The sequence below is a fragment of the Echiichthys vipera genome, assembly GCF_963691815.1.
Source record: "Echiichthys vipera genome assembly, chromosome: 2".
Lineage (NCBI taxonomy): Eukaryota > Metazoa > Chordata > Actinopteri > Perciformes > Trachinidae > Echiichthys > Echiichthys vipera.
The window spans coordinates 24,993,302-25,281,659 of record NC_139827.1 but is presented as its reverse complement, the minus strand read 5'-3'; the positions used below and the strand labels follow the sequence as shown (position 1 = coordinate 25,281,659).

At 40.7% G+C, this 288,358-nt stretch overlaps 19 protein-coding genes across 23 annotated transcripts in view; 7 read left to right on the top strand and 12 right to left on the bottom strand.

Annotated features, from left to right (window-relative positions):
• LOC310955453 (girdin-like) overlaps window positions 1-8,602 on the top strand; it is a gene marked incomplete at both ends in the record, with an annotated part of 22,163 nt that extends 13,561 nt beyond the window's left edge. Inside the window, 14 exons of the mRNA XM_083925271.1 lie at window positions 492-622; window positions 738-879; window positions 973-1,146; window positions 1,784-1,945; window positions 2,071-2,348; window positions 2,455-2,598; window positions 2,719-2,905; window positions 3,141-3,286; window positions 3,426-3,518; window positions 4,450-4,661; window positions 5,257-5,334; window positions 6,424-6,675; window positions 6,864-6,929; window positions 7,539-8,602. Of these exons, the coding sequence (XP_083781397.1) occupies window positions 492-622; window positions 738-879; window positions 973-1,146; window positions 1,784-1,945; window positions 2,071-2,348; window positions 2,455-2,598; window positions 2,719-2,905; window positions 3,141-3,286; window positions 3,426-3,518; window positions 4,450-4,661; window positions 5,257-5,334; window positions 6,424-6,675; window positions 6,864-6,929; window positions 7,539-8,602 (3,129 nt within the window). The remainder of the gene's footprint in view (window positions 1-491; window positions 623-737; window positions 880-972; window positions 1,147-1,783; window positions 1,946-2,070; window positions 2,349-2,454; window positions 2,599-2,718; window positions 2,906-3,140; window positions 3,287-3,425; window positions 3,519-4,449; window positions 4,662-5,256; window positions 5,335-6,423; window positions 6,676-6,863; window positions 6,930-7,538) is intronic.
• Window positions 8,603-9,791: 1,189 nt separating this feature from the next.
• Window positions 9,792-13,019, top strand: mettl26 (methyltransferase like 26). The gene is made up of 6 exons (XM_083925362.1): window positions 9,792-10,090; window positions 10,326-10,488; window positions 12,150-12,209; window positions 12,322-12,389; window positions 12,548-12,626; window positions 12,725-13,019. The coding sequence occupies exons 1-6, from the start codon at window positions 9,897-9,899 to the stop codon at window positions 12,779-12,781; spliced, it is 621 nt and encodes a 206-aa protein (XP_083781488.1). The 5' UTR covers window positions 9,792-9,896; the 3' UTR covers window positions 12,782-13,019.
• Window positions 13,020-14,318: 1,299 nt separating this feature from the next.
• On the bottom strand, window positions 14,319-16,193 carry wfikkn1 (WAP, follistatin/kazal, immunoglobulin, kunitz and netrin domain containing 1; the record flags this gene model as incomplete). The annotated part of the gene is made up of 2 exons (XM_083926732.1): window positions 14,319-15,824; window positions 15,927-16,193. 2 exons carry the CDS (start codon window positions 16,191-16,193, stop codon window positions 14,319-14,321), a joined length of 1,773 nt encoding a protein of 590 aa, XP_083782858.1.
• Window positions 16,194-18,525: 2,332 nt separating this feature from the next.
• On the bottom strand, window positions 18,526-24,041 carry LOC310955512 (ras-related protein Rab-40C-like). Its single transcript, XM_083925340.1, has 6 exons — window positions 23,426-24,041; window positions 23,267-23,327; window positions 23,088-23,148; window positions 22,906-22,983; window positions 21,827-22,049; window positions 18,526-20,380 (listed from the first exon to the last, which is right to left on the bottom strand). Exons 1-6 carry the CDS (start codon window positions 23,577-23,579, stop codon window positions 20,082-20,084), a joined length of 876 nt encoding a protein of 291 aa, XP_083781466.1. The 5' UTR covers window positions 23,580-24,041; the 3' UTR covers window positions 18,526-20,081.
• A 4,025-nt stretch (window positions 24,042-28,066) lies between these two features.
• On the bottom strand, window positions 28,067-38,990 carry LOC310956489 (inositol 1,4,5-trisphosphate receptor-interacting protein; the record flags this gene model as incomplete). The annotated part of the gene is given in 3 exon segments (XM_083926723.1): window positions 28,067-29,995; window positions 38,807-38,828; window positions 38,830-38,990. Coding segments are annotated over 3 exon segments (1,971 nt in total). The 5' UTR covers window positions 38,850-38,990.
• On the top strand, window positions 32,061-35,699 carry calhm1b (calcium homeostasis modulator 1b; the record flags this gene model as incomplete). Its single annotated transcript, XM_083925328.1, has 2 exons — window positions 32,061-32,606; window positions 35,196-35,699. 2 exons carry the CDS (start codon window positions 32,061-32,063, stop codon window positions 35,697-35,699), a joined length of 1,050 nt encoding a protein of 349 aa, XP_083781454.1.
• LOC310955525 (RING finger protein 122) lies at window positions 37,887-47,524 on the top strand. 2 transcript variants are annotated; one of them, XM_083925368.1, is made up of 7 exons: window positions 37,887-39,158; window positions 39,346-39,715; window positions 41,306-41,459; window positions 43,569-43,611; window positions 44,178-44,219; window positions 44,909-44,991; window positions 46,630-47,524. In XM_083925368.1, the coding sequence occupies exons 2-7, from the start codon at window positions 39,691-39,693 to the stop codon at window positions 46,748-46,750; spliced, it is 468 nt and encodes a 155-aa protein (XP_083781494.1). In that variant the 5' UTR covers window positions 37,887-39,158; window positions 39,346-39,690; the 3' UTR covers window positions 46,751-47,524. The 2 variants fall into 2 exon arrangements, with proteins under 2 accessions (XP_083781494.1, XP_083781493.1); XM_083925367.1 differs by having other exon boundaries at window positions 39,343-39,715.
• Window positions 47,525-47,528: 4 nt separating this feature from the next.
• Window positions 47,529-65,096, bottom strand: pdcd11 (programmed cell death 11). 2 transcript variants are annotated; one of them, XM_083925254.1, is made up of 36 exons: window positions 65,042-65,096; window positions 64,211-64,333; window positions 63,740-63,880; window positions 63,475-63,639; window positions 62,873-63,034; window positions 62,538-62,658; window positions 62,155-62,330; window positions 61,769-61,876; window positions 61,365-61,577; window positions 60,291-60,415; window positions 60,129-60,189; window positions 59,498-59,644; window positions 59,109-59,360; window positions 58,862-58,987; window positions 58,567-58,761; window positions 57,912-58,082; window positions 57,591-57,804; window positions 57,333-57,482; window positions 55,687-55,799; window positions 54,923-55,422; window positions 54,694-54,756; window positions 53,969-54,065; window positions 53,767-53,856; window positions 53,512-53,614; window positions 53,165-53,342; window positions 52,783-52,839; window positions 52,556-52,678; window positions 52,279-52,401; window positions 51,904-52,072; window positions 50,538-50,687; window positions 50,287-50,430; window positions 49,853-50,103; window positions 49,386-49,554; window positions 48,646-48,799; window positions 48,304-48,469; window positions 47,529-48,087 (listed from the first exon to the last, which is right to left on the bottom strand). In XM_083925254.1, the coding sequence occupies exons 2-36, from the start codon at window positions 64,310-64,312 to the stop codon at window positions 47,916-47,918; spliced, it is 5,451 nt and encodes a 1,816-aa protein (XP_083781380.1). In that variant the 5' UTR covers window positions 64,313-64,333; window positions 65,042-65,096; the 3' UTR covers window positions 47,529-47,915. The 2 variants fall into 2 exon arrangements, with proteins under 2 accessions (XP_083781380.1, XP_083781379.1); XM_083925253.1 differs by having other exon boundaries at window positions 65,076-65,088.
• A 192-nt stretch (window positions 65,097-65,288) lies between these two features.
• On the top strand, window positions 65,289-66,738 carry atp5md (ATP synthase membrane subunit k). The gene is made up of 4 exons (XM_083925394.1): window positions 65,289-65,352; window positions 66,213-66,317; window positions 66,422-66,515; window positions 66,611-66,738. Exons 2-3 carry the CDS (start codon window positions 66,231-66,233, stop codon window positions 66,509-66,511), a joined length of 177 nt encoding a protein of 58 aa, XP_083781520.1. The 5' UTR covers window positions 65,289-65,352; window positions 66,213-66,230; the 3' UTR covers window positions 66,512-66,515; window positions 66,611-66,738.
• A 118-nt stretch (window positions 66,739-66,856) lies between these two features.
• Window positions 66,857-74,009, bottom strand: taf5 (TAF5 RNA polymerase II, TATA box binding protein (TBP)-associated factor; the record flags this gene model as incomplete). Its single annotated transcript, XM_083925293.1, has 11 exons — window positions 66,857-67,369; window positions 67,579-67,756; window positions 68,437-68,614; window positions 68,710-68,874; window positions 68,962-69,091; window positions 69,187-69,307; window positions 69,414-69,549; window positions 71,428-71,591; window positions 71,703-72,018; window positions 72,118-72,346; window positions 73,592-74,009. The coding sequence occupies 11 exons, from the start codon at window positions 74,007-74,009 to the stop codon at window positions 67,155-67,157; spliced, it is 2,250 nt and encodes a 749-aa protein (XP_083781419.1). The 3' UTR covers window positions 66,857-67,154.
• A 31,358-nt stretch (window positions 74,010-105,367) lies between these two features.
• inab (internexin neuronal intermediate filament protein, alpha b) lies at window positions 105,368-107,381 on the bottom strand (the record flags this gene model as incomplete). The annotated part of the gene is made up of 3 exons (XM_083925304.1): window positions 105,368-105,647; window positions 105,807-105,931; window positions 106,350-107,381. 3 exons carry the CDS (start codon window positions 107,379-107,381, stop codon window positions 105,368-105,370), a joined length of 1,437 nt encoding a protein of 478 aa, XP_083781430.1.
• A 3,442-nt stretch (window positions 107,382-110,823) lies between these two features.
• nt5c2b (5'-nucleotidase, cytosolic IIb) lies at window positions 110,824-134,601 on the top strand. 2 transcript variants are annotated; one of them, XM_083923054.1, is made up of 18 exons: window positions 110,824-111,014; window positions 112,707-112,827; window positions 118,271-118,344; window positions 123,400-123,517; window positions 123,911-124,006; window positions 124,143-124,234; window positions 124,430-124,487; window positions 125,089-125,182; window positions 126,807-126,860; window positions 127,080-127,163; window positions 127,341-127,382; window positions 127,531-127,638; window positions 128,357-128,423; window positions 128,509-128,679; window positions 129,026-129,077; window positions 129,382-129,442; window positions 129,784-129,960; window positions 130,824-134,601. In XM_083923054.1, the coding sequence occupies exons 2-18, from the start codon at window positions 112,727-112,729 to the stop codon at window positions 131,070-131,072; spliced, it is 1,698 nt and encodes a 565-aa protein (XP_083779180.1). In that variant the 5' UTR covers window positions 110,824-111,014; window positions 112,707-112,726; the 3' UTR covers window positions 131,073-134,601. The 2 variants fall into 2 exon arrangements, with proteins under 2 accessions (XP_083779180.1, XP_083779181.1); XM_083923055.1 differs by lacking the exons at window positions 110,824-111,014; window positions 112,707-112,827; window positions 118,271-118,344; ... (1 more) ...; window positions 123,911-124,006; window positions 124,143-124,234 and having other exon boundaries at window positions 124,433-124,487; window positions 124,927-125,182.
• A 4,538-nt stretch (window positions 134,602-139,139) lies between these two features.
• Window positions 139,140-182,765, bottom strand: cnnm2b (cyclin and CBS domain divalent metal cation transport mediator 2b; the record flags this gene model as incomplete). The annotated part of the gene is made up of 8 exons (XM_083922447.1): window positions 139,140-139,421; window positions 140,694-140,872; window positions 143,352-143,414; window positions 145,238-145,331; window positions 147,968-148,137; window positions 150,551-150,688; window positions 152,410-152,553; window positions 181,280-182,765. 8 exons carry the CDS (start codon window positions 182,763-182,765, stop codon window positions 139,140-139,142), a joined length of 2,556 nt encoding a protein of 851 aa, XP_083778573.1.
• A 1,308-nt stretch (window positions 182,766-184,073) lies between these two features.
• On the bottom strand, window positions 184,074-188,677 carry as3mt (arsenite methyltransferase). Its single transcript, XM_083923464.1, has 11 exons — window positions 188,641-188,677; window positions 188,264-188,312; window positions 187,956-188,083; window positions 187,138-187,288; window positions 186,821-186,957; window positions 186,658-186,727; window positions 186,404-186,485; window positions 186,187-186,318; window positions 185,694-185,833; window positions 185,482-185,604; window positions 184,074-184,466 (listed from the first exon to the last, which is right to left on the bottom strand). Exons 1-11 carry the CDS (start codon window positions 188,655-188,657, stop codon window positions 184,359-184,361), a joined length of 1,137 nt encoding a protein of 378 aa, XP_083779590.1. The 5' UTR covers window positions 188,658-188,677; the 3' UTR covers window positions 184,074-184,358.
• A 787-nt stretch (window positions 188,678-189,464) lies between these two features.
• On the bottom strand, window positions 189,465-205,581 carry wbp1lb (WW domain binding protein 1-like b). Of its 2 annotated transcripts, none has more exons than XM_083921863.1 (4): window positions 205,270-205,581; window positions 197,341-197,443; window positions 193,794-193,955; window positions 189,465-192,792 (listed from the first exon to the last, which is right to left on the bottom strand). In XM_083921863.1, exons 1-4 carry the CDS (start codon window positions 205,354-205,356, stop codon window positions 191,945-191,947), a joined length of 1,200 nt encoding a protein of 399 aa, XP_083777989.1. In that variant the 5' UTR covers window positions 205,357-205,581; the 3' UTR covers window positions 189,465-191,944. The 2 variants fall into 2 exon arrangements, with proteins under 2 accessions (XP_083777989.1, XP_083777990.1); XM_083921864.1 differs by lacking the exon at window positions 205,270-205,581 and adding an exon at window positions 199,911-200,030.
• Window positions 205,582-208,806: 3,225 nt separating this feature from the next.
• poll (polymerase (DNA directed), lambda) lies at window positions 208,807-214,897 on the bottom strand. Its single transcript, XM_083923843.1, has 9 exons — window positions 214,851-214,897; window positions 213,573-213,717; window positions 213,101-213,398; window positions 212,405-212,522; window positions 211,619-211,957; window positions 211,259-211,432; window positions 210,370-210,498; window positions 209,523-209,691; window positions 208,807-209,434 (listed from the first exon to the last, which is right to left on the bottom strand). Exons 2-9 carry the CDS (start codon window positions 213,685-213,687, stop codon window positions 209,073-209,075), a joined length of 1,704 nt encoding a protein of 567 aa, XP_083779969.1. The 5' UTR covers window positions 213,688-213,717; window positions 214,851-214,897; the 3' UTR covers window positions 208,807-209,072.
• Window positions 214,898-215,112: 215 nt separating this feature from the next.
• Window positions 215,113-218,075, top strand: dpcd (deleted in primary ciliary dyskinesia homolog (mouse)). Its single transcript, XM_083938516.1, has 6 exons — window positions 215,113-215,199; window positions 216,542-216,622; window positions 216,720-216,844; window positions 217,004-217,137; window positions 217,288-217,390; window positions 217,836-218,075. The coding sequence occupies exons 1-6, from the start codon at window positions 215,136-215,138 to the stop codon at window positions 217,938-217,940; spliced, it is 612 nt and encodes a 203-aa protein (XP_083794642.1). The 5' UTR covers window positions 215,113-215,135; the 3' UTR covers window positions 217,941-218,075.
• Window positions 218,076-221,774: 3,699 nt separating this feature from the next.
• On the bottom strand, window positions 221,775-226,034 carry fgf8b (fibroblast growth factor 8b). The gene is made up of 5 exons (XM_083924474.1): window positions 225,385-226,034; window positions 225,235-225,271; window positions 224,485-224,665; window positions 222,353-222,459; window positions 221,775-222,075 (listed from the first exon to the last, which is right to left on the bottom strand). The coding sequence occupies exons 1-5, from the start codon at window positions 225,441-225,443 to the stop codon at window positions 221,779-221,781; spliced, it is 681 nt and encodes a 226-aa protein (XP_083780600.1). The 5' UTR covers window positions 225,444-226,034; the 3' UTR covers window positions 221,775-221,778.
• A 26,780-nt stretch (window positions 226,035-252,814) lies between these two features.
• On the bottom strand, window positions 252,815-271,102 carry slc2a15b (solute carrier family 2 member 15b; the record flags this gene model as incomplete). Its single annotated transcript, XM_083926709.1, has 12 exons — window positions 252,815-253,042; window positions 254,560-254,687; window positions 256,302-256,377; window positions 256,981-257,082; window positions 259,074-259,184; window positions 261,825-262,012; window positions 262,276-262,408; window positions 262,961-263,106; window positions 263,996-264,120; window positions 264,243-264,403; window positions 268,792-268,890; window positions 271,061-271,102. 12 exons carry the CDS (start codon window positions 271,100-271,102, stop codon window positions 252,815-252,817), a joined length of 1,539 nt encoding a protein of 512 aa, XP_083782835.1.
• Between the last annotated feature and the right edge of the window lie 17,256 nt (window positions 271,103-288,358).

Here is a 288,358-nt window from a genome sequence, read left to right as displayed (position 1 = left end):
GAACTCCAAAGATTAAAAAAATATTCAGAATTAAAGGTCCCATATTGTAAAAAGTGAGACTTCCATGTCTATTTCGATTATAAAGCAGGTTGAGGTGTAGTGTGAAAGCATCAAAAGGCTCAACCAGGACTTCTATACAGTTGCGATGTCACAACTTGTACTTTATATAGCTGGAAAGTGAAGCTACAGTGTTCTTACAGTCATTCCCCAGCTGTAAGGACGGTGCAGATGCAGCGATGCAAAGACCCAGAAACGCTGACCAATCAGTGCAGGCTGGGCTTTTTCAGCAGGTTGGCTTAAAGAGACAGATGCTCAAACGGAGACAGAGGGTGAATACAGAAGTATTCAGACAGACAGTATGAGGAAAATATCACAGTTTTTTTTAACACTAAAGCATGTAAAACATGTTCTAGTAGAAACCTTAATACAAGTATGAAGCTGAAAATGTACATAATGTGGGAATCTAAAAAAAGAATCAAATCCATCTTTAGGAGCTGGTGAGTGAAAAGCTGAAGACCCAGCAGAGAGACAATGAACTGGAGAGGCTGGCGCATGAGTTGGAAATGAAGGTCTTGAACCAGGAGAGTGCAGAGCAAGCTAAACAAGAGGCATCAGACAACAGGTGCTTACATACTGCTTGGATTCCCAATCCTGTAACCTTTGAAGTGAATATGATAAGAAATTTAGAGTTTTATAATGTCACAGTTGGAACAAAATTCCTCCTTTCGTCTGTGCAGCAGATTCAAGATGTTGGAGTCAGAATTGGAGTCGTCTCTGAAAAAATCTCTTCGGATTAAAGATGACAAGATGGCAGCTTTGGAGGCTCGTATGCAGGAATCCTCCACCCTGAACCAGCAGCTACGCCAAGAACTGAAGACTGTAAGTCATGTCATTAAATTCACATTTATCTTTAAAACATACAGTATATTGTACTTAGCTACAGAATCAAGTGTTTGACCTTTTACCCCACAGGTGAAGCTGAGCTATGAGGCCTTGCAACAGAGGCAGGAGGAGGAGTGGACCACATCATGTTCCACCCCTCCCAGAGAGACAGGCAAGAATATGAGTGAATGGCTACGTGAAAGCCAGGAGGCCACCAAGGAACTGCTGAAGCTCAAAGACCGTCTCATTGAAGTGGAGAGGAATGTGAGTTGACTTTATCAAAGCAGATGACCGTTGACCACTTTATAAAATAATACCATTCGAAAAACACTAGTGCTTGCTTTCAATGTTGATTTATGTTAAAGGCACCATGTTGTAATAAGTAAAATTTCCATACCCATATAAATATTGTGAAAGTATCAAAAGGCTCAATCCACAAAGAAATTCAAACAGCCTGTATTCAGAAACTATGTCATTAAACGAGCTGCGAGGACTTCTGTACAGTTGTGATGTCATAACTATACTATATAGAGGTAGAAAGTGCTGCTATGGCTGTTACAGTCATTCCCTGGCTACAATGACGGTGCAGAGACCTAGAGAGCACAGATGTGGAAGACCCGGAAATACTGACCAATCAGAGCAGACACTGCTTTTTTGGTGGGGGCTTAAAGAGACAGGTGCTAAAATAGAGCGTTTCAGACAGAGTGAATACAGGACACAATGAGCAAAACACTGTGTTTTTGAACATTAGCATGAAAACATGTTCTAGTAGAAACACAAAATATAAGTATGAACCTGAAAATGAGCATGATATGGGACCTTTCAAAATATACTGAACAATGTGCTGGGGGAGGTTTACACTGCCTCCTGTTTTTTTTCAATAGTCTTCTCTTCTCTCCAGAATGCGACACTGGCGGCAGAGCGCCAGGCTATGCAGGCCCAGCTGAAGCAGCTGGAGAGTCAGTGTGACAGTCAGCAGGCTCAGATCCTCGCCCTGCAGAGGCAGGCTGCCTCACTGCAGGAGAACAACACAGCCCTGCAGACGCAAAACGCTAACCTACAGGTGTTACTACAACACACACTCTCTGTTAACATACACATAAGTATATTCAAGCCTCTGCATCAGTATGTATGCAGGCAGTACACGCTCAAATGCTACATTAACTCCTTAATCCCTTTCTTCTCCAGGTGGAAAAATCGACTCTGAACTCACAGAGTGCCTCCCTCTTGGCCCAGAATGCTCAGCTGCAGCAGCAGCAGTCAGGAACTGAAAGTGAGCGGGACAGTGCCATGCGGGAGCGGGAAGAGCTGCGCAGTGTTCACGAGCAGCTATTAAGAGATCATGAGCGGCTTGCTGCTCTGCATGAGCGGCAAGCCATGGAGTACGAAGCCCTGATGGGCAAGCATGGCTGTGTGAAAAACGCCCATCGCACACTGGAGTTGGAGCACCGTACACTGCAGGACAGGTGAGGGAAAGGATTTTTAGTCATGACATGTGGAGAGCCCTCATGCTCATGGGTGTTCATGATTTTTTAGTGCATGTTCATGTGTGTGTGATGGTATTTTCTTTAGGTACAATAGCCTGTTGCAGCAGCGGACCAAGCTTGAAGACCTAGAGAAAGCCTTGAAGGAAGAGCAGATGAGGATAGCTCTGGAGAAAGAACAGCACAGGACCACTGCTGCTGAATGTTGCAGGCTCCGTGACGAGAAGGATTGGTGAGGAGGCACTAGCATGCACCTGCTTGAGCACGTACACACCAATGCACACCCAGACGAATGCATGCATGTGGGCTTATACAAGGAGATAAACATCACTGCATCTTCTTTTTTTTTAAGGTTGAACCAGACATACCGCCAGCTTCTTAACGACAACGAATTGCTGACGGCAGATCACAAGCAGCTAAAGAGCCATCTGAATGAGGCCAAGCTGGAGCACACCTGGCTGGAGGCCGACTTCTCCAAACTCAAGAAGGAGTTTCAGCAGCTGGACATCACGTCCACAAAGCTTACCAACCAGTGTGAGGTATTGGCATGCAGAAGGTTGAGCTTGTGTGGTGTTGCCTATTCAACCATATATATTTATCTCAGCACACTCTGGGCAAACACTTTTTTAGAGATGGGGCTACATAGGCCCTTAATTAACTAATTAATAAGCTGGCTTTAGAAATAGTCGAGCACTATTTAGTTTTAACTATTGCATGATGATGTGTGTTTTACATACATTTGCGCAAATGGCTGACTGTCTATGTGATGTGTAGCTGCTGGGCCAGTTGAAGGGCAACCTGGAGGAAGAGAACCGTCACCTGCTCGGCCAGATTGAGACCTTGATGCTACAGAACCGAACCTTGCTGGAGCAGACCATGGAGAGCAAGGATCTGTTTCATGTTGAAGAGCGACAATATATGTAAGCAAATGACAAGATAATGTGGCGTTAAATAGGGTCTATGTATTGATTTACAGCATACAACACTAATGGCATATAGGCTAATCAACAGCAGGCCCTCATTTATAAATTATGGTATATGTACCTATCTTTTGTTCAGTGACAAGCTTAATGATTTGAGGAGGCAGAAGGAGAAGCTGGAGGAAAAAATCATGGACCAGTACAAGTTTTATGAGCCATCGCCTCCTCGCAGGTAAGTCAAGTAGTAAGCCTGTAATAAAGATGACTATGACTTGTTTAGCATTACTATGGTAAAACAACCTGCATGGGTCTAGCACTCTATACATTTTGATCACTATATGGTAGTTATCTAATTGACAAGATTCTCACGTTATGTCATTTCACCTCACACGCATTACAGGTCATATACACAGTTATTTGATCAATCAAGAAATATTCATAGTGTAGTCAGTGAGCTCCAGTTCTCTGTATATCTGTACAGCAGGACAACTTGCTAATTGTTTTTGAACCAAAACAGAAAAGATGTGAGGCGTTAAACCGAAACAATGACGTGCAAGATGCAAAAACATTCCGTAAAGCTGAGAGGAATTGCAGAATTGTTGACATAGAAATATTGATAACAGCATCCATTGGTGACCAAGCTCTGAAGTTCCAAAAACTGCAGTTCCTGGAATGGACACTTGAGGCTGGCTCCAAAAGCAGGCCAATCCCCATAGACCCCCATGTTAAAATGCACAACTGACAGCAGAAATAAACATATTTACCGCCTTGTAGAAACGTTTTTGGTCTCTTTAGCTAATTTCCCTGTTTTTTTAATATAACTCACCCGTTTCAATTGTATTAAGGCTTAAAGTATGTATAATTAAGAGCTGGCCACAGCGAGCACAGACTGTAGGCTTGATTTGGGCCACCTCAGCTTCACCCACTCTCCACCTCTCTGCCTCTATCTGGATCAGCCAGGAGTTAGGCGGCGTCAGGCACTGCCATGATGTCACCCACACTCCTCAAAAACCTATGGGTGACATCACAGTGACTACGTCCATATTTTATATGTTCAATTATTTAATCTGAATATCAAACAAACATTAACATCCATTCGTGGTCTACTTCACCCCTGCATGATTGTTAATTGATTGATTTCTTGCAAATCTGCCCTTTCACAGACGTGGAAACTGGATCACTCTGAAACTGAAGAAGTTGATTAAATCCAATAGCCGTGAGCATGGCCCCGACCGCCCACCCACACCCACACACTCAGGTGTTACTGAGCCACACCTCCCCTGTCACGACAACACCTCCTTCATCAGCTCAGATGGTTCTGGAGGCTTGGCCTTCACCTCAGCAGGTGATGCCATCTCACCCCAACGTAACAGCAGTGAGTATGAACTTCTTGAATTCGCCAGATCATCCCCTTTTGACTTGGCGGCACCGGTATCATCAAAATACCAAAGTCCCCCCTTCACTGCTCCGAACATAGACCAGAGAGTAAAGTCCTCATCAGAAGCAGGGCACAAAGATAATTCAAGAGTTAGTTCATGTAAGGTCCAGGCCACAGCCAGAGGACAGATCAGCGAGGGCGAACGGATAGCCACAGCTGTACATGAAGCTGCATTTGTAAGACTTCTCCCTCCACCTCAGCATGTTTCAAGGAAACTGGAAAACTCAAATAAATGGCTTTTAAAGTAAAACTGTGTAATAAAAATATAAATAATGTTGTTATTGCAATGTGTTTAAAAATATGTGTGTCATGTCCAAAGATTCATTTGTTGTGAAGCATGTGTGTGTGAAGTTTCATCAACAGTCCTCAATATGTCTTTCCTGTGTCTTTCTTGTCTCTTAATGTATTTCTTCACTCCTGCCTTCCTTTGTCTTTTCCTTCCTTTCCTACCTCTTCCCTCCCCTACACCCCTCTCTGCTTGCATCAATTCCTCTGTCTACCTCCCCTGTGGCCGCACTTTGCTGTTAAATAGCCACCAAAATGTTTCCCCGAATGCGGAACAGGCTGAAGGACAGAGACAAAGTCAAGTCCCTCTTCCGTCGTTCCATGTGTAAGAAAGACTGTGGTCCGCTGTCTACCCTAATCGTGACTGTAGCCTTTTATTTTACTGCTTACTTGGAAATACTAAGTGTATCTATGCTTTATTTTTTTCTAGTCGTGCCATAACACCAAAGTAACTATAGTTTGAGTAGGATTAATCATTTTCAGCAACGATGCTTCCTAGCAGGTGTAAAATCATATATTAATAATATGCCCATCCATGCCAACCTCATTTCACCACACTAACTTAAATGGCCCATATTGTAAAAAGCAAGATTTTGTTATTATTATAAAGCTGGTCAAGGTATAATTACTGTGAAAGTGTCGAAACGCTTAATACAGAGAAATGCACACAGCCTGTATTAAGAAACTGTCTTCAGGACTTCTGTACAGTTATGATGTCACAACTACACTAAATATAGGTAGAAAATGCCACTACTGTGACGTTACAGTTATTCCCCTGCTGCAATGACAAAGCAGAGACACAGAGAGCACAGATGGGCAGAAACACTGACCAGTCATAGCAGACTGGGCATTTCCGGAGAGGGGTCTTAAAGAGACAGGCGCTAAAACGGAACGTTTCAGACAGAGGGTGAATACAGGTGTATTCAGACAGACCCTATGACAAAAATAATGTTTACAAAAATAGTTTGTTTTTTCTACATTGAAGTGTGTAAACATGGTCTAGTAGAAACCCAAAATACAAGTATGAACTTGAAAATTAGCAGAATATGAGAGCTTTAACTAAATTACTGTATATATGATATTACATATTTAAGCATCTGCAGCAGACATTTTCTCACAGAGTGGCTTTATTTGAATACAATTTTGGGTATTTTATCAGAGGTCAAAGAAATGCTGCATTGCAGATGGTACTGCATGAGCTCTACCCTACCAGAAGCCAGCTGCACTCTAGGGAGTAACAGTATAAATGCACAATTCTAGGCGGTTGTGTGGTCTATGGAGAAAGCAAACCACCCCTGTCCCCATGTTTTCCACACGGTAGAACAGAAAATGCCTCTTAATCTCCATGAACAGTTCACCTGTCTATCCCCCTCCCTCATCCATACTTCTTCCACTCCTTGGTCCAACAATGCAGCCCTAAGCAGCTTGGCGCACCCCTCTGCCCTGTTCGAGGAGGAGCAGTGGGCAGACAGCTCAGAGCAGCTGAAAGGGTCAAAGACTGATGTGGAGAAGAACAGGAAGAACACATTGTCCTCATCCCTTACCACATCCATCTTGTCCATCCTCCACCTTAATCCGCCCACCACTCTACCATCTGGCCATGTCACCATCACAACCACTGACACCACCGACACTGTCCCAGATGTTTCTGAGCTCTGGGTGACAGGTAGAGGCATTCATGAGCCACTGTTTTTGCTTGATGTCATCTTCATTAGACAGATGCTAGAATAGAGCGCAGCTCAAAGACGACGCTCTCGTATGCTTTTTTTCCTTTGAAGCATATAAAAGCTAGAAGTGTTAAAAAGTGTCAGTCACTTATGACCATTGAGTATTTTCTAATTTCTTGCCCCACAGACAAGGATTCAAATGATAGCTGTGTGCCATCTGGATTCGAGGACAACGACGAGCTGCAAAATCACGGTAAAGCCCTGCGGATACTCGTTTAGAGGATTCAGCAAGCATACAGATGTATTACCAGCTCAGGAATTAGAGCAAATCCATCAAATTGCAATCATGACCTTGTTTCGTATTAATCTCTATGCTGACCACAGAGGCCAACAACTGTCGTAGAAAGACTTGACTCTGCTGCTCCCTGTTGGTTATTAAGAATATGTTTCATGATAGAAGCAGTGGTGGGAGAAATACTCAGTTTATTTACTTAAGTTAAAGTACTAACACCATACATAAGTATGTAAGTATTATCATCTATTGCACATAATTTTTTTGGATTTGTATTCCTGCTGTTTTTATTTGTATGTTATTATTGTGCACGTTTAAGGCATCCTCATTTAAACTGTTGGGTAGTTTAATCTACAGCAGTGTATCATATACTGTAAGATCATCATATGTTTGTAGCTTCACTGTCCTGTGAGAACCATACATCAAAAATCATCACATGGAGATACATGGTTTTCAATGGACATGAAGATGATGAAGAACAATAATCTGAAAAGTAACTAAAGCTGTCAGACAAATGTAGAAAGTACCTCATATTTATACCTGTATTGTAACTTCATAATCTCTTTCCAGGGCTGAATGGTGTCCAAAGTCGAGCCCAAAGTGAGAGCAGCGGTGAGTTCAGCATGAGCATGGAAAATGAGCCATGGTCAAATGGCAGCAGCCCTGTCCAGCATCCTCCATCACACCGTTCCTCCTCCTCCTCCTTCCAGCCCCCCAGTGATACCTCCACCCCCCAACACACACAGACGCAGCAGCACAAGGAGAAAGCCTCTACCCTGCCTGTCACCAACAGCCACAATTCAGACATCCAGTCTACACCAAAACAGAAAAACCCTGGGCTCTCTCAGGACTTCTGGCTCACAAGGGGAACAAAGAGCATCCGAAGGGGTTCAAGAGGGAAAGTGATGCGTCGCTCGTCAGATTCAGCTGGCACAGTCAGAATGAACCCAGAGCTCAATGGGATGAATTCAAAATCTAGCTTGAGCAAAGCTGAAACTACCCGAGCCTTAGCCTGTTCCCCTATCGCTGTGCTGTATGTTCAGGGCAAGTCATCCTCAATGTCAGGCTGCCTCAACTGCTTCTCCACCCCTCTGGCGAAAGAGGGGCGACTGAAAGGGTCAAGGTCGCCGAAAAGTCTCCCCCGGGCGAGCAGCGTCATTTCCACCGCAGAGGGATCGTCCCGACGTTCCAGTGTAAACAGCGACTGCAGGGTGACTGTCAAGACTGACCCGCTCTTTGAGAGCAGTAATCAGAAAGAAGCAGCGAGCCAATCTGAAGCAGAGACAGAGTCCAGTCCTCCAGTCAAACCTCCCAGAGACCCAAAAGTTGTTGTGCCCACAGACGGCCCCAAATCCCCCGTGCAGGAGTCACTTTTTGGCTCTGCGTTCACTTTCAACTCAGTATTCTCAAACACAATCTTCAGTGATTCTGTGGTCACGGCCATGACCAGTCTGGATGCCCTTGACAACAACCAGACCTTCCTCTGTTTGAATCCATCTCTGGTGCAAAACTGTCCACTTGAGCACCAGGAGACCACTCCTACCACACCACAAACACTCCTCAACATGGACAATGAGCAGAGTCAAAATGCAGCCGGGCTGGAGGAGAAGGACAAGCTGCTCACGATTGCATGAAAGCAGCTGTTGCATCATTGAATATTGTGTCATTCAGTTAAAGCAGGTAGCGGCAAGAAGGCTTTTCCTCACATCAACAGAAGCACACAATTTAAAGGGAAAACTACGCCCGTTTTCAGAATTCCTACATGTTATTCCTACGGTCTACTCTAAGTCCAAAGATATTAGAAAACATAAACAACTTTCTTCCAAATCCAAAAGCTAGAGTTCTAAAGCTCAAATGTGTGATGTCTTCAAGTATAAAGTGTGGAGCTGCTCCATAGACATTGAATTGAGAAATACTGATAATTTGTAAATAAAGTTAATTTGGGTATAAAAAAGGAAAACAAACATCAGTCTCCCATTCATTGACTATGGAGCAGCTCCAGACTTTGTACTATAATAAGTTTGAGACTTACTGTTGTGGTTTCTGGCTTTGAGAGAGAGTTGCTCATGTTCATTATCACTGATTGAACGTTCATAGGCCATGGAAATAATATATTGGAATTGTTAATTCAGGTGGTGCTCCATTTTAAGTCATTGTCAGATAATATGTTTGCATTTTATTCCACTGACGACCTACAGCAATGTTAAGGTGTATATAAAACATATTTGGTTCTTATTTTTGTGTTGTTGTTTTTTTTAACCCAGCTTTAGTAACATTACCAGCTCTTACGACATTAATATTCCTGTGTAATAGTTGATTCACAGTATTATCTTTCCTTTCTGGTTGTCTTTTTGCACAATTTCTATTTAATATAAGTGGATGACGTAGTCGATGGATATATGCCCTCTTTTGCCCATTAGAAATTAGATTAGTGTTGGGACTCAACCCTGTGTTTACCACACTGACAATCCTAAACCCACATTTGTGTTTGCCAAAATATTTGGTTTATTTCTGCTGTTTCTATTTATATGCCCTGTCTCTCTGACTGAACTTATTGATATGTTGATTGTCTATTAGACCTAAATGTGAGCCTGGGGGAAATGTGACGTTTATGCGTGGTTAAGTGTAAATCCTGTAAAATAGGATATATACCTGAATGCTATTTTCCCTAAAAATAAAGAAACCCTCTATCTAAAATATGTATCTGCGTTGTCATTGTTTTATAACGGTGCGGAGAACTTGTGCCCGCCTGGTGGTCCTTATTGGATATCAGGTCGGACACGTGACGCAATGCGGAAGTGGACCATTTTCAGCCGAAAAAACAAAACATTCGTGGGTGGTGTTGTGTTATTCAATCTCTGGACTGGCGTTACTCATCTCTGCTGCTGTGGTTTCATAACTCCACAGGTATACCCGGGTTTTGGCACGATGCTGAATGCCGCCGCCGCGGAGAGGAACAAGGAGCACATCCTGGCGGTGCTGCGGGAGAGCGTGAACACCGGGAGACCCCTGCAGGCTCTGGAGATCTCCTCCGGTACCGGGCAGCATGTCACACACTTCGGTCAGGCCCTGCGGAATATTATCTGGCAGCCCTCAGAGTATGACCGCCAGTCTCTAGCCAGGTAAACGCGGGATGTGTGTATCCGTTAGTAACCATTTACATCACTGCTTTACCAAGCAACTGCTTCTAAACTCGGGCATTTACGGTATTAATTAATTTCTGCGTAGTAAACTTGTACAAGGCATTGACCGTTTCACTCCTGTATTACGGTAATTCATTTAATACTACAGATACAGGACTGTGTTTTGTTGGAGGGTGCTTGCATTAACAATAATAACCTTTGTTCCCATTCTCAGTATCGAAGCGTACAGAGCCCATTACCAGCTGCACAATGTGAGGCCTGCCATCCACCTGGATGCTTCTCTGCCTCATCAGTACTGGGGAGGCATCCAGCCAGAGAGCCTCGATCTGGTAGTCAACATCAACATGATCCACATTTCTCCAATGGCTTGCACAGAGGTAGGTCTGTTGGGTCAATACATGCTTATATACAAAGAGTTGTGGTTGTCTTATCGAACTCAAGGACCTATCAGGATCCTGCCCAAAGACTGGCAAAGCAAGCAACTTCACCAGTGGCCTCGGGACCCCTGATGGACCTAGATTTAGTGTGCCAATTTCTGGAAGTTACCAGCAGAGTGTGTGTGTGTGTGTGTGTGTGTGTGTGTGTGTGTGTGTGTGTGTGTGTGTGTGTGTGTGTGTGTGTGTGTGTGTGTGTGTGTGTGTGTGTGTGTGTGTGTGTGTGTGTGTGTGTGTGTGTGTGTGTGTGTGTGTGTGTGTGTGTGTGTGTGTGTGTGTGTGTGTGTGTGTGTGTGTGTGTGTCAGTCACACAGACACACCACTGGCCGATTTGGCATTGCAGTGTGTGGTCCCATAACAAGATGGTCTCTGGTTTGCTATATTGTACATTTGTTTGGTGATACTGTATGCACCGCTGAAGCACAATATAAAATGAAGTGTTAAAGACTTCATCAGTACCTGTATTATTTCCTAATCTTGAAGCCTTGTATAGCAGAGAGGGGTCCCAAGATAAATCACGCTTTATGGCCTTTATTATTTGGTTTAATGTGCATATTTCTTTTTTTTTTTTCAGTAATAAATCAGCTGCCCGCAAACTGATCATAATAAGGGGACCTCAAATAATATTTGGACCCAGGAGAACGTTTTTAGTTTATGGAAACATTTTCTATATCATAACTGACAAAACAATAATAGAATAAAGTTAATTTGGGTATAATAAAGAAAACAAACATCAGTCTTCTGTCATTGTCTATGCAGCAGCTCCACTCTTAGTACTTCATGATAAGTTTGACACTTACTCCTCTGGTTTCTGGCTTTGAGGGAGAGCAGCTCATGTTCACTTATATTGACTGAACTTTTAAAAAGACCTTGTAGATAACATATTGTTTTAGGTAGTGTTACCCTTTAAAGTTACAGTTGAATAGTAAAATAACTGTAGCACAAACAAAACTCACAACACTAACTCAGTAATGTCAGTTACATAGCAATGTGTGTGTGTGTGTGTGTGTGTGTATGTATGTATTATATATATATATGTGTGTGTATATATATATATGTATGTGTGTGTATATATATGTATACGTGTGTGTATATATATGTATGTGTGTATATATATATGTATATATATGTATATGTGTGTGTATGTATGTGTATATATATATATATATATATATATGTATGTATGTATGTATGTGTATATGTATATATATGTATATATATATATATGTATGTATGTATGTATGTGTATATGTATAGCTTAAGTCAACTAACATTAGCTACCATTATGCTACTGGACATACCAGATCAAGTGCAGCTGTAGCAGCAAAACCTTCAAGTGCATTGACTTGAGCAAGAGTGTGTTTCATTCTATTTTATTTATTATATCATTTGTAAGACAAGTATTGGTTCCTAGCTTATAGTGTCCATAAAGCAAAAATATTGCAGCGTATTCCCCCTAGAGCAGAGGTGCCAGGAGCAGGATTTTGACCTCACATAATGACTATAAGCAATGCGTTTATACGATTTGTGCCTCTGGTTTCAGTCTATAAAAGAGACCAAGAGCAAAAAGGGCCTCATGTGATGTGATCACTATTTCCTTCTAGGGTTTATTCAAAGGGGCCGGAGCAGTGCTGAAACCTCAAGGTCTTCTATTGACATATGGGGTGAGTAAAAAAGACATGTTGTCATAAACACACTCGCGGCATGTTATAATCAAATCTAGACATAAAAGCGTGCTAGTAAATGCTACATAAGCTCTTTTGTTGTTCCCCTCAGCCCTATGCAGTGAACGGTCAGATCACCCCTCAAAGCAATATTGACTTTGATTACAGCCTACGGCAGAGGTAAAGTGTTTTTAAAGTTCTTTTTGATGCTTCATGGAAGGTTAATTATGTTATAGAAAGATTTGAAAGGAATTGAGTGGTCTCAGTCTTGTCAAAAAGATGAATTTTACTTTAACATACAGTTGTATAAAGGCTGCATTTTTTTTTCAATCTTACAGAAACTCAGAGTGGGGACTCAGGGATATCTCCCTCCTCAGCTCTATAGCACAAAGAAAGGGTTTATTCCTGGAGAAAATAGTAAGTAAACATTTAAACATGCAATACAGTTTATATCTCAACGCAGCAATGGGACAATCGGTTTACTAATGTATGATTTAAAATGTTTTCTTTGCTAGATCGACATGCCTGCAAACAACAAGTGTCTTCTGTTCCGTAAGGAGAGTCTGGTGTGAAGGACGCTGCCGTTCCTTCTGTGGGTGCAAACCAGTACAGGGAGCAGGACGGTCGAAAACGCCTTAACTGACGCTCGGAGCTCAGATACATTGCCAAATTTTACCAGAACTTTTAATGAATCGTTCCCCACCATATTCTGATACACATTGACATAGATGAAATCGTTGAATCAGAACTGAATTGCTGAAACCTATTCTACATTATATTCTTCTGTATTGCACACTTGAGTAAAAAGGCTCACCGATAAGCTGTCTCTGTACTATATTTATCCTGAGAGCCAGAGCCACCTACTCTTTCTATTTCTTCATTCAGTTTGCAGAGAATGTCAGTAGAATTAAGTTAGCAGAAGTGCTTTGCAAGAGGGAGAGGTTTCAGAGAGAATGTGCTGCACGTTAGATCTTGCAATCATACAAAACAATAGAAAACATATATAAAACACCTATTTAAATGACTAGTATAAAAAGTAGAATACAATAAAACAGAAAAAACACAATATAAAGGTAATATACTATAGGTGTCAAAGGCAAGGCATCTTTGCAAGTTCCTCAACTTGTCTGGCTGCTATTCTGGCTACTATCTTATTTTTCATTAACATACATGTCAAAAGAAAGAATATATTTATAAAAACAAAACAAAAATAACATTTCGCCATTGGTATTAATGGACTCAACACATCTGGAATTTAGTAAATGAAGATATTGTACATACAAATGATCGCTGATAACTTCATTAACATATAGTATTTCACATTTGTGTCTTTTGGTGTAAAGAGTGGTTATTAAATATCAGCTTTTCTTGTTGCAGTACTGATGCTCATCTCCAGTGCTAAAGGTAAAAGGGGGTAACACTTGATGGTAAAAGGTACATGAATTATCATGAATTATCAACTTTATGCGTGAAAAGTGCATGCAGTGCATCATGAACTGGAGTCATGAATGTACAAGAGCCAATAGCCTCTCCTGCGTGAGGTAATGCAAGAACAAAACTGATTTCTGAGTTATTACTGATGTCCATGTCGTCTTCATAAGTAAGTCTGCAGTTTAAGAGAAAGGCCAAAAAAAAACAACTGAGCAGTCAGCAGTGCACGTGTATTCTGCTGGATTCAAAGTGTTGTAATCATAGTTAATTAAGCATTGCTTTTTCATGTTGGTGACCCTTCAAATAAATTGGTGACCTGGCTCTGTCTTTAACACTGATTATATATGTCATGCATGGTGGCGTATCAACTATTTTTTTCTTGTAATTCACTCATCTTGTGATTCCTGCTGTGATAACTGCAGCCTTACCTATGAAGAAGACATGAACATCATTCAAAACTCAGAAATCATGGTGATAGATACTGTAGTCGCTGCAGTAATTACCGTATTGTTCTTGCATTAAGTAATGCATGAGAGGCTATTTATTCTTGTACATTCCTGATAGTTTATGAAGTACTACATTGTTTCTCTTTTTCACGATAATTCATGTGCCCTTACCATTAAGTTCTGCCGGTAAAGGTGACCCTCTGTGGGCTAACAAGTCTGAGTCCTGGGACTTCTACAATACCTCACAGCTCTTTTTTTTCAGAACCCCACGCAGCTTCTTCAGTCTGCGCTCAGTTATGGCTCTGACGTAGCTGTCTGATTGGATGATGGCCATGCCGTCCTGCACCACGCCCATCACCAGCAAAGGGTTTTCCTCCATGGTGATGTTGGGACAGGGACAGCTCCAGTCGATCTTGGCGATAGTCACCTCTAGGTGCCTGGTGTTGAAGAAAGTCAGTCCCATCTTTTCATCTCTCAGGACTTCTTCCAAGCTAAAGCGGGCTAACCCAGAATCCAGATCCTCCACCAGCTCTGTCAGCCGCCCCACAATGGCAAAGTCACTCCGGCATAGGCTGGGCACCATTTTCCCCTTCACCCGACAGGTCTTACAAGGTTTTCTTTTGGGCTGTGGGCAGTTCGCCTCACACTCCTTCTTAGTGCGAAAGCTGTTGGTATTCCCGTGGCAGCCACCGTAGGCAAAGGCCTGGCACTGTTTCAAGAGGGAATTCCAGGCCCAACGTGGCTCCCAAGATTTGCAGGGCCCCTGGACTGCAGGCAGGGAGCAGAGCCCCATCCCCTCTCTCTGACACGAGGCCTTGCACTCCTCAAAAGTCTCAAATCGGTTGCGGCTGTCGTCACATCCGCCGTTGCTGAAGGACATGCAGGAGCCCAGCTTGCTGTCATAATACCAGTCCACGTGACGCTCGCCGCTGCATACTCTCAAGTCGACTTCAGCCAGGCAGTCAGCTGGCGAGAATGGCCGCCCCATCGGCATCTCAGGATCTTCAGAAAAATCATCCTCAGCCCTGCGGATGACAGACAGCGGGTAGTCTGCACGAAGAACTCCCACAGAATTCCTGGCGATGCAGGTGTAGATACCTGTATCCCACACCTGAGCGTTGTAAATTACAAGCTGACCGATGTTGGTGATAACCACATTGCCATACATCTGGTCAGGCCTCATGACCAGCCGCTCACGTCGTTCACTCTGTTTCTCCCATGTCACATCAGGTCTGGGGGCTCCAATAACGTCACAGTGGAAGCTGACTGTGCCTCCAACATAGATGGACTGGTGGTGAGGGTTGGAGAACAGTGTGGGGGGCATGGGGTCCTCCTGGGAGGACGTCGGGGTGGGGTTAGCTGTAGTGTCCTGAGGCAGTGGACTGGTGTGGGGCCCGGCCAGGTAAAAGCGGCAGGCGACAACGGTTAGAGTCACCCCACGGATGCAGGCCTCTGCGTCCATGTAGCAGCGGTTGAAGTAGGTGAGGCCATCCGAAGCGCAGGTGAAGTTGGGCTCTTTCTCACACCGGTCCTGGCACTTGCAGATGGGTTGTCCATCCCAGATGTCACAGGTCGCTCCCTGCTGGCTGCAGATAAAGCCCTCACAGGTAGCTGTGGAGTTGGGGGCATCAGTGCCTTCTCCATCTGGCTGGGCAGGGGTGCCATCAGAGAAACGCGCAGCCACACAGCTGTTGAGACCACACACGTTGGTGCAGCATTTTTCAAAATCAGCACAGTCCTGCACACATAAAAACAGCTTTTTATAAAAGAGGATTTAAAAGAACAAAAGACAAATGGATTATTGGTTTATCACTCACGAGGATAACATAAAAAACACCACCTCATCGACGTTACATTCCCTCTCGCAGGTACTTTGCGCATCAACCCAGAGGTTGGAATTCAGCTTGTTGGGACAAAATCCTTCGTGTTCAACTTTGGATCCTGCCGCACTTGCACACAAAGAAAGTTCGGGTAATTCAAAAACCGAGAGCATCAACAAATACGCACGTATCCATCCTATCACTAGTTTATTTGAGTTGGGTGAATGATGCCAACGTTGATCCTTTATGCATCTATCCTCCAAAAGTTGTAGAGGGATTTTAAACATTATTGCTCCTTTGCATGAGTCGCCCACAGAGTAAATCCATTCCTCCTTCAGGTCTTCAAATTCGGAATAAGGTCGATTTTCAAACGTGGTCGTCCGGTTTGTACGTAAACATTGTGGAAGTCAGTGTCCCGTGCGCAAAAAGGAGCTGTACCAATCCGAAAGATCAAGACAAGTTCCCACGCGCTGCACATTTACTGAATAAAATATATCCCCAGAAACGCGTGTAAAAAAAAATTTTTTTTTAAAAAGCAGTTGGGCTGCATGCAATATTTGCTTTGATAACCAAAACAAAACTCTTGCAACAATGGGCAAACTCTCATTCAGGGTCGATTTCACCGAACAGCAGAAATAAGCGAACGAAACTGCACAATGAGAGAGAAAGACGCAACATCAGCCTTTCAGAGTGTGAATGGAGGTGGAAAGGGCAGCCCCTATGACCGCCCCCATGGTCGTCCAGTGTCTGAAACTCTTATGAAGCACCACCGTGCGCTAAGCAACTGGACAAACATTGTAAAAAAAATACATCAAAGCAAACGTGGAGCCGCGGTGGCAAGCTGTCCCAACAACCGTGCGCACGGAGACGCACATTCCGGTGAGAAATCCAACGTTAAATGCGTTCCAGACACACGTTATAGAGGTGTCATTCATAAATAAGGCAATGGCATAGTTTTATTGATGAGAGCTGTTGATGGTTTTAATTCCATCATGGTTTGTAGTTTGCGTATTCACACGTGTTTTACGCAGAACAAACTTCTCCACGCACTAGTTTTCTTGCACCAAACCAAATAGTAAAATAGTCTCCATGGGGCGGAAAGCGTAGAAACAAACACGGGGCGTGTCGCATCACGTCTAGCAAAACATGTTGTTTACGTCCTTCTTGTCTAGACGTCGGTCAATTTAGCGCCGTCCCTCATTCACACGGAGCTCAGAGATGCCACGGTCAGGTGGGAAGGCGTAAAGCGCCACATTTTCAATAGTGTGCGACTCATCTTTGTCCCCGGCGCAGATCCGAGGCGATGAGAAGCTGCACCCCGCATCTTTTCATTGTAAGTGACCCTGCAACCTTTGAGTGACTTTTGACCGCGATGCATTCATGCGCTGCAGCGACGTGCCGGTTATCCAAAAAACTGGCCAATACCGAGAGAGCTGCTAATCAATTCAGCAGCAATACCCCCCACCACACACACACACACACACACACACACACACACGGGTTTTTATTGCAGTGCTACACCGGTGGCCCCGGACTGGACAAAAGGGTACCAAAATATTCCCACAATGCTCACAATGACCTTGATAAATGGATGAAAAATAATCAGTGATGGAAGAATTATTCAGATACTTGTTAAGTAGCCTACTAACAAAAGAAACTCCACCACAAGTATCAGCAAAATGTACTCTCTTTAACTACTTTATACACTGTTAGGTATTAGATCTACAGCAATGCATCATATTTTACAAGATCATTGTATGTTTGTACACATCTCCGTCCTCTTAGAATCACTTATATCTAGAAAGACAACTTTCCAGGTTTGTGATTATGCATTTTTCAGCTGATCCAAAAGGCTTTTTTAAACTACTTTGTCAGACAGATGCAGTGGAGTAAAAAGCACCTCTGAGATGCACATAGTGGAGTAGAAGTAACAAGTTACATAAAATGGAAATGCTACCTCTGGTCTTTTTCTGCACTTACATAGATCAAATAAGCCATCAAGAATAAACTATTAACGGAGAGCTCGGGGCAGTACGGTGAAAGTATTAATACGGCTTTTTTAATACTGCTCAAAATAACACCAAACCTCTGCAGCAGCATGATAAGAGTCACTAGACCTAAAATAAAGCACCAATGGGCTCCTTCCTTTTGGATTGACTTTGGTAATCGACTTGAATGGACTTTACTAGGAGAGGAGCTTTCAAAACACTCTTAATAATCTCTGGGTTCACAAACTACGTTGTTGGTGCTTTGTTTTATGTGTAGGGACTCTTCTCATGCTGCTGCAGAGGTTTGCTGTTATTTTGAGCAGTATTAGTGGTTAAAAAAGACGTTTTAATGCCTTCACCGTACTGCCCTGAGCTAATTACTGTTAACCACATCCAGCTGTTAGCGAGTCTACCTTTTTTCTCCATTAATTGTTCATACCTGTCTCAATGGCTTATTTGATGCAAGTGCTGAAAAAGACCATGGGATGATTTTGCGCCGGAATTACACTTTAAATTACATTCCAGGGCTATGAATGATTTCAGCAAAGAAAACAAGTTGATAAAACACACAAAGTAGCTTTACCCTTTATTTTGTTGGGTGTTTTCAATGGAGACAAAAAAATAATCCTGTATCCAAACCACACAGCTCTGGTACAATCATTATCAAACATTTTACATATAGTGCTTTAAATGTTCTGTTAGCCCATTGTTCTCGTCTCAATACACCACATGGAACAGGCACCGGCAGAAAAACGCGCACCGATTTTTTTTTTTTGTTATGCCCTCACTGACCGTATGTTTCACAGACATGTAGCCATGGCACTGGGAATGTTGAAGTGGAAACACAGCCATTTAATCAGAGGTGGAAAGAAAGCTGGGAGTTTATATCAGAATAAAAGTATTTGTGTAGAGTATTTAGTCATTAAAAAGATCATAAGTTAGCTCTTTCCGAAGTCTTCATCAAACATTGAACAACCTCCCCTTTTATACACACATATTAAAGAAAATGCAGAATGAAATCACAATACAAGTACTCAACACTTAAGGAAAAATATTACAATAGCAAATGTACCCAATAAAAACTTTCCACCTCTGATTCTTACAGTCCCACATATTACGACATGGCCACAGCAAATAAGCAGATGAATATCGTTTTACATTCATAAATACATTGCATATACATAAAAGATCCAATCAAATTCTAATATTCCTCTCACTAATGTCTAGTGAGTTTACAAATTCCTGTTAAGAACCAAGACACGACTGCAGCACTTTGTGAAGGCAAATCACTGTGACTGAGCAAACACTCTTGTACAAGGTTTCCTCATCAGCACCGAAGCAATGTCTGAATTGCCCCTAAGAATATTAAATTTCAGAGGCGAAAAATGGCCTGAGAAAGTCAACAGATGTTCAAAACTGATGACTGATGGAGATAGAGGGTGCATTCATTAAAGGGGGCACCACAGGGAGCTGTCAAAACAAAGACATACTTGGCTCTACTTTGCCGGTCAGGTCCACAGATTGACTAGTGCTATATTAAGAATGCTTTTCAAATGGGTAATGGTCTTGTAATTTTCCTTAAATCCAGTCTGTCTGGAAAACTAACCCTGCTCTTCTCATGACATTCGATTCAAGGCAGCCTTATTTAAAACATGGCTAATCTGAGTTTTAAATAAGTTGCTCAGCGCCCTTTAGGTTGCAACAGGAGTTTTTCAAAAAAGTAAACAAAGGGCGTAAAGACACTCAAATAAATTGTACACAGGCATACAAGGCAGATCTCCCAGAAAAAACATTCAAGACAAAAACAAGCATAAGCTCCTCTCCAAGATGAATCACCAAACACAGACCGAAACAACTGGCACATACAGCGTATTTACAACTTTAAATACAAGAAACAATCCTTTTCCACATAAAAAGCTAGCAAATGTCCCTCCATTCATTCGTAGTGTTAACAGGTGAGCGATGGTCACTGATTCACATCTGGTGTCCCAGGGGGAAATCTCGTTCTACTTGATCATAGTGAGCCTCTGTAGTAAAGAGTCAGTACAAGTCAGAACCCAAAGGTTGGTGTAAGTTCACAGCTATATCCGTTGCTGGTGGCTCTCCGTGCTCATCCGTGGCCTCTTGGAGCAACAACACCTTTTAATACCAGCCCTGTGGAGGCAGCTCCCCTAGTCCACTCCTTCACTATGAAATCTTACAGTTCCCCTTAGACGATGACGACGAGTCCTTCGGAGGACTCTGTGGAGGCCTGAAGGACTTAGAGCGTTTGAGACTGTTAGCTTTGCTTCCGCCGCTACCACCCGAGGCCGCGCTGTTGGCCACCGAGTAGGAGCGTCCGTGCATCATGACTGCATTCATGCCGTTGGCCATGGAGAATGACTTGAGGTGGGACTTGATGGCCACAGGGAGGGGCAGTTTGTCAATAAGGTGCACCGGTGTGCAGGAGACGATGGAACGACAGCACAGATCTTGGAGGCTGAAGACTGTGGAACAAGAAGAGGGAATGCGGTCGTCACAACTATAATACTCTTCAATGCATCTTTTCAGCATGCCATAAGGTGGAGAACAAGCTGAAGCCCTGCACATTTCTTACTGTTTGTACTTTTATGCTGTTATATATATATATATATATATATATATATATATATATATATAAGATTAATATGTTGGATGTTCATAATAAACATGGCCAGAGCTTCAAATAATGAGGTAAATGTATGTAAACGTAACCCGTGAGCATAAACTTCAGACTGCCTGAACACTTCATTTCCAATTTTTTTTTCTACTCTCGTTCATGTTAAAATTGTGTGTTGCTTTGTGACATGCCAGAAATGTAAGAATTACTTTAAGTTGGAAATGACATTACACACTCTCGTGTGACAAATACTGTTGCTAAAGTTTCATGCCATTTTGTCAGGAAAATAAAAGCACACCTCATGGAGGATTTTTTTTTGCAAACTTTGATTTATTTTTCGGATTCAAAGTAAAAAGTTGATTCTCAAGTGCCACACACAAAACCTTGCATTGTCAAGTACTTCAAAATTGGAATTAAACAACTGATATAAATATTGAATTTAGGGCCAGACCAATATATAATAGATATTACGATATGCTGGCCAATATACGTACTGAATTTTTCAGTTGGTATGAAAATAGACATTTTCTATGTGGATTTGCACAGATAGGACTTTGCAACCGCACCAAGGAGGCTGATTGCCCAAACAAACAACACTATTTGGTATTATACATACAATGTATTACATTGTCAACAAATTCAAGAAATGAACACTGTCAAAAGATAGAATAAATAAAAATAAAATGGATAGCAAAATAGTTCTGTATAGGGATCGACCGATATGGATTTTTTAGGGCCGATGCCGATTTTTTTCCATCAGCTTTAACCGATGACCGATACAGACTGACGATTTTCTTGAGCATATTTGGAGCCGATACCACCTTTGCTCCCTCATTTTACATCATAAAAACTACAAAATGTAGATAACAAATGTTATGAGTCTTAATTTAAAAAAAGGAACATTCATTGAACTTAAAAAAGACGTCTCCAGCAACACGGAGCTGCCTGTGGACGCCTGTCTGTAAATAACGCGGGGGAAAAACTATCGGCAAACGCAGCAGCCCGCATCGGCCGATACCGATACACCTAACAATTTCAAATATTGGCAGTACTAGTTCTGTATGTTCAGTATAAATCAAAAATTCTTCATGACCATTTAAATGAAGAATATCTAAAAATAAAACAAATGGCTATATGTGACCATTTCTAAAATCACCCAAAGCATCATTTTCTGCCTTATATGTTGGCACGAGAACTTTCAGAGACAAATATCTCAAAATCTGGAAATGTAAAACGCATATATATCTCATCTGGCAGATTTGGTATGCAACATAATAATTATTAATCAACTCACCTCTGTTGGGCCTCCAGAATTTCTCCATCCCATGCCTCATCAGTACAATGCGTGAAAGTTCTGTAAAGGATTCGATGACGTTGAAGTTGCACAGTGGACTGACCTCAAAGAAAGTCATGCTGTTCTTTTCGGCGTAGGCCCTTGCCTGCTCCGTTGGCACCTGACGCTTGAAAGCCAGGTGAAGTCGATTTCCCACCAGGATCCTGGGTACACCCGGTGCATGCTGATGGAAATGCACAATAGCGAAATAAAAGTAGCTTTTAGGTAGTGTTACCAAATTCTGTTGTATCTCTTAAACAGGACTTCACTAAGCTATTGCTATATAGACACAAGATGTACCCCTCCCCTTCACATGCATGTCCAGTATTTCTTTAGATGTGTTTCCAATAGGGTAAAATGTGGCCGCTGGGAAAGTTGCAGGGCCCACCCTCTCAAAAGTCCTCTCACTCGCCATGTTTCCATTACCAGGGGGATTTACAAGACTGCGGAGTTGACGTATAACTCTAGATGGGTTTTGATCTTCGGATGATCAGTTATACAGGGTTGCTATGCTCTTTCTCCAAGTGAGAATTATAGAATAGTTGTAGTTTGATTTAAGGTGGCCCGTATGAACATATGCACAAGTAGAGAGAGAGAGAGAGAGAGAGAGAGAGAGAGAGAGAGAGAGAGAGAGAGAGAGAGAGAGAGAGAGAACGCAGGAAAATGCTGCAGGTCAGTAGACAACCCAGGCCGCTGCAGCACTCATTTTAACAATCCTGTGCAAAGATGCCCAGGCACAGATAATTTTCTGCGCTGCGTTCTACTACACCACTGGATAAAAGCGTGTACTCTACTTCGCTGTGTTCTTGATGCGTCAAGTACTACCACACGTCGAACCCCGCTTAGAGTTATATCCAATCAGCAACCAGGCTTCTCTCAGTGGAGAAAAATGGCCCTCTCTCAGAGAGGATAAACAAATGGCCGCATAAACGGCCGCTCGAGCGTCTCACATGCAAATTAGGGCGTTTCGTTGAGACAGACCCGCCTCAATCCGGGTATTTGACCATAGTGGAAACCAGAAATGGGTTTAATGGGATTACCTCATCAATTTCCCGTATCCAGCGGTCAATGCCGTCAAATGACCAGCCGTTAGTGATGTCATACACAAGCAGGATGCCCTGTGTAATGAAAGCCAAACATGGTGACAAATACACAGAATTACATAATGAGGGGAAAACAAACAAACAACTTGTAGAATGACTTTTTTTGTTGCTGTTGTCACCTGTGCGCCACGAGAGTAAGACCTGAAGATGGTGCAGAATCTGCCTTGCCCCGATGTGTCCCTGTTGAACACACACAAAACACACACACAGACAATAATAAGCTTATGTGCTATAGGTTTGTCCCACCACTTAAAACAAAAAAAAACATGTACCATTTAAATCTACCAAACAGACTTACCATAATTCCAATTTGACTCTCCTCCCATCCAGCAGAATCGTGGTGGTCTTGTAATCAATCCCTGAGATTACACACAACCCACACAAAGTTAGTTCATTGTTGTCAGTGTAGGAATTTTAATGAATCTCTAAACAACTGCACATCGAGCCAGTCACTCACCACTGCTGTAGGCATAGGGAGACTCCACTGATCCGTCTTGTAAACTGTCCAAGATTTCTCCCTTTCCAACGTCGCTGTCTCCCACCAAAAGAAATTTCAGGAGATAATCGTAACTCTTCACTGGACTACTCTGGGTCCCCATCATACCACGCATTGGATCTGGTTCACAGAGAGCTTTTTGAAGCTCACCAGACGTCCACAATTCGGGGCAAAGGGACAAACCAGACAGTCCCTAACACTGGCAGCTGAAGCCAGGCGGCCGCCGTTCACGTTAGCTGGTAAACTACCCGAAATTTACATCAACTCTGTCCTCTGTGAAGCCAAGCACATGAAGTAGGTTCCTGCCTCGACTGGACTTTATCAAACTAAGCCGTTAATGAACAATGTTAGAACCTTAAGCCGAGACACCGTTGATGTGACGCCAACGTTCACATCAATAACCAAAACAACCGTAACTAGCTGTTAGCTGCTAACACGAACGACAATAACGCATTTTAGCAAAACAATAGACGATACACGAGTAAACACGCGAGTCGGTTTAGTCTACATATAAAACGACAATCCACCAAATCAAATACTACCACTTTGTCCGCAAAGAAAGGAGTCAACAAGAAATGTTCAGATATATTCAGCACCACAGCTAGGTAGCAGCCAGGTAGACTGCGTTGGAACTTCCTGGTATTGACGTCACTGGCTGCGTAACATCCGGCTTTGATTTATAAAATAAAATCATTTAGAATTTTAGAATTTCTTTATTGTCATTGTTTTTTAGGACAAAAATAAAAATAAATAGATAAAATAGAATATAATAATCAAACTAATACACAAATACACAATCAGGTGTTACTATACAAAGATGCAAAAGTAAGTGGAGGGTGAGAGGGTCACTGCACATTCAGTTCAGTTCAGTTCAGGAGGGTTTTCATTCACTCATTTATTTTACTGCCTGTCGTAATAAACTATTTTTCAATCTGTTGGCTCTGGATTTGATTGTTCTGATTTGAAACCAAACATTGTATTTACTAAATCTCCCACATCTTTTGAATTTGACTGATGTTTGTTGAATCTGGAAAATACATGGATATTCTTAAGCCTATCAATAATATGAAACGTGCAGGCCTGCATTAAATTAATCTGCTTCAGGAATTATTTACAATTATTAACATACTTTTGTAACTATGCCTTTTGCAGCCTTTTATTTTAACCTTGGGTTTTATATCTCAATTTAATTAATATATAATACCAATATAAAGTGCTTCATTTTTATACTCAAGAATAATGATTGATCCATGCATGATAGAAAATTTGTCATTTTGAATTAAATCGAATTGGTTAAATGTATATATTATTCTCCACATAATACGATTGAATTGGAATTGATAAGGACATATATTAGAAAATACTTTTCAAACCCACACCTGTATGACAAATAGGCTACCAATAAAGAGTGATTATCACTGGTCACATCTCATTGGTTGTTCTTGATTGGCATTTGCTGCAGCTGTGGTAATCCTCTCTTGATTGCAGAGTACAAAAACCAGCTGAAACACCACTAACACATCCAACCTGTTTAGACTAGGGGTCAGCTTCAGTGGAAGGTAGCTGCTGGAGTGACAATGGATCTGAGGCAGGGGTTTGTATTTGGATTGCTGCTGTTCTGTACGGCTTATAGTTATCAATTTAGAGGAGGTCCTGGGTATGGCCCCTCTTTGCCAGACCCTGAACAAGAGTGGAAGAGACTGGAGGGTGTGATCAGTGAAGAAAAGTCTAAGATGGCTGAAACCTTTGGGCCTGAAACCAAATTCACAAAGAGTGCATCAGATAGTAGATCTTCAACAACTTTTAGGAAAGTTCCTCAGTTTGTGATTGTCTCTGGCTCAAAGGACAAGAAGGAGGATTTAAAGCCAGAAAAGGGTGCTAGAGCCCTCCCTACCTGGGTCAAGGAAATGTTACTTAAGACTGCCACTGTTAGTCCTGCAACTGGAACAACCACGGGAAAAATGGTTGAGCTGCTATGCCATCTTGACAGAATCTATGTAAGAATCCGCACAGATGTCTTTAAGACTAGGGATGCATACAAATATTTGAAGCTAGGCAGTTGTCCTGTTAACAGTGGTAAGAAACCATATTACTACCTACTGTACACCCTGACAACTGACTGTGGATTCAAGAGTGAGGTGGGTAAAAGTTCAGTTCTCTGTTTTTCAATACATTTGTTTTCTGCTTCCATTTGACAAACTAACCAAAACTAATGTTTGTTCCAGAGCAAGCCAGATTATCTGCACATTCGCAACTCACTCCAGTACAAGCCAACCGGTACGGTTTTAAGAGATGTACCATTTAACATTCCGCTGCAGTGTGACTATCCCAGGTATGATTTCTCTTTGTTTTAGCCAGATTGACTACAATGTGTTTTTGGTCTAGATTATAAATTCTTTCTTTTGCCTAGCTAACAGCATTTTATTATGGGAGTTTTAAATTGATGCTCTGCAGACCATAAGACATTTGATGGCTGCTGTTTTCAAATGTTGTATTGATGTCAGCTTTAACTTGACTATTGCAGGTATTTCCACTCTTATGAAGTTGGGTTCCTACCCAAGCTACAGGGAGGCACAGTTTTGAAAGCACTCCAACCAAAAAGCAGTTTCACCCTTACGCCTCAAGATGGTATGTTCCCTTTTTTTATATATACACATGTGAATTGATTACTCTTCCCTCTAACATGCAAAAGTGTTTTCAGCACAAGGCCTTTCTGCAACAAGCTTTCCTGAGACAAAGGGCAGGCTGTTTAAGTGATGGATACACTTTTAAATGCACAAATGTAAAAATACCACTTTTCTTGCTGCCATAGCTCTGTTCACCTGTCTATTTGAAGGTGTGATAAAATATATGCACATTACATTTCCATAGCTTGTGAAATTCTCAGTAATTCAGACTGAGAACACTCTGTTAGTAATGAAGCAGGCTGCTGTATGTGTTAGTTCAGGGAACATTGCTTAAAATGGCTGTTAGGTGACTGATCTTCACTTTGCCACAGCATCAGGGAATGCGCTCACAGATTCCAAAACCTTCACCTTGGGCCAGCCAATGTACTTTGAGGTCAAGCAACCTGGTGGCACTATGTCTGGAGAAAAGAGGCTGTACATTAACAAGTGCTTTGTGACGGCCTCCCGAGACCCCAACTCAAATCCTAAATACACGGTTATTGGCAACAATGGGTAAGATTTTTAATTAATTTCAGAATAAGATGGATATATAATTTCATGGTTGAAGGTAATGCTCAAATTATCTGAAATTGCAGCTGTATGGTTGATGGCAAGATGACTCAACAGTCTAAGTTCCTCCCTGGAACTTCAAAGATGGCCCTGAGATTCAGTGTGACTGGCTTGGTTTTCAAGGACCAGGTTTCCAGTTCGTCTTCAACACAGGTACTGTCGGAGCTCTAGACTATATTTAAAAGTCCTTGGTCCACAACGTAGGATTTGTTCTTTTAATTTAAAAACGCAGGCATGCAGTGCTGGTTCAGAGTCACTGTGTGCACACATTCATTTTCCTGTCTTCTGTGAAGCCTCAGGTTGAAAATCAGATTGTAAATCTGCACTTTTTCCTTTAGCTTTGATGCTATCAATGGTAGCTATTGTGTTCTTGTGAAACACAGTTTTGGAAAAGTATCAATATTTCAAACTACAATTTTGTCTTTCAGCAACTCTACATGCACTGTGATGTCTCTATGGGGAAAACTACACCTACTCCGACTTCAAAGGCTTGCAATTATGATCAAACTACCAACAAGTAAGTTGACTGAGGAGCTCACCTTGTAGAGCAGGGGCCCATACAGAGGCTGAGACCTTGCCACAATCGCCCAGTTTTTACTCTGACCTGGCTCTCTTTGCTGAATGTCGCCCCTCCCCAATTTTTCATATAGACCTTCAGCTGTTTGGGCCAAATGCGTAAAAACCTAAAGTCTGGCTTAAGTAAACTATCCACAAATGTCTTTTAGGATGAAAAGTGTTTTGATGGCCAAACTAAGCTTGTCAACTGTTCAGTTGCCAGTCATCAAGCTTGCCATATGGCATTGCAAGACCTGATAACCTGTTTATGGTCTAGGTGGAAGGAGCTGTACGGCCAGGACTCTGTCTGCACCTGCTGTGACTCAACCTGTACCTCAGCAACAAATAAGGGTACGTTTTTGAAATTCTTAAAGTTGTCGAGCATTTTGCTGTCATGTACAGTATTTACTCAAATCCCAAGTCCTTATCCCTTAATTGAAAATGAGGCAAAATCATCATTTTAATTCTTTTTTTATTCAACAGCTTCTGGAAATGTCATCTCCAGTCACTCTTGGAAGGTCGACTTGAAAACCAAGGATGGATATGGCGAGGTTGGCCCTTTGATGAAAAACTCTGATGCTGACTCATTTGGTTTTGATGACCCCAGCATGGCAGAGCATGATGAATTCCCACACCACTGGAAGAGTGGATACTAAAGAAATAAAAAATTTTTAAACCATTTCTTGTACTTGAGTTCTATTGCAATGTGGTCAAGTAATGACAACTTCAGTGATTTAGATTAAAACAGAATTTAAAAATTGAAACCTTTAATTGCATATGTTTTATATTAAAAATGAAATGCTTGGCACTGTTAACGCTGATCAACATAATCAGTTATCAGCATGTGTGCATTACTAAGCATTTCCTGGAAATGCATCACAGTGTTTCTGTACATGCAGTTGTGTACCACAAGGGGATGGAAGAGATTCACACTCTTTGCATGAGCAACTTCATCAGGAATCTGAATAACCCTCTGCTTTAAAGGGTTCCCAATAAGAACATGGTGCAACAGCTTCTTCTCAAGGCTTCTCTCCATGAAGGCCAATAAGTCTTGTAGCCTGTCAGTCACATGACTGGGTTTCCACTGTGATGGGTCTTTGGTCAAAAGCAGATGCATTAGTGCACTTTTGAAATGAAAATCCTTGAGAGCACATCTTCCTGAAAGCACTGTCTGTCTCTTGTGAAGAAAACGTACAATTTCAAATGTTTGACTGTGGCATGAGTTTACAGGCAGGCGTTTAGAGATGAGTTCTAAAAACCGATCTTCATACTTGGTCAGGGACAGTGTCCAGAAAGTATCCAAGTTGTTTGAGGAGCCAGGAGTTATTAAGAAATGGGCATCGGTGTCTACTTTAACTACGGGATTCATGCTGAAGCTAATCTTCTTCCCTGATCTGAAACGAACTACCAGGTTACCTATGTAGCGGATGTTAAGCTCAAACTCATACTTATGAGAAATCTGTTCCCATGCCTGTTTCATGGTGTTCTGAAACCATCTGGTAACCTGTGATTTTGACAGGAAGGAGTTCTTTGTGCAAAGGAGGCAATCATAAACATTAATTTTCGCCTGTCCTTTCCCACTCTCACAATGCAGCAAGCACAACATATCATCGGAATTAGGAGACTGACAGTGGCAGCCATTTTGGATGTTTTTATTTTCCACCAGTTTGATTTGACCACAGACTTGCATATCCGGCAGCAGGTCACTTGCCTGATTGCTCGTGAGCAGACTCTGGAAGCTGTAAGGATCAGGTGGGGTAAAGGGGACGACGATATTGCATGCACCCTCCATCTGAAAGTCATCAATCACCATACCGCTATTTCTATCACAGACAGTCCTCATTGCCTCCAATAGATCATTTGCAAACCCCTCCAAAAACCCTTTCCACTTCTTCTCGGATGAGGCTTGAATACATTTAGCATGAAATTGCTGCAGAGTGTCGCTGTCGGGTAGCAGCACATCATCAGCGGTGCAGGTCACTGGGAAGGCTCTGGTTGTTTTTTGTTTCATTTGGGAATTTCTCCCTAGATATTTCCTAAAGAAGCGGATCATGGAAACGATGGAGAGTGTGCTGCATATGTACCAGAGGTAGTCCTCCTCCCAGGCTTCTGAAGTTTCATTCTCTGATGTCCCGGTGTGAAGGTGTGAAACAGGGGGTTCTTGTTCTTTGTAGATGAAAACTTCCTTCTCCTCAGACTTTTCTTGTTCTTGTGGTGTGCTTGAGTCTTTATAAGGGCCATCAGTCTGGATGTCTGCTCCCTGTTTACTCCTCATATACAGCTGTTTTTTACCATTTGGTTCATGGTCAATTTGTGAAGTCTTCAGAACAGTCTCGGGTTCACTTTTTGTCTTTTGTTGCCAACTTGGATTTGTCTTACCTATAAAATATCCTCCTTCTGGTGAGTTGTGGTCAGCAATGTCTTCCTCTGAATCATGAATGGTGACAGTCACATCTTCTAAGACTGACATTTTATCATTTTCAGCAACATGTTGATCAGACTGAATGGTTTTTAGGTCATCCCCAGGCCCTCTGTTGTTAGTATGAGTCATTTCCTCACTGACATGTACCATTTCATGGTCCAGTTTCTCTCCTCTCAGCAGCCACTCTCCCTGCTTTTGCATGCCCTCTGTGGTGATGTCATCCCATTCCTTAACCCCAGAGTCATCCCTGGGATACGTCAGGAGACCCAGAGCCAACACAAACACTCGCAGCAGAGTATCTTGCATTGTTAATGCTGTCTGTGAATAAGACAAACAGCAAAAAGAATTGTTAAAAAATAATTTCAATGATTTTTTAAAAATGTATTAAATTGTACTGTTTTTAATTGTGCATTGGTACTTGAAATAGGTACAAACAAAAGAATGAATATGAATCCTTGCAATTACATTAAAAATTAATACCAAACATCACAATGATGCAAAGCAAATAAGAAAGAAGCTACTTCCTCGATGGCCTGGAAGCTTCCTCGTCACTCATTTTTGTGATTACATTGTATATCAAACACAATGTATTACAGCTAAATATTACTGTACACAACATTAAAGGAGAACGACAAGAATACGCACCGAAAGAAGTGATTATCTTAGCTTTGCAACGTTTCGTTAATGTGTAGGTACAAAGGAGGAAGCAAGAGACTAACCTTGCACCGTCACAGCTTGGTGATCTCTTCCTATTTTAGATCACTGTAGGTTGTCTTTCGTGACTTATTTCCTGCACACCCTGCCCATGTTCCTGTGCAATGCACAGAAGAAAACAGATAGCACAGACTTCCTGTAAGTTTAACTGCATAATCAGAACAGTCTGAAGGTAACCATTTACTCTGAGTCACTGAATTAATCATACATCATAACAGTATCTTATATGACATAATGAAGGACTATGCATTAGGCTGCACACTATTGTTGAAATCAAAACTGTTGGGAATATGGTTTGCATCTATGAATAGGCGAGTAAGCCCCTGCCTTTTATCCTCTTGTGGGCTTCTAACTGGTTTATCAAGCTCTCCTCTCTTTATCTCTCTCTGGTGGGTGCAGTTGAGTTCAAAAGGGCTATTTGAAATACAGTATCAAATCCCTTGGATATTTTAATATTTATATATCATTTATATTGTGCCTTGATTTCATTGGTTCTGATTAAACAAGTGGAAACAGATTCACCCTTCACCTCTTAACAACAACCAAATTTTCCAGCCAAAGCCACAGACATTTGAATGGTTGGAGAACATTTTTGCATGTTTGGATTGTCTCGACTACAGCTTAACAACACTGTATTCCCAGTTCAGGCAACTTGAGTTAACACGACTACTACTATATTCATATAAAAGAAAGGGGAAAAAAGTGAACTGTAAAAGGACTGACTAGGAGTGTGTTTCTAAAAAACTGTTGGTCAAAAAAATAAACTGGTTTACTTTAAAGAAAATGTGCGCTAAATGAGAACCTTTTTGTTACATCATACTGAACAACTGTGAAGGGAGGGGCATGATGATAGATGATGTGGCCGGCTTTGAACATCACCACAGCGAATTGAGAAACACCTTTCAGTCGGTCCGAGCAACGATGTCTAATAAATATATAAAGAACTGCAAGTTATTTAGTATGGACATTATCACTATATGATTTTTCCTTTTCTTTTGTTCATCCACTTTTAAGAAAACCGGTAAGTGTGAGTTTGTCATGTTACCTTCTGATCAATATATATGGGGTGCCAGATTATGTATTATTCTCTCTCTCTCTCTCTCTCGCTCTCTCTATCTCTCTTTATATATATATATATATATACGCATGCAAGCACCTTTTATTAATGCATTATTAACACATATAATTGATAACTCACTAACATATGTTGTAGGCTTATGAGAGGGTTAGAAACTCTCTGCCCTTTGTGACATATTAAGAAATATAACGGTAGACTTCACTTTTCAATAACTAGAGATTTTTCACATCTATCAATCCAAAGGTTGTTCCTGTTTATGATCTATAATTGATATGATAGCTGTTTCAATTGCTAATTAACTAGTAAACAATTGATAAACCACTAATAAAGCCAGGAGTTAAAATGTACAATACCTGTATATAAGGTGATATTTTCAGAAAGTAGTTACTCAATAGTTACTAAACCTTCAGTTAACACAACAGGAGAATAGTTTAATAGCACATTGGTTCTCAGAGTTAATTATGTGTCACAACAATAAGCATGCTGTGGTGACTTTTCTACAACTTTTTCACTGATTGATTTCAAACTTCCTATTGCACATCTTTTCAGATTTATTTCCATCTTAACTGAAGATCCACCACATCTTCCAAAATGGATAAGTTTCGTATGATGTTCCAGTTCCTCCAGTCCAACCAGGAATCTTTTGTGAATGGGATCTGTGGTATCATGGCACTAGCTAGTGCACAGATGTACTCTGCCTTCGAGTTCAGCTGCCCCTGCATGCCAGAATACAACTACACCTATGGGATCGGACTGCTCATTATTCCATCTATTTGGTTCTTTCTGTTGGGTTTTGTATTGAACAATAATGTGTCAGTACTTGCAGAGGAGTGGAAAAGGCCCACAGGGAAGCGGAGCAAGGATCCAACAATTCTTCGCTACATGTTCTGCTCAGTCACACAAAGGTCTTTGATAGCACCTGCGGTGTGGGTGTCTGTCACTCTCATGGATGGGAAGAGCTTCCTCTGTGCTTTCAGCATCAACTTGGATATTGACAAGTTTGGGAATTACAGTCTGCTGACTGGGATGTCAGAGACAGAGAAGCTCAGACTGCTGGCAAGGATTCCATGCAAAAACCTATTTGAGCATCAGGAAATAAGAGAGGCAGCTTCACGCTACATCAAGTGTATATCACAGGTAGCCTGCTGAGTTTTTCTCTACTTTTCTCTGAATGGCTATCAGTAGCTGATATGTTTTTGGCAGACACAGAATTGGGGCTGGTTTCACAAAGTCGGACTTTGACATAGATCTAACTGCCAGTCAGAGTTAGGTTAGATGTCTAAATTTATCCGAATAACATGGTTCTTAGTCCAAAGTTAGCCTGGGGGCAGGGTGGCTAACTTATTAGGCTTAAAATAGTCTAAAATGTTGAGACTATATCAGCAAAATTTCTGTAAGACTGGCATAACTCTATCTTTGTGAAAGTAGTCCCAAACATCAGTTTAATGGAACATTTGAATACCCTAGGAGGAATTATGACCTATAAGGTTGCATGGTTGGGGAGCGTGTCTATGTTCCCCGGGACCTAGGTTCCCCACTTTGTATGTGACCAGGGAACATTGGACCCTTTTTTAAGAAAAGGGTCCATTGTTCCCCACATTTCCCCAAAAAGGTCCTATGTTCTAACCTGACTCTGCCAGATGGATTGATTTGCATAATTCGCATTTTCTCTGCATATCCACCTGGGAACTCTTGGTTGGAGATCTTTTCAGGAGGGGCGGAAATACTGGATGCTGATTGGATAAATGCCAAATAGACCAATCAGATCGAACGAAGCGTATGATGTACTAACAGAGCATCGAGGCAAAGCTCAGAAAGTAAACAACATGTCGGTAAACATGTCGTTTGTGTAACGTGAATTTACAGATAAAAGCCACAATTTCAGGTGCCCCGTCCATATTCCAACTGAAGGATCCAAGAGAATAAAACGTTAGTTAGCGGCTTGCTCGATAGCTGCGCTCATCTCATCCGTGGAAGCCGCCATGTTGTTTACACTGAACAGTCACTTCTCATCGGCCACACTTCCACTCTCCTCAAAACCAAAGCTGATTGGTTAAAAAACAACTACAACAAAAAAAACCTGCTGATTGGTTCGGTTGCTTGGCCAACCTCTCCAAAAATTTTTTACCGCAGGTTACCAGACAGATCCATGAGTAAAATACAATGGAGCTCAAAGATCAGGATGGTCTCGCGAGGTTAACTATGTTCCCCCGTTATTTTTTCCACAATTCAATGGAAAATAGGCCTATGTAGACATAACACCTAACCCCGACCCTAACCATAACCCCTAACCCTAAAAAAATACTAAATTAAATCAGCGAAGGCATATGGCTTATGCGACCGGGGACATAGGACTCAGGGAACAAAGGGATGACCCCCATGGTTGTTTGAAGCTTCGTGGTCAGTGAGGCTGGCTAGCTAACCCTGAGAACATGGCCAAACTGTATTTTTTAGACAGTAACTAAAGCACTTCATGAAGCCTAAGTAAATCTGTTGTCATCAGGGTCGTAGCTTCTATATGTCTTTTTCAAAGAAGACATTTAGACCTGTCACATTAGGAAACACACATGTGTAAATAACATGTACATGAAGTATAAAGATAACTGCTAATATCTATGAAAGTTGCTCAGTGGCGCATGGAGTTCTGCTGGATTTTTAGCACTGCTTCTGCACTTTTGGGCCATAGTGCAGGCGCAGCGGAGACTTCTGCCAGCCGAGCCGCCTAACTTCCAGTTTAGCAGTCTGCTAACTTTAGTAGAAATCAAATCTTCCAGCTCTTCTTGACTATCCAAATGGTAGACGCCTGGAATGGAATGGAATGGATCAAAAGAGTAATTTCAAAGCGGTAGGGATGCTCAAAAAAATGTATCCACGGGTTTACAGAGGTCTCTGTATGAGCATGCTGGTTCGCTAGCACACTGTCATGGCTTACTGGGACATTTACTGGGAATAAATAGGCCTAAAAATGTTATCTATGAAAAGTCATAATGACCTGGCCTAAGACACTGATCCTGTCTCATTAAATATCCAAAATGAAATGTGGGTTTCACAATACCACATGAGAAACATTGTTTTATTTATCTTTGTGTTTTCAGTATTTGGAAAGTCTCTGAACAAAATTTCAATAGTCAGATCATCAGTCAATTTAAATACACAGTAACTGTTGCCAAAAGTTGGGGGATACTTTCGGAAGGCAGTTTTCCAACTTCATCACAGAAAACAATGATTAAGCAAATTAAAATGTCCTTGCTTTATTCCTCAAAAACTGTATTTTAAATCTCCTGACTCTAGCCTTGCACTTTGAGTTCACTGGAGCTTTCCTGTTCACTTATTAGAGAGATAGCTAAACCTCTAAATTAATTATTCATGGAACTGGGACCTATTTCAATCCATCTTAAAACACCCACACTGTTTTTTTATGTCTTTGATCAGCCGAAGGGAAATTATACAGGCTTAAAAGTAACATGTCTCTGGAAAGTCTATCGATTTACAGATTCTGTTAATGAGCTACTTACAGGAAGCTCCTAAATATGTTTTTCTCAATCAATTGTTGAACCACTATAACTGCAGGAACACAAAAACACAAATTAGCCAGATTTTGAACCAAAGTCCATTTCTCTGTTATTTATATTTTCCACATATAGGCCTATGTAGTATCAGGGTTGAGTGCTCAAAATAGTGGTCATTTTACCTAACCAATATTAATAATGATATACTACTTTACAGGCATGTGGATGGATGTTCCTGCTAATGATGACCTTCACAGCCTTCCTGATCCGAGCAATTCGACCATGCTTTACCCAAGCCGCCTTCCTCAAGACCAAGTACTGGTCTCATTACATTGACATCGAGCGCAAGATGTTTGATGAGACCTGTAAGGAGCATGCCAAGAGTTTCGCCAAGGTTTGCATCCAACAGTACTTTGAGAACATCAGTGGGGAGATACGCAGCTTCCACCACCGTCGCTCCAGCAAGGACGATGAAGACGAGGATAAGGGAGGAAGTGATGAAGACAAGCTTCTGGGTATCAGGGCGCAGGATGATATGAATAAAGTTTTACGCAACTGGCACACCTGTAAGCCAGCTCTGGCTCTGAGAAAGGACCAAATGGATGGCGAAAACAATGGCAGACTGAATGGAGAGGCCAACGGGGCAGCAAATGGATTTGTAAAGGGACACACCCATGAAGTGGAGAAAAGAGAATGGGCAGTGTATTACAGTAAGGTCTGAAGAGTTAAAAAGGGCAAAGAAAAGCTTGCAATGGCTCTTCTTTGACTTTCAGCAGTTATTGTTTCAGGAATAATTTCTGTTTCTAATAGCTAGTGTTAGTGATTTACTCATTGTTTTGAAATATAATGGAATTAGATTTTTACTTCAATGCACATATCTACATAAATAAATATCTAACAAATATTCTACTACTATATAACTAAATTCACTGAATAAATTATTTGACTGATGGTACAATACTTGAGCATCATACAGTTGTCATATATATATATATATATATATATATATATATATATATATATATATATATATATACAATTGTCAACATATTGCTGCTTCACATTCAGTTCAGTTAAATAAAAAAGATGTTTTAGATGTTTGTTATTTTTACTGTTGTCACAACTATTTTGTCTAAGTAAATGAATTCCTGAAAAGAATCTGCCTCTGCTCTCTGAGGGACAGAGCTTGGCAAAAATCAGAAATGTGTAAATTCTACGCTGCGGAATTAGAGCTGCTGCCATCAGGCTGATAGTAAAGCACTATTACAGCACACTGGAGAGTTGTCATTGACAACACTAGTGAATGTTTGTGTTGCTCTCGAGTATAGGGTCACCACAAATATCCCGAGGGCACACAACGTGGGTCATAAAAGCATGTGCCCTCTCAATCCTTTGCTGCTTGTTGCTTTGAAGCCACAATATGCAACCTTATTATTATTATTATTATTTTTATGCTTTTGATGTATATTTTAGAAGGTACAGCTGAAGATTGATAGGAAAGGGCTCCTGCAGTGAGGACTCGGCCTCTGCATGTGGGGCAACAGCACCACCAGGTGAGCAACTGGGCACCCCGAGACTATGCAATTTTTGATAGAAGAAATTATACAATCTTTCTCTGATGAAAAATTCACAAGAAACTAGAAAAGTGCACTCACTAGAGAGCAGATCTCCACCGTCACACAGGAGTCACACTCCTGGGTGAAAGTCATGTGTTTGTTTGACAGAGTTGTGCACCCTGTCTCCCTCTCCCGTCCCAAACAAAGAAGATTTGAATAACACTCATCTGTCCATCTCAGCTCTGTTAAGGCCAAACTTAACACCACTGTCCTATTTCTAGCCTCGCCATGCTGAAAAAGGAACGGGCGAGTCAGCTTTCAAACTTTGTGGCACTTCCATACAATTGCACTACATTTTCACATTTACCATTATCCAATACCTGCCACTGCCACAGAGGTTTATCAGGGTCACAACTTTTCCATCAGGCTTCGAAGCATGTTTCTGGTCTTGTTATGAGGGTTAGATAAACATACAATTGCACTATATTTCCCATCAGGCAAACCTGTGATTTATGCAAACACAAAAGGTTGGGACTGCCAAAACTATTTACATGTCACCAAGAAAACAAGGCCAACATTTGCATCTCTCTTGCTCCCTCATTTGTTTTTTACTCAGTTTCATAAGTCACTCCCTGTTAACAAATTGAGGAATAGGCTTTACTTTTTTTGAATGGCAAACTATTGTAATTGCCATAGTAGGAAAAGAACAGATGTTATACTAATAAAACTAACAATGGCTCTGTTGCATTCAAGTGTCCCAGCGAGAGTGACAGTGAGTCAGCATGCACAATACCAGTAACATGAAATCAATGCAGCTAAATGGATTTCAGCCATCATTCATTTTGTCATTTACTACTGTGCTTTTCCTACTATGACGAGTCGATGTGTCTGCTGTGAAAAGGCCTGTTGTCTACATTTGGAAAAGAGCTGGCAATATACTTTACAGCAACGGCATGACAGTTGAACAACCTGTGAACATTTTAACATACTTTCAGGAAGCTCTTGTTGATGATGGCGTTTTCATCATATTTCACAAGAGGGCGTGCTGCTTACAAAACCAGCAAACAACTCTGTAGCTACAAAACACATATTCGATTCTGAAACATTTGATCACTCAACGGTGCAGTGTATTAAGGACCGTGTTTATGCTCATGCATCTGTGTGGCCAGTCCAGCTGTTCCTGTATTCAGTGGTAATGTCATTACTAGGGCAGGGGGGGGGGGGGGGGGGTGAATGAAAATGGCATGGATCCCACTGAAGCCTCTCCCTCCCTCCCCCTGGGGATTGGTGAAGCAGCACTCCCCTTGACCGTCTCACAGCTCAGCCCAGTAGCCCAGCAGCTGTTCTCTCCCTCAGCGAATTGGCAGCCAAGGCCGCTGGTGTGGGGGTGGACGTGCAGGCAACGTCTTTGTCCAGACTGTGACTTTTCTGTCTCACTCCCCCCTCTTCATATCATTTCTCTTCAAATCGTGCTTCCTACTCAGTTCTCTTTATCTACAGAGATACATCTTTCTTCTCCCCTGCTTCAAGGGTGACATGGTGTTTATATATAGATCAAACAAAGCAAACATGAATAATAATTTGCTGTGGCTCCAAAATAACAATCTGTGTATGTGTAGAGGAAGGGAATGGTGAATGAGGTTGCATCATCTCTTCTTCCGCTGACCTCCACGTCAGGCAAGTGGCTTTGTTTTGGTTGTCAGGACACGGGCCGGGCGCATGCCACTGACCGGGTCCTCCCTCGACTTTGCTGCAAACGTCTCTCTTCTCTCCCTCTCACATATACATGCACAGGGGGGTGCGCATGCAGACGCATACACACCAGCATGCTTGCAGGCGCTCTATTCGTCGGTGTCTGGCTCATTCTGCCTTCCTCCTGCCTACAGATTGGAGGAAAGAGGTAGAGAGGGAGGGCTGAGGGAGAGGAGAGTTGCGAGGCAAAACGGCTGGTCACATGAGCAGAGATCTGTTTACAAACCCAAGGCAGAGCAAGAGCAAGGGGGAGGAAGAGAAAAAGGCGAATTTCAGCGCAGGCTCTCTCCGAGCACCATTATGGATTGAACGAGGAAGAGGGGAAGCCTGCCATGACACAGCCAGCTGGAGGTGGGGGAGTCTGAACACGATCCACGCAGACACATTTGTGCACACACACTCGTCTTTGTCTCTGATTTTTTTCCTCTCAATTGAAGGAGCAGATGGTTAGAGGGAGAGTAGGATCCCCCCACCCTACAAACACACACATGCACTAACTGACACACAGACACACTCTCACCAGCAGAACACCAGACCCAACAGAGGACTGTTGTTGACTGCATGGGGCTGTCCTCACTTTGTTTGGGCTTTGAGGGGAGCAGGTCTTTGCCATCTACACTGAGGAGGAATACCCACTGCAAGATCACAGGCCTGGAGGAGGAGAAAAAAGAGGAGAGGGGGATGAGACTTGTGAAAATCCTCTGTTAAAAAAAGCAGCTTTGGGAGGAAGACAAAGCACAGACTAATGCCAGATAATTACCTTCACTGGACGAGGACTGTCATTTTGAGCAGTGGATGTCATTGACTTTGGCGAGGGGGGCGACACGGTGGACGTAAAGTGAAGTCAAAGAGACCCATTTTCTGCTGGAAATGTAAGTATTTCATGTTACAATGCAGCCTGAGTTGTTGATGACATTGTGACTCGGTTAGATTCAGCATGTCGTAATAACTCCTGAATAACACATGGTATGATGCATGTGAAAAACAACCACTTCTTGTAAATAAGATGTCTTTGTTTTCTTCTTCTCTCTCCTGTGATGACATCATTTGAACTAGTAGGAGGAGCACATGAGATCTTCAGTCCCCGTCCAAAAAAAAAACCCAGTCCCAAATCTCCCAATCTTTACACGGAGTGGTTAATCCAGATTTTGGGAATGCTGGGCTGCACAGACTGCTGAGCCAACAAAAGAAGGAGAAGAAAAGCACGCACCTCCAGAGGATTTGTGGAATCTGAGCAAATCTGAAAATCTTGATGGTTGTTTTTGTGGAGGAGCTGAAACAACAAACCAAAAGAGAGATCCAGCTCAGAGTGATTGAAACCAAACACAGTGAGTGTCCGGAGCTCCAGCCTTCTCCTGCTGACAGGGCCTGGATTTACTGCTGCCGCCCTGGGAGTCAAATTTCATGCAACCATTCCAATGGTGTAACGGTAAGTAAGTGAGCGTATTTCTCTGCCGGCTGCCAAATACACAAGAAGTGGTGGCACGTGTGCTTACTTGTATCTCATAAACTCACTTACTTAGTGGGCTGGTTTACGGGATACACATAATGGGTGTGATTGTGAAATGGCAAATGAGGCCTCAGTTAAAAATATGATAATAATTCAAGGTCATGTTTGGTTTTACAGCCATGACAACTGAAACGTAAGATATTCCAGTCTCTAACTTTATCCAATGTTCTTTTCTTTGTCGCTGATGACTGATTCTGCAGCGCATTCATGCCTGCTTCATAATTGTATCTCTCATTATGCTACCCTAGGTCTTCCCTACACTAAATCCCCCTCACCCCGTAAATCCCCCAACCACCCAGCCATGTCAAATTATCCAACCCTCACCCCCCACAGTGTGCAAGCTGTACCCATTCATTCACCCTAAAGAGAGACACATGGACATTTAGAGGCTGGCAAAGAGACATCCTCGCTGCAAATTAATAGGCACACATGTGGCCTGTGGAAGTGGGGCTTCCTCCGCTATTGTTTTACCAAATGGTGCTTTAGTCCCCGAGAGTTCAATCTGTTTAATTTACCCCACCCCCTGCCACCTGCAACACACACACATTTCAGACAGACGCCACACACCCATACACTCCCATCCCCCAGTGCTGTCACACACACATACACATACACACACACACACACACACACACACACACACACACACACACACACACACACACACACACACACACACACACACACACACACACACACACACACACACACACACACATCACCTCACCTCTATAGAGTCTGTGGAACAGATGGTGGTGTGGCGGAAGTGGTGTCTGTCCTCCGTGTTTGTCTTGTTCACAGCCAATTAACGCACAGTTCTATGAGTGCCTCTGTTGCCACCGCAGTGCCAGACACAGCTCCCCGGGTACACCAGCATCCAAAACACCAACAATTACGTTACAAATATTCATTACACTCTTGATTACGTGGAGATGAGCCAGAGTGTCCCTATACTCATTGTCGTGCAAACATATGGTGGCTGTTCTGTGTCTGTTGGCAGCCAGAATCTCAAAGTCTGTGATGCTATACTGTAGATTAATGTTGTTGTTAATGATCAACAATGTCCTACTTCTCTGCCATGATTCCTCCTTCTCCTCACTGTATAGTTTAAGTACAATTTTAACCACATGCAAATAATAATAATCATTCCTTGACAGATCTCAAGGGCTTAACTCTTCTAACAAATTGCAGTCTTCTAAAGTCTACGCTACCAAATTAGACTTGCACTGATACTATTTTTTCAGAAGTGCTCTATTTTGAGGAGGAAAATGCTATTTAGAAGACTGAAGCTGTAAAGCAACTAAAAATACAAAAACCTATAAATGAAAAGGTTTTGAGGTTGCCTGTCATGAAAGGGCCACAAAATGACAGTTACACCTACGTTCAACCGTATAAGAAATGAAAGAATATTTATTAAACCTACTAACGTGCCGGACTGTTAGGCCTGCTAGGTAACAGTTACATGTTTGTCAAGTATGTAATCTGTAATCTGCAAACTCTTCCTGCCAGGATGCCTGTGTGGTTTGGGTTCTCAGCGCTCTGAACACTACTGCAGCATGACGTCTGACATCTATCACCTCCCGCTCAATGTGTATGTCATTGTGCTGGGCATCGGTCTCTTCGTCTTCATGCTCAGTCTCATCTTCTGCTGCTACCTTTTCAGGTAGGTAGCAGAGGTTTGGCAGGAATAGAGACTGGGTGACTGAAAATCTGGGGAGAAAGTAAAAAAGGTTGCTAACATGAGAAACTAGGGTCAAAGCAGAAAGTACAAAAAAGAGAAGTAACATTACAGCGAGAGGGCGTTCCAGTTGCAGAGAGTTTTTGGCAGTTTGAACAATCATTGCAACACAGTGAGCCACAACAGTTGAAAATGAATTCAAAACTTACTTTGTAATGAGCTCTTAATACATGATGATAGCAATCATGATGCAAATGTATGCCCCGCAGAGCTGCCAACATTACTACATATAGAAAGAAACATCAATCTGTGCTAGTATTTATGTATATATGCATAGTAAAGCAGAGGCAAAGCTGTTTAATGCTAAATTGTGATAGAGAGAGACCGACAAAGTTAGCGCCAAACTAGCCGTCTAGCTAGCTCGACCAAAAAAAAACTACAAGGAGAGGGAATGTTGGACTAACATTGACAGAACACACACGACTCCAAATGAATGCTAATGTCGCTCCGTATCTACTGGATGTGTAAATAAGCTGTTCCCCATATATGTATTCACATAACAGCCTGTTGCGCTGCCCCCATGTGGCCAAAAATCTAAAAAAGCAGATATAATGTCCATATTTAAAGAACCATTATCTTTAATAATGATGACAATAATAATATCATTTGTTTAATTTATATTGCACATTTCATAACATAGAATTCTATGTCTATTTATGTTATGTGCTTATTCTGAAAATGACACAATGATACAACAGACATATAATTATAGGATTATTCTCAAATGATTACTGGCCTGGAAAATCCAGCATCAGTAGAATGATATGAATAAAAATGTAATCACTCGAGTTATACATTGCAAACAAATGTATATAAATGTTTGCTGGTGACAGACTGCAGATGAATTAGATGAATTCTTTTAGTCAGTGGTTCCTAATGTTTGTGCCTGTGGCCCCCTAACATGGAGTAATATCTCCAATAACTGGTTGCATGTCTATCAGTTGTGAGCAGTTCAGTCAGAATGATTTTCTCCTCCCAGATTGCTTCATTTGAGTAAACCTGGAGAGGTAAAATTATAGTTTTTCCCCAGAATGACGCAGTGTCTGGAGAAATGTAACAACAAAACTAAACAAAACAAAAGTGATAGAGAATAAATAAATAAATATGGCTACGAAATCGATCCTTAAATAATTAAACGAGGCAATACATTTACAATAAACGTAAATATAAATGTGTGAATGAGTCAGCATAGTCCACATTTATGTAATTATTTATTTATTGATGGTTTATTGAACTGTGTTCATTTATTCATTTGTAGCCTCATTTATTTATTTCATGATTTATTTCACAGCCATAATAAAAAAAAATTCATAGCAATATGTAGGCATTTATTTATTTAACGTTGACTTAACCCTTGTATGGTCTTCACATTTGTGACCCTCTGGTTTCCCTCGGGTCAGATTGACCCTGGACATATTTGGGGCCTTAAAAACAAGTCTGAAATAAAATTTGACTTCATAAACCATTAACATATATTGTCTTTATCTCAATTTCAAAAAATAGATATAACATATATGTTTAATGATTGCAATCAGTCTCTACAAGAACACAATTAACAATGGAAATGTGATTTGTTTTTCGTGGTGGAGGTGGACACATGACGGAGGGTAAAGAGTGAGGGACAGTGAGAGCAAACAGCTTCTCTTGGTTTAGATTATAATCTATCTGTGTGTGTGTGTGCGTGCATGCATGCATGCTTGTGTGCGTGCGTGTGCGATGAAGGATGTAAATGTGTGGGGAATATTAGTGTGTGTGCTCAATTATTATTTTATGTCTGTATATGTGTATCAAATAAAATACGCTAAGGGCCATAGCGTTCCAGGTAGAAAAAATGCAAACTTGTACCATTTTTCTTCTTTTTAAAAACTGGAAACAAGTCAATTTGACCCGAAGACCATACAGAGGTTAAATGGCATTCCATACCCACGAGCTCTTGCGGAGGTAGTGACCTCCGTGTTGGGAACCACTGACTTCAGTTACAGTTGTTACGAAAGTCACTTCTCCCGTACAGATGTTGTTCTCTCTGCCTCACAGGTTGAAACAACAAGGAACAAGAGAGCAGTTCAGCTACAATGAGGTATGTCACTGCAGTATATGTCACTCTGGGTGAACATGTAACACAGGCTTCTGAAGCAAGTTATAAATCCTACTTTAGCTGCGAAACCTAACACCACCCTTTATAAATGCCCTTGACTTCATCCATGTGTCCTTACCTGCCCTCTGATTTAAACTGTTCATGCAGCTGCAGTGTGAAAGGCCTGATATGGTGAGCGGGTAACAGAGTGCCACAGTGTAGTGTGGCGGTGGGGGAAAAAAAATATTTTTAGTTTAGGGGAAGGTTGAACTCCAGCTGCAGCTGTATTATATGTATTCATAATAAATATTTTGATTGCTGATTGCTCTGTACCGCTGCTACGGTGACCTAATTCCCCCTTGGGGATAAATAAAGTTATCTATCTATCTATCTATCTTAACCATGCAACAAAAGGAGTACACACCTCTTGCAGCCAGTCACATGAGGACATTGAACCCATCTAAAGTGTCTGTTTTACACCATAGATTTTCTGCCAACATAATAAGCTGACGCATCACTCACGACACACAATAGCCTACTTCTCTCCTTCTCCTTTATTCCAACTGTAGGTGGTGCTAAAGGGAGCAAGCAAGAAACTGAGCCTTCTAGGAGTAAGTCATTCTTTCTGCTTGTGTTAAACATGTATGTTATCATGACCTGGCAGCTGTAGGCTACACATTTCATGTTACCCATACTGCTCCTCACCCATATAAGCTGGGTTGGTTAACTCAATCAATCAATGTCCCCTTTCAGATGTGATGAACATGCTGCGCACACTGAGAGATGTCCTGAAAATATATTGTGTCTCAATGCAGCCATTAAAAAAAAAAAAGTCAGTGTGCAGAGTGCCTGTTTGGCTCTCTATTTGTAGCAGACTCCAGGAATAACTGGACTCATTCAAAATGCATTATAAAAAGATCTCTTCTCTTGTCTCTTGTGATGCCTAAAAAGATTGCTTTTCCAAGTTCTCTTTTATTCCAAGGCAGCAGTGGTTAGGGGTCATTTTCAAGTCAATGACCAATCTCTGTTTATGACCAGGTTGAAATAGTCCTGTTATGAGGCAGCATAGCCAAGGTATAAACATTGTTTAAAAACAGTAAACAAGTTTATACCGGTTATGCTCTAAATCTAGGCCAGATTAAATTCATTTCCTGCTCAAATTTACCTCATTTACAAATGGCAATGTTCTTGTATGTGATGGTGAGACACAAGCCCACTGTTAAAGAGAAATGCAGCCACACGGGGGAAAAAAAATCCAATCACACATGAGCTCACCTTGCTGTTATTTTTGTTCTTGCAGCAAACCTGTGCAGTGTGTCTGGAAGAATTCAGGACCAGAGATGAACTGGGCGTGTGCCCGTGCTCACATGCATTTCACAAGAAGTGAGTGTTATTGAACTGGGAATTCTAAACAGATAGCAGAAAAGAATACACTTACTCGCTTTCTGCTTGAGAGTTAGATGAGAAGAAAGATGCCAATCTCATGTCTGTACAATAAATACAAAGCTGCAGAAGCTTAGCATTAAGACTGGACACAGGTATTCGAAGAAGCTAATCCCAAGAAGTTAATGTTACTGCGTCCAGCCAAGAAATAGTCCAGACTAAAACAAGATACGTGTTAATAGTGACCTTAGAGGCGTCGGAAATTGTATTTTCCTGCCTTTTGGACAAAGTTTCACCGTGTTACCAAGCAAGCTAAGCTAACTGGCTGTTGGCTATAGACCTTTTTAATGGGATTTCATTGCTAGGCAACAGCCGTGGTCCTTGTTAACTTCTTGTCAGCTGATGTCATTCACATACACTGCAACAAGAAATAAAAACTAGGACATGCATTGAATGTTTATGTTTACATATTTAAAAAGGGCTATATGTTAAGATATTTCCCATGGATGTAGGATCAAAGTCATGACTGACATGAGCAGCCCTACTCTGCCTCTGATTGGCTAGTACCCATTGCCTTCTTTCGTTGGGTTGGTTAGCTATGAATTTATCATTAACTGGATATTATTACCAGCCACGACAGCAACGCTGGTATTGTTTTTACCTTGTAAATCTATGCGTTTCATCATGACAAAATGTGGTCCTGGGGCCACTTCTGTAGTGGGAACCAACACAGAGGAGGTTTTCAGTATTTTGCCAGGTGTTTATACGTTTGTCTGTCTGTGGACAGATTTTGTCGCTGTTGTAGTGTTGCTACCGTTCATGATACATGTCATGTGTAGAAGAGATCAAAATGAAGGTCAACTTCTTCCCAAAAAAGCCCCTGGCCCGCTTGGCTGTTATGATCCCATTACAAAATAGTCTCTTGTTTAACACTATATTCATATTTTTACAGTATTGTTACAGCATTTAACTGCCAATGTTAAGTTTATTTGGCCAAGTTTACGTTTATATTAGTGGCAGAAGCTAACGGTGGACGTTTAGCGATTTCAAACATTCATCCATTAGCTTAATTTCAGCTAACAATTTAAGCCACACATTACTTTTAATTAGCTCTTCCAGCCTGTAATCCATGACTTTTAGTTAACCATTTGAACTGCATACTTTTTGAGCATTTCTGCATTACTTTTAGCCAACTGTTCAGACATCTCTGCTCCTTTGCCAACAACACAAATTGCAACATAAAATGTTAAAATTACAGCTAGCTCATTCAAATCTGCAAGACACATTTTCATCAAGAATGGTCAGAACAAATTCATTCTAAATGCAGCTTATATTTAGATTTTTGCTTGCTTGATTGTTGATTGCAGAAAATATAGATTTTTAAGTGGTTCATGTTAGGAGTTACAAAGTACACCCACATTTATTTATATATTATATATATATTTTTTTCCCCTCCTTATACCATGCCAACCGTGAGAGCAATACCAAACAATCACATTTTGGAATAAACCACCATATTTATGATGGCTTCCTGATTAGTTATGATTCCAGATAGAGAATCTGGTCAACTTGCTCCTGGTAAACTAGATTCTGTTGTCACTGTTTTGAAGCTAACTGTCACTGTTTTTGTCCCGTCAGGTGCCTGCTTAAGTGGCTTGAGATCCGCAGCGTGTGCCCCATGTGCAACAAACCCATCCTCCGTCTCCACACAGATGCTCCCCAGGGTGCTGAGGGTCCAATGGATCCGGAGGAGGTGTGAGGGAGCGGGGAAAGAGGAAACCGGACTCCCCTTACAGAAAACACACACATTAAATACACTAGGGATGATGGACAGCGGTCATCTTAAAAGACATCTCACAGGAAATGTTGATAATGATCCCAAGTGGCCGCCCTTCTGCTGACTTTTGAGCAATATGCCTTGATGGGAAATTGGATATTGACCACACAAAAACAATTTGGTCAGATCAGTCGGGGAGTGGGTGGATGAAAATGGTCTTTTCATAAAATAAAGAAAATAAAAAATGCTCCTAGTTCTACTTCCATATTGCACTGTTCACAAACATGAAAGGAAAAAGGAGCCACATTAGAGAGCAGGATATCATTGCCACTGTCACTGGACGACTAGAGCAGCACTGCCAGAGACAAACACTTCAGGCATTGAGCAGGACATCAGAGTACAGGATCAGTATGGATATACCTCTAATATCTCAGGGGTGTTACCAATACAGCCAGCACAAACCATGTCAGTCACCCTATTACCCTGTGCCACCCATGCATCTTCAATACTGCCAATGTAGGTGAAATGCTCCTGCAGTCAGAGGTAGCCACAACCTCCGGCTGAAACCAAGACCAGCGGGATTACAAACATGACGATTCCAGTAGACAATATTGTTACCGATTGTGTCCCATGCCCTTTCCTTTTAAAAAGAGACTAATAGAAAACTAGTCTTGCCTGTATGTATTGTATGTAAACATGTCCCTATATATTGTTATTTTGTATTTGTTGCTTTTAAATAAAACGTCACGTAATGTATTGTAATGGTGTTGGATTTATTGAAAGTCCTGCTGGGTTAATAGAAAATGCTCCCACACATTTGTGAAGTAAGTAATCCATTCAAATATGCAGTATTTCTCATATTCATAACATTAATTATTCTCTTCATAGCTCCCTCACGTACAAAGTTGACTAAAATGAAATGTTAAATACCAGTTTGTTTTTAACATTTACAGATTGTTACAACCCACTTTACAAAAGGTTTGACTTTCAGGTTCAGAGGTTCACAACAGTAAAAAAAGCTACTTTACAAGTTAAGAAGTTGATCATTTTGAAGAGGAACCTATGTGAACATCCAGCTCCTGAACAGGTGTGAAGCTCGCACCGGGTCCACATACACAGTGTGTGCATTATTGTGTGTATTTGGTCATTAGTTGGCAGCATCGGTGCCTTTAGCTTCCACAAACTCTACGGCCTTCTCTTTGACTGCCTGGATGCTCTGCGGGGTGCCGTGCTTCTTCTCGTACTCCAAGTAACGCTTGAAGAAGAACTTGATCTTTTTCACTGAAACACTGAGGTGGATCACACGATCAAAGAGCGCCCTACAGGAGACAGGAAGTTGGAAAAAACCTTGAAGCACTTTTTATGTTTGAACATAAGACTGGTCTTGCACACTTACACACCTAGCGTCAGTTGTTTCTTATGTAAACCATTAAGGCTGATTAGATTACATATATTAAATAAGTTTCCCTATGTAGGAACAGAAAAGCTTCAAGGAATGACACTAAATGGTTAGCAAAATAAGAGCTTTTGCTCACCTGACTTCCTTCTGTGATCCATGTTTAACCATGAGGTCGATGAAGACGGACCAGAGGTCTGTACGTTTTGGGTAGCTCGTCAGGACTTTGTCAAACATGGTGCGACCTTTCTCTGAATCGCCGTAACGGAATTCCAGCTGAGCGAACTTGGCTATCACATCCACACCTGAGAGGAGGCGTGACAAAAATAAAGGTTAAAAACCTGTGGAGATGTACAGCTGAGAGGTACAGAATAGGAGTGGATACAGTCAGAGGGATTAAAACTCGCTGGTTTCATTCAGAGTTGTCTCTCTTTTGTGACATTATGTGACATTATGTGAGTGTTTGGGCAGGCCATCTTACTTTCTTTGGATGGCAGACTCTTCAGCGCCCTCTGCAGGAGAACACTGGCAGTGTCACTCTGACCCTGTTGGAGTAGGAAGACCCCGTAGCTCAGCCACACTGCCTTATTCTGACGGAAACGCTTCACCATCGTCTTATACAGGCCCTCTGCCTCCTGGATATAAACAGAAGAGAGACATACAGACATAAGTGGCAGGGAGTAGAAGTGAGTATGCAGGGTTCCAACACACTTTCAAATTCAAGTCAAATTCCAGCACTTTTCAAGCATTTCAAGGTGTATTTTCATGTTTTTCAAGAACCTTACAGTTGTGGTAAATTACATATAGAATATTCAGTATACTTATTATTGCACATTGCACTTCATTCCATTAAATTCAATGTTATTGTGCTATGCCAAAATTATGTTTCATGACTAATTAAAATAAAGGACACGAATGTTTAATGTTTGTAAATAGACTTCCTGTTTAGACTTGCAACGATAAGTTGATCGATAGACAGAAATTTGATCACCTGTTAATTGTCTAAAGTATTTTTTCATGTAAAAATGTTGTTTTCTGTCTCTCGAGTATGGAGATCTTCTTTTCACTGTTATATCATAGCAAAAAACATTTCAATAACTTTATTCAAAATCCAAGCACTTTTCAAACCTTGAAAACACCACACTTCCTGAGTTGTTTTCAAGGGTTTCCGGTGTCCATACAGACACCAAGTATGGTATTTAGACACTCAGTAGATTGTACCTTGGTCTTGTTGGACTTTGCGTAGATGTCAGCCAGCTGCTGGTACACGGGCATGGGCTCGCAGAACTGCAGCGCCCGCTCAAACACTTTTTTCAGACTCTCCTCTGTGCCGTACATGTTCTCCAGGTTCAGCAGGGCCACCCACACATTCAGCTTCTCCTGCTCTTCCCTGGACACACGCAGGACAAGTCGTACCCGTTGTTAGAATTTGTCTTCATTAATCAAAACCAATGTGTGTAAAAGTAAAAACTCTCCTTAGCCTCTGATAAGAACACACCCAAATACATACTATTATTATATACAGATACAAAGGTTAAGGTCAAAAAAAAAAATTACATTTTTTTTTTTAAAAGTAGCCAGTCACTACATTTATACGTTTTATTTTTATTGTTAGCGTGAAACTTGTGTGCATGGGTCTGCTGTCGTTTCTCTGTAAAAAAAAAACATCTGTGTATAGTTCAAATCACCTGAAGGAGATCGTTTTGAGGGCTCTCTCAGCCACAGCGCGGGCCTGCTCTATCTGGGTGGCCTGTAGATGGTGAGCCATGTACTGGAGCCAGAGCAGTGAGCTGTTGGGTGAAGCGAGGAGCAGGCGCTCAAAGGCGGCCGCGTCCTGGGGCCGCAGGCTTGGATCCATCAGCTCAGTCTCCCGCTGTACCAGAGCCTTCTCTGCTGCTTTTTTCTCTTGCTCAAGCTCATGACGAGACTTCTTCTGGGGCTGGTAGAGGAGAGCGGAAGGACGATGAGCAGTGAGTTTGATAGTAGAAAATGTTTAGATACAGAGAAGGAAACAGGAAGAAGTCCAAAATTTAAAAAAAAAAGAGACTTTTATAATCGATTAGAATAATTTTAAATTTTAAATTTTTTTAGGATTATTCATGCATATTCGTGGTGAGCTCACCTTGCTGCTTCCATCTTGGTCCTCTCCATCACTGGAGTCCCCCTCCTGCGCTGCACAGGCAGGCTTCAGGGAGCTCAGTCCGACGTCCCAGGAGAAACCTGCTGCCACCTGCAGTCTGGATGGACTGGCTGAGCTGTGAGTCACCTGCAGGGAGAGGGTGGAGACATTTATTTTTTAGGTTCTCGATAATAATACTGTACCAAATCTATGGAGATTTGTCTAGGCAAAAAAAACAAACTGTGTTTGCTTACTTTTACAGAGTCAGGTTTGGGTTCTTCTTCCTCTTTCTCCTCTTCCTCTTCTTCTCTGAAGTACACCTCCACTCCACTGTCACTGTCGTCAGCCTTTGCTTTCTTTGTTTTCTTTTTTTTCTTCTTCGGGACCTGGGACTCTGCTTCTTTCTGTTAAATTAAACCACAGTAAAGAATGCCATCAAGGATGCAACAAGTACACACACATAAGTGCTCCAGGGACCATCTGGCTGCAATTAAAGTTGCAGAGTATGCATAGTTTTAACCTGAGTCAAAGATCAATTCATCATTTATCAGCAAATGAAAGGATAATGAATGAGGGATGACTGAAGATGGCATTGATCTACAGTATACTGTATGTGGAAGTGGTTTTCCTGTATTGAGGTCACCTTCAGGAGCCCAGCACACTTAAAAGGCTGAGAAGTGAGTCACTGTGTTCACAATTTAAAATTACAACAAGTAACTTTTTGTTTTGTGTCTATTGTGTTGGCCCCTGTGAAAAAAAAGCAGCAGCGTTTCCATGAGAACCACTGCTTCATTGTCATTGTAGAGATCTGCTGCTGCCAGACTACCTTTAGAAAACCTCTCATTTTACTATAGGAGGGTCTGAAAGTCTGCCCCACCTAGTTCTGGTCTGGACCTGGTGGCAGGCATTATAAATACAACATAGAAATGCCAGATGGTGTTGTTTGCTCATGTAGGTCATATAGAGGCATCAGTATTGAATTGGGACTGCTTCATAATAAGTTAACAACTACTTGGAGTAACTTCTAATGTGAGAAGAAACTGAAGTTGTTTTTACACTGGACAGTAAGACAGCAATTTGGATGCCTTCTTTGCGGCATGGTCTGTGCATTCAGACAGACAGCAGCATTTTGCCGGCCTGATTTAGCACCCCAATTTGATGGTTTGGACACTTATTGGTGGCTCGATTTCCATGTAAATAGAGTTGATGCGGCTTGGCTGCACAGACGTGACTTGGGCGGAGGTGTCAATGACAACAATGAAATGTTGTGCGAACCACAGCGGGGAGTTTTAAATCAGGAAACAGCTGATCACAGGAACAAGAGACAGCAAAATATCGACCATCCTGATGAGAAACTGGAAAGCCTGTGAAATCCATGAGATGCTGACCATCACTGCAGAGAAAGTTGTCCATCAGATCATGGGGCTAACTTTTTCAGACGCATATGTTGTATATCACTGTGTGCCCAACTTTGTGCTTCAAGTCACTTTCATGCATATCAAAGAAAGCAGGAACATTATGCCTCAGTTCCACATTGCCAGGACGACATAATTGCAGCCTTTAACTAGTCGCAAATGTGACGCATTTTCTATATAAAAACCCCTTGAGGCTGTATGTTACCTGTTCGCTCTCAGACACTGGGCGTTTCATCTTTTTCTTAGTGTCATGTGCCTTCTTCTCCTCTCCGATCAGACGCAGTGGCAGACCGAGAGACTCTGGAAGGACGTCCGGCTTCCCGGTGTCTTCTGGGAGCAGAGAGAGGTGGACCAACTCCTCCTCGTTGTCAATACTGAGGACAAGAAAAGAAAGAGCTGCAGACGGAAAATGACCCGATGATAGCATTGACTCTATAAATAGCTTTAAACTGAAGCTGCATGGAACAAAACATGTAAAGATATGCCATCAGCATACTAGATTCTTCCCATTGGTCCAAATAGCATTCTGGTGTCTGTAATGATTACTAAGTCTAAGACCACAAGCCTGTGCTGTGTTTACCTGAGGATCTTGGTAGTGAGCAGGGTGTTGGGAGTCAGGTGCTTAGAGAGGACCTCATGGTTGTTGACAAAGTACTTAGTGGACTGCTGAAGCTCAGCTCTTCCAGTAATGCTTCTTGACAACCTGGTAGACAAACGATAATCGCTAAAATAACGACATTTCCAAGGGATATATGGGGCATTTAAGAAGTTCATATGTTTCTGTTGAGTTTAAATATGAATGTACAGTCGGATGCCAAATATAGTTAAAAGCATGTATGAATGCATTTCTCAGTTACCTGATGAAAACCCCCTGCTCTCCCACAGACTTGACATAGCCTCTGATGATCTGGCCTGCCTTTAGTTCGTCTATGGACAACACTTCTTGGTCCTTCGCTGGCTTGACCTTCTGTGGGTTCAGCCTGGATGAGCCAAGATACAAGCAAAAACATGTTGCAGTAGTGTAAGACACGTGCTTGCATTTGTGACAAAAACTCACAAATCCAACAGAAAAATCGCTTGTTACCTTGATGGACGTAGAGACAGCTGCCACTTGCCATTTTCGTCCCCAAGAAGGAAAAACCTGAGGCAAAGAAGAAGGCAAAAAATATTGACTCTACACCTTTAGATCATCAAAATGGAAGTCTGATTGTGGCACCAAAATGTTTAAATTGGAGCTGCTGATGTTGATATTGTGTCCTAACAAAGTGGAAAATCTATGTTGACAATCATGACAAAGAGGCTTGAATAATTCCAACATTTTTTGTTTTGCAGTAAAAAAGTTTGTTTCTTTTAGGTTTGCACAGAAAACATACTGTTGAGTTTGTAACTGAAATAATACGCTCTTCATACACCATGTCTAACTGTGTCCAGACCATGTGCAATAAATCGCTGCTGCATCCACTGACCTGAGCAGCTGGTCCTTGCTGTACCCGTCCAGAGGGTTTGGCTTGTAGGCATCAGCCAGGTCAGTGACAGCAACAGTTCCTGTGCCGCCAAAGGGAAGTTTGACCAGGAGACCGACTTGTGGCAGAGTATTAGTCACCATCCCCAAAGTAACACTGCCTTTCTCCAGTTTATGGACACCTGGAAAAGAAAAGAAGCTTGGAATCAAATGAAGTGCTGTTTGTCTCTTTGCATTTGATAAACAAAGTGAAACGACAGATAACAAAAGCAGTACAGCCAACAATAAGAAACAACACGTAAAATGAGACGATAAAAAGAAGAAAACAACGAAAATAGTCTCAGCTTCTACCTGTGAGGGACAGCACAAAGCGTTGAGGTTTGGTGGTCACTTCTACAACTTTGGCACTGACTGCTTGGCCCAGCTTGTACAGTTTTTCTGGGTGTGAAGCATCCTGAAAATAAGAGGAATTTAGACAATCACAACGGTTTGAAGTCAAGGTTTATCTCCTCTTTTCTCATTTTCTCTTAAGCCATAACAACCTTAGGCTGTTTAAAATTATCCGACACGTGCTCTTCCAACAAATATGAACTATTTTAAACTTACTTTTGGATCGGTGATCATGGCGAGCAGTTCAACTGTCCCAGAAACACAAGGACTTGTGGTGACCTCCAAAGACTTCCTCTCCGGATTGAACTGCGGGGGCAGAAGCATGGACACGACTGCAGTTTTGCTCTTCTTAAAGTTTTAAACTTAAGTACATTTTGGAGAAACTACGGGGAAGAAATGAAGCATTTCCAGAACTTACCTTTGATACAAAGCATGTCACATCTTCCCCGACCTTATAGCTGTTTAGTTTTTCTTTTGCTGCAACTGCATTGATCTCTGGACACTTTGCTAGTTTGCTGCAGAGAGAAAAAGACACAGAAACAAAATAAGAAATTGACAGGAGTGGGATTAGAACAGATACAAATAAACATCCTTACATAAAATATGAAGAGTCATAACACCAGCACAGGTTCACAATATCGTAAAGTATTTTTAAAGGTCTCATATTTTCAGGTTCATACTTGTATTTTGGGATTCCACTAGAACTTGTTTACATGCTTTAGTATTTTCAGAGAAACACATTTTTCTCACTCTGTCTGCCTGAATATACCTGTATTCACCCTCTGTCTGAAATCCTCTGTCTTAACAATCACATCATTGCAGCTGGGGAATGACTGTATACAGTACAAGTAGAAAGTGTCGCTGCAGTGCTGTTATAGTATAGTTGTGACATCACAAGTCCTGACACCTCGTTTAAAAGCACATTTTCTGTATACAGACTTTGTATTTCATGGAAGACGTGAGAATCTCACTTTTTACGATATGGCGTCTTTAATTTCTGTATAATATTTTATAAAAATAAATGTCACAATGACTGGATTGATATTGAAAACACTGAAAATTGACTTCAGGATAATATATCGATGTTATCATGCTGTATATCATGATAATTACAATGTACAATGAACTGTACTATATGCTTACCTGGGTATGAGTGTGAGCTCAGGAATGGTGAATGTAAATTTGGGATGGGAGAAAGGTAAGAATCTGAAATGAGACGGCTGAGATTAATTTCAATCTAATACAATCCATCAGATAATCATCACATTACTCTTTGACATTTTTACAATTAAGAATATAATAAGAAAACATGACAAAAGTAGAACTTTCAATAAGAAATAACTATTCCAGCATGTATCATGAGAGTTTTTACCTGTGACTCGAGGCCTCTCGTCCTCCGATGACCCTGGCGGTGACCGTGCTGCCCACTTTAATCGATGACGTGGGGAAGGATCCCTGACGCACTTCTGCAATCTCCACCACCTCAGACACGTGCACGCTGCCCGTGCTTCCATCCTCTAGTCTGACTTGAATGGAGGTGGGCTTCACTGTCCGCACAGTACCCTGCACAATTTTACCGAAGCAGTGACCGTTAGAGCTCGCCTGGTTTTCAGAGGCCTTGCGCTCTCGTTTGGGTGCTGTGCGCTCCCACGACACTAATGAGAGACCCTGGAGCTCCTGACAGCTGGGTTCTATAACCTCGACGGCCAAACTCATTCCCGCCTTCAGCTTCTCAGACTCGGAGAGAAATATCTCATTCAGGTGGCTGCTGGTTTGGATCACAGTCAGCTGTGCTGTGTCACCCAGAGAGATGACAGCAAAGTCTTTGTCGATATGCTGCACCATGGCTGTGTACTTTGTCCCTTCAGTTAACTGTAAACACAAATAAAAACACACATAACAAAGGGTCAATAACTACCTGAAATTATTATAATCTGACTATTCATGAGGGCCCTTACTTTAATACCTTAATATATACCATCTACATTTGCGTGAAATCATTTTTGATATCAGGCTGCTCCACAGAAAGCAGTGTTGGGAAAAGAGTGTTCAGTACAACTTTCCCCAGGATAGAAAAAGTCACACATCAGTCATTGTTTTGAAACTACAAAATGGCATTAAGAAAGTAATACTTACAGATTTCTTCTTCGCCACCAGCTTGAAAAGGACAGACACATGGACACATGTGGACGGGATGTCGACGTGGAGGACTACTGCAGTAGCTTTCTGTCCTGAGGTCAAATTAACACCTGGAAACGGCACAGCCAACAGAAAATTATAATCACTTACATTAAGTGATTATTTAAAAATATATATAAAAAGGAATATTATGCCAAAATGTAATAATGAAATAAGTGAAAGTTGAAAGAAAGGTAGTCTCTATAAGGGGTGTGATAAGTGAAAAGCTAAATGAACTGTCCAGTCACAGATGAAAATAAAACAATACACTACAGGGAACATCGAGTTTAAGTCATGGGACGCCCCATAGTTTAGGTTTAGGGGGGCACTCCACCAATTTTACAGTTATAACAGTTATATTATGTCCTCTGTGACTCTGCTGAAAGCTCTATAAAGTCTGGGAAAATGACTCAAGTAACATCACATGACGCAGGCATACAGCAATCTAGAAAAGTCTAATGAAAGATGCTTATGAGTTATGGGTAATGTAGGCTCCAGTGTTTTTGGACTTCAGTTCTGACCACTCTCTTTTTCTGCCTCTTGCAAAACCCCAAAATTCATGGAAGTCCAATGCTAAAAGGATCAGCAGGTAACTCGTAATATTTGGTCAAACTGTCACTATATCCTGAAAGTAGTACGTGAGGCCGATAGTCTGTGTAAAAAAAAATCGTGTTTCTCTGCCTCCACCTGGTGCTCCTAATGGCATCAGCAAGATTCCAACTTCTAATCAAAGCTGGGCGACCTCTGATGCAATGTTAATGACTGCTCATGAACTCAGCTCAAAGTGTGAAACGCAGCATGGCTGATCAAGAATGTTATCATATTGCCTATTTCTCACTTACATATTTTAGTGTACTGTTGGCTGTAAAATGAGAAAGCTTGGTCCGGTTGGCTGGTGATTGGTTTTGACCCTACTGTTTTCAACATTGTGGCCGGGTCACAACTTTCCCAATTTACAGCTCAATGGTACACTAAAACATGTTCCTGAAAACACTTTATCCGAGAAATAGGCAGTGCAGTGACAGAATCTTGATTTACATTTGATCAGCGCCGCCAAGTTTCAAAGTTTGATTGAAGTTCACAAGCAGTCATTGACACTGTGAAAGAGACTGCCATTAGGAGCACAAGGAGGAAGCTATTTGAGCAAATATGACAAAATGTTATTTTTGTAAAAGTTACCTACTGAACCTTTAAGTACTAAAGTACACCTTTAAGACACCAACCATGAACTGCAATTTCCTGTCCTCGCTCTTTAACAAAGGTTTGAAATGCATCAAACTACTCACCAAGGTTTAACGGGCTTCCTGTTTGATTGTCTATTTTATTTTTTGTGTGAAGCGTCTTTAAGTACTGAGAAACATGCTATATAAAATGTATCTATTATTATGGTTTATCAATAAGCAATGTTGGTGTTCAATACTGCAGTACCATCCTTTACTACATTATTTTGATTAATGCAATCATATCATTAAACCTGATACCAGTCTGTTTCTATTAAACATGTCAAGACATTGCAAGGAATGATTGTGATGGTAAAGACTATAGAGTAGTTAAACATTTAAACATTTCTACCAGATTTTAAATGCTCCTAGTTATAGACATACCCATGAAGTGGTGCTTGGTGGCCAGTACAGTAGCACCAGCCAAATCATCAGACTTAAAGGTGGCTCCACTTTCCTTCACAGTATCTACAGTCAGCTTCAGCTTCTGGCCAACAGACAGAGCAGCCAGCTGCTGGCGAAGCTCGCTGTTCTCTGAGGGTAAAGAAAGGCAGAGATAATAAGAGGTGAGACGCTGTAGAAAAATAGAGACTGAAGAGCCCGATTGAGAATATGAAGAATTCAAGACCACTGCAATCTTACCTCTTGTAGCTAACATTTCAGTCACAGCTCTTCTCTCCTGCAAACCATTAATGAGTCTTGTCTGGGCATCCCCCGTTGGAGATATGACCTCTGGAATCTTCAACGTGACCAGGAAACGACGTTTTTCCTCATCCAGATTGGTCACTTTAGCGATCACAGTCTGGCCTGGCTGGAAGGCAGTTGTCGTATCGCTGATAAACTTGACGGTCATGGCCTAAAAAGAAAAGCAAAGCAGAGAATGCTATTAGTATAAGTAGGGAAAATGGACTTTGAGGTAGAGATTTTCAGGTTAGACGACGTGACGCAAAGCCCTTTACTCACAGACTTGGGCGCAAGACCAACGAGGCCGTATGGAAACTCTACAAAGACGCCATAAGACATGATGTTCTTGATCCAGCCAATCAGCTGCATTCCAACAGTGATTTCGGAGAAGTCCTTGGCAACCACACCTTCCTCCAGTGACCACCTCACTGTTGGCTTCTTGGAGAGTGTCTTAAACAGAAGAGCAGCTAAGGAAAACAACTTCCATGCCAGTAAAATATTAAATACTGTACAGATTCAGTAATTCATTGCACTTGTACATGTCAGATGGGACAGTTGGTCTTCATAGTATTTAGGAGCCTCCCTTCCACTGTGATTGGACAGCTGGGTGACAGTGACAAGAGCAGCTTTTTACCCACGGTTGAACACGTTTCAACCCTCAATGACCCGAGAAAAGAAACAAAACACTCAAGGTCTCGTCACTTTGCTGCCGCTTGTAGCACAGTTTAAATGTGCAGCGCTGCCATTGCAAATAATAATAATTAAAAAAAACACACTAGGCTACTAGGTAGAGTGCACTCAATGCACTGTATACAATTAATTTATCTAATCTTTTCCCCATCGACCAATTGATAGGTAGAATTTCCGTCAAACAAGATTCTTTACCGGTTAAATACAAACCTGCAATCTACAATTTTTTTTTAAAAAAGGATACAATATTCTGTGTGTTCTTGCTCAAGCATACGAGGTTTGAGATGTTGTCTCCCTCCTGAAGGCTTTCCCACAGCAAAGGGCAGTTGGATATGTGATCAGAAAGGTGCATTGTGGGTAGTACGGCACGTATATCATCAGGGAGGATAGCCACCTCAAGAGCATTGACTGACTTTTTCAGCACCCTGGCCTCCAGCCTCTACATCACACAAACGGACATGTTGAGGTCAAAATTTGATCATTCAAAATGAAATATATATATTTTTTAAAACAAGAGAGGCATAAGGTCTTTAACTTACCTTCCCCACCTCACAGTCAAACTGGGGCTTGGGAGCTTCCTCAATGTCTCCCTCCATCGCAGCCTTAAACGACAGCATCATCTTCTCCTTATCGGGATCACACTGAAGAACTTTAGCCTTTAAAACCTGGACATTGAAGATAAAACAAACAACTTATCAGATACAAGACTCGATTAGAATGGTTCCCAAACATTTTTAAAAAAAGGATCAGAATCAAACCAGACATGATCCCGTTTGATCTCCTCACCTGGCCCACATAGAAGACCTCCTCAGGACTGATGATGGGTTCAGAGCTGAGCTCCTTGAGCGGCACCAGACCCTTGACGCTGTTGTAGAAACGAACGATGCAGCCAAAGTTTTTGATGCACACGATGAAACCGTGGGACACGCAGCCAGGACGGGCATCGGGGTAGCTGAGGAACAATGGCAGGGAGCTATCGACCAGGGCCTTCTTTCTGGTCAGGTACAGCCTCTTATTCTCTGCATCGACTGACAGAACCTGAAAGAACATTATTCCCACACGAACACAGAGGAATAAAATAAATATGAAAGGGGATTTGTAAATCTCCCAGACAGCTGAAAGAAAATGTTATTCATGTGGTCTTCTCAGTGGCTTTAAAAATAAACTGCACTGACCCGACATTTGACCTTCATGCCCTCGATGTACTTTTTCTCTGGGTTCTTAAGGAGGATATCGGACAGGTGTGTCCGGGGAACCAGGCCTTTGATGTGGTCAGACAGGTGCACCACCATGCCATTTTTCAGCAGAACTGACACTGTCCCCTTAGAGGGAGACACGGGGAAGAAAGAAAGTGAGAAGAGAATGAGGAAGAAGAACTATTATACTTAAAAAAACAGAAAACCAAAAATGGAGCGTAACTTTTTTTTTGGATTCAATTCTATGAACCATTGAAGACAGGTCAAACAGCCACAGGTGCTCTGTAGACATGCATCCTGTGACTGTGTGCATAGTGAAAAGTATTTAATGATGCCTGTTGTATGTGTAATATACAGTGCATGCTGTTTTCCATGTCAAATAAACATAAATAAATGACATACCTGAAAACCTGCAGATTTAACTATATACATTTTTGGTGTTGGGTATACCCTTTGTGCACATACATTACTGATAAATAATCTAAACTAGACCTAAACTATTTTTAAAAAACAAGGCCTAATTTACTGATGTCATATATTCTTTATAAAACCCGATCCAAGTCCTGTGTGTGACAGGGTTCTCGGATAGGTGGTGAGGTATTGTTCTTACCTCTACAACCTGACCAGCCTGAAGATCATGATATCTATAAAAACGCTTGAGAATGACACTCCTGAAATTGAGACAAAAGAAGGTTGTATACATTACATCACGTTAGAATTGTCAAGTCCACACTCACTCTGAAATAAGACACATAAATGAGGGGGCACATACTTTCGCAGACTAGCAAAATGAATTTGGTCCATGGCGCTGAAGTCCAGGATCCTGCAGGTGTGCTTAGTCATGGCCAGCACTCTGTTTTCATTGGCTGGCTCACTGGGCTCCTTCAGGTGGTTCCTCTGTCAAGAAGGATACATTTAAGTTGTTATCCTAATGCTTAGTCAGTAGAATGTTTACAGAGAGCATTTATTTGTCTTAAAATGAGCAGGGTATAGGATTTATGGGGATCTCTTGGCAGAAATGGAATACAATAGTCATAACTTTGTTTTCATTGCTGTATAATCACCTGAAACATAGGGCCTGTGTGTTGTAATTAGCTCAGAATTAACTATTCATATCTCAAAAAGGGAGAAAGTCCTCTGCCATGGAGCAGGGCGTGTTGTACCCCCAGGTTTTTACAGGTTCCCACAATGGACAAACCAAATACTGGCTCTAAAGAGGGCCTTTCGTGTTTTATGCTACCTGAAGGCCACTGTAGGTTATATTACATGTTTGGAAAAGGGAGGGGGAGGGAGAGCATATTCCCTTTGTTGCAATCGGCAAACTTGCTGCTAGATGGCACTAAATTCTGCACGCAGCTCTTTTAACAGCCAAAGTAGGTTAATAATAGGGGGCATATTATGCACATTTTTAGGTTTCTAAGTTTTGTTTTCTACTAGAACATGTTTACATGCTTTAATGTTCAAAACATGCATCATTTTTCTCATCATTTACAGTAGTAGTTCATTCATTTAACTGTATTCCCCCTCTGTCTGAAACACTCCATTTTTGCGCCTGTCTCTTTAAGACCTCCAAAAAAGCCCAGCCTGACTGTCACTTCACTGTAGAAGCACTTTCTACCTATATATATATATATTTTAGTTATATGACATCTTAACCATACAGATGTTCTGAAGGCTCGTTTAAAGACACAGTTTCTGAATACGGGCTGTGTGCATTTCTCTGTAGTTTGAGGATATTTATACTTTGAAAATATTTATACAACACCTTGACCTGCATTATAATAAAAAAGACATGGAAATCTTTCTTTTAACAATATTGGACCTTTCAAACATCATCTCAACTCACATGTACAAAGGCCAAAGTTTTGTCTGGCAGTTCCAACATTGCTCCAGACTTGTGGTGCATCTTGGTCATCTTGCAGTTCTTTACCACCTCACCAATGCGGTCATCTCCAGCAGGCAAGGGCTCAATTCTGGCTCCGGGCTGAATGAGGAAGCTGCGCAGGCTCAGGCCCACCAGGCGGGTGGATGGCTCCACATACAGCACGCAAGCTTGCACCTGGGTGGATTGATGCAAAACTGGGTTAATATTCAAGTTCATTTACTGGTAACATTAAGATTGATTTGATATGCATTGAAATCCAGATTATCTGTTAAAGTGCCCAGATCAGAAAGCTGAAAACAATAGCAGACACACAAAGGGAAGTGTTGTATGGGGCAGCAGGATCCATGTGTCAGGTCAGTTTTTACCTCAGTTCCCTCAGTGTAGCTGGATCTTTGTTCTGGCTCCATGTGGAGAAAGTCCACCTGACCACTAAAGGAGGACAGGAAGTCCAGGAACAGACCATTTTTGGTCACCTGCAATACAAACGTGTAGATTTTACTCAAATGAAATATAGCTACCACTGAAGATGTGATAGTGACTGTGCGGGCAAGACAAGATCGTTCACTGGATAAAATAAAACTTTTGCTACAGCATTTTCCCTTATCCTTGGACAGAAGATGTACTAAATACCAAAATAAAAAGTCCAGCAATCTAACCAAGTCCAGTTGCTTTTGGCTGAAATTGTTTTGAGGATAACAATGACCTGGACAAATGAGGACATTCACAGGCCAAAATAAAAAGGTGTCTCTACCTGTTTGATCTTAGCTTTGACCAGGAGCCCAGGCAGCAGGTTAGTGAGGTTCCAGCCCTGCTCGGATTCAGCACAAGCCTGGGGGACGGTCGGGGGGCTGACAGAAAGGCAGGCCACGCGTCCGTCGTTCTTTACTTTTTCCACTTGAGAAGTCACATACTGACCCACTTTCAGCTCTGGACACATGCGAAAACACAAATGCTTTTGAAATGTACTGTCACTTCTATCCAAATCTGTTACTTTAATAATGTGTTTGCTAAAAACATGGGAAACAACGGCACTGTCCAGATGAAACAAAACCTTACTCTGCATCAGAAGAGGATGCAATTGATTAAGACTTTTCCCCCAGTAAACAACAGGCAATCTAAAGCACTCTGTCATACCTTCTGGGTTGTTGTGTTTGTCTTTTACTGTTGTCTTGGGAAGGAAGGCTTTGGTTCCATTGATGCCAATATCAACTATGTAGCCATGATCCTCCACACTGTCTACACATCCACTCAAGACCTGAGTTGTCAAAAAATAACATTACAATAAATTGTTGGATAACGAAAAAAAGACAAGCTGAATATTAACATGTTGATATATATATATATATATATATATATATATATATATATATATATATATATATATATATATATATATATATATATATATATATATTTTGGTTGTTGTTTGTTTTGTTTTGTTTTTTAACTGAAGATCATTAATGACTCACCATGCCGGCTTTCAGAGAGCTTGAGGTGAGAGCCTTGTTGACCAATTTTGGATCGATTGACAACTGGATGCTTAGAGAGCCTCCTTTGGCTATATCCAACTTGGCAACCACACACCTGAACACCATGCCAGGGTAGAAGAGGTGTGGCAGAGAGCAGATATCCTGTGAATCAAAATGACAAAAGATACACCTCTTAGATATTAAATATCTTAAAATAAACTATCCGGAGATATGATATTGATCAGTATTCAGTGTATTGTTCGGCGTAGTTTTGCTGCCATTTCTCCAAATCTCAGGCAATCGAATTTATAAAAATTCTGGTTTAGCTTGGCTATTTAATATTGTGCTAGATTCTCTCTGACTTCTCTGCACCAGCAGCATAAGTTACTACCTGATTCTAGACTCCACAGTTCCAACAAAACTAACAAGAAAGAGCTCACAACAACACAAAGATAGTGACAAAAAAAAAACTGAACACAGATTTATCAGCAAATCAGAAAATGATCATACAGACAGTTTGGAATCTGATCACTGATGACATGACCCACTATAACAAGCCTTTAGCACTTAGGTATACATTAAATCATCATTCTGCGGCCTACCTCTGTATCAGCTGAATTCAGTTGCTCGCTCAGTAGCTTGGTGTATGAGTCACAGATGTTCTTGATGCTGAGGAAGCCTTGCAGACCACAGGGCAGGCTGACTGTCACCTCAAAGTCTGCGACCTCCTTTACACAGCCCAGCATCAGGATACCCTCCTTCAGATTCTGAGGAATGCAGAAAACATACACAATATACCCAGTCAGATACTGTGCTGAATGCACTTTTAATACACAGTGATGTAACACTAAACATCGTGCGTTTTACCTTGATGTGTAGAATTTCCAAACACTTGGCTGCCTCATTCAGTGTCAGACCATCCCGTTTGCCCGTCTTTGGCTTCTTGACCTTTATGGCGTTATCTTTGCTTGCACCCTTTCTTTTCTTAGTTTCTACTTGTTCGTTTGACTGCAAGAGAAAAGCAATCTATTGTTAACAATGGAGAGGGAGAGAGAGAGAGAGAGTGTGTGAGAGAGAGAGAGAGTGTGAGTGAGTGAGTGTTTGTGTGTGTGTACGCGAAACTAAAGGAATATGATATGAAAGAACCACTTCCTCGTAAGTAATGCACTGATGTTTTTAGAAAAATGTATTGCCTGATAGTGTGCTAATCCTCTTTCCTGGGGTAGTCATTAAACTAACATTTCAGTTAAGTATTTTAGACCTCAGTGATTGTTCCAGATAAAGTTAAGTATTTTCATAGTAGTATGGACAGATAGATAGAAAAGAGTGGAACTCTACCTGGAACAAGTTGTCCACTTCTGTCCTCTGCACCGTGATTTTACTCTCGGTAGGCTTCTTTGCTGTCCCTCCTCTGGGGAAGTCCTCCTCCATTGATGCCATGTTTCCTTTTGTTTCAAATGTCTAAGAAAATTAAAGACATTGTCAATAAACAGATCATCTCAAATTAACCTATATTCTGCGGATGATACAAAAGTTTAGGTCGAGACTTGAACACAGTTTGAATTTCGTGTAACTCCATGGTGTGTTTTTACATTTGAGACTTGGTTACTATTAACTTTACATTCTTGTGTTACAGATGCATAAACCTATGCATATGCACAAACACAGCACGAGAACCACAGACAGTAGCTTGACTCTTCAATCAGACATTGTTGTTGAATCACCACATGCAACTATATTAATTCAGTTCAATATATATTGCCAAATCATAACAAATGTATCTCTCAAGATACTTTACTTTAGTAGGTCTAGAACACACTGACTTCTTTATGATTCACAGATACCCAACATAATAATACATATATATATATATATATATATATATATATATATACAGTTTGTATCCAGCAATCCTGTGCACAGTGACAACGACAACCTTCCTATTTAACACCAGTTAGTTTGAAAAATATAACCAAGTCCATTAGGTTCAGTTAAAATACTGCTGCACATATGCACGAGACAAGACGAGCTAACGATAACTGTGTCGTATTTTAGCATTCCGGTTAAACACAAAGCAGGCAAGAGCCTTTTCAAATAGAGACAAACTTAAAAGTGTTCTAAACACATTAAATTGTTGCTTTTGGAACTTATAATGAAACGTTTTCTTACATTAAATCTCCGGCTTGAGGATATCAAAACTCACATGTTGTTCAGCAACACGCCATGATAACCCGGAAGAAAAACTCAGATGGGCGTGTCATGGTTTATCCAATCACAGAGAATAACACATGATTGACAACATTCTTAGCCATTCAGTGGTCGCTTTACACCCCAAACTTTGAGTGACATAAGTTTGGACCAATCATAATACAGCGGATTGCTGTGGGTGGGCGGGACTTCCTAGTGAATTTAGCACTGCGGCCTTTCTCTGCTGAAGGACACCTGTCTCATTCTGTTCGCGCAGGGGTCGAGTGTTAAAGGTAAGTCATAACACATTCAAAAACAAAGTAGATCATCCAATTTGGTTATAACAATGCCGTACAGTACACATATTATTTTAAACGTCTGCGTGACGATGCACTATTTAACTAGCTTAGCTGTCTGAATATTAAACTAAGTAGAGCTAACAGGCTAACGTGGGAAGCTAACCTTAACCTACTACAGTACAGCGTGTGCGAGCCAACAAGCAATGAAAGTTACTGTCTGATAAAACTCAGTTTGAATAAAGTGGCCACTGTCAGTGCATTTGTCAACCGCAGTATTGTTGAATTAAAGTGGGTAAGCTTCACAGTAAAATGCCCTAACGCTTGCTCTAAGCGTCTTTACACACAAGCTAGATTTGACCATCGTAACCATGTCAACTGCCATTAAAGTTGCACTCTAATGCAATGAGTAAAGTAAGTAAAGTCAGCTAGTTTCCGTTAGTAAGAAATGCGTCTTTATGTCTGGCCAGTGTAACATGTTTCTTTCAGTATTTTAGTAACCTTAACGTGCCTGAATTCCCCCATGCTCTTTCCTGTCAAGAGTTGTCAACACCTTGCAATAATTACATTATACTAAAGCAGGGTTTTTATTTACTATCCATTGAATTTAATTAAATACTAAGTTTCTCAGGGCCCAAGGTGACTCCTGCTAATCTCATTCTTTGACGAACATCCCCTAATATATACTCGGGTTACCTTCATAGATTACAGAATGACTACGTATCGCAATTTTTGGGTAAACTTCCAGTCAGTTGTTCGTTTTAGTTATACCTGTACACACTGTCCCTGAGGTCAACAATGGACTTGCGTATATACTGCTATCGATCACTCAATTATTGTTCTCCTTTTTATTATAGGACCATTAACAATCCATCATGGGAGGACACGACGCCGGAGGCCAGCACCAGTTCACTGGGTTTGCCAAGCACTTCAATGCGTACACAAACATCGGAAGGAGGAATGTAAGTTGTTTGCAACTTAAGTATAAATAAACTGCATTTTTACAGTGGGACTGTCATGCCTCTGTGAATTTCTCATCATGCCTCCTTTTCTTTTTTTTCTACAGTGTGTTTTGGCCACATATGCCAGCTTACTAGCTATTGGCCTTTTCTTCAAATTGAAGCCCAAAAAACAGGCTGCCATCACAGAAAAGTGATCATGTGAGTGCATTTAAGTCTCTCCACCCTATTCACTTTTGTAATTCACTGCTTAAGGACAGTACAATTAACTCAAGGCCCTTATTGTCTCCTTACAGGCGTCCATTTTGACCATCATTTCGAACAGCTAGGAGTGGAGACAGCAGCTGGATATGCTTGTAATAAAATATGACTGTTTAGTTTCCCTATGTTAACAATAAAGAACATTTGTCGAAAACATAGAAAACATGTTTGTTTTATTTACAGTGTATACCAGTATAAAAGACTATGATACAGAAATGTCAGCCACATGTTGAACAAAGCTGTACTTGTGGCAGTGATTTAAAAAAACAAAAAAACAGTCCTCAATCAACAATGGCACTTGGCATGGCAAGGGGATATCTGCAAAAGATCAGCTTGATTTGAGGCCCAAATACGTCCAACTGAGGGCTGAGTCTGCTAATGACTTCTTATCTTCATTTGCAGCTAGATTCTCAAGGGAGGTGATTTGTTAATACAGTTTTGTTATCTTCCAACTACACCACAAACCTTGAGTTACTTGTGGAGCTTAAGGACCAGACATTTGCTTAATTTCAAGCGGTTTCTTCCTTCTTTTTTTCTGTTTTCCAGCTATAGATTATTTTCTCATAATTCAATAATGTCTCATGGATTGTAGGCCCCAGCAGCAAGCAGCAGGTTCCTGCGGGTGAAGTGAAGGTGTATGACAGGTGTGGATTTAGACATGTAGGTGCCCAGCAGAAGCTCCTGGGAGTTATCTTGTAGATGGACGTGTCCTGTGGTTGCTGTAAAATCATCAGTCTCTAAATCGTCAAATGCTTTGGTAGCGTCCCACAGACGAACCGTGTTGTCCATTGAGCCTAGAATAACAAAACGAAACATTGTCACTGCAAGCATAATTACAAAAACTCCACTCATCTACATTTGGATTCATTTAAACCTACATATAAATAAGACTGCAGGGGTAGGCTATTTTGTAGCTTCATTCTCTAAATCAGATTTGGGTACAAATACATTAAGTTTAGAACTTAGTGTGATGTCAAATTAAGAGATATTGTAGGTCACCCACCCGAGGCAAGGATCTCTCCATCTCTGCTGAACCGGAGAGAGTAGATGCTATCCGTATGGCCTTTAAGCTCTCCAATCATCAGCCCATGACCAATGTCCCACAGAAGAACTCTGCCATCAGTGGCTCCTGAAGCCAAGAACTTCCCATTGGGAGAAAAGGACAGCGCATGGATAGGACCCTGGAAGATTAGGGAGATTGGCTCATTAGTGGTCTCTGCAGCCGTCAATTCTGCTAGTGCTGCAATATGAATCTTAAGAACCTTTAACTCTGCGGGTTTAAGGAACCACAAACGGTTTGTAACAACACTAATAATACATCACATTTAGAAAAATGACACCACAGAACATACTATAGATAGTACAGTATAGATAGTTGTCCTGTAAATATAATACCCTTACCCATAATGCACAACTGCATTGTTTTTGGGGTATTCTGTGTTGAGATGGTGCAAATACCATATGTTGTTAAAATAATGGCCTTAGACATATTTTCAAGTTTTTGAAAAAACTGAACCAAATATATATTAATCATTACACACACAAAGGTTATGACAATAGATGACTATTGACATAGAAATCATGTTGTCAGTCAGTTATGCAAAATAAGAGGTTTAGATGACTTGGGCCGATTTACGAACATGCCTTTATGATTTACACAATCTTGAACCTACCGTGATGACACATACACCACTTACAAGGTGAAAACAATACCAGTGTTGCAATTGTGGCTGGTAACCAAATATCTAACCAATCAACAAATATCCGAATAGTCGGATATTCCCTACAGATTTGGCTATCATGTTGTGGCCCTGCTACTGAATGAGAAACCACAGATCAGTACTCTGGTGACTTGTCTTACCTTGTGACCGGTGAAGATACGCACACAGTTTCCGTTTAGGACATCCCAGAGCCGGATGGTGCGATCTGAAGACCCTGTGGCCACATAATTGGAGTTGGGGTGGAAGCGGGTGCAGGTGACATCAGCTAGGTGACCAGAAAACATCCGCAGAGGCTGGTAGTGATCTGTTGCCCACAGGCTGTTTGAGGAAGGTCAAGATCAGAACAATGACAGACATCTATAGACAGGTTGGGATGTGTGTCGACAGTGTGTTAAAGAAGGACTGTTTCTTACCGGGCAACTCTGTCATGTCCCCCGGAGACAAAATAGTACCCATGGGGGGAAAAGTGGGTGTCCCATACTGGGTAGTTGTGGCCTTTGTAGCCCACCAGACAAGTAAATGTTTGTAGACTCCACAGCCTGACTGTTCCATCTTCAGAACTTGACAACAAGTAGTTTCTGGAAGACAAACGGTGGGGTAAATACTTAGTAATTCATATTCCTCGAGTCCCCCATCTATAAAATGAATAATGAATTGATTTATACCTGTCTGGGCTGAAGCTGATGCCATATACCGGGCCACTGTGCCCATAGAGGATCTTCGACTCACTGGCCGTCTTCTCATCCATGATCCTCTCAAGCACATCGTCTGACTCTTTGTCAATCAGATTTAAGTCTTGAGAGAGAGAAGAGGTTCAAAATGACTTGTGTTATAAAGTCAGAATAACATCAAGCTGGGTTTGGAGGGGGGGTCACAGTCATGCACTGTACCTGCGGATGACTTGACCTTGCGGAGCTTTTTGGGGGTGACACTCCACACCCGTACTGTGGAGTCAGCGAAGCCTCCTGCAATCAGGCTAGAGTCGTCTGTGAAGTCCACTGCAGTGAGACCCTGGAAAGGGGGGGGGGGGGGGGGGGGGGGGGGGTTAGAAATGATTCTCCTGTAAGTAACAATTAACTGTCCACTTTCTACCACTTGCTTGGTTATGAGTTCTTACCTGGTAAGCATTGAGAAAAGAGTAGAAGCAGATGGAGGGCAGGTTATCTGGTCCCAGGCGGATCCTCTTTGTGGCCTCCTTCATGTACATGATCTTGTCCAGCTTGTCTGAATCCTTTAGTTCTGGAAGAGGTATCCTGAACAACACAAAACAATGTCAACTATCACTGACTGGTAGGTCCATTAAGAAGTTCAGGAGTTTTAAAAAGAGCTCGCAAGTAAAACACTATTGTAATAGGTAATTTCTTCAAATTGAAGGTCCCATATTTCTCTAATTTTCAGGTTCATACTGTATTTTGGGTTTCTACTAGAACATGTTCACATGCATTAATGTTCAATAAACACATTGTTTTTCTCGTACTGTCTTTCTGAATATACACTGGAGATCAAAGTTAGAGAACAAGTTATGAATACTTCAGCTTCCAGAGATTCGAGTTCAGCAGTTCCTTGAAGCTTAGAATATTGAAACAATGAAAAGGCCAGCCAAGAGTCCAGATCTAAACCACATAGAGAATCTCTGGAAAACCATTGGAAACAAAGTAATGTCTAAGAAACCCACTACAGTTACTGAACTGTGGAAGAGACTTCAAAAAGAATGGACCGAGATCAAACCAGAGCAGTGTGAGAAACTAGTGATGTCCTGTGGGCGCAGATGTGCTGAAGCTGTGGCCTCTACACTTCCTGTTCATTTTTGAATCCTATAGCCCGAAGAAAACATTGTTTAAATCTTCTCTTCTGACACACTGGTTACTGTTCTCTTATTTTGCTCACTGTTTTTTTTTTTCACAAAATGAAGGTTTTTGTTGAAGTGCCTTGGTTATTTAAAAAATCATGCTCGTACAGCAGTGGTATAGCCACAGCTGATATTCTATCGAATTCTGAACAATAAAAAATAACAGAAAATAAATCAAGAACTAATACTTTGTTCTCTAATTTTGATCTCCAGTGTACCTGTATTCTCTGTCTGAAACGCTCCGTTTTAGCGCCTGTCTCTTTAAGACCCCCCTTTGATTGAAGCTTTGATTGTTCAGCGTTTCCGGGTCTTCTGTCTTGTGCTCTCTGTATCTCTTCAGCATCATTGCAGCTGGGGAATGACTATTCCAGCATTGGCAGCTATTTCTACCTATATATAGTATAGTTGTGACATCACAACCTTACAGAAGTCGTGACGGCTCATTAAAAGGCACAATTTCTCAATACAGGCTGTGTGCCTTTCTTTGTGCAATTGTGGTTTGTTACTTCCACAATACTTATATAGCATCTCTCATTTTACAATATGGTATAGGGTTTGGCGATATGGCAAAATTCTGCCATCCCGATATTAATCACTCCATATGTCGATAACGACATCTATCACAATGTGACATGTTTTCTGATAATTCAATAAATAATATTTTTGTTTACTACTGTGTGAATTAAATACTTGACAAATGAAAAGTACTGAGTATTTTCTCATTTCATGAAGAACTTTAGTGCAAAGTTAACATGCACAACTTGCAAGGATCTGAATGTAAAGCTCGTCCAAATGATGTAAATATTGCTGTATTGTGGTTCATTATGGCAACATTCAACGAAACTTTAGAGAAAATATATATGTTAGGTATTTTTTTATATTGTTTTGAATCTTTTCATAATAAAACCAAAACTGCAATTTTCAAATGATATTCCCTATTTCAGATAACATTTTCAAAGAAGTCGGGGTTAATGTGCTTGTTAAAAAGAAAAAGAAACTTATTATTATACATTTAGACAACATAACTATGTATCATGATATATGATCTCATTACGCACATTAACTGAAAGACAATACATTATCCTATTGAATTATTGCCCAACCCTAATATGGGACCATAAAGAGTTCATTATGCAAGAATTTCCAAATGATAATGTCTTCCAATACTGCAGAAAACTTCTTATGAATCATACTGTTGTGGACGTTCAACATTAGGTGATGGAGACATAATGAATGAAACAGCAGGCTCAGAGCTATATGCCAGAGTATCCAAAATCTCTACCTAGTCTGTGAAGGTGCATTAGGATCCTGCTTCTTGCTCTTGTTGCCCATGCTGTCCTTTTTGGGCTTCTTCTTTTTGGGTTTACCCTCCTCATTCTCTGCCTCCTCATCCTCGTCATCAAGAGGAAGCTCAATCTCTGGTTCCTTCAGCAGTCCATAGTAAACCTGATTGAATGATAATAAAACAAGAACATGTCAGAGGTGTAAACTAAGGCACGATCATACAAGGAAAACAAAAGACGTCATCATATATGTTTGTTGGTGTATGACTCCAACCTTGGCCTTATTGGCCTCTCGCTTGGCCTCTCCTGCCAAGCTGCCCGACATGGCATCAATCTGGCCCTTGCTGCGTGGCATGCCATCAAAGATATCAATGTAGAGGTGTTCTTGTATGATATTCCAGATCTGGTTGTTCTGGCGCTCCTGCAGGTGCCTCTTAAGCAGCTGGTAAGAGTCACGGGAGATACGCAGGACGAACTTGCTGGTGCGGAAGTCGAGCAGGGTCTCATTGCCTCTCATGTGCTCCCTCTTGGACAGGCTGGACAAAACACGCAAGTCGTCTTCGTAGTAACACTCTTGATCGCCGCTGAACCTGAGATGGAGAGAAACAAAAGGAGCGGGATTTATTGCTACTGAAAACAAAATCAAGTTACGAGTTTGGAGGACATACAATGTGTCAAAGGAAACTCACTTTTCAAAGAAGGCCTTGGCCTCACTTTCGTGATTGTTGTACACCAATTCCAAATACATGTGCACAAACAACGGGTAGAAGACCTGGGACAGCTCTGCTCGGTGACAGTCCAAAACCGATTCTATGAACCTCTTGAGGCCGCTGTAGTAAACCTGGTACAGCGGCGGGTCTCCCTGCTGGCTATAAGCTGAAAGCACCACGTTGACGTCTGGCTGATCCTCCCCAGCAGCTGTTGAAGAAGTCAGAGTGAGATGTGCATTACATTGATTTTGTCATACTAAGTCTTTTTAAAGATGTCCTTAGCTATCATTCAGGTAAAGAATAAATATAACACGGCTTTATAACACAAATTTTAAACTTGAGAGTCATGATGAAGCCTAAGCCAACTCCACGACAACGTAGGAAATTGTGGAAAAGCTACGGAGTATTTTGTGCCGTAGTTGTTTTGTGTGTAGTTTCTTCCGTTTTTTCTTAACAAAAGGGCACAAAAAGAACTCTTTGCGCCAACTTTCCCAGCAGTGTTCAAGTAGAAAAAGGCCCCCTTTATGACATTGTTATAACGGGTATGTCTGGAACGCACAATTGGTTTTCTATTTTTATGTGACATTACATTTGACCTGAAGTGCATATTGGTAAGTTTAGCTCATTAGAGAGGGGAAATAGAGGTTAGTTGTATTGCTTATCTTAGACAACAGCTTTAGCATCCCTAAAGCCATAGGAAAATCAGTGATTAATTACGAAACTGTACACGCCTGTACAATATGATGTAACCTTAGCATCCCTGCAATACCTACGACCTTTGTGAAAATTTAAAGGGGAACTGCGCCTATTTTCAAAATACATACTTTATAGCTGTGATTTTAATCCAAAACATTTACTAAGCATGAACAACTCTCTCCCAAATCCAAAAACCAGAGTGCTAAAAAGTCAAATGTGTGATGTCATAAGTATAAAGTGTGCAGCTGCTTCATAGACAATGGATTGAGAAAGATGCTATAGATGACACTGGGAGCACCAGAGGAATGATCTGAGGACATGGAAATATTTGGTTTCAGGACTGAAACACATACTACAACAGAATAAAGCTCATTTAGGTATAAAAAAAAAAAAGAAAACATACATTCAATGTCTATAAATCAGCTCCTGACTTTACACGTGATGACAAGTTTGTTTCTGGTTTCTGTCTTTGAGAGAAAGTAGCTCATGTTCACTAATATTAATTCAACTTTCCATGGCCATGGAAATAACATTTCTGTTGATATCATTTAGGTTGTGTTTCCCTTCATTTGGGACTGAGAGAAGAGTCGGATCAACACATGGTAGTTCAACGCTGTAACTCTATAGTCGCAAACGCGCTGATAGTTATCTGTGAGGGAAGCACCAACTCGTAGGTGATGTTACACCAACAGGAAACGTTTGGATACACCATGCAATAAAACCGCCAACAACCCAACAACCAAGTTTGATATCGGACCTTTAGTTGGCGCCTGAGCTACAGCTGACGAGGAGCTGGTCACCCGGCTGAGAAGCGAGCTCGCATCCCCGCCTTCCAAGTCCACACTGCCCGCAGCACCCCCGGAGCCTGCCCCGGAGGAATCTCCCCCCTTCAGTTCCAGTGAATCCTCCGGTAATCCCGCTTCACGACGCAAAATCTCGACGGACTCGGTCAGTTTGTTCTTTCTGAGGAATTGCAGGACTGCCAGCAGCGTCTGCTGGTCCTCCGGGGCTCCCGCCGCAGATTTGTTACTTCCAGACGAAGCACTGGAGCCGGGGGACGTAGAAAGTGATCTTCCGTCGGTTGCATTATTATTTCCGAAGCCATCGTTTGACGGTTCTGTTTTTATGTCTTTTTCTTCGTTCGTGTCGACCAGACTACCCTGTACGGCCGCCATTTTAAAAATGAAATGCGCATGTGCGAGTTTTAAAAAAGGAAAACCCTAACCGTGTAAGATCCGCTCACCTGATTGGTGCTTATTGATGCAACGTCATCCCGGGTCGAGTGGAAGTCCCGCCTCCCTCGCCACCAGCATCTGTGGAAACTGATAGTTTCAGTGTATAAGTCATGGCATGTGTAAATTGGACTACATTTGATTTAACAACCCATACTTTTATCATCAACAGGTTGAATTTTCAAATCCAGTACTTACAACAAACACACACATCTGCATTAGTTAAATAACCTATTATGTTCATACAACTTCCCATTTCGAGTTAAGAGGATTTAAATGTGTTATAACTTATATGGTAAATGACAGAACACACAATTCTTGCATTTGTCCAAAAATACAACATTTATTATTAAAACAAGTGTCTCACAGCTTAGATGAGCGTGTCTGAATTATTTGTGTGTGTGTGTGGGTGTGGGTGTGGGTGTGTGGGTGTGGGGGGGAGAGAGAGAGAGAAAAGTTTGTTTCTTAGTCTTTAATGCTCATGAGACCTTCTGAAGGAACTCAAAGAAGGTGTACCTCATATTCCGCGGGTACTCAAGATTAAGGCAGTAGATGGCTCCCAGTAGCATGGCAAAGCCAGTGGGCACATCTCTGATGTCATGTAGGATGATCTTCTCCTCTGCTGCCACAGCCACATGAAAGACATCCAAATGAAATGCATCCTGTAGAGGGCCTACATGCCCAATCAGCAGTCCAACTTCCATCCCTCCCATTATCACATCGAGGGTTTCGCCATGAGCCTGAAGACATAAAGACATACACATCTTAACTTACCATTCTAATAAATGAAGGCTCTGTCTAGTGAGTGAGTGATAAAATAATGGGACTGAAAGGCTGTGGTATCAACCAATGATAAATAAAATAACTCCTGCAAATGTAATAAAACATGTACTAAACTTGATTGAAAATGTAATAAAACCCAATAATGTCATAACTTGACCAATATGTAATAGAATTAAAATAAAATAATACCTGTAGGATCCAATAATGTATTTTCAAAAATGTAATACCGCCTGACAGTGTTATACTTTGTGTTTTAAGAATTTAATGTTATATACATTGGATTTGAAATGAAAGAACATTGTGAGGGAAATTATTACATTATTCGGTCAAGTTTCTAAGGATTTCTTCTGTAAAAATTATGTTAATACCTCTTATAAACATGATAAATGTGCCTAAGCCACATTTAAAATGAATTTGCACTATGTTTGAACACTCAAATGTGTGAATATAGTGTCTTACATCACAAATCCTGATGGTGTTGGAGGAATCATCTGAAAGGTAGTGCGGGAGACCAAGTAGGGCAGCTGTTCTTTGGTTTTGGTATGTGTCCTAAAAAAAACAGGTAATAGTAGGTGAATTCAATACACAAGCTAGAATCCTAATCTTAGTACTCTTTGGAAATATTAATCTACACCGTATACCTCCTTTGGAAGACAGTTCAGAATGCTGCTCAGGGCCAACTTCCTGCCTGATGCAGCAGCTGCTTTGTACAGTTGTAGAAGACTGGGCACACACTCATCGAGTCCACCCGTAAAGGACTCCAGCAGGTCTTTGGCGACAATTCTTCATCACTCTGCGATTAACTGAAGCAGATAGACACAAAAAAGCAGAGAAAAGGGAATGAGTGAGGGAAAAATAAGATCAGTATAAAGCTGTAGGAATAGAAAGACAAACAAATAAATATTATTGCAACAAAGACAACACGTTTATGACTACATCAGTGCTCAAATAACAAAATATAGGATTTCTATGCTGTACTCAGCTGGCAAAGAATTACCTGTCGCTCACTGAACAATGCAGGCCATCTGTCCATGACAGCAGAGATGAGCGGTTCATCACCAATTATCTCTTGTCTTCGCTGTGAAAACGTCACAGTCATCAATTCATCCAAGACCTGTAAATCTGGATCTTTCTTCTGCACCTCTAGAAGCACGGTCTCGCAATCCTTCTCTGATTTAACTGCAGTTTGTTCCTCAGGTGGCTGTGGCAAGTAGTGGATCTCTCCCTTTTGTGACTGGCTTGCTCTGTCCTTTTCCTCTTTTTCTTTTATTTACAAGAACTTCAGGGCATCCAGCTGCCATCATCCTCTGACGATAATTGCCCATCTTGAATACCAAGCTGAATTTCCAGCAATACCTTGACCCGACCCTGGCTCCCTGAGGCAAGGGTGCTTGACAACAAGAGCTTTGGCTACACTTTCTGGATTGTTTTTAGTTGGATAGGGAGTGGTTTAGGTTATGCAATCAGCCAGTCTGTCCAGTATTTCACTCTTGACACTCTTTGAGATGACCATCACAGTTCCGTCATTGGCATAAGAATCATTTGCTACCCTCAGCTGAAACTCAACATCATGGGAGAAATCTGAAATAACAAAAGGATCAGGCCATTCTGTTAAATCACTAATACTGGGGGGACCAGGACTTGCAGTACTACTACTACAGCTTGTAATACTCTGGGAACTAGGGCTTGCAGTATCTAATGACGAGTCAGAAACCAGATCAGGAAACTTGAACAGAACTTTCAGTGTGGCTCGTTCGGTTGGCAGGTCCTTCATGTCTGTCAAATTGCAGAGCTCGTTCCCAAAGTCAGCATCTTCAAACTGTAAAAGGAAGTTACCTCGGAGGCCCAGAGTGTTGCGCAGTACTCTACATAGCTCATCAACTGATGGGGGAACATCCTGTAAGGTGACACATCTTATTTCCTGAGGTGACACAATGACTCGGAGAAGCATCGCTAATGTGGCACCAGTAACTGAAACAGAGAACAAACAAAAAACACTAGTAGAAACTCTTAATCTTAAAGAGGTTGTGAATAAAGAGTTCAAACAGTACAAGCCAGATGCATGAAACACAAATGAGCATGTAATTTACTCTATAAAGTTGAAAAAAAAATACTGCCAGCTCAGCTGGAGATGAAGAAGTGGGGTTGAATACCATATATACAACCTTTAAAGTGTATGTGATTGCACTCATCAAGCAGTTTCTATCCTGTTATGTGGTCCAAAGAATGAGTGTGTGTTTAAATGTCCCACATCCTCCCCAGTCAAAGATTACCTTGATGCAACATGAATGTCCTTGGACTGATGAGCAGCTTTCCTTCAACAGGGTATGCAGCAAGGGGGGGTGTATTCATTCAGATCGTAAGGATCAACAACCACAGTTGCTGCAGTGTCTCTTCTGGCAAGCTGGTAACACCTTAGATGCTCCAGGAAGCTCACTGTGAAAAGTTCCTTGATGAATGATATGCAGCTATACACTACACAGATCTCCAATACTCTCGCAAAATCTGGCAGTCCACATGTCTGTCCAACTGAGAGCACCATTCCTTTAGAATACGTTGTCCCCTTTACGTAAGCAATGGAGGTGAGTGAAACAGAGTCAAGACCTTCAAACTTATTCCATATATCTTCTGTGATGGTGGCATCTAAGATGGCCACAGACACAGCTGATACTCGTCCTGTCTCGATGTCTGGCTTGAAAATAGTTGGCATCTCTAAATAATATGACAACATAAGTTGATGTCTTGTGGCCAAAGTGTGCAGAATAATTTTAAAGTTGCCAGTGTTGTGAACCACTTTTTTAAAGAATGACTGTTTGGCCTTAAATCTTATTGCCAGAACTCAAATAATGGTCCAAATTTCTTGATAAGAACAGGATAATGTTCAAGATAATGATGTTTGGGATGTAATTTTGTACCAGGAAATAGCCCTTAAAGCAACTGTCTGTGGTCACAGATTTTGTCTTAAAGGTAGCACAGGGTTTCTGTTGTGAAAGAGGGGCTCCACATTGTATTTCTGTTCAAGGACCACAGACAAAGTCTTTTCACTCTCTGGAACATGGTGGCCAATCAACAGTGGGAGGAATCTCAGAAGGGCCCAGTTCTCGTGTCCGTTGCCACCAATAGTTCCTTCAAGTTGTGTCAAGTGTTTGTAGTGTCTGAGGTCTGTTAGTTTTGTCAGAAAACTGAAAGGAAATGATGCTATCCTATCATTAAGGTCATTCCATGTGAAATAGCATAACTTGGTCACAATTTGGTGATCTTTTTTTCAAATGGTTTTTAAGTTCAGCTTGTGTTTGAAAGGTGTTTAACACAAGGTGGCCTGAACACATTGTCATTTTAATTATGTCATATATTTAAGCTCTGGTAGCCAATTTCATCCAATGTTATGGGGGAAAACAGATCTTGAGTCCATACCTCAAAAGAATGACATAGTATCTCCCAATATTGAGTTAGTATCTTACAGTAATTATTATATACTCATCATTTTTGAGATAGCCTACTAAGTTATTATTTTGAAATACTACATTTTCTTGAGATACTAACTTATTATTTTTGAGACACTAACTATTTATTTTTTAGATATTAACTTATTACTATGAGATACTAACTCATTATTTTGCGATATAACATCATATTTTATATAAGAAGTTATTATTTTAGAAGGTTTTTATTAATTTATGAGATACTAACTCATTATTTTAAAATATACCTACTACATCATTTTTATAAGATACTAAGTTATTATTTCAGATAAGTCATCATTTTGAGAAAGTTTCTCATTATTTTTAAAATACTGTGTAATTATTTGAACTACCATGTCTAAGTCTAAGTCTTTATTTTACGATAGGCCTGCTGCAGCATTTCTTTCAGATACTAAGTTATTATCTTAAGAAAGTTTCTCATTTTTTTGAAATATCATGTCACTTTTTGGATACTAACTTATTATTTCAGATACTAAGTCATTATTTTACGAAAGTTTCTAATTATAATGATTTAAAGGATTTTTTTTCATCACATCGGCTTCATACCAAACTGTATGAATTTGAGCAGTAATTATCGTTTCCATTTAAGAAGTGAAGGAGTACTATTAATACTTTGAGTGTGTATTTTAAACTGAAATGCATATTACATTTATAATTAGAGATGTACCATTTGGTACCAGGAGGTGGCACTTTTGCCCCACACAACAAGAGTGGGGTCAAGTCAAAACTGTCCCAGCCAGATGACTTCCTTTGACAAATGTAGAGAAATACATGATTGATAAAAAAAATTGTCAGCAAATTGAGCATTGCCATCATTGCACATTCCTGAGCCCACGGTGATGCCTTCATACTTGTTGTTTTGTCCAACCAATAATCATTCACCCCAAAAATACTCAGTTTACTATCACAGAGGAGTCAGAAAACCAGAAAGTATTCACATTTGAGAAGCTGAATCCAGTGAGTTTGGGCTATATTTTGTTAATTTAGAGACAAATAACTCTGCTGTACTTCAAAGCTTTGCTTTTTTTTCTTTTTTAAAAATGCCTTTCTGTGCTTTTTATTAATTTCATATGACATTTAAGCTTGTTTTATTCTATGTATTATTCTGTCTTATTTTTGCTTTACATTTCATTTCACTCTGTGTTTTTTTTTTAATGTTTCTACATTTGTAAAGCGCTTTGTAACTGTGTTTTGAAAGGTTCTCTATAAATAAAGTTTATTATTATTTATTATGACTAGTGATAGACCGGTACATCGGCCGGCCGATATTTGCGTTTTTTAGGTGTATCGTATCGGCCGATGCAGGCTGCTGCGTTCGCCGATAGTTTTTTCTTGGAATTATTTACAGACAGGTCCACAGGCAACTCCGAGTTGCCTTTTCAATAAATGTTACTTTTTTAAAAAAATTGAGACTCGTAACATTTGTTATCATCATTGTGTATTTTTTTAGGATGTAAATTGAGGGAGCAAAAGTCGTATCGGCTCCATCTCTGTATCGGTTATCGGCTAAGGTTGATGAAAAGAAAATTGGCATCGGCCCTAAAAAAGCCATATTGGTCGATCCTTAATTATGACATATCCTTTTCTCCACAGTAGTAGGATTTTAAAAGTACATGTATTTGATAAATTACAAACTATTTTAACTGAATTGTCTGGATAAACACTATTAATAAACGCTGTTTTGCACAGTTGGATTGATTACATGTAGTGCACAAAGTTTTATATGGAACTTGTAGCAGAGATGATACATACATCAGGGGGAAACAGAAACGACATACGAGTATCAGCAGTACTCACTTTGCATTGTGCTGAGTCTGGGTTTCTGCCTACACAGAAAAACACACCTTCCATTTCTGAACACTCAGAGAAACATTTATATGCCGCTGAGTTTGCATCCGTCGCGTCAGCTAAGGATATGTTTTCATTTCTGGGAGACTGTCAGTAGAAAATCAGAACTTAATAGCAATTCATTTTTAACCGTATGTACTCACTGGCAGCATTTCTCATTCATTTCAAATGTCTTCTATACAGTGCACTTTGCACAAGACCCCGTAGATTGTTATATATGCACATATTTTACAAAAAATCTATGTCCTGCGCTATTATTAACTTATTTCTCGTCAAGCTCAGATGCACTTGTACAAGCTTCTCTCTGCTGCCTTGGCTTATCCACACTGGATAGCATAAGAGTGTTGACTCAGCAGCAGGTCTAACGTGTAGGTCTACAATGAGGGTTGGGTGGGACAAAAAAAAAAAGGAGAAGGCTTCACAGCAGAAGCAGCGAGGCGTTGTATAACATTGCAGTGGTGTAGCTCCGTGTAGAGGAAAGACAGGGAGTGGGGTTGGTTGGTGGGTGTAGGAGACAAACACGTTAACATCAGCAGTTCAGGGCGTGGTCATCAGTGCAGGCTCATAGTAACATGCTGTTGGTGTCACTCTGACAATGACAATGTATGTGGGATAATACTAAGATCAGCAGTTCATATTATACATGTATTTAACTTCTCTCTTACCTAGCAGATGCAAATGAGCAGGGCTGAAACACATGTGGCAGGCTAAAGGTTATTATGTTCCCTTCATGTCATGATTTATATATGTTCCGCTGCACCAAATGATTGCAATGTCCAGCACCTGCACCACCATAAAGGGACCAGTGACGTGTGCCACGTATTAGGTTAGAATCACTTCACTTCAGTGTTGTGCTTTTATTTTGAAATAATAAAATCATGAACAACAATAAAGACAGAAAAAGCAATCTGCTCTAGCTGCTCTAATGCTTCATGGCAGCTCACCAGTGTTGACATTGATCTGAAATAAAACTGAGTGATTACATGCAGCAGTCAGCTGGTGCTCCAGGGTTGAATTGTGTATACATGACAGGAGACTGGGAGATTTTGAGATACTGACACTTTGTCATTTAACAAACGTCCCTACATTCATCCAGTGGCTGTAGCTACTAGCTTAATTTACACATAAGCTCATAACGATGCATTCAGTGCCATCTGGATCATCTGACATTACAATACTGCTAAAGCGTTATCTTTTTACTTCACAGTAAATACTGTTATTACACTTTCTTTTTCTTTGATATTTTAAAAAAAGGCTTTTACTTTTAATGGATATTTCTGCATGTATTGCTACTTTCACCTGAGTAGATTTGATTTGATTTTACACTTAGCCAAGCATATCCAAAAAAGCTCTCTTCCCCTCTCTTTGGATGGTGGAATCAGGGGTAATAACAGGCCAAAACCAGGATGAATCCAGAAATCTCCTTTGTTCTTTGTTTTTCAATCTATTGAATGTTCCACCTTCATTTGCCCTCTACTATCAACCTTGTGCAGGAGGCTGTTATTGTTATCGCTCGCTCCTCTTCTCCACTTTTTCCAGATGCTTTTTGGATTCTAACTGACTTTCACCTTCACAAAACCCATCACCTTTGTGTGTGTGTGTGTGTGTGTGTGTGTGTGTGTGTGTGTGTGTGTGTGTGTGTGTGTGTGTGTGTGTGTGTGTGTGTGTGTGTGTGTGTGTGTGTGTGTGTGTGTGTGTGTGTGTGTGTGTGTGTGTGCGTGTGCGTGTGCGTGTGGTAGTAATGAAACTGGTGAATTAGATGGAGAAAGACACATGTTCAGCTGCATCTTTTATTCACACCTTACAGATGACTTCTGCTGGAGGACTCTCCCAACAACCCCAACCCACCCCCCTCTCGCTCTCTCTCTCTCTCTCTCTCTCTCTCTCTCTCTCTCTCTCTCTCTTTTCTCGCTCTCTCTCTCTCTCTCTCTCTCTCTCTCTCTCTCTCTCTCTCTCTCTCTCTCTCTCTCTCTCTCTCTCTCTCTCTCTTCTCTCTCTTCTGTTCTCTCTGTCAAAGGCAGCAGGGTGTGGCATCACCGGGAAGAGACAGTTCTGTAGGAGCACACAAAGACGCACAGAAAAAGACTGTTTAATGAGCACTTAAACCCCTAAAATTCATATTAAAAATAGTATAATATGCAATCCACATTTGAAAATCGCTGCTATGTGTGTTTGAGCATTTTAATGTTCACACTTATGTCGTCATGTCAATTGCTGCCGTTCCCGTACTTTTTATGAGAGCTCACACTCACAATGTGCTAACCAGTCTCGTGCTGATAACCAATGACATGCATCACTAATTTAAATTAAAAGGCTTTTGCTTTGTGTTTACATGGTTAATGCGCTTCAGGGAAAGATGCTATGGATGTCCCATCAAGCAGTTGTGCTTATGGGCCAGTAAAAACGTCCACTGATGAGATTGGAGGGAAGGTTTATAGCAGATGGGCTAATCGAAAAATTGAGGAGCAAATGAAAATTTCAGACGGTGTATGAATATTAGTTTGATAGCACTTTTACCATCGTCGAAGGAATACGTTGTAAACAAGATAAATGGCCAAAAGTTTTTATCACAAGGAGCTTTACTTTGCAGAAAAGTGTCTATGTGCATGTTTGTGTCTGAGGCAGCACAGAGTGATGTAGTCCTGGGAGCGCAGAGTGGGGCGTGGCAGGTTTCTAGTCGCTCTCAGTGTTTTTATCTTAATGCATGCACATGTAGGGTGGCTGTTTCCCAGCTGTGACAAATGGTGCAGTTGAGCCGCATCTGCTGATTACTTGACATAAATTCACCATCCCCATAAAATGATGTCTTCTTTTGAGGGTCATAATATTATAAGAATAATCTTCTAGGATAAGCTGACAATTAGATGCCCCTTTATATGCTTTATTTTTAACACTCAAATTTTGCTACTTCTAGCTTGCTGTGTTTGTTCATCCTCGCTTTCTTATGACGGTGTTGCTGTTTCCCATGCAAGGGGCAACCAGCAGTCGGCAAGAGAGCGAGCGTGTGAAATAAACGATCTGTGATGCTTACCAGCACATTTAAAGGACTTCTTGCCTTTCAGAAACCACTGTCTGTCTATCTTTCAGCAGTAAATGGACAGAAAATGCTGCAAGATTCCCCACTGACATGCACAAGTAAATAATTCATGAGGTGTGACTCTCAGAAGAGGTGGAAAATGCCCTAAGAGAAGCAAAAGGGGGAGGGAGAGAGTGAGGGAAAAGGATGCATGGAGGGAGAAAAGAGGAGAAGGAGGCTGGAGGGGAAGGCAGCATGGTGGGTGGGATGGGGATGGGGATTGGGTCAGGGAAGGGGTGGGGCGGGGCACTGCATGGGGAGCGGTAACTAGACAGATACGATGGTGCCCTAAACCCAGAGGATGTATGGTTGACAGAGAGGCAAGCAGAGGAGCTTAGGTGAGTCTGTGAAGGTGAGAGGCAGGTGTAAAGAAAGGTGTGAAACCTGTGAATGAAAGTGAAACAGCAAATGAAAAGAGCTTCCTGTAAAGCTGTTTTCTTGCAGCGATGTAAGGAGAAGAGGGATGAGCATTTCTCTTCTTGTAGCCAAAAGCAACAAAGACAAATTTCTTTAATTACACAGAGGTAAAGCAGTAAAACAGGGCTGCAGTGTTGGCTCGAAGCTACCAAGTGTGTCTTATTCCACAATCAGGAGTACAGAGAATATAAAAACATTTTGATGTCATCATGTATACTGAAGGCTTCGTCTACAAAAGGGTTTACTTGCTCCCACAAGGTTATACAATATATGAAGGAATCAGAATGCATGTTGCAGAATGTAAACCGTTTATTATTGTGGAAACTGCAACATAGTAAAAAAAAAAAAAAAAAGGAACATACAGAGGAATAGAGACTGTGTTCCAACAACTTTAAAGGTTCTGTATGTGACTATGTATCAATCATTTTTTACGGGCAAATGGGTTAGAGCTTACCTGACTTTCTCAGTTGCCCGTAACAGCCTGTGGATTGACTTCTACGTATAGAAGACTCAGCACTCAGGACAAATTTTCTGGACAAATCCAAAGGATGTAATATTTTGCACGCTCTCAAGTCCAGTGTTTCCTCTACCATTGTCTTGGAGGGCCGGTCCGTCCTGACCCTGAAAAAAAGAAACTAAATATTTTATTTACCAAATGTATCTGAACTTGTTTCATTTCAACTGTGTGAGAGTTTACGGTATGCCTCGTTTCCCTCCTCTCCTCTGTTCTTCACCCTCGTGTCTTAACGCACACACACAACTTAACTTAACTAACACTTACTTAAACCAAGTAAAGTTAAGAGTGGAGAAGCTATGAGTAATGCACATGCTATGCAAAAATAGCATATTACCGCGACAAATAGAATCTAATTCTGACGGAAATACTGTACTTAATACACAATTTGAAGCCAATCAATTAACATGAATTTAAATTACACTTACACATCCACAATGAGATAATAATGATGATTATAATCTTTAGATTATAATTCTGTTGCAAAAAGCGCATATTAGGGTTTTAACACTAATAAAAGTCAACAGGGGATGAAATGTATGTGTGATGTTTATAGTCAAATTTGGAGGAAAATTTTTCCAAAAGACACCAAAACATGTGTGCATGTGTGAGTTTAGTCTTACACCCCGAGAGCTAAGGTGTAGTGACAGTAGAGAAGAGCAGCCAGCTAGTAGCTAGCATTAGCCATTATGACCGCAGACACCTACCACTCAAAGCCACGCCCCTAAGTCTTAATATCATTTAAAACAGGTTTCACCCCTGTTCAGTTGTCATGAATGGCCAACTAGCAATAGAGACCAAAACTGGGGGTCTATGGGGATTAACTCAAGTGGTCACTGCGTGTTGGCCTCTCAGACCTAGAGGTCTGCTGGATGCCACAAGCAGCTGGGGTTTAAACCTTTACCCCACCTGAAACATCTCTTTTAACACCAGTTGTATCACAAATATGGTGGAAATCAAATTTCCTGAAATCCATCTTTATGTTTCAGTAATTCCAACATCAAGCTACTGTATTTCTGGTTAGCTTCTATCCTGTCATCCTGTAGGGGTTAGAGGCTGTTCTTATTTTCTTTGCCGCCTGTGTGTGTGTGTGTGTGTGTGTGTGTGTGTGTGTGTTGTGCGTGCCTGAATGCATCTTGGAGCTTTTTGCCCATCCAAGTGGAATAATGGGTGTGAAGGCAGGGCTGTGGCACTAGAGATCTCCATTTTAGGGGGATGAAATGTGGGGAGCCTACATTATTCAACACTGACCTATCTGGAGGGCTGGATCTTGCACGCAGTTGTCGTCTCTGCTGGCCTTATGGATGGGCTGTGGCAGCCGCACACAAGCAACCTTGTTCAAATCCCCCAGAACAACTGGGAAAGTCTGGGGTGAGTAAATTAACTCTTGTCAATGTAATCTCTATCTGCCGAAAGGCAGCTGCTACAGTAACCAACTAATAATATGATCTTGTTTAAGGCATAGTTTAACATTTTTGGGATTTTTTTTGCTTTCTTAAGAGTTAGATGAGAAATAGACTGGCCAGATGTACAGAGCTGAAATAAAGCCTGACATGGAAGGTCAGGTCATTGCGATATCTCCGCTATTTCCATTCGGGGCTTAGCGCTGTGCAAGAAGATTGTGATTGGTTTAAAGAAATACAAATAAACCAAGCAAGAGTGTTTTTATTCCCTTATCCCAGAAGTGACCCTTCTCTAAGCCCCTCCCTAGAATGGCCACTTTCCAATCCTACATCTCTTTTAATAAACAAAGTTGCTAAGAGGGTCTGAAAAGTTGTTAAATTGTGAGAAAGCTGCAACACTGCAGGAAATGCAAAGGCATGATGACAGAGGAAAAAGATGAGGCCATTGAGAATATCAACATTTTCCTCAGGCATATTATACAATTATGCAGAAAAACCATATGACTAAAAAGGCCAATATAGGTTATTAACCCATACCATCCAATGGAAAATGAAGATCCATGGCCTCTGCCATTTCTGAAAGCATCAGCAAACACCTCATAACTTGATCTTGGAGCTTTGGAAAAATTTCCACATCCAAGGTTGTGAATACCACAAGAGGGGGTCATCATATGGACTCTTCGTGAACACAGTAAACACGATAAACACAGTAAACACGATAAACACGATCACATTTGAAGGCAGCGTTAGGCCTCAGCATGCTTGGGTTAGCATTTAGCTTTGGCTACATTTAGCTCATACTGTAACATAATGCATAAATACTGTAGCAGGAATAATGTTTTCCATCTTCATCACCTCAGTCTAGCGTGCTAACATTTGCTTATGACATTCCCATCTCTAGAGCCACTCAAAAGTTTGTTTGTTTGTTTGAAAACCTGCATTATTGTGTTACTTCTCACATGTCTTGCCCTGCCTCTCAGCGTTTTAGGGATTTGTTGTGTTCAAAGAACTTGGTCAGTGCAATATTATCATAACCACAAAAGATAATTCAAACTGTGTGCTGTTAATAATACAAAGTTGTAATAAAGCACGATCCTTTAACGAAGATGGGTATTTTTTCTAGTGTCGGATACACAGTGTCCGTATCAACCCCAGAAGTGTGTGACGCAAGGGTTAAGCAGAAATTACATTGTAGGCCTAATCTATCAAAATAGGTGGATATGTAATTTGTCTCATTATCTGTAAATAACTATCTTGAGGTATGCACATTTGTTAATGATCTTAAATCTGCCGTTTTATATTAATTAATTAATTAATTAATGAATTAGAGTTGTTTTGGTTTTCTGCAGAGCCTCTGCTCTCTCTCTCCCTGTCTGCTTGTTATTTCTCTCTGGTCCCTCCCACGCATTTTCTGTCACTAGATCTAACCAGGCACTTTAGCAGCCCCCAGACCCCCCCCCAACTGCAGGTCCTTTTCAACACAATGTTGTGCCCCACAGTTTCTTTGTCACTATGAATAATGCAGGTCCCATCTAAAACTAATAAGAAAGAAAGGCACAGTGAGGCGACATAACAAACTCAAACCAAGAAACATGCAGAGTCCAACATCCATATTTTGATTCATCTCATTATTTCATGCACCCCAAACTGTATGGCTCCGTATCACATACTACTTCATAATTATGCTGTTATTATAATTCATTGTTTGTTACTGAACCACATGGTGTTCCAGAATAAAGCTTTATGTAAGAGGCAATTCACGGCATGAATGTCCTTTGTTCCCCGTAGTCTAAACCTCTTCAGATAGCTCCCCTACCAAATTAGCCTCCTCTGCGGTCCAATGAGCATGTCTAAAGATTATCACACACACACACACACACACACACACACACACACACACACACACACACACACACACACACACACACACACACACACACACACACACACACACACTGACTGACAGCTGCTGTGAGGGTAAGATAAAGAGGTGGCCTCCAATTTGCTAAAGGTCAGAGCCCCGGTATTTAAAGCCCGAATCAATAATTACAATTTGTAACCAATTGCAACATAAACATTTTAGATAATAATTAAGATGTTTTATTATTAATGTGATATAGATAAGTGTGTGTGGTTACTTGTATGGATACAAAATTGAATAATTCAAAAAGACCTGAAGAAAGAGAAATGGTGATATTATTAGCTCTCTCCATTCATTCCCTCATAAATTAGAATAATTTATCGAGAGATATAGCGCCTCTCCCTCCTAGTGTGTGTCACATTGGCAGGATTTTTATAGGACATCCAAGACATAGGCTAGGCTGATTAAAGAATGATCCACATCTTACACATAGCGAGCTTTGGTAAATTCCTGAAATCTGTCAGCGATGACCTGAACTAAATCCCGATTTGCTCTGTAAGCTAAAGTGTTCAGGAGCACCTTTTCACTGTAGGTTATCTGTTAATTTGTCGGACAGGACACATTGATTTTCGTTCGGTTGCCTGTCGTCATAGAGTTGAGGGACACGGGCCTCTGTAAGGCCAAAATATAATTAATCATTCCCTCTTTACCATGGAAAATATAAATATGCACATCCAAAATGACTAATAGGCCAGTGCACAAACAAACAAATTTGTGCAATGGTAAAGCGATGCTTTGCGCGTGCATGCGTGCGTGTGCGGAGAGGTGGAACCAGGTTTTCCTTTGTTACCACCATTTGACGTCACAGGGAAAGGAGGACGGACAGGATGATGGGAATATCCTTGGGGACATGCTGTCGAAATATGGACACATGATGCCACATGCTGGTATATCCACATAAAAAGAAATTCAAACACACACACAAATAAGCCTAGACGCAAATAATGTTTACATTAACTATGAAACCATCAGTCTGCATTGCAATCAATCAGTTCAGTTTGCACAATAGAGCAGTTTCTCACTGACCCCCATGTTAAACAGACTGTTTTCACAGCATAATTAAACCTACTTAAGGCCTGTTTACAAAAAAAACATTCTAGTCTGTATGTTTAGGTCATATCTACATGACAACGCTGAGGTGGGTGGATTTTTTTGTACCAGGATAGTTTTTATTTTATTGGAGGTTAAAGTTTATGAATAATTAGGGGCGCGGCCTCTTGAGTGACAGCTAGGTGCTGGCCCTCACTTCTCCTCGGAGATATACGTCAGCCAGATGGACGTCCCTTCCTCCCCCCAACATCACATACATGCCCTTTTTTTGGTGAGAGGAAAATGAGGCAATGAGTCTGACAAGATGGCGACTCCCCTGGATCAAGTTGAGAGAACGGACCCCAACGGGTATGCTACGTCCATTTTTTATACAGTCCATGGTTAATGCCTGAAGAGAGTAATTAGATTCGTTGACTCCATAATTAGTCAGGGATTAAATGTATCACACCAAAATTGGATTCACATTTTGTCAAATGTCATTTAGGAAATTAAGATTTGATGGAAAGGAAGGAAGAAAATTCACAAGGAAAGTATAAAGGGATATAAAGCACATGATCTAGTCTGATTTTATATCCATCTCTAATGGAATCTGAATTTACTGACTTTAATGTCCATTTATATTTTACAGTAAAAGGACTGCAAATTATTCAGTATAATTACCATGGCATTTCCATTTCCCTGAGCAATAATGGGATGTGTGCACCCTGATAGAGCCTGTAATTATGATATTTGATGAGAAAAGGTGTGCACGGTGAAGACCGGCTTCTCAGTCAATGAGATAATAATCTCGTCAATACATGTGTAAGAGGGTTCAGATCCCAACCTCGCGGCACGCAGTGACATTGTACGCTCTCACAGCTCTCTCCACTCTAAAATACAAAAAGAACAAGATGCTTAGATCTTCAATTCCATGGTAAAAAACTAAACCCAAACAGAAAAACTAACCTGTGAAAAGGCCTAAAGATGCCTTTATGCAGACAATAGTGATAAATTACCTCTCAGTCTGCTCAAAAGCTGACTGTTCACGCCTCTAAACTGCTTTTTAATTAATAGCTGATCCTGCTCCATCGATCTGCTCTCTAATTATAGGGCATTGGCTTACTATGGATCAGGTGCCCTTGTAATACACACAACCACAAAACCATTTGCACACGCAAAGACACTACATGCATACCTCTACACCACTCAGCCGGATGTTTTACTGTATTCACTTCATTATGGGAGGTAAATATTTTAACGGTTTACCAGAGGGTAATGTTGCCTGAATGAGTCTTTGGCCTCAAGTCCCACAGGCTGAGAATGAGTTGACATTTTTAATTATGGACATCCCGAGATAATGGAATGCTTTGGGTGTTTTCTGCCCGATCAATCGCTGTTAATGCTTGTACAGTGACACAGTATATCAGCCTCTGGGCGGACTGCCAGGAGGTGGGGAATGACTCCAGTCAGCACTTTGTGAGATGGAAGCAAGGGGGGGGGGGGGGGGGGGGGGGGGGGGGGGCAAACACACATCCATACTGTAGGCCTGGAGATGCGATGCCTTGACATTGCTTGTATTTGCTTTGTTGGTGTAGTGCAGCAAAGAGGGTGGAGCAAAGGGTGCAGAAGCTCCTCACAGCATGGATTTGAAAGCTGTCCCTGATGGGTTCTGCAGTGTGGACAGGAGACAGACAGGGAGACAAAGACATGCACAGGAAAATGGACAAAGATGAAAGGTCCCATGTTAGGCTCATTTTCAAGTTCATACTTGGATTTTGGGTTTTTATTTTTGGTTTACATGCTTTAGTGTTCAAAAACACATTATTTTTCTCATACTGTCAATCTGAATGAACCTGTATTCATCCTCTATTTGAAGCGATCCGTTTTTTCACATTTATGCTGCGTTTCTACACCGCCATTGCAGCCGGGAACTATCACTATATCCAGAGGCGAGTCTAGAGTCTGTTGGGGCTCTAGGCAAAAATTGACAGGGGGCCCCCTTATGATGTTATAAGTAATCTGACAACAAATAATTGCGAAATGTGAACTTTTTTCAAGTCAAAAGTGCACAATTTAGTTATTTTCAAAGTTAGTTATTTTCAAAATATGAATATAAACATGAATCAGTTCAAACAACTTAATATGAAGGAAAAAAACTGAACAAATGACATCACAACTGTACAAAAGTCCCAATGGGTCATTTAAAGGCACATCTGTGTGCATTTCTCTGTGGATTGGGTGTTTTGATACTTTCACAATATTTCTATAGCACTTCAACCTATTATATTATTTTTTTTAAATACATGTAAATCTTATTTTTTACATTAGGAACCTTGAAAGAATTTCTGAATAATGATTTAAGAGTATTTATGTACGTACAAAGTTGAATGAATCCTCTCTTTTTTGTGTGTTTGTATTTCTTGCAAAGTACAGCCACCGATTGGTCTTTTGGTCTGCACAGCCCAGCTGTAGATAAAGATGCTCATGGTTCTCCAGTGATGAATGGTTAAAACACCTCACACCAAATGCAGATAATGTGTCAAGCTTAAGATAAGTGAAATAAACTGGACATGAAGATTTTTGCTACAGTCAGTTGTTATCCAGGGCCTGTATCACCACACCTGCCAAAATAAATTGAATCAGTGAGTTAACAACATCTGTTTGAGGGGTTCTCTCACTCAATAAGGCAATACCTTTGATCAATGGGGGCATTTGATTCATGAAAGCAGCAATTAGTGTGATGTGCTTCCATAACTGTCTCTGGTTTCATTTAAAGAACAACCCCTGTGTTACCTTTAGCCGTATATTTCTTCCCTTTGGAACGACAATCTTATGAAAATCATAACGCCGTTAAAGTCATTCTTCGCTGATCTTGAATGATGCCTTGTGATTACTCTGCACTCACCCATGACTAGCAGGTTAGATTGAATGACTTACTTCCAGGGAAACACTCAGCAGTGGTCCATTGCTTATCTTAATGTCTCTTCTTCAAACATCAAGGTTGAAATAGAAATCACAGCTCAAACGGGCACAGGGGAATAAGGGGATGACGGTACTGTTCAATACTTTGCGCACCACCCACTTAACCACCTGCCCACACCACACATCATCACGTACAAAGACATTATCACCTTCAGTGGGTGAAGGCTGACGGATGTATGCAGCAGTAAAGACGCACTTAAAACCTGCACTAAGTCACTAATTCAACAGACAAGAAAATTGGTATATGGTTCTCTAAGCATTTATAACAACACATGACCTGATGAATTAATGATAATCATAAATCATTTATTTGTGCAATAGAGGCATTATCAAAAGAGGATGAGTCATTAGTTAAGGTTTTTCACGATAATACACATCAAGTCTGGAGTTGTACGTGTTAATAAGTTGTTATGGGACAAGTTTGACATTTTGCGTAATTCGCTTAGTGACAAGTCCTCCATCCCGTACGACCACATAGATGTTTAGTTTCTACCCTCTAATGCGACCCACATGAGTGTTTCCTAAATAAGCGCCAGTGGCAGCAGGCCCACACGTCTTCATACCGAAATATAATGGTCGCAGTTTGAAACGTGTGGTTAATGTTGTGAAATGGTCGCAGTTTGGTTCGGTATAGGCAACAAAACTACTCGGTGAGGAGGAAAAGATTGAGTTTGGGTTCAAATAATTACTTCAGTTATAGATTTAAGTATGTGACATTGTTACGTAATGTAGCATAACGCAATCTGTAAGTCAACGTTGACTTTTGGTTTGAAAGTTTAAAATGAACATAATCACTATGCCCACTAGAGGTGACTGCCATACTAAATGTAAATATAGGTCATGATGTACAAAAGACCTTTTGGGTCATTTTCAGGAGGACAGTCTTTTGCGGTGGGTTAAATGAGAAGATTGATACCACCCTTGTGAGAGTGGTTAGGGTTTGGAGCTTTTAACGGATCTATAAAAGATTGATAAATTATTTGTTAACCATTAAAAATACATTCCTTTCAACCTAAACGAAATCCTTAACAAGGAGGCAAAGCCTATGTATTATACTTTTATAACTCGTCCAGTCCCATTGAAACAATATCATCCCACACCAGAGGCAGTGGTCGCTTATTTTGCGTTTAGAATATCTGCAAACATTGATACAAAACTGTCACATTCTTCAAGGATTCATGTGAATGCACAAAATATTTCTATAGCCAAATAAACATTTTACTTGGAATTCAAACTGGTGTGCATTGACTTGTGTCAAAAGCTTTTAATCAGTTAATTTTGTGTGACTTGCATTTCATCTTGATAACTCCATACCCCATACGCACAGTGATCATTTCGTATCTCTCTGATGATATAAGAGGATTTGTTTTCTTGGACCCCAATATAGACAGCACTGTATCATCTTTAAACTTCTTTATAAAGAGGACATGTTCAAACATGAATGACCTTCATGCCCTTAACAGCAGTGAGTGTGCTTTGCATTTTGATGAGTTGCCACGTGCACTGAGAGACATTGTCATTTCTAACTTGATGCTGGGTTTCCCTGTTTGTCGTTACAGCAAATGAGGAAGGCGTGAGAGATGCCTCTTGGGAATAAGGATGAAAAGGACAAAAGAATGCTTTGAAAGGAGAAGGTGTGGCAGCCATGTACGCGGTGCAAATGAACATGCAATAACTTATTTGTTGTCATATGCACAACAATTACGGAAAAGCGATCGTTGGCAATGCAATCTCCAATTGGATCTGCGGCTGCCTCCAACAATGCTCATAAAAATATGTACCAAAAGAAAAGCATGCAAGTAAAAATGAGAATCTATGACATAAAATAGTACAGATGTTAATATATAGGGAGGATATGTAAGGGCTTTAATCAATCCCTGCCAGTGATCGATCAGTGCTGAATGGTAATTAGTCAAAGGCTGCACTATTGTTCCCACACCTCACAGAGAGAGGGGGAAGGGGAGTATGGACAGCACCTCCCAACCTGCAAGCAGCCCCAACCACCCCCTCCCAGCTGCCCTGTGCACGTCTGGATGTTTGAAGACTATATATACTGTGTGGAGCACGGGAGCTTTGTCAATAAGTCGGCGTCTGGAGGCAGGTAATCTTTATTCCTCCAGCCTGACAGCCTGCAGCCCTTTGTGTGGGGAAGGGAGTGTCCCCTCCGTGTCCTTTTCCAGTTCTTACATCCTCTGCTGCACATTGGTAGGTAGCCACTGAGGCAGTTTAATGCACAGTATAAATCACACAGTAATCTCACTCTCAGTGGGAAACTGGGCGAGAGGACGACTTCAAAAGCCGTACTGTTTGTAATGCAGAATGTATCCATGTTCGATGATAAGGGGAAAAATACCTGCTGATTGTTTTAGTGGAGATAAAATGATCAATCAGGACTGAAAAGCAAAACCTCATCAATTCAAGGTCACATCATGTTTGTAGATAAGAAATTGTTATCCTGTTGAAACCAACAGTTCTCTGAGAAAACTGCAATAATGTGATCAATGTCAACACACAGTAAAATAAACACAATATAATGAGGGGCTTTTCAAGGTTAGACAGTGATCCGCTCAAAGATAAAGATGAAATCAACCCTGCATATGAGAACTATAGAGAAAGTGGTAAAACCAGCTAACTGACAGTGCCTTATGATTTTTTTAAATGATAGTTCAGGCGATAATAAGAGGGGAAAAGGGCATCGCTTTTATGAACCCTCAGAGAATTATCCCCTGAATGCAGTTCCCTCTTCAGAGCCTCATTTTGGTTCTGTTTCACATATTTACTGTCATTGTCATTTCCTTCCAAATAGCATTCAGTTAGTCACAATAGCTGGTGAACAAAGCGGAGCATTTAGCAGCTAAAGAACTGGATATTTCTCTAGTCTGTGGAGACCACACCAGAGCTAAAATGAATGTGGAAAGGCAAGGACAAAATCATTACATGATTGCTAATGTTGCGTGTCTGCTGGATGTGTTTGCTAAAGACGGAGAAATAGAGTCAGCACAATAGATAATGCTCAAATTCATATATTTATTTTACCTACAAGGTGACATTTCAAGCGTCATGCTCCTCTTAAAGTGTGATTCCAGCGCAAAACCATCCCATTGTCTTTTTCGGCACTTACATGCATCAAATAAGCCGTCAACAACAATTAACAGAGAAATCCCAGAGAGTCGCTAACAGCCAAATGTGGCTAACACTGATTAGCTGAACCTCTCCAACCTTGTGCAGCATGGTAAGAGTCCCTACACATAAAACAAAGAACCTATGGGCTCCTTCCTTTTGGATTGACTCTGGTAATTGACTTGAATGGACTTTACGATGAGAGGAGCTGGTACAGGGGCCAGTTGGTAAGTCTTTCAGAAAGACTCTTTTAATAAACTACATTGTTGGTGCTTCATTTTATGTGTAAGGACTGTTATCATGCAGTGGTTTGGTGTTATTTTGAGTAATATTAGTGGTTAAAAAAGCCGTTCCCGCACTGCCCCGAGCTAATCAGTGTTAGCCTCTTCCCGTCCCCAGGATTTCTCCATTAATAGTTTATACACGAAAAAACTGTCTTGTGGGCTTATTTGATGTACTGTACATAAATGCCGAAAAAGACCATGGGATGATTTTGCGCCAGGATTAAGACAAAGAATGAAACAAACACACATCTTTAAATACGTATTATAGCCGGGGTCACCTGACAGAAAAGAGTATCGTTGGGAAATGCACTTTGGAGCTTTGTATATTGTGTATGCATATATATATATATATACTAAAGGCTATTTTATGCATTCTTCCTATGCATTATTGTTGTCTATACATCCAGCTACACAGTTACTTTCTTTACTACTATGTGATTGTATATTACCTATTATATTGTCCGCACTAATCAGTCTAATTGGTGTTGATTTATTGTTGCAAATTAATGTTTTCTTCTTGTTATCACATGACACTATGCTGGTTCGTGGGCTACCTGGTGATCCAGTCACATGGTATTCAAGTTGCTCTGATTGAGGTTCTAGGCACTTAGAAGGTCCTTTGACCTGATAGACAGGTATTTGTACCTGTATGGAGCTTTATACATATCTTGCGTGTACATATGGTTCACTTTCTAAGGACTCAAATGTGCATTTTCACCAAGCTGTACAGTATATAGTATGTTGGCTATACACTGTATGCAACATATGATACTATTTTCACTTACATGCTCCTAGCTGAAGCAAAAAGCATTACTTGAAACCTAACAAAGTGGATTTCTGTGAACGCAGTTCTCATGTTATCACGAGAACTTAGCGATTATGTAAGGTAATGAAGATGAAGGATGGCAGAATGACTCTGTTTGTCCTCTGTCCTCTGACAGTTTCACAGCTGGTCAGCAGCAGTCGAAACTAATGTCAGAATGACGGCCTAATGATGCTAAAGAGAGGCTAATAATAATATAAGATACTTAATCAATGTTTTACTTGATAATACAACTGGAAATAAATGGATACTTATTTGGAACATGGTGTGTAAATCATGACACCATTACTGCAAACCTCTGCATCAACTCTCCACCAACAGGAGTTAAAGAGCAAGTGAAGTCATTTAATATTTTACTGCTAAGGAACAAGAAAAAAGAAAGAAGATGCCCAGAATAAAATCATGAATACGGAAGCTCTGAAATACAGAAGCCCCGAAAGGCAAGATGAATTTTTGTTTGTTTGTTTTTCACCTTGCCTCTCAGGGCTTCCATAGCGAAAGAATCATCTTTCATGTAATTTTTCAGCTGATCAGGCTTTTGTGCGAGTGAAAAGGGGAATTCTTAACGCCAATCGTTGAAACAGAATAATTTAAAACTGATTAGAGGAATCACTCGTTTTTACATTTTTGAGCTTCTGATTATTTATTCCATTTATCACTCTCACTACTCTTGTCGTTCTTACAGCTGCTTAACTTCTGGGTATTAATTCCCCGTGATACCTTTATCTTTTCAACATCAGCTTGAGCTCAGCTGTGTTACATTTTTGTACTTTCAATTTCTCTTTGTTCTCTCTCTTTCAAAATGCTGTGTCATAGTCTGCAGCCTGGATTGGCTCAGCTGTTCTATTATGGATAAGGCAGAGCCCGCCCAGCCCAGAGGAGCTGAAGGAACATTTTGGAACATACTGTGATCTTTAGATACACCATTGGTCTAAAATAATGTCCAGTTGTGTGAGAAATTTTGTTGTCCAATTATGCTCTAAACATGACGGATAATAAAGATATAAATAACTGGCACAATATATTTTTCTAAACGTCATAAGTTTTGTTATTGAAGAATTTATAGATGTCAAAAAAACTAACTACCTTAAGCCGATATTGCTCATATAAAACTGATTTCTGAAATTGTCTGGTGTTTTATAAGGACATTGCCTTGTTATAGACTTATTAACCAGAATGTCCCCATCCAAATGGATATCTTGTTTTCCGTTTGATTCCATATAAAATCTGTTGATACTGTCCGCGGTTGCATGCTACAGCACAAGGTTACTCTAAGGACACATCCCTGTAGGTTGAACTTGTTTTGCTGCACTCCTGCACCCTCCCTGGCCTCCTCCAAAATAATTAGTCCCTTCTGAATAGGGACCTAGCAGCACTTCTACAAGTCACTGACTGTATGTAGCTTTGCAAAAGTTTGACAGGAAGTAACTGCTACAGAAAAGTTACCTGAACTAATATCGGGGAATTGGCCTTAACAGTAATAAAGGTGATCACTAATTGGGGTAAAAATGTGTTTTTATTAATATATAAATAAAGCATATAATATATGCTTTATTTATAATTATTAATAATAGAGGAAGTGCATTAAGCCTTTACGTCTGCTGATTTTTTCCTTATGGCAAAATAAGAACTTTATAGAAAGACTGCAGTCTGAATACTGACACAATGCCTTAAGCAGGAAATGTTTTTAAATTTCTGAAAGGCATATGCTTTTTTTTTTTTTACCAGATTTATTTCTACAGTGACACTTTTTTGCCTCCAGTGCATCATCAAAAGCCGTCTGCAGATCTTAAGTTCTGCTGCTTGTGATGCATATATCTGTTTCTCAGTGCGCCTGACTTCCTTCCTCTCCAGCTTTTGATACAGCCAAACCTAAAAATACCATTCTTTTAACATCTCATCAGACATTTCCCTGTGTAATAATGGGTTTCTATAATATCTATTTAATCACTACTAGAAGTGATGAATCACACTTTTCCACACCCGAGGGAAGAACGAGATTTCTCCCCAGATAGCCATGGTGTGATAAGTTTTAAATATAGTCTAAATGAAAGTCTGGGAAAGTTGGAATGATGCAAACTGCCATGACAAATTAAATTATATTCAAACATGGTTTAATTGTCTTTTTCTGGGCTTTGCATTCATCACACCTGGTAAGCTATGGGGCGTCTCTTTTGTTTTTATGTATAATTATTGCATAATGCATATGTATACTCTTTCCAAAACACAACAAGTGTGCAGACTATATACTAAAAGAGTATCTATATGTATATATTGCATTTAATTTTTTTAGCCAACATTTCAGAAATCTTTCAAAATGTGAAACTGAATGTTGATCAAGTGTCACATCTGGTATGTGATCCTTGAACAAAGAAAAAAACCCAATAAGGAGCACATCTATAGTAGATTAGGTCACTTAAAATTTGCTCTACAAATCAAATCTTTACTCCTAAATCAAATTCTCTACAACATTCGAAATATTTGAAGAATATCCGTGGTCATGCCCTCTCCATTTTCTGATTAGGGCTATGCACTTTCCAGCTAATGTGATTATTTCTCAGGTTGAATACCCCCAAAATGACTTCATCCATCTTTACAGAAGCTTAGAGGGAGGTCAGGATAAGGGCCGCGACCTTCCCCTTTGTTCACAGAAAAACCCTTTTCTTCAGTCTCTCTGTCTGCATGTCTGGCTCTGCTGGCTGTCTGCTATCATTAGCACCAAGAAAAAAAAACACAGCAATGGCTTGGTAAAAAGAGAGAGAGAGTGCCACGTCACACACAGGGCCTACCTCAAAATGACTCAGTACTTTCTACCAGGCAACGGAAGAGATGTTTTAAGCTCTTTCAATTTACATCTAACTCAGTGTGCCATTATCTTAAATGTGACAAACCTGCTCTCCTCAATGTTTGCTATCTGCCTTCTGTATCCATTTATATGCCTCTCTTCAGACCTCTCCGCCTGCCTGTCTGGACGACAGCAAACTGTCTCTAAGCGCTGGGATTCCCGAATGGCCTAAAGCACAGCAGATGCTAGCAACAGATCCCAAGGCAACAGCAGCAGAAATTCACAAATTAACACTATGTTTACAGGTACAAAGAGAAGGGAAAGCATGCATCACCATCTGGCGCATAGTGAAATGCGATTCATACCATCAATGCATTGAAAATGTGTTTGGCCTGTATGTGCCTGGTTGTCTGTGTGTATTTCAAGGAATATTCTAATATATTCGGGGGAAATTAGCGTGCTGAATTCCTTCCTGTTGTGTTTAGCCTAGCTTAGCATAGCACATAGCAGTGGAGGCAGAACCAGCTAGCCTCTCATATTTACACATTATATCTTTTGTAACATGTAAAATAGAAAACAAGACACTGGTTTATTGAGCGGTTAGTACTTCCTGAAATCTCGCTGAGGTTGCTGAAATGAGTTATTAAAAGGTGAATTTTTTTCTTGTTTTTGGCAGAGGCTAACTGCTACCGCTACTTAAGTTAACACGTCCTGTACAGAGGATCTTCTCATGTAATTCCTGGTAAATCCACTGGTTGTGTAATGCTTTAAATGTGTGTTCAGACCAAGCCCCCACCACAGCGACTTCCTGGTTGATCCAATACGGAAGTGCCAAAAACTGCAGTTCTTCGGGTGTCCACTGAGAGTAGTTTGCACAATAGAGCAATTTCTCATTGACCCCAATGTTAAACAGGCCGTGTTCACAGCATAATAAAACCTATTTAAGGCCTGGTACAAAAACCCATTCTAGTCTGTATGTTTAGGTCATATCTCCATGACAACACTGAGGGGGTTGGATTTTTTGTGTACCAGGCTAGTTTTTATTTTTTTGGAGGTTAAAGTTTATGAATAACTAGGGGCACAGCCTCTTGAGTGACAACAAGGCACTGGCCCTCAGTTCTCCTCGGAGGTATACGTGTCTCCCTCCCCCCAACGTCACATACATGCAGTTTTTTGGTAAGAGGAAATGAGGCGCAGTCAAAGTCAGATAAGATGGCGACTCCCATAGGCGAGAAGGATTGGATCAAGTTGAGAGAATGGAGGTATGCTACTTCCATTTTTTATACAGTCTATGGTTCGGACAGATTCAGTGATCAGAATATTAACCTCCTGTTATTTATAGTAGTAGTCTGTGTTTATTCACCCCCAAATGTACCAAGTGTACAGAAGTTAGCTACAAGCTAGCTAGCTTGATGGCCTATTTGATGAGTGTATTAGCGGAAAAAGAGCCTTTCACTTTGAGTCAAATTTTCCCCTCAAGTTGACAAATTTTCATCTGATGCAGATGCTTGACCTCAGTCCACACATCCCCACACGGCATCCAGATTTGTCCTAGCATTCTGTCTGAAAGCACGTTAAGATTTGAATAAGCTTAAATGAAGATTAAAAAAGGAATGTGACCATCTCCCTTCATCTTCTGCATCTTTTGGTCCTTTTCGGTTTCTGTTAGTGATATGACTCTTTGTGTGTATGTAAGGTCACACACATGAACATTTTAATATGTCTGCAGAGCCGAAGCCTCGGTTCGTTGAAGAAGGACGGCTTTGATTTAGAGACGCTTACAAACAGGTGAAATTTACGGCAATGGCCCCCTCGCTTCACATCCTGATTCTCATTTCCACCACCATCACAGCCCCACACAGACACTTATTACCAGACAGAACATAAAACATGCTTCTCCCTCAGCACAGTCTGCTTTATCCCACAAGATAGCAAACGGGGAGACATGAAAATGATTTCTGCAGTCAATGAGGAGTCTGCATATATACAGATGATATTATTAACCTCTCAAACCCCAGCCATTACAAACTCATACTGAGCATCCAAACACCTAATATGTACAGATGTATGTGTATACAACGATGCATGTGACATCTGGAATATGTCCATTTGACGGGAGTAGTAACCACACAAGTAACTTCATTGGAGGTTCAATTAATAATTGATACAAGTCGATACATAATGTATGTGTCATAATGTCAGACAGTGTGGATAATAGATGATTTTATTTCCAGTTTTAAATCATCTTAAGTGGAAATCAAATGGGGCAATATGGATGTTAATGAAATTAGACGCAATAAATCAACAGAGAAACGTGTTTATCTGTAAGCTGGAAGGCTCAGTTTGTTCATAGCTCTTTTTATTACAGCATAAAAAATTTATTTGCACAACACTGCGAGTATTTTAACGAGCAAATGTGCAATAATTATGGAGGGACACACTTGAGAAATCAGCCAAATGCAACGTATGCTGATTGCATTGGGACTGAAGGACTAAACACCCTCTGATAGCTTTCAACAGCTATTAAATTCACATTATTATTAATCCCAGAGTTTCCTATAGTCTGATATTTTCTGCACGGTATTCATATGTTTTTTATAGGCTTGTAGTACTCTCGTGTGTTTTCCTATGGTTATGAGGAAGGGCCAGGGTGGATAAGGTGAGACTTAAAATAGAAAGTTGAAGCACTCTTCAAGTTTGAAGCATAGGGAGGGAGGGTTGTTTCGTAACAGGGCTTAAACAGTGGCATCTTACCGAATAGCTCTCACCACACCTTCTACTCAGCAGCATTGCAGGGGTATAAATCTTTGAAGAACTGCATCCTGCGTCATACATGCACAACCAGCACCGAAGCTGTCCCACCCAGTTGGTGGGCGAGGGGAGACGGGCTAATCAGAGACAATCAGCTAAGCCTAAGGTCTCAAGGTGTGTGTGTGTGTGTGTGTGTGTGTGTGTGTGTAAGTGTGTGGAGCAGCTGTGGGGGTGCAAAGATCAACATACAGTTCAGCAGCAGATAATCCATCATATTTCTGAATACACATCTGCAGTGTGGCCCTGAGAGGCAGAGGAACAAATATATTGCCAGGAAAGAGGTCAAGGTGACATTGCCTCCCTGTCTGTTCAAGTAATATTTACTTTAACATATAAATGAAAGCAACAAAATTAATTTACTCAGGCCTGAAAACATAGTCGAAGAATATTTATATTGAAATATTGTCACTGAACAATGACCTTTATGGGTTACAGTAATAGATAAAATGGCTTTTCTTTAGCTATAGATTTCCTTGCATGTGTTGCACCATTCTGTTTGTGTGCAACAGATAGATTGTGTTGATCATACTAGAGAAGAATAGTATATCATAATCATATCAAAAGTGATATCTAAATTAATTGTGAATGAAATGGATTTTTCTCTCATACAGAATAGCCTATTTCGGAACACTGTATGTTTTATTATTGGAGTATTATTAATAATGCATGAATGTTGCAGCTGCAAAAGGTGGGGCTAATTTAAAGTACTTTATATACTACCAGGTGGCTTCTGAATTCCCCAGGATCAATCAATTCTTATCTTAACCTATAACATTACATCATAGTTCTATTGTTTGTTGATTATAATATGTATTATTGATCTGAATCTGCAAAGTAACAAGTAACTCTAGATACCAAATGAATGTAGCGGAATAAAAAGTCAGATATTTCCTTCTGAAAGGTAGTGGAGTAGAAGTATTAAGAAGCATAAAATAGAAATACTCATGTAAAGTACAAGTCCCCCATAATTGAACAAAGGTACAGTATATGAGTAAATGTACTTTTCAACACTAATGCTGTTACATAGACTATGTACAAGTACAAAATATGATCTTTTCTAGACCACTAAAAAGTGTGTGTCTCCTTACAAAATGAACACAATGAAATCGTGTGCAGCCTCAATGATGTCAAGTCTTTATTGATATATATATATGGTGTCACACAGCAATACGTAGCAATAACAGTAAAGAGAATAGCATGACAACTACATTCAATCCCTATGCTTTCATGGTGACTCTAATAAACACTAATAAAGAGATAATAATGATTAACCACCCCATTGAACAGAATCATACACTTCACACACATGGCCAGAAAAAAAGCTGCTGGTGTTTTAAGGCATTTCACATCCTACAGTTATTTGTTCTATGGCTAGCTCTTGATTGTTGGTTTTGTATTAGTGACTGTATTTTCAGTTTTTTCTTCTTCTATGAAGTGGTGTTGCATGTGCACCTAGAAAAGTTTGGCAGTGCAATAGTAGGAGTGTTAGTGACATTTCTTTCTTCAGACTTCAAACTCTTTTGGTTAACAGTGTAAAGATAAAAGCGTGACATTTGCAACCACAAACCAGTCATCCATTGTTATAGCTGTTAACTTTATAATGATGCTTATATAAGTACTTGTCCATCTGAGATTTTTCTTTTGCTTAAAGGTACGGTCACACGTGTGAATGCAGGCGAGCGACTCCTCCATCTTGACTCCTCCACACTCTGCCATGCTGTTGGTTGAGGCTGCGACTTCACAGGTCAAAGTTGAACAAAGTCCAAGTGAATTTGCTTTGCCACCACAAGTGAATATTTTACATGACCCTTCGGTCACATGGCATGGGGGTGAACGGGAAGCCTACAATCGCCAATGTTAATTTTGTGCATGTGTGACTTTACATTGGAACTCAATACCCAACTTTCCGATTGGCTGCCCCCTAAATAATTCCAGTTATGATAGGCCACTGTGTAGAAATACAAACTTACTACAGTACTAAGATACTAGAACAGGAACCTAATCCAGAACAGTCTGCTGTACAATCAGTTGTTTTTTTGTTCTCATTGTGAGTGCAGTTTGTCAGGGCGTGGGTCGCCATGACCAGCAGCAGAAGAATAAGGCTCATAGATGTTAACCCACGTTTTGCGAAAGTTTTGCAAGATGCTTAAAGTTAGCCATTGACTTTTCTAGGGTTACCATCTAGACATGACCCAAAGCTGTGTTAAAGTTGGCAGTGCACAAGCAGAAAAAACAAGCTATACATCAGTCATACTGAGGGATTTCTAGTGGTGAGGTCATACTACAACAGACATTTTATCCAGTCATGGCCACGATTTTAGAGGTCAAGTTGTTTCAAACACACTGCAGTCTGGTGGTTTCTGACGGAATTAGTGACATATTTTGAGCGCTGTGATGTAATGGTTTTCTTCTGGCTGAGTGATATGGTATGGATTCTGGGGCTCAAATGTGCTTCAGGCATCATCGATGGCACATGAGAATTTTGTAGATTTGTGCTAAAGTGTAATTTACAATTCAGTCTCTAATTCATCTTCTTCATCTCCTTGTTTCTCATCATGATAGCTGCATTTTTCCACCTCTTTTATAGCACATTTGCTTGACTTTCCCTTTTCCCTGTATCGTTTATAGCACTGTGCAAACTGCTTAACAAATTTTGTAGTTTTGACATCCCTTTCTAGGGGCCTTAAAGAGGATTTTTACAGTATGCTGTGTCTAGATTTGGGAAACTCTCGCAAGATGGTTAAGGTTAGGCATTGACCTTGTATGGATAAGGTTAGGATAGGTTGTCTTGCAATAGTTTTTGGGGTGCGGGAAGAGTTTTCACAAATCTAGGGTTACCTTCTAGTTACGATCGTATTTTTATTTCTTATCTTGTGCCTAAGTCACATCCTACAGTAAAAGTTATAACAGTAGTCTCAAATCTAGCATACAGGTTAATAAGCACATGTTTATTACAGTATAATGAGCGTTGTGCATGATGATGCTCAGCATGGTAGATGGTGAAAAGGAAGGCATGAGCCGGCCTCTTAACTCCGAACAATGAAGTTGTGTCAAATGACCAATGGGCCAATGGAATCCATGCAAGCATGACATCTACATACACCATGCAAATTATGCTCGATTACTACATTTTGTTTTCCCCTTTTGCTTCAAATCTCATTCAAATAGCTACGAGAATCCACTTTTGAGAGTGAAACTTTGCCGTTACAGAGCAGTTAGAAGAGAAGGAGTCTTCCATACAGTTGTCATGGGGACCACAGTCAAACCACTGATGCACCGACTGGGAACAAGCAAATTCATTTTGCTCTTGAACTCCTTGTTTTTGTAAAGAGACTAAAAAGAATGGCTCAGTAATATCATTGTTGTTTTTTTGTGCTGGTTTCCTTTAAATGTTGACTGTGTGCTTTCTCACTAAACTGTCATTATTATGTCAGAAACAATTTGTGTCGTAGAAGTGGATGCACACACATGCTTCCATTGGAATGTGTTGAGAGTATCTCACAGCTTGCGGTAGTAGTGAATGACAGAGTTATTACCTATGGTGTTGTAGTATCACATATTGATGAGAATTAGTCCAAAGTGTGATAGACCAGTTGAATATAGTTTGAAAGACCATACTACTGTAAAGAGATGCTACCTTTATGTGCTTGCCACTGTTTGATGCTGAGTGTGTGTGAAGGAGAAAGAGAGAGCACAGGTGGTTTTGTATAAAGTGATGGTTCCGGTAGAGCTATAATGGATTTCCTTAGGGGAATTCGCTGGGGACAAAGGGGAAGGGGAAGGATAAACCCACGTCAAACAAACATCTAGATCCCACACTCTACACACTTGTGGACATCCTACACACAATAGCGCAATTATAAGCCACGGCGCTCAGTAATATGCTTATGATAAGGAGGCAAAGCTATCATCTTCCCCACAAGTGCTTAAGTGTAAAGGCTCAGGATTTGTTTCAGCATGGGAAATGAAGAGAGGGTATGGGTTTGTGGGGTAAAGGGTCAAAAACTAGCTTACACTGAGCTCTTAGTTTTTCTGATTGGTGGGAATGTCGCTGGGGTCTTGCTGCTTCTCCATCTTCTGGGTGGTGACCACTGTCTCCTCATAAACTTCACGCTGGTTCACCTTGCCTCCGGGTTTGCTCTGCTGCTGCTCCTCATCCTTGCCCTCCCTCTTGGAGCTCTTGTTGGAGCTGGTGTAAATACGGCTCTGGTAGTTGTAGCCTTGCCCAACACTCGCGCTCATGGAGGAGCCGGGAAAGCTGATCCCCGTGCCGATGCGGGTCTCCTCCCCTTCCAGTAGTTTCCTGCAGAGAAGACGATGGAGGAAAGGATAGAGATTACATAAAAATACAGAATACATTTTAACAAGAATAAATGTCTGTATGTTAGTGTTTTTGAATTCCATTTTATAGAGGTCCATCATAACTGATCATGTGTGAGTTGTATTTGAGAGAATAACCTACCTGTAAGCTGCAATTTCAATATCCAGTGCCATCTTGACATTCAGCAGATCCTGGTACTCCCTCAGGTGACGGGCCATCTCACTCTTAGTGCCCCTCAGCTCATTCTCCAGCTCTACCATGTTGTCCTATGGACAATCAAACAATCGTTTAGTACATTTCTTGCAGAGGAATTGTAGCAGTGTCCAGACAAAGACCTCAGTGAATCCTATTGTTAACCTGCACATTGTGTAGCTGGTAAGTCAAGTCGTTTATGATCAAAATGGGTTGAAAGTTTGTCCTGAAAACATATATTCTCGGTTGCGAGTGTCCAATCCGAAACAACACAAAATGATTCATTTAGAGCGCATCCACTCAGTGGGCGTTGTCAGATGCAGCTGCTGAGCACGCTGTCCCAGGGGAATGAGTTTCAGCACCACGGACAGAGCTCAGCTGCTGTTATTATTGTTACTCATTCACTTAAGAGATCACAAAAACGCTATACAATGTATTCATTTCACTGCAAATGAACTTTTATGAGACTGAAGTCATTAAAAGGTGATTTACCTGATAGTTTCCAATCTCCATATTGTGCCGGTCCTCCATCTCCCTGAGCTGCTTTTCCAGAGACTCGTTGGTTCCCCTCAGACTCTCTATCTCGATGGTCTTGGACTGCAACTGCCTCCTGAACTCGTTAATTTCCTCCCGGCTGGCTCGAATGGCATCATTACTCCGGGTGGCTTGATCGGACAAGTCGGCGAACTTGGTCTTGTACCACTCCTCGGCGGACTGCAGGTTCTTGGATGCCATGGACTCGTACTGGCCTCGGATCTCTTTGAGGGCGGAGGTGAGATCAGGCTTGGACACCTCCATCTCCACGGACACCTGGGCAGCGTGGATCATGTCCGTCAGCTCGGCCACCTCCTCTTCGTGCACCTTCCTGAGGAAGTTGATCTCGTCCAGCAGAGATTCCACTTTCTTCTCCAGGTCCAGGCGCACCATGGTGGCATCATCCACATCTTTCTTAAAAGCCTTGAGGGTGACCTCCGCGTCCTCCCGGGCACGGTACTCTTCTTCGTATTTTCCCCTGAGCTTCTGCAGGTCGTCTTCAAAACAGTCCCTCTCGATGATGAGCTGGGACTTCTCCCCGTTCAGCTCTTCGAGCTGAGAGCGCAGTTCGCGGATCTCTTGTTGGTACAGCTCGGCCAAGCGGGACGGCTCGGCCTGCCTCTGGCGCAGAGCAGTCAGCTCCGTCTCCAGCACTTTGTTATGCTGCTCCAAGTTGCGCACTTTCTCGATGAACATTGCAAAGCGGTCATTAAGACCCTGCATTTGTTCCTTCTCATTTGTGCGGACGATTTTGAACTCATTGTTGAGGACGCTGCTCTGTGTCACGTCGAAGGTCTCTAGGGGCATAGAGCGGCCGGACTTTCTGTTGTACGAACCCAGGGATGAAACGTTGCTCCGGGATGCAGAGGAGGACCGGTAACCTCCCCGGGAGGTGCTCATCATTGTCCGCGCCGGAGACGCATAACGGGGAGAATCCCCGAAAATCTTCCGGTAGGATGAGGAGGAGAAGACTTCAGATCCGTAGCTCATCTTGGCGTGTATGGAGACAGAGCAGAGAAGTGGGCGCGTCTCCTTTATATAGGGGGACCAACCCAGTCGCTCATTAATGCCCAGTGGTAATATCCGGATTCATTTGTTCCACATGCGTCAGGTGGCCCAGTAAATACGCGCATCAGTGCTGAACATTGTGCTCGAGGTGAATTTCCCAATTATTATAATAATGATTAGTCTACAATAGTCTCTACTTTGGTCCAGATGTGCGCAGTTGAAACTGTTCTTTGTGTGGAGCAGATGGAACTGTCCTTTTTGGCGCATTGGTGCGTCAGTGTTTGATCGCCTGTTGCACAATTACACTGAAAACAGAAAAATAATATTGAAATGTCCTTCTGGAATCAATTACTTATCGATATTATGGTATTCCCTCAGTGTCTCTGTATCCGCCCTAAATTCATATTCACATCAGGTCCACGGGGGATTATCTTCTCATTGTCTGAGGTTAGAATGAGTCTAAATGGATAAATGAAGAGATGCTGAGAAAAATTAACTTTGAGAGTGGCAGAACAACAAAAGAGAGAGAAGTGAGTTTCACTTGAAACCTTTAGATTTGTGCACCTCCAATATGACCAGTGTTTACCAGAGTTTACATTGGAATCTTTATGAAGAAAAAGTTCAAGATCCTTAAAAATAAAGTAAAGTGGAGTGAATATTCACTGGAGCTCAACATCCTATGAAAACAGCAGCATCCCGCTGACAGGCCTTTGCTGCCCTCTGTTGTCAACTTGTAGCACACTGCAAGCATGAAGATTTAAGATTCATTAGGACCACTTTGCAGATGTTGAAGCATATAAACTGTAATAGTTAATGTAGCCTACTGCTGGATGCTCAGGTGGATGAACTTATGAACTGTCAGATAGAAGGGTCATAGCAATTTTGGGGCAAAGACAAGCAGGTGCCATTTTTAGGCTGACAAGTGGTCATTGTTACGGCTCACCTGACTGACAGACACACATTATATTGATGCAGAGTATTCAAACAGTTGCCACCGGGATGCTCCACAAGTACCCTGAGATCTTTTCTGCCTTTCTCTTGACTTCTTTGCTGAAATCAGTGTTGCAAAGTCTGTGAAAAATAAAATGTCACCCTGCAAGTCAAAGTACCATAAAACAGCTTGTGACTGGCGAGACACGTACTTAAAATGAAAATGTAAATAGAAAACCTTTTATTCCCCAAATTATCTGGAAGCCATAGCTCACACTTACATTAAAAACAATGATAAACTCATTACACACAATACATTGTTAAGGATGCAACAGATTCTAAACCTTTTTGGCTTCTGACCCCTTACAAAAGAGAAGGAGAAAAAACAGTGTGGGCCTCTTCATGTCATGTCACAGATGTCTCTGAGCTGTTAGCAGTTTCACTTCTCTTCTCAGATGGTTTCTTTTCATTGTTTGAGGCCAAAAGAGGTAACACTGTACAATATACTGTCATATTTGTTTCAAAAAACAAAGATAAGGAATAAACTGTATCTAAAGTAGATATATATCTTCCTTGACCAGGTACAACAGTTAAATGTTACTCGTGGATTATTGCATAATCAAATGTCATATAATAGGCTTTATATTCAGTTAAAGGGAAATTTTGCTGCGGAACCGGTATTTATTACTTATACTTAATGGTCCCACATTTTAAAAGGTGACATTACCATTTCTTTTTAAATTATAAAGCAGGTAAAGGTGCTATATAATTACTGAGAAAGTATGAAATTGCTTAAAGTTCTAGACCGTAAGATACCGTAAGTCAACACACATAGCGACTGTGAATACAACGTATCTCTCTCTCTCTATCTTACAGATTATGACTTTAATCCACAGAAATGCACACAGCCCGTCACAACTATACTTTATAGGTAGAAAGAGATGCAACAGTGCCGTCACAGTGATTCACCTGACTGCACTGATGGGGCAAAGATGCAGACAGTGCAGAGAGTGCAGATGCAGAAGACCAGGAAATACTGACCAATCAGAGCAGATTGATGAAGATATTTTCTTAGGAAAAGAAGAAGGTAGGAGAGATCCTACAATATTATATCCTATATATGATATATAGCTCTAGCATATATATATATATATATATAATATATATATATATCTAAAATATATATATATCATTTATTTTAGATATAATATATATATATATATATATAATATATATATATTATATATATATATATATATTATATCTAAAATATATAATATATATATATAATATATATATATATTATATCTAAAATAAATGATATATATATATATATATAAAATATATAATATATATATTTTAGATATAATATATATATATTTTAGCTATAATATATATATATATATTATATCTAAAATATATATAATATATATATATATGCTAGAGCTATATATCATATATAGGATATCATATTGTAGGATCTCTCCTACCTTCTTCTTTTCCTAAGAAAATATCTTCATCAATTTGATAACACATGCACGGTGCAAATACCACAACACAACACATTAGGAAAAACATGCAAATAGACTGAAACACAATGGACGTTTCCAAAGGGCACTTATAAGTGATGCACACGTCTATTTTTTTGTTCCACCTGTGTTTCGCCTAGTCCTGCCCCACCGCCCACCACATACTGTGGTAATACAAACGTAATAATCTGATTCCACCGTGCTTTTGTGCTACACTGGTGGTGGCAACACTCTGTGAGCTCCAGCATCTACCCCCGGGGCTGGTCGGCTCGCTGCTCTGAACCCCGCTGATGAGGCAACCTGGGGCGGCAGATGCAAGAGCTCAACAGCCGGTGGTCACTCACCATGAGCCTACACCAGTCCCACAAAACTACGGTGGAATCATAGATTTTTAAAAAGTATCTTCTGGAAACAGTTGCAGTCTATTTGCAGCACTGTTTCCTAATGGGTTGTGTTCTGTGCCTTTCTTTTTCCAAATGAGTTGTGGTATTTGCAGCGTGCTTTCTAAATGCTGCGCATGTGTTGTCAAATTGAGTTGTGTTTTGTCTATTTGCATGTGTTTTCTTAAGCTGCAGTGCTGTGAGCTCCTATGGCCACTGTAACTAGAACAATTTGAGTAGATTAAGTGATGCGGGCAGGCCTGAAAGCAAATTACTTTCTGCAACAATGCAATTCATCCGGGTATCTCTCTGTTCCTTGATGACAAATGAAAGACCGTGGTGTTTGTGCCGACGACATAGTCCCGCCCTCGCTTGATAGACAGGAGATAAACACCGCCCCACTGAACCTGGACGTCTCATAACAACAGCTGGTAGGAGAGAGAGAGAGGGAGAGAGAGAGAGAAGAGAGAGAGAGAGAAGAGAGAGAAGAGAGAGAAGAGAGAGAGAGAGAGAGAGAGAGAGAGAGAGAGAGAGAGAGAGAGAGAGAGAGAGAGAGAGAGAGAGAGAGAGAGAGAGAGAGAGAGAGAGAGAGAGAGAGAGAGAGAGAGAGAGAGAGAGAGAGAGAGGCACAGCAGGAACACTCATCGGCTTTGCTCTTTACAGTGAAGACAGAAGAAGAAAACACACATTAGCCTCTTCTCTGACTTTGTCACAGCTCCTCACGGCGCATGCTCAGACTAACTGACGGTGCAGTTGTTTTATTCCGGAACTCAGAGGTGAGTACCGCAAATGCCAGTCACGGTTAAACGCAGTGGGTAAAAGAATCACTTTGTTTTGACATCAAAGCCAGCTAACGCGTTAGCTTTGCCCGAATCACTACACTTTTCCGTCCTCTTCAGCCATGTCAGATAAGAAGAAAAGGCTGTTTGAGTGGACTGTTAGCTAGCTTTTACAGTTGGCCACATAGCGGGATGTTGTTTGTTAACGTCACGTTCACCACGCGAACAAGCTCGTTAAGATACTTTTACAGTAGCTTAAGCTAATCGCTCAACGGTCATTGTTGGTGTCGCCGAATTGTCCTTTATAGTTACACAGACAAAGATAATGCTTAAAACAGGAATGACATCGTAAAATGAGGGACAGTTAGCATTACGTGGACGTCAGTGTCGTTTGAAAACGTCTCTCAAAAGACTGACCCGAGGCACAAAGCCTGTTACAAGTTATGTTGCCTTTGTTTCAGCTGATGTTTGCAGTGCAGGTTTGCTTAGTGCTTGGCTGTGAATCTGTCCAAGCCAGAGCTCCCCTCAGACCCCAGTGGACCCAGTTCATATCGTGGGTGAAGGTGTCCTAAAGGCATCAGCTGAACAATAATAAACATGCATTTGAATGACTGAAAACATGGTCCACAAGGTGCTAACGTTAGATGTGTCATTTCTAGTTTCCCGAATGTAAAAAAAAAACTCACACTCAAACGTGCTGAAGCTTTAGATTACTCTGTAAAGTCGACAGTGATGATTGATGACAAAGTTAATGCAGTGTTTGTTGACTAAGCGCCTCTGCATCAACATGCGAGTCTCATTTGCATTTGTGCTGGCACCGAGAGCAAGAAAGCTGATCTTTCCCTTCCTGCAGCCAAGCCTCCCAAGTGACAGTAGAATGATAGTTTGTCAAGTGAGATTTCCAAATCTTTTTAAAATAGCTGCTACAAATACTGTGAACGTATCAAAACGCGTCGTCAGCTCTTCTGTACCGTTGTGATGTCACAACTATAATATACATAGGTAGATGGTGCTACTACAGTGGTGTTACAGTCATAACACCACTGTAGTAGCACTGACGCTGCAATGACGGTGTTTTGTGTCAAATGTTGTCTTTACCATGACTTCATGTTATTTCTGTAAATAGAGCTTACTGACACCATGTTAAATTGTTGCACCAGCTTTTCAAACCAGTCTTCTTGCTCATGGCTTTGTCCTTTGACTCTGTTATGTGAATGAGACAGATGTTTTGGTATCAGGCTGTACTGCCATAGCACAGTACATTAGACGCACTAGGTTGGGTCTGAGTACTTTTCTTTGTCTCCTAAATGAGCTTCAGGGGCCTGACCTCTTATATACAGTATGTACTCCCTGACCCATCCTCCGCAACCCCCATCACGACCTCTATTTGTAGTTTGAGCACGTCATGGTAAAACCTCTAGTTGAATGATGAGGATCTTATGTGTTGTTATTTACTTAACAGTTCATATCTGTTTACTGTCAATGTTGAGCACAACACACATGATTAAAAACAGGTTTAACTTTTAAGGTAACAATTCACACATGTTCTAACTTGGTTTGTCATCCAGTTCAGTCAGTTGCCTGTGTTAAGTAAAAGTCTTCTGAAGGTGTGGCATTCGCTTGTGTTTGTTTTTACCCTACATTTTCCAATTTGAGCTCCTTCATATGTGTTGTTTTCCTTCTCCACAGACACTGAACGGTTTTTAAAGATGACCACTTCATGGAGTGACAGACTGCAAAACTATGCAGACTTGCCTGCCAACATGGACCGCGTGACAATGAAAAAATACAGAAGAGAGCCATACCACAGGTAAGAAACACGTGGAGAGAGGCACAAGGTGCATTTCTGATGATCTGAAACTACATCCAGATGGGATATCTGACTGTTTTATGACGTGTTGAGAAGCCAGACAGAATAATTGACCCTTCTGTTGTGCCATTTGAAATACCTGAGGGAATGTCATTTGAAAATTGCAGTTTTAGTTTTATAATCAAACTTACATTACCACAACACACATACATGAGCAGATACTGAGTGATATGGAAGAAGGCAATAGATGAAGGAAGATATTTATTGTTATAATATAAAAAGTCCATCATATATAGATTTCTATATCTTTTCTATCGCAATGTCGAAAACCAGGGGCATAACTGCATTATGGTAATATTTACATAATTTGGATGATCCTTTACGTTCTGATCCTTACAGTTCTTGATAAAAAAAGAAAATACTCAGTACTTTTCATTTGTCAGGTATTTCATTCACAAAGGAGTATACAATAATAAGCATTACCTTATTATTATTTCATAGATACTATTTATTTATTAAATTGCCAGAAAACTATATATATATTGTGATATATATACATATATATGTATATATATATGTACATATATATATATATATATATATATATATATATATATATATATATATATATACATATGTATATATATATATATATATATATATGTATATATATATATATATATGTATATGTATAAATAATCATAATATATATATATCGTAATAGTGTTATGAAATGGCCTATATGGGGATAAAATATTCTGACCTTTTGGCCCAGCCCTGGTTGAACATCAAACTCCAGCTTCAAAGATTGACATGTAAGCCATGTCATTTTCATTTACGAATATACAGGCCATAGTTTTAGTTCTGTAATTGTATGAAGCATCTGATGGGGATTTAATAAATGATCAGTAACCAAGAAAAAAAGGTCATTATGTGCACATGTATTGGTAAACAAATGATTATAATCATGATGGCGGTCACTAATGCCTGCATGGAGTCAGGTCCACTGCTCTCTGTGGCTTTTTTGATCACCGATCTAACCATCACTGAGCAGTTAGAGAAATGGAGAGAATATTTCCCTCTCTTTACTTCCCCTATGAAGTACTGAGCAAACACTATGTCACGTTATTTTTCAACCAGTATTCACCGTGGTTCTTATCTTATAAGCCATATACTAGGGTTGGCTCAGATATATTATGGATGGCTAAACAGAGGCGTTCATTGTTCATTTCGCTGAGGCAGAATGAGTCATCTCATCAAATCAGAAATGTATTGAATAGTGGTAAAAACGGCCATTAAGACCGGAATATTTTTAGCTGAACTGTTTCTACATTCTCTACATTTTATCACGTTTTCATTGCCAAGGGACTTGATAATCGTTGAATTTGTTTTACTGTGCTGTTAGTAACCATTTATTTGCAGCATCGCATGTTATATTGCCGTTAAGTGGAGCAAGTCTTACTAGGTCATGTTAGGTTTGTGATGTTGAATTTGGATACAAAGCAGGTTTTGCTGGTTTACATTAATTGGGTTGTGATTTTAGGTGTGGTTTTCAGACTGTAAGGCGAAGTGCATGAATCCAAAGCTTGTACATTAGCTGGCTCGAAGGCCAAATGATATCCTCCACTGTCTTTAAAATTGAATTCTTTTGACACTTCAAAGTAGTTTTATTAACTCACACAATGGGAGAGTCTTACCATAGATAGAATTCATGTTTCTGTACCCGTTGACTGGAAACGCCCTGTAGGCCTTCTGACTAAAACGCTCATGTAAGGAGGCATTTAGTTCTTGTCAGAGTAATAAAACGTGTTGCGGTTCAATGTTTAACTCATCCCAAGACATGCGTGTCCACTGCTGTTCTTTCACACCATTATATAATACGCAATGCTCATAGGGTGTATAAAATGGACACTAATCTGTTAGCTCTGTGAGTGCTGACATAAGTCACCCAGTCTCCACCCCTCCCTCTACCCTCTCCGGACACACGCAAACAATCACACGTGCAAAGATAAAAAAGGTACAAAGGTGATGTTGAGCTTGCTAAAACAATATATTTGTGATTAATTCAAATATCCGCTTAGTCATTCTCTTTAAATATAAATGACCACTGAAGGTGACCTCACAGACAAAGACCCTTACTTCAAAGTAAGATCTCAGCTGAAATAATGCGGCCTGAGGGTAAGCAGTGTATTAGCTACATAGCAGAGGGCTGACGACTCTGCCCAGCAGCGCAGATAAACTTTCTATCTCTATCTCACAGAGTCGAATCACTGTCTATGTGAGATTAGATAGCAGTGGAAAAAATCTTGATTGTCACATAGCTGCGCTCAGATGGAGTAGAAGTTGTTATGGATTCTGTTGTAGGTGTGGCCCATGTGGGATATTTCAGGCAATAGTGTTGTCAGCAGGATCAAAGTTGAGGCTGGCTATGGTAATCACATCACCTCCCACCCATTGTCAATATGGGGGAGCTTGGGAGAGGCATGATCTAACTGAACTTTAGGACTGTACTGAGTGTCATTTTATTAGATTCAAAGCTTCTGTTGAGAGTTTTAAATGAAGCTTTGAATTTCTGCTGTCCGTCTGTTCCCATAATTTACAGGACTGTTAGTTTGCTCTTAGCCCGCCTTGTATTAATACTGGTACATGCCTCCCTTTGTGTCCTGCAAGCATTAGAGCAAACTTTTATTGACCACACAAAGTCTTTTTTGAGAAGTTTTTGAAAGTCTAAACACCAGCAAATATGTATAATATATTTGAAGCAGAATATTTAGTTGGATAAAACCATGTTATGAATTTTGGAAATTATTACATTGTCACATTTTTTCAATAAATTCTGACTCTTGGACTTCCCAATGCTCTAAAATTAGATTTTTTTGGATCTCACAAGTCGGAAATAATCCTAGCTGTATCCACGGGAATCTAATTCTACAAATAGTCTACTAATAATATTAGTGTAGCCCAATCTTTATCTGGAACTGTGCGAATGGCGTGAATACAAAACCTGCACAGCATTCCAATGTTGATTTAGAATTTGAATGTCAACGTTATGAATGAAACTTTGAACTATTTGGTACAGCCCTACTTAAGATATGATTTATGGCTGGTCTTTATTACATCTCCCACGTGCATTAAGCAAGGGGTCACGTGTGAGATGACAACAGCTCAACAACAAAGAAAAGATAAACCCCTTGCTGGAAAAGGCACGTGCTCGCTCAATGCTGAGAAATGAGAGCGGTAATACTAATAATTTGTTTTGATTGTACAGCGGTGCTTCTGCTTTAGATATAATATAACTACGGAAGCAGAATAAGGGCATGATAACTAGAATTTGATAAACAACCGAATACCTAGATAAATAACCAGCATTGAATACTTAATGTTTGAAATAAAATTCCACTGAACTGATTGAATTCAGATAGAAAATAGTGTTTTGGGTTAAAGTCATTCATCCTAACTTGTTTTTCTGGGATCAAGCAAGCCACAGAACATAACGATCTTTCCTGCTGACCAACTTAATCAATTTGAGCAATTTAAGTTACTGAATTGAATTTTAGATACAAATTAAATTAAATTTGTGGGACCTGAACATAAGTTTTGAAAAAAATAGTTGTGAATAAAAGGTAAAAAACATAATGTTATGAAGGTATTCAGTTGCATGCTTTCACTTTTACCATAAAATCTATGTATAATAAATCGATCAAAAGAGAAACATGTGCAGTCAGAGGACGTATTCTCCAACATCAAACCAAATCTCAGTATGGTAAGCAGCTGTTGCTCGGGGGGTAGGGGCTTGCTTGATTCTGCCTTGTGACTTGTGATTGTTCTGGATGTCTTTGAGGGCCCACGAACATCATGCTGCACAACAACAACCCTGACTGACAACACACAACAACAGAGAATGACGCGGAAGGGCCACAATCATTTTTGCAACAAGTCAGAAAATTTCTGAATGGCAAGAAAGCAAAGAGTGAGTGAGAGAGGGTGGGGGGCATTGTTTGTGGGCCAGAGCTTGCCCCGTGTAGCAGACCAACGGAGAGACAAACAGAGGTTTAATTCCGCACAGAATGCATCCCCAGTCGTCTGCTGGACTAACATCTAAATGGGAACTTGTTCACTATGGATCTGCTGCAAGGTATTTCTAAACTGATTTAGAGACTGGTGAAGATGAGGAGGTCAAGTTGCCTTGCAGAGTTAGTCAGTTTTGTATCAGATTAATGTGCTAGTTAACATTGATGGAACCATGTTTTTATTTTGGTGCAACATTTTTGATTTCCCTTTAACCAATTTACATCTTATTTCCTGTGTGATTAGATATTGACTTGTGTGAAAATATCTAGAAACACGGCTACGTACTCACAGTCACAGATGCTGAAGATGAGATATGTAGGTCTGTGCCAACAGTCAGCATGCGTCCTTTCAGTGGAAGCCCTGTCAACCAGGCTATGTAAACACTGTCTATCACTGTGGCCGCTGTGGACCCCCATTCTCCTGACTGATATACGAGTCAGCGTACTAGTAGAGCTGTTTCCTGGAAGATTGGCATGCTCACAGCTAAATTTGGAGGGTTTCACCATAACCTGGTTTAGACCTTTGTAAACTTCCTGTGGTTTTTAGCATCCACTTGACCCAAGCTGTGGTTTTGGATGACTCCACTCATAAGTGTTTGTTACCCAAATATAATCTATTGCTGTCCAATTGTGAAATTATCTATATGGTGCGATTTCAGTAGTTTCTGACGCATGATTAATTTAAGCATTTTATTTGAAATATGGTCAGCGCTGTATGTCGATTTAAAATGCAAAGAAATATCTCAAATTAAGACCAAAATTGTTAAGTACAGATGTGTCTCTTGAGATTCAGCTTTACACTGATCTTAGAGTATTTCCAGATATTGTCTCAACTAATGATCTTTGGCACGATATCCATCATTTTGCTTCTCCTAACCTCGGTTTGCTAGTCACTTAGAAATAACATGCACATTGTAACACAATTACCTGCCTCTTGGCACCTCTTTAACAGGAGGGCTAAAGGCATATGGGCTGTCTTTCTTTAATTGTTGCTGTTAATTTTAGAAAAAAACTACCATACCAAAATACCTTTTCTACTTATTTAATATAATTGATGTGAGATATGGGCTAACGGTGTGCAGTCAAGCCAGACATTGAATGCCTGTTTCTGTCAGCAGAAAAGTGACTTAAAAACATTTTCAATGAAGGCACTTAAATCTCAACATTAATCCTTAAATTTATGAATGTGAATGACGCATAGCTTGAACTTGCGCACATTTCCTTTTCTGGATACTAAATAGACCTATTATTTAAGCCCATGGGCTTATTGTAGGTCCATTCAGCCAGTGACGCAGCTTCCTTTCAGTCAGAATAAATCTTATTGTTGATTATTGCATTGCAACTAATTATTTACCTCATATCGTTTCTTCCAGAGTGTTTGTCAACAGAAGCTTGGCAATGGAGAAGATTAAGTGTTTTGGCTTTGACATGGATTACACTTTAGCAGGTAAGTTGAATACACATTCACCCGCTGAAACAAAATTATGATGGAAGAAATAGAAATACTTTGCTGGTTACAGTCTCTTTAAATGTGAGGAGTTAAATGCTTGTATCACTTTCTTGTTGTTAACTGAATCCAGACTGAAGCAAAAAATTAGAGATTCATTGTGTCCATGGAAGCCAGTGAAAACAGATGCTGGGAAATCTGTTAAAAGAAAAACTCTATTTCGTGAATCTCCTTTCACCATGGGAGTTTGTGTGGATGTTAAAGTCTACAGTACCACTTCACAGGCCAATGTCGGTGACACATTGAGCACATTATAGCACTTGCATAACAAAATGTTAAGCATAGCTCCCTCATACACAAGTCAATTGTATGGAGATGTTCTTTTCCTACTGACATGTAAGCAGGTCGAAAAAATCCTGATTTTTCATGCCACTTTGTTCTGTGACTCAGCTCCAGTTTTTGGTTTTGCCGTCTCTATAAATAGATTTCCCTGACTTTGAGAGGCAGGTCACGTTTGTTTGTTGAGTTCACCAGTGATGGCTCCCTTGAGATCAGGGATCACTCGTAGTCCCTCTCTGGCTCTGTACCCCTATCCCTGTTCAGAGCGCAGGATATTTTGCAGACGCTCAGCTGTTGACATGACTCTCTTTATGGGCGCTCATAACCAAGTGTTAATGTTTACTGGCAGCGTGGCTATCATGTATCTTTTGGAGGGTGTTCAGGTTTTGACCACAGAGGTACTCCATCAACTTCAGGGAGGTGGTGGTGTCACAGAATGGCTGCTGCTTAACCACATCACCCTGACCGACAGCAGAATTTGTTTTTAGGGGGTGTTAAAGGCAGTTCAAATGTGCTTAAGTATGTGGTATTTAAAAAAAAAAAGTTTTTACCTAAGGACCTGCTTTCTGGATGAAACTGCCATTATTAAATATTAACAGAGAAAGTATGGCAAAAAACAAAGTTCATGATTTGTACGTTTTGAAAAGTTGTGTGAGGTATGAGAAAAATATACCACAGGTTTTGATTGGCCGGCAGGAGGAGGATTTAAGTTGTGTACTTGAACACCTCAAACCTGGCATCAGTACAATGACATACCATGATTTACATTACGTTCCTGTTTATTTATTTTAACCACACATATTTATTAAGATCACATATCCTATGATAGAGAATTTTATCTAAACTGCCCACTCCTATTGTTCAGACATGATACACAGTTCACACAATTATACACCTTTTATGTTATGTATATTTTTTACATTGTCATTTGAGCAATGTGTTTATTTGCCACTAGGGATGCACAATATACAGTATGTCGGTACCAATAAATAATCTTATCGGTTGATGATGGGAAATTTATATTATTATGTATTATTTTGATAATGAAATTATAACCGATAAATTATTGGTTGATAATACGAAACCAAATTGCTTAAATTGACCTAAAAAGTGCAGCATCTACAAACTCCAGTACAGTAGGTGGAGGAATGCACAAGTTAATTGAGATACATCGACATATATCAATGCATTTGATATGAATTCTGAGTCAGAATGCCAAAATATGTTTGTCAACATTTTGATGTGATTTCTTTTTTTTTTTTCAATAAATGAACGTTTAAAGAGTCAGAACTGTTGTTTCTGATGTTGTGTTGTTGTTTTGACTGGTTGTTGACAGATGGGGCAGGGTTGTTTTGGAGTCGCGTGGGTAACCTTTACTGGCCTGACCTCAGGTGTGCATAAACTACAGGTTACAAACATCTTAAAATATAAGAAATTGAAATTAATCGGGTATCTTACCGGTATCGACCATGAGAAGCAGTTACCTATCGGTTATCAATTATCGGTTATTGGTATCGGCCGGGAAAAAAATCAACATTGTGCATCCCTAATTGCCAACTTATCAAGTGCCAGAGGTGAATCTTGACATCTGTGCATGAAGGTAGGTGGAACATGGCCCAACTTCACGCTGTTAGTTTCTCCTGTTGCTTCATGGTGTCACCTCTGATAAAACTATTGATCTTGATTCATTAACCAATAATATAGAGATCAAACACTGTGGATATATTTACAACTATTACAGTGCATGCATATACATTACTTATTTTGTAATGTTTTTTAGACTATAAATGATATCAACATTGTATGAGACAACATTGCCTCATCTGTTCTTTGTGCTCCGATAGGGAGCACATAGTAGCCTGCTGAAAAATCTCCTAACACAATTAGAGAGATAGTTTTGTCCTAGTTTTCCAAGAGACTTTTGGCTGGAATGTACTGTAGTCCCCGAGGCTGTGCTGTTTTTGCTGCTTTTTTCACGATATGCATGGTCGTGTCAGATAAATCTGTGACAAAGGTCTACATTTGCATAGTCCACAGACAGATTAAGACAGCTATGGTTTTGACTTCTAGTAAAGATTGTTATGTTAACATGGTTCAGATGTGGGTCACTTTTTATGATTTGGATTTAGTGGTCTATTAGTGGAAGGGGGCAGTTTGTTTACCTTGTGTGTTAGGGGTGTATGTTACATTTAGGCCTGAGGTGTCCTGTCCTTTAAACCCTGGAGAGATACCAGACACTTCAGCAATTGGAGCAGCGGAAATATAATTAACTGGAAACAATCTCATCAGAGACTCAAGGTAACAGATCCCTGAAGCCAAGGCCGCTTCTTGCCCCAGCAGTAGACGGTCGCATCATGTGTGCCGGGGAGCTATGAAAAAGAAATACAAGGGAGGCGAGGATGCTGCAAGCACCAAGAACACAACTTCCGATCTGCACACACATGCTGTAACCCTAACCCTTTTCAATAACGTGTTGAGATTATTTTCTCTGATGCCACAATTGGAAAAACAGACCTGAGATAACACTCCACACTACTGCTCAAGCTTTCAAACAAATGTAGAGCGACGTCGAGAATTTAGTTTGAAAGGAGTTCCATGTCTGAAAAAATAATGCAGCAACATTTGAATCAAAAGCATATTTGCTGAGTTTAAAGAAAAATGTAAACTCTTCATATATAATAAACTGAATCTTTCTTCTTCTAACTTTTACCATTGATTTTTTTCTTATTAATTAGTAGGTATTAACATTTAATGTAATAGAAAAATACTTGTACTTCTTAACTTCTTAATGTTTTCCAAACATTTTTTGTGCCTGTTGCACATTAATACTTTGAAACCAAGTTTTTGTCTAATTATTATATAACAAAAGAACTTCCTGTCTCACTTTTACATAACCTGGATTGAGATGGGATTTTATAGTGTGTTATGTGAGTGGGAATACCACACCAGTGTCCCAAGGTCATAGCCACCCGCTGAACTAAAGAAAGAGAGAGTGATGATAGCAGAGGTGACGGAGGGGAAACATCTCTCGAAATAGGTTTCTTTGTAGAGCCTCGGTGCTTCAAGAAGATTATGACAAGTGAGGCAGGAGGAGGAGGAGGAGGAGGAGGAGGAGGAAAGGCAATTTAGTTGGTGTAAGCTACTGCTCTGGGCACAGGGCCCAAACACTCAGTTTGCTGGGAGACCACAAGGGGGGGCGAGGGACGGAGGGTTGAACTGCGAGAGGTTACGTGATTATAATGCAGAAACACACTCAGGCTTACAGAGTAGGGGTGTCAACAAAAGGACAAAGCTTTACTGAGCTCAAGATTTTCCTGTAACTCCGTGCATACTCATTATGCCTTTGCGTGTAACCCAGCATTAGACACAGTTGCACACTCACACTCTATGCAGCGTAGGACGCAGATGTTTTCCCGTTTGTCCTGCAGTGTTGTCCCCCCAAGCTTCATGAGCCAATATTTCTCCCCCTCCAGGGGCCTTCCCACAACCCCAGTGGGGATGTTGAAAGCAGGCAACAACACAAGTTCATTTTCCCCTTTTTGTATTTATAACATCTGACATAGTCTTTTCCCAGTGTCACATAGCATTTCAATCCTCTGCCAGCCTATTCTGAGCCCAACATCAATCGTCGTTCTTATTCTCAGAGCCCTCCCCTGCCTCGGATTTAGTAAATATCTGGCTCTGGCAGTGATAGGGAGGGGGCTCATTAGAGCTGTTGCTGAAAGTGACTTTTCATTTTCACGCCTGATCCTGTTTCTTTGAGGATTTGCTTGCAGAACATTGAGACCCTTGTTGATAGCGAGTAGAGAGAAGGGCAACGAGTGTGTGTGTGGAGGGGTTCGCAGAAGATTGAGAACATGTCAACATACTGAGACTGAGACTCCCAAGTGAGTGAGCTAGCTGTAAAAGTATCATGTATGTGTTGTGTAACATGAGCGAGCTCCACTGACTGTACAGTATGTCACCTCTAATGAAACCTTGTTTGCTGTGTATTCCAAGCGTCATACCAAGGTCATGTTCCTCTACTGTATACATAATACAGTGTTTATGTACATTTCACATGTATGCCATGGGCTCAGTAAGCGCTCCTGGCAGCCAAATACCCGTTTAATAGCTGGTAGAGTTCTCTTCCATAGAACACGTGTCACTGTTGACCAAAGACTGTATATAAATGAAGAATGAAGTACTAAAATGAAGAAAGATACGCACTAGTGACGTTATTTTAAGCCAGAGTCTGTGCCCCGCCCATACACCCGTCCCGTTTATTGCCTCAAATAACAAATTAAAACCGAACTTATAAGATAAATGAACACTTGAGCAAACATCAAATACCCACTAGGGGGCGAGCAAGTTTTGGCTTCACTTTCGGGGGTGCCGGCAAGCCGTCAATCTTAGTAAACAGTCTACTGCGTGGACTTGGTTTAACCTTTTTCAAAATGGACAAAATCTGGACATATGTCATGTTGCCTTTTTTTATATTGTTTACAGTGACTAACAATGTCTAACGATAAAGCGGTTATTAGACTTTTCAGCAAGGACTAAAATAATTTTAGGAATTTGTACATAGAATTTGCACAATAATTCTAAATGTCGACACCAAAAACTGTGGCTTTTTATAGGAGATTAGACTCCAATCTGTAAACAAACCACGTGTACTTTGATCTTCTATTGGGGTCATTTTAGTAAATTGTGTGTCTGTGCGTGTTTCATTTCTAGTGTACAAGTCACCAGAGTACGAGTCACTGGGTTTTGAGCTCACAGTGGAGCGGCTGGTTCACATCGGTTACCCTCAGGAGCTGCTCAGCTTCAGCTACGACCCGTCCTTCCCCACCAGGTCAGACCAATCACACACCCCCCCCCCCCCCCACACACACACACATACACACACTCACATCATGATGATGACTATGGGCGCCAGGGTAATGGCTTACTGCTGCTTTTATTGCCTCTTCTCTTATCATTTTTAGTCCCTTTAATGATCCAACCTCTGTGGATATAGCTGGGAAATTAAGCAGGGCAGAGGGACTTGGTGCAAAAAAAACGCCATCACCTGTTCAAAGTTCAGTTCTATTCTGGAAAATAGCTTTCTATCCTGATAATAACTGCAGTTACATCACAAATGATAGCAGTTAAACTGCCAGATGTTATGATCAAGAGAAAAGTCAGAAAATGAGATTAGATTTTGTTTTATAGACATACACAGACATTTATTTTCTCCTACTTTCAGGGGTCTTGTGTTTGATACCATGTATGGAAACCTGCTGAAGGTTGACGCCTACGGTAATATCCTGGTCTGTGTCCATGGATTCAACTTCCTCCGAGGGTAAGCGAGTCCAACATTCTCCTCCCATACTCCTTAAAAATGTGTTTTTTTTCTCCCTGACACTGTAAATATATGTTAGCACAAGACTTAAATTGAGAATGAAAAAGATTTAGTCTTGTCTTTTCTCTTTTCACAGCCCTGAGATCCGTGAACGGTATCCAAACAAGTTCATCCAGAGAGATGATACCGAGCGCTTTTATATCCTTAACACACTCTTCAACCTGCCAGGTAAGGTGACTGAGCACAGAGGAGAATATACCACAGGACTGTTAGAGAGAAATGAAACGGACACGAAAGAGCTTTTATCCTGATTAAAAGCTAAATATTCTGTGATAGAAGGTGCAAGAAAAAGATGTTCGATCGAGTTTGATCGAGCTACTTCGTTACTCATGACTTCTCCCTGCCTTTCTGTTTCCTTCACAGAGACCTACCTCTTTGCTTGTCTTGTGGATTTCTTTTCCAACTGTGACAGATACACAAGGTGAGGAACCGTTAATGACACTATTCGTCATGCAACAAGTTTCTGGGCATGGTGACACAGAGACAGTTGCAAGCCAAACTGGGTCAAGAGCAAACCCTATAGCATGGGAGGGTCCAGGTGTCTCAACTGCTAATCTTAGCTAATTGTTTTAAAATGGAAATCACTTGGGAGTTCAGTCAAAGACCTTATTTTTCTATAACAATTGTTAATTAATCTTTTCTACTAATCGCAGGAAAGCATGGATTCTTATCAGAATGAGATAGGAATGAAAAATGTTCCCACTAACTATTTAAAGATAATGAAATCTTCATATATCTTTTTAAGATAATCTTTCAAATGTTACTGTGAGGAGATATAATGGCCTGTAAATTTGTTGAGAATGTAATCTGGAATGGCTGCATGTCCTTTGTCCTCTGAAACCTGGTTGTTGGTCTTTTAGGGGGAGAATGCTTTCCTGTTTGGCTGGGGACCCCTCCAACAAGGGAAGGCTATCCCATTTAAAAGCAAACAAAAAACAAATGTCATGTTTTTGAAAACCTTCTGTAAAGATGTGGCCTGTCCGACGGCTGTGTACGTGTGTGTCTCTGCTCCTCTCCCTCAGCTGTGAAACTGGCTTCAAAAATGGAGATCTCTTCATGTCCTATAAGAGCATGTTCCAGGATGTCCGCGACGCTGTCGACTGGGTCCACTTCAAGGTAACACACCTTTTTAATGGTTGTGATTTCCACCTCAGTATGACACGATCTGTGTCACATTCGTGCTGATGCTGCTGTCTGAATATGCTCAGGGCTGATGGCAATCTGGCTTTCAGATATTGATATTTATTGTACAAGCAGCCAACATTAAAGTCCTGTAGTTTGGTTCATTTGGTCTGGATTAGAGCTGCCAAATTCCGGGAACTTTCCATGGGAATTAACGGTAATTCATGGGAATAAACAAGAATAAACCTGGAATTTACAAAAAATCCCTTAACAGGGATTTTAATTATAGTTGAGGGAAAATATATTTTAGCATAATCTTGACTAAAGCAACCAGATTTCGAGCATGTACACTTGAGAATACCGATGCTGTTGGTGAACTAACTGATTGCGTGTGTCATTTGTTGCGACTGCAAGTGAGTATAGTATATACTATACTGTGTTTAAAATAAGGCTGAAAAGATAAAAATGGAACAAGAAAAGGCATTTTGTACTGTAATATTACAGGGATGGATTTAATCGTACTTTACATTCTTCCTAAAACCACTTACGCTACCTTCTGTCACAACACCCTGTGGTTGGTCTGGTTTGATTTCAGTAAACAAAAAAAAAAAATACACCCGTCTTAAAAGCAATTTGAGTAACTGCTAGTCAGACTTTACTGTAGATCGATGTCTAAATTCATCCAGATAACACGCCTTTTAGTCCTCCTAGCCTGGGGGCATGGTGACTTGTTGTTTAGGCTTAAAATAGTCTAACATGTCTAGACTAATCCAAAAGCAAATGTATCTAAGACTGATCTACGACAAAAGAAGACTCTAAATTATCTTTGTGAAACCTGCCCCAAGTGTGCATGGCCACATCATGTTTGGTAGAAATGCAGCTGATGTCAAGACAACTTGTCAAGGAGACAGCTGACCGGATGTTAGTCGCCCTCTGGAGCTATGACACTCAATACAACATTGGAAAAAAAAAAAAACCATAGCCATCTAAAACATCTGCGGTAAACACACAGGAAGTTGATGATGCTAGGCCCATTTAGATAGTAAACAAGAGCACGGGTTAAGAATGTGGTGTAGGACTCCTGGTTTGGACGTACTGTGGCGTGTACTGTGGTTGAGACATCTCCATTTTGATTTACTGCAGGGACCTTTTCCTGTAATGCATGACACGTTTATACACACACAAACACACGCACACACACACACTGTATTTGTATTGCTCTGTCTGAGCAATTGATGTTTTCTAAACACAGGGGAGATACACATGTAAATAGGTTTTCTGATATATTTTAATGATGTAATTACTTTCACATAGTAATAACTTTCACATTTTCAATCATCTTTTCTTGCAACTAATGATACATTTTTTTTGTAGTTGTGTTTTTATTAGCCGAAAAAAAGTATTGACTAAAAAGCAGAATCTTCTTTTGTTATCACTGCTGCTCTCTCCATTTACACATCATGTGTAACCCACAGCTGCATGGGTGTGTCACTGATGAGTGCTACTTAACTGTTACTGCATGATAAGACTTGTATTGATTCTTATAACTTCAGAGGGTAGTTTTTGTGTGATTCTAGCTTATCCGTGTTAAGTCTGACTCAAATGTCTCACATTGCAGGGTACTCTGAAGGTGAAGACGGTTGAGAACTTGGAGAGATATGTAGTGAAAGATGTAAGTAGTTTGTATTCACTTAGGATGTGTTAGAGAACACACACACACACACACACACACACACACACACACACACACACACACACACAGACACACACAGACACACACAGACACACACACACACACACATTCTTGTTTAACTCTGTGTAGAGGCTGGTTTGTAAAGAGGTTTAGAGCTTCAGTCTTTTTCTTTCTTTTCTTCTTCTCTGTTCCCACCAGGGGAAGCTGCCTCTCCTCCTCAGCAGAATGAATGAAGTATCCAAGGTTTTCTTGGCTACAAACAGTGACTACAAATACACTGATGTGAGTAGAGGCGCCATGTTATGGTAGGAACTTTCTCTTCTTAGAGGAAAACATTAATCAAAATTGCAGTGGTAAGACAGGTGACGAATTAATGAACTTTTTTATAGAATTTTACGAGTCAGCTGTATTAACTGTAAACACTGCTACATTAGATTTGACTGTGTTGTGTTCCTACAGAAAATCATGACCTACCTGTTTGACTTCCCCCACGGCCCAAAGGTAAAATATAGCTCCACCCACCCCCTTCCCTTTGATCACACTTTCAAATGCATAGAATATGCAGGTGAAGGTGAAAGACACATTTAATGCTAATAATGTGTGTGTGTGCTTGTGTGACTTTATTCTTTGTGCATGCGTTTGTATCTAGCCTGGTACCTCCCACCGGCCCTGGCAGTCCTACTTTGATCTGATCCTGGTGGACGCCAGGAAGCCTCTGTTCTTTGCAGAGGGTACGGTGCTCAGACAAGTCGACACAGTGAGTAGACACAGAACAGAGCTGAGAAAGAAAATACGTTATTAATTGGTGAACTGCATGTGATCACTGACAGTTGCATGTCAGCTTTTTCAGCTAAAGTGACAACAAGTGAAAAACTTTGATAAAGGGTGAATGTTTCGGTCATAGGATCATCATCAGCCTGACATAATGTCCTAATTTTCAGGTTCATAGTTGTAGTTTGGGTTCCTCTTGAAGACCCCCTCCTGAAAAAGCCCAGCCTCTGCTCTGATTGGTCAGCGTTTTTGGGTCTTCAGCATTAGCACTCTTGTCGTACTGTAACTGAAGTCAGGGAATAACTCTAACTTCACTGTAGCAGCACTCTCTAACTATATATAGTATAGTTGTGACATCACAAGCATACAATTTTAGCTGGATTGTATTTTAAAAATGTTACGAAGTGTACAAAGTACTCCCATAGGACATGACTTGCTTAACAAATGGAGAAACTGTTGCGAGAGTAAATGGTATCTAACATAATGACAGGTATTGTCTTTAAGGTAAAGACACTTGCAGGGGAAACAACTACAGAGTTTGTGTCTGTGAGAAAAAGGATATGTGTGCATACTAGATGCAGCTTTCACAGTCTTTGAATATAAATACTATGCATGGCTTCATTTACGTTTATGTTAGCAGTTTAGATCTGTGATTGTGCTGTGGTTCCTCTCTCTCAATCTGATGTCTGTGTTCTTTATTTCAGACGACAGGGCGTTTAAAGATAGGAACCTACACAGGACCTCTGCAGCATGGTATAGTCTACTCTGGAGGTAAGACTCAGGCTTTTAGTTGTGTTTAGCAGTTGTAATTGATACATTTTTTCAGGCTTTTTGATATCACATCATTCTCTTATAGGTTCCTCAGATATTGTGTGTGACCTACTGGGGGCCAAAGGGAAAGACATAGTCTACATCGGGGACCACATCTTTGGAGACATCCTCAAGTCGAAGAAACGTCAAGGCTGGAGGACGTTCCTGGTTATCCCTGAGCTGGCCCAAGAGCTGCACGTGTGGACCGACAAGAGCTGTGAGTCTGTAGACGAACGCACAAATGCAGGCCTACACTCATGGTGACATATAGAAATACCTATGTAGCTGCATTCAGATTTATTTTGAAGTTCTGCACTCCTAGTGGCATTAGAAAACAGTCTCAACAGGGACCTGACCTAGAAGAGCAGCTGCCAGTAGTACTGTACATAAGCTGATAAAGATCAGATCAGCAGGTCCAAAGTCAGAATACTGACTCTGTATAGTCACATTCAAGCATTCATTCACAGAATCATGAGCATTTATCCTCGAGCTAACTATTGCTAGAACACTGTGTATGAACTGTAAATCTATGTGAGGCTCATCCTCGTTCTTGTGTTTTCCAGCGTTATTCGAGGAACTGCAGGGCCTGGATATTTTCTTGGCAGAACTCTACAAGTAAGAACTCTGACCTTTAGCACCTGACACTCACCCACCCCCGAAACCCCCTCCTCCCTCCTCTTACACCAGTCTCGCTGCTCTTCTCTGCAGTAACCGTGAGTGTGTTTGAGAGAGAACAATGGTGTCAATAAGGGTAAAGTCTGCTCACGCTGCCTGATAATCTGCCTCTGACGCTATTTATAGTCTGGTACGACTCAGTGTTGCACCACCTCTTTGACATATCACCTTTCAGTAGACTGATATCAAAATACTCCCCCACACTCTCAACGTCCTCATTGTCTTTCTCCCCGTCCTTCCTCAGACATCTGGACAGCAGCAGTAATGAGAGGCCGGACATCAGCACTATTCAGAGAAGAGTCAAGGTACGGCTGTCATTACCTCTGTTTCTATGACAACAATAGACGCGTCCACATGCTTTTAGCATTCGCTGGCTGCCTAGACGGCCCAGTTATCAGTGATACCGCTTATGCGTCTACTGATAGTCTAATCATTAATAATCCAGTGCCTCATCAAAGAACCAGCTTCCTCACTGCCTGCTGAGGTAATTGCTGATTCAGTCGTATCAATGACAGCCACACCAACATCCCTAATAAAGATACTTCTTAGGATAGTAAATAGTTTTAGAAGTGGGTAAACGTGTCTTTTTTTGGCAAGGTTTTGCAGACTCACCAGTGTTTTCTGTTCTTTCTCTTGGCTTTTTTAGAAAGTGACTCATGACATGGACATGTGCTACGGCATGATGGGTAGCCTTTTCCGTAGTGGCTCCAGACAGACCTTGTTTGCCTCTCAAGTGATGCGTTACGCCGACTTGTACGCAGCCTCCTTCATCAACCTGCTCTACTACCCCTTCAGCTACCTCTTCAGAGCTGCACACGTGCTGGTGAGTGTCTTAGAGTAAATGAAGGGAGCTGCGGTAATCCATGCACCCAATACCACTTCTTTTTTTTACTGATAAAGACATAAAAGTTTGACATTTATTCTCAGGTCCCAGGCCCCTTAAAGTGTAATTCCGGCGCAAATCATCCCATGGTCGTTTTCGGCAATTATAACATATATTATAACAACTATTAACGGACAAATCCGACAGCCGGACGTGGCTAACAATGATTAGCTTGGGGCAGTGAGGGGAAGGCATTAAAATGTCTTTTTTAACCACTAATACTGCTCAAAATAACAGCAAACCTCTGCAGTAGCATGAGTAGAGTCCCTACACATAAAACAAAGCACCAACAACATAGTTAGTGAACCCAGAGTTTATTAAAAGTGTTTTGAAAGACTTACCAACTGGCCCCGGTACCAGCTCCTCTCATAGTAAAGTCCATTCAAGTCTATTACCAAATGCAATCCAAAAGGAAGGAGCCCATTGGTACTTCGTTTTATGAAGTTAAACTTTAAAGTGTTAAAGCAGTGCAATGCTAAATCAGGGGGGCTGCTCTTTTAGAAGAGGAAATTTAAAACACACAGTGGACTTATTTTTTCAAGGGTTACCAGTCAGTTGCAGATATTTCTGTTATTGATGTTATCATCTTCCATATGAAACAGAGAGAGTCTTCCTGGATTTATAATCCCTGAAGTTTACACCTGAGAGGAGGCAATGAAGATTGAAGCAGTTACCGTTCTGTAAAACAAACCTTGTGAAAGCCCTGTGCCCAAACCAGCTTGTTAAATAAAGACCACGCTTATCAAGTAAGTCGTTAGTGTTCCCGAGTTGTTTTCTCATATATTGTCCCCACTCTTCCCCAGATGCCCCACGAGTCGACTGTGGAACACGCCCACGTGGACATCGACACAGAGTCACCGTTGGCCACGCGCAACCGTACCCAGTGCAGTGACTGCAAGGACCTGGAGTGTAAACGCAACCAGCTGACCCGCTCCTTCAGCGAGATCAAACCTCCCAACCTGTTCCCCCAGACTCCCCAGGAGATCACTCATTGCCATGATGAAGATGATGATGAGGAAGAGGAGGAGGAGGAGGAGGAGGAGGAGGAGTAAAAACTGGGCAAAGAGAAGGAAGCTATGTTCCTGTTCCTGCCTTCTCATGTTTCCCAGTAGAGTCAGGTAGATATCGCTCTCAAAGTGAGGCAGGGAGGAAAAACATCTCCAGTGTGTGTGTGTGTGTATGGCTGTGTATGCGTGTGTGTGTGTGTGTATATATCAATACTGTATGCACACAAATATACACACACACACACACACACACACACACACACACACACACACACACACACTGGAGATTTTTGAGGAAATAAGAAAGGACCAGAAGCGGGAAAGATCATATGACTGTCAGAAGGCTGTATGCATGCTTGGTCCTCTAAATCCCAACTTTTCTTACTTCATGATATATGTATGGAAAAAAAAAACACTTCATGATTTTATGGGTAATTTAATTTGATTTATTTTATATTATTTTGCTGAGTCAGACAGACAGAACATCACACACTTTGTTAAGTTTTATAAGATGACTTTTAAGACCTGCTGGTGGATTCAATAGATGCAGCGACATTTCTACTTAAGTCCATCCAATATTGGTCAGTAAACTGTAGTTTTAATCCTAACTGTTTGCGCGTTTGAATTAAAAAAAAAAGCACTGTTCTGTCAGTGAAGAAAAAAAAGATGCACATACTGTATTAAAACCTTTTTTAGGCAACATGGGAACAACGTTCAGTTTTGTCAGTCTGTTTAAGTTAAATTTCTCTCTTTTACTATTACTTAGGTCTGACTTGTATGTGAGGGAGTGTATTTCTGTGTGCGTGTCTCACTCCGACTGCAGCATCCTGAGTCGGTAAGCTAAGAATCCACTGTACTATAGAAAAGCACAGGAGCACTGAAGCACAAGTCTGCGTTAGGTGGAAGCGTTTTTTTTGTTTGAAGTTTTGTTGAAAGAACATGTTTAGTTCCCAAGTGGCTCTTGAACTGATATTTTGTTACCAAGCAACAACGAGGACAGAGAACTGTAACCTTATTTTATGCCAATAGACTCTATGACAACCCTGAACTACAGTAGTGTTTCTGGAAATAGCGCCATGAGCAGCTAACATGCAGTATTTTTTCCATGCAGTTATTTTAGGAATATAAAACTATTTTATTGCATTCAACTTTTTTTTACGAGGGTTTTATTTTGGTAGGGGAGATGACCAGTTAAAGCAAAATAGAGATGTTTGATCTCTGTCAAATGTAACAAGAGCGTGAAAGTGGCCTCAGTATGAAAGGAAATTAGACTTTCTTTTTGAATGTTTAGTATAAAGCGCACTTCAGAAGGTCTACGTAGCTTAAGACTGTGATTATCTTGCTTTGTTTATCCTTTTCGTTTTGGGGCTTTGTTGGGTTCTTTTTCATCTGATGACACTGAGTTTTTGGCATCATCCTCTGTGACAAACGTGTCAACAGAGATTCTTCTGTTGGGCCTCTGAACACTGACTATTTCATTGTAGTGTTTGTTCTAGCTTTGTTACCAGTTCAGAACTGGATGAAGACTTTGCATTTACATGCATAAATAAGCAACATGATAGTGAAAAAAGAAACATCATGCGGTATTATTTATTAAGAATCAAACTCTCAAACAGTTCAGCAGATCTACTTCATCAGGTTAAAACTGACAGTACGTGTGTTTCAATCACAGACTGTAGATAAAGATGGACGAAGCGGCTCCACTTCCTCCCAATGAAGCTAAAATGACCCTGATACCAGTGCAGCCATCTTTTAATTTCGGAGCCAGAGTCTGCACCCCCCCCCCCCCCCCCCCCCCACATCCTGAGTCGTCATCAGTCGGTTATGACGAATCACCCTGTTCTTATAGCATCAAATAACTAATCCCCCACCCCCAAAAAAAGTAACAAAATGTACGCTTAAACATACATCAGCGTGATTAAAAACTAGCTAAGACGAGAGCAAAAAAACTCTATTTGACGTTTACATTAACTTTTAGTTTGGCCCGTCACTGAGAGAGCGTGTACCTGTACTGCGGCCAGCCACCAGGGGGTGATCAAGATGTTTTGGCTTCACTTTCAGAGAGACCAGCTTCCAGGGAACTTTCAAACTGTACATCTTTATATTCAGTCTGTGGTTTACATTAGTTTGGAATTTGCAAAAACCAGAGTGGAAATGGCAGAAATATGAAGAACTATTAAAATATCCTAAAAATGATTTAAAGCATGCCTGAGGTGGAAAACACAAGCCAAATGGGACAAAGTGCAATGAAAACAGACATTGCCAATAAATCATGACAGGTGGGTGATAAGAAGCATGTGACCTTTGGCCATTGAAGGGATTAAATACAGATTTAAACCATCAAATGACACATTTCCACAAGTTTTTTTATTGGTTTGAAATGGCACTCTTTTAATTAAAGTGTCTTGTTGCATGCTCTTCTTCCGCGATGGTTTATTGGCACCTGACTGGAGAATTAGCTCGACTGTTTGAGCCCATGCAGAAAACCAAGAGAGATGCCTAAATTTCAAACATAGTGACTTGATCTGTCTTTTCTTTCCTTTCCTTTTTTTAACATCCACTGTATCCTGTCTGTTAAATATTTCCTTACCTTTTTATATTCAGTCTTGACATGAATCCGTTTTGTAAGTGTTAGATCGGCCTGTTGATCTAGGCCACAAAAGGGAAGAAACACGCCATCTACCTTTTGCATCATTTGTGGTTTGGCTTGATGTGGTATGGAGAAAGGTGAATGTGTTCAACTCTAAGTGGTGGTTCATTTTTAGGAAACATATCGTAGCTGTTTGTTCTCTTTTATTCCTTTTCTACTTCTTGTTTTTTCTTTACAAGTGAAATATTTGTATTCTCTGTTTTGATTTTTTGTTTCCTGAACATAGAATAACTGGGTATGCTACATGAGGCGGCTGCATCGCTGGTATGGAAGAGCTGACTGTCTTTTTTTTGCATATTCATTATGCATGTGAGAAAAACCGCATATCCGTTCTGCTAAGGTGGTTATGTTAGCATTGGTTTCTTTGTATGTGGACGGCATCATTTTAGAAAAGGCTTTTTTGTCACTGTAGTATACACAGGGACAAAAAAAAGAAAACAGTTGCAATGGGGGGAATTGTGAATGGTATGTTAAGTACTTGTAATCAATACCATGGATTATGTTTATTTTTCTAAGCTAGTGTTTTTAAATGGTCTTGGTTTACAGAACTGTAAATAGACATTTCCATTTCCTTTTTCTTATCTTTTCTTTTTTCAAAGTAACTTTTTTTGGGGGGGGTTAACTTTTATACAGTTCCACAGAAGTCTGTTGCTCAGACTTTGAAGTAACTAAAGCCTGGCAAAACAGGTTACTCTAGAACAGCTCTATCCATTGCTGAGATACTCCCGAAGACATCCACATTAACAACAGGTGCCAAAACAGTCACCTTTCATTCTCTAAACTATGGTAATCTTCTGTTTTTATGCATATCGATTCACGTTCTTTCGAACAGTGTTTTGTTTGTTTCCAGACATGATCCTACAGACTGTACATTGAGGTAAATTACATAAAAATGTAGAATTAAATAAAGATAGTTTTTCATAATTTTATTGTCCTGTTGTTTATATTTTAGAACTGTGATTCACAGTGGGTAATTAATGAGCTCCAGGTTCACTTTGTGGTATTTTTGATCAATGGCTAATTGCTTTGTGAGCTATGTAAAATTAAAAGTTAACATTTAGTTAACATTCATTCATCTTCAACCACTTGTCCCTATCGGTGACTGTGCTTTTCTCTGTGGATACTTTCACAGTATTTATATAGCACCCCAGCTGGCTTTATAATAAGAAAAGACATGGAAATCTCACTTTTTACAATATGTGGCCTTAAAATATATTTTGATGCTAGCACGTATGCTTTTGCTTAAATATGATTTTGAATGCAGGACTTTTACCTCTGTACTTTTACTGAAGTGAAAGATCAGAGTACTTCCCTGACTAAAATATAATATAAACTACATTATTCTATCTAACAAGGTAAGCTTGAATAAATATATCCTTAATCAAGAGGCCACAAACAAATTGCTACCTGCTAATTGTAAGAAACTGTAGGGCCAAGAGGGGCAAACCATCATTTTTGCCCCAAGGTTAATCCAACCCCACGGGCACGGCCAATGATCTAGAAAAGTGTTGTAATATATTAAAGCAGTCATGTTGACCAAACAAACAGACACAGAGGTAGAGACTGGGTACTTCTAGAAGTTGATGTTTTCACTGTCCTCAGGACTTATATAATGGCTGACAGTAGAAATACATCTCATGGGGGTTCACACACAAGCTAAGTTCAAGGGCAGTAATGACAAATCACTGTAACTCAATACAAATTCATACTTTGCAGCCAAACACATTTCAAACCTAAAGAATCTGAACTATTTTTGTCTGTCTTATAGTGTAGAATAAAATGATTTTTCTAATCTTAAAGCCATTTAAGTCTATCTGTAGATTTTGAAGACTATGTTACTTTTGTTGAAAATCAGAAACTTTGGATGCATCTCATTACGTACTACTCCGGTGTGAATATCAATACAAAGTTTGCATCTATTATTCAGAAGAAACACGTATTTATTAAAGTAACTGGCTGTTTTTATTGCAAAAACATGCCGAAAAAAGTCTCATAAGCAAACATTTAAAAAAAACAGCAGAGCTTTAAATTGAGTACATGGAGCCACCAACTGTCTGTCTGTTAATCATTCACTTTTTTATTAAACCACCAGCTGGAGGAGGCAATGGGAATGTTGTCGTCAGGTAGAAGAAGCATTATGGACAGCACATGGGTACAGTAGCAGCATTGGGGTGGACAAAAGACCAGTTAAACACAGGCCTGCAAAGCATTCACATAATGGAAGGATGATAAATCGTGTTCTCAGAAAAAGACGATACGTGTGTGTATAACAGAAAATTGAAATAACCCAGTCACAGCTGATGCTTTCCCCAGTGTTTCCTGTTCTTTTGAATTGTCATCATGCTTCTTGTTCTCCAGGTCAGGCTGTGAGTCTGTAAAGCAGAGTATGAATGTCCCAAGCACAATCTTACAATCTGATAATCATTCATTGCTGTATATCTCTGGAGTGATTGTCCCTGCAAAGCAGGAGCGAGCCTGCTGCATAGGAGCACTTTCAAGTAAACAATAAACAACAGCGAACACAGCTGCAAACAATGCAGCCGTGCTGTCTGGTTACACAACCGAGACGCCCCTCGTGGCTGAGCAGATGGAAGGGCTGTTTGTCCATGTGTGCTGTTTCCAGGGGCTGTCACACACACACACATTACATGAGGAAACAGCGGCCACCAGTGGTTACAAACTGCAACTTAATATTAAAAGAATTCAGCTTTAGGACACTGTTGTTGCCTGTAAGGTGGCAAGAAAACTGCCAGGATACAGTATTTTGTTAATGAACAGGCCTGGAAGTGGAATCAAAGTTATTTTTAAGTTAAAGAGTTAAAAATCTACGCCACTACAGATATGAAGTAAACAAATTATTCTACACTAAGACTTGTAACGTTAGGAACCATTTTAAGCACACATACAGTATCTTAAAACTCATTCCTGTCTTAATGAGGTAAAACAATAAGGGCAAGAAGGTACTAAAGCCAAAAATACTACTAAAAAAAACTAAAAAAAACTTAGAGCAATAGTTTGACACTAACACTTATTTGCTTTCTTGCCGAGAGTTAGATGAGAAGATTGAGACGACTCTCATGTCTGGAAAAATGAAGCTGGAGCCAGGAGACGTTAGCTTAGCTTAGCATAGCTTAGCCTAGCATAGCACAGCGTACTAAAATTACTACTACTCCATGAAGTCACTGCCATAGTACAAGAGATAGTCATATAGGGTGCATATATGGGCATATAACCAACTGTAAAAATTCAAATTTAATATCATGTGGAGTGTGTTTTTTAGGCTTATAACTTGCTAATAAGCGTCAAGGTAAAGGTAAAGACGTTGAGTGTGGGTGACGTGACTTCCAGGAGTAATTCATTTTCTTTAGAGGTGTTGGTGGGTGGATTGTTTTTTATCCAGAGCCAGGCTAGTGAACTAGCTGTTTCCCTGTTTTCAGTTTTTATGCTACGCTAACCAGCTGCAGACTGCATCGATTCATGTTTAGCGTAGAGAAATGAGAGTGGTATCCATCTTCTCGTCTAAGTCTCAGTAAGAATGCAAATTAGCGTATTTCCCAAAATGTCAATCTATACTTTGTGTATTCTTGAAATAGTGAAAAAATAAACAGATAGTTATGTCTCTCATTTAATAGCAGCCAACATTTGTGAAGAATATTTTAGATTTTGATTTAAATTAGCTCAAGAGTTATTAAGCATGGATTATAATCTACTTTGTGTGGGCAGCCAAAACAAGTAAAGTCTAGTCTCTTTCACATTCACTGCTGTCAAAAATAGCCTTATTAATGTACTGGGCAGCTGGGCTATGTTTCATAGACCCACACATGCTAAAAAAAAAAACAAGAAAAAAGAAAAAAAAACACACGTTCACACACATAAACAGTGGAAAAGCATAGGTGTGTATCATTCATGGACATGTTTAATGTCGAGGTTACTTTTTGTGACGTTGATGATGCTCAACATGTTAGATGAGGTCATTAATACTGTGCAATTATCAAGTTTGATTATGCGTAAAATTGGCAAAAAAAACCCCCAAAAAACCACAACACATGCATTGGCGCCTTGTTGGCACTTTCTCAATCCCAGCCACCCCCATAACCCCCCCCCCCCCCCCCTCCACTACACTGCGGTGAATAGTCTTGGTATCATTGAGGTCAAAGGATGTGAAACCATGAAAGAGACAAAGAGAAAGAGAGACTGACTAAGGACAATTTTGCTTGTGGATGGCTGCAGTTTAGCGTTTTTCAAAAAACAAAAAACAAATATACATACAGTTTACATACAGTACATACATACAAATATATCTGTCAATTTATAATACAGTGATTTTTTTATTCATAATCATCTCTTAAATAAATTGCTTTTCATTGCACTTTGTTAAAATAATTAATTATATGATTTCTCTTAAAGGCAATAGTGTGATTTTTTTTTGTAAGGTGAAAAAGATAGCGTACCATAAGCCTGATTTAGGATAATAGTAAAAATAACAAGATCTGTAATATACATACTGTATCTGTAAAAGACCCTCACCTCCTCATACACATGAATGGATGTTCGTCTCCATATATGTAGCATGTCCTTTTGATATGACACGTGTGCCCCGCGCACACCTTTGTGTACATGCCTTGTGCATGCTCGTATGCCAGTTTATGTCATATCACGTCTCCATGCATACATATGTACATACAATATTATAAAATAAATAAATACAGGAAAACATTCTTGGTTCGTGGTTTAACGGTTTCCTTCAAAGCGGTTTTTGGTGCAGTCTTTGACCAACCGTTCTTTCTGCTTGTTTGGGTTTGAGTCCTCCCTGATGTGAGGGATCAACAGTTGACTGAGCCTCCCTGAAAGATGCACGGGTGGAGGAGTTACATTTGTGTGTGTGTATGTGTGTGGGAATGTGAGTGTGTCTGAATATGTGTGCATGTTAAAAAAAAAAAAACAGTCTGTGTCCAGCGTAGGAAAAGGGGACCAAAGTCTTTGGCCTGAGGAGAAAATACAGCGAGTGTTGTGTTATGTTGTTTGTCTGTGTGTGTGTGTGTGTGTGTGTGTGTGTGTGTGTGTGTGTGTGTGTGTGTGTGTGTAGGGGACAGGGTTTCCATGCACTCCGTCGTCCTCTAGTCCAAGTCACCGCTATGAAAGTGTCAGATTGTCCCAAAATAGAAGCTCAGTCACAGGTACTGTCCGAGTGCACCCTCTGTTAGAGAGTGTAGTACAGCAGGGATTCTGACAGCGTGCAGGTGGGGGCGTTCAGGGTGACGCAGCACCCATCTTCCCCACTGCCCCTTAATGAAAGGGTCTCACTGACTGACTGACTGACTGGGGGCTACTGGTTGGAGCAGAGCCCTCACTCCACCTGCCTCTGCTTCCCCACTTTCCCTCATCTCCATCTACGCCACCGCTCCGTGTGTGTCCACGAGACAGGGTGGAGGGTCTGGGATCTCCACCGGGCTCGGCAGGCGCTAGATGGGTCCCTCGTTGTGGGCGCTGTGGTTGCTCCTGCTGAGGCCCACACAGTTCTGTTGCTGGTTGAGCAGGTGGGACGTCTCGTTGGCCACAGATACGGACACGACAGGGGTGGTGCTAGTGGTGCTGGCTGTGGTGGTGACGACGGTGGGGGTCGCCACTCCGTCGTGGAGCTCCGTCAGCGTGAGCTCGATCTTAGTGAACTCACTATCTGTTGATTGGGGTGTTTTGTCCATCCGTGACGCCATTACGGCGTTCTGGTACTGTTGGCGTGTTACCTAGGAAACAGGGAGGACAGTGGAATGATGAGGTCAAACGTCGGAGCGGAAGGTTGTGATTTGCTGGGCTTGTCGGGCAGGAAGGTACCTGCAGGCCGCCCTGCAGCGACCTGCCCAACGACCTCAGTCTTGCAAAACCTTCTTTTATATTGCTTCTGAAAATTCATTTTTATTGTGAGCTTGTTTTTCATTTTCCCCCATGTTTGTATTTGATACTTTTATTATTATTATTATTATTATTATTATTTAATAAAGTTGGTAGTCTATCCCTTCCAATAAACAACAATTAAATGTGTTTCAGTGAGGAGTTTTAGTATTAAATTAGCTTTTTTTTTAGCACTCTTCAAACTTGAAAAGAATAAATGTTTTAATTTCCTAATAAATAAAGTAATAAATCAACACAATACTAAACTTTTAAATCAATTAAAAGGACAATAGAACAAAAAGAGGGATTGATTGAGTCCAACATGATTAATTAATGTCTTGTTGAACAACAGAGTGGGACATCAATATGTTAGTGAGATTAATGGATGTCTATACGGGGAATAACATACAAAGTGCTAAAACAGCTATGCTCTAAATGTCTATTTAACATCTTAAAGCAGCGCTATGCATCAGTTTTTGGCCATTTAGGCGCGGCGGAACAAACAAAACACCACACAATATTGACATGTTGTCACCTATTTGAACACCCAGCAGAAATGGACCAACCTTATCATTCATTTGGAGTCATGATTGACCTGTTGAATGTCAGTCCAGTTTTCACTCTCTTCGGCCTCTGGGGGGAAATATCAGGCTCTTCAGCTGCTAAATCTTCCTCTATGCTCCTCACTAACTCTGTCTGTCTGCTCTCCATTTCAAGTTACACGTTTAACTCTTTTTTTTTTATAAAAATACCGATTAACGCAGCTTGAAACTCAATTAATTCTTTATTTACTCAATAATAAAACTTTTGCTGCTAAATTTATAAACAAACTGTAATATCAATTTGGGAATTTCATTGATGCAAATATATATATTTAATTAATTATGGAAGTTTTTCATTATCCATAATGAATGATTTTTTTTATTTGATCTCATAAATAATTTTGATTTATTTTTGTATCTTATAATTGAATTATAAAAACGACTGATAACATTTTTATTAATCTCTTTTTCAACTGTCTAATGAATGAATTACCCTGTAGCCGTGTGCAAGAGTCTTCCAAAGCAGCATCTGTACACATTGTAAGATTCAGTGGGCCTTTCCTGCTCACCTGTGTGTGTTCTCACCTTTATGTACTGCAGGTCTGTGCGCGCTCGGACTGAGTAGTCAGGTACGTAGATCTGCAGGAAGGAGTTGAGCTGGTTGTTGCTGCTGCCCAGAGTCGGGGTGATGGCATCTATACGATCACTCCTGTTCAGAGAGTCTGAGTGGTTGAGTCCAAACGGCCGTGGGGGAGATTTATTTTCTGTATGGAGGTGAAGTGAGAGGAGAGCGAGCATTTAAACTCCCGGACAAACAGTAAAGAAAGGAAATGGATCCAACCTTTGAGCCTTTTTGGGACGGTTTTGTCATTGATTGTGTTTCTTTCACAATAAAACAGTTCATACAGAAACAAAGACAGTCTCTCCTGGTCTACTCTGCTGAAAGTCGATATTAGGGAATCTTCACTTCACGTGCTGGGCTGTCATCTACTCTGTCTTTCTATCGCTGTTGGTTTGCCAAGGGTTGTGCAGGGTTTACTTGGTTTCATTCGGCTTTGAGAATTTACAGTTCTCATTTTACTTTTTTACAAACGGTACGTCGGTCTGTCCGTCACTCTGTCCGTCACTCTGTCCATCACTCTGGCCCAGACTGAAATATCTCACTAACTTCTGGATGGATTTCCATGAAACATGGTGCGATATCTGTGGATGAGTCCTGATTACTTTGGTGACGTGTGCTCTATAGCGCCACCATGAGGGTTCGTGGTTTTGCAATAAATGTCTTTACAACTATTAGATGGATTGCCATGAAATTAGGCACAAATATTCATGTTCCCTGCAGGATGAACCTCTTTTGGTGCCATCATCAGGTCCAACATTTCAATTTGCATTATGACCGGATACCTGCAAAACTAATCGCATTGAACAACCACAGCTGTGCTTTGTTTAGTGCTAATTACCTCATGAAAGCATTCTAACACGCTAAATGAAGATGGTGGACGTGGTAAAGATTACACCTACTTAGCATCAGCAGGTTAGCACTGTCATGGCTGTAACAGAGGTACCGGTCGTTTCTTTCTTGATAATCTTTCACATCTCTACTGCTCTCATCTTAGTTTAGTTTATTTTATTTTGAAAATGTGAAAGGAATAACAACAAAAAAATAATAATGAAAATAAAAAAATAAAAAAATAAATCAGAATTATAACAAAATAGGAAAACCTTTTTTTGCCAATAATAAAACAACATACAAAATAAATATAATGTACTTCCAAGTTAATATGACACTTGCTATAAATTCATACCATTGTTTCGCCTGGTTAGGTGTTTTCCATAGCATGAACCTGTGAATCGACCCAGTAATAAGTACAGCACAGTGCGTCGTCTATATGACCATATTTACCAGATTTTTACAGCTATTGATGCAAAAACTTGTGAAATATCTGCTCTAACAGGTTTTTTTCTTAAACTATGTGAGCTGCACTACTTGAGATCCTGTGCATTGGAAAAAATTGGCCAGGTCAAGTGTGAGACATTAGCACAGAAGCTTGCTGTGATGTATGGAAATCTAATTTCTACTTAAGTCTCTATGTGAGGGGAGTTTCATACAGCAGGTATTGAGTCGGTGGTCTCCAGTGATGCTGCTTCCTTCTATGTACCACCACATAGAAGACTTGTTCTGTTTTTTATTTATTTTTTAATATTTTTTAATTAAAGCCAGATTATGTTTTCCACTTCTTAAAGAAGCCTAGTGAAAATCACACACAACAAAGTGGAAACGGCTTGGCCAACGCTAATGCTACTACGCCGACTGGAATGTATGTAATCCCATGTTGGAATATGTGTGTGTGAGTGTGTGTGCGGACCGAGCGCAGTGGGCCAAAGACCTGGCATGTGAACTCTTGTGGATTAGTACTCCACTTTCTAGGGGCCGCAGGGGCCAGGTGTGTGTCAAGGATACACACATAATGCATTAACGCACACGCAGACACAAATGTGTGCGCAGCTGGATGCCAAACTGTAGAAAAACCTGTAGATCACGGCTAAAGAGAGGAAGAGTATTTGTTCATCTGCATTTCCGGATACACGTGTGTGTGTGTGTGTGTGTGTGTGTGTGTGTGTGTGTGTGTGTGTGTGTGTGTGTGTGTGTGTGTGTGTGTGTGTGTGTGTGTGTGTGTGTGTGTGTGTGTGTGTGTGCGTGTGTGTGCACTGCGTACATGTGCCTGTGCATGTGAACATATGTGCATGTGCGTATCTTTGTATGTGTGCTCAGTGGTGTCCAGCAGGGGGCTGTAACTGTAGGTCTTGTTTATGTAGTCAGGGGGTTAAAGGTTAGGGGCGAGCGGGGCGGAGCCTGGGTCCGCTCTGGGGCCTCCAGTCTCCAACACCATTCAGCCACTTGACTAATGGCTCAGGGGACGAGGGTGTTAAGTCTTTCTTCTATCCCTCTTTCTCTTTTACTTATACACGCATGAACATACAGTGCATGTTGCATTCATGTACACACAGAATGCATGCGAACTAACAAAAAACAAACCCTGGTCATGCAGACCACGACAAGGTAGGTAACACAAAGTGTTCAGAGTTAAACTTTAGACACAATCTCCTGTTCAACTTTTTAGTTTCAGCGAAAACATTTTAATTATTTTTCTAAACATCTAATCAGTCGAGGGGGTGGTGTTAGTATGGTGTCATACTGTATGTGAGGGTTAGTGTATGTATAGGTAGAAAAGGCCACTGTACCTGGAGATCCTGCTAATGATTCAGCCCTACTGACCACAAATGTACGAGACAGGGATAGAGGCACTGGGGGGGGAGAGAGAGGGAAGATATAAGAGAAGAAAAAAAGAAGAAGAGTCTGTCAACATTGAGAAATAACCAGTAAATAAACACAGACATTAATCTGATAGTAGAGAAGTATCAGCAACACTTGTATAACCAGGAGCAAAACAACCAATCAGAAAAAAATGCACATCATGTCTCATCATAAAGTATTTGGTTTGCGTCTGCTGCGTGCCTGCACACACGACAGGAAGCTCATTCTACTGTTTGACCAGTAGGTGTCTCTCAGAACTCACCGCCCATGAATCACAATAGTAGAGAAAGGCTGTGAATAATACTGTAGTTTATGAATGAACTGAGAGGATCACTAGGTGACGCTTTCTCATGATGTAACCAACGTGTCAGTCTTACAATCACTGACTGTAGACTTTCATCAAAGGGAACGTAGGCTTTGAATCACAGAAGGTCTAAAATTTGATTTATATTGCTGCCAAAAGGCTTTTTAGCATCTTTATTTCATGCAACGTGTACTGATCTTGAAGTTATAACAAAGAAATATGTAATAACTTTACTCTACTCTATCGCTTTGATACTAGTGTTGATGGCATACCTGAGTGCCCTATAACAAAACTGAATGTATTTTGATATTATGCTTTAAGGAACATAAATGTTGCTCCATAAAAACTTTTTTTATTTGACACAAGGAGCCGATGTTCTCAAATGCTGTGATTTAGTTATTCTTAACACTGTATAAAACAAAAATATATGTTTTTCATAATATAAATTGCCGCTTTTATCGTTTACTTTTCAGTAATTTCAAGTAAACATCATTTTTGCCATATTCCTAAGGTGAAACCAATAGGGCTACATCCGCTCAGTTGACTAATGTATTTTTTTTTTTAAAGTTTGTCTTCACACAAGAATTAAAGTGGTGCTTTTGCATTATTCTTTGCAGAGAGACTCCGTTTTTGACACCAATATAAAATAAGTGAAATAAAACAGTAATCCATACTGTATTTCAATATAGAAATTAAACAGAGACATTGGTCTCAGTTTGCGCCCCATCATAATAAAGGTTGAATAAATGTAATTTATGGCTGCTTTTGACACGGTTCTCCCCGGAACCCCAATTCATTTGTATTAAAACACAAAACAATCATACAAAGTCCATCCATCCATCCATCGTCTTCAACCTCTTGGCCCTGGTGGGGTCGTGGGGGGCTGGAGAAGATCCCAGCTGTTATTGGGCGTGAGGCGGGGTACACGCTGGACAGGACGCCAGTCAAACCCAGGGCACATAGAGACGAACAGAGACAGACAAACATTCACACTCACATTCACACCTAGGGGCAATTTAGAGTAATCAATTAACCTAACACATACATGTCTTTGGACTGTGGGAGGAAACCGGAGAATCCGGAGAAAACCCACACAAACACGGGGAGAACATGCAAACTCCACACAGAAGGGCCCAGATATGACAGATATGGCAGAAAGTATACCTCGGTATGATGAGGGAACAAAATACAAATGTAATTATGATTACAACAAATCAGTGTCTGGTTTTTGGCACTTTTTGATACTTGGTGTTATGGACACATTTCAATTTGTTCCGAAAAAGCAGTAAAGTTTTGTGCCCAGCTTCATTTATGACCTATTTTTATTAGACATAAGCTACAGTAGATCCCAGTATGAATGCCCTAGACCTGCATTCAAAGCTACATTCTTATAGTTTACTCAAAGATCCATTCCAACGGGGGTTTTCCAAACATTAACTGACAAAAGTCTTCATAGAAACTTGATTTTCTTGCACGCACAAAGTTGAGCTGGCCAGTCAGGGATCTTACCTGGCGAGGCGGTCAGAGCCATCATCCCATAGAAGGAGAACGGTCCTGCTTCAAACTTCATCCCCTCTTTTCCTGCCTCCACCTCCACTTTCCCCTGTGACAGGAAGATCCAGAGACGACAAAGAGTTAAACAAACCATGTTCTTTAACTTGGTTCTTTATTTCGTCCACATGTCAAACCAACAATACTCGTTTTATTATCCTTTTTTTAATTTTTAAAAAAAATCGAACTAACTCTCACATTTTGAATTTGGAGCTTTTGTGCATCATTGTGTCAATTATCTTTTCAATCTAGGATTTCCACAACATCTTTGCAGTAACACTTTCACCCTATTCAAAATCTGCCACCTTTCCTGTTCAGACATATTTATTCATCATTCATGTGTTTAGAACAAATCCACCACCCTCTCCCTCCCTCTTTCCTTTTCTTATTACTGCTTGTAGGAAATCCCTACTCTGTTTAATAGCTCCCAATCTGCTCCAACCCCTGGTCTTAAAGGGCAGTGACCCCACAAATGTCCAACCTGGACCTTATTTGATCCACAGTTATCACACACATTGACTTAGTGGACAGGAAATATACAAGGTATGTGAATGTATTTCTATTCACATGTTGTATTTTCAAGGTGAAAAAATGACTTTCAACTCTGCATAGTTGATTTAGGACTTCCCTTGATCTTCAGCCTTTTTAAAGACTTGATACTCGCACTACGACGAAAGAGGAAGACTGTGTGTTGGCACCGGCAACACATTCAGAGACAGGGCAGACATTCGGACCAGTTTTCAAACTGTCAGGCTGTATGAAGGTCAGCAGCACTTGTTTTGATCTGCTTTTGAAGAAATAATTGTAACTCTATGGCTAAGGATCGCTGAATCGCTAAGGATTTTCCAGAGATTCTCTATGGGAAATCCTTAGCAACAAAGTAACGGCCAGGAAACCCACTACAGTTACCGAACTGTGGAAGAGGCTGGAAGAAAACATTGTTTACATCTTCTCTTCTGACACAGTGGTTACTGTTCTCTAATTTTGCTCACTATTTGTTTTCACAAAATAAAGGCTTTTGTTGAAGTGCCTTGGTTATTTAAAAAGAAAACGTGCTAGTACAGCAGTGGTATAGCCACAGTTGATATTCTATCAAATTATGAACAATAAAAAATAACAATATTTCAGAATCAATCAAGTATTTATAATTTGTTCTCTAATTTTGATCTCCAGTGTATGTAGTGAAGACTATGGAGGAATTTAATTCAATTTATTAAGTGTATTTTTGGTGAAATGTGGATGCTTCACACACACACACACACCTTCAATCTGGCAGCACAGAAAATGTAAACAGTCACCAGCTCAGTATCTGACTAAATGTCTCCTCTGCTGTTCTGTGGTTACGGTGTTGAATAATGGAAAGAAACATTGATGATGATGTCACAGTGAAGTTGACCTTTGACCTTTTGTATATAAAATGTCATCACATCATTAGTTAAACCTATTAGTTTAGTTTCATATCGTTTTGTGAAGTCACATAGACCTTGACCTATGACCTCAAAAAGCTCGAAATCAGATCACCTTCACCTTCTGTGCAAAATTTGAAGAAAATCCCTTGAGGGAGATATCCCGTTCACATGAATGGGATGGATGGACAACCCGAAAACATAAAAAAACAAACTACTGTACTGATAGCCTAACAAAGTTAGCCACCTGCTACAAAATGGAAACTTTCAAGATTAACTTCGACCTCCTAGGTGGCCTAACTATGGAGGAGTGAATTGAGCAGCATCTCCTCAAAAAAGTCAATGTAAATGTGCACTATATTCAGAATATTTTCCCTGCATTACCACGTCAGTCAGCCCTTTCTGAAGGGGACCTGAAGCCTAAAGCTCTCTTCAAAGCCACCAGACTACTTCGAGAAAAACAATAATTTTACCTTTCAGAACACATGAATTGCTGGTCTACTGCTGCCTTGATTGGTTAGTTTGTTCATGTTATTGTGTGACTTTGGTGAATCCAAACTAAAGAACTAGCTTATGCTAGCTGTTAATGTAGGCTACGTTCCTTAGCAACCGCCTACGCTTATGTGCAGACAGCCAACCCAGGAGAGCTGATTTTATTGTGAACCTGATTATTTATTAATAAAACGTGATTTAAATTTAAATATGTTAATAAATGTCACACTGTTATACCTGATAACTATTTTATACAAGCACTATCTCACTTCAGGTCGTTGTGTTGTATTTATATCAAAGCTAAGGGGCGTTACTCAGCCCGACGTCAGCTATTGCTTAATCATATAGACCAGACATTTTTATTAATAATGAGCTGTTTATCTGATATTGTTGCCTGCTTTAATCCAAACTGTCCCGCAGTACTGCAGTACAATCAAACCATGCATACCTCTATAGGATGTGTGGTCCCTGTGGGAACAAACCTGAGTACAGCTCTGTTAGATATATGGCCATACTATGAAAACGGTGGGAACAAGGACAGCAATAGGCTGTAGTTCTCACAGCAGCAAGTCCCTGTCTTAAATTGTGTAAAGTTAAAAAAGTGTAATGTATAGTATAGTTTGGTTATGCTACAAATACTGTGATTACTTTCCTATTGATTGAATAATTGTTTTTTAGTAAGGGACATAAATTAATTTTATGCTGTCAGTTGTCTCAAACGCAGGAGCCCAGCGGTGTGTCCGGTGTTTGAGATATGTCCTTCAATTTGTGCTTCATTGTGTCCACACACCTGCAGTACGAGGATAAAATAATCCACTGGCTTGTTCCTGTGGAAGAGGTAGTGCTCCACCGCCCGCTTGTTCTTGTCATCATATTTCAGCTCCTGGATGACGTTGGGGTGCTTCAATAAGCGCAGCAAAATCTTTTCTGACATTTGCACCGGTGCAAAGGGCTCGACTTCTGAAGAACCAGAGAGAGACAGAGAGAGAAACTATGAGGAATTCAAATCATAAATTACAGCCCAACACATGCATAAGAGGCAATACTTGAGAGTTTTAGAAACTTGGTGATGTATATGGGCTAAGATGATTAGTTGGAGTGCTGGTTGGACAATAGCACTCCAACCAATCATGGTGTTGGTTGGAGCTTTTCACTCATTTCTGACATTTTATTGACTAAATATCCAATCGGCAAAATTGGCATCACGCAGAAACACCAATTTTCTCTTCCCAAGTTGTGCTGACCTGTCGTACAAGTCAGGCATAGACAGTCTGACTCTCCACAGGAGGAAGAGTCAGGCTAATATTTTTTTCGTCTAGTATCTGCATCATGTTCACTTGTCCACCTCCCATCTAAATCATGGAGCCCTTTCCTTTGGAAAGATGTTTTAAAGCATCTAACTCAAACTATTAACTCTCTTTCTGTCCCTGTTCTAACGACACTGTTGGCAGCAGCAACCTACTGTTGATATTTTCTGTTTCTAGTCTCCTAATACAGCTATGGACACAGCTAATAGAGCCGACCGATATATTTAAGCTATCTCAGACATATCAGTATTTATCAGTATAGGTGTATATATTTTCCGACATGAAAACCATTTTTTAGAGAACATATAATGTAGAAAACTGTGCTTAGAGCGATTTAGAAATTGTGTCATATAGCTATTTATAACATTTTTATTTATTCTTAGTTCAAATGGTGAGTAATTGACTGATAGGCCTACTGAACACATGATGTTTAATTAGCTTTATTTTCTGTGTTCTTTTATGTATAATAATGTTACATTTTCTTTAATAAAGTTATCTGTTTAGTAAAGCAGCCCAATTCCCTCAAATCGAAGGGCTAAACATGACACAGTTTGAGACAAGGATCAGGGTTAATTACTGTTACAACCCTTAGCATTGTGTGAAGGCTGACATGTGAAACAATGATGCAACTGCTGAAGACACGCAGACAGCAGAATGCAGCCTTTTTACTAACGTTAAATAAAATGCACAACTTAATGTACGCACAAAATATATAAATACAAGCACTTTCAATGACCCGTGTCTATTTATGTTGATTTTCAAAAACCTTCAAAGCCTTGATTTTTCCCTACTCAAATTTACAAACTTTCTTGAGGATTTTAAGGCACCGTGGGAACCATGTATTCTAGTCTACTTTGTGTAAATGACACCTTCTGCCTATGTCTGTTCCTCCCCTGCTGGTAAGGTTTGTCCCATTTAAGGGTTTTTATTTGTTTATGTTGTGTTTATGTATTTAGAGTTTTTACTCTTTAATTCTAAGGACAGAGGGTGTTCAATTGATTGTAAAGCCCTTTGAAGTATATTTGTGATTTAGGGCTGTATCGATAAAAAAAAAACCCAATAGATTGCTGCAGCCATTGTTGTATTGTTGTAAATGTAATTTATAACTTTTAAATACTGCATCAGATTGTGACTGGTCTGCTAATAGGCCAATCGGCTCCTTCATCTGAGCGGCGATGATATGTGTCAGCTGGCTGCTGGCTCCACCACCAGGAACTAAACTTCCTAATAGCCTTTAGAGGAACTTAATCAATGCTTAGCTGCTAGGTCAAAGTTCTGAAGCAAATCCAACTGCGATGAGGCCTAATCAACTGCTACTACTACTGCTGCTGCTGCTGCTGCTGCTAATGCTGCTGCTGTAATAGTGCTCGGATATTCTGCAGCCTGTTCAGAAATCCATTTCCCAAGGGAAAACGGGTGAAATATTTCACATTTTACACTAAGAATGTCGACTTGTGTGAGAACCCCGATCATAGGCCAAAAATGCTGGATGTGATGTCACTGAGGAACGCATGTAAGCAAACAGGGTGGTGTTTTTAAAGCTGTGAGCTAAGATCTCAACATGTAACCCTCAGTGCATGACACACAAGCAAACGGACGCCTGCAGGTTTTTTTCTGGATCCGCGCGCAGTCTGCACAGACATCCCGTGCCGCGCTCCCGAGAGGCCTTCCACCTCAACACACCAACACACTTGTTGTGAGTCCTCACACAACTCATTCCCTCACACACAAACAACAAATACTCATTCTACACACATACTCACTCCTCCCTTCACCCACTTGCCCAAAACTCAAAGCCCATACGGACACATGCACACACAAACAACTCACACACATGCACACACGCACGCACGCACGCACGTACGTACGCACGCACACACACACACACACACTCACACACACACACACACACACACACACACACACACACACACACACACACACACACACACACACACACACACACACACACACACACACACACACACACACACACACACACTTTCCCCACAGTGAGGGGCTGAGGGCACACTGGGGGAAGTCAAGCAGCAACGCAGCCCACTTGCCTGTTGCTAGGAAACGCAGGGTAGCCAGCAGAAGCTGAGGTGATATTTTAACCTTCATTTCATTGTCGGTAGGCTTGAAGGCAGAGAAATCCTGCTTTCTTTCCCGATGGGTGATTTTCTTCTTAGTCTTGTTGTCAGCTGAGGAAGGAAAATGAAAAGTCGAGCATGAGACACAAAGTAAAAGTTTTTGTGGAACAGCAAAAGGTCGATCGACGCCACTCCAGAGACAGTGAGCTTGTCCTCCTGGGTCACAGGGTGACTAAACTTGAGTTACCCAAAGCTTATTGCTTTTTCCGGAAATGTAGCTGTGGCGTTCTTCTCAGAACTAAAAGAGAGCTATAGGGGGCTACACTGTTAGCTTACCACATTCTTAGCATTACTTAAAGCCATATGTATTAGGGCAACAAATAGACTGGCACGTACTCCATGTCTGCAGGCCTTTACCATTTGAGGTGTTACAGTATAGTCAGCACATGCTTTGGTATGGCACATTATTTTAACAAGTCAAGAAATGAGTACAACAAATGAAAAAAACTTTTTTATGTTTTGGTGCACAACACAATTCTTTATCAACATTAACTTAAGAAATATATAGTTAAATAATTAAATAATTAGTTAAAGTAACATTCTCAAAAGTGCTCAGCCGGCCACAAACTTGAATTCAAACTCTGTCCCACAAACTGATTTTATGATGGAGGCATTTTTCAAGCTGCTATAATCAAACATTTAAAATAAACGATGATCTGTATGTAACGTAAAAGCGGTCATTCACAGTGATGACTCCACAGTTCCCCCACAATTTAGCATCTTTCAGCTCAGCAGGTAGCTGTTTTCAGCAACAAATCTGTAAAAACCATGAGTCCCTGAATTACAGACAGATAACTTTAGCAATTAGCAATAAGCTAGTGAACATTTATTTGACTAAAGAGCCAGATATTTTCTCAGGAGTTGGTAGAGAGCAGACCAGAACCACACAGACACATAGTATCGGATTACGTTTTTCAGGGGGACACAAAACACAAACATAACTCACAGTAGAATGTTAACCAAGGACATTATAAAGTAGCAGGATTTGATTTTTTTTTTTCTTGGGACGACAGAACAGGCTGTAAAGTAAGGGCAGACGGATATCAGATTTGTTAAATCTTATGGCTAATGTCTTAGCAGTCTGTTTCTCATTTACACCTCCAGCGGACATGGAACAACACTCACAATTATTTGCTGCACTATGTTCACCGGGTTTACGGCGGCTTATCAGAGCTTTTTCACTGAAAACAGCTGCCTTCTGCTTCTGAAAACTGTCAATGAAAATCAAAACAATGTCCTGAAAGAAACTAAAACAGGGACAAACTACAGGGTCAGATGACCTGTGGCTCTGTGGGTTCATCACTATGAGCGACGACTTTTTACGTAACATGTAGTCAATTGATCCTTTGTCAATAGAAAAATAATGACAAGAGCAGCTTTAATAATGCACTTTAATTGGAGTCTAATGCATGCGAACACATATTGGCACCATTCAGAATTAACAACTGATCAAACCAAAATCAATTTGCAGCTTCACAATGCTTTTTGTCACATATCTGCATCATGATATATTGTTCCATGACCATAAAATCTTTGTCAACAACCTAGCAGCACAAATGTGTATTTGAACGCCCCTGCAAGTGCACAAACGTGGATTTAGATAATAATGCTGCATGTATTGGACCCACATACATTTGGTTTTAATGTAATAGACCTATCAAACAGACACCAGTTTATAGCATTTTAGACTGGTGCTCTTACTGTGACAGGCTGGACATATTTTGAGGTCTTATGGTCTAAGGGGGTATTCTGCTTCGAGAGGGGGAACCTACTGTATAAGTCGGTCTCGTCCAGGATCTCCGACTTGATGATTTCTTCAATAACGTCCTCCAGGGTGACAATACCCAGAACCTCATAGAAAGGGTCTCCCTCACCCTCATTGTTCACCCTCTGAACTATGGCCAGGTGTGATTTTCCTAGCAAAACACACACACACAGATACACAGACACAGGTTATAAAGTTTGGGTCATATAATGATAAAAGGAGTTAAATATAGATCAGGCAGGTACAAGGGAACAAACAGGCAGGGACACACATGGATATGTCCACTTTGATCAATTGTATAGTGCAGCAATTTAACGTGTATCACAGATAAATACTTTACACATTGTATTCTATACTGTGAAAACTATAAATCACTCATTTCTGATTGTGTTGCAACTGTCACGACACTGAGGGTGCTTACTAGCAGAGCAGGTGACACACAGTGGACAAACTGTGTCTTCTAAATGAGCAGGGATGCAGGACAATTGAAGCTCAAGTGTTAACAGTGCCAGCAGCAACTCAAACAGCCAGAGACAGACTGACAGTCCTAAATTTCATCACGGGTCCCCTTAGCCCTCCCTCACTCCACATCTGTGTTCCCAGGACCCTCCTGTGAGCTGTACCATCTGAAAAAAAGAAAAAGGAAACAAACTGCCGTGTATGCAGAGAATACTGTCAAGCAAAACGCTAAACAAATTCTTTGCCTTTTCTCAGCTTGTGATCATTTAAAAGGAATTTTCCAGAGGCCCAGGCTAATATTAGCCCCTGCAAAATGAAGTTTCCATTCCGCCCCGGCGATATTCTCACCGAGTGGAGGAACAGACCGGGCGAAGCCGCCGCTGTGTGATCAGATTGTCTCGGAATGGGCCGTTTGCATGCAGATACACCTTGGTGTAAATAATGGAGGACGTCAGTGTGGTTGTGCGTACGTGTGCTTGTGCGTACGTGTGCGTACGTGTGCATGCACGCGTGAGTGTGAGTGCATGAGTGTATAGCTGTGCGAGCCTGTGTGCATGTTTATTTCTGGAGAGCACAGGTACATCACTGAGTCAGTGCTCACATGCTGTTTCAGCTAATGTTGGCTGCTTTGGTGCAGGCGAGCAGAGGCTGAGAGGACTGAGGGCTGATCAGCCAGAGTGTTTTATTGCACTGCAGCTCACTGCTTCCTCGCAACGCCGTGACAGCGCACTGATGTGCAGTGTACAGAGTCTGAGATGAGAATGTGAGAATGTAGTGAGCATTAGATGCAGAATTGATGCTTTCAAGAAATATTCTCATGTTACACCTAATAGGCTGGCAGGGTAAGATCCCCAAAGAGGGGTATTAATAATGTAAACATTAGAAATCCACCATTACAAAGAGTCTGCAAACAGATGGAAAGTCTTATTTTCAAAGTGTCCAAGAACAGTCTGTCTATTGTTTTCAAGATGTCAGTGACATCTTGAGCATGTTGCTTTATTACGGAGGGTTGGGTTTAACTTGGACAAACACAAATGGAGCCTCAGTGGGTTAAAGCAATCAGGCCCCAGAAGTCCTTGAGCGAGCAATTACTCTAAACTGCCCAGAGAGGGGAAGGCAAATGGTGTGGCCAGCAAGAGCACAGTACAGTCAAACAGATCAATGCTCACTTCCTTCTCTTTAACAGCATCCACTCCATGTCAGGTTTATAAACAAATCTTCCAATTTTTTTTTTCTGGCTAATAATTGATAGTTTCATTTTGAAAGTTTGAACTGACCATGAAAATTCAGGAAATACGCCAGTGAAGGGACATCATTTCATTTCAAATCACTTTTTTCAGCGCAAATCCACTTGTTTCTATAGGTTGTCAAAAGAAATTAAGTATCTTTCAGTACCACGTGTTTCAAAACAATACGATATTAACATCTGATGGTATCGAAAGTATCAAAGCTATTAAAATAAAGCAGATCGATGATCACATTTTCAACCCAGTGCTGCACAGATGAAATAACGAGGAAGAAAGTCAACTATATGTAGGTTTGTGTTCAGTGTTTTTTTTCAATCAGCACTGTGAGCAGGTCTTTAATTATATATTTAAATGGCGGAAAATGTACCTTATTTTCACTATCTCATCTAACTAACTAAATGTTGAACTATTCTTTTAAGGAATTAGGTCAGAAGCAAGAATTAAGACCAAGTAATCTTAAAACAAGGTCAACTTATTATCTTTTTTTCAGAGCTTTAAACCTCTTCCATTTGTATTCATTTTAATTATTCTAACTAATAAATAATTATTGTTTACGTATAATTACCTTAACCAGTATTACTGTCAATTATGATCTCCCCCTATATACACCTCCCGCCTGTTCACATGACCGATGAAAGAAAGCTCAGAAAAAATACGGTAAATAGACCTTGGGTTGAGATTATCGACAAGGTCAACAATCACACTCAAGAATCCACAGCATTTCAAACAATACCTAAGCCCACAAAACATTTTGTGTTAAAGAAAACCAGCTATTAATATTCTAGCGAGATTTTTCCAAATGCATAAAGCATTATTTACTCTTTCAACCCACTACAAAATGGACAACATGATAGGAAACGTTACTGTACAACACAATGTCTGAGAAAGTATTTAACTTTTAACTGTCGAGGTTGGGATATTAAATACTTTCTCAGACGTAGTGTCTAATGATTCATTTAAGTATCTTTTGCAGATTAGTAGTACTCGATTGGTTATATTTTAATACTGTTCTTGTTATTGTGTCCACCCCGTGTGGAATGACAGGTTCGGCTTCATCAGAGGAAGAGGAACAGCCAATGGGAGCGTGTGTCAACATGACCTCACCTCTCAGACACAAAACGAGGCCCGACCTCCGACCTTTATGTGAGCCGACTGATAAGACGTGGAGGACTTCACTGAGATCACACACAATCTGCTCTGCTCTTCATGTATTCACGCTCACTAAACACACACATTTAACAGCTCAAGTCACTTGTTTGAAAAGTTAAACAAATCCCATCAGGATGTTTTTTCACGTCAAGAACACTTTCCATCACCTCCCTCGACAGTGGAGTTTATTTGCGGTTAACTATTAGAGATGACCCGTTGTAAGAAATTAAACAGAGGTTGCATGGATCACTGGTTAAAAAAAAAATTAAGAATGACACAGGGGAAAAAAAATGAATGGGAAGCTATTCAGTAGAAATGACAGAGAAAAGCATGTTTATGCAAAGTTAAAGAGTGTTTATTCTTGAGCGTGTCCCATGGGATATGATATAAAGAGAATTAAATTAATAACTTCCACAAAAGAGACACCAAAAGGGAAAATCCTACACTTACTTTTCCCTTTATACTATTCTGTGTATTTTCTGTGGTTACACATATTTTACTAGTGACATATATTGAGCAAGTACTAAGGTGGTGCTGGTGCTCCAGGGATAGCAGCGTCTGTCACTTGGTCAGTTGAACGACCGGAGTGAAATATCTCAACAACTATTGGATAGATTGCTATTAAAGTGTGTACAGGTAAGTCATGGTACCCAGAGGATGAAAGCTACTAACTTGGGTGATCCCTTCAACTTTACTTCTAGCTCCACCAGCAGGTCAAATGTAGGGCTGCGTATTGGCAAGAATCTGTCGATGCGATACATATCCTGACACAGGGGTTACGATTCAACATATTGTGAAACTTTAAGCAAGGCGATACGTTTTTTAAATCTAATTTTAGGAAACCTGCCATATGTATACTATATTGTTACATTGGAGTGGAAGAGTGAAATGTCTGGAGATACTTTACAACACTGCTATCTAGAGGTCAGGGGTTTAAACAACACAAAATGAAAAAATGTCTTCCAAATGGATTTGCATGTAAACTATTAGGCTAATTAAAAATTGAAACAGTATCAGAAAACATAATAGTGTGATACTCAAGTGTGTCAAATGTAATATTTATCCTGTGATATGTTCACCACATGCATGGATTGGCACAAAGTCTGGTTCAGACGTTCAAGGCTACCAGATGATTAATCCTACTTACTTCCAAGAGGTTTATCCATGTTCCCCATTTGGTGACTTTTTTATAGCGTTCAACAGATCAAAGTTTTGTCATCCGCTCATATTTTATTTTTGTTTAAGATCAAATGACTGCGGAACTAATCACATCCCACTCAGTCTCAGAAGCATTTTGTGTTAAGTGTTAACTAATATGCTAACATGCTAAAGATGTGACCATGGTAAAAGAAAATAACCTGTTAAATCTCTGCATGTTAACTTTGTCATTGTCATGTTAGCATTTAGCTCAAAGCAGCACAGATTCATAGTACTCAAGGCTCAGTTGCACGGACTCCATGAACAGGACTAAACATCAATGATTTATGCTATGATTCATTGTAATCCATTTAACATTTTGTTGAGATGTATCAGTTTGGACCAAAGTGGTGGACTTACCAACTGACATAGCCATCCCTAGAGCCATAGAGATCAGCATAAAGCCAGATACAACTTCAATTTTGTAATTCATGTTTCTCTTTAGTCTTCATAGAGACAAGAACAGGCATCAGAGTTCAGAATCAAACAGTAGTATTGGACTTTTTGTCCAACTCAACAATTTATCAAGTTGGATGGATAGATAGGTTTGGATACTTTCTTGCTCAAATTACATTCTTGCCTTGTTTTGTCAGTAGCGACTTGTAAAACGTTTTAGCTCACCTTTATGAGCACAGCAAGATTCTACGAGTATGGTAGTTTCAAGTGGGACTATTTCTTTTTAAATCACCTAGAAGTTGCCAATTTACGAGCAGTGCACCCATGTAAAGTCTTCTGTTGTTGTTGTCTACAGTCCATTTCTGTCTCTTTCAATGTTACACACACACACATACACACACTCGTCTTTCGCACAGTAGCTCCACTCCAAACCGTTTTGTCTCTCAGTCCCACAAGATGAGTGCATACTTTCCAAATTCCCACAAAGACAAAATACCACACAAGCGACAGAAAAAAATGCAGCTTCTGTTTTCCATAAATATATTACGAGACAATGACAGCCTGTTTATTCATAGCTCCTTAGCTGCTGTTTTGAGGGGGGGGGGGGGGGGGGGGGGGCAACTGGAGGTAGAGTGGGGAGGCTGACCCTCTGGACCCTCTGGAGCCTGGAAGTTGGCAGCGGGCCACAGGGAGAGTGTGTCCTTGCGAGGACCAGTTGTCTGGGGTCCTATAAGCCACCACTGCTGCCTGACATCTGGGGCTGTCTAGCTGGGCTGAGGCTGAATGCATTGCGGGTAGTCCGGCACACAGGCACACTGCACACATCAGAGTCCGGGGTCATTTCACTGTTGATTTCATCCATTAAGGAAGCATGTTGTCTTGGATCGAAAACTGAAATGCTTTAGTCATCAAGAGTTTCTTGTCTGTGTGACTTCTAAAAAACATTTCTAAGAGCAATGGTTGTGCAATCACACTTGTAAATGGTAGTTTCAGTTTACATTTGTAGTTGGGTAAAGACACACATAGGATTGGGAATCAAGAACTGGTTCCTACTGTACTTGGAACGGGCTCCAAATATTCTGATCTATCAGAATTGTACACGTCAACACTCCATGTTATCAATTCCTCTAACAATTCCAGGCGTTACTGCATCGCGGCGTATATGGTGAGGGTTATGGGTTTCATTATTATAGATACCGCTCCAATGGCAGCTCTCGCTTTCAACCTAACAAACGTGTTTTGCCAGTCAAAAGCAGAGTAGGGCGCTACATGGCTGCAAGAAGAGAAGATGTTCAGCACACAACTGAAAGTGCTGGAGGACACTGGAGCATACGGTGCTACTGTCACTTGTGTGATAATCAGGGCCTGTAGCCAGATTAAAAGTGTTCTGTGAGAACAGAAAAATGAAGAGATGTGCGGTGTGTCTCTTTCTCTCGCTTCATTCAGACTAAAGACAGCGAGAGCCAGCTGCAGCCACACTGTGCCCTCTTACTGAGAGGCGAAGCCCCCTTGTCTTGAAAATCAGGATGCCACTCCAAACATTGATTTACACGAAATGAAATAAATAAGGCTCTGTTACAGGGAAATACTTATTCAAATTATACCACATAGAAAAAAATTATCCACATGATGTGAGCACACATTGCTGGGCATTACATTAACATTAGTTATCATAAGCCTGTTCAAGTCACAATTAAGTTAGAAAGTACATTTAATATCAGAAAATCACTTTGATACTTAAGTACAGTAAATATCTGATACTTCAAGACTTACTCAAGTATTGCTTTCAGGTACTTTATACAAGACTGCTATCGAGACAGCTTATAGACAAATAGGACAGGACTTGTCCATGTTTTAAGACATGGACAATTTAATGATCTGTGATATTGTGAAGTGTGTGTGGTCACTTGTATGGATACAAAAGTGACTAATTGAAAAAGACCTGAAGAAAGAGAAATGGTGCATATTATTAGCTCTCTCCATTCATTCCCTCATAAATTAGAATAATTCTCTCTCCTAGTGTGTGTCACATTGGCAGGATTCTTGTACAATAACGTTGCTGAATATCAAGATGTAACTGTATTACTTGCGATAAATAAACAGATATTAAAGTGTACTGTTCTGCCTTTCTGCTTTCCTTTCAGATAGATTTCAAATACTGCTAAGTTGACACCAGCAAATAGGAATTCACTGATTTATTGGCTGATGTTTAACTGCTGTTGTATACATTTTGCGCAAGCTAAATGTTGATTTGGTTATATCTGTGGTTGGACTCGGACAAGAGTAGCTAGCATACCCAGCTGTGGAGAAGAAGCCAGTGGCTGGACACACGTATGGCACGTAAACATGAGTCTCACATCTTGGATGAGAAGAGAAAATAGGCTGAGCTGCAACAAGGCAGAAATGCTTATGGTATCTTTAGTAGTTGTAGTTAGTATAGGTACAGGTAGTTGTATCCGGCTGTTAAATGGTGACGTAACACCCTTTCAAAATACCATTTTTGGGCCCAAGGCGGTCTGAGCCTCGTATTTCTACAATGCTTCATGTGCTGTTTGCTAGTGCGTTGTAAGAACAGATCTGAGTTAAAAAAACAAAACATAATTGTCATTTCACCTCTTTCCGATCGATGAAAAGGTGTCTCACTGAAGAAAGAAGTGGACTAGTTGTTCAAAGGTTCAGCCGTTGCTGTCCGTTTTGTTCGCTAGAGCGTTTGGACCCGGGAAACCGTATTTTGAAAAGGTGTTACGTTGTAGCCCCATAGCAGGCTAAAAAGGAAGTTTTTTTTTGTTTTTTTTTAAAGTTTTTTTAATGTGAATAAGGTTATATTAAAGGTAGATTCATGAATCTGTAGGATTTTATTTGTGGTCATTCAAAGATAGTGAAATGAAATGCTGAATGCATAAATGAAGATGTCTTTGTTTCCCTGGCACAAAAAGGTGCATGCCTACCATCAATCCATCTATCTATCCATCCATTCATCTGTAATCCAAAGCTAAGCCTGAGAACCTCTACTCCGGCCTACAGAGACCAAGCTGTGTGCTCTTTTCCACCATTCCCAGCTTATTTATGGAATGCAGCTTTGTCATATTTTTCCATAGCGCAATTTCCCCCTATAAATAGGCACGTAAGGCTCAGAGAGTTGGGGTGGGAGTATGAGGGGTCAGTATCTGTTGTGGACACTCATCATTGCCCCCCTCCCTGTCCCGCTCTCCCCCTATTTTTCCAAATATTTGAGCACTGACAAATATAGTGCAATGGGTTGTGAGATGGGAACCCATTGGACAGTCTTTCTTACAGATATACCTCCAGTGAAAGTTTCCATTCTGACCCATTTTTCCACTGACATAGACAAAAACTTTACCCAGATGATGGTGACATGTCGTCTATTTAAAGCTTCTTCATTTTCATAAACATTTAGTCTGAATACACACGCAGTAATAACATTATTCTGTGTCTTGGCCCGTTTTATCTGGAGACATAAGTGGAATGTGTCTGTCTGTATGTTTGTGTTTATAAGTGTCTGCAAGTATTATAGATAAAACAGATAAATATAATATCAATACAAATAAGGGGACAAATGAACCCCATTCAGATGCTTAAAGGGGAAGTACAGCTGCTCCTGAGAAGCTCTGGAAAATTCTGAGGAAAACCTAAGTTAAGAATTTGACTTAACATTGGATTCTTTGGTTCTCTCATAGTTACAGTGGATTTTACATACCTTGCACTCAAGCTTGAAAGGAAAAGCCCAAATTGAATTGGAGTGCAACATTTAGGAGAAGCCGGTGTTTTACCTGTCCAACTGCTCCCAGTACTGGTTAAGACACAAGCAGCTAATATTTGAACAAGCTAATTCTAATACTGGCTAACACTACTTTAAACATTGCAGTTCAGCCTCATCACGAAACCTTTCAAATTATTTTTCAAACATCTTACAGCTGGAACACGTCTCCACAGGCTGCATGGAAGCAAAACTGCGCAGGTGTTGTTCACATGGCTGTTAAACAAACTTCTACAAACATGAACATATTTCTGTCTTATTCACGTCGAAGCCCGTCTCTAGACCGGGAATTAAATCAGCTTGTTCACGTTTACTCGTCTCCTATAGAAGCCGAGAACGGCCGTGCTTGCATTTCTTTACATTTTTTAAAGATCAGTTTTTCAAGCCTTTTTATTACAGAGGACAGATACTGTATGAAATGGGGTGAGAGAGAGGGGGGAAGACATGCAGCAACAGGTCGGAGTCCAACCCGCGGCCGCTGCCTTGAGGACATTCAGCCTTCTGCATTTTTAATGCTGTTATCTCAAGATCACAAGTTAATTATTTGGTTATTTCAAAAAAACAAGCTTTGTAATTTTGAGATAATTAACTTGTTAAAAGTGAGTAATTTCATACAATGACTGATAGATCTGAATTGAGGACATCTCTGACCACATGCAGACACAAAATCAAGCATTTGTACTCCATCAATTTAGGGAAATTCTAAAGTAAGTCCCATCAGTTTGATGTGGGCCGTTTGAATGCATTTGACATAAATGGGAATGCTACAGTTGTAGCGCTGATTTGACCACAGAGATGCAATGGCTGGATGCATGACGGCATGACACTACTAATTTCTAATAAATATTCTAAGCAATGAGAGGAAACAATCTTTTATTTTCTCATGACAAAGGGTTGATTATGTCGTTATCTCAAGATGACAAATCTTGTTTTCTTGAGATAAGAAAATAATGAACTTGTGCTCTCAAAATAATGCCATAAAAAATGCAAGCTTAGGTCACTTGGAAAAACATATTTATTTTCCCCATAGCGCCAAGTTTGCATTTAAATGTTTTTTTAAACCACAATGTACATCACATAGAAACACCGGAGTCACCTGGATAATTAACCAATACTTTATGGTTATTTTACTTATTGGCTCATTAAGTCTTTCTCAATATGTCAACATATTTTTCAAGACATGCTCTCTACTTAATACACCGTGCATCTGGGTGAAGTTGTGAGAAATTGGGTTTATTTTCCCATCAGCTTGGTTTAAGGAATGGGACTAGATTGGCCCATTGTGTCAAAACAGGCTGGCATGCATAACAGTTGTGCCATAATGTGTGTGCTTTGCTCTACATCACAGCTCGGATTGTGTGATAAATCATTATTTCCCAACCTATGCAGAGTAATGCTCAACATGGGGAGGAAACATATTCTCATGACCAAGACCATAGCACTTCATTTTCTTGTTGACATATAGTTGTAAACAAGTAGGGTTTAATAGTGTCAGGCTGTTACCTTTGCGTTATGGATGGTCTGTAATTCACTGGTCATTCAGCCAAACAGCTGGGAAACACATACGTACATAACATTCATTTACACACACACACACACACACACACACACACACACACACACACACACACACACACACACACACACACACACACACACACACACACACACACACACACACACACACACACACACACACACACACACACGGTTGCACACTCAAAGTTCAGACAGAGACTGACAACAGTCGTTGACAAGCAAACACAAAGAATCACAGATGACAAATTGTAGGTCAATTTAATGTCACCACATTCATTTCGCATACTACTACTGATTTCTAATTTTGAAATTATTTCAATAGCAAAACAATGCGCTATATAAGCATTATGTATTATTCTACTGCTGTCACCAAATACTATCAAACGTATGGCTGAGTTTTGACAAGAATCTGGCAATCCAATACATGTATTCATACAGGAGTTACGATACAATATATCAGTCATGCTCCCAATTTGCCCAGGGGCCCGTTTCACAAAGCAGGTTTAGTGAAAACTCTGAGTCTGTTAACCCTGAAATGAGGGAAACTCTGAGTTTTCCGTTTCACAAAGGGAGGTAACTCAAACCAGAGACAGAGGGGTAACTCTAACCTGTTTCACAAAGAGAGGTAACTTAACCTCTCGGTCAGTTACCATGGTAACATGCTCTCTGAAACTAACCTGGTAGGGACCAGGTTTTTCTCAGAAAACCTTGAGTTTCTCTCTGTCTCCGCCCTCTTTCAGCCACACACGGTGTTTGATTTCCTCATTCATTCAGTCAGCGGGCGAGTTTTGGCGTAGTATAGTTCTGTCGTCAGTTTTTTTCAGAAAATCATTGCAAAAATCAGACATTAGAAGTTATATTAGGTGGCGACTATTTCACTACCATGGCATGTCCTTTTGATAACGATCCCGTGGATGAAGGTGCAGAATTACTGCGCAGAGAATTATATATTCGTCGGGAGATGATTATCAAACTATTGATTATAGATGTTCTTGCATCTCCAGGCAATGCTCTTTTAGAGCGGTACAGTTTCACGTCACAGTCCATCATTTACATACACAACCTCATCCCTCCTTACATTTCCAACATTAACAACCAAAGTCATGCTCTCATATTACAGCAGATGTTGTGTGTTGCGCTGCGTTTTTTCGCAATGGGAGTATTTTATACAACATATAAAACAGCCACTTACGGTAATATTTACTTTACAATGTAAAACATGCTCTAAATGAAGCGTCACCGTGAGATTGTGCCGATGTTTTACCTTTTTGAACAATGTTTTTATTTTTCATCTTAAGCTGCTGCCAAGTGCGCTTCTCCCCCACGGGAATGCACTTAAATGAAATAAACTAATAGACTACCACTCATGCAGTTCCCCCTGTGATATTACTGTGATTGCAACAGGACTACATTTAAACTTACGCACTGACCCGAGCAGCAATGTCCTCCAGCACCGTCTCCCTCTCTTTTGCTGCAGCAGCGGTGTAAACCTGCACAAACTCACCGTATGAGCGCATTAATATTTCCAATTCCAGTTGTAGCGTAGCCCTTCGCTTCCCCGTTGCCATGGTGACTCGTCGAATCAGGGCTCCATTGAGTCAGAATCAGGACTCTGAGTTGATCAACCTAACGCAAATCTGCTGTTCTGGAACCGAAAACTTAGAGTTTCCTATCTCAGAGTAGATCAACTCAGAGTTCAGGGTTAGACTCAGAGTTTTTTGAACCTGCTTTGTGAAACGGACCCCTGGTCTTCGACTGCCACCTGTGCCTTGGACCCTGCCCCCTCCACATTAGCCAAAGCCTGTCTCCTTGCTGTCCAACATCTCATCTTCTCTATAATCAACGCCTCAATGTCTACTGGCTTTTTTCCCCAAATGGCCCCAAACTCACCTCTGTTGTGTCTATAGTCAAAAACCATGACATCCTCAGAAACTACGTACCAATCTGTCTTACACATTAAAATCCACATATTATATTGTAATATAGTGTTTATCTGCGATACTCTACTTTTATTGTAGTTCATATTTTGTATTTTATATTTTATTTTATTTTTTGTACGTCTGATTGCTTTGTACCGCTGCTACGATGACCTAATTTACCCTCGGGGATAAATAAAGTTATCTATCTATCCATCTATCTATCTATCTCCACCAATGTCCCCTTCTGTCCAAAATTCTCGAATGCACTATTGCACCCCAACTCAAAACCCACCTGGTCTTTGACCAACTCTGAGAACCATTTTGAAACCTACCTCTCCGGTTCACTGGTTCATTAGTATCAATAAATCCAACTCCAACGTAGCCCGGTCTCTCAAGGTGTCCCTCAAGGTTCAGTGCTCGTTCCCCCGCTCTTCATCCTCTACATGCTTTCTCTTGGTTGCATCATAAGCCCATATGGCCCCCACTTCCATTGTTACGCTGACAATGCCCAGCTCTACATCTCTCACTGCCACTCATTACACCTTCTCAAACTGCCTCGTGGAAATAAAAACCTAGATGCAAGCCAACTTCAAACTCAACAGTGACAAATCTGAAATCCTCACCATCAGCACAAAAGCCCTGAACAGATCCTGCCATAATTTCTACCTCTGCATCTATAGCTCCACTGTTCCTGCTCTTGATCTTTGATCAAACCCTCTCCTTCATCACATCATGACTCGATTACTAAAATCCTGCATCATGTAAGGCACTTTCAAACCAAAATCCTCAAACTTCTAGTAGTTTCCCCACCCCCACACCAGAGATCACTTCACCCCGGTCCTTCAAACCCCTCCCTGGCTGTCAGTTCAACAAAGAATCCAGTTCATGAGTCTCATCACCTACAAAGCCCTTCAGAACCTCACCCCCTCCTACCTCACTGACCTCCCGGAACAGGGTACTCCTACCCACAACCTCAGATCTGCTGCTGTCAACATTCTCACCCCTCTCACCCAGTCCAAGCGCCAAACCTTGGGGGGACAGGACCTTCTCCTTTGCGTCCACCCACCTCTGGAACTTTCTCCCCCAACACCTCAGACATTTTCCCTTCTTTCAAAAGCGCTGTATTATTGTTTATAGTTCAGTATATTTCATTGCTTTTACTGTTTCTGTCTTTGTTTTATATAAAGTGCCTTTGACTGTCTTTTAAAGATCTATATAAATAAAATGTGTCATTATAATTATATATAGTAAGCCGATATATATTTTGAATCCAATTTTAGGAAAACTGTTTTAGTGTAAAGCACAAACCACCATATGCTACATTGAGGTGGACGAGTCAAATGGCTGAAGATACATTACAACACTGTTATCTAGAAGCCGCAGGTTTTAACAACAAAATCAACAACTGTCTGCAACAAATCTTTGCATGTAAACTATTAATAACGAATCGATACAGTGCTCTTGAGAGTCAATATAGTATCGCAAAACATAATATCGCAAGACTAAAGTGTCAATATCTATATTTTCTCACACCCCTGATCAAACAGCATCAGAACTAAAATTACTTTTCTGTGTGACCTCAACCAACCTGGACTTTGTGTTCAGTCTCTGAATCCTTGGTCTCTTGGCCTTTGGGTCAAACAATACAGTAAGCAATGACTAATCAGGGTAATGCAGAGAAGTGAAGTCTGCTCACAGCTCCTAACCGTCATTAAGGGCCTTGGTGACAAGATCACTATGCTGCTACTAGCCAGTGGTGTTTCACTTCACGCACACACACATATACAGTACAGCCACACGCACACACACTGCTGGAATGACATTGTTGTTCATTCAGAGAAGCAGCTTGCTGTCGTAGCTGGCTGCGTTTGTTGTTGAAAGGTCCCCTGGGTGGAGATTCCTTTGGGCCTCAGTCATAAGGAGAGGCATCAATGGGAAACCAGTGGGGATAAATGAATGGGCCTGCGGTCAGGTGCTGCTCTGTTATGCAAGTGTTGCAACTGCTCAATGGTGATCACATCACACAACGATGACAAGAGGTCGGGGTGTTTTTAAGTAGCAAAGCACATTTTTTGGCTTTAATATTTCTGAGGAAAACCAAACTGTGTTCTCATAAACAACAGCACCTAGTTTGACTGAGCCTAAATGTCCCATATGATGCTAATTTTCATGTTCGTATTTGTATTTTGTGATTCTACTAGAACATGTTTACATGCTTTAATGTTAAAAAAAAAACACATTATTTTCTCATACTGTCTGTCTGAATAGACCTGTATTCACTCTGTCTGAAATGCTCTGTATTAGCGCCTGTCTCTTTAAGACCCCCTCCAAAAAAGCCCAGTCTGCTCTGATTGGTCAGTGTTTCTGGATCTTCTGCATTTGCACTCTCTGCATTTCTGCACCATCATTGCAGCAGGGGAATGACTTTAACAGCACTGTAGCAGCACTTTCTACCTATATAAAGTATACTGTATTTGTGACATCACAACTGTACAGAGGTCCTGGCGGCTCGTTTAAAGGCACAGTTTCTGTGTCCATTTCTCTGTGGATTGAGTGTTTGATAACAGTATTTATATAGCACCATAACCTGCTTTATAATAATAAAAAAAAAAAAAAATTTACAAAATGGGACCTTTAAATCAAAATGCTTAAATCATGATGTTTCATCATTTGTCTCATATTGATTTCTGACCCTTTTACTTAGTCATGGTTAGAAATACAAGTTTTGGCTGCAAACATGATACACAGCATCTATCCACACTAGCAGACTTTGGTACATTTTCTTATTTAAAGCTCTATGTGCTTACTTGGTGCAACAGCAACACCCTTGACCCATGACTCTTTTCTACTTCTTCTCTACTGTTACACTATGTTTTAATATGTTACAGAAAAACATATCAGTGTTTTTCAATCACGAAAAGCAAATCATGAAAGTAAAAAATAATTCAGTGTCATTATCCTGTAATTTCCATTTGTGGCTACAGTGGCCGCTGTTCAGTGAAAGTTACATAGTCCTGCACATTGATATCAATACTCTCACCTCATTCTCAGAATTGAAGTGGAATTCTCTAACTGTTGAACAATTTCTTTAAAGACATGGTGAAATAAAAATAAATGTTTATGTTCCTATGTGCTATATCAATTCATTTTTTCCTCGTCGTTATTTCTTGGCACAGTGTATGACAAATACATCAAAAAGAATAAAGGCATCAAATGAGTCATTTTTGAGTGTTTTATATCAGAATCTATCTTTTCCTGGGAAATATTTCTAGTTATTTTGAATATAGCTGAATTGTTATAATTTGGGTGAGTAGTTAACCTCACGGTTGAGGTCTAATTTTCTAATCCTCCGTCATCCTCTCCCTCCTGGTGTGAGGTGGAAACAAGCAGCTACAGCTCTCAATCTCTGTACAGCTCTGTATCACACCATATTTGATAAGCCACATCCGCTTTTGATGCAATCCAATCAAATCTGAGAGATTTGATTTTAAGCCCTCTCATAATTATACTCTACCCGCTATTCTGTTTCACTTGGACATACTTTACATTATGGAAGCTTAAGACACTTCAACTGCTGCTTACATGCCAATTTAATGGCAATGCTATTTGCTTTTATATATGTCAGGTTTAAAGTTGAATGCAGCACATTTAGCTGACTTGCTCAGTTGTTAGTAGGCACAATTTTTTGAGGAGTAAGCTGTTGATCATTTGAGCTGATCATCCACTAATCAAAGGGTTGGCGGATCAATCCCCAGCTGTAATATGTGTGTGTGTGAGAGAGAGAGAGAGTGAATAAGATGCAAACTGTAAAGTTTTTTTGGCTAAAGGTGCTAAATAAAGGAAACCACATAACTTAATAAGTAACATCTTACTGTGCTTAATCCTTTACAAGTCCATATAGTAAAGTATGATACTGTATGAATGTGTAATAAACTCTAGGAGAGAATATCAACATCGGCAGTAATATGTCACAAAGCGTTGTCACTGCTGCAGCTGAATCATTCGAAGCACTCTTCACTTGTGACAGAAGGAGCAAGCTAATTAAACACCTTAAAACACACATTTTTGGCACAAAGTACTTGCAGCTTTAAAACTCATAATTAATACCTCAATAAAAACAATTAGCGGGTGTGAAATCCTTAAAGCTAGAATGAGCTAAGTACAAAAGTAAAAAGCTCCCGTGCTTTGTGCAATAAGCTTTAAAAATGTGGGTTGTTGGGGAAAACACGAAACCTGCAAGAACGTCCTGCATCCTGTGTTGTTTTTATTACATTCCTGAATACATTAATCATCAGGATGAGAAAAATATGATCCTGTTTCCATATGAATATGTACTCCATTGCAATTATCACTTTTGGTTTAATCTACAGCGCTCATTATCTTTGCTTTTATTTTTGCTATTCATTATGTTGGGTTTTAATTTTGTGATGTGAACCATTTTGGACTTCATGTGTGTATGAAAGGATGCTACATGAATAACGTTGAGGTGAGTTAAAGAACAGTATTCTGGTTAAATTGCATGCACTCCCTGTAAAAATGATTAAATTAATGATGCAATACTTATTTTAGTTCTCACCTTTATATCTTAAGCTCAAAGTCATGTAAGTAAAATATTACCATATTAACATAGTATCAATCTGTTAGTGGTTAAATCTCAGTATAAAAGAGACATTTTAACCTTTTATTTCTGTATGTCTTTAGGTCTATTTTTGTGTTGATTCAAATAGAAGAGCCTCAAAGGCCCCATATTTTGCTCATTTTCCGGTTCATATTATGTTTGTGTTTCTTGGGTTTGTTTACATACTTTAATGTTCAAAAACACACTATTTTTCCCATACTGTCCGAATATACCTGTATTGACCCTCTGTCTGAAACGCTCCGTTTGAGCGCCTGTCTCTAATAATCCTGCTCAAACCCTGACCCTGTAACTCAAATAGCCATAAACAGTGTTTCTCACAACATGAAGTCACTACTTATTACTAATTAACCATTACTCATAAAAAATAACACACTGCTTCAAACATGTGACAGTTCTTATTTCCTTAAGTGGAAAATCCACCCTAAAACAATATTTTCAACTATTTTGAACAGCTGTCACCTGGAGCAAGAAATAAGCACAGCAAAATTCCCATCTGCAATTGTAAAAGGGACAGGGATAATATTTAAAGCTGGAGGCTCAGTGGATGGGGTTAAGACTTGGAGTCTGGATCTGGGTCTGGAGGGTCAGCTGGAGCAGTGGCAGGGGCCTGCAGACCATAGTGGGGCTCTACTAGCAGTCTCCCCCCCTTGCTGTTAGCTGGGAGTCACCGGAGAGGGAAAAAGTGCAGGCACAGAGAACTGAATGACCTAAAAATGCATCTGTGCATTTACAACAAAGCTGCACAGGCATACAGTATATCTGGTTTCTACTGTATCTGATTTACTTCCTCATACAGATGTGGCACACAATGAACTGAATAAAGCTTATTTCAACTGCTTTATATCACTTAAATAATACAAATGTCATCTGTGTGTTTTTCTGTGTAAAAAAAAAAAGTTATTTTAATTTAAATTTTAATTGGTGACCGACACCCTGAGCCAAAATTTTCATGTGATCCGTTACATCCGAATGGGCTTCATGTAAACGTAGGACACTAAACTACCTGATGAAGGGGTGCGTTTCTGTAGGCCATCAAGTGTTTTAAATGTGTAAAGTGTGAAACTATTTCAATTTCTAAAATGAAAGCAGCAAAAGCGCCCCTTTGTGGAAAGAGATACTTTCAGTTTTGCCAATATGAGTTGCCACTTTAAGGGGTTACTCACACTGTCCATTCGCACTGTGCCAAAGCACAAATCACGGCTTATGTAGAGTTTGTTCGACCAGTGTTCCGTGCATAGGCACAGCACGCTTCCGAGCCACGGCCCGGCACGGTTGAAGGAGGAGGCTTTGGATGCACATGTACATGCATGACCATGCGCACGAGCATTGACGGCGGTCCTGAGAGTGACCAGGCAAGAGGCTGCCGGACACGAGTAATCTTGGACTGGATATTGGTCGTCGGCAAGAACTTTTCAAAATAAAAGGCTGCAGATAGATGCTGAGCTGGCCATCTTGCTGTTGGACTTGATAATATTATCTGGCTTGCTATGTCTTGTGTAGTTGCACTTGCTTGATGTATGGCTGTGTTAGTAAAGTTGTAAACTCACAACACACATGCTGTACCTTCACTACACACTCTGAAGGGGCCGGCAACCCTCAGCCAGCCTAGACCACAGCACCGGGGGACTGATCACAGACTTCCCTGAGTCCCACTCCCTGCAGGATCAGCAAACTAGTTACAGCCTTTACCGGACAGCCACCAACCTTAGGTCCATCTCCAGGCCAGAACTGTAAAATGTAAAGCGGAAGAACAGCATGTGTGGACAGTTTGTTTTTTAACGTTAGCGGACTCCATTTAGCTACCACTGTTGGCTGTAGGCGAGCTGAAGAGAGGTGAGGGACGTCACATCCTTTGGAGTTTCCCTGAAATGTTGTCCTTTACATAGAAGTCAGTCCACAGGCTGTTCTAGGCAACATGGAATGTCAGTGAAGGTCTAATTTTTTAAGTTACAATCTGTTCTCCCATTGTCAATAAAAAAAAAGATTTATACATGTAAAAAGTTACACAAAACCTTTAATAGTACTTTGGCACTGTGAGGGCATGCAGTTTTGAGAAGGACACTTTATGATCCATCGGCTTTTGCTAAGAAATACTTACGGGTGAGAATTTCCAAATGTCCCCACAAAGACTTTGGTTAGTTACCCCACAGACACCTTAAATCAATCAACTTTCATTAATAATTAAATCCTAAGGCATCATGTAAGAGTAAGTCTAAAGTCTTGATGCTCAATCCTTGTTGTTGTATTTATTATTGATGTGTTTCACATGGCCAGCTGAAATGAAACACTAGCACTGCTGAGGTCTCAGAAAAGTAGGCCCCATCAGCTGATTGTAAAAAGCGCTGGTGTCTTTCGGGCCTGTGAAGGTCCCATCTTGGGCTTTTCCTCCTGCCAGCAAATGGAGAGACGGACAGTGTGCCCGGTGTTATCAATGAAGCCAGCCTCTTGGCTCTCCAAAAAGTGCAGCTTGGAAGGCGTCCATGGCAGGGCATTAGGCCTGGAGGTTTGTGTCGTTTGTAATTTATAACACTGAGGGAAATGGGCAAGAGGACAATATGGAGAGAAGAGGGAGAGAGGGAATGTGGGAGGAGGGGGATGGGACTGCTTGCTGCACAAGCAAGTGGCTCTGCTTCCCTGAGTGTGCTGCACAGAGCCTGGTTACTAGGCTGACCAAGCTGGAGGGCTTTCTGTCCCTCTCTGAGGCACAGCCTGAAAGGGCCTTAGTTTTCCTTTTGCTCAAGTCAAAGTAAGACAGAGATAAAGATATAGTCGAGTTTATGCACATGTGAAGAGAACTCTGGGAGGAAACGAGTGCTTGGTTTGAAGAATAAATGAAATATCACAGCTTTCTTGTACATCAGAAACTCATAAAGTTTCAATGAGCCAGTACATCAAAATGGATGACTTTCATTAAGTATCACACTACCTTCTTGTGCCACAACTGCACTGTGGCTCTGCAGCTCACTAACTTAAGCAATGTGACAATGTGACTGTTACTGTGACAGGAATGGGCCTGATTTTCAGAGCTAACCTGATAATTAGAGGGAGCATTACATATCTGCACATTTCAGCCCTCACTGTAACACAGTGATCATCATCATCATTCCTCTCCTCCTCCTAATCATCACACTGGGACCCTAATAGCAGCAATTTTCCTTCATTTCATACAAATGACATAACACACAGCACCCAAATTACCATGATAATATCTTAAACACATAACTGCGGTCAGAACAAGCACATCTATGACGTTTTACTCTCACCAGAGACAAGAAGAATATGGCTTGTCATAGATGACCTGTCAAAGATTCCTGACAAAAAAAAATCTCAACCTTTACTTTACGTCCTTTAGACAGATCTTGTCTCGTCCTTTAGACAGATCTTGTCTCGTCCTTTAGACAGATCTTGTCTCGATGACAGATACAGACAACATTTATGTTGGTTTTTAGTTCTGTGAGAGAGTTTTTGATGTTTGTAATGCTGATTGAAATGTCTTGAATTAACGTTCATTGGATGTTTAATTGTATTTCCCTTTAGAGTAATGACATCATCCGTTAAAAGCATCTTGGACCGTTTAATCAACACCGAGGATATTAAGGGTTGAGACCACAAAACCAACAACTGCATTTGTAATGTGATTAATATGGACAACTCAGAGATGCTCCTTTGGCATTCAATTAAATAGGGTTTTTATTTGGTTAGTTCTTACAAATCAAGCACTAACCTGTTCCATTACTAGCATATACAGTTTTTCCCAGTTTCCGTCTGCTGTTATGGTAATAGATGTCCTATCATGTCAATCATGAAGTCTAAATAATCAGTTAACGCCTTTGGCCCTAAAAAAAAAACCCACAGCGTGATCTCTGTTTTGGGAAACAGCTTATTAAAAGGAACATGGGGGTGGTGGTTGCATTCTAGATTACATAATAACAAATTTTCCTCAGTAGTGCATGGCTACAGATCCTTGGCAACATGCACTGGAAGCACACTCAGCTCCTTAACTACATCCACAACACAAACCGTACCAAAGCCTTTCTTCAGGAATAGGCATCGTCAGATGCAAATTAAGTGAGTCACTCATGAGTCTACGTCTAAATTATTAAGAAGAAAGATGTGATCCGACATGTGCAACTGTGCTAAAAGAAAACAAAAGCAGCCTTTGAAAAGTGTGCAGTATACACTATACATTACACCGTGGACAGAATTCCATAGAGACATTAATAATACTGAAAGGCCAGTATTCCTGTTACAAATACAGTACCTTTCATATGTGTGAGTTTTTCTTAACTGGCTCTATTTTAGGGTGCATTCACACCAGCATTGTTAGGTCAACTGAACAGAACCCCTCAGGCTTGACATAAACAGTTAGCCTTCTTATAAAAAGGTAACTTTTTTGTGGTGTTGAAATTACCAACTTTATCAACGACCCTCGCAACTTTCGCATTGCAGATATTGCATGTTGCAGTCGAACTTGTTGGCGTGTCAAGTTTGAAATGTTTCCAAAAAGAGGACTTGGCTCGGTCCAGTGCTTGCTCCATGTTGCTCTGTGTTTGCTCATCACTAGCTGCTGTGTGTGCTCTGCTTGATGATGTAACCAGTGTTGCAAACATAGAATTGAAGTGACTAGATCGCTGTTACTGTATTGCTGTGTCTCATTAATCCGATATGCGATCAAGCTAATTAGTCAATATCGGAGCCCATATCCGATCCCGGTATCGGCTCTCGAATCACCAGGTTGTCCCCAATACACAGCCCTAGTCAACACCAGACTCAAACAACCATTTTCTGGTCTGCCTCGAAGGGGTAGTCTCAGACAAGTTAACTCTGGAGCAGTTCATTTCTGCTGTGAACACCGTTTGAACCAATCCTAGGAAGCATACCATTTTGTGTAATTTCATTGGTTACATTTTTTCTTCTCGGTGACTGGTGAATTAGTAGCCTATGTGCGCTTTTGCTACCAAAAGGACCAGTGGTGAGGGACAAACTTGAACTTGCGATCAAGTAAGATGTCTCCTCGGAATGGCTGCATTGATAAATTATTTAAAACTGGCTGTCTTACAAGGCGTTCAAAAACATGTCCGGGTCCTCTAAGGTCTGCTGATATGCGCTCCATCAAGAACAGAACCTGATGGTGCTCCATGATATATGATACACAGGTACTTATTACCCGCCAATGTGACCATAAATCAAACATTTCCACCACACGACTTTTGTTTGTGAAACTCAAACGGCAACAGTTTCAAATAATGGTTCGATTCAGGAACCTGACCTCTAGTTATGGACATGCATCTGTGTAGACATGCATGGCAACCATTACATCAATATTGCCACGCAGAGGCATGGAGGCCAGATCACAGAGATTTAGATCAAAAGACTTCCATTAAAGAAATTTGCTCTTCAAAGTGAGGTTTCATAACATGTCCCGCTCAAGGCAACAGGGAGCGATATTTTCTAATGCACCTTTTGTTGGTTGCACACAGGTTTGCACAGTGTGGGGGCGAACGTGGAGGCTAAAGCACTTTCCGACTACATAGCAAGTTGACCCTGACACAGTTCTTTCTATGATGAACAAGAAAAGCAGGAGTTGTAAGGGAAGCACCACATAATGCCAAAGCCTACCTGAAGATTTTGCTACGTGCTCACAAAGCAAACATTTTTACCTTAACATACACATGACTGAACAGCAAAGCCACGTTTTTGTGTTAAATACGTAGTATGGAGTGCCTAGAAGGAAATAAATGTAAAGTAAAAGTCATAATGCCAGATCAGACAGGCTTTGGGAATGCACTGCGGCTAGATTCACACTCCTCAACTGTTGTACTAATCTGGTCTTAAAGGCCTACTCCATGTACCAGAATCTGAAGAATGTAGGCCAATTCAAACGCTAGTCTTTTAACACAACAAACTCCAGGGTTCAATCCAGACAATAAATCACCGAAAGTCAATCGTGTATGCATTCATTGATATTTTATGTTGCACTTTGATCAATTACATAGCGAATGCTTCTACGGAGCATTTTAGTATCTTTGAGCTACAGGCCACAAACTACTCATCATCAAACAGAAGAATATCCATCCATCTTCAACCACTTGTTGAAGATGGATGGAGCCCCCCCACTCTGGGTCGTGGGGGGCTGGAACCGATCCCGGCTGACATCGGGCGTAAGACAGGATGCCAGACTATTGTAGGGCCCATACAGTAGAGACAAACAGAGAAATCCATACACATCACATTCACACCTACGGGCAATTTAGGGTCATCAATTAACCTAGCATGTGCATGTTAGTGGACTGTGGGAGGAAGCCGGAGAACCCGGAGAGAACCCATGCAGACACGGGGAGAACATGCAAACGGACCCCAGCCCGGATTCGAACCTAGAACCCTCTTGCTGTGAGGCGACACCACACCACCATGCCGCCCAACAGCTGAACAGACAGAATGAAATGCAACTGTGATGGATCACTTCCTGTTCTTCCCAAAAGTTTCAAGTCTGTGCAAAACTACTTTGGAAAAAAACAATTGGCAGTTAAGTAAAGTATACATGGTTTGTTGTAGAACAGATAATGGCCTAAAACATGCAAAACAGTGTGGGTCCTTCAAACTGAAAGTCAAGAGTACAATAGAGGAAAGTTACTATGCAACAGGTTTCTACAACAGCAGTTTTGCCTTCTGTCAAAGGGGTTACATGGAAACTCAAAGACTTCCTTAAATGATACACAGGTGCTGTAATTATAGAAAAAGAAATGCTCATAAAATGCTTCATAAACTAACCATGTATTGAGGCTTAAGTCCCAAAAGGCAGCACAGGTGACGCTTTTGTATGCTTTTGTATGCTTTTTAAATTTAGTTTGAATTGTGTTAATGTGTTAATGTGCTGTTTTTAACATGCACTTGCTGCCACCTGCAAGCTTAGTATCAAAATGACATTCCATTCAAGAAAAAAATATCTGCTACTAATTTTAGTGAAACGCAGACACCCTTTGATTTGAGGTAATTAGTTCTGATAAAGGGAGTGGCTGGCGGGAGAAGTCTTGCTGAGTTCAAAGGGGTGTCCCTCATCAGGAAACATTAAGTGTTCTTACCAACATGATGCCATTTAATCCCAACACTTGTTGCAGCATTAGCACCAAGGGTTACCAGGCAAACACACACAATTTCTAGACATTTTCTATGATACACTGTGCACAAACACCCAGAGAGAATAACAGCATTTGAAGAAAACCACAAAACTCCTGTCAGTATTTCAAGGCCAACAGAGAAAAGAGTTTCACTTTAAGACAAAGTACTGAGCAAAGAGACCGTGAAGGCTGTTGAATCTGAATTAAGCATAGATTGGCCTATATTGCAGCAATCGGGGAACTAGTTCAAGACGTGCCAGGCCTCATGTAGGCTCCAGGGACCTTACTCTCAAACAGTGGAACATGTATACCCTGGGCTATCGGAAACTAGCTGAACAAATAAGAAAACACACAGATTTCAGTCGTTTCCCTTCAGGATATACATTGTCAGGTTTATAGATGAGGCGGGAGTACTGTTAACACACATAAAAACATAATAGGGGGTATTTCCATGTCTTTTTTCTATATAAAGCAGGTTGCATTGTTGAGGTAGTGAAGGACTGCAAGATGACCACTATGCACCACATGTCTGGAGCCTTGATGGAACTACTGTCGCTTCAAAGGTCCCATATTGTAAAAAGTGTGATTTCCAAGTCATTTTATTATAAAGCAGGTTGATGTGCGATATAAATACTGTGAAAGTATCAAAACACTCAGTCCACAGAGAAATGCACACAGCCTGTCTTTAAACGAGCCGTCAGGACTTCTGTACTTTGTGATGTCACAACTAGAAAAATAATGTTTTTTTAACATTAAAGCATTTAAACAAGCTGTAAAGTAGAAACCGAAAACACAAGTTTGAATTTCAAAATTAGCATAAAATGGGACCTTTAAATTGGTAGATTTAGAAGGAATATGTAGTGTAACTGCATCAATTTAGAAGTTTACAAGTTGGAGATGAGAAGAACTGAGAGTTTGTGTCTGTGTGTCAGTTGTTAGCAAAGCAGGAAGACAATCGCGGGGGGGGGGAGGGGGGGGACTTTTCCTTGCCACTTTTGGGTCAAGTCCCAGTCCCAGTCCCCCATCTGGACTCCCACATTCAAGTTAGACAACTGGCCTGCCTTGCCCGGGGGCAGAAAGCACACAAAACCTGATCTGAGCTATCTAAGCATCAATACAGATCCCTTTCCCATCTCCCACAGCTGGTTAGACAGCATGTGAGGGAGTGAGTGAATAACTTTCACTTTCAGGAATATCACACATAACTCAAAGTCAGAAGGGCAGCTAAATTCCTGTTTCTGACTCAACTGCTTGGTTTGGTCCCAAATGGCACACACTGACCCACTCATTAACCGGTAAACCTGCAGCTTGACAAGCAGCCCCTAGATGACAGTAATTGTTGCAATCGCAGATGGAGAGCAATTAATGAAGGGGTCAGAAGTTTCCAGAGGGGTGTCTGCCTGAATCAAAAAGCTCCCGCATCAATCCGACTATAACCCCTAACCTAGGGCCAGCATCAAGCCAGGTAGCCAGGTGCATGTGCACACAGTTGGGATCAGCACTTTTATTTTCATTAAATGTCCCATATAGTAAAACGTGAGATTTCCATGTCTTTGATGCTTATAAAGTAGGTCAAGGTGCTGTATAAATACTGTGAAAGTATCAAAACGCTCAATCCACAGAGAAATGCACACAGCCTGTATTCAGAAACTGTGTCTTTAAACTAGCCGTCAGGACTCCTGTACGAATTTGATGTCACAACTATACCATATAAAGGTAGAAAGCGCTGCTACAGTGCTGTTACAGTCATTCCACGGCTGCAATGACAGTGCAGAGACGCCAAGTGCGCAGATGCAGAATACACAAAAACACTGACCAATCCGAGCAGACTGGGCTTTTTCAAGACGAGACAGGCAATAAAATGGAGCGTTTTAGACAGAGGGTGAATACAGGGATATTCAGACAGACAAGATGAGAAAAATAATGTGTTTTTAAACATTAAAGAACGTAAAAATGTTCTGGTTTAAACCCAAAATAAGAAAATGAGCGTTGTATGAGACCTTTAAAGTTGCCCTCCTTACTATTGAACCATTAATATTTTCATTTTGGTTGGCAACATGAATTAAGTGTGATTTCTTAATAGGCTGTAAACCTTCATCAATAGAAATTAGTATCAAAATGAATTATATATGTTGTAAAGTTGAGAATGTGAGCATAGAATAATCTCCTACAAAACCACCTCACCAGAAAGGGTATGGCCTCTAATATGAGCATGTTGTGTTCTTTTTTTTTCATTTTTTAAAAAGACTTCAGACGACTATGCAGCTCCGCAAGCGGCATCAAATTAATTAACAATGACTTACAATACAAAGCACTTTGAACTGAGTGTGTGCCGCGAACAGAGCCAGATTGACGGGAAACTTTGACCCCGCAGCCCTCCCTACAACAGTTGCTTGTGACTTCCATGAGAGGCTGAAAGCGAGTTCCCTCTGGCACACGGCCAGCCACAGAAAGACTCTGCCTCAGCTCACTACACACCAGGACCATACGTATATGATGAATCATCTGGAAATTGGAATTAAAGTTGTCATTCTTTCAGCTCTGTGCATACTTGTGTTTGAAATCAGATGAAATAATGAGCTCGGACAGAAATGTGGGGTTTTGTTGGGTATGATCTAATGAGGGTGTTTACCTGTACCACATATACAGCACTTTGTTATGTTCTTATTAATGTAGAGCACTCAGAGGTAGCTCGGAGTGGCTCGGACGTAGAGCGGGTTGTCCTCCATTGGCGCATCGACCCCCGGTTCCTCTGGTCCACATGTCAACGTGTCCTTGGGCAAGGCACTGAACTCCAAATTGCTCCCTGTGCTGCGCACAGGTGTGCAAATGTGGTATAAATGGTTAGATGTCCACTGCCATCAGGATGAATGTCTGTGTTAATAGGTGAATGTGACAAATAGTGTAAAGAAGACTAGAAAGGCGCTATGTAAGTACAAGTCCATTGGCCATTTACCATTATTGCAAATTGAAGGGTGTTGCAGCAAGGACCCAGGCGTAAAAAAAAGGTCTGACACTTGTTGAATTACAGCCTTAAGTACATTGAGTTGATATAAAACCCTTACAGAGTGTAAGATCTCCAAGTTTAGATCAACTGACACCTCAAATACTTAAGGAGCTGGCAACAGCTTCCGTTGTGGGCTCAGGTGTATCTCTTTACTCAAGTTAGCTTTTAATTTGTGGATTGCGTTTGTTTCTGGCATCATAATGTGAACATGGACAGGAAATGGGACCGGACGCAGCAGGACAACCAAGATGCAAACTGAGGAGTGTCCCTCAGAAAAACTGATAATGTGAATGAAGCTCATTACATAGCACTATAAGTCTACAAAACAGGCTATAAGACTATTTTTAAATTTTATTCCATACTACACTACTTTCTCCACTCTGTTTGACAACAGAACCATGTGTCTGGGCAGCTCCTTTCAAAGTAAATAAGTTAAACTTCAGTATGGATTTTTCAGTATAATATACCTCTGTTCAAAAATAATACTAGAAGTGGAATATGTGTTCAAAACAAATGACAAACGTGTTGATTAGCCACTGATCCTACGTCAGAACAGCACATTTCGCATCCACAATTGGAGATCCCACTGTTTCCAATCATCTATTTAAAGTTTCTGTGAGAGCTTAGATGTATGTATGTGTATTTGTAAGTGTCACTGAATTCAATATGATGCTGCAGTCTGTGAGTTTTGGATTTTAGGTGCTAAATGTCTGCTGGTACTTCTATTTCCATGCGTTTTTTTCATACCCAGCTCAGTCCTAATACAGTCAAAATACATAAAAAAAAGAACACACTGTATCACCCATCACATGTACACAGTCCACTTGGACTTATATATTAAGGTAAGAGATACTGAGAGGGTCATATTTAGTAATAATAGTATTGTATTAATGTGGCAGAATATGGCACAGTGTTGTTCTGCTCTGTTGAACTTATTTTGTCTGAAAAACAATCAACAACGACAAGTGAATTGATGTTTCCTGCTGCTAGTGCATGTCTGTAAATAGTCAACGGGGATGAAAACAAACAAACCCCCCTAACTCGTATATTACGCAATGCTAATTTGGCAAGGAGAACTACACCTAATTTCTGGTAATGGAGCTCAATGATTTGCTCTGTTTTCCTCCCAATTAATCCTCTTAAAGTAAAGTAAATATAATATAATGAGCACAGAATGCATCTATGATGCCCCCTTCCCCCTCAAAACACAAACACACACACACACACACACACACACACACACACACACACACACACACACACACACACACACACACACAATATAAGTATTGATAACTCCATTGCTGAGCATTTGGTCCATGTGTCAGTGAGTTACTCCTATAGCTGCGTATCTGGACTTATCTGGACCAAATCCACACACACTGCCAGGAATAAGTTAGTCAGAGGCAACAACAACAGAGTGGGGGATGGCTATGCAAAACTTCAGGTAAACTGTGGGTGAAGTAAACATTTTCTCAAACACCATGCGCATACACACACACACACACACACACACACACAACACATCACATTGGGGGGGGGGGGGGGGGGGTCTCGAGGGTGGTAGAGGCTGTTATTCATTATCCACACGACTACATTCCAGGGCTGGACAAAAGGAGTTATCGCCACCATCATTCAGATGCAAGCACTAGAGAGGGGTAGAGAGGGATTTAAGCAGGTTCTCAAACAAGATGCCCCCACCTGATAACCTTAGCACCGCCGTTGCACCATTCCCACATGTCCTAATGCATTCACAAATCAGAGGGAGGGAGGAAAGAGTCAAAAAAGCCTGAATGAGAGGGCAAGGTGAGAGGAGGAAAGCAAGAGGAGAGAGAGAGAGAAACCGTGTGAACATTAACAGTGAATGGAAGCGATGGAGAAAGATAATGACACCTCGCCCTCCTCCTCCCCTTAACAGGAAGTGACCAGTGAGGCAAGTGCACCTCACTACTGGTGTGCCTGCGTCAGTGAGGCAGGCCTTGGATGAGAAATGACCAAAACAGCCCTTTCTCTTTATCCTACACCACCTGCAATTTCTTGCAAAATCTTCCACACAAAAATTCTCCTCCTCCCCCTAAAGATCCGATTTTTAACATTTAGGATTCACTCACACACCTTTGACCTTTGACAGAGCAGCACATGGATTGAAGGCACAAGCTGTGGCTTCTTGTATTATAATACCTGAAATAATGCACCTGTCCACCCCTCCCTCATCCAAGGGGAGGGGGGAGGGTGCACAGGTGGTTGCTGGTTGGCCCAGCTTGTGCAATGACCTTTGTCACTTGAGAGTCAGGGGAAGATTAAACTGAAAATGAGGTGGCTCTCTGACACTTTTATCTAGAGGGCCGTTTCATGTGAAATCAGAATAAAACATGTCCTAATAAAGATAATAAATGTGAACATGTCTGCGCTCTATCTAGTCGCCTCACCTTTTTTAAACTCCTCCAGCATCGCATCCAACTTGGTGTCATTGAACACAAAATGTAACGGGTGGCTGTAAAACTTTGTGATGGTTTTGAGAGGGGTGCAATCATCCGGGTCCACAAACGCCAGGTCCTTCACGAAGAGCAGATCCACTATGTTCGACCTCTCCCCCTCGAAGACCGGGATGCGCGTGTAGCCGCTCTTCATGATCTCGGACATGGTGTTAAAGTCGAGGGTGCCGTCCCCGGGGATCATAAAGCAATCTCTCAGTGGCGTCATCACGTCCTCCACGGTCTTAGTCCTGAGCTCCAGCGCGCCCTGGATGATGTTCAACTCCTCCTTCACCAGGTCGTTGTAAGGGTCCGTGACGCGCAGCATCTCCAGAAGCTTCTCCCTGTTGTACACGGTGCCTATCTCCTGTCCCAGGAGGTAGTCGAGCAGCTTGCTCACAGGGTAGGACGCGGGGAAGGTGAGCAGCATGAAGAACTTGGTGAGGAAGATGGTGTTGGCCCCGACTGCGAGGCCGTGCCTGGAGCAGATGGCCTGGGGCACGATTTCCCCAAAAATGACTATTCCAATAGTGGACATGACCACCGCGATTAACCCAGAACCGGCGATATCGTCGAGCAGGATGGTCAGCGTGGTGTTCACCAACACGTTCCCGAGCAGAAGCGAGCAAAGCAAGTAATTCCCTTGGCTCCTGACCGGCTCTATTTTTTTGGCGTAATTCTTCTCCTTTTCCGTGCCGCAGTTCTGGACTATCTGGAGCTCCATGGGGTCCAGAGCCATGAGCCCCAGGTTCAACCCGCTGAACATACCCGACAGGCAAAGCAACATGGAGATGAAGATGACCTGGAGCCAGAAAGGCAGCAAAAACTTTTTCTCCTCCACCACTATCACTTTGGTGTCATCCCCGTCGTGGTAGATCCAGGTGTTTTCCGTCCACGGGTCGTGCATCCCGCCCACGGCCGGTGTCGCGGTGGCAATGCAAAGGTAATACGATTTACTCCTCTCCGTCTTTCGCAGAGGTTTGACCTCAATTTCAACTATTCCTGACGTCTTGCGATTCAGGATGATGTTGGGCAATATGATTATATCCGAAGTCCTAATGCCGCAGGGATGCAAGCCGGACCAGTCCTCTTGGCTCTGGTTATCCCCCGAGGAGCTGTCAAGGCTCCCTACCGTCCGGCTGCGCTCGTGTTCCGTGAAAGAAATTTTGGACCAGGTCTCGTTGTTGATGTTCTGCCCGTACACCCTTAATTTCACCCGAGAGCGCTCACTCACCCGCAGGTAGCCCCTATCCATGAAGGAAATGTCGTCCGTGTCCTCCAGTCGGAGCCCTATGATGACGGTCTCCTCGGACCCTTCCTTGCCACTTGTCGGGGCGACACAACAGCCGGTGACAGTTAAGAAAATCATCGCCAAAGCTCGGACCCGGTTAAGTGACGCCATTTTTGCAGCGGTGGGTGCCTGGGATAACGGCTCTGCCATATTGATAACCACTGGCAACCAACCTCCTGAATGAAAAGGGCTTTCAAAAATCAGAGCCAGTCGGAGTCCGCCTTCATCTCCGCCGAGGGTTGCCGTGATTTGTGCATCGGGACCTGCTCGTTCCCACTACGTGTCCGACACTGATGACTCGCGAGCGCAGGCTTATGGGCCAACTCGTGCCTCCCCTGATGTCCCCAAGACGGGCGACGGAGGCGACCAATCAGGAGGGGCCGTGGGCCGGGGGGCGGGGTGTACGCAGCCTCCTTGGCGAATCAAATTCCAAAACAAGTGCACCTCATGTTAGGAGTCAGAGAGGACTCTACTCGTGACTTTTTTCAACATCTATCCTACTAAAGGAGATAACCACTGTGCATCATTACGTTTCTGTTCAAATGACATGACAGTATCACGAGAGACTGCACAATACAATGCAATACAATATGGCTGGAATGAATATTACTTCATAATGTTATTTATATTGAGGCTGGCAGAGGTGTTTATACAACTACATGGTGGTTTTTGAAGTTTTAAATGTATTTTGTGTATTTGCCTCACATCGCATAACGTTGTTTATTAAATAATGGCAAACCTCCCAATAGTGATGCAAAACTCTGTCTCCCCCAGCAGTGGTTCCCAAACTTTTTAAAGTGTTCCCTTAAAATGAATCCTCTCGTAACCTTCCATCACAGGTGAGGAACTCAATATGGATGTGAGTAATGTTATATCGTTTCTCCTTTTCAGATTGCTTCATTTGCAGGATTCTAAGAGGCCTGAAGAGGTGAAAGTATCCTGTATTCATGAGAAAAAAGACAATTAGTATTAGAGCCTTTTTAAAATTGATAATTTTGTGTGCAGGATTATATACTATATTTATATTTCTGCTTTTGATCCTTAGGATTCCATGGGATGTTATGACACTCAGGTTGGGAACCATGCCAATTTATAGTTTCATAGTCGGTGTGGGTCCCTCAGCGACCAGTACTAAAGACACATTTACATTCTTTTACAGACTTGTTCTTAGCTTAAAAGGCACCTCGTGCGATACTGGAGTATATGACCTATGCAAGAATGAATGCATGACATTCAGTTGATTGACAATATTTATTGTCTTGTGACAGAAAAAGAGCACATAACAATTAACATAATAATGCTGCTATTACACTTTTGCGAAGCTCACACTAATGCAAAACATGTCAAAATACTACCTAACAACTAAATTAAATTAGAGGTATTACAACAGAAGCAGTGTCATGTGTTCAGGCACAGGTGGAAAAGTCCTGATTCAGACATTCAGGTGTCTAACACTGTATACAAATGGAGAAAATAGCCTTATAAGAAGGCACCAATACTTTAATTATTAATATAATAAATTTAATTCTGTTTTTCAAGTCGAGGTGATTAACATGGACATGATCAATCAGCCACGTTTCTGTTTAAGTAATTCATTTCAACGGCCAATATCTCATTTCAAATGTTTATAAGACACAACATTATGACACTGAATACGGCATAATTAGGTCAGTACAATTGAACTACTGTTATTATGCATACAGTGTGATGCTGGGCCTGTATTTCTCAGTGCTCTTCCCACCATCATTTGCAGCAGGAAGCCGACTGTGTGCTGCAGCATCCCCCAGTGGTTGAACTTGGACCCTGCTGCTCCAGCTGAGCGACCAATTCGAAAGGATCCACAACGCCTGCCTGTGTCAACAGTTCAACAAGGTAGAGATCAGTAGGAGTTTACTGGTCTATTTAACTATTACATACTGTGTTTGTGTTTTTGTGTTTCATCCAAGACTATTTTTTTTTTAAAGTTTGAAAGGTGAATTCTCACCTTTTCTGATTTTCTAGCATTAAACACTGATTAATAATTTAAACACTCAATGTAATAGCACAATAAAAAGTTGTTGAACACAGAACCTTTAAATGCATGTTTACACCTGATATGATTGTCTCTTTTATCATTGGACATGATTAGACAGCGGTTGTTCATTAAATCAGCATTTCACAGTAGTTGTGGTTTCAAGAACAGGACTAAAGGCTTTTTTTTATTACTTTTATCACTAACTAGTTGTGTGCTCTTGATTAGAGAAACAGTATCTCGGACCTGATTTCACTTCAGAGGGGCAGTCCAAAGGTTAAACCCAGGGACATATTTAGATAAAAGATTTCCAATTTACTTCTTTGCTCCACAGAAACAAAATGGAAATCCCTTAATAGCTGAATAAAATCTCATGAGTGATTAAAGGATTAGGGTTATCGTTGAAAAATATATAGTTGTGTTTTTTAGACGTGTGTGTGCACAGAATGACCATGAGAGCTGATAAGATGGCATTCCCTTAGCTGAGAAGAGAACATTCCTTCCTGTTCAAGGTTCCCCAGCATGACTCCACAGTCTGGTTATGACTCCAAGACAGCTGCTTGACCTTGTGTGTGTGGATGTGTGCGTATGTATGTTTGAGTGGGTATGTGAGTATGTGAGTGTGTGTGTGTGTGTGTGTGTGTGTGTGTGTGTGTGTGTGTGTGTCTGTGTAGGAACTTGCAGCATGCGTCCTGGTGCACACATGCGTTTGACTATATGCACAGTTTAGACAGTGGAGCTCTCTGGGTGTGTCACTCACTTGAAACGGATCCAACAAACACACTGACCTCTAGTGCTCAGAGGAGAATCACATAAAGACATTTCCACATCCAAGAGCTTAGATGTGACACTGACCTTAGGTTTGACTCCACAGGACTCACGGGGGCCTCCCGGTGGCTGGAAAGTGAAGTCCTCCGTAAATCTGGAATGGGTCAGGATGGTTGCCACCTCTCCATTGACCTCCACCACTTCACCGACCTGTGAAATACACCGTCGTCTGACATCAATTGCATACAGAGCAGGAGATTAAGACACTGTGGTGTTCTTGGACTGCAGGATGTACAGACCTTGAACGTGTACTGACAGTCAAACTGGAAACTGTTGTCTAATCCTGTAATGCTGCCGTTATATATGACCTGTCGGGGCGTGGTGTTGCCTTTAGGGACCTTGAACAGGCGGTATGTGGCAGAGACAAACTTGAAGTTACCTGTTTTGCCAGAACATGGAATAGAGAATCAATAAAAAAACATCAGTCAACCTCATAAGCGATCTATAATGTATTTTGTAATAAATTAATTCAAGAATGGACAACTGACTCTTAAGTTGCACCACACAATTAGAAGTTAGTGAGGACAGTTTGGTAGAACCCAGTGTAATGTACATTACACATTAACCACAGTTGTGCAGCACAAATTAAACCCTACCCAAGCTTTGCAAATCTAATATATAATAAAAAAAATGAATGATACCAACTAGACTTACATGGTTTTTAGCGTTACAGAATATAGAATATACAGAAAATGAGATGAGAAATAAATAAAGAACTAAATAGTATCAAACCCAGAATGTCCTGCAGCTCTTTGTTGTCAACAGTGATGGTGTTGGCTGTAACCAGCCGCGGTGGGCTGAAGCCCACTTCTTCAGCCAATTGCAGCAGATCCTTCCACCAGAGTGCCCCCCCAAGACACTCACCTGCCAAGATAAATTACACTGTAATAATCTGACACGTCTGTGAGCTTTTATGGCAGTAAGTAAAGTAAATTAATTTTCTTCGCACCCCACAGGACTTTGTGGTTTTTAATTTCCTCTGTTAGTCTTGCACTGCTGTAGATGTCACTGAAGTACAGCTCGCCACCATCCTAAAGATCAACAGACAAATGTGCATGTAGTGAATATCAATGCAAACTGACAGATTAATAGGTTTAAGCGGTCATGATTACAATTTTCTTTTTGCATTTCGCCACAGCTTTCTCATTTTTTTTTAGGTTTGATTGGAAAGTGAGACCACGGCTGAACTCAAAAGCGGTGTACCTTGAGCACACTGCAGGCTTCAGCCAGTACTTTCTTCTTGTCTGGAGACAGATTCACAACACAGTTTGAACTACGGCAGAAAATCAGCATTTCAATACAGTTATCCAAAAATTACACATAATGAAAATACAAAACAAATAAAGACACAAGAAAGGCTTCTTACATGATAATATCAAATGAGCTCTTTTCCAGACCCGCTTCTGTAAGGGCCTCAATGTAGCCCTGGACAAAATGGACATTGGGCTTCTTGTAGCCAAAGTCTTTCATGTGATGGTCCACATATGTCCTGGCCACGTCGAGCTAGAAGAGAACACACAGTTGCATTTGAAGCAGAAAAGACTTCCTGAATAGAAAACTGTTTACAGATAGTGACAGCTTTCACTAATAGTCCCAGGAGAGGAGTTTTTACTTTTCTGTATTCTGTATATATGTACAGTTCACCAAGTTCTGCAGTAAAACTGTGATGCTGATGCACAGTACCTGGTCCTCAGTCATGTCAATGCCAGTGACATGACCCTTCTCGCCCACCAGCTGACTCAGCATGTAGCAATCCCTCCCGCTTCCACTGCCCAGGTCCAGTATCCTGCAGCCCTCCAAGCACTCTGGCACCACCAGACCACAGCCATAGTACCTGAGAGAGAAGGACACCCAAAGTATTGTAAGCATCCATGGATTAGTGATTGTGGCAGTGTAAACACACCTGAAGTAACAACTGAGAGTTGATGGCAAGCGATTTTAGCATTTAATAAATCACACTCCTATCTGAAATTACATTTTAGATATCCATAGTATCATTTCTCCTGGTCAAAAGTGAATTCTTATAAGTCAGAATGATGATTTCAGATATCCACAGCATCATTCTTACTAGTTGAAATGACGTCAATTTTGCCATTCATGTGTATTGGGTTTTCAATTCTAGATATCCACCATTACATTTTAGAAATCTAATGGACATTCTGGATATCTGTAATGTTACTATTACTAGGGAAATCACAGTTGTACATATCTGTAATGTCATTTTTACTGGTCAGAATGTATCTTGCATAGTCAAAATGACATTATGGATATCTAAAATTAAAATTAAGACTAATAATATTTTGATTGTAGATATCTGTAATGGGAGTTTTTCCTGGTAATAATGACATTACAGATATCTGTAATGTCATTGTAGATATCTGGAATGTTAATGTTATTGTGGATAGGAAGAATTGAATTACAGAATATCTGCAATACATATCCAGTCTAGCTATTAAATGTGAAGACAGTCTGTCATAATGTAACAACAGCCCAGCAGTGACCTGGCGGTGACTTCAGGGTGCACTTTCTTCAGAGCCTGGCGGATGAAGGCGGGGATGGGCTTGGCTGGAGTCACACACGCGTTGCTCTTCAGGTCTGCGCTGTTTTTCAGCACCTTGCCGTAATAATCCTGTTGGAGCGCAGAACAAGGAGCTACAGTCGCTCCTCGTCATACAGGTTGTTAGCTCGGCGAAGAGGTGGAAGATGAATTTACCTTGAGACTGGAGCGTTACTGAAGAACTATATTCAACAACAAAAGTATGTTTTTTAATCAAACGTGTCACTTGAGCAGCGTGGCAGGTTACATTACCTTGACGTCCACATGGACGGTGCCATCAACGAAGCCTTTTGCACACGCTCTTTAAAAAAAGAAGCGTTTATAAGTTCACTTGTAAGATACCGTTAGTGTTAGCTTTATGCTAACTGCAAGCCACGTTGCTAGGCTGGCTACAGTAGCTAGCAAATTGACTTATGACTTTATTCCACAAACTTACGGTTACAGGTTAATGTTTAATACGTGCCCATACTTAATGTAAGGTGACTAGGAAATAACAGGGTCACTTTAACGTTAATGTATCCTACAGGTGAAGGTTCAAATGTGATACGCTCCAATGCTAACTTCACTTAACGTTGAATGAGTACGATACGGTGGATAAAAGAGGAGGCTTGTTTTGAGGTTGTTCTTACCTGTTCTCTTCAGCCATTGTCTCGAGTCCACAGTGTGTATAGGGAAGCCTTCAGCAGGGTTTCGCTCTGCACAAAATGAATATTACAGTATGACTTACAGTTGACTTCCTGCGTAACAGCACACCCTGTCCTCGACGACTGAAATCAAAGCTGAACCCTGGCACAGGCAATAAAGTCCAACATTTTATTTATGGTTTATTTGAAATGGGCAAATGCAGTGTGGACAAACTGAGAACAGCACCAATGAAAGTATCATAGTGCTTATAGATGGGCTAGAAGGGCTTTTGTGCAGAAATAGATTATATAAAAGTGAGGTAAAAAGAAGGCAAACAGTACAGAGATAAACAATAAAGCACAAGGTGAAAAGAAGATCAACTTAGTACAACAAGATACAATAAAACACATTTAGTAGTAGTAGCTACATATTACTAGACATGAGTAAACGTTTGCTAACCCCCTTAAAGTTAAAGTTTGCAGCAAATAGCAAATGATCAGATAGCAAGTTCCAGGACTTCTCCTTTCACAGAAAAAACTGTCTTAGCAAAAATATGTTTGGCAGAATGAAACTTAACAGTTGCCACTTGAAGCTGCTCTGGTGGATCTTCTGCAGCCCTTTTGTCTCTTACTGTTGTATTTACAGCGAAGCTGATTTAAAGTCCATTTAAACACAAGCTTTACAGAGAAATCAATAGTTTGCAAAACTTAAATGTTGTAAATGTATGTTATATTGAGAAGTGCAAGTAGTTTTCCCCCCCAACACTAAAGAAAATGAAACTTCACTCATTCTTGACAACAAAAGAGTCAGCTTGAATTTAAAAGGGCATGTTTATTGAACATACATCCAGCTTGGTAGGTCGTAATAAATGGCTTATGATCAGAACATTCAAAGAATATGTGCAAAAACCAAATTACATACACTGGTGAAGAAAGAAATGTGTCTTTGGCAAGATCCCTGATCCCTGCCCCTGATCTTGTTAACAAGTTATCTACTGTATTATTAGTCATTAACCTTCACACAACTTAAGGATAAGTCTCTCCAAAGACGTTCAATCTTTTCTTAACAGAAAAAAATAATACCCATAATGACAAGGAAAACTGTCCATAACAATAAAGCTAATGATTTCATAAAAAATATGAAAGTAACTATTTGGTTCGCAAACATGTTACAGAATATTTTACACATTTTCAAATATAAAGTGGTTTTCAATAATCATTTCTTTTCAGCTGATATGAAAAATAGCTCGTCCTGGTACTACATTTACCACAAATCACACAATATAACTTTCTATCTCACAAAAAGCATTAACATATAAAGCACTTTAGAGTGTATTCAGGCGTTGATGGGTAAGATAAAATCATCTTACAGCTAATACAGAAAGTTCACGTTACAATTTAACTTGTGCTAGAAGTTTTAAGAGACATCTTCTGTTTCGATTGTTTTAGGGTGCATTTAGAAATCTGTAAGACCAATGGCTGACACCTTTGTGCTTTGAAGACATTGCAATGTGTGCACTGTTGAGGGCGCTCTGAGAAAATGTGATATATATGTGCATGATGCAATGACATGTAGCATCACCAAATTGTGTGGGGAAACTAAACTTTAACTTAATTCGTCAATGTTTCTCACAGCATGCACGTTATATAATTAGTTCTAATTCATGCCACACTCATCAGCAATGAACATCTACTGTATTACAGCTTCTGTAAGATCTTGATTAAAAGGATATGTTTAAAAACATTTAGGCTCTTAAAGATGTTTCAACCTGATGAGTCTTCCAGAGAAGTTAACCGAACTATGTGGTGTTTGTTTTCTATTCGCAGTGCACCATTATAAATATTGCTTGTGAACATACTTTTTTGTGATTGTGAAAAAAAAAAGTATAAATCTTGTGGTGCAAACTCGTGTTTGTAGATAATCCGATATTAATAATAACCAGGGACATCTATGCAACTGTTATTTTATCAACTTGGCTGACTCTGCTTGTTTTTGTTTTGATTTCCAAAAAATATAAACTAAATTCATTAATTCAAACTCAAGTCCCCAAAAACATATGCAACAGGTTTTAACTGTTAATGATGTTAACAGGCCATAATCGCCTTCATATAAATTTGAGGAAGGAATCAAGGAGTCTCCTCTCTCAAACCACAGCAGAAGCGCGGTCAAATTGTGCTACTATGAAATTCCAATAAAAACAGTGTAAATGTTTTATAATGTATAGCTGGTGAAGGTGGTAATCTACTGAAGTGAGTGGCACAAAGGTTTGAGGTCTGACGTTGCCCATTTTCAGGTGTTATCACTAAGAAGCTTTATACTCTTTTTTTGGTTTTGGTAACTGCTTTCTCTTTCACTGAAACTTATTGTTCATCAAAGTTCTGCCTTTCTTGGGGAAGGGGGCAGGCACACACTACAAACATTCTTTTATCAATGATTGTGTACAAGATGAATCTGTTGCTTTTCTAACTGACAATCCACAGAGGTCCACTTCTTACAGATGTTGCAACGGAACCATAAGACACTAAATCATGTACTGCAATTTAAGACTGAATTAACAAAATAATTTTCTGTCTTGATTTTTTTTTCATAGCTAAGAGATAAATACACATTGTGCAAAATAGGAACTGCTAGCAAGATTTGTAAATGCACTTATACTTCTCTATCAGCAGTGGGACAGAAAGAGACCAACAACAACAGACACAACAAGGCAGAGTGGCTTTTAATAGCTGAAAAAGCACTTTTAGAAGTATGAGTCTAACTAGACGTCCAACACAGTCTTGTTCTTGTGTCCCTGTACAGTATCAGTTTGCATAAGCACATACTGTGATAAATCCACATTGCACTCATACAAAATGTTCCTGCTGTGGTTTTTTTAACTACGTAGTTTCCTGCCTGCAGAGAACGGTTTTGCAGAATCGTTACAAGCACCCTGCAAGGAGAGCTGCATTCACCCTGGGCAGTGAACGTCCTGTCCTGACGTCACAGCACAGTGTGTGTGCAGTGTGAGAAACATCCATTGCCACAGGCTGTTAAAGGGCTTGCACTGCCCAAACATAACCCAAAATACACAGGTTAAGGCCACTGTTCCAGTGTGGGGAGGAGCAACCTTTGGATATCAACCATATTTGGTTGATTCCACTTCCTGCTCCCACACCTGTTTTATCTAAGATGCACACATTCATGAAAAATACTCACTCAGAAAGTATTTAGAAATAAAACACTTGCTCAGATACGAAAGCATATGCCTCCATGCTCTGGCTCAAGTGCTCTCTCCTTCCCTCTATGACACGCCGGTGTGCTGACTGTGTTTCAGCCCTGCGGCTCAGTGCTGGTGTTGTGGTGCGGCCCCTCCTGCTCGTTGATGGTGTGGAGGAGGAGGCACACTGGGGGGTGGAGTGAGGCACTGCCTATCTGGTGAGCTGGCTGAGGAGGTCCCGGCAGGCCGCGTGTGACACGCCTGTCCAGCCCGCCCAGCGCCTGCTCTTCGTCCACACTGAAGGAGGCTCGGTGGCCGCAGCTGTCGCAGAAGTCGCCTGCCTCCTCCCCTTCGTCCTCCTCCTCCTCCTCCTCCTCATCATTTCCCTCACGCCCCAGAAGGCTCTCTAGCTCCCTCAACTCCTTGCCTTCCTGGCCTGTCCCTCCAGCTCCACTACAACCGTTGCTCCCACGTGTGCCGCACACACACACCTCAATCCCAGAGTCCCCTGTGAATCGCCTCCTCCTTCCATTGGGGAGTCGGTCTTTGTCCTCAGCAGTACCCTCGGATGGGTCCTTCAGCAGGGGGTCCTTACAGGAGTCGTCCCCACTTCCACTTCTTTTCCCCTGGCTAGTAAGTCCCTCCCTATTAAGTCCATCTGACAGCAGTATCATGCCTGACTCTTGTGCTGTCTGCATGGGCTTGTTGTCAGGCTTTGGCCTTAAGTCTAAGATGGGAGGTTGTGGTTCTTCTATGCTGGGTCTGCAGCATAGACTATCAGAGACTGGGGGCACTGGAGTGGGCTGGATGGTTGGACAGTGTCCCTCCTGCTGCTCAGGAGCCAGTGGACTAGAAGCCACTGTTGATGGGCCTGTGTGTAAGGCACTGTAGGGAGGGGGGGGAGTTGGTGGCCGGTTGACCACCTCTTCATAGTCAGGCAGGAGGTAGCTTGGCAGAAACCCTGAAGAGAAAAAAGCATACATTTGCAAATGCAATGAAAATGTTTTAACTAAACACATTTTACAAGGCAGGCAACACTTACATGGGTTAGTTTTTCCTTTAATTAAACATTACTGTCTGAGCCCTAAACATTTCAGTATGACCTCATTGAACTTCCCGGACCACTATCCAAACTTTCCCAAAGCAATGGTGGGAAAAATGTGACAAAACAAGCAAATTTCTGGGTCAATTCAGTGCTGAGGGCCGTTGCAGCACTGTGCGAGGCTGTGTTGCAACACTGGCAAGGTACCAAGAGAGCAATGCTGGCCCTCTCCTGAAAACTGGGGCAAACAGGGAAGGTTCTGACACTGTGTGAAGTTTGATGCAGCTTGATAGAAAACTACTAATTAGAAAAAAATATTCTTGGAAAAAGTTATTTTAGAGTTAAGCCCCAAGTTTTTCTTTCCAAGAATTTATAAAGGAAGCTACTGTATATGACATCATCACAGGTGTACTGTGAGTCACACACTGTAGCTGGTAGGTGTAGTCATGGGGTCAAGCAATAAAAAAATATACAAACAGATTTAATGACCACACAATTTATATACTGTGTGCACCGGTTATAAATTAAGTTCGCTGGGTTCCAAGAAGTGCTTCTGCAGTAGCCTGGGTATCCCCATGTCCCCACGCTGGTGGCCAAATGAACGTCATCCAGATAGGACAAAACTTCAATGTCAACAATGTCTATGGGTCTTCTGCATCTGAGCTCTTGGCATCTCTGCACTGTCATTGCACACAGGGAATGGACGTAACGGCACTTTCTACCTATATATAGCATAGTTGTGCCATCACAACTGATAATTATCTGTGGGTGTGCCATACAATTGTGCAAGCAACCCCTTTCACACTATTTGTCGTCATTGGGTCCATCGTTAATATCACAATGTTGATTAGTGCAGCTTTTAGTACTCAGTACTGTAATTCATTGTCATTGTTATCATCATGTGGAGTGGGAGCCCTTACTGAAGTAGAAGGGCACAGAGGGGTAGTTGTGTGCTTCGCGGTAGGCAATGAGGTTGATCTCGTGCTGCCGTTGTTGCTGCTGCAGCCGGTGTTTGGTGCGGCGATGGTGACACACACAGCAGCAGCTCAAAATGAAGATGATCGCCCACACCAACCAAAACCCTGGAGTGAAAGAAGGACATGGACACGTTATGTTTACAGTGGCAGTCGACAAGATAGATCGTAAATGTGATCTTTGGTTAGATTTTTTTTAATTAAGAGGTCCAAGTCCATTCTCATATCGACAAAAAGAACGCACTGTCAGTTTCTCACTTTGGGAAACATATTTGTAAATTTGGTCGGAAATATTCTGGTCCAACCTTGAAAGGAAACAAATGGCAAAAAAATAATGGAAGGCCTTAATGTCAGAATGTTGAAATCTTGGAGTAGGACAACAGTAATAAAACACAATTAAAGAAATCTCATTAGTAGATGCAGTTCTTTGGCATACACTGTGATAAAAAATATCCCAGCACAATGTGACTGTTTAAGAACAATCTGTGCTTTTTCCACATGATATATGATATGAGGTCCTAATTGAAGGCATTACTTTTGGGACGTTACTGTACTAGAATCCAGTCTAAACAGCAGAAGAGAGAAAAAAAACGGCCTTTAAAAATATCCCGGTTTGTGTTTACTGTGTGACTGAAATGAGTGGGACGCCACTACTTCCACACATCAAGTACCTGGTCTCAAAGTCTGAAATGTCCTTTTATATATAACTAGTTTCAAGCTCAGTCATACAAATACATGAATGAAGTTTACAGTATATGAGTTATTATTATTATTGTGGCTTGGGAACCGAAGGGTCGCCAGTTCAAGTCCCCATACAGACCACGAGAGTAGGGTGGACTGGAGGCTGGAGAGGTGCCATTTCACCCCCTGGGCACTGCAGAGGTGTCCTTGAGCAAGGCACTGAACCCCGAAACTGCTCTGGGCACTTCTCATGGGGCAGCCCTATCGCTCAGACATCTCTCCATTAATGCATGTATATACTGTAGGACCTGTTTGTGCATGTTTGCATATTTGAGGCCTGTGTGTGTGTTTCAAAAACAGAAAAAGAGTGAAAAGTGAGTTTCCAATGCTTTTTCTTTCTTCCTTTCTATAAGAAACTCATAGTGACTTGATTATTTTATACTCTTGGCAAAAGGAATTTAAGATATCCTGCGTTAGTTGCTGCATTAAATCCTCACGCAAGTAAATCATTCCTTACACCCGTACTTCCAATGTGCTCTTCATTTTTCCTTTAAGGCTGCAATATGCCGTCACAGTCGTATCTATATGGTTACCCTAGATTTGCGAAAACTTGCAAAACCCTCACCCAAACCTTTTGAAACCATTTGATTTTAATGCCAAACCCTAACTATCTAACCTTAACTTACCACAGGTGATGAGTTTTATAGTGAAGTAGGTTTCATTTATTTGATTTGTATGTAGATTTTTATTCGCATTGAGCGTCTAAATCATCCACTAAAACCATTTGGAAAATGTTTTTATTCAATAACAAATAACAATACAAACAAAAATAGCATGAAATAACAGGATCCTTAGAAATGAATGCATTTAATTAAATCAAAAGATGTGTTGTATTCTCTTTAACTTAGCCAAAACATAGAAATGTCTCCCCGAGTCATGCTAAAAAATGGGACGTGAGACAGCTCTGTAATTTTGGACATGTGTGAAAACATTTTCAGACATTTTTGGAGATGTTCTGTGTGTGTATGTGTGTAACCATTGTCAAATTCCAGGTGGTAAGTTGATGACCAGCTTACAGCGCTGCAGCCCCAGGCACATAAATCTCAGCCAGATCTGTAAAAAGACACAGAAAAAGACACGGCTTACAGTTTGTTTAAAATGGAAATATTACAATAAAATCAGATCAAACGCTACTAATTTATGCGTTTATGTATTTTTCACCCACCTAGAGGCAGAACCCACTCTGCCCGCTGGGAAGAATGGCATCCTGCCCGTCACTCGAGTGTCTGAGATCATCATTTGGCCACCGGAGAAACTCTTCAGGGGATGGGACCTTCTTTGGCCACGCTGTATCAGATGAGTTAGAGCCTTCCCCTTGACATGGCTTTCTTGAGGGACACTTGGTCCAAAATTCCTTGAATCTCAAGGACTTTGACCTCATTTTCTTTTCCATATTTAGTTGCACTGGTTCAAGTGTTCATTCAGGAATTTTTGAGGGGTTTGTACTCGTGCTCTGGTTGGGGACCTTCTTTACTGCGCTGGCTGTCAGTAACGCCATAGTTGTGATGCACTTTGTACCTAGGCCTCAACAACCGTCAACTCTGCACCTGGACGAGGCTTAGTTTAACATGAAACTTCTTACAGGTTCATGGTATACTGTGTTCTGTATGGGGCACTTGTAGATTGCACTAGCACTGAGAGGACTCACTGATCTCCCCATCCAATCTGTGACACAGGTCATCTGTCAGCAGCTGAAATAGTGGGACCATTGCAGAGAAACTGGTATTCTGTGTGATCCTTGAAACATTTTGGGGAGCTTATGATATCTGGTGTTGACATTGATGAGTCTGGATAAATGTGATTTGGTTTATAATGTTTGAAATTCACCTTTTTCAGCTCTACATTCTTCCGTGTTCCTGCATTCCACTGATGGTATCCCTGTCTTTCCTGGTCTGAGTGCATTCTCCACCTACATTGAAAAACTGTCAATTATAAATTACACTCAGTTATAGGGCTGACCCGGACACTTCGAAGCCAGTTACCATGGTGATTGATCAAAGTTTTGTTCCGTTTCAGTTTCTTAGCCTATTTGCTTTTCGTTGTTTGAAATACAACTTCCGACCCTGATTCATAAAGGAGATGACAGGGAAGTGAGGGGGCAGTCAATGAGAGTTTAAGTTTGACAGAGAATCGTTCATACATTCCAAAAATATTTATTTGTGTGGGTACTCTGATTACAATAAAACTTTGAAGACTTTTAAACGCCGCTTTGTCACTGCAATGTGGGCAGTACATGCATACGAATGGAGCCCTCCATGCAGCGAGCGAAATGCTGGCAAAAGTCCGCCAGACACCTCCACCACAAGTAGAAGCTTTGTATATATTCAATTATTTTTCTCACTGAAGCTCTTTGAAGTTCCAAAAATGATATTCAGGACTACTCTTCTCAGTGGTTGTATGAAATATGCAATAACAGAGATTGTAAGCACTGGAAACAGAAATAAACAACATCTCAAAACAATATTGTGGCTTTTTGGCTGCAAGACCGCCCTGGTCTTGCAATACATGAGCATCCAGCTGTCTGTGTTTCACCTGCCCATACTTTATTACTATGTAAGTAACGCATTGGTAGGAAGAGAATGGATAACGTAGCTAAATAGGTTTCTGTACGCTATCCAAGGCCACTTGTTCTGTTCGTCCTCCCATCCCTCGATAGTGGAAGGCAGAGATATTATTTCACTATCCTGTTTAAGGTGTGGAAAGTTGTGGGCTAAAAAAAAAAAGAAAATTAAAGGAAAAACAAGATACTTACACCAAAGCTCATAGTAGTAGCTGCAGCACTGAGACTCCCCACAGCAGTGCCCAGACTCACAGCTGTAGCTCTGGTTGTTAACACCTTCACAGTGCAAAAGGCTCTGCAAGAGAGAAGCAGTGTCACTTTAAAAAGAAAGTATGATCAACATCTCCAAAAAAAACCCAAAACATCATCTTGAGGCATCCAGTTACGGTGTGCAGTGCCAATAAAAATAATAACAGAGCCCCCCACTGTGTTTCATGTTTTGTTCCTTGACTCACACAGGGTGACATTACGTATGTTCTGAGATTTACACTCCTCAACAGGAACACTCTTTGCCAGTAAAAAGAAATTGATGAATTGAAATCTACATTAAGTCCAACTAAGGAGTAAAAAATGATGGGGTTGGGAAATATTTGCTCAGTCAACTGCATTTAGAAACTACATAACAAGTTCAACTGAGTGACAAGCGAGTAATAAAGGAGTGACAAGTGATCTTAGGTTACAGCACATTATGTACTTTCAGCCTCTAACTACACAGCCCAGTCGAGTGTTCACCGAGCACGGAGACAGCACACCTATCTTGCACTGGATAATGAACATTTGCAATGTCTCATTGTCAGTTTCAGTTCTTTGTTCTATATTTGGTTTAGGTTGTTTTCCTGGTGTAATCTCCTCATTTTATTTTTTATTTAAATGTTTCACTCCAGCTTCATCTTATTGGACTTTTTGGGGTTGACTACTAGAACCCTTTTGCCCCTTAGCACAGACAACCATGATGAACTAACCATCGTGTTTAAAAAAAAAAAAAGACCTCATAGTAGTTTTTTGCATTTTGTCACATAGAACAAAGGGCACAGGTGACATGACCGGTAACATTTACAATGTGTCTGTTCTATTTAAGCGTCCCATCTCTACAAGTATTTATTTGCTTTTCCTACTGTGACATGTCTACATGTCTTCTGTGAAAAAAAGGCCTACTTCTTATTTAAATCGTTCTGGAGCTAGTTCATCGTGAACCAGCTCCAGGTTTTTTGTTTGTTTTGTTTTTTCTTCTTATCTTTTTTTGTTATTTTCTTTTCTCCTTAGGTTGAGGGGAGGATCGTTTCTTCTTGACCTCTCCTCCTGACATATTTCTTATTTTTTCATTATCTGAATGCAGTCTTATGTGCGTGCAAATAAACAAAAAGGTTCATGAAACATGCACTATGCCCTAGTTCCATAAATAAATACACATTTCTAAACAGGTTTATGTAGAATAGTGTGTAGTATGTACACACCAGAAAAATACAACACAAATATTATGCTCAACAAAAATCAAGTTGCTCACATTTTTGAGAGTGCTGTTGATGTACAGTAACTGTCCAACAATGCAATTCACAAGAGGAATGGGAGGCAAAACCGTTAATGATTTGGAAAAGGTGAAGAAAAACAGAGCCTCCTCTCTAAAAATGACGTCCTCATACAACTAAATCGCATTCTCAATTCACATTTGTAAGAGACAAGTTTTTTCTCTCCCTGAATATGTTTATTTTCATCTTATTATAAGAACGTTTCTAATCAAGGTCCACAGAGGAACGAGGTCGGGGTTGATGTATGGGTTGGACTTTCACCCAGTAGATGGTGGTTCGTGTCCCGTGTGAAACAAAAAGTTATTGTTAACAAGCGTACTTATTATATTTTGTTATATAACAAACCCACAATCTTTTCCTTAACCTAACCAGGCTATTTTGTAGCAATGTTAGTGAGGTGTTTACCTTTGAAACGTAACTGTGAATGCAGTTTAGTTGTATGGGAACGTCATTTTGTTCAACATCATTTACCCAACATCAGGGTAAGAAAAAAGAGAGAATTGTTCTCTTTGTGAAGTTTAACTTTCAGTGGAATTCTTAAGTCATATTTGATGCCTGCAGCACAGGTATTCTATCATTTACTGTTAGCATGTATGTTGAATTCTTATACTTATTACAAAACAACAGTATACTAAAGACTAGTATATAGTGCATCTGTGTACAGTTAGTACAGTAGATAGGAACATGCCTAGCCCCGATCTTTGATTAATAATGATAACACTGCAGAGATCTTGTAGCCAACATTTATACTTAGCTTTGGAGTAAACAAGTTCTAACCACTTGTACTGGTAAGCTGCTTGAATTTCATCAGTGGTTGAGGCCCATATCAAGTGCACATTTCTCAACTGCAGCCAGCACAAACTTCTCAGCCTGTTGCTGCAGATCTAACACACAATTTCATCGTACATGTTTATCTGAGACCTAATCAGAACTATTAAATATCAGAAAGTGTTTGCCTCAACAGTCCACTTTCATCCAAAATCAATTAGGCATGCGTCGCATATAGCACTGTCATACCCGTGAAAACTCAAGCTAAGAAAGGACACACTCGAGATGATAATCAGATCAGATGGGTCCACAAAAGACAAGGGAGCTCTGTAATCAAATTCTTCTCATGAGAAAACTCTGTGGATTTTTCCAGGGAAGATCCCTCAGGTGTCTCCTTGTAGATTAGCTTAATGATTAGCTAGCCAAAGTAAGTTCTCTAGAAGGATAGTTTTGCTCTCTATAGATTACCAGTGCAGGATTCAGATTGTAAGGCATGATGATCCAGGGTCCACGAATCCCAGACAAGTCCTTCCAACCTCATGGGTCATTATCCCACAAAAAAGTCAAACAGCTCTCAAACATACTCGCACTCTCTCTCTCCCTGCCTGCCCCTCTCTCTCTCTCTCCACACACACACACACACACACACACACACACACACACACACACACACACACACACACACACACACACACACACACACACACACACACACACACACACACACACACACACACACACACACACACACACACACACACACACACACACACACACACACACACACACACACACACACACACACACACACACACACACACACACACACACACACACACACACACACACACACACACACACACACACACACACACAAACACACACAGGACAAGGATTGCTCTACGGAAATTTCCAAGCAGCAGCGGAGGGCCACTGCATGAAAATAAGGCGTACAGGGCGGTGATGAGAGGTGTGTGTAGAGTGTGAGGCAGGGAGAGAACGGCAAGGAAAACACTGAAACACTGAGAAAGCCAGACAGAGCAGTAACACAGGAATGATTTGTCCAACACCAGATCAGCACAAACCAATCTGCTGACATTAAATGAGGCCACAACCTCAAAGCTGATCTATTTGTCATTTCTCAACAGCTGTTTCAACCGTATCAACATCACATTAAAAAAACAGCCCAAACATAGAGGGATTTAATTGTCTGTGTAATGAACACATGATGTTCTGTTCCTCCTCTTTGTCTGTGTTTTCACTGACTCACTAACTACTCTCTACCATATGCTCTCTACTTGGCAGGCTGAGCCCTTTTTGCAATTCGATACAGATAACCATCTACTTTGTTAGGTCCAGCCTGCGCTGCATAAAGATATACGAATACTTAAGGGGGCCTGGCTTTTGGAAAAAGGCCCTCGTAAAGCAAAGGGATTTCATCTAATCTTTAACATGCATGTGAAAATGACAGGTTGTCAACCAACAGGCATAGATTTGATCTTGTTGATACGAATGCTGGCATGGCTCGGTCTGATTATTTATTATTTATTAATAATTCTCTTTTCTGTGTGTAAAAAAAACAGTACACAGGTTTTCAACGTCAACGCAACCGTTTTATTATCTGAGTCTGAACACACAAATGAACAATTTTCTTTTTTATAAAGGTTTACAGGTTTTTAAAGAAAAAAATGTTCTACGCCTGCCTGCGTGGCACCAATGTTATTATAAATCCACGCTTTGGACCATTTCTTACACTCTGCCGTGACTCCTTCATGTTGCTAGCTTCAAGCAGCTTATACATTTGTTATAAAATGTGCAATTGTGGAAAAAAAACATGCAACTAAAAATATAAACATGCTTCTCTGCTGTTTCTAATCTGTGTGTGAGTGTGTGAGTGTGTGAGTGTGTGAGTGAGTGAGTGAGTGAGTGAGTGAGTGAGTGAGTGAGTGAGTGAGTGAGTGAGTGAGTGAGTGTGTGTGTGTGTAGTAGAAGACACAGACAGCCTGCTTGCTCATCTACTGAGAAAGTAAAAACACAAAGCAATATGCCACATACCTATTTGCAGTGTTGCCATTGCTGTACATGTGAGCTATTTATCATTCCATTTGTTGTGAGAAAGTAGGGAGGAAACACACTTTCAGGCATTTTTACACTTGTTGATGTTCAAATTTTTACCAAGTGCTGTGCAACATTTCAGAAAGGTAAGGATTGCTTTTAGTGGTAAAATGATTCCTGGTAACATAAATACAACACCAGTCAAAAGTCATCTCTGTCACTCTCTGTTCAGACACAATTAACACAATTAACTGACGTGTGTAACAAATGTGTAATTTAAACAACAACAATCTGAAAGAGAGCGGATACGGCTGACCGGCTCTTCTCAGACAGACAGTGACCGAGGTAAGAATCTGGACGGACTAGATTCCTCTGTCTCCCATCCAAACAGGCAACAATGAAACCATCCAGCTCTCTCATGCCATACTACCAGATTAAAAGCAGATTTGGTTACCATCCCAGAAATGATTGCTGCACTAGAAAATAATCAACCTTATTAATGAGAAGCTGTTGAAATGAGCAGACAATGAGAACTGTTCAGAAATCCCCCGGAGAACATCGAATACTACTCCTGGAGATAAGTGGCTACAGTTCATAGTTAACCCCGACTGTAAAGTCAGTTGATACACTTAGTTCAGGCATGTAGGACTTGGCAAGATAGCTGATGCACATAAAGACCTCACTGACCCCTTATTATTCTGCCCTGCAACAAAGAAAGTTGCTTTTTCATTGTCATCAAGGTTATGCAGAACAAAACACAGCAAATGCAACCCTTAATGCCATACATTCCCTCAAAGAAAGTCTTATCCCACTTTTAAAAGTTGGGGAGGTCAATTCAACAAACCCAAGGTGCATCATTTGATCTAAGAGTTCGGACATACTGTATGTTTATGTGGACAAGCTCAAGCTGTTAGTATTAAATGACTACAATCAAACATTGACACAGAACTGTTAGTGCTAAGAGTTGAAGCTGACATTATTGGTGTCCTGAAGCCAGACACCTAAGTTAGGGTCAAGATGAACATTCATGATGGACTTCTAAGCTATACCATACAGGATTACCATTACTTAAAGAAAACATTATGTAACTTTTTAACCTTAAAATAAAAAATGCTACACTGCCTTGTAAACAAAACTAAAGGGTTGTTTTGTTTTTTAGTTCTGGGGAGTGGATGAGACCTTTTTTGAAGTATAATGAAGTGGATAATTTTAGCTGTGAACTGCTGATGAGAGTTAATAAGTAGTGTTCATCATAATGTCAGTAACAAGTGATCAGACTGACTGGTTATGATAATACTTTGGCAGATGAAACATTGCTGACACTGTCTTACATGAAGTCTTAGGGCGCACTCACACTGTCCGTACTGTGCCCCGTGCTTTAGGGTACTTGTCCCCCCCACCCTCTCCCCCCGCGGCCCAGGCCCGTTTGTACTCACACTGCCTGGGCCTCAGTGAATGCTTCTTGCCTGCCCATACGTCATCACGCCGTAACACGTCACATGCATTGATTGACGTCATCGCGATGCGTGGCTTTGTTTACAAATCTTTACATAGACCTCTGAGTTTTTGTGCGTCTTGTCCGACTGTTTTTGAATATTTTCACCTGACCAAATCTGCAGTAAACACTCCACCTCCGCATCACACCAATGGGAACCTTTCGCCGCCATTGTTTTAAATGTCCGTGCATGGTCCTTTTTTCTATGTCCGAACAGGCATGCATAAAATGACGTCAGAACCGCCGTAGGCCTCGTGCTCGTATACGTGCGCACGCTTGTGCTCGTACATGTGCTGGTACATGTGCAAACGTGCGTTACAAAAGCCCACCTCTCCGAAACAGACGGTTGCACTCACACTGGTCAAACGAACTAGACTTTAGCCGTGAAACCTAAAGGCGCACACCTTTAGTACTGTCCATCCGTACCGTGCTTGGGCACGGTACGGATGGACAGTGTGAGTGCGCCCTTAGAGGTGTGGATGCTTGCACATATAAATCAGAGCCATGTGATGCAACTGCCATCAGCCTTCAATGCACCAACAAATGACATACAGTACCAGTTTGGACACGTGTTTTTATTCACTTAAATGGAAAAGCTTGCCCAAACTTTTGACTGGTGTTGTACTTATGTTACCAGGAATCATTTTACCACTAAAAGCAATCCTTACCTTTCTGACATGTTGCACAGCACTTGGTAAAAAATTGAACATCAACAAGTGTAAAAATGCCTGAAAGTGTGTTTCCTCCCTACTTTCTCACAACAAATGGAATGATAAATAGCTCACATGTACAGCAATGGCAACACTGCAAATAGGTATGTGGCATATTGCTTTGTGTTTTTACTTTCTCCTGATCAGAGAGAAATGGCAGCGATAAGGATGCCAGTGATGGCCTAAATCTAGATTATCATGAAGAACAATTTAGTCTAGTTTATGAATAAGTAGTTCTCACACATTATTGAGTCTCTTATCAGCAAAAATGCAGATGCAAGAATGCAGAAAGTTGTCCCTGCACCTCTTTGCTCACACTCCTGTAAGTCAAACATGCTTAACACAACATAATGACAAATATGCTGCATTTCAACATACAGCTATAAATGTCTCTTATTTAGTAGTTTCATACTCATCATGCCCTGAAATAAACACAATATGTAGCTCAATTTTAGTGCTGAGCGTGGCCTGATAGTTTTCACTAAACAGTCATATAACCAATTAGTGACTAAATTTACCCTATACTATGTCAGCTGCTGATGAGGAATATTATCATATGCTGACTATAACAGCACTCAAATTATGCATGCACACAACAATATGTAATATTGCAACCACTGCATGTCCCCAAAACATGTTGCATCAAGACTGCTGAGATTGGTGAAAAGAAAACATCCTTCTTGGCGGGTGCAATTGTTTTTGAGAATGGACAATTATTTAGAGCTAATCTCTACCTCCTCAGGGGTTACAATGTGAGTTCCCTGAAGGTGAAACAGTGACTGCTGGATATTTTGCTATAAAATGGAAACTACAGTACAATAAATCAAAGAAGTAAAAAATGAACTCTGATTCCCTACAAATCATCATGAATGCTACAGCGGATCACTATCTGCAGAGGAGCAGTCTACATTAGTGTGTGACTTATTATAAAGTTAGAAGGAAGCTTAGAAGCTGTACTTAAACATAACAAGTAGTACCACAGTAATAATCATATTAAAATTGATTATTGGTGTGTTCCCATAGACTGGGTGAACTTATAGGAGGAGGTTATAAAAATGTCATTGTCAACACACTGACAATAACATCTAACATTACCTTGACATAGAATAGCACTGATGTTCATTACTTATGGGACAATTGGCAAAGATGAATATATGTGCCAATAGGTGTTTGTCGTTAGGTCTACCGGTGTGGCTGCATTCATACCTGAAGAACCGCTTTTATTGTTTATGCAACTCACTTCTGGCCAAAATGTCAACGCTTTACTATAAACACAACAGAGCGAGGCCCTGACTCACGAGCGTCCCTTGACTTCAACAGTGTTAGCTGCGTTAGCTACCGCAGCTAGACACCGAACTCAGCAAGCATGCTAATATATTTAATGACAGCACAGTACAAGTTAAAGCGAGGCAATGCCTCACTACAACATATATACTATGCTGCAATTACAACCGGGCTTGTTGTTTAATAAGCCACTAAATGTCTTGTTGGACAGTTTGCTAACTTAGCCGGGTAACTAGCCAGCTAACAGTCCTGAGAGAGAGCCTTGTTTTCGGCTCAACCTTACCCTGTCCGCTGCGGTCTCGGTGGGGGTGACGGAGCCAACAGCGTGCAAAAACAGTCCCATTTTAAGAGTCGAACATATGCCTCTCATCCCTCCAAAAAGTACCCACAGCTTTCGGAGAAAAGGATAAACAAACGCATGCAAACAACTGTTGTTCGCAAAGTGTCTCCGAATATCCTCAACTATTTCGCGGCCCCTGTCGCGCTCAGAGGCCGCTGCATGCGCCGCCTTCTCTGCGTACTGGACATTTCATCAGGGCACGGTACTGCTGGCGCAACTGGCTGCTATCGGTACCACTGGCTGATACAGCTGTTACACAAGCCGCTCCTCCAGCACAGGCGCTCTGTCTCAGTCTGCTGGGTGTGGCGTGATCACCTCGACCCGATCCATGTGCGCAACGTGATGGGCGTTCAGTTGCGTGAATCGCCACTGGTTTTGCGGACTAACCGGCGATTGGACAGCCTGGGAAAGGCTGACCAATCACAGGTTGGTGCGTCTGAAATGCATGGTCTTGTTGTCTTCCTGTGTGCCTCTTCTCGAGTTTATTATGGGAACACATGTCCAAAAGACATACATCTCTCCCTTCATGCATTTCAACTCTGTCATGCTAATGCTGACCCCATGCGAGCCTGGCAACCTGAGATCCTCGGGCGGGGCCCTTCGTCCCTAGAAACCTGCCCCAGGAGATACGGCTTCTGAACCAGTGACTTTAAAATCACTTCCTAAGACACATTTTTATAGAATTGCTCTTCTGTTATGTCGTCTTTTAATCGTCGTTTTACCTCTATCACCTTTTAATTTCATTTTATTTTTTGTTATTCATATGCCGTCTTTTTGTACTATCTCTTATTTCACTTACACATATGTGTATATATGTCTATAGATTTGAATGTGCTTTTACTTAGTCTGTCATAGCACTTTATAAACTTTTGTTTTTAAAGGTGCTATACAAATAAAGTTATTATTGTTATCCCCACTTGCTAGACTGCATTCAATGTATAAAGTGATGAAAAAATGTTATTAAACAGTTTTATCAATTCTGGATCAGTTGGGGCACCTATCGGGGTATACATTCAATATTCGTATTTCCATTTAAAACAACTGACAAGGGGATCAAGTATTTGGGGGTGTTTTCAAAAGAACCCCCCTATTAGATAAATGCAAGTCAGACTTGTCTAGATGGGCGGGCCTCCCCCTGTCCTTCGCAGGCCATGATAATCTTATTAAGATGGTCATTTTACCAAACTTTCTGTATCTTTTCCAACACCTCCCAATCTGTCTTAATAAATCATTTATTACTAACCTAGACCAACAACTTAACGCCTTTACTTGGCAGAATAAACCAGCCCGTATGAAAAAAAACATACTCTTCAACTCCCTAAACCTGAAGGGGGAATAGCACTCCCTAATTTCCGCCACTACTTCTGGGCTTGCAACACTGATAAAATTTTATATTGGCTCTGCGGTGGAGTTGCAGACGTCTGTCCACCATGGGCTCATACTGAGATAACATCTTCCTTCTGCCCATTGCACTCTACGATTTGCTCACGGCTCCCCATAACTGCCCACAAGGTCTCACCTAACCCAGTCCTCACCGATACCATTAAAATCTGGATACAGTTCAGGAAGCAGCCCGGCTTGTCCCAGTTTTGAATAATCATGCGTTTCTCCCTTCCTGCACCAATCCTACGTTTTGCATATGGTCAGATAAGGGCCTCAAAACGCTTAATGACCTGTACAATGTCAAAGGTGTTTTGGCATCCTTTGTATTTATGTCGGACAAATACAGCCTGCCTGATAGCAACTTTTTTCGGTACCTTTAAATGAGACATTCCAAAGCAATTCCCACATTTTCCAAACCGCCCCCCTGAAGCTGAGACGGGCCAATTCCTGGCTTTCAACGTACAAACACAAATGACTGATATCTGTCATTTATAATAAGATTGCTCTTCTGAGCCCAGTCCCCACTGCCTCACCTAAAAATGCATGGGAAAAGGATTTGGGGGTAGACATTACTGATGACCAGTGGAGGGACATTCTGAGACTGGTCCACTCATCTGCGATTTGTGCCAGACACGGTCTGTTACAGTGGAAGGTGCTCCATAGAGCCCATTTCACCAACGCTAAATTAGCTAAGATATACCTTAGTCACAGTGATGCTTGTAACCGCTGTCAGCAGTCCCCAGACAACCACACACACATGTTCTGGACGTGACCGAGTCTTGCTGAATTTTGGTCCAATATATTTCAAACCCTCAAACAGGCGCTGAACACAAATTTGGAACCAAATCCCCTGACTGTTCTTTTTGGGCTTCCTCCGTCTAAAAATCTGCCCATTACTACACAACGTGTCGTGGCCTTTACCACCCTGCTTGCCAGACGTAATATTCTCTTTAAATGAGAACATGTTTCTCTACCGACTCATAATTGTTGGATACGTTAAATTTTACAATGTCTACGGTTAAGGAGAAGTCAATGTTTTCACAGAAGAGATCTTTGACAGCATTCCACGAAACTAGGGACCCAATGCTGGCTTTTATTAGTAATAGTCTTAATGTTATCCCAAATGATGCTTCCTAATACTTGAAAAGAGAGAACCCCCCCCCCTTCCTCTTTTCTTTTTTTTGTTTAATTACTTGTATTTTTTAGTATTTCATTTTTTTTACTGTATTTTGTCTAATTGTACTTTAATTACCTACTTCTGTTATATGTTATTATTAAATAATTACCTAGTTATTTACTGTGACTGCATCTGACACGAGTTGTTGGGAGGGAAAGTGGTATTAGCTTGGATTTTTTGTTTTTCTTTTCCACTTGAAAGCATCTGTTGTACCTTTCTTTGCCTGTCTGCAAAAATTCAATAAAGAAATTTGGCGAGAAAAAGTAATTAAAGAGAGGTTTTACATTATACCAAAGGCCAGTCAAATTATATAGTAATTGTACAAGCTTGTTCATACTGAACTTGAACTGCCCTCTCATTGCAGGCTGAAGCTTGTAAACCTAAAACAATCTTATGTAAACTAATGTGCAGTTCTGAAAAAAATGCCAGAAGACACAGATATCTAATATTACCATTTAATATGTTTTATTATGATTTTTTTTATTGTCTCCTATATTAAAATGTCTTCTAAAAGGGCCGGTGAACTCAACTGAGAAAATCACATATCCTAGTGGCCTCCAGCTCTGCACATACTTTTGGATTTACCTGTTGAAGTGTCTAGATATTTGCCTTTGAAGCCTTTTGTTTTACAAATCAACATTTGTTAAACAACTTATCTTTTATCAATGTTCTTGGTCACTCAGCTTAACTGAGCCACCTTCTGCTAAAGAAAATGTAACTTTAAAATAAAACATGTTATCATTTTTTGGGACTTTTTGTGCCTTTATTCAGACAGTAAATAAGTAATAAGTGGGATAGTGAGCAGGTCATTATTGTGAATGTAACCCCGACAGGGTGATACAGGATCTTGAATCACCCTAAGTGTCTGGCTCTACATTATCCCTTACTTGGGGCAGCAGCAGCAAGTTTCACCAGTGGACATCTCAAAACCTCAGCACATACCACTTAAACAATCTGGAGGAACAGATACAACTAGGCTTAAATAAGAAGGTTTGCTGTTTTGAAGATTGGAGTGAATTCAACCCTTTAATCTTTAGTCAAACAGGGCTCTTACATGATCTGCGGAGTTAAACATTCTTAAAATTGTTTGTTTGAGCATAATTGCGGTTTTGCATTTTCATACATTTTCATCATTCATCATGATCTTTTCTATAAAACCACAGAGGGCATTGTGATTGGCAAGTCCTCACCAGTCCCTTTCATGAGGCTGTCTGTACGGTATGCCTAAAAGCCTAAAAACATCCTTCTCTGTCGGTGTAGTAAATGCCGTGCCACCATACATCTTCAAGCTACCCTGACGCACCACATCTTTGTTCAGCGAGTGCTCCGATAAGCTCATTTGTTTTGTCTTTGCCAGGGCTCTCAGTGAGCGGTTGAAGTGTGCCGACCCGGTGAAATACATGAGAGCACAGGCGAACTCGATGTAGGGCACTACGATGATGTCCAGCCTGCGATGGCGGTGGCCGGGTCCTGGCAAACGGCAAACACCCATGTATTTCTTCTGCTCTCCATTCTCCTCGTGGCTGACCAGATCGTCTGTCAAAAACCCTTCAAAAGAAACAGTTGATTTTTAAGGGTTCTTTTAAGAATAACAAACCTCTAAATAAGACACAAGAGATTCCTTAACACCTCTTACCACTGTCATGGAGGCTCTGTAACACTTTACTGAAAACGCCCTTGTGGGACTTGCCATCAGGATGAGATATAAGTACGTCAACATCTCCACAGGTGGCCTTTCCCCGACGGTAGGAGCCACATGCCATCGCCACAAGGCCTGAGTCTATGGCCTGGGTAGCATCCTTCAGCTGCACAAACGAAAAAGACGAAAAGACACAAAATTATATGTATGTATGTATATATACGTCATATATATATATATATATATATATATATATATATATACATACATATTATATTTATTAAGAGTGTTTAATCTGTATGTTCGCTTGCTTTTACTGTGCCACTGGCAAATAAGTAAGCTCTACCTGTTCCCAGCCAAATACTGGGAGGTAGGTTTGCTTAAGCATCACATATTATTTTGACAAGCCTGAGGGAGTACACATGCTTTAGTCATCTATTTAATGTGCATTTTCTATCTGGCAGCTATGGAGGAAAAAGAAAATCTAAGTAATACAATATGAAAACAACCAGCGTACAGGTATCTGGCTAACTTAAGATGCAGCTACTTTTTTAGGGCTTCAAGAGTTACTTTCCCCTTCTGGGATGCTCCACTTTGTGAGAACGCCATATGGGTTTCCCATTATCAAGCAGTTAAGGAAAGCTGACACAAACTTTTTCCTACTTCAAGCCTTCTGCTTCCAAATAACTTAGGGTTGGAGGGGGGGGGGATCTTTTTTTAGACGTATCTCACCTCTGTGTGCCTGAATAAATGCATTAAAGTGGTGAAAGATGCAAACGTATTTCAATTGTCATCACAGAATCACACATATACTGTAGATATTGTCACAAATTAGGATCATTACCACTTTCTCTATGGCTGCTGCTTCTTCTCTGGGCATTCGGTCTAGAAAGTCATCGTAGTGCTTGAGTCCTATTTTCTGTGTGTTGCTCAGATGGGCTTTTGTGCCGATGTCCTCCAATGTGCGAAATCCCTAAAAGACAACCAACCTTTTTTTAAGAGCATACAGTATCATATACTCTACATTAGACATTTGCCTCTTGTGACCTTCTTGCTTTAGTTATCAACTTAATTAAGATTACATTTTAAGCTCACAGCCTACTACTAGTCCTTTAGTATTCTGTAGAAGATCGCACACTTCCTATCTTGTTTTGGTTTTTTTTGCAATCTTTTTACAGGCATTGTTTGACACATTAATAGAAATCCTGAGATGAAGCAGCTCCCAATTATAGTGATCTCCAGACCAACAGATCCTGTTTTCTAGAACTAACTTAAAAAATTACAATAAATTACAATATGCACAAACATTATGACTTACTAAGGTTAGTATTGAGTGGGACATTTTACAGTTTGAAAATAAACTTGTTCTCTGGTGGACACATTATGTATTGAAGACAGTACTGTTTCTTAGTTACTTCAAACATATGTTTTACCTTTGTGCAATTGTTTTGTTACTTATCATACAAAATATACACACTAATACATGGACAATAACCTAATATCAGTATTAAATCAGCCCATCTTATTTATCAGTCAGGCTATGTACATATTTCTATTAGCTAACATATCTGTTGCCACAATTAGATGTCTTCACCAAGATGTAAATTATATATTGATGTGAATATCGTGTGTGTGTGTGTGTGTGTGTGTGTGTGTGTGTGTGTGTGTGTGTGTGTGTGTGTGTGTGTGTGTGTGTGTGTGTGTGTGTGTGCGTGCGTGCGTGCGTGTCTTACCTGTTGGTACCACAGCTGTGCAGTTTTAGTTCCTACACCCCAGATGTTAGTAAAAAGCTCCAGTACTGGCACAGCCTCCCCGATGTGATCTAGCTTCCGCAGGTGACCGCTCTCCATGATCTCATCAATTTTGTCGGCCATGCGTTTTCCAATTCCTGAGATCTGACAGGCCTCCTACAACAAATTTAAAAAAGGCTCTGAAAAAAGGGAAAAATGCAAAATAATCCCCATATTGTGCACTAAGAATAATCTGTGTATTTACAAGTCATCCATAAAAAGCACTTGCTACAGTACCCAACAACTACACACATTCCGGACACTACCAGCAAAATAATGTTAAAAGCATCTGCATTAGGTCACCTGATATGATGTAATAGGCTTGTGGTAGCTCTTGAGTGCGTTGACAGCCTTGGAGTAGCCCAGAGCCCTCCACTTGTCCCCCTGGTGTGTGTAGGCCTTGGCCAGCACTTCTAGTTTGTCTGTGATGTGTTTGTTGAAGTTATTACTTTTGGACTGAGAGGACTGGGCACAGACCCACTTCCCTGAGACCACATTTTGAGCTGCAGAGTCTGCACTGGGGTCCAGGCTGGGGCCAGGAGTCTCCTCTTTGGGGTGCTGGCCAGTGATGAGAGCTTCCAGGTCACTCTGAGAGACCCGGTCTTCGTCTCCTCGCACTTCCTCTTGAGTGTCTGGGACTGTCTGAGAGTAAAGTGTAATGTTAACACACAACTATAGCGCACACACAAATATAGAGCACACGCCCACATAACTATAGCTCACACGCACACAACTATAGCGCACACGCACACATAACTATAGCGCACACATAACTATAGCGCACACGCACACATAACTATAGCGCACACAGAACTATAGCACACACAGAACTATAGCGCAAACAGAACTATAGCGCACGCACACACACACACACACACACACACACACACACACACACACACACACACACACACACACACACACACACACACACACACACACACACACACACACACACACACACACACACACACACACACACACACACACACACACACACACACACACACACACACACACACACACACACACACACACACACACACACACACACACACACACACACACACACACACAGAGAAAACCTACCATGTCTACAGCCTCTGTTTGCTGGGTGTGATCAGACAGTGGCTCCACAAAAGTTTCTGGAGCGAGCTTGACATTTGGGAATTCTTCTTTAGTATTTCCTTGCTGTGTTTCAGATTCCCTAGGTGAAGAAAACATATGATGAGGACATATTATGCTAATTTTCAAATTCATACTAGAACTTGTTTGCATTCTTTATTGTTTTAAAAAAAACATATTTTTTCACATACTGTCTGTCTGTATACACCTGTATTCAACCTCTGTCTGAAATGCTCAGTTTTAGCACCTGTCTCTTTAAGATCCCTTGCTGAAAAAGTCCAGTCAGCTCTAATTGGTCAATGTTTCCGTGTCTCTTTTTGCATTTCTTTGTGGATTGAACATTTTGATACTTTTGTCACAGTATCTATACAGCACCTCGGCCTGCTGTGCTTTATAATCAAAAAAAGACATGGCAGTATTACTTTTTACAATATGAGACCTTGAAAAGACATCATATGACTGACGACTTATTGGATTTTCTAACACATCTGCTATCTGCATGTCAACACACTTTTGTAAATGAAAATGAGGATACACATTCAGCATGGCTTGCTTCTGTAGTGCATTGACAAGATCAAGTCTGTGTATGTGATCCATTGGAAACATCATGAGATAAAAATACAGGTTAGCATTTTACAAAAGTACTATTATATTACTGACCTCTTGGGTAAAAGAAGACTGTAGCTGTCAACATGCAGCAGTTGTTTCTCACTGATGCACGAACTCAACCATATGCACTTCACCAGTTGGACTCCAGAGGGCATACAATCCACTTTCAGTAAGCGCAGAGCCCTGTCTCTGTCCATGTTGTCATCTACAACAACATGGGTGACACCGGGACACAGTGAGCTCTCCGTCTGTCCTCCATTTTGCCCAATTTGTCTTTGAAAGATCTGGCATCTGGCATTTCCTATTCCGGCAGGCAGGATGTACACTCTGACACCAATAAAAGTGTCTCCTGGGACAAAAGAGAGGAAAAATAAGTGAATATGTTAAATGTTCTGGTTTCTACTTTGTTTCGTTTTGTTTTTCTCGTAATCTTTCCTTCTTGCACGTCTTTTTCCCTAGCCCCTATTTTCACAATTATTTCAGTCTCTCCCACACATGCACGGTGAACACATACAGTTACAACCTGTGACATCACATTCGTCAGGTTTCTTTTTTACTGGGGGTGCATCCTTTCCCGGTAACACTCTGGCTCTTTTCACTTTGGGAAAGGCTTTCATAATCCCGTGACGAGGCTCCATCTTGTCTCATGAAGGGGGGGCGCCAGCTGCCTGTGTCATAAAGAGCAGAATTATTGAGTTATCTGTCTGGAACAAAAGCTGGGTACTACAAACACTGTATGCAGTGGGTTCATACTAAAAGACTGACTGAATTTTAGTATTAAACTTTTGAAACTTGTTTGCTTCCGTCATATTTTTTAAAAGTTACAATTTGACAGTGGAGATATTACTCCATAAAATGATTTTTTCATTTTAAATATTCTGCATTCAAGCGATTAATTAGGTAAATTAATGTAAATATTATCTATCTATATATATATATCCATCATCTAAATGTATTGGTACTAAGGGTACAAATAATATTCTCAAGTAATACTTAACTAATGCATGACTCATGACGATTATACATGAATGAATGCAGGATGTATCATGAATTCCTTATGATCACCATCTACAAAGTCACTATGACTTGATTGATATGTGACAAGCGTAGCACAGAAAGTTGCACTAAAACCAAAATCACTGCAGTAACTCATTTTCTAATTGATGAGAATTGTCAGACATGTTTAAGCTCCACTGCTTTCAACAACAACAAACAAGGTTCCAGCCACTTTGTTTTTAAATCTCTCAAATATACCATTGGGTCTATTCTCATAGACATATGAAGCAATTGTTTTTACTTTATAAGAGAGGTTGAGCAAATGCATGAATCCAGCTAACCGTACATATAATCATAATATAATAATAAAACATAATAATTAATGTTGACATTAACGTATTGAGCTGAAAACATAACTAGTAAGTGCAGCTGTAACATAAATGTAATATGAAAATACAATATTTGCCACTAAGTGTAGGGGATTCAGTAGCATGAAATCGATATACAACGACCCCAGCATGTATTGCTGTAAATGTACTTTGTGGCTTCCATCACTTCACTTTGAATGTTATCTCGAACGACTTTAAGTTAGCGGATATGCTGAGAAATCCATTTATATAAAGCTAACTAACTTTAGCTTGTGCTAACGTGAGGAACACGACGAGAAACAGTGAACGATCGGTTTCAACTTTCATTTCCACTCAATATTTGAATTCCACTTTAATTTATGCCAACATATCCACATAAAATGCACATGTAAAGCAGAATACTCTGTACTGTAAAACTGTAATAGCTAGTCTCTTACCCCTGTTCAGACGGAACCAAAGACAACATTCAATTAGAAAGTTTCACTTCCGGGTCAATTGTTTGTTGTAGTTTTTTTTTTAAATACTTTAATTATTTTAATCTAAATCATACCCCAACTGTACATGCTAATTCGCATATTACATTGCTGTGGTTACTTTTATGATTGCAAAGTTTGATTAAACCTATAAATATTTACCTTTTTAGTTTGCGTACTGACCTCGGTTGCTGTGGTTACGATTTGAGTACGGAAGTGTCCCGGCGCAACTGGAACGTCTTCAGAAACATGGCTGTGCAGAGCTGGATTGATATCTTAAAATCAGCAAAGAAAACCGCTTTGATACACGATGGTGAGTGACTTAAAAAGAAGAAAAACAAGTTATTGGAGATCTGCTTTTGTTATCTCGCCTGCATTAGTAGGGTTTTGCGTGACGTTAGGTATTTTCAAGCTAGTTTTCCAGCTAACACTGATGTCACTGAGCAACAAGCAGGTGGCACAACTGGCTCTGTAGCACGTTACACATGTTGTTTTGACATAAATAGACGGCATGGCCTGTATAGCACAATTTCAGGAAAAAGTTGTGTCCTCAAAAAGAGGTACAAAGCGACTCATTGGTCACCGGGTGTCTTTACAGACTTATGGAGCATCGAATTGTTCCTGTTAGCATCTCTGCTCACTTTACACTAACCCCTAAGCATCGCCGCTGGTTTGGGATTTTAAATCATTTTTTTAACCTTGTTAATATGTCTATATAATGTTTTTTATATGAGAGAAATTAGTAGTCAAGGCCATGACTGAGCAACTCTGCCTTGAAACTGTAGTGTATCACTGACAGCCAGGGTTCCATACATCACATACCTAAGGAAGCAATGGTGTAGTATGGCAGCAGTGGTGGGTGGGGCTCGAGGCTAGATCCAGAAATTCTCAATGAGGGAGAAAAGCAGATGTTTTTAAAAAATCATTTGTGGGAAAAACACATTACACAAAGTACTTATCATAGCAGATTATATTAACATACTTTATAACATGTCTGGAGGGGGACTTTCAATATTGTAGTTTGCAATTCAATTCAATTCAATTCAATTTTATTTATAGTGCCAGATCATAACAAAAGTTATCTCAGGACACTTTACAGAGTAGGTAAAGACTACAATCTATGACTTATTTATGATTTACATAGACCCAACAATTCCCCCTTAGAGTACGGTGGCAACGAAAACCTTCCCTATAACAGGCAGGAACGTCTGACAGACCCAGCTCTGTGGAGGACGGACATCTGTCTGCACCGGTTGGGGAGGAAGAAAAGGAGACAGAAAAGATGGACAGATGGACAGAGAGACAAAGACAGACACAAAGACAGAGACAGACACACGTCCAGTAACTATAATAATATCTATAGTAATGTGAATATGACTTATATGTTACGGCAGTTAATACAGCAGAATAGTAGAAACAAGCACAGCTAAGGTTATAGATTATAATAGTAGCAGGAAGCGTCATGCAGGACCACGGCAGCAGGCACCACCATGATCAGCAGAGACCTGCGAGACGACAAAGCACAAACAACTCCGGGGATTGCGTACTCCCTTAAATTACCTTGTGGAATTCTAAACTAGAAACACATGATAGTCTGTTAGTCTACTTTTGGTTTTTCTTTAGTTTGTATAATACTGTAAATCTTGCACTTTCAGGAAAAAGGAAGATCCACTACATCTTTACAGATGGGAAAGAAATGGCAGAAGAGTATGACTTGAAAACAGATGAGCTCATTGGTAAGCAATAGGTCTTGAGTTTCAGGTGCTTGCTGTTGTTGTAAGTTTAAATGGCATAAGTTTATGTATTTTAATTAAAATGTTTGGTACTTTTCAGTGCGGAAGTGGCATCATAAAAGCACACTCGGAGCTCAGGGCCCATGGCAGGTAGAGGTTGGAGAGCCACTTGCAAGCCCTGTCACTAGTTTGGATTCAGCGGTGATTAAGGAGAACTGCTCTAATGTGGGTTTTATTTTATGGTCTCTATGACTTTATAATCACAGCTGAACACTACACTTTCTTATGTGCATTTCATTTTTAGTCCACCTTGATTCCTTTTAGAGAAAACACTAGTAAATGTCATGTCTGTAATAACAGATTTGAATGTTTCCGTTTCTACAGCCTGTGTTCACGCGTAAGGACACAAAGTCCAGCTTTCAGTGGAGAATCCGCAACCTTCCATACCCAAAAGATGTATTCAGTGTTTCTGTTGATGCGTCTGAGAGATGCATCATCATAAAAACCTCAAACAAAAAGTAAACATTTTCTCTGGCCATCTTTTTATTCCTGTGTTGTACACTCTTTGCTTGTGATTCTTGTGTTCTCCCTATAGATGGCACTGTTTACAATACATTTGTCTATAAGTGGTGTGACAAACCTATGTCATGCTCTCTGTGTCTTCCCAGGTATTATAAGAAGTTCAGTGTTACTGATTTAGATCGCAGCCAGCTACCGTTGGACAACCACGCCCTCAGCTTCACTCACGCCAACAACACTTTAATTGTCAGCGTAAGTCCTACACATTCACAAATGACTAAATCTATACCACTAATGTTATGTTACCCATTAAATATAAAGATGTAAGTAGCCTTAAAGGTTGATTCTTAGAAATGTGTTCTGACCTAAAGTGTTGAGTGCAAACAGTATAATCTCAGCAATCTGAATATCTGCAAAAATATCTGAAAAAAAGTTTTACACTGTAAATATTTTATGCAAGTCATGAGGATTAGATACAGGTGTTTTCTTTTCTTAGATTTTCTACTGCAGATTTTCTGCTGGACACCTGTCACTTACTCCTTGTGCTATTTGACAACATTTTCATGCCTAAAACAATTGTTCTTTTTGTGATATTTGCTTTATATTTCCCTCACTTCTTCAACATGATTACAGTGAAGGATTTGCGAGTGGGAGACACAGAATGTTGAAGTAATTATTTTTTTTCTCTCCTGTCCAGTACAAGAAACCCAAGGAGATCTTAACCCTTGAACAGGAGCTACTGAAGGAGCTGAAGAAACTGAAGGGGACCGGCGAAGGGGACGTCGACTGCAAAACTCAGTGAATTCAGACTGTGTGAGCTAGAATATAATTCTGTGTTGCGTTTAAAGCAGAACTTCACCGCGTCATTTTCCAGTCACATTTGAGCCCTCGTCTATTTTTCTTGCCTGCATCCCTTCATTAAGAAGACCACAGCAGAGTGCCTTGTCAATGGTTTAAAGCTTCTAATTGGGTTTCATTTATTAGAGTTGTTAGTGTTGAAAGTTATATTTGATACAGAGGTGTTCAGTAAAATGGGTTAGTTTGTGTGCTCCCAAATGATTTCTTTCACAGAAAAATAATGTCCTTTTTTACATTAAAAAAAAAGTTGAAATGTATCACAACAGTGTCTATTGTTGCTTGTTGTTGCCAAACCTACTAGGGAGCAATTTTAATGGGGGTCACATAACCTACCACCCTCCTTTCATTGATGTCCTTGTAAAACCCTCAAAACACACAATGCCTCATCCCCGTTCGTTCCGGGGTCACTGTTACGAGCACATCCCATTTGTGTTAACTGAATACCCTCATGTCCCTTGCATGTAGTGGGCCACCCTGAAAGCCATTACTGAAACTCTGGTCAGCGAGCAAGCTAGTGTTACTGTTTCCCTTTACAAAAGAGACTCACTCTGACTCTGTGGTCTCCAGCTAAAACTACATAACACACAAGTTAGCAATCGGTGCAACAGTTGCAGGGCTTTGTTTTAAGCAAGTTTAATATTATTGTCCAACAAAGACAAATATAAAGACCGTATTTCACGCTTTGTTTTTTTTTGGTTTATTCTCTGTATATATGACATATACAAAAGATACTGAATTGTACAGATCCTTGCTTCAAAATGGGATATTTGACTACATTTTTACCAAGTTCAACAGAAAAACACTGTTCAGTCAGAAATACTTAGACAGTGGATAAAAAGAATAGCAGTACTGCTTAAATGAGACAATGGCATTTAAATATAGCTTGTTTCAACCTGATGATTCCTTGCATTTTTTACCACTTGTCCAAACCAAAAGAGCAAGTGCAAAAAGCACAGACAAAACCACAGGTCTCTCTCACTATTGTGCTTTTCTTTTTCCAGATGGAAGGAACAGGAATACAAGAAAACATTTTGAATCCTGCCTGTCCTCTTGAATTTCAAATTCTTGTGAGACCTTTTCAAATTATTTATTCTTAACAAAAATGCATTTATGAATACTTGATTAGGTAGTGTTTGCCTGTGTGGTTTGTACAGAGGTGCCATGTTAAAGTGTACCACCTCAATGAAGACTTCATCGAAGTTATTTCTACGGCCTATTAAAGTTCAACAAATATAAGTGAACATTAGCTACTCTCTCTCTTAAAGCCAGAAACCAGAGTAAGTAAGTCTCAAACTTGTGATGTCATCAAGTATAAAGCCTGGAGCGGGCGTCTCCAAAGACAGTGGAGACTGATTTTCTTTTTATACCCAAATTATCTTTGTTGTATTGCAGTGTTGTCAGCTCTGTAACAGAAAATAAAGTCATAGATGACACTGAGAGCACCCAGGGGGAATGGTCTGAGTATATCTATAACATATTTTCACATTTGGCACTGCACTCCCTTGGGTCCTCAGCAATACACCTGCCAAGTGTGAAGTCGTTTGGACGAACAGTTATAGAGATGTGCAAAGGACAGTCATACATGCATACATACACAGGCAAACACAGATGACGTCTTCTATAGTAAGATGATGTTGCTACAGCACCACCTATAGGCCAAAGGGCACCAAATGTGTCACGATCACTCAGACACCATATCTACACATGTGCACCAAACACGGTTGCAATAGCACACAGCATTCAGGAGATATGACATGTATTGTAATATAAGCCGTCCACAGCATTTTAAGTAAACTTTGAGGGCAAGCTATAGCAAAACTTCAAAACGTCAAAAATCCGAAATATATACTTTTTTTTCGGCTTGGTCCAGAAATGTTCTGTAGGGCATCTGGTGATAATTGCTCAAAATTGGTAGGAGGAGTGGCAAAAAATCTGATGGATTGGATTGGATGCAATTCACAATGGTGTAAAATCGCAAATGGGTGTGGCTTATATGGACAGATCTGTCCAGACCCACAGAATCCAAGAAAAAAGGGGGGAAAAAATTGTCAAAAGTCAAAGGCCAAAACAAACATCTGGACAAATTGCACTCGGTTAAACAAGAAGCACGTTATTGGGTAAACTGTTCTTGGGATATGCAAATTACACACACACACACACACACACACACACACACACACACACACACACACACACACACAAAAACAGACAGACAGATGCACAGAGATTTCTTGCTTTATAGTTAGATGGCATCATATATTAGATGTTTTTTTGGATTCGGGAGAGAGTTGTTCATGTTTACTGATATTTTTTGGACTGTCTTAGACCATAGAAAAGAACATGTATACATTTTGTAAATGGATGCAGTTCCCCCTTTAATACTAAGATATATCAAGTAAGAATTATATGCTGTTGAGCAGATGCCCTAAGTACCAAGGATTTATTCTGAGGTCTTAATGTTCCTTATTCAGTTTAATGCTTTACACTCTTGAGAACTCAAGCTGCTGTCAAAACAAATTCCTGCGGCAGCAAACACTAACTAACAAATTGGACATCCAGCTCATGCACTGTGAGAGCAGAGTCCCTCTGTTCAGGGTCTTCTTCCTCCCCTGTCGTTTGGCCTCTGATGGTCATGCTCAACTGCTTCTGGGAAGAGGGTTTCTTTTCTGCCTCCCTTTCATTCCCGAATGCCTCTTCCCAGCCATTCCCCCTCTTTCAGCCGATGCCACATTTTGCCACATAGGCCCTGATGCTTTTTCTGCAACCCTTCAACTCCCTCTCCACCCCCCCCCCCCCCCTTACCCCTCCCTGTGTGACTGGCTTCTTTTTGATAACTGACCCCTCCTCGTGTTATTATTCGAACCCACTATTGTATAACATGCCCTTTTATATGAGGTTTCACAAAGGGCCCATTTGATCAGAGGGTTACGGTGTGCGATCGTGAGAAATGCAACTACATGGTGGTAACCTTTGTTTGGGCCAAAATGGTGGGCTGACCTCATCGCTTTTAATGCATAGCTCGGGCCATTCAGGCCCAAGTCTCACTTGCTGAGCACATTGAATTCAGTAGCCTGTCACAGATATTGCCCCTCAGTTATCTGGGTCTCCGGCTTGAAGAAGAAGAAGAAGAAAAAAAACAACAGTTTTTAGGGGCAACCAACAATGTATGCTAGCTTTCCATCCCAGAACAACCACAAAAAAGAAAAGAAAAGCCGAACAGCTTGTGAACCGATTCTTTAGTGGTTTTAATATACACTCTACAATAAATATTTCCATCATTTGACATCATTTACATTTTTACAGTAAAAATATATTCATATATGTAAAAAAAAAACAGGTTTAAATTTTTCCAGGATGGCCTCCTAAAGGCAGGATAGCATGTCAACTGAGACTCTGATGCTGTAACCACAAGAAAATCCACAGATAGCTGCCGTGTCTAGCTTCATTGTACTCATTTCTCTTTTAAACATTCTTTTCTGCTGAGCTGGCTAACTTCTAACCAGAGCTTTTCATTCATGACAATAGTGTTGAGCTCTTCCGTATTTTAAATGCTCCCAATTTAATAAGTAAAATTCTGTCCTAAATTCTGTCTGAATTGGAAATAACTAGCAGATTAGATAGTCAATGGTTACACACGATCCAGTACAAATAATTACACAAAGTCCACAAAATGAGGCAAAAAGTGTATGGGCACTTGACTGTAAAAGTTAATTTATCAGGGAGCACTTGTTTCCCCTTGTAGTGGTTCCTCTGTGCTGGTTCTCCCTCAGTGGTTTCAGTCCTCAGCGGCCCCCTGAGCGCTGGTGATGGGAATGTTTAGTCCGCTTGCTCAAAGGGTGCGCCGGCACACGGAGAGGAAGGTCATCAAACGGCCTCCTCTCGCTCAGCAAGTGCCCCCTGGGTAGACGCTTCATGAAGTGAGCCTCCCTCTGGTGCTGCTTGGTCTTGGAGGCCTTCCGCGGACGGCCCTTGCGTGTGAAAGCCATGTACCAGCCCTCGTACTTGGCGTTCTGCAGCGCCGTGTAGTTGTTTTCCAGAACAATCTCCGTGAAGATGCAGTCTTTGCCTCGTCCTTTCCGCTGGGAACGAAAAAGAGGTGGGGGGAAGTTGAAGTATGTTGGACAATTTCCAGGAAACAGGGAAACATCATCTTTAATTCCAGAAAATCAAATACCCTTTGAAACCTTGAGAGGGCCGCTTAGACAAACTCAAAATAAAATTAGTTTGGGCTAGAAATGTGTCTTAACAATGTGTCGCCATGAGCAGCACAAAGCATTTCCAAAGAACAAACAAACTCGTTCAAACAAGATGCTGCTGTAGTCATATGAAGCTACAAAACTATGAATTCCAGATTACCTTGCCCATCAGCTTCCCCCTCTTGTTCATACATATGTAATATCCTGTCTTCACCCCTTTAATGCGAACGCGACTTCCAAAAGAGTCCGTCTCCACCTCCAGTTTAGCTGCAAACAGACAAAAACAGATCAGAAATAATTAGATGGCACGATTCTGACATGGTGCAGGCATGTCAGATTGTGATGTTGCAGTGTGTGCGAGAGGCGAATGTATTCTTTATGTATGGTGGAATCTGTAATAAACTGGAGTTACATCATGTTTTCATTAAATGGTTTAGAAACGATCATGAGCAGTGAACCATGAATCATGAAGATAACTTATAAAGTCCCTCTTAACCCTTTTATGGTCCTGTAGCCGCGTTTCACAAAACATTTGAGCCTTCCAAAATAGCACAAAATGATAGGGATTTTGCACGGCACGATTGTTGCTGAATGTCTGTAAATGCTGCGCTGTGATGCAGTTCAGTCTGGGGATAAAGCAGAGTGAGAACACTGCGGTCAGGGACACAGCCACAAGCACAGAGCAGCGGTCAGATTTGGGCCGGTTACAAGAGTGACACCCACTTAAGATGTGTGGCCAATGTGTGCATGTCTCTCTCTCTCTCTCTCTCTCTCTCTCTGTCTCTCTCTCTCTGTCTCTCTCTCTCTCTCTCTCTCTCTCTCTCTCTCTCTCTCTCTCTCTCTCTCTCTCTGTGTGTGTGTGTGTAGGCCAAGAAATTCAAAAGACAAAAGAGCACACAGGAGAGGCAAGAAGAGGAAAAGGTATAAAGTGAAGATGCTGACTTCACCTCTCCTTATAAATTGAGTCATACATTGAGTTGTACAGCAATGAAAATTCCTCATAAAATGAACCTCCAAAAAAGAGGGCAGCAGGCATTGAGAAGGGGATGGATGGTGGTGGCTGTGGTGGAAAGATGGCGAGACAAACCAGAATCCTTTCTGTTCCCTTTAAGTTTAAGACCATTTTTCTCTGTTTGAAGCAACAGTCTCTCCCTGAAGTCCATCATAACAGGTGTCAAGGACTTTCTAAACGAACTAAAGAAATAAATCATCTTCATAAGGCTATAAAAGATGGTGACGCTGATGCCACTAACAATGTTTACAATTGCTACTAGTGTTTCTCCTGGCTCAAACATTTTCCGACAGGCTGCCAAAAAAACTACACAATTTATACTGTTTTCAACACCACCCCACGCACCATTGAATTCAAACAATTCTCGTGTTTGTAAAGTGAACATGTTGCCTATTTTATTGTTTTCCTGAGGTTTAAAAGCATCCAAGAAGTCAAGCAAAGTAAGAAAAGATGGGCTTTAGCTGTCAACGGTTTTGATCGTTCTGGCTATCACACAAGCTTGAAGTAAAGTTTCTTTATTATTTCATAGACAATAAAAATCTCTCCCTAAATGTATTAACATATGTGGATTTTTTCCACAGCTATTTCTAATACAACTATGTATAAATATGTCGTCAAAAGCAACCTCAGGTAAGAATTTTGTCAGGCTATTCAGCAAAATGTTCAAAAGACAACATTAATTACAAGCATACTCTCACAATATTTAAAATGGTATACTATTGAAAATATTGTTAAATAAACACTGAATTGTGGTATTTGTAATAATTTATAGGTGGTGTTAATAGCACTTTGAATCATTCCTGACATACATTGCTCTTTTTTACTTAAGCACTGCTTAGCTAGGCTATTTAGCAAAAATAGTCAAAAACGTAATTAGCCTTTTACATGGCGTATTCTCGCGATATTTTGAATATTTACTTAGCAGTAACTACACAGTTTAACAGACACTGAAATGTGTGCTTGTGGGTTTGTTTTTTTAATTATCAGTGGTGGTATAGCTCTTTAAATTATGTCGAACATACGTTCCTAAATTAAATATGTGATGATATCTACAGTAAAGGTATGAGTGTGGCTAGGCAATTTAGCATAATGTTCAAAGGCTCGTTACAGGGTGCGTTCTCGCGATATTTTGGATATTTATCTAATAAATTCACACCCCCTGTTGCTTCCTAAGGCCTAGCGTTAGCCGGTTAAATAGACACCAAATTGTTGTTTTGTTGTTGTAATGATAAGCTCTTTAAATCATTTCTAACATACACTCCTCTGTTTTTTTCTCTTACCGTGCACTGCTCCGTCGTCCCCGTTGGCGTTGACCCTCTTGTTGCCCAGGACCTGGACGTGTTTCCCGCTGGTGCGGCTGTACAGCTGGTAGGTTCGCGTCAACCTGCGGCTCATCCGGTCCGACAGCCGGCTCTGTTCGGTGACATGGTGCTTGAAATTAGGAGGGGACTGCACAGTGTTCTGTCGGACAATAGAAAACACATGTCACGAAATATGAAATGAGTTTTTAATGTTGCAGGATTTTTTCTTTACTTTGCAACTAAAGCTTGCCAGTCAAACAGCCGAGGCCCAGGTCCACAGTTCATCATGTCATTCATCACATTTAGAAAATACATCCTGCTTTTTCTTCTTCCATTTATTTGTAGGCCTACATGTGCTGTGTCTTTTTAGAGATGCTTTCAAGGACCCCCGAGGATTTCCCTCTGACGGGTGTTCTTTTTTTTAACCGCCGATGATCTTTCACCCCTTCTTGGCTTCTTTTTTTTTCACGTTTCAGCCGTTCTCCATCCACATGTGTTTAAACGATTACTTTTTTAGGCTGGAGCTTACCTCTTTTCAAGATGTTTGAATTATTGCCAATTGCCGTAGCACTCATAATAAAATGTTTTCATTGTTATTGCAGCCTATTGCAGATGTAGAGACACTGAACCCGATTAGCACGGCGCCTGCATACTTGTTAAGTTTTACCTACTTATTATAGAACTTTATGCAACATTGATGCTTGTTATTGAAGTGAAAATGAGAGTTACCTGTGCGTAAAAGCAAAGCGCAGTGAACTGAAGTAACCTGAGGGGAAACAGAAACAGAAAAAAAGAAAGAAAATTAAACCTGTTGCTCGAATTCAGTGAGTTACATAGTCAACTATATTGGCTATATTCTCTTGACACCTCCTTACTTACAGATATCCTAACCTCGATGTTCTCAGCCTCATCTTGTAATAGTTCAAATATTGCTTCATGAATACTCCACTGATTCGGTGCCGGAAGCTCTCGGAAATATAGATCCTCCTAATGGGGATTTCAACTCCCTTTCATCCCCCTCTCGTGACACATAGAAGGGGATAGCCGTGACAATTAAGAGATCCAAAACTGTCAGGGTCACATGCAGATGCAGGATCCACTTTTCCTCTCTACTGAAATATTTATAAAAAAATTAAAAAAAGAGAGAGAGATTTAAAGGCGCTGCGGTGCCAAACCAAACTGAAAGTCCGGAGAAAGGGTCGCTGTCACCAAACCACCTCCATCCAATCCTCTCCGCGTCAATCACTCTCACAGCAACGAAGCTCCTGATTAATGTTTCAAGTCGAAATAAATCCTCTCTGATATTCTATGACAGAGCAGTGATGGTTGTTTTTAGCGTTACGCACGGGTCTTTACGCACCAGCGGTCAGATGCGCGCTACGACTTCCCTGAAAATAAAAGATTAAATAAAAAAAAAAAGGTTGAATGAATCCCACGAGTAGCTTTATTGGTCTGTTGAGCAGTTAGTTACAGTAGAGCAGTGATGCAGCTGCCCCTCTATGAGATGTAAAGATAGTCAAACTCCAACGTCAACCTCTCCTCCCACACGTGTATTTTCTTGTGGTCGCCTCTGGTCCACATACAGCATCTGTCTCCCTCTACATTTAAATACTTTAACTTGCGGGAAAGTCAATATCCTCGGCGAGAGCAGGCGGGGCGTTCGAGCTGGAGCCAAATTGAAACTGAATACCTATTAAAACACTTTGCCTGCACCTATCTGCGCACAAATCCACCATCCATCAATAAGTGTAATGTATATAATGAAACCAGATGAAAATATAAACTACAGTCAGCCGTGAAGAAAATAACTTATTCGGAGTTAGATCCAACCCCCCCCCCCCCCCCTAAAAAAAAAATCTTATATCAGCATGTCCAAAAATGTTTTTAACTAAGCATTTATTCACAATCATACACATTAATCTCATTCGTGCACATGTCATGATATCACTGTAGCTTCATCCATGTAAAATCGCAGTGCACTTCTACAAGCAGAAATGTCCACATGGAAAAATTCCCTGGCATGTACTTAAGAAAATCTACAGTTACATTAAGGTATTCCCTGACTGCAGGTTAGAGGTTGTTTGGAGGTCCCCCAGGACACACCTTGATGTACTTTTTCATCCTACATATGTAAGTAATATGTATTCCATGTGAACACATGACACAGAATGGTTTTCACATAACATCTAAAGCCTTTGCCTCGGATACAAATGCTCTCTCGCTCACAATCAGTCTTCCATAACTTTTCACAAACCTGGTTTGATTTTCAAAAGTGTGTCCCGGGCCTGGTCTGCTACTTTCACAGCAGGGCTTCATACACTACTATATCATGCAATTATATTGTAATTATTCTTTGTGACAACAAAGCGGCAGGGTTTCCTTCAAGGGAACATGACTGTTACACTCCCGGTCTGATAGGGAAGAAAGGGGGCAGCTGTAACATAGGATACTTTGAACTCTGCCTGTCAAGAACAGACTTTAAACATGATCAATTGTGTAGATGCCCTTTTTAATCCAACATGAGGAGAAATGGCTGTGAATGAAGATTTGGAATGAGCTTTTCTCGCTCTAAATGAAGTATATTTTTTTGGACAACAGCCACACACTCTCACAGCTAGTAAGATACCAGTTAAAACCAGCAGTATAACTTTAATCAAGATTATGCATACCCAAAAGTTGTAACATGTTACCCCACCTTTGTTTAAGTGTTATTTTCATCCCTGACTTTAAGACACTTCTATTTGCTTTTGTAACAGAAAGATGTAAGAAACCTACACCGGATTTAAAAAGTTAAATTAACTTCAGTGACCTTAATAAGCAAGGTGATATGAATGGAAATGTGAAACAAATGTCACGCTGACTACATTCATGGTACTTTTTGCCCTTGATCCGAAAAAAGATAATATTCCTATAAACTCTTTACACTGAAATGAATATTCCTCTATTATTCCAGTTTACATGCAGTTTACAAATAACATTAAAAAAAGGTTTTCACCAGTGGCAGAATTGTTCGACAGTGCAAGCAGCCTCTCTCTTTCATGCATCTCTACCCCAGCCTTTCTTTTGCGGGTTTGTGTACACATGGACCTGCCTGTAAACAGGCAAGAGGCTGTGTCTCAAACTGCAGTAAAAAAACCTAAATTGAGATGCATATTTTGAATTGGCTGCATGCATGTCCAAAAAATCTAAAACCTGAATAATATCGACATATCCCACATGACTTAATTAGATGCTACATTATGAATAAGGCGTACCTCGGGAAGAAAAACTTCCAAAAAGACTGCTGTTTACATGACCTGTATCAAATTTGGAATAATAGTGGAATATGAATGCGCATGTAAACGTAGTTGTTGAACCCACTCTCCCCCACCTTCACTGTCCCTGTGTGTGCTGATGAAATAAACATTTAGTGTGTCATTCACAAATTGTGAAAAACTGTCACTGTATACGCCAAAGCTGAACACAAAACCTTCATCACCCTCTATACACACGCTTTAAATCAGAGTAGACGTGTTAATCTACAGGTTTACTGACTTCAAGCCTCACACCGGATTATTGTCCTAATGAGCCAAAACGGATTTTTGGACATCGTCCCGTACCTGTGATTGTTCACATAAGCAGGCCCATGTTCTCTGTATGAACACTATGGGAAACTTTTTCACCCTTCACACAGCACAGCTGTACAAGAGTAAAGTATAACATATATATAATTGTGTGAGTTTGGTCAATGTCTTAGCTATAAATCAGTCATTTCAGCCAATGCAGGGGATTTAGAGGGTGAAAATGGTCCTGCCTTATTAGTTCCAGCGGGACACTGTAACAAGTGATTTTGCCACCTGGAACAATTCAGCTCTTTGTTCTTTCATATATTGACCCCTATGAAGCAATGATCGCACATCCTAAATCTGAAATCCACATGTATGATAATTAAAGAGATTGAGTTTTATGAAGACCACACAATGACTCATCAAAAGTGCGTGTTTGACTGTCTGAAGCACAGATTAGTTCTGTCACGAGTCATTTAAAGAAAATTTGATTAGGAAAAGGAGACCTGGAGAGATGGAGGGTCTCGGAGACAGTGGCGGAGCCAGACAGTTTTCCTTGGGTTGGCCAGTTTGGGGTGACACAAAAATTAGTATATTTTATTCTTGGCATAGTGCTGTACAGAGGTTACAGTATGACGTTTGCTAATGGTCTTGTGCAGGCAGTAAGAGAGAAAACATCACTTTATATTCATTTACTTATTAAAAATCTGTATATTTAAGAGCTTTCAGTACTTTTGTTCCTGAATCTCTGCTGTTTGGAGTTTGGTTTGTTCCTGCTCTTACTTTCATCCAAAAGATGTTTGCATCACTGTTTACAGACCTGTCCAGAAAAGCTTGGGCCATGTCCTGGCTGTGTGTCTTTTGTTCTTCCCTTTTTCCACATAACTTTTAAAAACATTCATTATTCATTAAAAAATGATATTTCTGTTTCATTTCAACATCGTTGGGGAAACATTTTAGAGTAGGCCATAATAGCACATTTGTACTGCATGATAAAAACTGCATGTTTCTGCCCCAAACTGCATGGGATTATTATAAAATGGGCATGTCTGTAACAGGGAGACTCATGGGTAGCTATAGGACCAATTTTCATTAAGATGTCCTGAGGTCAGAGGTCAAGGGACCCCTTTGAAAATGGCCATGGCCATTTTTCCATCGCAAAAATGAAGCCTTACTTGTGAGTGTTTTAGCCTCCTTCCTGACAAGCTAGCATGACATGGTTGGCACCAATGGATTCCTTTCATTCCCATTCAGATTTAAGATTTAATTCCCCAGAAACACCCCTGAGATTCTGCATATGTAAAACCACCCACTGTGACAATCTACTGTACATAACTCAACTCAAGTTCATCTTTTTTTAGGGGCAAAGTCAAATACATTTCAAATACAAGCAGAAACGTTCCTTTTTGTTCTCTGAAGTGAATTTGAGCGACAGATATGCAAATATAAAATATGCAGATAAATAAATCGTTCCCATTCATTAAAATGTTCATATCTGTCAACTTTCTTCACACAGGCAGCTGAATCTCATATGCCAGAACGCAATCACTACACTACACAACAAACTACCCCAAAGCAAACTGGCGCTTATTCTCTCTAAGATACTTGCCAGCTTGCATCCTTGTCTACACTTGGCATGGCCTTGAGTCAGCCAAGACAAGTTAAAATACCTTGAATAATGCCTACATTAGGCGTTTCAGTCGTTTTTAGACAAGATGTACACATATTGGTCAGTGTTTGTGAGTAGGCTGCCTGAAGCTTGTTGATTTATTATTCTATCAGATCAGTGTTTTGTTGGTGTCCTGAGCAGAGAATGAAGTCACTCTCTATCTGTGTGTGTTGTAATCTGAGTTTCTGTTTGTTTGTTTTGAAAGCCAGTGGGGCCGCGTGTGCATGTGAGTGCCTTGTCCGTCGGTATCAGATGCACAGGGGCGTCCCCCAAAACATCAGTATTTGACAAGATGGGGAACAGTCGGTGAGAACCGCGTGAAGGCAGTTTTTTCTCCAGTTTTCGGGTACAGCGCCTTTATATTATTTTATTTATATATTCTTTATGTGGCAGTCCGTCATGTGAAGTGAGTGAGGAGCTTTAAAGGAAAGAGATGTATTTCTAACAGAGAAAATAAGCATAGTCAGAAATAGTCATAACCACAACGTGTCATTTTTGTATGGATTGAGGAAAAGAGACATAACACAGGCTAATTAGCTGTTCATATTTATACCTATGAAAAGCAATGCACTCCTTTAGTTCATATATAACCTGTAATCCTGAGCCAGGGTATTCAGGGATAAGTCTAAGGAGGAAGTCAGGTGATGAAAGACAAACTCCAGGCGACTACTTATTTTAACCAAACCACAATCTTTTCCTAAATCTAGCCAAGTTGTTCAAAATTACTTATTTTAACTAAACCTCAATCTTTTCCTAATCCTATCCAGGGTTTGTTGCCTGAAAAGGTTCTGCACTGCAGGTGCTTGTGCAGGCGTACTGATTACTTATATTGCTGGACATGTGTAGAATAACACACAATAAGTTTGTGCATATTGTGAGGATACACAGATGCTTGCAGGCATGTTTTTGAACCTTTGGAGAGAGCAGGGTTGTTGCAATGTTTCCGTCCTTATGCCATGCTAAGCTAAGCTAACCGGCTGCTGTATTCACATTTACTGCTTGTGGTAGCAATCTTCTAATCTAATCCTCACGCAGAAAGTGTGTATTTCCCAAAAAGCTGAATTATTCCTTTAATTACACACAATATAGCTAGTTATTCTCACACTATCTGCCCCACATTCTTTACTGAGAACATTTGGTCCAGTCCTGTACAGTCGATATGTCTCAGCCACTTACAATTTAGAAACAATTCCATCTCTGCAAACGTAAATGGCATTTGGTTAAGGTGACCTGTCAGACAGGTTTGGCTAAAATTCTCCAGACTGTACATGAAAGGTTCCTGTGAAACATGATCAAAAGCTATATTTTTTTTAATTCTATTTTTTTTTTCAACATACCTAACTGGCTGCTACCTCACTCCTGAGACTCTCTAGTGACCAGCTTTTCTGGCCTCTTAATGAGTTTGAGAAGAGTTGACACAGGTCCAAGTTTTGCCCCAGATCCCGACTCCTTTTGTCTTTTCTCTTAGACTCCCAATGCTGCTTTTCTCATTTGGATCACAGTTTGCTAACTAATACAAAGCCCTAGTATCAGCGAATGAGGCACAAAAACAGCAATCACTGGACGCTGTGAAAAAGAGGAACTTTTTGGCAAAGATGCACATTGGTTATTCTTAGAAGAAGAGTGACTGAATGTCTGAAAAGGCCCCAGTGCAGACTACCATTCAGTGAGAGGTATTATTCCCTCTAGCTAATGTGAGACATAAAAATACACACTCTTGCATAAGGCAGAGCCAATGGAAAGGTAGACACCATAGAGGAAGAGAAAAAAAACAGCCAGAGAGGAATACGGTGTGTGTGTGTGCGTGTGTGTGTGTGTGTGTGTGTGTGTGTGCGTGCGTGTGTGTGTGTGTGCGTGCTTGCGTGCGTGCGTGCGTGTGTGTGTGTGTGTGCGCGTACGTGCGTGTGTGTGTGTGTGTGTGTGGAAAGAAAATGTGGGATGTTGTTGTGATTCCCAGTGTCATCTGGAACCAGTGTCACTCACCACCCCAAACCTCAGCGGGCTTTTTAGAAGAAAAGACGTCTACAATCACCTGTTGTAATTATGCACTGCTGCTTTGTTGCAACAACGAGAACCACATACTGTGCCAGTAACCACTTCACCACACTTACCTTGAACTGGCTGGAGAGCGTGCTGACAGTTACTGGTGCGTTTGCAGGATGACACTGAGGATTAATGTCATACATAATGGATTTAAAACACTTGAATTCTTTAATGACATTTTTAAAATTTTACATTGACAGTGACAACTGATAGGAGCATACGTAGATAATACCCTTAATACATTATCCTTTATGAATGATTTAGAAGCTGTAACCAATGGCTTTATAAATGTTTATCAGTTATTAACTAATGCAACAACTTTTGGGTTGCCAGGTTGTGGCTGGTGTTTGTCCTCATCCAGTTGCTTTGTCTTCTTTGCACTTGAACTCATTATGAACACTGGATCCGGACCAACATTCATTTTTGTAACAACTTTATTACAACACGTATTTACAACTACGGACTTTGCTTATTGCAAAAAAAACATTTATTAGAGACAACTTATTCAATGAGTGTAGGCTTAGAAGAAAACTGGAAATTCTTGTTCTATTATTAATGACTTATTAACATTTATAACTGCAGACTTGATGATTTATTTCTGTCTAATAATGACTTACTAGCATGGCTGGATGCACCTGTTCGGGGCCACGGGGCTAAAATTTGACCCCACATACCACTTCCTGTACAATGCGTCCATAGACATCACATTCTCATCAACTGGTTTGTATGATATCCCACAAGAAATTATGTGCAACAGTTTGTATGATTTCTTATGAAATATGACGTTCTATTTAATGCTGTGAAATTTAGATCAGAGAAGATAAGAGAAAAGTTCATGCTTTGGCTTTGTACTACCGGGACACGAACACTGGTCCCCTCTGTAAAAGTCCTATGTTTTGGGACCAAGCCCCAACTAAAGCAACTTCCTGGTTGATCCAATACAGAAGTGCCAAAAACTACAGTTCTCCGAGTGGCCACTAGGGTAGTTTGAACAATAGAGCAGTTTCTCCTTGACCCCCATGTTAAACAGGCCGTTTTCACAGCATAATTAAACCTACTTAAGGCCTGGTACAAAAAAAAACATTCTAATCTGTATGTTTACTTACGCAGATTTTAACGCTGTTATACTACATCACCTGATTTTCTCTGGACATAATTACTACAGTAATAAGTACTTGGATAAATGTCAATTACAGTTTTCAACAACACTTTTCATATACGTAAGAACAGTGAATGTGGACAGCCTACCATATAACTGACAACATAATTGTAACAACATACTTGCTAGTTTATAACCGCAGCCTTTATTATTCACTGTCTTTATTGACGACTTTATTAACAACTTGACTTTATTAATGATTCAATAGCCAGAGATTTATTTTACCCATTAATTAACATTAAGAATAATTTTTAAACCCCTAAAAGGGTAAAAGATTTTGGCGGAAGATTTTGGCAGAAGATTTTTTTCTGGTGCACAGTTATGTGACTTGTTTGTATGTTTTTATATATATCACACGTACCTTACATGCAGAGCTGTGACATATTTCTAGGATGCTCATAAGTACCCTTTTTCTTTTTATACGAATGAGGGAAACAAAAAAGACTTTGCCTAAACTGTACCTTCTGGAGTTTTATTTTTTGTTGTCATCTTCGAAATTAATTTGGACTGACGGAAAGAAAGACAGCGTGAGAGGAACAGTAATTGTGCCAATAAAATGAGGTAATCAGGGTGTGTGTGTGGGGGGGGGGTGGCTCTGTCTACCTTTCAGTCACCCGGAGCAGCTCAGTCACACAGTGATTTGATGAGTGTTCTGTGTGTTTGAACGAGTGTGTTTTGTGGTGTTGTCCCAGTGCCAGCGCCTGAGAAAATTGTTACGGTGAGAAAATTTGGAAAATCAAGTCAAAGTTCTCGCCACCGAATGACGTTTGAAGTTACTGGTGTTTGAGCTTGCATGGCTTTTTAACTGGATGAAACGACTGTCTGGGAATGACCCCGGTGTGTAGAAGTGATTAAGGGGACCCAATTTTGCCATTAATGTGTTTGCGTAACGACTTTGAGCGCTGTTCCTGGTGGTATTAAATAAAGCTCTCAGCTGAAGCTTTTAAAAACTGTTGAGTACAGCAGTTCTGTGTTGCTATTTCTCTAGACTTGTTTTGAAGTATCTCAACAACACTTTTATCATTCAGCTAGTCTTAAAGTACTCATTTGCTCTTGTCAGAACAGATGAATCTGAAAGCGATGAAGACAAAGGGGTCCACAGTGGCATCCCCATCAATTCCCAGTGAGGAAAGGTGCGTGTGTGGCGTCAGTGAGGTAGAAAGCTGCAAAGTTGTCGTTGGCTCAGTTCAAGTGGTCTTCCTTCCCAGCGACTTGGATGCTTTCCCCCGTATTTCAACCCATAACCCCCACCCTGTATGGAGCGTGATTTACTGTCTTGTAAACACATAGGAAGTAGCATTGAAAATGGTTTAACAAAGTCAATAAAAGCAGACATCATTCCTGGTATCAGGGGGTGGTGAGGGGGAGGAAGTGAAGGAGATCTGGGGTGGCTGAGGGCAGGTATCCTCCCTCCCCTCTCCGGTTTCCCCCTCGCTCCTCCATCTCTCCGTCTCCGTCTTTTCTCCTTGTTTGTCATCTGTGTCCTCTGCTCCTTCTCTTACTCTTCTTTGAGTTTCTCCTCTACCCTGTTTTCATATCATCCACTTTTTCCCTCTCACCCTCTTCTACACACCCCCCCCCCTCTCTCTTTCTACCTTTTTTTTATTTCATGTGTTGGGCAGTGGACAGCCAGAGCAATGGCTTTAACAGACCTACCTGCAGGGCTGCTCTTTCATCTGGGCTCTGGAGAAAGAAGCCCCCGGCCCTGAAACAGCTGTGTAGACCTGGGAGTGAGAGGACCATGAAAAACACAGAGAAGAAAGAAAGGAAATTCAATGGCCCTTTGGGAATCATACCTCTCCATGCTCTCTCGCTCTTTTTCTCCCTCACTCTTTCTCTCTACCTTTATCCTCCTTTCTTTTTCTGTATCTCTCTCTTGCTTGCTCATTATCTTACAAAGTTTTCTCAGTCTGTCCTTCAGCCTTCTTATTTACTCATCTCCACAAAGCTTTCTTTCAGTTACAACTTGTCTCTGTCAAACCCGAAACAACTCAGCTTTAGAGTCACGTTACACAACATCTCCTCCTGCAACAGACTTCGCATGCTCCCTTTCACCACTAAACTGCCTAAAAACAAATTGAGATGCAGGCAGAAAACCTGGGCATCAGTGAAGGTCAACCCTGGTCTGAAAGGAGGCCAGGAGCAGGCCAAACTCAGCTTTGAGAAATTTAATTCAGGAAATTAAACCTCATAATAACCTGACAAAAATGACAAAATGGCTCCATTTCAAGATGAATTATTTTGTGTTTTATGTCATCCTAAAATGTCTGGATTTACTGCAACATTTCCATCTACAAAGTTAACATTTGTCTGTAAATCCTTAACTCAGGAGACATAGAAACAATAAATCTGGGACCTGTATTCACCATTGTCAGTTTATTGCAATGTCAAGTATGTTAGGTCAGAATAGCAGTAAACAGAGTACATAAAAATGAAGCAGTTCAGCACTTTAGTCCAATTTAGTGTATTTGTAATGAATACAGTATGACAGATAAATGAACATGCAGTTTGTGTTTATTTACAGCTAAAGTTTATTTTGAGGTAGCTTCATGCTATGTTATTATGTGTATGTCCTAGTTATTGTCCATATAAAGATATCATTATCAGATTAATTATACATATGAGGGACAGAATCTCACGAGGTATTCCAGGTCTTTCCGTTAATTTACTCTCACCTTCATCAAATAGATTCATAAAAGCAATATATTTCACTAATTTTGAAACATCGTAAACATTGTTTAAGTTAGTGCCACCAAGGGCCAATTTCAAGCTAATTGTGTTCACCCACGTCTTTCTATTGACTTTGTATGCAATCGAACCACCTCTAAAGTTCCTTCCAGTCTTCCATTACATGGATATATAGGTGTATATATATATATATAGGACCACAGGTTTCTGAAGAGCCTTTGTGAAACTGAACGCGGCTCTGGCCATCACAATCTCAGCTAATCCAAAAATGGGCAACTAAGGGGAGCATGGATGAAGCTGAGTCAGGCTGAATGAGGCCTTGTTTCAAAGCTAGTCACCTGTGATGCCACCAACCTGTCACTCAAAGCTGCCACACCTTTAATTATGCAGAACTTTTAGCCTCAATATAATTTAAACAGGTGAGTTATATAAAAATGAACCCCCTGCACAGTTATCATGAACGGGCAAAATTAGCTATAGAGACCAATCCGTTTTTTGGAAATGTGGGCATTTTAATATTGGGTTCTATGGGGATCGACTCACTTTTGGAGCCTGTCTCAAGTGGCCATTCAAGGAACTGCAATTTTTGCCGCATTGAGTTATCCTTTACTCCACTGATTTTAAACATCAAAGTCTATTTACAGGTCTTGCGGAGTACGACTCCATATGTGAAAAAAGTTGTATAAAGGTTTTTGTAGCTCCAGAGGGAGCTGCACAAAGACTGATTGACTGCCTTAAGTGACACTGGAGATGAAGACTACAAGAAAAATCTGGGGGTGTGGAGTTAGAAACAGTTACCAGACCTCTGTAGCCCGTTCTTCATCTCTGCTTGAGGCTAACTGCTCGAGACTACATTTGCCGCTACTAACATACTCCATCTACTGTATGCCAGGTTTTGACAAGAAAGAGGAATGCATGGAATAAAAAAACATGATATCTCTGGTTCTGCTGCATCGATTTGCATGATGAATTATTTGATCTATCGGAGAGCAATGCTGAATTGATGAAGTACTCTTTCAAAAAAAAATGAAATGAAAGTAATTGCTCCCAGTATGTAGCTTCATAATTTTATTTTCCATTGCTGCACCACTTACAAAACATTCACAGCTTTAAAATAATTAACACCTAAATGCATATCTGTAATATTGTAACATTGTAATCATTGTTTCATTGCTTAATGAATCCATTCAAGATTTCATCTCACTATAAAACAGAATCAATTATATTTGTGCAGCAGCACTGATACAAAAGTGACTTGAATGTGCACATTAAAGGCATCATAAAACAAAGACTAATCGACAGATTTCTCATACCTAGCATAATGTTTTTCGGCCGGAGCTTCTGAAAAATAAGAAAGAGGAGCTGGAGTTTTGGAGCTGAACGTAATGTCCCTCATGCATCATCACCATCAGTCCACTCTGTGGTGAGATCACCCGTCCTGGTTTTAAAATTCCTCACACTCCTCCAAGTGGTGGGATATCATAAAAAAAAGAACAATTGGTGACAATCCATATCATCCCCATGAGTACTGCTCAAATAGCTCCTCTGTTTTATAACTGCTCCATTTTAGGCTTTTTAATCCAATTGTTGCCACTCTGTACATACCAGCCACACTGTGCACTGTCTCTATTAGTTGATTTGTGTGTGTTGGACAGCGTTATGCTTGCTAGGATGTATTAGTGTAGTGACTTGGTTTCATGATTGCTTTAGATTGCCATAAGTGCACACTTATGGCAATCTCAACTTTAAGGATGTGTATCTTGGGCCAGGGAGTGTGTGTGGGAATAAGAGCAGTCAAGTAAGCAGATGCTCAGTATTTCACTTTCCTTTGTGTGCTGAACTCTCAAGCTAACAAGTGCCATGTGTGTTTTTTTTGGTGACCGCATCACTGATGGACATTTATTCCAATCAATATCATGTGTGAGCTCTGTTTGTTTCCCTTACATGAACAACATTTCTTTGCTGCCTCACGTCTCATATGATTAGCTTAGCATAAAGACTGGAAGCATGGGGAAATTCATAAGCAGGTGAGTCTCACTCACTTAAGTTTTTTCACAGATTAAACAAATGAGATATAGCCTAATGTGAATAAGTGATCTTTAGAGATGCCGATAGGCAGATTAAAAAACAACTTTGGGTCAGAGCCATGCTACCTGTTTCCCCCTACTTCCAGTCTTGTGTCTATGCTAGCTAACAATTTGCTGGCTGTAACTTCAAAATTAAGCATGCATACATGAGAGGGGCATCAATCTCCTCATCTGTGTGCAAGCTTAAGCGATTGTATGTCATAGACTACTCCGGTATATAAGGGTTAACGCCCAACAAGGTGTCCATCAGGAGATCTTGTGGTGAATTGCCAAAGCCTACACTGTTCATACAGTAGTATCTGTCTATTCATCATAACTTTCTTCTTCTTAAATACATTCTAGATTTAAAAAAAAGGCATTCATGCACAGCTCATCAAAAACTGCCAAAACATGCTCTCTGACGACAGGGAAGTTCCCATTCTGTACCAAGAAGAATCAGATCACACGTTTTCCATTCCCTTATTGTCCAGTGTTTTAAAGGCCACTTAACAGAGGGGACTTTAATAGTATCATAACACTTATGGATTACTAGTTAAGTATTCCAGCAGCTCTGTTTCCCCCCTCAGTTTAAAGCCAACTGTAGAAGATGTAAAAAACTGACCTGTGAATCACCTGGCCCTTCTCTCTCCTTCTCCCCACCCCTCTTCCCCAGGAGAATCTGCACAGAGAGCGAGACTGCAAAATGTGAAACGAAAAAAGGAAGATGAAGGGATGAGAAATATCGATGGGTGGGGGCGGGGGGTGGGGGGGGGGGGGGGTGGGGGGGCTAACACAAGGGGCTAAGTGCAGCAGGTAACAGAGTAAGAAAGCAGAGAAGGAAAGTCCTCTTTAAGGCAGGGTGAAAAAAAGGAGAGTGGATGGGGCTGGTGTTGAGTGCTGTTGTGTTTGTTTAGTCCCCTTCAAAGGCAAGCTTAATTATTTTACCATGCTGTGCCTGCAGAGACCGCAGGATTCATGGGCTACTATCTCCTCCAACCAACTGAGGGCTTAACCCTTGAAACACTTCAAAAGTTCACGTGCAAGAGAATGCTTAAATGCTCAGATGTTCAATGTATTATCCCTAATAATAAAGACGCTGTTAAAATATACAATTAAGTACAATTATCTGATTCAATTAATTATGTTTTTCGTCTCTGGAATCCACTTTTGATTAATAAAATGTATAAGCCCACGACACTGAGCCAACGAATGACTACGTGCACATGTTTCCTATCCAACAAAGCAAAGCATCTTCACAAAAATTTTGGACAGGTGCTCGCTGCCTGCAGAATAGTTTGCTTTTCAAATTTAGAATGAAAAAAAAGGTCAGTAACAGCGTCACAGTATGTAAAAGTGTAAACTACTCATATAGAAGCAGTGTAGATGATGAAGGAATTCTTTGACATTTTGGGAAATATGCTTAATGTTCTTTTTTTGTGAGGAATTTGATGAAAAGATTTATACCAAAAGTGTCTGTGTGGTAAATATGAAGCTACTGCCAGCAGCCGGTTAGCTTAGCTTAGAATACAGATTGGAAAAAGGAGAAAACAGCAATAGTAGCTTGGCTCTGTCAAAAGGTAGAAAATCAGCCTGCCTAAAGCTCACTAATAAAAAAGGTATTCAGGCCCCTAGAAAGTGCATTGAGCTTTGAAGTCACTTTTTTTGTAGTGGTCCAGCAGCTAGTCTTATGGGGAAAGAGATGTCTTAATGAAGACATTCACTTTAGCGTCACAGCGAAATGACCCTATGGACCGCACAGTTTGGAGCAGCGCCAATCATCCAGGTATTTCTGTATGCAGCTTGACGCTACTCAGCAACCTTTATAGGGATGACCGGTGCTCTGCCTCCAACGCTGTATCCAGTTCTCTTTATACATCCATGGTTAAATCTGGTTTGTTAATTCCGTACAAAAAAATTATTGAAAAATTGTCATTTTGTGGTTTTACGGGCAGTAAAAGCACCGAGCACAGTAACTCTAACAGTGCAGAGCCAAAAACAAACAAACATACAAGATAAACAAACACGATACAACATGTTAATTGGTGAGCAAGGCTAGATGTTTCCCCTTATTTCCAGTCTTCATGCTAAGCTAAGCTAACTGCCTGCGGTCTGTAGTTGCCTATTATCTATAAAGACATTCAAGTGGCATCAATCTTCTTATCTTTCAGCAATTATTCCTTTCCTGATCAAGTACCTTTATGCGGTGTAGGACTCAAGTAGCAAGTAGTATTGAAACTTCTCCATTCAAAAGCTACCTGCATTTGATGGAAAAAGCTAACTATTTATATGACTTTCAATCAATTTAATGGGACATGTGAATGGCCCACTACCGCAGCAGCTACAACCCATACAGTCTGTGGTGTGGGAAAGTCGAGCACGGTGTATTTGATGGAGATGGCAGTTCAGCGTCCCAAAATACAGTATATTGAACAGAAGAAGAAGTACGGAAAAAAAGGAATCAAATGAAGTACTCTATTGGTATTGGTATCACTTTAAGAGTACTGTTATTGTTGCTTTTAAAACAATACCATGCCCCACTGATGTGTATATCTGTGATTGCCAGACTTCTTTTAAAGTTAACAGTCACAGTGGTTAGTAAACTTGCTAGCCAACCTAGTTGCAGTGTTGCTCTCATTACTTCGTTGAACCGCTGGATGGCATTGGGCTCTATAAATGTGTCAGGGTGGAGTCCAATAACTCGTTTAAAGTTCTGACACATAGTTGAGAAACCAGATTTTTACACTATTTCAAGTTCATTTTAATTTAAAAGACGTGGTAAAGGCTTACATTTACTAGATATTTGACACATTCATAACACATCTACACCATTTAACAGCTGTGATACATACTTTTCAATACACCTGGACCATAATAGTTTATCCATGACATTACTTGACTGCAGCTGTACTGTAACTTGGCTGAAGGCGTGCATGGTCAGAAAACAACCCATTTCACAGCTCTAGAGATAAGAAAAGGTGAAAAAGAAGTTCAGATTGGTTGTGTGGCGATGGGATGTCGTAGTAGGTAAAGGCAGAGAGGAGCTCCATAGCCGATTTTAAATGACACAAGTATTTTTCACTCACTCTTTTTACTCACAGCTGTAGTATCATGTACAAAAACAAAAGGATTTTAAACATACAAAAACATAAATTGTCTAACAGGAATAGTGTCAGTGATCTTGTCCACTCAGTCCTGGCAAGCACACAGCAGATCACTTTACATCAAATGGAAATGCCAGTCACTTTAGGAATTTATATGTGTTATTACTATGGTCTAGACAGTCTAGGACAGATGTCACGGAGATGTAAAATTGGACCTGTTCCATAAAAGAAATGGGCTATGCAAGATGGTGACGATGTCTGCAATATAAAAAGGTGTATCATAACAAAGAAGTCATATTTTTCTTTTGAATATGTGAAATATAACAGTCAGGTAATTCCACTTATTCCCAGCTCAGTATCGAGTGTCTCAGAGATTTAGCTGAAATGAGAAACAATATCATACTGTAAAAGAAGGCAGATTGCTCCAGAAGTATCATAAAGGAATTCATTTAAGGAAACTCTTCAAGAAATTTCAAGCATTTTCTATCTGTATTTGCATTGGAGGTATGTTAAATTACTTCTCCCCACTGGCGGATTTTTTTTTAACCGTCTTTTTAAGAAAAATAATATTTTAAGAGCCCTAACTAGATTAAATGACTTGTAAGATTTCCTGCGGTGTGACAGCACCCAGGGTGATTTTTCTGGGAATACCATTTTCTGCTCCATAACTACCAATAATACGGACTAAAGCTCGTAGGGGTATAAAAAGAAATAAATACTCTGAGGACTCACAAAGTCACTCCTTCATCTGCTGAACAGTTCCAGATTTTACTTCTCGATGGCATTAGAGCTTTTAGGCTTTGTGCTGTGGTTTTCTGGCCATTGAGTTGACTTGTTCATTGTCACAAAATTAACAAGTAATATATATATATATATCCAACAAATAAAATACTAGATAATAAGCAACAAAAATATCTGTCTGTTTGCTCTTAAAGCTTTGTATCTCCGTACAGATTTAGAGAAAAGTAATGAGATCTCTGAATAAAACATTATATCTACATGACAAAATGATCATAAAGTATGTTCTGTCAATTGTAATAATCATTTTCTGCCATGTTGTTACACTAAATATCAAAACGTTCCTCTTAACAAGCCCCACAGGTTTTGATAAATTTCCAAATCCAATTAGGCTTAATCCATTTTCCGGCAGTGTTACCTTCAGTTCCAAAGGCCCATGTTCTGTATGAATGACAACAAGTAGCCCCGCCGGAGGGACGCCTCTCTGTTTCTGACCCTGCTCTCTGACCTCCCTGTTTGGAGCAAGTTAAAAAAACAAAAAACGTCCCCTTTTGGGATTGACGTGAGATCTAAAAAACAATCCTCATCACTTCACCTACTGTAACTCGACAACTTACAAGTCGCTGTGGGGGACAGAAGCTCACACGCCGTTCATCCTGGTACGTGCCTGTAGGCACAGCTCAGCAGGGGAAATCAGTTTACACCAAACTAGCATGCACTGAGATGTTAATTGTTTCAACTGACATCCACATAAAAGGTAAAGATGGTAATGAGCAAAGGCACCATTTATACTGGGGACACTGGGGACATGTATACTTTTTTAAAAATGTTCTGAAAAATAGCGTGTGACAATGATAACTATTGACAATTTATTGATAAGGGATGATCTAATCTTGTTTTTTGCTGTCCCATGGGACTTGGATAGCGGCAGTGTGATCTGAGGACAGAAAAGACGTTCAAATTAGCTTTGACATACTAAAGAAAAAACAAAAAGATAGAAGGATGTGCTACCTCGGAAAAACATATCAAGTCACTTATCTGGAGAAAAAACTCGCAACCAGGACCTAAGTATGAATTATAATGTTGGATGACTGTTTCAACAATGTTAAAGGGAGACAGGACAGTGACGTGTTGAAATATTTTCTCATCATATAAGGTGGGATTATGTTAGTTCTTGTCACCAAGTCATTGTTTTATAAAGTGAAAAAAGTGTCCCCACCACTTTTCAAAACACGTGAAGGCCATGGTAACGATTGTACCTGCTAAAAGCATTGTAGACTGAGCATGTATCTATCTATCTATCTATCTATCTATCTATCTATCTATCTATCTATCTATCTATCTATCTATCTATCTATCTATCTATCTATCTATCTATCTATCTATCTATCTATCTATCTATCTATCTAAAATATTATGCCATATAATGAGTGTTTTTGCACCAGTGATGCACCTGGGATTGAAAGATGCCATCCTAATCCACTTCTCTCTGATGAAACCAGTCTCAATACTGCAGTAAAAGTCCCTGTAAAACCCAGCGGTTGCATCATGGAAACAGGACCCCTCCGCTCCTTTCCCCGTCTTCCTATTTCACCTCTCCATCTTCGCCTTCTTCCTCATCCCTCCCTTCTTTCTTGCTTTGTTTCTTTTCTGTCTTTTCCATCTATCTGATTTCATTTTCGATCTGTGTTCTTCCCCCCGCGGCTCTCTCTGCTCTTCATGCGGCCTCTGTCCGATCCCTCCTTCCTGTATCCTCCTATATCCCTCTTTCTCTAACATTTATCTGTCTCTCACTCCCTGCTGTTACCCCCCCCCCCCTTTACCCTCCTCTTCTAGCCTGTTCCCCTCTTTCCTCAGTAGTCTGCAACCTGTGGAACCAATTAGACGTTGTAAGCGGGGGGCTTTTGCCACTGTCGTGTGGTCGGTTTAACCTGCCGCTCCAAAAAGGACCTCACCCCATAGCGCAACTACCACCTTGCCTGCCTTAGTGGGTGGGTTTGTGATGGTGGGGTGGGGGTCTATGTGACTGCAGGAGCTCAGGGACCACCAAGGCTCTTTTGAACCCCTGTCCTCAGTAATATCCCAAATGTGGGGTTGACTTGCTGTAAAAGAGGAAGGATGGGAGCCAATGGTAGTTTTTTGTGCTTTTTGCAATGACAGTAACAACGTACAAATGCTGTGAAATAAGATGAAAATTGTCATAACATTCATCCCTTCGTCATTCTCCATCTTTATCTTTTGTGTGTGATTATGTTGCAGGCCTGTTAGGAGACAGTTCATCCTCTTTAGGGGAGAACAAACTCCTCTTTTAGCACCAGACCGTCTCCTTTCACCCTCTTTTCACCCACCCCAACAGCCAGGAATGCTTTTAACAATTCACTGTCAGACGCAGAGCAACATGGGACGCTGGGAGATTGTCGCATTCCAAAGGGGAGCATTTTTTAGTCGCTCTTCACGTGTCAATCACCGACACTATCGCCTTGTCGACCCCCCCCCCCCACACACACACACACACACAAACACACTCATACACACACACACACACACACACACACAAACACACATACACCACCTCTGTGCAGACTGCTTTGCTGCGTCTCAGTTTAAGGACACAGTTGTCGATGTGTTAAGCACCTAAGAATGTGGGTCTTATGGCGGGTGTAGGACACACAAACACACAAAGGACTCTTCCACCTTTAACATCTGTGATGTGGGTCTCTGTTGAATCCCTGAAAAATAAAGTATAGGTTTCCAGCCTCAAAACTCATCTCAAATAGTGATTTTCTTGCAGACTCAAAACTTTCTTTTGTCCACAGAAAACATACAAACTACTGTAAAATCAATCGAAACACAGCCGAATCCTATGTTTTAATAATTGATCTGAAATGATAAGAAGAAAATAGGGTCAGGAAGGACACACACACACAAACACACACACACACACACACAAACACACAATACAGGCCAACTTTCAACAGCTCTCCTCCCAACACACACATTCTCCCCCTTACAGTTGGGATAGCAGTCCTGGTGAAATTCCTTGGCACATTATCAGTGCGTTGAAAGCACCTGACTGGTATGTGACAGTGGCAGTTAGTGACAGTTCTCCTTTAAAGTGGGCGGTGGGTGGGGGGCTAAAGGGTTGATCCATTTGATACGCGTCCTGCTGGATACTTGACAGGAGCTGTCAGTGAGCCGAGGGGAGGTCGGTGCTTATCGATCAAACACCCCTCCTATCTGCCACGCTGACCTTCATGTCCTGAGGAGGGATGCCTGGGTGGGGAGGCTGTAATGGGAGACGTGGGGTGGGGTGTGTGGGGGTTTGTCTTGGTATTGTGAAAGTAAATGCATTACAATATCAGAGTTTAGTTGCAAAGAAAGTGGTCATCAGTGTTTTTTTTACCACTATGTGAGTTTTCTTCAAAAGCACTGGAGCTTTTATTTTGTATCTTTGTTATATTTGTCCAAGTTAAGTTGAATGACACCGCTCTACCAGCCTTTACTTATTAACCGTAAAAAAATATAAACACAATATAGTAACACTTTATTCAAGTTAAAAGCTCTCTATTCATGTATATAATTTACAGTAAACTAAAGTATCAAAAGTGAAGCTTTAGATAAGTTTACCGTATGAAAACTAAATACATAATACTAAACCAAATGTCATAAAAGTATGCCTACTAGTGTGACTAATGATTATATTGATTAAAAAATCAACATGTTGAGTATTTGCTTTATTAATCAATAAATAATTTAAAAAGCAAAAACATTTCAATTTCCCTAAGCCCAAGCTTCAAATACCTAAAAAAAATAAAATAAAATTAATGAAACATTTAAATTTAAAGCTCTCATATTGTGCTTATTTTCAGGTTCATACTTGTATTTTTGGTTTCCACAAGAACATTTTTACGTGCTTTATTGTTCAAAAAAGACTTTAATTTTTTCATACTGTCAGTCTGATTATATGTTTTCACCCTATGTCGGAAATGCTCCATTTTAGCACCTGTCTCTTTAAGCCCAGTCTGCTCTGATCGGTCAGCGTTTCTGTGTCTTCTGCATCTGCCCTCCCTGCATCTGTGCACCATCATTGCAGCCCGGGAATGACTGTAACTTCACAGTGGCAGCACTTTCTACCTGTTTATAGTATAGTTGGCTCATTTAAAGACACCGTTTCTGAATACAGGTTGTGTGCATTTCTTTGTGGATTGAGTATTTTGATACTTTCACGGTACGTATATAAGGTCAGGGTGCGCCTTGACCTTCTTTTTAATAAAGAAAAAGAAAACAGATATTTGAAATCTCACTTTTATAATATGGGATCTTTAGTTTACAATATAAACATGAGAAAAGCAACAAATCCCCATAACATTTGAGAAGCTGAAATCAGCAAACATGTGTTATTCAAATTAATAATTTGATCATCAAAATTATTTTAGAGTCAATTAAGTTTCAGTCCGCCTACTAGTCAGTGATCCAATGATCATATATAAACTTGCAGTAGTGGCTTTATCTCTTTATCATGAAGAGAACATAACTTTAGAGAAATCAGGCAACACATTATACATTATACAAAATATGAGCTAATGCAAAGTTTTAGTGAGCCTTACGCTGTGAAGTATGGAAGCACATTGCATTCACAAAAAAAGTAAATAAACACAATAATTTCCTCTGAAGTTCAATACAAATAAAGCCACATTTTAGAATATGAAGTAAGTAAAATACTCACTTACTCACTAGAAATAAGTGACATACAGTATTTCAATATTTTAAGAATGTTCAGTACAAAATCTCAAACTCTTTTCCAAACCCCAGCCAATCTGGATTCAAACCAATCACAAGAATTAGGCATTTATTGAAGAATTTCAGAGTGATTCACCGATTAAAACAACAACAACAACAACAACAACAACAACAACAACAACTCTGCGTCAATATTCAAATCCCCATCCCACCGCACATGAGCACGACAGGATCGACAGTGATCCTGGAAAAAAAAACATTTGAGCCACAGTTTATTTTTGCTGGAGAGGTGGACGCCGTGCATCACACCAGGAGCATGCAAAAAATAAAAAAGTGAGACAGTGAGGGACAAGCAGTCATCTTGTGGTCAACCATAACCAGTGTTTAGCCTGGACAATCTCTGGCCCCTCAGTTCATTACAGCACCATGCGGGGCCTGCTGTGCTGGTGTCAACACACTGTGCTTGGCAGGGACTTTGTGCAACACAATGTGACCGGAGGAAATATGTGTTTAAAATTGTGCATTTGATATGAAAGTTTTAAACCGGTTATTTTGATGTGTCAGTTGACTTGCAGCTTGGACGGAAAGGGAAATTTCAAAGTGTCCAGTGGTGAAGGAAGCAGTTAACTCAACATATGGGATCTTTGTGCGGTTAATGGGCTCCCCCTACTGTCTCCTGACTTCCTCACAGCTCCGTCACATCTGCACTGACTGACTTCACGTGACTGCAGAAGAGCAGCTCAAACTAATGTGCTAAAGGGGAACTGGCAATCAACACTGAGGCAAAAGTGGATTGGATGCATTTAGATGAATATTCCCCGTCATACGTGTATTTCTGTGTGCATACCTCCTCATGAGCCACTTAGACACACATCCTTCCTTTTCCTCCTTCCCTCCCTCCCTCCCTCCCTCCTGATCTATAAATACTCTCTCATCAACTGAGGGTAGCTGTGAGAGGCTTCGACCCCGGCCTCTCTCCGTCCAGCAGAGCGGTGATTTATGGGGGCTCGGGCTGGCGCTAACCTTGCACTTGAGCCTTGGCAGTATAAATGATGGCAGGTCAGTGGCACCGTGCATGGAGGGGAGAGACTCTCTTTCTCCACCTCTGTCTCGCTCTCTCTCTCTCTCTCTCCCCCCCCCTCCCTCTCTCTTCTCTGTCCTGTTATCATCAGCGTGATGGAGACATCATCATCATCATCTCCTGGGAGTATAAATAGTGCTGGATCAGGTGACAGTGCCGGCCCTGGCCTTTGATGGGAGCTTTAATTTCATGCCTAATTTCTCTCGGCACAGAGAGGATCGATGCTGCCCTGCTCGTGCTCCCCATCCCTCTGCTTCCCCTCCGCCGCAAAGACAAGAGAGCAAAGAAGGACAAATGTTCACTGCTGACTGATGTGCATGCACCGAGACATTTAGCTTACCTGTAAACACACATATGCGCGGACATTCTTCACGGGTGGGCGCAAACACATTGACAAATAAATGCCAAGTCAAGACGCACACACGGGGATCTATTTCTGCAGCCACGGACGACTCAAACAATCAATACATCTGGAAGTGATAGCTTTAGAAATAAGGGCAACAAGCGAGATATAACTACACAGCTACCCACCTGTGTGTTGTGTGTGTTACACATTGCCATGGTGATAAATTTAAGCCCTCTGTCCCTGCTCGCAGCCCCAGGGAGGCATTGAACTCTAGCCCCTCCATAATGACTTTGTCTACCTATCGATCCGGCTATGATCCATGTACTGTAATTCTTATATCATCAGCCCCGGCCCCAGCAATAACTCCAAGTCATATTTCGGGGCCTCCCGTCCACTTGACAACTTAATGATGCAGGGGTCCTTGCCGAGTTTGGACTTTCAACCCCCCCCCCCCCCCCCCTTCCTCCCTCCCTCCCTCCCTTTCCTCCTGCAGGGCTCTAATTTCTCCTTGTTCTTTCAGACAAATATCAGCAAAGGCACAGAGAGGCTGTTCTCTCTGCGGACGTCCCTCTCTGAACCACATATCTTCTCCTTTTCACCTCTGTGTACTTGCAGTATAGCACAGGGTTAGTGTCTGGGACTGCTGTGCATCTGTCTCCGATTTGGAGCACAGCCCCTGCGGGCTCCCGAGGAGACTCAGCCGTCCCTCTTTAGACCCTGTTCTTTCTCTCCCTTTGAGCCGCGGCTATATTTCATTGTCATTTCAAGCCTCTCTACCTAGCCTGGATGTAATAGTGGGAGATATATAGCCCTTGCATCTGCAGTCTTCGGAGCTTCCTCAGCCTTTTATAAAACACTGTCAGAGTGACAAAACAGCAGCCCTTGGGTATTCGGGCACAGATGCCCCCTCATCCCGAGGCAATTTCTCAATATCCTGCGCTGATCCTTTTAGCAAAGAGATAACATCTGGGTCCTTGGACAAGATGAGTTGGAACAGTCATCCTGGACAAAGTCGTAGCTCATCTCTATAGCTCTGTCTGCCTATAAGCCATGGGCTGTCTGTCAGCTCTGTTTTTATAAGAGCTGATTTAGGGAGCAGCCCTTGAATGCTCAGCCAACAGAGAACCACAGGAGCATGCAGGACTTCTTCTTTGCATATATATATATTTTTTTATAAAAATAAGAAGTCAGTTCTGCCTGACACACCTCACATCAAGGAGCTTCAACCTGTCGAAGCAGGCATAAAGAGAGAGGTTTTGTTCATTACTGTCGTTGTTTGAAAGGCTCTAATGGTGTTCCACCTGGCCGCAGAGACACATAACAACCCCTATACCTCTGAGACACATGGCCCTGATTGAGGTGTGAGTAAAAGAGGAGGGAGGAGGAGGGGGAGCAGATGGGCTCTGCAGACAATTAAAGCTGCATCTCCTGTTGTGGTCCCTCCACTTTGTTCCTGTCACTCCCGCCTCATCCTTAGTGACAGCTTAGTGACAACTCTCCTCTTCCTATAGCATCTACCTCACATTCCCCTTCCATGCCCTCACATGTCTCTCCCTCAGTCTTCCCCTCTCACGCTCGTCCACGAGACACACATCTCCTCTCTACTGCGATCCACATCTCTCTCCCTCATCCTCCCCACCAGCACCACCACCCCTACACCCCCCCCCCCCCCAGCCTTAATTGGGAGTCAGGGAGAGCAGTGGAAATCGCATTAACGCGGGCCCTGCCTTGGTGTGCCATCCATCTTCTTTTTTATTACGCCGCGCCGGGGCTGCCTGGGCGCTGCCGTTCGATTTGTCACCGGCCTCGTTCGCTGATAACAGGCATTTGTCATCGCCTTGCCTCCCTGTTAATGTTATCATCTCCTCCCTGACAGCCGCCCTCCGCCGGGGAGCGCCGGCGACAAAGCACATCCGTCAAGCGAATATTTCCACGGCTAAGGGTACCGCACACTGCAATAAGCCACATTAAAGCACTTATGAAGGGTGCAGGCCGAGTGTGTGTGTGTGTGTGTGTGTGTGTGTGTGTGTATGTGTATGTGTATGCACCGGTGCCACTATGCGTGCGCATACACACCCGCGCGCAGGCAGGAGCGTGTGGTGCGCTTGTCTGTGCCGTAAAAGAGGCGAGGTGGGGGCCGACAGGGAGAGGAAGAGGTAATTTGTTGCAATTAATTACGCAGTGAGTGTGGCTTTGTTGTGTGGGAGAGCATTTTATCTGTTGGAATGCTTCCTTTGCCAGGCTGTGATGCTATTTGTTTGATTTATAGCTTCTGCCTGCCTAAGGCGGAGTGAGCATGTTTTCACATGTGCACAAGGCTGTGGCATTATCCACACAAATGTACTGTAGTCTCAGTGACAAGGAGCCCTTTGTTTGGGGAGTGACGTTACATATGAACAGCCACACGGCCCCTGTTTGTCCTCTCACAGGACTGAAAGTCTGCTGTCCATTTGTCATTCAGCAGCAAATCAACACCCCCAAAGGTTGACTCTCAATCACCCAGCTTACCTTACCCTTTTTTCCCTTTGCTTTTCTGTGACAGGAAGGCCATTTCTGAAAGTGCTGTGTGACACTCTTTACTGGACAAAAATGTTCCGGCCCTCTTCTCTTCTCTTCCCTCTCCTCTGTGATATCAGGACAAGCAGGGATGTGACACCATGTATCCATTCTGCCTCAGTTGGGGGTTTGCAGGGCCCTTGTGCAGGAGCTGACAGATGGATCAGCCAGCCTTAAGGCAGTGAGAAGAGATGAGAGAGAGAGGAGAGCAACTTCCCATCCTTCAACATACTGTATGACTCCCAAATTTACCATACAACCTCACACAGTATATATGGCACATTTGCAACCCCCGGCTGGCGGAGGACTGCAGTCGGGATGATGGCAGTTTTACACAGAGAACGCTGCTGTTTGTGTTATCCTTCACACCATGATCACACTACACAGTTTGAGGTGAATGGCAGAAAATATCAGATGATGGTCATATACCCTCCCTTAGTAAGAATCACTCCAAAATGTCTCATTTACATTTTGAGGACAGAATTTTCATTCTTATTTGTTGTGGGAACCATGCAGAGACAGAAAACAAGAGTATGTTAAATACACAGAATCACAGATCCATATACTGACGAGATGGAAGCACGGTCGGGTGTTTCTTACATCAGATACTTAAAGATGTTTTTTCCCCTTGAGCCTGTCGTCTGTCCTGGAGTTATCGACTTCAGATCGGTCCTTCCAAGAATGAAAAAACTGCTTCTTATATGTGTACCACCTTCTGATAAGTCACCTGTTATACAGACTCTATAAGCGGTAATTAATGTCTTTAATAATGCTTTATAAATACTTTAATGATGTGTTATAAATCACGTAATAAGACCAACTTTTGGGTTGCTAGGTTATAAAAAATCTACAGTAATCCTCCAGCATGGCCTTGCTTTGTCGTTTTAGCTCCGGAGTTCATAAGGAAGACCCCTACAATGGAAAATGTGACCTTTGACCTTCTACGAAAAGAGTGGCAGAGCATCTGCAACCCAGGATTCTTTGGCCACTTAGAGGCATCACATTTGAAGTTGATTTAGCAACTATGACCTTTAGAAAATGATAGATCTAAGAAGTTTAAAAGGGGCCGGTCATACTCATTTTCAAGTTCATACTTTATACCTACATATTTTAAGTTTCTAGAGCATGTTTACACACTTGTTACAGACAAATTAAAGACACAATTTCTGAAATGGGGCTGTATGCATTTCTCTGTGGATTGAGCCTTTTGAAATCTTCACAGTATTTATACAGTACCTCGACCTCCCTTAGAAAAAAAAGACATGAAAATCTCACTTTTGATAATAAGGTACCTTTAATACAGCTCATAAACCCATTACTGTATACAGGGTGCCTTAGCTTTCAGGCTATAGTTTTATTTCCACTCTTGCCCTTCTGAATAAAAGGTTTTCAGTGGTTCTTCTACAATATTTTATTTTTATATTATGTCTGTATAACTGGAATAATTTTGGTTGTCCTTCGACTCCCATTTTATTTGTGTATTTGTTACATGATGTATGTGTATATCTGCTATTTTCTTTTAAGCTTGTGGTTGGTTTTGGTGAGATACAGGTCATGAGTTTTCTCTTCATGGCAGTTTTATGAAGGCAACTTCCAGTTATTGGAATAACTAAAGTATTGTGGTCGCACATCTGATTTTTAGTTCATTTTTTGTTGTGAATATGAGGCTCAATCAGTGAGATAGTGTTTGGTACAATAACAAGGAAGAAATACACATTTGAAAGTGTGTATATATTTTTGAACAGTCTTTATTTCCACCATATTTTATACAAAGAGGTCTCGTAAAACAGGCCAGTTAAAAAAAAACGACTGAACAAACTTGTACGTACAGCTACTTTGTTTTGATATATAGATAAATTATAGCTCTTTAACAAGCTTTACATATATGTGTATGTATTCGGACAAAATGTATGAAATTACTACCACGGCAGCCACAATATCCAGCTCTCTTAGAATAGACACAAAATCACAAACTGAACGAAAGACGAAACAAACACACGCTCAAGTTCTTGGTCAAGACATTCCCCTTGAGCTGAACACTGTGAAGATACAGTAACAGTAACTATTGAACCACTGAGTAAAACATCAGGGAAACTGAGTTCATACCTTCCTTTAGTTCACTGATGGAAGTGCTGCCCAGAGGTGTTATTTCTGCATCACTCAATAAATATATTCAGCCTTTACTGAGCAACAAAAAGACAGTAATCATCGACTATGAACAATAAAGTGATCACGGGGATGTGTTGAAACAAAGTGAAGCTAATGCAGAGATTCAAACTCCTGAGAGTCCTGTGGGAAACTTACTCCCGTAAAAATGCTTTAAGAAGCAGAGAAACGGATTAAAATGTCACCAATTTGAAACGCATGACTGCGTGACTCCTGTCTCACATAAAATACAGGAGCTGCATTGACTGGGGATTAAAGTAGAACGTGTGTGTAGTGTTCACATGAACCAGCAGATCTCTTCGAGGCCCACCTTTTTTAAAATCTCTGCTACGGTTACTTCCTTATAAACCAAGAAGGCACGCAGAGTGAAGAGGCCATCGTTTTCATGTAAGTCCGCCTCCTCACTCCTCCTTATTGTTTGCTGAGGAGGCCAAGGGTTCCATAGCCGTTCATCATAGCCATTTTGAGATGCCCATTAGGAGTCAGTTCTTCTTCGAGGATGTTGTTCTTGGCGGCGAACATCTGGCTGATCTCCATAAAGGTTTTGTTCTTGGTCTCAGGAATAACAAAGATGGTGTAGACGGCCACTCCCAAGCAGATCACACAGAAGATCAGGTAACAGTAAGGACCTAACGACATCTGTGATGGGAGGACACACAGTGTAACTTTGAATAAAAGACAAATGCACGATAGAAGGACACAAATACTGTAATAAATTCTGAGTTTCTTTACAAGGTGGAAATTATCCAAGAAAAGCAAAAGGGGACAGTCTGTGATAGTTCAGTAAGTTTCTACCTCCAAAAGCACTTTACTATTTGGCCTCTCATTCAAGCCAACCATCGTGAGCAATTTGGGGTTCAGTGTCTTGCTCAAGGACACTTCGACCCATGGACAGGAGGAACATGGGATCGAAACACTGACCCTGTACTAAGTGGACAACCCGCTGGATCACCCGAGCAATAGTCACCCATGCATAGCCATCTCTTCTACATGGAAGCATGGAATTAGCCAAACATTGCAGCTAATAAAATCAAATTAACATGAATTGATCAAAGACGCGACCAGGAAAAACAAAAAATAGACTACTTTAGATTATATTAATAGATTAGTCATCTTGAAAATTAGAGACTTGGAAGTTGCAATACTTGTTATTTTCCTTTCCATTTTGGCCACTTGGGGGCAACATAAACAAGCAACATATCAATGTTGTGTTTAAACATGATGCTAACAAGCTCTATAGAGCTGAGCAGAACTGCAGAGAGCATCTGTGTGTTCATCAGGAGTCACACCTTTCACATAACACACAAGTATTTGAACCGTTGTCAATATGAAAAAATTGACAACGCTTTAAAGAGTAAACTGAATTCTGGAGAACTGGAGAACTTTGGTTTAGACGTACACAATAAGAGAAAGATAAGATGAGAACATATCTAAGGCTTTCTTTACATTTAAAAAAAATGTTTTTTGCATTCAGAGCCACAGTCAGATGAAAAAATGTGAAAATTCTCTTTTTTTTTCAGTGTGAGTTCAGTTCAAAGATTGTCCATGATAGCAAGTTTAGCCTAGCTTAGCACAAATACTGTAGGTATGGAGAAACTGCCAGCTTAGCTCCGAGTGAAAATTACATCTTTAGGCCGCTGTGAACCTGTTCTACTCATTACATTTACAGCTAAAAGATTAAGGACCACATAATGTCTCAGACAGCCCATGTGTTTTGAACACTTGTGGGCTGAATTCATGCAGATGATCACTTTCCACAGGACAGATCATTGTCCTCTTTACTTTGAGTCTGTTCACTGACGACGATGACAGACACCAAGGTCACTATTAATTAGTCATTTTATTGGCATTTGGGGAGTCGCCCCTATTCAAACAAAACCAGACAGCCCAGATCATAATTGCCATGTGTCTGACACTGCAAGTAGAGCCACAACAGATCCTTGGTTGCAATGTCAAGATGAACTTGAGATTCTAAATGCCAACTAGACTAAAGATGTAAAATAAAGAAAACCTTTGAGCACATAAGATGTTCTTTTTATAATGAACCTGCCAGTATTTTAGGCAGTAAACCCATGAGATCTGCTACACATGGTCGTTTCAGGATGAAGACGTTTCTAAATCGAAAGCCAACAGTTTGAAAGAAGATTTGCTCTGACCTCTAGGAAGGGAAAGACGAAGCCAATGGTGAAGTTGGACATCCAGTTGAGGCATCCGGCCACAGTGTAGGCAGCCGGTCGATGTGACTGCTTAAACAGTTCTGCAGTGATCAGGAAAGGCACACCCGCTACACAGAGGAGAAAAAAAAACACATTATTATTATTTTAAAGGTCCCATATTGTAAAATGTGAGATTTCCATGTGAGTTTTTATTATAAAGCAGGTTGAGGTGCAATATAAATACAGTAAAAAGTATTTAATCCACAGAGAAATGCACACAACCTGTATTCAGAAATTGTCTTTAAACAAGCCGTCAGGACTTCTGTAAGGTTGTGATGTCACAACTATACAATATATAGGTAGAAAGTTCAGCTACAGTGATGTTAGAGTCATTCCCCGGCTGCAATGACGGCGCAGAGGCACAGAGAGAAACACTGACCAATCAGAACAGACTGGGTTTCTTAAAGAGACAGGCGCTAAGACAGAGTGTTTCAGACAGAGCATACAGTAGTAGTATCCAGACAGACAGGGTGAGAAAAATACTGTGTTTTTTGAACATTAAAGCCTGTAAACATGTTGTAGTAGAAACCCAAAATACGTAATAAGTATGAATGTGGTTCATCTATTGGTTTAACTGGGCATCCTATCAGGCTGTTATAGTAACAATCACAATTAACCACTCAGTGCAGCTGTATGAATCTATTGGGTGTTGTGAAATTAACACCAACGTCTTCATTCATCAATTAGTCTATCAATATTCCCACTCCGGACTATTCTTTGGCAGTCATTCAAAATAAACAGAACAATGATATAGCAAATGATAAACATTCTTCGAGCCCAGTTAGCTATTATCTTGCACTGCTTTTTCTGCATGTACTTCATTATGTGTTCAATATTACTCAGTGAACATAGATTGACAAGAGAGGAGAATGTTTGTCAACCTGGAAAAAGTGAAACTCTGAATCACACAAAACAGAACAGCTTAGCCAGGACTTGTCCAAGTCATTAGCTTGATACGTAGGATCTACGAGATGTTGTCCTTACTTTAAACACATAATTCTTCATTGTTAGAAGTGAAAGCTGTGAAGGAGAAATATGCATGAGTAAAAGCTCTAATGATGAGCTTCCCGAATGATGTCCTCATTATCTGTGCATGATAATTGCACAGAGGAAGGTTTAATATCGTCAAACCAATAACGAGGCCATAATTTGTCCCCTTTCGCGGTAGCCTATTGTATGCATGCAAGGTTTTGTCTGAAGGAAACCGTATTCATCACGGCTAGCTTATGAACAATGAGCCATTAAAGGTCTAATTGCAGGAACAGAAATCCTCGACCGCGTGCTGAGGTATAGATTTTTGCCGGCTTGACGAATGACGCTATGTTAACCAGATCTGTTCTAATTCATCATCCTCGCAGGTCCACTCAATGTAGCTCCCAAAGTTAGAAACTATTGCCTCTTAATTCACTTCACTCAACTCGTTTCAGTGTACAAATGGCTGTGGGAATGGATGTAGTGTGGCAGTTATGATTTCTTAATTTACAAGACTAATGAAATACAATATCTCTTCACAGTCAGAGGAGAAGTGGGGAGGAAGTGGTGCTGCTTTTCAAGATTTGGTGCCTGCTGTTGTGCAAGCTTCCAGCAGGGAGCAGTGTAATCTTACACACAGGACATCCCAAATCCAGTGCAGAATGTATGGACTAGAAGTTTTAAATGACATGCATAGAGGAAGTATTTACCTGGGCCTATGCAGAAGCCAGCAATAATCCCAACAACACAGCCCACGCTGATGTAGCGCATGAAGGACAACTCCGTCTGTGATTGGTCAAAAGTGTAAACATTAGTAAACAATTGCATATTTTTTTCCCTGATTATTCATGTAACTTTATTTTTAACTGATTATTTAAAACATATTTGTATCATGATTTAAACTATGTGGGGCTCCTGATATTTCCCTCATAAATATTTCTTATTTGCAAACGGGTTTCCAAAAACTCAGTTAATTATCATTTACTGAATTTAGGTGGTTTTTTTTTTGTTACTAATGATATGGTAAATGTTTGTCATTTTTCATCTTAAAAGGATAAGTTTGCATTTTTTTTAAATGGTCTTAAAACAACTGTGCGAACATTTGTGTGGTCATTACTGTTCCTATTGGATAATAAAGGATGCAATTTCAATGTAAGTGATGGGGGACAAAACTGTATTAAAAAGTTTATCTGAAGCCAATATGACGCTTCATCCATTATAGTTAAGCAAATAAAGTATATATATATATTTATATATGTGTAAATGATTATGTAAATTTGGTAATGTCCTTAGCCCCATTTAAAACAATGCACTCCATGCCCTACACCACATTCTGCAAGTTAATGATAATATATTCCCAGCTGAGCGGGGCATTAGTCGACACTCTACCTGGAAGTGGACAGACACTGTGATCCCAGCGCAGCAGAGTCCCATGAAGAGGAATCCGCCAATCATCAGAGGTTTTCTGCCCAGACGCTCGATTGTGAAACACTGCAAAACGGAAAAAGGGGAAAAATCTGTGATGACATCGTGGGCCAAGAAACAGGTGACTTTTTACCCTCTGATTATTTATTTCAGCCTATTTTGTGGTGCACCACAGATAATACATGGAGTATTCCATGTTTAGCCATTTGGCTTAACCTGTCACATTTATGTCACACTTAATAATAATGATACGTGCTTTGTTGTTAATTGTATTTATTTAAAGTGTATTTTAAATAGAGATAAGCATATACAGCAGTGTCACAGTCAACCTTTCTCACAGCAAAACAAATAATGATACAATAAAATACCATAAAAGTAGTATCTGATCATTCATGACTACAGTACATGACTACAAGTTCTGTGAGTTCAACATATTGAGCCCTTGGACAGAGAAAGACAACAGTCCAAATTCATCTCCCCCCGGTCAGGTAAGGAACAGTGGAGACACTGTGTCCTGAGCAAATGTCATTTTGTCACTTTATATCATCACTACACCACTTTATTTAGTTGTACTGTAACTTACTTCAGTAAGAAATGCTGCTACACTTCACTGTACTTTACTGTAACTAACTTACTTCAGTAAGAAATGCTGCTACACTTCACTGTACTTTACTGTAACTAACTTACTTCAGTAAGAAATGCTGCTACACTTCACTGTACTTTACTGTAACTAACTTACTTCAGTAAGACATGCTGCTACACTTCACTGTACTTTACTGTAACTAACTTACTTCAGTAAGAAAGGCTGCTACACTTCACCGCACTTTACTGTAACTTAGTTCTTTCAGAAATGCTGCTACATTTTTAACACTGTTTCAATTATCGCTCCTTCTCACTTATTCAGTTTGTACTGATTTTATTTCCATCTGCTGCTAAACTGCACAGTGCGTATTGTTGTATATTGTATAAACCTACGTTTAACCACAATGTCTGTTGCACTCTGTCACATTTAGTTAATTGTTTGATTTATTTGATGTTAGCTTTATTTGATTTGATTATGTCAGCTTATTGTTACTCTGACCCTTTCATCTTTGTATTGAAAGTGTTGCACAATAATTTCCCTCGGGATAAATAAAGCTTCTTGAATCTTGAATCTTGAAGTGAGAAAAAAAGTTAGCACTAATTTTGTTAGAACATACTTGAACAAATAACTCTGACACAGCATAGTATAAGAGCTGAGACTAACAATAATCCAGTCTTTAAGTCGTGACTTGACGCCCTTTCAAAGTCTAAGTCTTTCCAGGTCTAAGCTGGTCGAAGACTCGTAGTTCTACAATGATGCAGTGCTGTGTTCAACGTTGTTTGAACTGTAAAAACCAAATTCATGTAATTTTACCGCTTTCCTATTGATGTGATGGTGTCTCACTGAAGAAATAAGGGATGTAAAGGGTTCACAGGTTTGGCCATTGTTGTTTGTTTAGTTTGGACCCAGTTATATTATCTTGAAAGGGTGTGTTTTGATAGGATTGATTATTGATCTGACAATTACCGTTCACCTATTCAGTATATATAATGTAAAAATTACCCTTTTTAAGTTACCAGAGCCAATTTCAATGTTCTTATATTATTTTGTGTTACCAACTGTCATGCAAGTCCATGCGAAAGATGCTAATTTTACAATGCAAAACAGAGAAAAACAGTTCATTCTCACATTGTAATATTTTGCATTTTTACTTGATTAATGACTGAAACGATCATTGTCATTTAAATACTACTATTTAAGCATGGCATAAATATAATTCAGGCTGCTTATTTCAATTATGAAATATTTAGACAATTTTTCTTTTTATGATTAACTGATTAACTGTCAGGTCATTAAAAACGCTCACATGTTCACAGAGCCAAAGGAGACGTTGATAAATGACTTGTTTTGTCGAAAACAAAACAACTAAACCAAAATAAATATATTTGATTTACAATTGAATGTATATAAAATAGTTTCATATAACAGTGATAGAAAATGTCATGATAGTGTGTTAAAAATAATGTCTACTTACCCCCAGCATTCCAGAGATGACCTCAATGGCACCAGTTCCCACAGTTGTGTATTGAATATGCGGATCTGGGATTCCTGCATTCTTAAATATTTCATTTGTGTAGAACCAGATCTGAAATCGACAGTGACATGAAGTCTATTAGTACGATGAATATGTCGGACCACACACACACACACACACACACACACACACACACACACACACACACACACACACACACACACACACACACATACACATACACACACACACACACACACACACACACACACACACACACACACACACACATAGACAGATGGACTCAAAGTTTGTCTTTTTTTCATGAGCCAAAAAGTCACTGCTTATTTGGCGTTTCCACGTGATTCATCATAGTAATCATTATCATCACGCCGACCATCACTCATGCATTTGAGATACTGCATTTCATCAGTATGGACTTCTGACAAGTGCTCCCCTTGAAATTAATTTGTGTATTCTCATTAATCACACTTTGCTGATGCAACATCCATCATTGATGAGGTGTGGACAAAATCATGATTGGTGCAGTTAAATGCTGTCTTGTTGATTTAGTAACCATGCATATACTATTTCCTCACCATTGCAGCACTAAAGTTTGCATAGATAAGCCTATATTTAAGCAGAACACATACACAAACAAACTACTCAAAAATCTTAAAGAACCTTAAAAATGGAAATCTTGTGTTGTTTATAACAGACTAAATATTTTTGCTATTAATACACATGAACATTTCTTTCACAAAACTGGTGACTGTAAGGACTGTTTGATTATTTACACTTATATGTGCTGAGAATATTCAATTTATTTTCGTTTAATGATAATCCATATTATTATTAATCCATCCACCCATACATAAATTAATCCATCCATCCATAAATCCATCCATCCATACATGTTCTAGATAAATAGAGCAGCTCTGGCATTTCCCTCTGAGATTTCCTCCAGCTCTTTTAGGCCAAACCCAAGCTCTTCCTGGACCTGACTGATTAACTCCCTCTGGTGCATCATTACAACAAGGTCCCAATTACACAGCCAGAGGGAGGCACCACTCTGCACCTGTCTGAACGTCTACTCTCTTCCGGGATAATTTAGCTCCTCAGTCTGTGTAAGAGTGATGTAACAATTTATATAACACTATGTTGAAATCTCTTCTTTAGGTCTCTCCGTCAGTGATAGTCAAAATGAAGTCTTTTTTGTGGTTCCATCTTTTTGTAGGATCTACCCGTAACAACCCGGCACCATCATCATAATTATTTCTACCTTTACGTGTGATACATAAACTCCCTCAATTCCCACTAGCCTCCCATCTTATGACTGAAATTAACCAGGAAGAAGACCATGATCTTGATGACCCTGTTTCTGATTTTATCGTGTTCCACCACAAATTTGTCTGCTTTTTATAACCGTCAATTAAATGGCAAAAGGACAACATCATCTGCAAAAGTGCAGAGATATCACTCTAAACTTGACATTTGTCTTAATGAACTATTAATGAAATGAAGAAAGGGGATCAAGTGCAATGAGTTTCACTTCATGCCAACCAATCTCTCACATTCAATGTTTTGGAATCAATCAATAAATTACTAGAAGAAATTCACAATCAGATGATGTATCATGACCTTCCTCAACAGGCCCAGATGGTGCTATTTTTCGGCATGTATTCATCATCAGTGAAGTCAAAAGAATAATCCTTCAATTTTTTTTAATATTGTTTGGTTGGCTCCTTCTCATTTCAATAGCTAGATCCTCAAAAAACAAAGGGAACATATTGTTTAGCTTTCAGCGTGAAGTAGTGATGTGGTACGATAGTTTTCTGTTCTGTCCTTTATAGAAGAATGATTCTGTTCTAGTGGAAGGACCCACTAGATAAAGGGCTCATGCATTACATCAGTTGGAAAGGATTTGTACATTTTTTTGAAAAAACCTGAAGAAGAAAATTTTTATTTGTAATGTACTTATTTACCTTTCCATTTATTGGTGTTGCTGTATCTTGTCCTTAATTAATTTGCAACCATGAATATATCTATTTACTGTAGTAAATATCTTTGCACTGTCTTCCTCAATTATTCTTGTTTGTGTGACAATATACATATATGTATATACTGTATGTATAATTGTTTATGTTACATCACTTTATTCCTAACATCTCCCTGTGCCAAAGATGTGGTTCGTATAAATAAAATGTATAAAATGTCCAAGCGTTCGGAAAAAACTAGCACATTTTCATGTTGAACATTTGTCGGATTTAGCATTTTGCACAAATTTTGTGTATATTGCACACAGCGTTTGTACACGGTGATTCATCAGGATGTTTGAAGCCTTCCAGTGTTTCTGGGACAGTGGGACCCAGTGGGGTGCACCCCTGCTGGGAAATGGTAGTAGCATGTGAGCCAGCATGCATAGAGCTTCCATCCACATGAAGCAATGAGTATAAAGATGTGTTTGACTTTATGTGAGAATAGGTGGACCTTCTCATGTGGGGTAGCACTAACAGGGAGGACCAGGAGATAATGAGGCGTGGGCCTGTTGCCCCCTGCTTTGTCACTCAGTGGCTGCATGTGGGACTGTGATGTATGGACAGGAGGAGGTGCAGATCGGTGGAGCACAGCTGGCAACTGTAGGAATATTAGAGTTCTCACTCTCATATAATAACTGCACAGTCTTTGCACGTGGAAAAAATGTGAGCAGACCCACACAAAGACAGTACACACAATGCTTTTCACACGTACCGCATCAATGCCAGACAGCTGCATGCCGATGTTGACCACCGCAATGGTGATGACCTGCCACCGAACACAGCGGTCCATGAGCAGGCCGCGCACAGAGATTGTCTGGATGGAGGACAGAGAGCGCTGTTCCTCCTGCATCTCATCAATCTCTGCCTGGATGTTTCCTTTAGGACGGTACCACTTCAGGGCTAAAAGGATAAAAGAAAATCTTTAACCCAGAAGAAGAAACACCAGACCTCACATTAATTTCAATTCAATAGGAAACAGAAGACATGATTAAAAAGGGTGACATTAGCTGGTTCAGTCACACCAGATCAGGGAATTCAATTTGTTATCAGACATGGCATTTTAAAGAGGAGAAACAAGAACTGCAGAACAGTCTTTACTACTTATACTCAAACACAAAAAAGAAAAATTAGGAGAGAAGAAAACGAAGAGTTTACTTTCTAACCTGCGATGGTCGCGTGAATATTTTCCTTCTCTATCAACAGGTACCGTGGGCTCTCTGGAAACCATGGCAACAGCATCAGCTGGACGGTGGTAGGAAACACAACCAGAGACAGGAGCAGAGGCCAGTGCTCTTCCTGTGTGGGAATAAAAACATGACATCTTATAAGTATGTAGTTTGTTTTATCTTAATTTTTCTGTGCAGCTGCTGCATACATGAGCAAATGCCTGCACCTGTCTGAACCGTGTGATCTTCATCATATCTGATGAAGGGCCGAGGCCCGGAACGTTACACGTGGTGATACACCATTAAACGCTATAAGGAGGAGACTCCGGTCTGCGGACTCATCGTTTATATCTTTGTACTAGCTTTTCTGTCCAGCACCCATTAATTATCATTTTTGGATGGGCGTGCTGTATTTTTGATACAGAAGCAAACCCCTTGACTGTATCAGACAGAACAGAGCAGATAGAAGAGAACGCCACCTCAGCCAGTTTCTGCCAGATACAGAAAGGAAAACATGAATGAGAGGAGGGGAAGGAAAGCTACTGCTTCTCCAGCATGATGTGCTGATGTGTATTTATAATGCAAAATTGGGAAGGCCTCAAACCCACTACCAGAATGTAATTCCAGTCACCCACCCACATGGGTAGACCTGTGTAGCGTCTAAACACCACAATGTTAGTACCTTTCCCAGCAGTTCATGGAGTCCCAGAACCTGAGCGATGAATACTCCAAGACAAATGTGAATGCTGGGAACAAGACCCAGGAAGCCTCGCAGGTTCTTAGGGGCGATTTCACCGAGGTACATTGGCACCACGCTGAGAGAGATACCTGTGGAAAAAAAGAGTGGTTACCTCGGGCTAAACCAGGAGAAGGTGAACTCAACTTAAATGTGTGTTTAATTTTCATGAAAATCTGATTTTCAATAGTCTAGGTTTACGTTCCAAGTATCTAATATTTCTCAGTGTCAGACATTAAATGAAAATCCATCTGAAATAAATGGAGAAATTTCAATTCTCCAACATTTCAAAATAAAGGACGACTAATTCTGATGCTGAAATGCAAATTAACAAATGCACATGCCACAGCTCTGCATATGCTGCACAAGAAACATATGCTGCTACTTCTTTATCTCTGTAAAGTGCTATTGTAGATTTGTGTGATTTATCTGCAAAAAAAACAAAAAACTTTTTGCATTTAAAGTCAAAATATGTTGTTTCTAGTGGCCTGCAGGTGAGCCTGTTCTTTCAGAGCCCTCCATCTTATCAGGTTCACTGAACGTGTTGACTTTTCTTTTGCTCTTTTGTAACCTTAATTGACACACATTCAACTCACACACACACACAGAAGTTGGAAGTTCCCGATTTCCGATTATAAAGAATCACAGCATAACTGGCAGTTACCAGTTCCACCTGGTCAGTCCAACCGCTCTCAGAGGTGTCACTAACATGGCGATGTATTTGCATTTAGGGAGGGAATGTCTCCACAGACACACAGATGGGAATACTTGGCAAAAAGGCAACAAGTGCTTTCATTAGTGGGTCATATGATCTACCAACATTGTTATAACTCACTCTTTGAAAGATAGGAACTTAACAGACAATGAACTAATCTGTTAATCCATTAAATAAAATCTTACAGATTATATCTTTAAATTGCTTCGGTTTTATGTCAAGGAAGAATGTGACAAATTGTAAGTAATTTTGGCATGTAGACCTACCTGAGTGCACCCCTGTGATGAAACGCCCGATAATAACCATCGCAGGCATCCTGCACGCTCTGCTGAAGCCCATAAGAGCCCCTCCTATAAACACCAATATGGCAGATCTCACCAGCGTCCCTTTCCTGAAGAGAAGGTTGAATAAAGAGGAATCACTGTGTGACCAAATAATAAGATGTCACAAGCACAAACATAAACAAGCACTTAACATGTGTTTTACACGCAAAACTTATTCACACACACTAACCTTCCATATTTGGTTACAAGTTTGCCCACCAGCAGAGCCCCGGTCATCCCACCGATAGCAAAGATGGACACGGTGATGGAGTACAAGACGGTGAGGAGCCTCTCATCAGGAGTCCAGTCATAAGTCACTGTCAGCGTCTCATTGTAGAAGTCTTTGATGTACTGTGGAAGAAAGACAGAATTAAGTTAATTTAACATTGTCCAGCAGGGGAGGAGATAAATACATTAATTACAATATACATGCATAGACCTTGAGGAATCACAAAATAGTTTCCCCTTTCCCTAAAATCATATCTTGGGTTTTTTTCCCTCATTGAAATCTGATTTGCCTTTACAAAATACAAAAATATACTTGCAAGATTCAATAAAGCTCGGGCATTAAAATGGTGGCCATGAAATTTGACATCATCACATGAGTAACTATTTCCCACAGTGCCACACATCCGGATGTCAACATTAGTCTTGCCAGTTCCACAGCGCTGGTTGTAAGCTGCACTGGGGGATGGGATGAAGAGATGTTTGAATCAGCGGGAGAGGCAGCCATATTGAGTAGACAGGAAGCTCATCGAACCCCCACAGTCAAAGTCAAATCAAATTTGACGATTAGAGATCGGAAACTGCATGCTTGATAAAATGACAGTGGTTATTCTTGTGATATGCTAAAAAAGAATTCTGTTACGGGCCAACAACATCCCTCAGATTTCAAGCAGGTTTATCTGATGGTGAAGAATCCACTGTGATCAGGCTGTCCTGGAGAACCCATTACATTAAACCCAATTCATCTCAAGAGACACAACACACTGTGAAATGAGACATCAGAAAACTGAAACAGGAGACAGAAAATATATGTCTGTCTGAATATACCTGTATTCATCCTCTGTCTCAAATGATCCGTTTTAGCACCTGTCTCTTTAAGACCGCCTCAAGAAAAAGCCCAGTCTACTCTGATTGGTCAGTGTTTCTGGGTCTTCCACATCTGCGCTATTGGTGTCTCTGCATCATCATCAACTGGGGAATGACTGTAACAACACTGTACCTACAGTATATAAAGTAGAGTTGTGACATCACAACTGTGCAGAAGTCCTGACGGCTCGTTTAAAGGCACAGTTTCTGAATATGGGCTGTGTGCATTTCTCTGTGGACTGATTGTTTTGATGCTTTCATTGTATTTATATAGCACAACCCACTTTAAAATAAATAAAAAACATGGTCTCACTTTTACAAGATGGGACCTTTAACACTGATCAACAAATTAAAAGATGAATAATTTTGTTTTTTAAAATAGTGAGGATGCAGAGTTATAATTTAAAGGTGTTGGTGGTCCTGAGGGAGTTCAGTTATGAAAGAAAAGGAGAGAGCTTTTAATTTGTCAAATTGTCATGGAACTCTGTACAGTGTGCGTCCAATTTGTCCAAGAATGTCTCCAACACATGCAGGGAACTTAAGAAACTGTCTGTCTAAACATGACTAGTGTCATGTTCATAATTATAACATTGCAACAGTCTGGTGCTGATTGAGCAATGATTAATTGAGGTAACCAGCAGATCTTAGGTGCACAATCAACATACCTGCTGTTTAAAATGAAAGGCCTTCATACAACATACAGGCGGTTGTGGATGACAGATGCTGGTAATATAATCAGACCTGGATCTTTATTTGGTGTTGGTCTTATTTCCAAATATTTCTTCTGTCCATTTAGATGAGGCTTACTGGTTGAAGAAGTGAATCAAAATGAAACCTATAAGCATAATGTGCATAACAGAGGTTTGTAAAGAAAGATCTAATAGTGATTGAATATGCTGGATATCTGCATTATCTATATTAACCTTATTAAGAGGATCAGGTATCAGACGTGACAACCCTCATTAAAAATGCATTGTTGTTGTTTTAAAATTCAGTGATTCTACCTTTTTTCAGTCACATTGGGCCACCCTCTGAAATCTGAGCACCGCAGCAGTCCTTGGTGTGACCATATAGTCCATATATGACCGTATTATTTCCAGCAGTTCTTATTCTGTCACTTGAACTGCATTCTAACAGCAGGACCCCCATTGATTTATGATCTGCTCTGTTCATTTATTGCAGTGACTTAATGCCACTACTCAAATGGTTACTTGTATTTCCACTTAAGAAGAAGTGAGTAGTTCTAATCCCATGTTACCATACTCAACGAAAAGTGATCCAAATTTGTTGCATGTCATGAGGTACAGATTTTCAATTGCAGGGGAAAATGGAGCACTTATCAGGGGTTCTGGGACAGAAAAAGGGCAAATGGGCCATATGCTGAGTCAGCAAAATATGTAAAAGACACACAGGAGAGGGAAAAATCCTCGGAAAAGTAAATTCCCTGCAGTGTTCCTGAACAAAAACAGAGACCTGTGAAATTCTATAGACCAAATGATAGACAGTAAGTACACAATAAGTGTTTATTATCAACAGGAAGGGAAAATCCTATTTGATCGTCTGACTTCTACTAAATGTTAGCCATATGCTCTTGCTTTGTGTTGAGTTTTAAGTCATATGGGCTTTATCAAAATTTGTTGGACTGGAGTGATGTCACATGACGCCAAGAATAAAAAAAGGGCGCAGAGAATCCAGCCAAACAGGCTACGAAGAGAAGCTATTATGACGTGACTGGGATTCTCTTTCTGCTTAGCTCACAGAGATCTTCAACTTTCATTAAAATGCAAAGCCATCACATTTCAAATTTGATTTGTATTGTTACTTATTATTACTACATACCTCCACTTTCCTTCTCTGTTAATCTAGTCTGATAAAACACAGGAAGCAAGGTCATTAGTCCTTTAGGTAGGCTATCCTAGAAAAATTACCTTCAACAAATTTCTCCCACCTCACCACCAAATGAGCCTTCTGTCACACTTTCAGTTTGATTTTGGAGCAACCAGGCGTAATCGATGTCAGATGACACACAGCAGCCAACAGTGAGTCCTACAAAGGGCCCTGAAGTCACATGGACCAAGGGTTGACCTCACCATATTAGCAGCAATTTGGAACAAGGACACGCTGCACTGTTCAAGTTGGGATAAAAATCGACATGTTACAATAAGAGTTGGAACAGTTAGGAGCCGTGTGCAAGGGGTTGAATCTAAAGAGAATTATCAACCATATCTGTGACTTCCCTCAGCTTTACAAAAAAGCACTGCTTCAGTGAAAAGGGCTCTATTGTACGCTTATTGCCCAGCAACAAGCAGCAGAGAGACACAGTTAGCGACTAGCTGGTAAGTGTAGCACTTAGCGGCTAAGGAGATAGTTCCCACAAGAGTTGGTAGTGACCAAAAAAGAGCTAAAAGAAAGTGAATATTTGACGTACATTCATCCGATGGACAGAAACACGACATCGCATAAATGCTAATGTTGCTCTGTAACTGCCGGATGGGATGTGTAAATTGGCTACTGTGAGCTATAAAGTGCGCCATATCAACTTAAAAGGCCAGATTTGCAGGTAGCTTATTTATTCACCTTGGTGCAAGTTATGTTAGAAAAGAAGATTGATATAATTCTCATACCTGTACGTTAAATATGGAGCTGGAGCTGGAAGACGGTTAGCTTAGCAATTCCTAAGGGGGGGGGGCTAGCCCGGCTGTCTGACAGTTATACCAAGACATAGCTACAGCATGTAATTTCCCATAACACTCCCATTAGACTTTTTATTGCCAACTTTCAGGCAAGATGCCCTTTTTTCAGCAAGAATTCTGGCAAAATCACAAACGATATACCCTAGTGGGGTTAATACGTTGTCCGCAACCAACACAAAAAAATACTGTCGGGACTGCTCTTGCCTTTTCAAACATACTCTAATCACATATAAATTCTACAGGGAGATACCAAGCTTGCTTGCATCAATTCGTTGAATACTTTAACATTGGAAAAACTTGAAAGAGGCGAATCTGCTTCAGTGAAGAAAGACAGTGATGGGAAAAAAAAACACAGAATGAGGAATTTTGAAAGTCATGCGCTGAGTGGGCACAAAGCAGCAGGTGCAACTCCCTCCTAAGAACAGTAGACTACCATACACTAGCATGAGATGTGGCGCTGAAGCTCACGTGCTTCAATGTTTGTGTGTGTGTGTGTGTGTGTGTGTGTGTGTGTGTGTGTGTGTGTGTGTGTGTGTGTGTGTGTGTGTGTGTGTGTGTGTGTGTGTGTGTGTAGGGGTCCATGGCCAAACAGGAATGGTTCGCAGCTTAGTCACTGCACCGCGGCAAATCAGATATCGAAGGAAAAGAGCACAGCACATGACGGATAAAGACAACATTGATGATACGCTCACAGCAGCCTCTAGATTTGATACACACACCCACATGACTTCACATGACAATGAAGTACAATCTGATCTTTACTACGTCCATTAACTCCCGTCATCCGTAGTGTAGATAAAGAGTGAGTCTCTTTCAGTCTGAGAACATTTGGGGGGTTCTCAAGTTAAGTGTGAAAACTATTTTAATACTCGGGTGGATGATGGCGAACATAGATGAGAATGGTGATTATCACGACGGTGATGCTGATGTTGGTGATGTGGTGTTGACACAAACCTGTGCGGGCGAGTTGACGACTGCCAAATTGAAGCCATAGAGCATGGAGCTGCCGAAAGAGGCCAGGAAAGCCACCGCCAGCAGAGGTTTTGTAAGATGCTGAAGAGAAGAGGACAAGATAAAAATAAATTAGATACCAAAAAAATAAAACATCCAGATGCCTGTAAGCATCATTAAGATGATAGAAATGAGTTATTAACATGACTTGGGTATTAGGTTAAAGGGCTTGTCTTTGAAAGGGTTTTCTATAAAGTTAGCTTTTCACATATAAAATCACATATAAAAAGTGTAAACGATGACCTAAAATTGTATATGTTAAAATAAGCCTTACAGTCAAAAGCCTATAGTTTAATATGCATGATAAATCGTAGTTAAAAATAATCTGAAAAAAAGAATAGAGTAGTAAAAAGCTTCCAATTCTAGACGTGTCTGCGGCCTGTAAAGAGATAAGCTCACTCTGTATGAGTATTTAACAGCATCATTATGAGTGTATATTTTTCAAACGAGTCTGTGATCTTTGGACTTTGCAGCAGAGCTGAACAGGCACAGAGCGGCACATGATTGAATCCAAAGAAGTGAAACAAACCGGCACCTGGATACAGGCCAGATCCAATGAGCCTGCTCACTTGAGCCATGACACATTTAGCTCTGGGAGAGGCGCTTTGAATGAGCTGCACAAAGAGTTTGCTGAAATTACAGATAATAAAGCAAAAACAGCACCACGTTTTACTCGCTAAACCCAACAACTTAAGCTTGTAGAGGGCTTTGTGTGTTACATATGAATGTTACAATCGCTGGGGTATTTCTGTTGAGCACGCCAAAGTCACATGAGCCCCTCTGCCTTTAAAGGTACAGGGGAAGTCTACTGTAATTTCATTGGGAACGGCCTGCAGCTACCCTCTTGGCTGCCATTCTAAATTCCAGCACACAGAGCTTAGCTGACCTCCAAGGAAGAAGGTCAGCAGGATTATAATCTGTTTTTGAGTGTCTATACCTGTGGATGGAGCTTGAGAAAAATTGATAGCTGGGGACACAATAACTTCACCCATCTACAACTCTGTAATGTTTTTATCTATTCAAATTAAAACAAGGTTTAAAAATACCCACTATCCTTTTATATCAGGGCGCCAAAGTGATCCACTAATGTAGGATGTTGGTGTGTTTGTGCGGAGCAGACAGAGGGGGGCTCTGATTCTGCTCTGCCTGAACAATAACAGTACAGATTCTTTAAAGAAACCTAATTTAGCTGTTTAATAGGCTGATGGACAGAGTCAGACGACTACACGTGAAAATAGCTCACAGCGGAGAATGCTGCCCAGTCTGCATTCAATTTAGGTTGATTATCTGTCGGATGTGCAGCTCTTCATTTGTTGCTTCAGTTTGGTCAAAGCCCTGAGCAACTACTAAGACCCTTAGTTCATATTTTTAGTCCCTTTTCTTTATCTTGGTTTAATGTTTTTAATTGATTTTATTCCAGTTATAGGCTGTTTTGGAGGTGTGTATCGGACTCAAGCTATATAATGAAATGAAAAATCCAATGCAGCATCTGGTATGAACTGTGATCCTGAACCAATCAATGTATTATATATATACAGTATATATAGTGTACTGTCTGCATTGACAGTGTTGACCATTAATGGTTTAGGATGATCAGGTCAGGATGATGTTACAAGATAATCCAAACATGATGTGATTCAAAAACGATGACGATGAGCAGTGGTGGAATGTAAGTACATTTACTCCAGTCCTCAATTATGAGGTATTTGTACTTGAATATTTATATTTTATGCTACATTATAATTCTATTCAAATCCATCTCAGAGGCACTTTTTACTCCCCTTTTTTTTTGACAGCTTCAGTTACTTTCCAGATTTAGATCACTAACACGTGTCAACTAATACATTACGGTGTGTTATTGTGGATTAAACTGCCCAATATAAAAAGCAAAATTAGATCCACTTTTACCAACTGCATCATTAAAGTGATGAGCACATTATTGCATCACTAGCCTAATTATATAATATATAATACTGTATATGATAATTAAAGGATGATGACTAGGCCTGCTTTTACTCTGGATACCTACTTTATGTATATCTTGTAACCTTTTACTTCAATGAGATTTTGAATGTTACTTGCAACCCAGTAACAAATCATTTATAATGTGATATTGTTAATTAAGTAAAAGTCCTGAATACCTCTTCCACAGATGCTGAGTCCATGTTACACGTCAATCATCTCTATAATCAGAGTCTTAATGAACACTCACCGTGCTGGGTTTTCCATCGTTCTCCAGGAGTTGCTCCGCCATTTAAGTCATGAATAATTACTCCCCCTGCGTGCTCTGCTCTTTAAAGATGACAAACAGCTCATCCGCACAACTTTTCAAACTCTTCACTCCCCATTTGTAGTTTCGAGACACGCTCGTGGGGCAGAGAGGAGGCGTGTCGTGTTGATGGGCGGAATTAACAAGCTTGTCAAACTCCCGATCTCCAATCATCGGAGCGCGTCGCAGAGCAGGCCCATCCCAGCCTCGAGTCGTTCTCCCCGGTCCATCAGCGATCACATGAGCCAAGAAGTTTCTTCCTGCGTCCCAAAGTGCCCACAGTTGTTACTAAATAGCCTATGACTTACTGTAACCAGGGGCGTCTTCAGGACTAGTAAACAGAGGGGCTTGGCTCAGACCCAGGGGGGACCTTCACCGGGGAGAGAAGATTTTGTCAGTTGCATGTTTAGGAGGAACTTTGAGATCAATATTATGTTGCTTTTCTGCATGAGATAGTACTATATTTCCATTGAGGGCTGCAGTTAAAATTCTGATGACGATCGTAAACATTTAGAATTTAAATGATGTGTTGCTTATTGGACGATGACATGATTTCCTTTTTCTTACACATCTGTGAGTGGTAGTGTGTTTTTCGTGGCTAATTTAAAGGGAAGTGGGGGAGAGACGGGTTGACCCGATTGAAACACTTTTCAGTCAAAGGTCTTTTTCAAAGATGATGTTACGTATATAAATGTGATTAATGATTCACGTGTATTCTCTTAGTTACAAGTGCAATTTAATACATATGTCAAATGACCATGCTGTTTTTAACTTTAAACGTAAGCTGACATTTGTCTCAATCGCCCCACCTAGTCACATTTGAAACAGATATGCGAGACAAATGAAACAGCATGTTTTAAAAAGAAACAATTGGATTTACTCTTGTTTTTATGCAACATACCTGACAACATACTAGTGTCCTCGTTATTGCTAAAATTTCACATCATTTCTCATAATATAAAAAGGTCAAAAATATTTTGGTCCTGTACGTCATTGTCAAGATTGATCCTCACCTTTCTTACTTTCTCTTCTTCTTTTATACCAGTTGCATGACTACATTTTCATTTCATTTACTTATTTCCCTCTCTTAAGTCATGTTTAGTGATACACATTTGTTGATGTATGTTATAGACATGTTTTGTTCATTAGGAATATGTTATTCAGAGTAGTCGTCATTTATTGCGACACATTTATAAATTTGTTTATTATTCATTTATTAATTCAGTGATTTAGGCAGGTTTTGATCACATGTGACTGCAATTATGCATGGTAACAACATGACATTTGAACTTTTCTTGCCTTTAAACTTCAACAATCTGACACTGCACACTTTAGGACATGTATTATTACTAATTCATCTGTTGCATAGTCATATCATTAAAGCATGAAACAAAAAATACAACTGTTTATTAAAAAAAAACGCAGCACTAAAGATTTTACTTACCTAATTCAAAAAACAGGTTTGCAGGAATAACTCTTGAACGGTATGACGCCATTATATGATCATTCATGGGGTTGGTCAGTCTTGCATGCTGACGGTACTGGCGAATTTCGACGTGTCAGAAAATTGCTGTGTTTCATACCTACTGTGTTTCAATCGTACCGGCTCTCCCCTAAAGTAACGTGGATATGTTTAAGTACAGGTTTTATGTGATCAACTGTGATTTTCTTGCTTTATTAATGACGTTTGCCATTTCCAAATACGTAAAGTGTGATTCAATTTACCCACAGGTTCAACCAACTCCAACTCTTCCTTCTGATCCATCAAAAACAACCCTGCTGTAAAACTCAGCAGCTAACCTTCACCAAAAGACAGATTACTTTTAAATTATACAAGACATTAGTGATGCGCTGATCGCAGCTATGTCCACAGGCACCAAAGGTTCATAAAAAATTACATTCTGATTAACAGCGGATTGGTGAAATATACACCGTTAAGGAAAATATTAAATAAATTCTATAAATGTAGCAGACGGCAGAGTAGAGCTGCTGTCCACTGCTGCAGCAAACAGCTCATCATTTCCCATCAGTCGCTTTGTGCACATTTACGCACCAGGAACAGAAGCCTCATTGACAGAAGCTTCTGCTTTCTCTGTCAAGTTTATAACTACAGTTTTTAGTTTTTCTACTTAAAGGAATACTTTACACGAGCAGACCACTGCTGTTGGAGAGGAATGCTGAATGTTCATATATGGACAGTGATTGGCTTCATTGTGTGTGCTCTGCAAAGCAAAAAACACACGTGCGAGGACTGGTAGAAGGGAAGTGAAAGGTTGGATGTTCGATCCTTAGCTTCCCATCTACATGTTGAAGTGTCTTTGAGCAAGACACTGACCCCCTAATTGCTCCCTTGGCGCGTTTCAGTTGCTCATTGCTCCTCCTCAAATTTCGCTATATACTATTAACAATTGTATGTGACCAATGATCAATAAAAGGAATGGAAATATTATTGTTCTGCTGTTTTAACATGATTTGTCTCTGAATAAATGTTTTAAGTATTTAAGTATTTTTGGAATAATGTGTATTCTCAGTTCCAATCACAAAATATGAAATGAAGTTGATTTACTAAGTTTTGGAGTTGCCCACTCAAGTTGACACTCAAGTTTATGTATTCCTTTTTGCGTTTCTTATATAAATATTTAATATGGTATCTTTTGACCAGAAACAGGTTTTAATGAGACTCCAATAATTCAATTCAATTCAATTCAATTTTATTTATAGTGCCAAATCATAACAAAAGTTATCTCAGGACACTTTACAGAGTAGGTAAAGACCACACTCTATGACCTATTTATGATTTACATAGACCCAACAATTCCCCCGTAGAGTACAGTGGCAACGAAAACCTTCCCTATAACAGGCAGGAACGTCGGTCAGACCCAGCTCTGTGGAGGACGGACATCTGTCTTGACCGGTTGGGGAGGAAGAAAAGGAGAGAGAAAGAGAGAAAAGATGGACAGATGGACAGAGAGAGACAAAGACAGACACAAAGACAGAGACAGACACACTTCCAGTAACTATAATAATATCTATAGTAATGTGAATATAACGTATATGTTATGGCAGTTAATACAGCAGAATAGTAGAAACACAGCTATGGTTATAGATTATAATAGTAGCAGGAAGCGTCATGCAGGACCACGGCAGCAGGCACCACCACGATCAGCAGAGACCTGCGAGACGACAAAGCAAAAACAACTCCGGGGAAGAAGTTGAATTAGTAACATGCATTGATGAGACATGAATGATACAGACAGAGAGGAGAGAAGCTCAGAGTATCTGGAAAAGTATTCTCCCCCGGCAGACTAGGCCTATAGCAGCATAATTAAGCAGAACAAAATCAGCTTAAAAATAACAACATTGCCAAGGGCTCATAAGCCCTAGCTGTATTACGTATATATAATAAGTAATACCTTTTGTCAGCATTGTATTGCCACTGCTTCCTTTTAGGCCTGTATCTCAACAGAGCCAGGCTTTGTCTTGAACCCACAAAACCGATACGCTCTGCATCACTTCCCTTACACATGACTTGCATGTATGCGCTCCAGCCCTCTACCTCTTAATGGGCTTTAGTCACAGTGTCTCCTAATTCGCAAAGGATTTCAGTCAAATGTTTAAGTTTTCATTTTTTTTCTAACGCAACCATAGATTTACAAGACATGGAAAACACCATTTTTAATTTGCTTTGAAATAACAGAGGTTCCAAAGTTGCACTCTTTCTCAGTAAATCTCTTACATAGTATTCAGCAAACTGAGATGTATAATATATGTGGGGAGGTTTGAGTTCAGTAAAAGCAATATTGAGATGTGTAATCAGTGGCAGGTCACCACTAAAGTCCACAAACAATACATGGTGTATATCTTTGTCTTGTATCACTTCACCAGCTTAACACAGCCTCCATCAAACCTCTCCTCCCTGGTGCCATTTCCTGCTACATTGGACCAACTAATGAACCTTCAGACTTGTGCTCCTAACTTTAACCCAACAAGCCAAGCTGAGACTATCATGCAAGTCAAATGGCTTGTGTCATATGACTCCTATTACTGTAAAATGTCTGTGGCATCATGCTGTGTTTGTGTAAAAAATCAATTATGCTATGACGAGGGATGTAACTCACAGGACTGACACCATAAAAGAAGAGAAGTAGACAAACACTTCTTTGCTAAGACATAAAATACTCTGAGGGCAAGAAGAACAGATACAGTGGATAAATGATGACAGTCATCAGTTTATTAGGTAAATTAGCACAATTACAAGCTCATCTAGTCAAATGTTACAAGACTGAAGATCAGAAACACCTCTTGACTTCACAAACTATGCCCTCAAAAATGACCTGAGAGATTAACTAGGTTTATTATGCTGGATTACAGTACATTACAGAGGTGTGACCTCAAAAAGAGGTATGACCTCAAAAAGAGGTATGACCTCAAAAAGAGGTATGACCTCAAAAAGATGAAGTATATATATATATATATATATATCGACTGTTTTATATTGAAACTAAGGAAAAAATAGGTCCCTTTTTAGGCTATTTTTACATTTTATTATAGATGTATAATGTAGATGGAACAGAAGTTAACAATTTAAATTCTCCTTAACATTAACTTTGTTTTATGTTATGGAGTGTAAATAAACACAAAGATTTTATTCTGGTTGACCTTTAGCGATGGGTTTTTGTTTAGATGCCTGAAATAACATCTATAGTTAAGAAATTTTAACATTTTGTTTTACCACATAAAATACCCTATAACAAGTTGCTAAATGAGACTACAAACGACATCATGCTTAACAAGGGAAATCGGTTAGAAGCTAGTGGGTGGTGTAATTAATTTGTAGTATTACGTTGACTTTTTTTCTTCTGCCGATTGCATTTACACTTCAAAAATGATAAAAGTGGTGTTTATTTGTGAGGAATATCTTGCTGAACAAAATGTGTAAGTATCATAGTTTTATATCTTTTGTTAGCCACAGAGCTTATTTTCTGTAATCATCCAAAATAAAAAATGTAAAAATCTCATTGGCTTTTTGTCAAGGAAACCAGGGTGGTACTAACTTCAACCTGCAAAAATACGTCATCCCTGCAGAATTATATTGAAATGTATTTTGCCTCAAACCAATTACACACATTTTTGTCCACATTAAAATTGTAAAAAAATAAAACAAAAAAAGTCAATTTTACCACCAGGAGTCATGGTTTGGTATTGGCAACCTCGGTAGTGGTAAAACCGCCCAAATGAGGTATGCCAATTTATTGCAAATGTAACCATATTAGCTACATTCAGCAGCACTCATTCATCAAATGTATAGATAACACTGTTTAGCCAAAGGACTACATGCTTTCAAGTACGTTTTGATTTTATTACTTGCGTGAGTATATGTTATACTTCAAATACTAACCAGCAAATAGCCTTGAGCAAAGTACACGGTTTATAACCTGTGGACACCTTTGCTGTGTCCCAAATCGTGTACTACCGTCAAACTGGCTTTTTTGAGAGTGGAAGTGCGTTCACACCGGAAGTCGGTAAAATGCAGTGGACTGCATTTATATGGTCTCAAAATGGCCAAACTGTTGAGTGTGGATCGATGGACACTCAACGCCCCCATTTGTCTACGTAGCGGAAGAGGGGGGACTTAATTCTAACTGGAAAATATCGGAACAACAGCGCAACGGAGCAGCAACAACTAGATTCACTTAATAAATGTAAAAAGAGGATCACAAGGATTTTTGGCGGTGTGCTGAGTCAGAAGAGTTGTTGGAAAAGCTTCTGGAAAAATTAACAGAAGAAGAAATACGATCGTCATTTCCGGTAAGTGTGACAGCACTCACTGGGGGAATTGAGTGAACTGATTGTGTCAGTACAGAGGGCACGCAGCTAGCTGTTACCTATTTGGGATGTAGCTTGCATGCTAATTTTTTTATTGTTAAAAAATTTTTTTTATGAATTAGTTCACTTTAAACCCTATGTGTGCACATTGCCATCAGCTCAAAAGTACCTCCCCCTATTCGCTAGCTAACACACCTGCATGCACATTACTCATGGTATGTATTTCACTAATTAATGTGTTTTTTTGGAAGTTTAATGGATATGTCTGCTGATGATATGGCAGTTTATATCTGCATATGACATGGTAAATGCAGCCTGAGCAGAGAACCCCTACATTTCAAATTGATTTGCGTTATTTATGTTATTTCTTGTAAATTCCCATAAATTCCCATAAATTCCCCAAAGGTCCCCCTTAATTCTAATGAGAGGTTTCCACCTTGAATATTCACGTAATTTTGCAACCCTGCACACTGCATGCATCAATTTACATACCGTGCATTCTGCAGTGCCTGCGTGCGCAGGACCGTGACCCCTGGACCTTGATGGTTCGGCAAGCAATAAACAAACCATTACAACGCTACTATTAACACATCCAGCAGACATGGAGCAACCTTAGCATTCATCCTTTCTTCCTGGGAAAGGTAGGTCCAAAATTCACTCTTTTTTGTTTTGGTCTTGAAAAGAGAAATATCTGTCTCTTTAGCATGCTAAATGCTCCACTATGTTCACTAGATAGTAGCTAACTTTGTCTGACTTTAGTGCTGGGCAGGTAGCATGGTTTCATTAGAGTTTTTTTCCCCCAAACAGCTGTCTGCTGCATCTACTGTAGAAATGAGGTTGATAAGAGTGGTGATGGTGAGCGTATAAGTAAAGTTGTGGGCTATCAAACCAAAAGAATGATCTTAAAGATGCTAAAATAGTGGTAAGGGGAACTCAGGACATTAGGGAGGAGCGAAGGAGTGAGGTGATATTTCTCTGTGGGTTCATCCCTACAAGGGACACAGGGGGGCTGTCATGAGCTAGAGGTGAAGAATGTCACCTTTAATTCTGCTTTCGTTATGTGTACATTATTATTCATTCATCCCTTCATTGATATGGATGCCCTGTGGTGACCATTTCTCCTCTGAAGAGCAGAAAAAAATGAATTCTACTTCTCTCTACCCAATTAAACTTCCTCACAGTAAAGAAATCTAAAGTGTTGACCCCTCCTTCACAAGGAAATTCTTCCATTATTTCCTGCCTCCATTATCATCCTCAGTAACTCATTGTTTCTGCTCATTAACACAATGATTAGATGAAAAACCAGAGAGAGACATTGATGTTGGCAAAGCTGTGAAAGGAAATCACCGACATGATTTACAAGAGGGACATCTCATGATCATAATCAGGATCTGGAACTACATGATTTAATTTTCTCTCAACAGTGAATGAGATGTCATTTGATAAATTACCCATCAATAGCAGACATTATGGGGATGCTGTGCTGGGAAACATGGTGTGTGAAATGTGTGCTTGTGAGTCGGTTTTTATGCGCGCTGCAAAGACATGTTGTAACCTCATAACCATGTGTGTGTGTGTGTGTGTGTGTGTGTGTGCTCTAGAATAACCTCACATTAGCAGCCCGTTATTTCAATAAACCTCCTCTTGCATCCCGTTGACAGATCATCTGCCTAGAAAAGCAGATATTGGGGTCTTTAATCAGTCAGCCCCCTCCGAGCCGCCGTAGTCTCTTGTGCAGTATTTAAATTCCTCATTTACTCAGTTGCAGGCGGGACGTGCCTGTCCCCCATTGTTCGCTCTGAATAAACTGGGGAGCTTATCGTGTTAAGTGCGGCCATGATTGATGGCTGCTGATGAAATCTAATATACTCGCCCCATGCCATCGTTTGAAAGAAACAGGATTAGAGAAAAAACTCCAACATGAGCTAATAGAAGGCGAAAATATACTTAATGACGCCTTTTTTTGGCTTAGGAGTTTTGGCTGTTGGAGACGAGTAACTCCAACAGGAGTCTGGGACATTAAAGGGAAATGCGCCAATTTTTGAAATTCACATGTTATTCACATGGTCTAAGACAGTCCCAAAAAATATTAGTAAACATTAAATACTCTCTCCCAAATCCATAAACCTGTGTGCTAAAACTCAAATTTGTGATGTCATCAAGTATAAAGTGTGACAATGAATTGTGAAAGATGTTATAGAGGACACTGAGAGCACCCAGGGGAACGTTTTGAGGAATGGAAACATTTTCTGTTTAATAACCGACAATAGAATAAAGTTAATGTGGGTATAATAAAAGAAAACAAAATCAGTCTCCATTCATTGTCTATGAATCAGCTCCACTCTTGTCTGGGTTCTGGCTTTGGAAGAGAGCAGCTCATGTTCACTTATATTAACTGAACTTTCCTAGGCCATGGAGAAAACATATTCAAACTCTTAATTTAGGTGATATTACCCTTTAACTGTTGAGGAATGGCTGTGTGCTGTCTTCTTGGTGTGTGCAATGAAAGTGGGAAATGAGGGAAATTAAATGTGTATCTGCATGAGTGTGTGTGAGGTCACTCAGCAAAGTTTACGCATTTAAAAACCATGAAGCTTTGTGACTGTCATCTGCCAAGCATCCACGCTATGCTAATTATTGCAACAATTGTTAAACAAAGCCTGTTATTACTGTATCTCCTTGTGCTTGTGGTAAGGTCAGTGGTAAATAGCAGAACATTTTTAATTACCGCATACATTATACATACAACTGCTTCCTTGTGCTGATGAAGATTTGGGAGACAGGGACATCTGGAGGATTGTAGGAAGCTAAGATTTTAGTGACCCCTTGTGGGACTCGAGCTGCAGTTCATGATGACTGTGTGTCTGTGATTATGGACTGAATAAAAGGGTGTATTTTTGTGTTAGCTTTAGTTTAGCTTTGTGGTGATGGTGAGCTGGATCAATTGTGAAACACCAGGGACTCTAGCTAAAGGACAGATATACTGGCAGGTAAATAGACAAGTCCTTGGGAAACACACACACACACACACACACACACACACACACACACACACACACACACACACACACACACACACACACACACACACACACACACACACACACACACACACACACACACACACACACACACACACACACACACACACACACACACACACACACATACACACACTGAAGAGCCCACTTGAATCAGTCATAAGTCTCAGTGTCATCCTCTCTCTCTCTCTCCTCTCTTTCCTCATCTGCTCCTTTACCCACTTCACAGCTACATTAGCAATTGATTTTGGGTGTAATGGATCTCCCTCCTCCCCTTCTCTCCCATTCCCATTGGCTGCGGCTGGCCTCCGGCCCAGCCCACCTGCTCCACGGCGCTCTCCTTAATGTGACTGGCCGAGGATGATGGATCACCTCCTGTCACTTCCACCTCCTCCTCCAATCAACAACAAGCCATGGAAATTGATTGTTCTAATTTGCTCTCATTATTATTATGATATTAAGCACAATATACAGACACAGCTCACTGTCAGATCTGGGCAACGGCGCCATTAGTTACAGGGGCTGGAGAATACGCCTCGGCGGGGTTTTCTCCCACAGACGCCAAGATGTAAAGGAATCAGCGAGCGTTGGAGAAACACACTGCTTTTTCTTAATAAGATTTGCCATGCAGCCCCTCACTGAGGTGATGTAGCATCTAATTAAGTTCAATTCGGTGCATCTGGGAAAGAGAAAAAAGAAGATATGATTAAGTTCCTCCGCGTCAGATGCAGCAAGTTCCCGTGCAGCTGCTGGATCGGAGGAAATGGGAGGTGCCAGTGTGAGAAAACACTTGTCTTTACATCTGCAATAACTGCAAATGGTGCAAACCTACACTTATTAAATGCTGAATGCAATTAAGATGCAGGGCTGTACATTTACATGGGAAATTGGGCTGAATAACAATGAGAGCACTCAATCAAAGAACCATCCCACTCAGTTTTCTGGGGTCAATGGGCATCCTCATTTCTAAATACTGCTAACATATACAACATACTGTCACAGGCCAGAAGTACATATTACACAGGTTTGTTCAATGACTTTGTGGATGACCTTTTTCATTCTTCCTCTCCTAAAACCTTTCGTCTCTGCATCACGTCTGAAGAACAACAACCAAAGGTCAGCAGTATTATCATTCTGAGAGCTATCAGCCTCTCTCCCCTCCTCTGCTGTACTCGCAAGCCTGCTTTGAGATGGTATATCCTGATACAACCACAGCAGCCCCTCCAGCTGTGTACTACTTCTATGTTCCATGGACCAAAGTGTATCCCCAGTCATGCTGTTACCAGCCCAGAGTATATTGGATAGTGCTTACATTAACACACAGTGTCTAACAAACCGCTTACGCTCCTTTAATTGGATTACAAGGAGTGCTGCATTCCCATTGGTGAGATTAGGAGGGTCCGGGCACAGAGCCGACTCCCCTCCCCTGCGCGAGCGAGGTATCTGATTCGCCGTCCTCCCTAACGACCTGCAAAATGCCAGGTGTTTGATTGGTGGAGTGGCGCTGGCACGGGTGTTTATTGGTCCATGACAGTGTAATAAGGGGGGATGCCAAGTCGACTGTCAGGGCGTTTAAGTGTCTACTCTGATCTAGCAGTGATTAATGAGGCTATTTATTTATTTACTGGCCTTAAATACAGTTTGTGGAGATACTTTTCTCTAAGTAGGTTTAAAGGTTTAAAGGTCATCTTTGAAATTGAGTAGAAAGGATTGAAACATCTACTCCTGGTTCTTATTTGACCAACAAAAAAAGATGCAGAAGGGAAATCTGTGGAGTGGTCCTCTCTGGTTTGGCTTGTGAATGTGACACACTACATTTAAAATATTTGTTGTTCAAGGGTTGGTTCAACCAAACTATAGAAAAATATCTACTTATATCTTCTGGTATCTATGCAGATATCAGGGCTGTAGCTACCACATACTGACATCTTGGAGAATTTAAACAACCATGACTCAGTATATTTACATGTTTCCACATTTAGGACAACAAAATAAAATGCATGTATAATGTAATATTTCTAAACCTGAAACGTTTTAATGATTTCCAAGTTTTTGTACTGCTGCACTGTTGATACAAATGCTACATTCAAATAAAACTTGCAGTAAATATAATTAAGCAGCAGGTAAATATCTAAACAATAAAACATTACAAACTGGTAACTAAATACAATATTCAAATATTTAGGTTTTAAGACAGATTTCTGCCTTCATCCCAATAAGAGCATTTGTGGTACTCACGGTACTCATGGTATGTCAACAGTTTCGTGGTTACATCACTGTGAACATTTATATTTGAACTTCTTTCCATTAAAATATTTCCTATTGTCTTAGTTCAGAGGCAAAACTATGAAATGTGTTCAACTAAAACCAAGCTAGCTGCATGATTAAACCAAAGGTAAGTGAAGAAATGCAGTAATGACTTTTTGTAGACTGGTTGAAATGAAACATTAAAACTATGTTTTACATTAGCTTTCATAAATGCTGTGAAGTATGTGGGTGTGCGAGAGAAAGAGAGAGAGAGAAAAAAGTGCACCTTCTGACCTTCCACACTTTGACCTCCGACCTGAGACCTCGGCTGTAAATCTTGTGTTTTTTCGACCTTTTCATCACACATCACCCAAACCTCTGACCACTAACTTATGTGGAGTCCTCCGCACAAGCTGCTGAAAACCTGGCAGCTGCTGGCCTCCTGTGAAGGAGGACCCTCTCCATCATGGCGGTGACACCTTAACTGTCCTGCTCTTGCTCAGTGAGGAAGGCCCCCTGCCACCACACACACACACACAGCAACACACGGACTTTCTCTCGTGGTGGTGAAAGGACAAATACAATGACACAAAGTGCACTCACACAGTCACTTTCTTTTCTTACACAGGTGCAAATGTAAATGCGTGTACATGGGGACACAAACACGGCAAACACACACACACGCACACACATTCACTTTCACAAAAAGTTTCTCTTATTCACACACTCTCTTTGAATCCAAGTTCCCACAACACACACTCTCTAGACTAGAAACAGAAACAGTTCTCCTTTTGACTCCTTCATTCACACACACACACACACACACACACACACACACACACACACACACACACACACACACACACACACACACACACACACACACACACACACACACACACATGAATACACACAGACACTGGAACTCAACCATTATGCCTTAATGTACTCTGGCCTGTCCCTGCAGGTGACCTGACCCTTACTGTCCTGTCTGTCAGAGGGAGAGAAGCCAATTCAGCCAGATGGCAGCAGAGCAGAATAGCTGGGAACAACAGGCCGAGTTAATATGTAGCTTTAACCATTGTCTCCTCTGCCTGACAATGGAGCGAGCTGGGAGGGAGGAGCGCTCGCTGGAGCTGCGGCTAAAGATGGACTCTGTGTGTATTCTTGGAGGAGTTCATAAAAACGGAGCTAAAACCCACTTGATTCATCACTGTCTCATTTGGGCAGGAAAGCAAATGGACAGAAGGGGGGGGGGTGTACTTTGCTGGGGTGTTCTGTGTGGATTCAGCGGTGAAAAGAGCAAAAAACCACCTCTGTTTATTTGCTCCCGTATTTGCTATTAAACCCATTTATCACAACTGAAATTCGTACAAGAAGTTTATATTCTAGGGTACATGTCATGAAAAACATTGCATTCAAATCTTCTAATTAAGTTAAATAAAAAAAATAGAGAGTGCTTTCTTTCCTCAATAACCGCCGCAACAACGCTCGCCAACATCCCCATTGTCAGCCTCTGTTCCTTGGCACTATCACTTTCCTAAAGATGAGGGTAATTTTCTATGCAAATGGGCCGCCGTCATTGTCCCCGCCTCGTTAATCTGGGCCTGGGCTCCTTTGACAAACCCCTCTCTGATTGATGAGGCCCTGACAGCTCCAATGTGTGCGTGCATTTTCACAGATTGACATCATCATTAAGGAGCGAGAGCAGGGCCTGAATCACTGCAGATTTACTCCCCCCCACCACCACCACCCCGCCACCACCACGTCCTCCTTGCTCCCACACACACACACTCACACACACACACACACACACACACACACACACACACACACACACACACACACACACACACACACACACACACACACACACACACACACACACACACACACACACACTCCTTGCCTGAGCATGCACACGCAAATGTACAAGGGTTGATGCTTGTGTTCATGCAGGAACACACACAAAAGCAGCCCACCATCCGTCTAGCAGCTGAGGTTTCCCTTCTGTACCCACAGTGCTGTGCAGGCGGCAGAATGCAAAGCACTCACTCATTGGCTGCCTGAATCTGTCATGTTGAAGTTAATTGGTGTAGGCTTTAAGCAAATTTCCAGCAGCACCCCCAGTCACGGCGCCACTTGATGGGTGAGCCACTGTCATATGGCACCTATTGATTCACCCAGGGGATGAAATGACTCCCATAATACTCGCTATGTCTGTGTCACCCTCTCAGAGAGCGGCCAATAGCCTCCTCATCTCCTCGTCTGTTGATGTAGATCTGAGACGAGAGTATTTTAAATCATGCTTTATTCATATTCATTCAATCTGGAGGGGATCCACAGGCTGGATTTTTAGTGTTTCAATCGGCTAAAGTCCATTTTGGAGTTCATTTGAAAATGGAAAAATCGTTACCTAATCCTATTGCTTTTGCCCCGAGCTACGACATAAGAAACATGGCGTGTGCTGGCAGTGCAGGAAAAAAAAGACAAGAGACACAAACACTGACTGAGTGGAGGCAGCTGCAGATGAGCAAATAAAGCATTCAATATTTATGACTGAAATTAAAACCAGATAAAGATGTCACATATTACCACGTCCCCGCCCTCCTCTCCACCCTCCCAGGCCTCTGGCCCTGACTCCGGTGCTCACAACTCTCTGCTCTCTCTCTCAGCACGAGTGAAAGGGAAGCATTATTCCTTCCCAGCCCAATGTCTTCAAAGACAGTAATGAATGCAATGCAGTGACCCAGAAAATGGACTTTAGAGAAGGAGAGGGAGAAAAAAAAGCAATCTTGCGTTTGTGGCGGAGCATTATCACTTTACTCCCCTCCCCTCGTCCTCTCCCCTCCCGGGCTGGTGTGTGTGTGTGTGTGTGTGTGTGTGTGTGTGTGTGTGTGTGTGTGTGTGTGTGTGTGTGTGTGTGTGTGTGTGTGTGTGTGTGTGTGTGTGTGTGTGTGTGTGTGTGCGTGTGTGTGCGTGTGTGTGTGTGCACCTGCCATTACATGTGTCTCTAAGGGCCTATGTGCCTGAGAGTGTGTACACACTCTTGATTTGTACATATACATATATAAATGTATATATATGTACGTGTGCGTGCTTGCGTGCGTGCGTGCGTGCATGCATGCATGCGTGTGTGCGTGTGTGTGTGTGTGTGTGTGTGTGTGAGTCAGTTGGTGAGCTGAAGTCTCCATCAAAAGGGAATGGGCACGGGCTGACAGGCAGGCCCATTGTGGGGTTAATTAAACACTTCAGGTTTAACACCCCGTCCCTGTCGTTAACCCAAACACTGGCTCATCACTCATTCCCGCCACACTTCAGTTAGAGAGCAGGGGGGGGGGGGGGGGGGCAGGGAAGGAGGGGGGACAATGGAGATGTCAGTGCGGGGTGGGGGTGCGTTGGGGGACATGAGGGTATCAGAGATGGTGAAGGCGGTGACAGTCTGTATCAGAAATAGTCCTTTTAAGAGTTTTAACAGGAATAATAAAAGGTCCATTATAAACATGATCTGGTATAACTAACCAGTATGTAATTTACCTCCCGGGAAAACTGCCAAAGAAGAAATCTGGCATCATTGTTTCATTAAAGAGCTTGAGCGAGTGCAGTTACAACATGAGGGATCGAGCTCCTGTCCCAGATGTTTTATCAAAACAAGGCCAACAACAGTCTACAAGAATTGCAGGAGCATGTGCGAGGTGAGATGTGATTCCTGTGTTATTAATAGTTGTTCATATGATAGAAAATACAGACATAAAAAGCTTTTTTTGACTGCCTGGAGTCACCAGAAAAGCAGTAGTTCTTCTAATAGTTTTGATGATGGTGGAGAACGCTGACTAATGGTCATGTCTAAATGGTAACCCTAGATTTGTGAAAACTCACAAAATATCTCGCAACACTTGCTCTCCGATGACCATTCGGGATTAATGCCTAACCTTTACCATCTCAAGAGACTTTGGTAAATCTTGGGTTACCATGTAGACACCCCTACTAAGGACTAGGGCTGCGTGTTTTCTAGGGTGTTCTAGGGAGTTTTTGCCCACCGCAGCAGCTACAACCCATTCAGTGGTATGTCTAGGACAGTGTTTTTGATGTTGGCAGTTGCCGAGATGCCACCAAAATATTTGAAAGTATGGCTATACTACACGCCTGTGACGTCTGATAAGAATAAATGCATCAAATATGGAGGGATTATTTTAAATGCAGTACTTCATTGGTATCAGTATCACTTTAAAGATACTGGTATTGGTGCTGGTATTGTCGTTTCTTAAACGGTACCTAGCCCTACTTAGGACCCTTTGTACAGTGTACAGATTATCTGACACGAATGTTATAAACAATAATGACTGAAACATGTTAAAATCTTTTCTCATCAGTCCAAAACAGTACTAGACAGTGTCAGAAATTTAGGACCAAATGCTCACAACGTGGCTGCTGCTGATAAGAACCAATTTTACAAACCAGCCAATAAAAATATGACATGAAATGATCCAGAATACACTGACCACCACAGCATTTTATACAAACCAGTTAGAAAGAATAAAGTTTAGGACAAGAGGGTTTATGGTTCGAAACCTGGCTGGGGCCTTTCTGTGTGGAGTTTGCATGTTCTCCCCGTGTCTGTGTGGGTTTTCTCCGGGTTCTCCGGTTTCCTCCCACAGTCCAAAGACATGCACGTGTTCGGTTAATTGATTACTGTAAAATTGCCCGTAGGTGTGAATGGTTGTCTCTATGTGCCCTGCGATAGACTGGCGTCCTGTCCAGGGGTGTACCCCGCCTCACGCCCGATGTCAGCTGGGATCGGCTCCAGCCCCCCCGCGACCCCGACAGGCACAAACGGTTGAAGATTAATGAATGAATGAACAACAACACACAAACCAAAACAATGGAGGCAAAACGAAAAATGACATTTGCGTGATTCTGGCAACAAAGAAAACAACCCAGAGCTGATTTTCAAGCTACTTATACCTGAGCTGATGACGTGCCTCTTCTTGCCTGTACTCTTTTCTACTAGCAACGTATTCAATCTGACATACTCATATTGTACAGTCTGACACAGATAGTAATCAAGATTTTATCAGTCCCATCTTGTAAAGTGTTATATGATCTTTGTTGTTGTTGTCCAAGGGCGCCTTAACAAGCTGGTCAAAAGTCTCCCATTTGTGCTCAATTGGGTTTAGATCTGCAAAGGCCATAAGATGTAATTCACATACAGTAATTTACATGCGCGTCGAACTATTCAGTGACACCCGTATCCTTTATGGAAACCTATTTTATCATAAGCAAATTCATCTACAATCCATTGTTTTTGTCCTGACTCTTCTCACTGGCTTAGAGCTCAGGTTGTTTTTCTGTGCACCAATTAGAATTAAGCCTTTACATTGGCTTTAACATTTAAACCAAAATATGATGACAAATTGTTTCCAGGCTGTTGTCAATCACATCTGTTCAAACCATACCAACAGTCTTGATAAAGCAAATAAGCTAGGGCTGAGAATGGTTTCAAGCACCCTTAAACCCCAGTGATACCAATACAGTACCTCATTTGAAATAATCATTCCACATTTAATGCACTTATTTTATCAGACGCCACAGGTGTGTAGTATAGCCATACTATCAAACATTTCGGTGGCATTTCGGCATGTTGAACTGCCGACTGCACTCAAACACACCGTGTTTGACCACACCGCAGACTGTATGAATGTACGTAGCTGCTGCGGTACTGGGCCAATCACATGTCGCATTAATTCAAACAACGCTTGTGGTGATCATCTGTGAGTAAAACAATACAAATTTTTCTCTTGGTACTGTGTTATTTACATAATATAACATAAGGATGCCGCTTATTTAGCCATAAATACTTAATCTTAGAAAAGAATATTCACTAACCCTAAGCTTCATTTATTGAAGTATGTATGCGGTATTAACTTTGAGATGCAGTATTGTTAGGAGTAGGAGTATGAAGAAACACTAGCATAAACATTTTTACTATTTTCAGATAAATGTGTAGTGAAGCATTGGTTATTCTGGTCATCTGTGGTAGGAACTACTTCTGCCTGCAGTGTAATGGATCCTCACACCACTAGGTAGCAGTAGTTTACACCACTGACAACTTAACCAGTCCAGTCAG

Bases quoted from the DNA above. Each gene is read 5' to 3' on its own strand.
- mettl26 (XM_083925362.1), top strand. From the start codon at position 9,897: ATGCTGAATGCCGCCGCCGCGGAGAGGAACAAGGAGCACATCCTGGCG. The intron at 10,091-10,325 runs GTAAACGCGGGA...TCCCATTCTCAG, and splicing joins GACCGCCAGTCTCTAGCCAG to TATCGAAGCGTACAGAGCCC. The intron at 12,390-12,547 runs GTAAAGTGTTTT...TCAATCTTACAG, and splicing joins GATTACAGCCTACGGCAGAG to AAACTCAGAGTGGGGACTCA.
- LOC310955512 (XM_083925340.1), bottom strand. From the start codon at position 23,579: ATGCGTGGTATGATGGGGACCCAGAGTAGTCCAGTGAAGAGTTACGAT. The intron at 22,984-23,087 runs GTGACAACAGCA...TTCATTACACAG, and splicing joins CTTACTCTCGTGGCGCACAG to GGCATCCTGCTTGTGTATGA. The intron at 22,050-22,905 runs GTAATCCCATTA...CATTTCCATCAG, and splicing joins GGATACGGGAAATTGATGAG to CATGCACCGGGTGTACCCAG.
- LOC310955525 (XM_083925368.1), top strand. From the start codon at position 39,691: ATGCAACCATTCCAATGGTGTAACG. The intron at 41,460-43,568 runs GTAGGTAGCAGA...TCTGCCTCACAG, and splicing joins TTCTGCTGCTACCTTTTCAG to GTTGAAACAACAAGGAACAA. The intron at 43,612-44,177 runs GTATGTCACTGC...TTCCAACTGTAG, and splicing joins AGCAGTTCAGCTACAATGAG to GTGGTGCTAAAGGGAGCAAG.
- pdcd11 (XM_083925254.1), bottom strand. From the start codon at position 64,312: ATGGCATCAATGGAGGAGGACTTCCCCAGAGGAGGGACAGCAAAGAAG. The intron at 53,857-53,968 runs GTAAGTTCTGGA...CTGCCCCCGCAG, and splicing joins TGACATGCTTTGTATCAAAG to TTCAATCCGGAGAGGAAGTC. The intron at 50,688-51,903 runs GTAACATACAGC...TTAATTTAACAG, and splicing joins CAGTGTCTGAGAGCGAACAG to AAAGAAGCAGAGTCCCAGGT.
- atp5md (XM_083925394.1), top strand. From the start codon at position 66,231: ATGGGAGGACACGACGCCGGAGGCCAGCACCAGTTCACTGGGTTTGCC. The intron at 66,318-66,421 runs GTAAGTTGTTTG...TTTTTTCTACAG, and splicing joins CAAACATCGGAAGGAGGAAT to TGTGTTTTGGCCACATATGC.
- nt5c2b (XM_083923054.1), top strand. From the start codon at position 112,727: ATGACCACTTCATGGAGTGACAGACTGCAAAACTATGCAGACTTGCCT. The intron at 129,078-129,381 runs GTAAGAACTCTG...GTCCTTCCTCAG, and splicing joins TTCTTGGCAGAACTCTACAA to ACATCTGGACAGCAGCAGTA. The intron at 129,443-129,783 runs GTACGGCTGTCA...TGGCTTTTTTAG, and splicing joins CTATTCAGAGAAGAGTCAAG to AAAGTGACTCATGACATGGA.
- as3mt (XM_083923464.1), bottom strand. The intron at 187,289-187,955 runs GTCACTGCTGGG...CTTCTCTCTCAG, and splicing joins CACCCTGAAGTCACCGCCAG to GTACTATGGCTGTGGTCTGG. The intron at 186,958-187,137 runs GTACTGTGCATC...GTTCTCTTCTAG, and splicing joins TTGACATGACTGAGGACCAG to CTCGACGTGGCCAGGACATA.
- wbp1lb (XM_083921863.1), bottom strand. From the start codon at position 205,356: ATGAGAGGCATATGTTCGACTCTTAAAATGGGACTGTTTTTGCACGCT. The intron at 197,444-205,269 runs GTAAGGTTGAGC...TCTCTCTTGCAG, and splicing joins CCGAGACCGCAGCGGACAGG to AGCCTTTTGCACTGTGAAGG. The intron at 193,956-197,340 runs GTAAGTATCTTG...CTTTCACTCCAG, and splicing joins CTACTACTATGAGCTTTGGT to GGTTTTGGTTGGTGTGGGCG.
- poll (XM_083923843.1), bottom strand. From the start codon at position 213,687: ATGGAGCCTCGTCACGGGATTATGAAAGCCTTTCCCAAAGTGAAAAGA. The intron at 213,399-213,572 runs GTTGTAACTGTA...CTTTTGTCCCAG, and splicing joins TGACGAATGTGATGTCACAG to GAGACACTTTTATTGGTGTC. The intron at 209,435-209,522 runs GTAAGAGGTGTT...TTTCTTTTGAAG, and splicing joins ACAGAGCCTCCATGACAGTG to GGTTTTTGACAGACGATCTG.
- dpcd (XM_083938516.1), top strand. From the start codon at position 215,136: ATGGCTGTGCAGAGCTGGATTGATATCTTAAAATCAGCAAAGAAAACC. The intron at 217,138-217,287 runs GTAAACATTTTC...GTGTCTTCCCAG, and splicing joins ATAAAAACCTCAAACAAAAA to GTATTATAAGAAGTTCAGTG. The intron at 217,391-217,835 runs GTAAGTCCTACA...TCTCCTGTCCAG, and splicing joins ACAACACTTTAATTGTCAGC to TACAAGAAACCCAAGGAGAT.
- fgf8b (XM_083924474.1), bottom strand. From the start codon at position 225,443: ATGAAGCAATATTTGAACTATTACAAGATGAGGCTGAGAACATCGAGG. The intron at 222,460-224,484 runs GTAAGAGAAAAA...GTCTGTTTGCAG, and splicing joins GGACGACGGAGCAGTGCACG to CTAAACTGGAGGTGGAGACG. The intron at 222,076-222,352 runs GTAATCTGGAAT...TTTCGTTCCCAG, and splicing joins GGGGGAAGCTGATGGGCAAG to CGGAAAGGACGAGGCAAAGA.